Source organism: Oncorhynchus mykiss, chromosome 16 (assembly GCF_057628025.1).
Source record: "Oncorhynchus mykiss isolate SJ-2025 chromosome 16, ASM5762802v1, whole genome shotgun sequence".
In the NCBI taxonomy this organism is placed as follows: Eukaryota; Metazoa; Chordata; class Actinopteri; order Salmoniformes; family Salmonidae; genus Oncorhynchus; species Oncorhynchus mykiss.
In genome coordinates this window covers 52,416,006-52,704,363 of record NC_143037.1, presented here as the reverse complement: position 1 = coordinate 52,704,363, position 288,358 = coordinate 52,416,006, and the positions used below count along the sequence as shown (strand labels likewise).

Genomic DNA, 288,358 nt, shown 5'->3' with positions numbered 1-288,358 from the left:
ACACACTTCCAGCTCTCTCGCTCCTTACCCCGGGTTCTTTGGAAATGTCATAACTGTCAATGGTCAGACAGAGATGGGTGTGGATCACAATCTAAGAAGGGAGCCACAGCATCTTACTGCAGCTCTGCTCTAGATCTCTTGTAAATTGTCTTTGACCTTTTATCTGTGACCATGGGTGTGGGAGAGAGAGATAAAAGAGAGGAATACAGAGATCGAGAGAGAGGGGGTAAGACCTGGTACAGAGGCAGAACACAAGCCCAATGGCTGACCCCTATGGCAGGACAATCCACAGAGGCGCACGGTTGGCCCAGAAACTCAATACACTGGTGTAGTCTATATATAGGGTCCACTCTCTTCAATGGCTTGTCACCTGATCAAAGTCCCAGGAGGGACATGGGTGTCACACTTGTTCAATAGTGTTCTCATACAACACCCTTTCACAATCAAGCAACGTTCCCATTTCCTTTGTCTGTAAAACTACTATTTGCCTCCTATACAAGGAAAACAAACACACGGAGTAAAAACATTTTTTTTATTAAATAATTTGTAGTAGTAATATGATTGTAATTTGCTAACAATACAACTAACTATCACTTAATCAAACTGATCAAAACTGATGTAGTGCCTAGTTAACGTATATAGTTTGATAACTGCTAAACACTGTCAGTTTCTATAGTTTCACTTCACAAATGTATCAATTTGACATCCATTTATGTTTGAAGGTAAAACCAAATCTATGGATAAGGCTGTAAATACTACATCATCATTCTCCATCAGGCAGTGTGCTGGTGTAGTCTATATAGATGGTTCTATATCTCTTCAATGGCTTGTCACCTGACCAAAGTCCCAGGATGGACACTGGTGTCACAAGTGCTCAGTAGTGTTCTCATTCAACGCTATACAACACCCTTTCACAATCAAGCAACTTCCCATTCCCTTTCAGTCTGTAAAACTGCTATTTGCCTCCTATGCCAAGGAAAACAAACTGAAATGAGAACTGTAATTACAGTCTGGTTGTTATCATGAACTGAGTAGTAATGAGCAGGATATTACATCCTGATGATATCAATTAATCAGACTTGTTTCACTATATCAAAAATGTCAAGTGTCACATGACACGAGCCCTAGAGAGAGAGAGACGCACACAGGGAAATCAATCAGATTGTTACAGAAATTAAAACCTCCTATTAGACATATTGGGAAAATGAAACAAAAACAAATTATATACCAAATTGCTATTCGGCCCTAAAAAGAGATTATAAATTAGCAGAATCGCTCTACCCTGTCAGAAATACAAAACAGAAACAACATGACCAGATACAAGCTCAGTGACCACCAATACAGTACCACAGAATGAGTACTAATACCCATAAAACCTAGGGGTCAAAAAAGGAAATGATTCCAATTGTTTTTCCACCATTCATTTTTCCTATAGGAGATTTTAGAAACACTTCAAATAAGGGCTTTTTCGTGTAGGCTTACCCTGGCGTGATGTTTTGATAACGTTGTAGATCTCTAGGACAAGGTGACTTTGATCAATACATGTCTGTATTTATTCCTCCAAAATTTAAAGCTAATTAGCTGCTTATGTGGCTATCACAAAGAACTACAAATGCCATGATGATCTGGATGAGACTGCCAAATCGAGGAAAATGTAAGAATCTCTGGATTCTAATGTTAACTACATTTAGTAATTAATAAATTGGCAACATTTCTTTAAAAATCGACAATCGTCTGTCTTGTCCAAGTTTTAAATTGACAATACCTGTTAGCAAAGGTGTCAGCTAGAGGTGATATGCAGGAGCTTGCAGGGATTTGTAGTCTTGCGTGATGTCTACTTTTAATCTAATTAGCATTTTCAAATCTGAGAGTAAATAGAGCTGAATATATTGATAAGACACTTTGTCCAAGAGAGATTTACATGGTTATCAAAACGTCACGCCAAGGTAAACCTACACATAGCACAGACCTAATTGTAAGTGCTTATAAAATTCCCCATGGGAAAAATTATTGGTGGAAAAAAGATTAGAAAAATGTCCCTGTTTGACCGCTAGGTTTTATGACACTTCCACTGTGGGGTTTTATTGGCTATAGAGAAAAGAGACACAAAAAGACTTGGCTACCCAAAGAGGAGTGTGTGTATGTAGTCAATGCACGACAGGGGAAGTAAAGATGGAGATGCACTTCCTCCGCCATTAAAAAAAATATTATTCAGAAAGAGTCATTCTTTGAAGAAAATACTCAATTTATTTAAAATGTATATATATTAAACCCAGAGGAAAAAGGTTAAATACTCATTGACGAAGGAGTGTTGGCTCCTCTTGCAGCCAAATATGTATTTGCCACTCATTGCCTGACACTGGGCCAATTGCGATATTGCGCGTGACTAACACATTTCAGTTAATTACTATAGCTCTCGCCCTTGGGCCAATCAGTGTCATTTTGTAAATGCCGGATCTATGGCAAGACACATAATTCATCCAAATTGAGTCAAAATCGGAACAGTGCTGTCTGAGGTATCGCGTGTGACGAAAGTACAGACTGAGACAGATCCACAATCTCCTCCCTAATTAAGCATTAACACTCGCTATTATTATTTCCATGATTATTATCCCAAATGGTAATGATGGTAGTTGTATCACAAATATAGGGACGATGATAATAGTAGTAATAGTGTTAGTAGCTAGAAATGATAGCTAGTAGTGGTAATAGGGATAGTTGTGGTATTAGTGTAAATAAAAGTGGTTGAAGCGTACATTTTTTTGTAGTAATAGTAGTTTGATATTTTTCATGAGAGCGAGAGACCTTCAGTAATGACAAATACATTTGAAACTTCACGCACAGGAAAACTTTTGTATGACTTAAAAAAATAGTGGGGGGTGCCTGTCCATTGATAACTACACCAGAGCACACCAAACGAATAAAATAAAGACAGCACTTCAAAAACAATATTTCACACGATAGCCTTCTGGATTTGCGAGAACTTTTCATTTTGATTTCGGCATAAATTAAAATGTCGCACTGACTTGTCCACGGATTAATGTTTCAGATGTTTCAATGAAGAGTTTGGCGTTCGACGAGCCATGTGCGACATACACACATTTACACACAGTTACAAGCCTAGAGTTAGCGGCAGGTGAACGAGCAATATCCACCGTCGTATGGATAAAGCCTGAGCTGGAATGGGAAGCTAATTGGAGCTGGCTAGCTTTAGCAGTATACCTCTCAGGCGCCTTGCGAGGCTATTGGCCCCTTAACCTGAGCCCTAATCTAGGTTAAGCAGAATGCCAACTCAAAACAAAACACAGCGCTAAAGATAGAATCCTTAGGTTGCTGCATCCATTTTTTTAAATGATATGTATGCCCATTGATTCTTAAAAAATCTCAACTTAAATGCCTCAGCTTAGTTCAACTGTCATACCCCATCAGAACCTAAAACATGAGCTTGTTTTACTCCAATGTTTGTAAACAATGTGAATGGGAACAAACACTGTAAAGCCTCAACATGGCTATGGTTACGATCATTGGTCATTCCTTGCATCTTTAGCTATGTCTATGAATTTGAGGTGACAGCTTTCTTATTGTTTCAATTAAGGATTCTAGCTTCAAGGAATTAATATAATTGGTCTACCAGCATCCCAGGTAGTTCACTTCATTCAAGAAATAATTGGTACGTATAATACCTGTAGTTAAGCAAAAATGAATGCTCTACACTATTTAGATGTATTTATTCACTGATTTGCAGACCAGGACAAACAGTTTCAAGATATGACTATATAAAAATGTAATTACTGCTAGAAACTGTCCCTTCATAACCACTCAGGAGGCTCTTCATAACCACTCAATGAAATTCATGAAGTTGTCATTCCAGTCCAAGTCTTCTTTAAGGCGGACTCAGAGTTATTCTAAGCTTTGATATAGGACCATCAAATCGAAGTACTTTAACTTGTTTTAAATATCCTTGTGTTACATGTAACACTGAAGCGCTTTGCTAACCTCTTGATCAATGTACCATTTCAGTGTATGGATATTTTCAAGTTCACCCTTCCTTACATCATTTTCTACCAAAGAGGCCTGCCACTGGAAAAGTACAGATGTGACTAGAGTGTGTCTTGAACCATATTGAACATCTTGAATAATACCAACTTGTTTCAAGCAGACCACCATAGTCCCCGTGCCCAAGAACATCAAGGTAACCTGTCTAAATGACTATCGTCCCATAGCACTCACATCTATAGCCATGAAGTGCTTTGATAGGCTAGTCATGTCTCACATCAACACCATCATGCCAGAGACCCTAGAGCCTCTTCCTCTATTACCTTTCCTTTTGCCTAGTCAATTTACCCCTATCTACAGTATATGTGAATAGCTACCTCAATTACCTTGTACATCGACTCGGTATTGGTACTCCCTGTACATAGCCATGTTATTTTGACTCATTATTGTTATTCACTGAGTATTTATTCTCTGTGTCACTATTTCTATTTGATCTTTAAGGACCCATAAGTAAGCATTTCACTGTTAGTCTTCACCTTAACTACCACAGTCACCAACATTTCCCTGAGCAGTTTGGCGTTTCCTTTCCCAGTTTTTTTCTTTCTAACTTTCATTCAGATGTATTAATTCCTCTGAGACAGACCTTGATGACTACTTGGGTACTGAATCTCCACCCACACGTTAGAAGCATCTTTAACCATTTGACTTGAAGAGATTGCTAATCATGCATTCCGTATTTCATGAAAATTATTTGGATTTCCCAGCTCCTTTGACGACCCCATGACCGCCGAGAGCAATGCATCTTTCTGTCCTTTAGGGCAGGGTTTCCCAACCCCCCTGCCTGGGTGCACATTTTGGTTTTTGTCCTAGAACTACATAGCGGATTCAAATAACCAACTTATCATCAAGCTTTGATTATTTAAATCAGTTGTGTACTGCTTGGGCAAAAAAAAACAAATCATGCACCCGAGTTTGGGAAACCCTGCTTTAGAGGCAGATTATTTGAAGGTGGCTCTTTGATGCCAATTTGTTGTTTCTTTCCACAAGTGGTGGTAGTTGAGTTTAGGGACGACCTCTACACTTAATCCACTTAATCCCCCCACTTAATCCCCCCTCTTTTGCTTACTGTAGGTCAGGCTGTCATAGCTCACTGACTAACTCACTGAGGAGAAGCCTGTTTATTTGTATTACAAAAGGGCTGTGGAGAGCCTCTCAGAATCCCAGGAAGGATGAAGTATGAGGAGGCCTCTCTTCCTCTGTTGTCCTGGCACTTCCACCCCCCTCGCCCAACAACCACAGGTTAAAAATAAGCCATTGTTAGCCTACACCTACACAAAGGCCTAGGGTTTTAGAGGGAAGTAAACTGAACTTCCATCATTAGGTGTCAGTGATATCGTTTAACTCTTTTTAAACATATAACTGCCAGGAAACATGACTTTGATAAAACTAGAACAGTTATGTTATACAAGTCAACAACATACTGTGTGTAGACCAACTTCAACTAATATATGGACCACAGTGAAAAGTCTACTATGACATATGGAAGGTTCTTTACTTTTACTCTGATTCCATAAATCTCAGAGTCAACTTTTGTTTTCCAGGAATTTTCATAAAGCTGTCTATTGGTGAGTGATTATGGACTTTTCCCATAGCTGATCCAGAAATAGTTTTCCAAGCTTGGAGCCATGCCATACTGTTTTGCTAGAGAGGGAGACAGAGACAGAGACAGAGAGAGATCAGACTGTCCACAACAGTTCCCCAACACACTGTCCCATCACTGTGATACCCCAAACAAAACACTCTCCCACCGGCCATGGTGCCAGTAGGACTGGGTGGACATACTGCACCCACTCCAACACATACAAAAATATGATCCCTATTTTATGATCCAGATTTTGCCACCAACCATCCCCCCACTGTACTGATATCCATAACACTGACAGAGCAGGTATGACATGTTTCAGACCTCCTGTGGTTATATTACTGAAAGGGTTTATGCATTCCCCCCCAGCAGTTTATATACCATCCTGCTACTCAAAATAATCCATAGGTAACATTAACCCCTGGTCCCCTTAACTTCCACTACCCAGAAAAAGCAGTTAGTTCAGCACAGGGTCTTGGCATGATTGCAAAAGGGTTTTGGACTAAAGTAGCAGGCACAACACATACCACTCAACAGCTGCCTGGCAGGGGCAGTGTGTTCTAGGGCAAAGATATGTTGGAGGGCTGGGACTCCTGAACAGAACCATTAAAACCAGCAACACAATATGCACAAATAGAACAGACCTGGAAACACCTCAAGTTGCTTACTTACTGATAGCCTTTGATGTGAAGCCTTTAATGTTACATTTGAGTGAGATACAAAACAGTCATGTGCAGTATGTAATTGTGAAGGCACAACAGTCAAGGATATTCGTAATTTAATTTCACTTCCATCCTTTGTTCTTAGAAAGCCAACTTGTTGCAATAACCACGATCGTACGAACGCAGGCACATACGAGCGCACACACACATTTATATATTTTTTTACTTAAATGTATACCCTCCAAATTCTCCAAACAAGGCAACCAACTGGCCAGGGCGTGTTTGTCATGCAACCTGTTTGGGGCGGGGTTATTTGGAGACTGCGCGTGCATTAGTGCCCAAAATGTGCCCATATGACCAAATGCATTTTATTTGTCTAATTGATATTGTTTAGTTGATAGGCTATTCATTTTTATTTTCTTAAAATGACACGGAATTCTATTTCGCTGGGCATGCATAGGCTAATGACAGACAATCGCGTCTATGACAGTAACATTGATATCACATTCTGTAGCTTGCAAAAAAACAAACAAAAACAAAAAAGCTCTTATAGTGTGTAAAGCAAAAACATTTGCAGCTATAACGGGCATCCTCTTGGAAAATATGTCAAAAATACACATACCTTTAGAATTTGTTGGATGCTCTCTACTTTCCAAAATCTTCCCACCTTCACATGTGCCAGTGTAAACGTCTCAGGCACTGTGTCCAGTCCGCACCAAAGCGTTGAATTGATAGCGGCGATTGTTGAGGGCGGTCCGTCTCAGGGTTTTAGTTTTTTTTTAAATAATCAACATGAAATTTGGATTTCAGAGCCTAATTGGTTATTTCCATGATTGAATCAGTGTTTCATTTTTTTGAAGCAATGCTTACACTGGTACTACCACTGTAAATTAGTTCGTCTGCAACTGACTGTTATGAGTCTTTTAGACTAGCAAGCTGCTGCTTCATTCAAATTAAATATAAAACGCATGATTCATTGCTGAGGAGGGTGGGATTTTTTTGTAACAATTTCATGCGTTCCCAATTACATAAACATAGGCCTTGGTTGTCACTAGTTACCACAGCCACTGAGTACAAATTGTCTAGGCCTATATTGTAAAAATTCATGAAAACAAAAATTAGCTTTTTGGTGTTAATTTAAGGTTATGGTTAAGCATACGGTTAACAGAGTGGTTAGGGTTACGTTTAAAATCAGATTTTAAGAAGATAAATTGTAGAAATAGGCGGGGTTTAGCCATAATTATGACTTTGTGTCTGTGGTAACTAGTGATTGGCTACTAATAACTATCCAACATTAATTAATATTCTAGACCAGTCTGTCTAAAACCCATGGCCGTAACTACATTTAAGGACACCGTGGTGCGGACCTAGGTCATTTTTTACATTTAATTTCTATATATATTTCTATACAGTACCAGTCAAACATTTGGACACACCTACTTATTCAAAAAAAATATATATACGTTTTTACTATTTTTTACATTGTAGAATTAGGAAGAAGACATCAAAACTATGAAATAACACATATCGAATCACGTAGTAACCAAAAAAGTGCTAAACAAATATATTTATATTTAAGATTCTTCAAAGTAGCCACCATGTATCTTGATGACAGCTTTGTACACTCTTGGCATTCTCTCAACAAGCTTCATGAGGTAGTCAGTCACCTGGAATGCATTTCAATTAACAGGTGTTCCTGTGTTCCTGTGTTAAAAGTTAATTTGTGGAATTTCTTTCCTTCTTAATGCGTTTGAGCCAATCAGTAGTGTTCTGACAAGGTAGGGGTGGTATACAGAGGATAGCCCTATTTGGCAATTATGGCAAGAACAGCTCAAATAAGCAAAGTGAAAATACTTTATTAAGACATGATGATCAGTCAATCTGGAAAATGTCAAGAACTTTGAAAGTTTTTTCAAGTGCAGTCACAAAAAAACATTAAGCACTATGATGAAACTGGCTAACATGAGGACCACCACAGGAAAGGAAGACCCAGCATTACCTCTGCTGCAGAGGATAAGTTCATTAGAGTTACCAGCCTCAGAAATTGTAGCACAAATAAATGCTCCACAGAGTTCAAGTAACAGACACATCTCAATATCAACTGTTCAGAGGATACTGTGTGAATCAGGTTTTCATGGTCGAATTGCTGCAAAGAAACCACTACTAAAGGACACCAGTAAGAAGAAGAGACTTGCTTGGCCAAGCAACACGAGCAATGGACATTAGACCGATGGAAATTTGTACTTTGGTCTATGAGTCCAAATATGATATTTTTGGTTCCAACTGCCGTGTCTTTGTGAGATGCAGAGTAGATTATTTCTACATGTGTAGTTCCCACCATGAAGCATGGAGGAGGAGTTTTGATGGTGTGTCGATGTTTTGCTGGTGACATTGTCTGTGATTTATTTAGAATTCAAGGCACACTTAACCAGCATGACTACCATGGCATTCTGCAGCCATACGCCATCCCATCTGGTTTGCGCTTAGTGGGACTATCATTTGTATTCAACAGGACAATGACCCAACACACCTCCAGGCTTGTAAGGACTATTTTACCAAGAAGGAGAGTGATGAAGTGCTGCATCAGATGACCTGGCCTCCACAATCACCCGACCACAAACCAATTGAGATGGTTTGGGATGAGTTGTACCGCAGAGTGAAGGAAAAGCAGCCAACAAGTGCTCAGCATACTGTATGTGGGAACTACTTCAAGACTGTTGGAAAATCATTCCAGGTGAAGCTGGTTGAGAGAATGCCAATAGTGTGCAAAGCTGTCATCTGTAACAATCTTCGTCTTCATCGGATGAGTAGTAGGAATGATCGCACCAAAACGCAGTGTGGTAAGTGTCCATGATTATTTATTATAACAGAACACGAAAATACCAAATAACAAAGTGAACGTAAGAAATGAAAATCAAAACAGTCCTGAAAGGTGAAAACACAAAACAGGAAACAACTACCCACAAACACCAGGTGGGAAAAGGCTACCTAAGTATGGTTCTCAATCAGAGACAACGATAGACAGCTGCCTCTGATTGGGAACCATACCAGGCCAAACACAAAGAAAAGAAAACAGAAAAACAACATAGAATGCCCACCCCAACTCAAGCCCCGACCAAACCAAAATAGAGACATAAAAATGGAACTAAGGTCAGGGCGTGACAGTACCCCCTCCCCCCCAAAGGTGCGGACTCCGGCCGCAAAATCTAAACCCATAGGGGAGCGTCTGGGTGGGCATCTATCCGCGGTGGCGGCTCTGGCGCGGGACATGGACCCCACTCCACCTTAGTCTTGGCCCACTTAGGTGGCGCCTCTGGAGCGGTGACCCTTGCCGCCGACCCCGGACTGAGGACCCTTGCAGCGGGCCCCGAATAGGAGGGCGACTCTGGCGGCGCCGGACAGGCGGGAGACTCTGGCGGCGCCGGACAGGAGGGAGACTCTGGCGGCTCCGGACTGATGGACGGCTCTGGCGGCTCCGGACTGACGGGCGGCTCTGGCGGCTCCGGACTGACGGGCGGCTCTGGCGGCTCCGGACAGGAGGGAGACTCTGGAGGGGACTGGAGGGAGACTCTGGAAGGAGAAGACGCAGAGACAGCCTGGTGCGTGGGGCTGCCACAGGACCCACCAGGCTGGGGAGACCTACTGGAGGACTGGTGCGTAGAGGAGGCACCGGATAAACCAGGCTGTGAGGGAGCACTGGAGCTCTGGTGTGCAGCCTTGGCACCACTCCTCCAGGCTGAATTCCCACTTTAGCCTGGCCCCTCCAGAGTGCAGGCACAGGTCGAACCGGGCTGTGGGGGAGCACTGGAGATCTGGTGCTTACCACTCGCACCTCTCCATTAGGCTCAATGCCCACTTTTGCCCGGCACGTGCGGAGTGCAGGCATAGGACGAACAGCACCCTCCCAGCGCCCTGGAGACACGGTACGCAGAGCCGGCGCAGGATACCCTGTGCCGAAACGGTGCACTGGAGACCAAACACGCTGGGCTGGCACAATCCGCCCTGGCTGGATGCCTACTCTCGCATGGCACTTGCGGGGGGCTGGCCTATAGCGCTTGGGGCTATGAGCGCGCACTGGTGACACTGTGCGCTTCACCGCATAACACGGTGCCTGACCAATTACTACGCTGCTTCCGGTAAGCACGGGGAGTTGGCTCAGGTCTATCACCTGACTCCACCAATCTCCCCGTGTGCTCCCCCCCAAAAAAGTTGGGGGCTGCCTCTCGTGCCTGCTGCGCTGCCTTACCTCATATCGCCGCCTCTCCGCTTTCGCCGCCTCAACTTTCAGGCGGCGATATTCCCCAGCCTGACTCCAGGGTCCCTTACCGTCTAATATCTCCTCCCAAGTCCAGGAGTCCCAAACCCTCTGCTCCTCCTTACCACGCTGTTGGTGGTGGGTAGTTCTTTGTCTACAAAGCAGCACAGTGGGCTCTCTAGCTCCCACCCATCCTTTCTTTGGATTAGTGGATACATCTCATTATTGTAATCCTTTTTTAATATTCAATGAGGGTTGTTGACGTCTTCTGCTTGTATTCAATGGAGAGAGATGCTATTCTACTAGCCTCATGCCATGAATACGCACAGCCATCTCGAGACAATGCCGATATAAAGTGTTTTTTCTCAGTTGCTGGGATGTGTCACGTTCGTTGTACGGAGGAGACCAAGGCGCAGCGTAAGATGAATACATATTTTTAATGAAGACGAAGAACACTTAACAAACTATATAAAACAACAAACCGAACGTGAAGCTATAATAATACTAGTGCAGACACAGGCAAATAGACATAGACAATAACCCACGAAATACCCAAAGAAGATGGCTGCCTAAATATGGTTCCCAATCAGAGACAATGATACACACCTGCCTCTAATTGAGAACCAATCTAGGCAACCATAGACATATATAAATACCTAGATAGTAACCAACCCCAAAAACCTACAAAACCCCTAGACAGTACAAAAAACACATACATCACCCATGTCCCACCCTGACCTAACCAAAACAATAAAGAAAACAAAGAATACTCAGGTCAGGGCGTAACAACCAACTCAATGCATTACAAAACGTATATTCGATCAAATAAACCTCATGTAGCAAATAAGCCATTCATTTTTTTTGCCAAATTCAACACTCTCTTATTGACTTCCTTACAAAAACTCCTTGCTTGGTGGGTGAAATACTGAAAAAACGGCACCTGCTGGAGGGGGTCCGATTTTTCGACCGAATTACGCCTCTCGCTATCTCTTCTGGACTGGAATATGTTCCAGGGATTCATCTGATGGCATTGAGAAGTTGAACACATCAGTCACCGGCTTCATTAATAAGTGCATCGTCAACGTCGTCGCAACAGTGACCATACGTACATAGCCCAATCAGAAGCCATGGATTACAGGCAACATCTGCACTAAGCTAAAGGCTTGAGCTGCCGCTTTCAAGGAGCGAGACACTAACCCGGACGCTTATCCTGCTACACTCTCGGACAAACCATCAAACAGGCAAAGAGTCAATATTGGACCAAGATCGAATCCTACTACACCGGCTCTGATGCTCGTCGGATGTAGCAGGGCTTGCAAGCTATCAAATATTATAAAGGGAAACCCAGCCACGAGCTGCCCAGTAACACGAGTCTACCAGACGAGCTACCTGACAGCTGGTAACTGTTTCACAAAAATGTTAAACCTCTCCCTCACCCATTCTGTGTTTCAAGCAGACCAACATAGTCACAGGTAACCTGTCTAAATGACTATTGCCCCGTAGCACTCACATCTGTAGCCATGAAATACTTTGAAAGGCTGGTCATGGCTCATCATCCCAGACACCTTGGATCCACTCCAATTTGTATACTGCCCCAACAGATCCACAGATGGTGCGGTCAGAGACCTGGCACTGTGATGTCAGAACAACAACCTCTCCCTCATTGTAAGTAAGAGACAGTTTATGCTGGCTGGTGTGACGCAAATGAGGAGCCTCCAGAGGCCAAATTGTGCTCTGTACCGCTGTGCACGTCTCAAATATTCCAACAATGCTTAGGGCTCCGGATACCTTTGCATTGATATGATTGGTTGATGGTAGGTGAGGGTGGGAGGTCAGTCAAGTAAGACCTGTTGAGAAGTTTTATGAAATGTGCTGTTGTGGAAAAAGTCTTCCACAGGGACACTTGAAGTCAATCTTAAATGACTCATTGTTTATTGTCAGTGTGCTGAAGAGGTTCCAACCAACTCAATGCACCATGTCAATCAGGAGCTCGCCCTGGGCAGACCCAGCAGTTGTCTTATATATTGTTAGGGATTTCCGAAGAGGAGAGGCGAAAAGGATCGGAGGACCAATATGCGGCGTGGTAAGTGTACATGGTTCTTTTAATACGAAATAGTACACATGAACAACTGAATACAAAAAACGTGGAAAACCTAAACAGCCTTATTTGTGCAAACAAACACAGAGACAGGAACAATCACCCACGAAACACTCAAAGAATATGGCTGCCTAAATATGGTTCCCAATCAGAGACAACGATAAACACCTGCCTCTGATTGAGAACCACTCCAGGCAGCCATAGACTATTCTAGACAACCCCACTAACCACAATCCAATGACCTACAAAAAAACCCAAGACCAAACACACCACATAAATAACCCATGTCACCCTGGCCTGACCAAAATAATAAAGAAAACACAAAATACTAAGACCACCCCCCCCCCCCCCAAGGTGCGGACTCCCGGCCGCACACCTAAACCCATAGGGGAGGGTCCGGGTGGGCGTCTGTCCATGGTGGCGGCTCCGGCGCGGGACGTGGACCCCACTTCAACAAAGTCTTAGTCCGCTTTATACGCGTCCTTAGATATGCGACCCTCGCCGCCGACCTTGGCCTAGTAACCCTCACCAAGGGCCCCACTGGACTGAGGGGCAGCTCCGGACTGAGGGACAGCTCGGGACTGAGGTAGCTCGGGACTGAGGGGAAGCTCGGGACTGAGGGGAAGCTCGGGACTGAGAGGAAGCTCAGGCAGGTTGATGGCTCTGGCAGATCCTGGCTGGTTGGTGGTTCTGGCAGATCCTGGCTGAATGGCGGATCCTGGCTGAATGGCGGATCCTGGCTGACTGGTGGATCTGGAAGATCTTGGCTGACTGGCGGCTCTGGCTGCTCCATGCTGACTGGCGGCTCTGGCTGCTCCATGCTGACTGGCGGCTCTGGCTGCTCCATGCTGACTGGCGGCTCTGGCTGCTCCATGCTGACTGGCAACTCTGGCGGCTCCTTGCAGACTGGCAGCTCTGGCGGCTCCTTGCAGACTGGCAGCTCTGGCGGCTCCTTGCAGACTGGCAGCTCTGGCGGCTCCTTGCAGACTGGCAGCTCTGGCGGCTCCTTGCAGACTGGCAGCTCTGGCGGCTCCTTGCAGACTGGCAGCTCTGGCGGCTCCTTGCAGACTGGCAGCTCTGGCTGCTCCTTACAGACTGACATATTTGGTGGCTCCTTGCAGACTGACAGCTCTGGCGGCTCCTTGCAGACTAGCAGCTCTGGCAGCGCTGGACAGGCGGGAGACACCGGCAGCGCTGGAGAGGAGGAAGGCTCTGGCAGCGCTGAACAGGCGGGAGACTCCGGCAGCGCTGGAGAGGAGGAAGGCTCTGGCAGTGCTGGACAGGCGAAGCGCACTATAGGCCTGGTGCGTGGTGCTGGCACTGGTGGTACTGGGCCGAGGACACGCACAGGAAGCCTGGTGCGGGGACCTGCCACCGGAGGGCTGGTGCGTGGAGGTGGTACTGTATAGACCGGACCGTGCAGGCGCACTGGAGCTCTTGAGCACCGAGCCTGCCCAACCTTACCTGTTTGAATGCTCCCGGTCGCCCTGCCAGTGTGGCGAGGTGGAATAGACCGCACTGGGCTATGCAGGCGAACCGGGGACACCGTGCGCAAGGCTGGTGCCATGTAAGCCGGCCCAAGGAGACGCACTGGAGACCAGATGCGTAGAGCCGGCTTCATGACACTTGGCTCGATGCTTACTCTAGCCCGGCCGATACAAGGAGCTGGTATGTACCGCTCCGGGCTATGCACCCGCACTGGAGACACCGTGCGCTCCACAGCATAACACGGTGCCTGCCCGGTCTCTCTAGCCCCCCGGTAAGCACAGGAAGTTGTCATACCTGGCTTCGCCATACTCCCTGTGTGCCGCCCCCCAAGATTATGTTTGGGGCTGACTCTCGGGCTTCCATCCGCATCGCCGTGCTGCCTCCTCATACCAGCGCCTCTCCGCCTTTGCCGCCTCCAGCTCTTCTTTGGGGCGGCGATATTCTCTTCCGAAGAGGAGAGGCGAAAAGGATCAGAGGACCAATATGCGGTGTGGTAAGTGTCCATGGTTCTTTTAATACGAAATAGTACACATGAACAACTGAATACAAAAAACAATAAACGTGGAAAACCTAAACAGCCTTATCTGGTGCAAACAAACACAGAGACAGGAACAATCACCCATGAAACACTCAAAGAATATGGCTGCCTAAATATGGTTCCCAATCAGAGACAACGATAAACACCTGCCTCTGATTGAGAACCACTCCAGGCAGCCATAGACTATTCTAGACAACCCCACTAACCACAATCCCATGACCTACAAAAAAAACCAAGACAAAACACACCACATAAATAACCCATGTCACACCCTGGCCTGACCAAAATAATAAAGAAAACACAAAATACTAAGACCAGGGCGTGACATATATGGCTATACAGAGACAAGTTATATTTCCATGATTTTGCACAATTAATGCATTCATAACCGTGTTGTTTCATTCATGTGACCGACCAATACTGTTTCATAGTATGTGACCGACCAACACCTCACGAGGCTTCTCCTCTCTAAGCTGAGATCACGGGCAATAAAGATAAAAAGGCAGGTTAAAATAACAAGGTATTTTTTTGAGATTCTGAACTCAATTTCGAATTGTACACTAGGATTGTGACCAAATTTGCTTTTTACCACCTGAGGAACATTGCCAATGTGCAGCCGTTTCTCTCTCAGGCTGATACAGAAATACTACTGTAATGCTCTCCTGTCTGGTCTACTCAGGAAAGCCATTGGTCAACTCCAAAACATACAGAATGCTGCAGCACGGGTACTGACCAAGACCAGACGAAGAACACCCGTTACACTGTTTTTAAGGTCTCTGCCCTTGCTGCCTGTGAGTTTTAGAATTAATTTTAAGATTATTCATTTGGTTTTTAAATCCATGCACAACTGTGCACTCCAATACATGTCAGATATGCTTTTACGTTATGTACCCAGTAGGTCCCTCAGGGCCTCTGGAATAACCTGCCAGAGAACCTGAGGAGGGCTGAAACAGTGGACATATTTAACAGAGATCTTAAAACACATCTTTTTAGCTTTGCTTTTCCTTGGGGTGCTTTTTAGTCATTCCGTTTTTGCTGTTATCCTTTTTTTTAATCGTGATGTTTGTTGTGTGTTAAATATTTCAGTTATTTTCAAAGTTTTTTTGTTTTGTTTTCTGTGAAGCACATTGTGTTGCATTCCATGTCTGAAATGTGCTGTATGAATAATGCTTGATTTAATTTGATCTGTACAGATGCAAACAGGTCCACCTGCGCTCTCCCAAACCTTTCCCACAGCTGTAACACAACCTCAGGATGCAGACTCCAGTCCCTCTCCGGCATGCCATTTCTCGAAAGCGTCTCTCCTGCCAGGTTCAAGACCCTGGGAATGTGCTCTGCCCGCAGTGATGTTAAGCGGGTCTGAGCACACAGCAAGAGCTCCCGTGCCATTTCGTGGAGCTGCTGTGATGTTTGAAATGTTTGAACCAAGTTTACAGGTAACTTATTAGATACTTTGTAGTCATGTTGGGCGAGTTGGAACCAATGTATTTCGGAATTAAATGTGCCAAATAAATGGACATTTTGGGGATATAAAGAAGGAATTTATCAAACAAAACGACCATTCATCGTGTCACTGAGACATTTGGGATTGGAAAAAGAGGAAGATCTTCAAAGGTAAGGCATTTATTATATCGCTATTTCTGACTTTTGTGTTGCACCTGCCTGGTTGAAAAATGGTTTTCATGTTTTTGTATGCGGGGCGCTGTCCTCAGATAATCGCATAGTGTGCTTTTGCCGTAAAGCCTTTTTGAAATCTGACACAGCGGCTGGATTAACAAGAAGTTAAGGTTTATTTTGATTATTACACTTGTATTTATATGAATGTTATGATTGGCCAAAAGCTACTGTCCTTTTTTGGAACTATTTAATACTTGGAGTAGAACCCACTTAGCCGATCTAGCGGCACTACTTTCCTGATTGCATCCTTGCTCAGGAGCGAGGCTCTCCAACTGGAGCACCTCCTTCCTCATCCCATCTGCCACCAAGGTGACCCAGATGCCCTGTAAGATGACAGTTGGCCTGTCCTTCTGCTGTCAGAGTGTAAAACGGCGGTTCCCATTTCCCGGCCCCTGCTGTCTCGGTGGTGGAGGACTGGTGCCAAGGTAGATTGCTCTGCCACTTCACTGTCAAGCAGTTTACACTGTTGGCTTAATTATTTATCCACAAGGAAAAGTTACAGCCATTCATGTCACCTCCTTCATTCAGATAGTGTATGAGACAAAGCCTGATACTGTAGGTCCCATTCTATACTATTGAAAAGTATTGCGCAGTTCACGACGCTGTCTGTGTGGGAGGACCATTTCCGTTTGTCCGTGATGTGTACGCCGAGGAACTTAAAACTTTCCACCTTCTCTACTACGGTCCTGTCGATGTGGATAGGGGGATGCTCCCTCTGCTGTTTCCTTTCCACGATCATCTCCTTTGTTTTGTTGACGTTGAGTGAGGTTATTTTCCTGACACCACACTCCGAGGGCCCCTCACCACCTCCCTATTACACTGAGGTTTTCAGTATATAGCTGGGTTTACTATAGTTTTGTTACATTAGTTTACAGTAAAGATATCTATCCTAGTTTCCTTTAGAAACTAACATAACAGCTAGATTACACTGCTGGTCTTGCACAGTATGTAGCTGGGGTTGCCATATTATTTTGTTATACTGCAGGGTATACTACCCATCTCTTCTTCCCACAAAGATAAACTATCATTTCCAATATAGCTTTTTGCTTTGATAAATGTGGGGTGTCCCTGCCAACAGGCAGCGGACTGCGTCTAAGAAGGATGGCACTGTGCAGTCATCCTGAGGTGCTTGCTGCTGGCATTGATCGTTTCTGGCCTTCGCCCAAAGGCCAAACTAAAAGAGGCAAGTTGAGTCCCCACGGGCACTGAATACAGTGATGGAAGGCTATGAACTCCAACTCCGATGCTGGCTAATGCTATAGTTCTGGCTCATCAAATGTTGCAGGGTCTTCTATTGTTGACGCCCTGGTTGACTGAATGTTTCCGAATGAGATCAGATGAAGGAGTGTCAACCTACATCAAAACCCCTCATTCTGGCCAAAGGTTCTGTCTGACAGACACGTTAACCGGCCATTACAGTTGTTCACACACGCCCCTCTCGCTGTTGATGGTGAACTAGGGGCTTCTCCCAGTGTGTTGTGCCAGGCCACGGCAATTGACCATTTTCACAGATGCAGGCAATATGAAAGCTTTATCAGTTTTCGTTAACTATGGTGAGAGAGTTTTTGACCAGGGCCTATCCGACCAGACTCTCACATTGCATGGTGGACACTGTTACTGCAGCATTTCAGCTGTGGTGGCATATTCTACTGGAGGAGTAAATGCCTTACCTGGATGATTGGATAGTTTGAACCATCCAGGGAACAGGCCACAACAGACACGAGGACCCTGTTGAACCACATTTGAGTGGACCTCACCCTAAATGAGGAGAAGAGTCACCTGACCTCCTCATGGAAGGTGATCTATCTCAGGGGGGACTAGAGTCTACACCCTCAGGTGGTGCTACATCTTTGGGACAGGTTCGGGAGAGCACACCTGTTTGCATTTCAGGAGAACACTCATTGCCCCAGCTGGTTCTCAATGTCGGATCCTATATGTCTGGACGCCTTCGCTCGCGATTGGCCGGCAACACCACTTTAAGCTTTCCCAACATTTCTCCTGATCACAGCTACGCTAGACAGGGTCATCTTGATAGCTCCATGCTGGCCAAGATCACCAGGGTTTAGCCTCCTGTCGTCTCTCTTCTCGGGGACCCCGTGGCAGCTGCCCCTGAGGTCCGACCTTCTCTTTAGGCTGGGGGGACACTGTGGCATTTGGACTCGCACTGCCTCCATCTTCAGGCTTGGCCTCTGAGAGGTGTTAGTGGACCAGTCTAGGACTTCAGGACAACGTGGTGAACACGTTGCGGAGTGCCATGGTTTCTTCCACCAATGCGTCATATCAAATGTGGTGCGGCATATTCTGTACCTATTTTATGGTTTTCATAGTTACGGTTTTCATAGTCACTGCTTAATACGGGCCGAGTGGCATCCACATTGAGAGTGTATTTAGCTGCTATCTCGGCATTCCATGACTATGGCCAAGAGGGACCCATGGCTGGCTACCCATTGCTCTCCAAATTTATGAAGGGAGTTTGACATCTGTGTCCAACAATGGCTTGCTCGTTACCAAACTGGAACATTGACGTGGTGCTGTTAGCGTTTGCTAAGCCGCTCTCGAACCCCTAGAGTCGATGACTTTGAAGCACCTATCCATGAATGTAGCATTCCTGTTGGCTATTACCTCCACTAAGAGGGTGAGTGAACTTCATGCACTTTTAGTGAGCACTGAATGTTTTCTGAATGGGTCCAGACAAGAGGAGTGTCACCCTTCGTCTTAACTCCTCACTTTTGCAGAAGGCCCTGTTTAACATGTGAACCAGCCCTTACATTTGTCCGCATGTGCTCCTCCCCGCGGCTGTGGGTGAATTAGGTGTTATTTTCCCCAAGTGTGCTCTGCCCAGGGTCAGGGCCTTGGACACTTATATTACACAGACACAGGCAATACGACAGTCTGATTGGCTATTTGTTTGTTATGGTGAGAGAGTTCTGGGCCAAAGCCTATCGATACAGACTCTCACACTGGATTGTGGACACTACTACTACAGCATATCGGCTGGCCAGCCGGCCTCTGCCATCTGATGTAGTGATGCATTCTACTAGAGGGGTAGCTACATCGTGGGCACTGCTCCGAGGAGTTCCCCTCAATGACATTTGCGCCTCGGCAGCTATTTATGGGGGTCAGCCACAGCACTACCCGGTACACTGGACTTATCAGAAATTCTTACTTGGAATGTATCCTGCCGCGTGGAAGGATACCATATAGGAGTCATCCAATAGCTCACATGACCGTGGTTACATACGTAACCTTCGATTTGGTCTCTGCGTGTCTCCAGAGGCTCTGCCTTTGCGTCACACACTCTCCATTCTAAACATCCGACCACATTGCAGATCAACCGTAAATTGGCTTTAAGTCTACACATGTGGTCTATGAAGCATGTGACATCAAATTGGATTTTAATTTGATTCGTTATGTTCACCTGCGTCCTCCGGATTTACCTCCTGGATTTGCCTTTTTAGCAGCACATTCACCAGTCACTCAAATGAACTCTGCCCTCTCGGCGACCTGAGACAAAATATTATTTATAATGCTACTATTAATAATAATAGTAATAACAATAATAATAATAATATTATCATTATAATAGCCTAATCAACTTTAGAAAACACTATTAAATCCCATTGTTAATTAGCCCATTCGTATTGCATGATGTTCGGTGCGTTTTTCACATTGGACATGTGGAACTGTAGTACACAATTTCCTGTACATTGTGTTGCAGTAAAAAGACCACTTCTAGTTACCAAACCCATGGAGCTTACACCCAGAGAAGCTTCACTGCTCATTTTGCAAAAGAGTGACCCATCAACTTAGATCCAATAGTTGTTTCATATAGGACATACATATTGCACCATACAAAGTTATCTGTATGTTGTGTCGCAGTAAAAGGGGCATCCATTCTACTCAGGAGCACTTCTAGTTTCCTAATCCACAGAGTTTACACAAAACACATCCAGAAGCATAGAACAGGAATGAACCTACTGTACAAAATGATCTAGGATCACCCCAGGATTCAGTGAGTGTGGTTATATGAGACATACGTAAATCCCACCAAACAAGCTTAAACTGTAGGCTATACTCAGTCCTTTTTTCCATCTCCAGGCAGTGAAGAAAACATTCAAAGAAATTGACAATCAGATCATTACCAGTAAAACTCAGATAAAAGATAACTTTGCTCTTTTACTCCAGTCTACAAGTCAGACTTCTGGCCACACCGTCCAACATGGTGAGATGAGAAATGTTTTGACTGAGATCAATACAACTGTTTCATCTTTTTTTTAAATAGATTGATGTAATGATCTGCGAGATTAGATTGATAAGTTAATGTCGTGACTACATGATTTGGGCCTTAAAACTTTTGTCAATGTCAAATACATAGATAACTGTGAGAAATTTAAAAACCTGTTTTTTGCAGAATGGCATTCCAACTTCTGTTTATAAAGTTAGTCTATCAACAGAATCCTTTGCTGACATTTTCCAGCATTTATTCACAAGGGGGATGCATCGAGTACATGTAGAAAATGTTATTTAGTGCTAGGCAGACAAACAGGGTGGACTGCCAATCCAGATATTCTTATCCTTCAAGTGAACTGTGTTACCTCAGATTGTAAATCAGTTAGGCGAGATCTGATATCCCAAATTCGTAGTATTGACATTCCAGTTGGCAACAACAGGCAGGCATACAGATGGAGATCAGGTATATGCCACTCAGGCAAAAACGCAAAAAAAGGGGCACTACTGGTCACACAGTTGATTTTTGATGGTTTTGAATTGAAGGCAGATGACCTGCATATTTAAAAAATGCCCAAGAATAATGAAAACACAGATGGAGTGATTTATTGTTATGAAATTTGTAAAGAGGGGCCTCATGGACAAACTGAATGTCAGCGTTTACTAGGAGTGGTGGGTTGGATTCAGGCGCAGAGAGCTCGGTAAATCATAATATTCTCCGGCACAAAACGGTCACGGCAAAATACAGGGCGCATAAAACAGACCTGACCAAACACAGGACAAAACATTCCGGAGAAAGCAAACACATCCACAACCAACAGAGTAAAAATCCCGCACAAACCTAGGTGGACCTAACAGGCTTAAATAGACATAAATCAAGAAACGAAACAGGGAACAGGTGCAACCAATAAGACAAAACGCAGCGCGCCGCCACCGGCCTCGAGGCGCAGGGCGATACGGGTGGAGGCGTTGGAGGTCCCTCAGTAATGAAGGGTCCAAATACTTATTTTCCACCATAATTTGCAAATAAATTAATTAAAAATCCTACAATGTGATTTTCTGTATTTTTTTTCTCATTTTGTCTGTCATAGTTGAAGTGTACCTATGATGAAAATTACAGGCCTCTCTCATCTTTTTAAGTGGGAGAACTTGCACAATTGGTGGCTGACTAAATACTTTTTTGCCCCACTGTATGTCCCTTAAGGTCCTTGTGTAATGTGATATTGTACCCATTGAATATCATCCATATATACTTGTGTTCCCTCATGTACTTCCTGTATTGAATTGCTGTTAATAAAAAAGGAATGATTTTTAAATGGACCGTCCTTGGACGGAAATTCGTTGTTCATCCCGCGATGATTGAGTTTTCAGCCAATACATCAATACATTCTGTATTGATTTGTTGTTAATAAACCATTTTAAAAAAGGACTGAGGGGATAGGGTGTGTCTTTTAAGTGTTTGGACCGGAAGTCTAGGTCTTGCTTATTCTTACTGGTCTAATGGAAGTGGTCCCGAGGTACACTCCTCTGCCACTTATCGGTTTCTGTGTCACGGAGGAGAGGGTTTTTGATAAACTCCCATATATATTGGGTGAAATACTACAGTGTGCAATCACAGCAGCAACATTTGTGACCTTTTGCCGCAATAAAAGGGCAACCAGTGAATAACAAACACCATTGTAAATACAACCTATATTTATTTTGATTCATTTTCCCTTTTGTACTCTAACTATTTGCACATTATTGACATTTGAAATATCTATTATTTTGGAACTTTTGTGAGTGTAATGTTTACTGTACATTTCTTGTTTATTTCATTTTTGTTTATTATCTATTTCACTTGCTTTGGCAATGTAAACATCTGTTTCCCATGCCAAAAAAATCCCCTTAAATTGAAATTGAATTATGAGGACGAACTTTCATCCCAGCGAGAAACCCCAAAGGATTATCCTATGACCTTGTTTTGGCAGAAATACTTTTGAGGAGACGACAGAAAGTTGTATTTATTTTTTATGGTAACTCAGATACTGTTTTTGAAGTGGCATTACAGGTCTGCTCTGACTTTACACGGTTATTGTTCTATTTAGTTATTAATCATTATTTCCAAGTGAAAAAGGTCTTAGGAATGTGAATATGTAAAACACGTTTTACTCTTTTTTTTATGATCAGTTTTCATATGCACTTATTTTGTATTTCATGTTTATTTCCCAGAATAGTTCCTGATTACACTAAAGAGGGTTTTTAGTCTCTCTTACTACAGAGAACCCTTGGTTTGGTCTTGAACGTCATTTTCTGTTGAGTTGAATTTTGAAAGCCAGATAACAACTAGCTCAGAGTTTATGGTATAAGCTATTTTCACTTTAAGTTGATGGTGCAGATCTTGGTTCCTTATCACTTACATTCACTGTTCCTACGTTTTTGTCTCATCCTACAGCTTATACTTCTATATTATCTTTGTTGTTTTGTCTTTGTCCATAGTTTATCTTAATGCTAGGGGGTTACAAAACAATGTGATGCGCGAAACAATTTCAAAACGATTTTTGCTTTTTTCAAGAGTCTCACTCAATTTCTGCTTATGCCAACTTCTGGAGGTCACAGTGAGGCAACGATATGTGGCTTTCCCATGGATCTGAACGCTCCGCTGGTGTCACTACAATGAAAAATACCTTTGGTGGTAATATTCTACACTCGGAATGTGACCCCTTTGGTCACTTTATTTGTCCGAGATCAGTTACAATGACATTACACTCATTACTGTACACTTCTACAGGTACAACACCAAACATGAGAATGATCAGTTACAATGACATTACACTCATTACTGTAAACTTCTACGGGTACAACACCAAACATGAGAATGATGAGTTGCTTGAATCTGTAGAGAAACGTATGCTTAATTGGTTATGTAAATTTCCCAATTCGTTATTATTGATAGAGGGGACTTGAACATTAATATAGATAATTCAACTGATAGATGGCCCCCAGGTAGGCAAACCAGTCAGATTTTGGGTTAATACTTTTTATGGAACAGTTTGATCTTACTGATCTATGGAGACAGATCATTCACTTGGAGTAACAAAACAGGTTCCAGACAAACCAGAATAGATTTTTGGCTTATATCCAAATGTATTGATAGTGAGTGTGTTACTAAAAATATTTGCACTACTCCCCTCACAGACCATAGGGCCATTTACATTGATATGAAAATATTTACCCCTGATATTAACCTTGGTAGAGCATCCTACTGGAAGCTAAATAGCTTGTTATTAAATAATGATATAGTTAAGTTTGAGGTTAAATATTTGCTCTCACACTTTTGGGAAAGGCCTTGTGAAGAAAAATCTTTTTGCAAGAACTGGGAGCTATTTAAATTTTAGGTGTCCAAATATCTTAGAAAATATGGTAGTAATCTTGTTAAGACCAGAAGAGCTGAGGAGGAAAATGTGATCATTAAGATAACCTCCCTTTCTCAGAGGTCCCCAGCCGGCCTGTCGGGGGAGGAGAAGATGGAACTGATTGAGTTGCAAAATATACTGGATAACATATTTAGTTTAAATAAACTCGATTATATATAGATTAAATCAACTTGATTATATATAGATTAAAGAAACTGGATTTTATATATATATATATATATATATATAAAATAGATGGAGTATACATCACGAGGCGGTGGCTCCATCTGCTGGACGTGCCAGGTCTTGACAGGCTCTCTGGACAGGACTAATTGAGGCTGATTGGGAGCTGGTGAGTAATCAAGGGCGGATTGCTCACCAGCTGTGCGAGGCCCATAAAGGTGCCAGAAGGGCAGCACACAAGGAGGACTAGGGGAAGTGAGGTTACTTCCAGGTGGTTGGATACGGTTACCCGAACTAAGATGAGGGAGTTGAGTTTGTGTACCATACAGGAAGACCTGGCGCCCAGGAGAGGGTTTCATGGGGGAGACCTTTTCTTTTTTATTTATTATTTAATGAACACCCTTGAAACCGAGCTAATCATACTCTGTCCGTGTCTGATCTATGTAAAAGTCTTGACCAAACCCCCTGGTCTGCCACAATATATGTATAATTGAATTCGGAAGTGTACACACACTTAGGTTGGAGTCATTAAAACTCCAACCTAAAACCACTCCACAAATTTCTTGTTAACAAACTATAGTTTTGGCAAGTCGGTTAGGACATCTACTTTGCATGACACAAGTCATTTTTCCAACAATTGTTTACAGACAGATTATTTCAAATATAATTCACTGTCTCACAATTCCAGTGGGTCAGAAGTTTACATACACTAAGTTGACTGTGCCTTTAAACAGCTCGGAAAATTCCAGAAAATTATGTAATGGCTTTAGAAGCTTCTGATATGCTAATTGATATCATTTGAGTCAGTTGGAGGTGTACCTGTGGATGTATTTCAAGGCCTACCTTCAAACTCAGTGCCTCTTAGCATGACACCATGGGAAAATCAAAAGAAATCAGCCAAGACCTCAGAAAGGAAATTGTAGACCTCCACAAGTCTGGCTCATCATTGGGAGCAATTTCCAAAAGCCTGAACGTACCACGTTCATCTGTACAAACAATAGTATGCAAGTATAAACACCATGTGACCACACAGCCGTCACACCGCTCAGGAAGGAGACGCGTTCTGTCTCCTAGAGATGAACGCACTTTGGTGCAAAAAGTGCAAATCAATCCCAGAACAACAGCAAAGGACCTTGTGAAGATGCTGGAGGAAACAGGTACAACAGTATCTATATCCACAGTAAACCAAGTCCTATATCGACATAACCTGAAAGGCAGCTCAGCAAGGAAGAAGCCACTGATCCAAAACCACCATAAAAAAACAGACTACGGTTTGCAACTGCACATGGGGACAATGACGGTACTTTTTGGAGAGATGAAACAAAAATATAACTGTTTTTCCATAATGACCATCGTTATGTTTGGAGGAAAAAGGGGGAGGCTTGCAATCCGAAGAACACCATCCCAACCATGAAGCATGGAGGTGGCAACATCATGTTGTGGGGTGCTTTGCTTTGCTGCAGGAGGGACTGGTGCACTTCACAAAATAGATGGCATCATGAGGGAGGAAAATTATATACAATCGTGGCCAAAAGTTTTGAGAATGACACAAATATTAATTTTCACAAAGTCTGCTGCCTCAATTCGTATGATGGCAATTTGCATATACTCCAGAATGATATGAAGAGTGATCGACATAACCTGAAAGAGCGCTACCATTAATTGCAAAGTCCCTCTTTGTCATGCAAATTAACTGAATCACAAAAAAACATTTCCACTGCATTTCAGCCCTGACACAAAAGGACCAGCTGACATCATGTCAGTGATTCTCTTGTTAACACAGATGTGAGTGTTGATGAGGATAAGGCTGGAGATCACTCTGTCATGCTGATTGAGTTCGAATAACAGACTGGGAGCTTCAAAAGGAGGGTGGTGCTTGGAATCATTGTTCTTCCTCTGTCAATCATGGTTACCTGCAAGGAAACACTTGCTTTGCATAAAAAGGGCGTCACAGGCAAGGATATTGCTGCCAGTAAGATTGCACCTAAATCAACCATTTATCGGATCATCAAGAACTTCAAGGAGAGTGGTTAAATTGTTGTGAAGAAGGCTTCAGGGCGCCCAAGAAAGTCCAGCAAGTGTGAGAACCGTTTCCTAAAGTTGATTCAGCTGTGGGATCGGGGCACCAGCCGTACAGAGCTTGCTTAGGAATGGCAGCAGGCAGGTGTGAGTGCATTGGCACGCACAGTGAGGCAAAGACTTTTGGAGGATGGCCTGGTGTCAAGAAGGGCAGCAAAGAAGCCACTTCTCTCCAGGAAAAGCATCCGGGACAGACTAATATTCTGCAAAAGGCACAGGGACTGGACTGCTGAGGACTGGGGTCATTTTCTCTGATGAATCCCCTCTCCTATTGTTTGGGGCATCCGGAAAAAAGCTTGTCCGGAGAAGACAAGGTGAGCGCTACCATCAGTCCTGTGTCATGCCAACAGTAAAGCATCCTGAGACTATTCGTGTGTGAGGTTGCTTCTCAGCTAAGGGAGTGGGCTCACTCACAATTTTGCCTAAGAACACAGCCATGAATAAAGAATGATGCCAACACATCCTCCGAGAGCAACTTCTCCCAACCATCCAGGAACAGTTTGGTGATGAACAATGTCTCTTCCAGCAGGATGGAGCACCTAGCCATAAGGCAAAACTGATAACTTAGTGGCTCGGGGAACAAAACATTGATATTTTGGGTCCATGGCCAGGAAAGTCCTCAGACCTTAATCCCATTGAGAACATGTGGTCACCTCAAGAGGCGGGTGGACAAACAAAAACCCACAAATTCTGACAAACTCCAAGCATTGATTATGCAAGAATGGCTGCCATCAGTCAGGATTTAGCTCAGAAGTTAATTGACAGCATGTCAGGGCGGATTGCAGAGGTCTTGAAAAAGAAGGGTCAACTCTGCAAATATTGACTCTTTGCATCAACTTCATGTAATTGTCAATAAAAGCCGTTGACACTTATTGTCACGCCCTGACCTTAGTTATCTTTGTTTTCTTTATTATTTTGGTTAGGTCAGGGTGTGACGAGGGTGGTATGTGTGTTTTGTCTTGTCTAGTGTTTTTTGTATATCTATGGGGTTTTGGTTTGTCTAGGTAAATGTAGGTCGGTTCCCAATCAGAGGCAGCTGTTTATTGTTGTCTCCGATTGGGGATCCTATTTAGGTTGCCATTTTCCATTTTTGGTTTTGTGGGTTATTGTCTATGTGTTGTTGCCTGTCAGCACTTGTGTTATATAGCTTCACGTTCGTTTTGTTATTTGTTAGTTTGTTTAGTGTTCGTTTTAATAAAGAAGAATGTATTCATATCCCTCTGTGCCTTGGTCTCCTCGTTACGACGAACGTGACAGAATAACCCACCAAACAAGAACCAAGCAGCGTGAAAAGGAGGAACAGCGCTTAATGGGGAAATGGACCTGGGAGGAGATATTAGATGGAGCGGGACCCTGGACACAGCCAGGGGAGTATCGCCGTCCTAAGGAGGAGTTAGAGGCAGCGAAAGCGGAACGGCGAAACAACGAGGATAAAAACCGGAGAATAGAGGAACAGTGACAATACTAGCACGGAAGCCCGTGAGGCAGCCCCAATAAATAAAAAAATTGGGGGGGCACACGAGGAGATTGGCTGAGTCAGGTAGGAGACCTGAGCCAACTCCTCGTGCTTACCATGGGGAGCGTGTAACTGGTCAGGCACCGTGTTATGCAGAGATGCGCACGGTGTCTCCAGTGCGCTATTCTAGCCCGGTGCGCTCTATTCCAGCTCCTCGCATTTGCCGGGCTACAATGGGCATCCAACCAGGACGTATTGAGCCAGCTCTATGTTCTGGATCTCCAATGTGTCTTCACGGTCCAGTGTATCCTGTTCCTCCTCCCTGCACTCGCCCTGAGGTGCGTGTCCCCAACCTGGTACCACCAGTTCTGGCACCACGCACCAGGCCTCCAGGGTCCAGTACGCCCTGTTCCTGCTCCTCGCACTCGCCCTGAGGTGCGTGTCCCTAGCCCGGTACCACCAGTGCCGGCACCACACACCAGGCCTACAGTGCGCCTCGGCAGTCCAGAGCGTCCGGCGACAGTACCCAGTCGTCCAGAGCGTCCGGCGACAGTACCCAGTCCAGAGTGTCCGGCGACAGAACCCAGTCCAGAGTGTCCGGCGACAGAACCCAGTCCAGAGCGTCCGGCAACAGAACCCAGTCCAGAGCGTCCGGCAACAGAACCCAGTCCAGAGCGTCCGGCGACAGTACCCAGTCCAGAGCGTCCGGCGACAGTACCCAGTCCAGAGCGTCCGGCAACAGTACCCAGTCCAGAGCGTCCGGCGACAGTACCCACTCCAGAGCGTCCGGCGACAGTACCCACTCCAGAGTGTCCGGCGACAGTACCCAGTCCAGAGCGTCCGGCGACAGTACCCAGTCCAGAGCGTCCGGCGACAGTACCCAGTCCAGAGCGTCCGGCGACAGTACCCAGTCCAGAGCGTCCGGCGACAGTACCCAGTCCAGAGCGTCCGGCGACAGTACCCAGTCCAGAGCGTCCGGCGACAGTACCCAGTCCAGAGCGTCCGGCGACAGTACCCAGTCCAGAGCGTCCGGCGACAGTACCCAGTCCAGAGCGTCCGGCAACATTACCCAGTCCAGAGCGTCCGGCGACAGTTCACAGACCGGAACCTCTGACGACAGGCCACAGTCCGGTACCTCCTCCGACGGGCCACAGTCCGGAACCTCCTCCGACGACGGGCCACAGTGCGGGGCCTCCAACGACGGTCCCCAGCCCAGGGTCTCCAGCGACGGTCCCCAGTCCGGGTTCTCCAGCAACGGTGCCCAGTCCAGAACATCCGGCGATGATCGCAGTCCCCAGCCCGGGGCCCATCGGCGAAGATCCGCAGTCCAGAGCCTCCGACGATGATCCACGGGTCTGTGCTACAGGAGCGGACTCAGTGTGGGGAAGGGGGACGGCGTCCAGAACCAGAGCCGCCACCGAGGTTAGATGCCCACCCAGACCCTCCCATATAGGTTTAGGTTTGCGGCCGGGAGTCCGCACCTTTGGGGGGGTGGGGGTACTGTCCCGCCCTGACCTTAGTTATCTTTGTTTTCTTTATTATTTTGGTTAAGTCAGGGTGTGGCGAGGGTGGTACGTGTGTTTTTGTCTTGTCTAGGGTTTTTTGTATATCTATGGGGCTTTGGTTTGTCTAGGTAAATGTAGGTCTATGGTGGCCTGAATTGGTTCCCAATCAGAGGCAGCTGTTTATCGTTGTCTCCGATTGGGGATCCTATTTAGGTTGCCATTTTCCATTTTGGTTTTGTGGGTTATTGTCTATGTGTTGATGCCTGTCAGCACTTGTGTTATATAGCTGCACGTTCGTTTTGTTATTTGATAGTTTGTTTAGTGTTCTTCGTTTTAATAAAGAAGAATGTATTCATATCACGCTGCGCCTTGGTCTCCTCGTTACGAGGAACGTGACACTTATGAAATACTTGTAATTATACTTCAGTATTCCATAGTAACATCTGACAAAAATATCTAAAGACACTGAAGCAGCAAACTTTGTGAAAATTTATATTTGTCATTCTCAAAACTTTTGGCCACGACTGTAGATATATTGAAGCAACATCTCAAGACATCAGTCAGGAAGTTAAAGCTTGGTCGCAAATGGATCTTCCAAATGGACAATGACCCCAAGCATACTTCCAAAGTTGTGGCAAAATAGATTAAGTACAACAAAGTCAAGGTATGGGAGTGGCCATCACAAAGCCCTGACCTCAACCCTATAGACAATTTGTGGGCAGAACTGAAAAAGCGTGTGCGAGCAAGGAGGCCTACAAACCTGACTCAGTTACACCAGCTCTGTCAGGGGGAATGGGCTAAAATTCACGCAACTTATTGTGGGAAGCTTGTGGAAGGCTACCCAAAACGTTTGACCCAAGTTAAACCATTTAAAGGCAATGCTACCATGTACTAATTGAGTGTATGTAAACTTCTGACCCACTGGGAATGTGATGAAAGAAATAAAAGCTACTATTATTCTGACATTTCACATTCTTAAAATAAAGTGGTGATCCTAACTGACCTAAGACAGGGTATTTTTACTAGGATTAAATGTCAGGAATTGTGAAAAACTGAGTTTAAATGTATTTGGCTAAGGTGCATGTAAACTTCCGACTTCAACTGTGTACATATAGATAGATAGATTAAAAACAGAAGGAGCCTTTATTAGATCTATGAAAAAAATGACTTGAGGAGGGAGAACAGTATTCATGCTATTTCTTTAGACTTGAGACATGTCACTCTACAAATAACACTATCCACAAGTTAAACATTAGTGGTGTTATTAGAGATGACCAAAAATGTATCTCTAAATACTGTAGCAATTTTTACAGAATTGTATTGCTCTACATACTCTCAGGAATCTGCAGATATGTTTCTTGACTCACTGAATAATGTTCAGTCTATCAGTGATAGTGAATCTAAACAGTGTGATGAACCCATCCAAATTGAAGAGATTATAGAGTCTATCAAACTTCTAAAGAACAATAAAAGGATAGCCTCATATCATTTTTTAAAATTTTTCTAAAGCATTTGACACAGTAGATCATCAGTTCTTCTTCCACTCCCTTGAGACTTGGCTTTGGGGATTTTTTTCTGTAAGGATATTAAGACTCTCTATACAAATGGTAACAGCTCTATCAAACTGAAACAAGTCACCTCACATAGATTTGAGTTAGGACAACCTTGCCTAATTCCTCTCTATCTCTCCGTATCTGTTTTTTAAATCACCCAACTTCTTACAAATTATTTAAATAATAGTCCTGTACAGGGTATTTCCATAGCTGGTAAAAACAATATTATAAGCCAGCTTGTTGACAATACTACACTTTTTCTGAAAGACCAAATTCCCATATTGATCAATGTGATACAATCCTTTTCCAAAGCATCTGGTCTCTATATTAACATTAATAAATGTGAAATCATGTCTGTCAAAGATTGTGTGACACCTTCATATTATGGTATTTCAGTGAAATAAGAACTTACATATTTATGCATAACCATTACAAAGGATCAGAAGTTTAGAGGATTACTACATTTTAACCCTCTTATTAAAAAAACCCAGAATAAGCTAAATCAATGGGACTTATCTTTAAAAGGAAGAATCCTAATAACCATTGCTGAAGGTATCTCTAAGCTAACATATTGTGCTCTATCTTTATACCTTGACGGTAAAATAAGCAAGGAGATAGACCAGATGCTTTTCAACTTTCTGTGGAGAAATCGTACCCATTACATTAGGAAAACTGTTGCAATGAACACTTATGAGTATGGTGGTCTGAGTTTTCTGGACTTTACTACCGCCAATAATACTTTTAAGATCAATTGGATAAAACAATTCCTAAGAAGACCCACTTCTGTGTGGAATTTTATTCCTCAAAATGTATTCTCTACTATTGGTGGCCTTAACTTCATGTTGGTTTGCAATTATAATATTGACAAAGTTCCAGTGAAACTCAGCTGGTTTTCTTGGCATGGTCCTTAATTTATAAGCATACTTTTTCTCCACACAGATATTATATAGGGAATAATCGGGATGTTGTATAAAAATGCTTCTTTGTTTTTAGATTATGGGTTCCGAAATAATATCCTATTGGTGAGCCAACTTGTAAATGCAGAGTTTTTAAAAACTTAGTTATAAGGAATTCTTATCACTTTACAAGATCCCTCTAACATTTAAAGATTTTGCAATTGTTTTAGATGCCATTCCCTCAGTTGTTGCTTTATTATTCAGGAGTGTGTCAAGACCTGACCCTCCGAACCTACCTTCCATTAACCCTATTGACTGATTTTTCTCTTTTGGTCCATTCAACAACAGAGCGATACGAACCTTGTTTCAATAGGATGTTGTATCTAAACCTTATGTCATGCCTTATTGGAATGGATTTATTGATAATACTTATTTCTATGTAATTCATTTCATTCAAGTTTTGGCCAAATTTAATATTCACAAATGTAAATTTACAAACAAAACACCACATTTTCTTACAAAAAGAAATGTAACTATATTTTAAGACAATAAAATACTCTATTAACAAAAAAGCTGTTAGAATGACAAGTGTATGTCCCTTGAGGTCCTTGTGCACTGTGAAATTGTACCCCCTAGCCCAATTGCCCTTTGTATATCATGTTTATATACTTCTGTTCCCCCATGTACTTTCTGAATTGATTTGTTGTTAATTTAAAAAAATACTTTTTTTTTTGAGGAGATGGGAACTCCATTGGAATCGCATAAATGCCGCGTTCTATATACTATACTAGTTGGTCCTACAACATTTCAGACTTTCTGATTTGATTAACGTGGATAACTAATTACAAGCAGTTAGGAAGTCGGAGTCGGACATTTCCACATTTTCTAGTTCCGACTGACACTTGAATGCGACATAACTCCCATTGTGTTACCCATGCGTTGTCATTGGGACGCGAGGTGCATTTTGGGTGATTATCGGACAAGGAGATCAGTCCTTCAAGAAGGGAATGGGAGTCAATTGGGCGCTAGTTGAAAAACCCAACATCAGCATGAATAACGTGAACAACATGTACAACATTACAAATGTTTTCCCAAATGTGAGATAATGAACTTGTTCTCTGTAATATCGTATAGCTTTGAAGTCGTGACATTACGTAGTGTCGAGGAAAATAGGCAGGTTTCTCGACTCATACCTTGACTTTCAGAAGGGATTGCCTGACGATTATCGTAGCAACCGCGTGACGCTACATGACACCGTGAACGCGATTGGTCGACAGTCTTTCCGGGTGGCGCGTTGTACGTTTCTAATCATTTCTCGCTGGTTTTTATGTCCTCCTCGAATAGAGATGGTTTTGGTCACGTGAGACGATTACGAAGATGGTGGAAGTTTCTTTCTTGAAGTGAAGCCGCAAAAGAACCCAAAACAGACAGGGATATTGCGGAAAGTTGCCTGTAACGTCACGTCTTGAACTTCTTCTGCCCTTGGATTCGGGTAAGCGAAAGGACCGAGGTGGAAAGTCCTCAACCACAATATTTTGCAAACTCACTCTTCCACTGAGCTAGCCAGCCATGACACGAGCTAGCTAGCTTTTTTTGCGATCAGTTGCCAGATTACATTTAACACGTAAACAACAACACCGTTTCAAAGATAATGAATACAAACTCTGCATCCCGGAGTTGAATGCAGCATATGTAAATAACATTTAGTTAGCAATCAGATTTTGGAGTTTCAAGGTTGTCATTTCACTCATTTTGAGACCGAGCTAGCTACTCAGCTAGCTAAGCTAACGTTAGCCCCCTTCCTTGTCAATCAAACAGGTCGTCACTAAGCCTTTTGCCAATGTCATGCGCCTGACGATAACGTCAAATCCTAACGATGGCAAACTAAATGCAGCCATTATTATCTGTGTTTATACTATCCAGCCCTAATATTGTTATTGAGTAAGATGCAGTTGGGTATCTCTTGCTGTCATCTGGTCACATTTGTGTAAATAACGGCATACTCTGTCATTTCACCAGCCTTACCTTTCCACTTTGTTTTGTGAGCTGAGGGGTGGGGCTGGGTAAATGTAGTTAACCTCTCTCAAATACACTGTGTGTTATGATGGGTAAGACAGTAGTATTAAGTTCATAGAGTATAAGTTATTTTCTTCAAGATTCAGAGCTCTTCCTTTTGTAATGTTGCTCTGTAACCATTCCATGTTTTTAAACAACAGTTCAACATGCCTGTGTGTATATCAGTAGATTTTTGTCAGTTCTGTGGTAAGTGTAATAGCATATTTTATTCACTTTTGATTAGTTTATGGAATATCTGACACTCACAGAAACACAGTCATTGGCTGATGGTGAATCTTTCTTCCTTGTCTCATCTGATGAGCTCCTGACTTGTTGTGAGTCATTTAGCTGGCTTGCAAAGCAGTCCATCACTGTGAGTAACACACAGATCCTTTCTCTGTAGGCCACAGAATCAGTACTGATAAATTATTAACTCGGTACAGTCAAAGTGAAAGTTTATCCAGAGCTCTTTCTCTCATTTGCACAGGGGAGGTAGGCGGGGGAACATACATTATGCAGAAGCACAGTGAAGTTACCACAAAGCAGGAAAGAAGACTAGGCTATGCTTCCTGGTGCTATTTTCACCCGTTTAATATTCTCTTGTGGCATTTTCCAGAGAGCAAGCATGATTATACAGTGCATTCAGAAAGTATTCAGACCCCTTGACTTTTTTGATATTTGGTTTATTTGGTTTTTGATATGTTACAGCCTTATTCTTAAATGGATTCAATCGTTTTTTCCCTCATGAATATTAGAGGTCGACTGATTTAATCGGTCGATTAATTAGGGCCGATTTCAAGTTTTCATAATAATCAGCATTTTTGGACACTGATTATGGCCGATTACATTGCACTCCACGAGGAGACTGTGTGGCAGGCTGACTACCTGTTATACGAGTGCAGCAAGGAGCCAAGGTAAGGTGCTAGCTAGCATTAAACGTCTCTTATAAAAATAAAAAAAATATCAGTCTTAATAAATCCTGTTGCGACTTTAGGGGCAGTATTTTAATTTTTGGAAAAAAAACGTTCCCGTTTTAAACAGGATATTTTGTCAGGACAAGATGCTAGAATATGCATATAATTGACAGCTTTGGATAGAAGACACTAACGTTTCCAAAACTGTAAAGATATTGTCTGTGAGTATAACAGAACTGATGTTGCAGGCAAAAGCCTAAAATACAGAGGTAGCCATTACTCCAATTGGTCCTACTGAAAAACTGATTCACCCGACGGATATATTATCGAATAGATATTTGAAAAACACTTTGAGGATTGATTATAAACAACGTTTGGCATGTTTCTGGCGATACTATGGAGCTAATTTGGAATATTTTTCGCCGTTTTCGTGACTGCAATTTCCGGGCGATTTCTCAGCCAAACGTGAAGGACAAACGAAAGCTATTTCGCCTACAAAAATTATAGTTTGGGAAAAAATGAACTTCTACCTGGGAGTCTCGTGAGTGAAAACATCCTAAGTTCATCAAAGGTAAACGATTTAATTTGATAGCTTTTCTGATTTCCGTGACAAGGTTGCCTGCTGCTAGCAAGGCATAATGCTATGCTAGTCTATCGATAAACTTACACAAATGCTTGTCTAGCTTTGGCTGTAAAGCATATTTTGAACATCTGAGATGACAGGGTGATTAACAAAAGGCTAAGCTGTGTTCCAATATATTTCACTTGTGATTTTCATGAATAGGAAGATTTTCTAGGAAGATTTATGTCCGTTGCGTTATGCTAATTAGTGTCAGGCGATGATTACGCTCCCGGACCCGGGATAGGGAGTCACAAGAGGTTTTAACATAATCACTAGTTAACTACACATGATTGATGATATTACTATTTTATCTAGCTTGTCCTGCGTTGCGTATAATTGATTAATTTATAGTTTAATCACAGCCTACTTCGCCAAACTGGTGATTTAACAAGCCCATTCGTGAAAAAAGCACTGTCGTTGCACCAATGTGTACCTAACCATAAACACGAATGCCTTTCTTAAAATCAATACATAAGTATATATATTTTTAAACCTGCATATTTATTTAGTATTGCCTGCTAACATGAATTTCTTTTAACTAGGGAAATTGTGTTACTTCTCTTGCGTTCTGTGCAAGCAGAGTCAGAGTATATGCAGCAGTTTGGGCTGCCTGGCTCATTGCGAACTGTGTGAAGACCATTTCTTCCTAACTAAGACCGTAATTAATTTGCCAGAATTGTACATAATTATGACATAACATAGAAGGTTGTGCAATGTAACAGCAATATTTAGACTTAGGGATGCCACACGTTAGATTAAATACAGAATGGTTCTGTATTTCACTGAAAGAATAAATGTAATTTTTTCGAAATTATACTTCCCGGATTTGACCATATTAATGACCTAAGGCTCGTATTTCTGTGTGATATTATATTATAATTAAGTCTATGATTTGATAGAGCAGTCTGACTGAGCGGTGGTTGGCAGCAGCAGGCTCGTAAGCATTCATTCAAACAGCACTTTCCTGCGTTTGCCAGCAGCTCTTTGCTGTGTTTCAAGCATTGCGCTGTTTATGACTTCAAGCCTATCAACTCCCGAGATTAGCCTGGCGCAACTAAATTACCTAATAGAACATCCAATAGTCAAAGGTATATGAAATACAAATGGTATAGAGAGAAATAGTCCTATAATAACTACAACCTAAAACTTCTTACCTGGGAATATTGAAGACACATAAAAAGGAACCCCCAGCTTTTCCCAGCGTTCTGAGCAAGGAACTTAAACATGAGCTTTTTTACATGGCACATATTGCACTTTTACTTTCTTTTCCAACACTTTGTTTTTGCATTATTTAAACCAAATTGAACATGTTTCATTATTTATTTGAGACTAAATTAATTTTATTGATGTATTATATTAAGTTAAAATAAGTGTTCATTCAGTATTGTTGTAATTGTCATTATTACAAATATATATAAAAATCGGCCAATTAATCGGTATCTGCTTTTTTTGGTACTCCAATAATCGGTATCGGTGTTGAAAAATCATAATCGGTCAACCTCTAATACATATACACACAATACCCTATAATGACAAAGCAAAAACAGGTTTTTAGACATTTGATAATTTTGTACTCAGTACTTTGTTGAATCACCTTTGGCAGCGATTACAGCCGTGAGTCTATTTGGGTATGACGCTACAAGCTTGACACATCAGTATTTGGGGAGTTTCTCCCATTCTTCTCTGCAGATCCCCTCAAGCTCTGTCAGGTTGGATGGGGAGTATCGTTGTACAGCTGTTTTCAGGTCTCTCCAGAGATGTTCGATCGGTTTCAAGTCTGGGCTCTGGCTGGGCCACTCAAGAACATTCAGACTTGTCCTGAAGCCACTTCTGCGTTGTCTTGGCTGTGTACGTAGGGTCGTTGTTCTGTTGGAAGGTGAACCTTCGCCCCAGTCTGAGGTCCTGAGTGCTCTGGAGCAGATTTTCATCAAGGATCTCTCTGTACTTTGTTCTGTTCATCTTTCCCTCGATCCTGTCTAGTCTCCCAGTCCCTGGCGCTGAAAAACATCGCCACAACATGATGATGCTGCTACAACCATGCTTCACCGTAGGGATGGTACCAAGTATTCTCCAGACGTGATGCTTGGCATTCAGGTCCGGGTTCAATCTTGGTTTCATCAGGCCAGATAATCTTGTTTCTCATGGTCTGACAGTCCTTTAGGTGACGTTTGCCAACTCCAAGTGGGCTGTCATGTACCTTTTACTGAGAAGTGGCATCCCTCTGGCCACTCTACCATAAAGGCCTAATTTGGTGGCGTGCTGCAGAGATGGTTGTCCTTCTGGAAGGTTTTCCCAGAGGAATTCTGGAGCTCTGTCAGTGACCATCGGGTTCTTGGTCACCTCCCTGACCAAGGCTCTTCTCCCCCGATTGCTCAGTTTTGCTGTGGGGCCAGCTCTTGGAAGAGTCATGGTGGTTAAAACTTCCTTTTAAAATTGATGGGGAACATGTTCTTGGGGACCTTAAATGCTGCAAACATTTTTCGGTACCTTCCCCAGATCTGTGCCTCAACAATCCTCTCTCGGAGCTCTACCGACAATTCCTTCAACCTCATGGTTTGGTTTTTGCTCTGTCATGCACTGTCAACTGTTGGACCTTTTTATATAAACAGATGTGTGCCTTTCCAAATCATGTCAAATCACTTGAATTTACCACAGGTGTTCGCCAATCAAGTTGTAAAAACATCTCAAAGATAATCAGTGGAAGAGGGATGCACCTGAGCTCAATTTCTAGTCTCATAGCAAAGGGTGTGAATACGTATGTAAATAAGGTGTTTCTGTTTTTGTTATTTTAATACGTTTGCGAACATAAAAAAAAAAGTTTCACTTTTTATTATGGGGTATTGTGTGTAGATTGAGGGGGGGAATCATTTTAGAATAAGGCTGTAACTTAACAAAATGTGGAAAAGGGGATGTGGTCTGAATACTTTTCGAATGCACTGTAGATGTTAATAGGTGTAAGTAAACCCAGACTGCAGAGTTATTTGTTGTTAGGAATCATAGTATCGATCACACATCTAGGTACTGTTTTGTAAATTATTTATTCATCCGTTTTTATTTTTTCTTAACTCAGCTAGATACGTTGGACACCCAGACTCTGACCTTGTAGCGAGGACTAGTTGGATAATGCCTGGTACAAGCATAATCTTTTATGCTTTATAGCAATATCATATTATTACCATTCAAAAGAGGTCAATGTGTTTGTCGCTGGGTGGTTATCTAATGTAATGCTGACCATGATATTTTATGTTCTTGTTCCATTACGCCTGTAAAGATTAGATAGCCCTCTGTCTATAACATTGTAAAGCATTTGTCACAATGCATTGAACAAAAATATAATTTCTAGAAGTAATGATGGAAAGGCTATGACTTGCATTGTATGGAATGTGCTTTGAGCCTTTGAATTAATGGTTTACTGAATGTGTGTTTGTTTCTTGCAGGTAGCCAGCCCTATGTCATGGCCTCCAGCGTTGCTAAACCAGGCCCTGGGAATGGCTACCCCATGAAGGCACAACTGCAAATTATGGGTTTGTTCATGATCTCTGTAATTTTCATAATACGTAGTCTGTCGTGTCATATTTTGGATTTCTTCAGAATGGAAATGAAAAGGTGACATTTGGAGAATTAGGATGCACGTATAGTGTCTGATTTTATATTTCCCTTTTTTATTTTGGTATTGAAGTCTGTTGCATAGCCATGTTTTCTATTGAGGTATAAGGTTTTAGTCCTTAGTAAATAGTTTTTCAGGGTGTGAAAATAAACAGTCGTCTACACTCATAAAAACAGAATAGACCCGAAGTACTATCAAACTAACTCCTACCAGACCGTCTAACTTCTAGCTCTGCCCTAATTGACACTTTTTACATCTCCTCAGTGCTGTCAGCAAAACTGAAAGAAAACAGGAAGAATTGGTTTGGCCCCAGTCCATATGTTGAAGTGGCCGTTGATGGACAGTCCAAAAAGACAGAGAAATGCAACAACACCCACAGTCCCAAATGGAAGCAGCCGCTCACAGTGTAAGTTGTCGTTGTGTTTTTGATGACAGTCAGTGTTGAGAACAACTAATTAATTTGAGTACAAATTCTTTACACAAGTGGCAAGTGTACAGGGTTTACTGAGGATCCACTCATGATATACAGGTAACTGCCAATATAAAGGAAACACCAACAAAGTGTCTTAATAGGATGTTTGGCACCACAAGCCAGAACAGCTTCAATGCACCTCGACATAAATTCTACAAGTGTCTGGAACTCTACTGGAGGGCCACACCATTCTTCCACAAGAAATTCCATCATTTGGTGTTTTGTTGATGGTGGTGGAAAACGGTGTCTCAGGCACCGATCCAGAATCTCCCGTAAGTGTTCAATTGGGTTGAGATCTGGTGACTGGCATATGGTTTGCATCATTTTCATTCTCATCAAACCATTCAGTGATCACTCGTGCCCTGTGGATGTCACCTCCTGGGGACGTACCAATGGTTGCCAAAATAATGGCCTGTCCAGCATCTTTATATATGACCCTAAGCATGATGGGACGTTCATTGCTTAATTAACTCAGGAAGTAAGAAGCACCTGCTTTCAATATACTTTGTGTTCCTCATTTACTCAAGTGTTTCCATTATTTTGGCAGTTACCTGTAGTAGTTGCAAGTGCCAACACATCCACATAATCAATCCCTTCATTATATAGCTATGGACTCTTACTCTACTGGCCCTTCTTAATTTAGAGTGGGCCACTCTTCTGTTTCAGTATGTCTTGGTGTGGTGTATTCAGAGCAGTCATACTATGGTTAAGTAAGCTGATGGGCTTCCACTACTGTGATTTCCTGCAAGCATTCAGGATCTAACTAGCAGCTGTTAGAGTAGGCATGGACACTTGCTTCTAGTCTCCCCGCTAACACTGTTGAAACATTTCTTCAAATGGAATAATAATTATAATAGTAATATATTCAGCCTTTATAGCGCTATTCATTACATAAAGAATCTCAAAGTGCTTTAAGGCAACAAAAAATACAAGAAATGTAGAAAAATAACATAGACGATCATCTTAGACGCTTTCATATATTGCCTCTCACCTACAATATCTGCTATATTTAGTGATTTAACTGTCATTCATTGTCTGTCTTTCATCTTGTCAATAGAATTGTCACTCCTTTTAGCAAGCTAATCTTCCGAGTATGGAGTCACCAGACCTTGAAGTCGGACATATTGTTAGGCATGGCAGCTCTCGAGGTCAGCGAAACACTCAAAGCCAACGACATGAAAAGTGAGTGCCTTCCTTGTATCATGTTATGCATACCTTGCTTGGCTATGTGATGAAGGCCTATACTGTGTCTGTGGGCTAGTTATCTCTCACACACACGGCACAGGCACCACTTTCCCCTCATACAGAGTAAATTCAGTCCACTGCCAATTTTCAAATCAAAGGTTATTGGTCACATACACATGGTTAGCAGATGGTATTGCGAGTGTAGCAAAATGCTTGTTCTTCTAGTTCCGACAGTGCAGTAATATCTAACAAGTAATCTAACAATTCCCCCAACAACTACGTAATACACACAAATCTAAAGTGGTGAATGAGAATATGTACATATAGCTACAGTGGGGCAAAAAAGTATTTAGTCAGCCACCAATTGTGCATGTTCTCCCACTTAAAAAGATGAGGCCTGTAATTTTCATCATAGGTACACTTCAACTATGACAGACAAAATTAGAAAAAAAAATCCAGAAAATCACATTGTAGGATTTTTTATGATTTTTTTTGCAAATTATGGTGGAAAATAATTATCCTAATTATTATCTCAAAAGTTTATCTCAAGAAGGACTTGCCCCCCCCCCCCCCCCCCCTTAGCCGTGTTAACCCTCGCAGGGCTGCTGACTGAGACGGCATCCCTAGCCACGTCCTCAGAGTATGTGCAGACCGGCTAGCTGGTGTGTTTACGGACATATTCAATCTCTCCCTATCCCAGTCTGTTGTCCCCACTTGCTTCAAGATGTTCACCATTGTTCCTGTAACCAAGAGAGCAAAGGAAACTGAACTAAATGACTATCGCCCCATAGCACTCACTTCTGTCATCATGAAGTGCTTTCAAGAGACCATATCACCTACACCTTACCGGCCACCCTAGACCCACTTCAGTTTGCTTACAGCCCCAATATGTCCACAGACGACGCAATCGTCATCACACTGCCCTATCCATCTGGACAAGAGGAATATCTAAGGAATGCTGTTCATTGACTACAGCTCAGCATTCAACACCATAGTACCCTCCAAGCTCATCCTCAACCTGGAGGCCCTGGGTCTCAACCCCGCCCTGTGCAATTGGGTCCTGGACTTTGACGGGCCACTCCCAGGTGGTAAAGGTAGGAAACAACATCTCCACTTCGCTTACCCTCAACACTGGGGTCCCAAAAGGGACGACCCACGACTATGTGGCCATGCACGCCTCCAACTCTCTCATCAAGTTTGCAGACAACAGTAGTGGGCTTGATTACCAACAACGACGAGACAGCCTTCAGGGAGAAGGTGAGGGCACTCAGAGTGTGGTGTCAGGAAAATAACCTCACACTCAACGTCAACAAAACAAAGGAGATGATCGTGGACTTCAGGAAACAGCAGAGGGAGCACCCCCCCTATCCACATCGAAGGGATAGCATTGGAGAAGGTGGAAAGTTTTAAGTTCCTCGGTGTACACATCACAGACAAACTGAAATGGTCCACCCACATCCAGAAGGCCAGGTCAGTACAGGTGCATCAAAGCTGGGACCAAGAGACTGAAAAACAGCTTCTATCTCAAGACCATCAGGCCACTAAACAGCAATCACTAACTCAGACTGCTGCCTACATTGAGACCCAATCAATGGCCACTTTAATAAATGGATCACTAATCACTTTAAACAATGCCACTTTAAATAATTGCACTTAATAATGTTTACTAATCTTACATTACTCATATCACAAGTACAGTGGGGAGAACAATAATTTGATAACCTGCAAAATCGGCAGTGTTTCCTACTTACAAAGCATGTGTGGGGGGGGCAAGTCCTTCTTCGCGGGCCGCGACGATGGCACAGTATTATCCTTACTTTCTAAACACATTTTAAGCCAAACCAGATAGGAAATATGACATCACTCCTATTTTGATGATCGGTAAAAAATTGTAACTTTGGTTTGAAATAGGATAATTACTCTGTATCTTAAGGCTGTATATTTGCTAACAGAACTCCTCTGTTTTGATTGGTTGGTTGGTTTGCTTGCGTTTTATGGGGATTCTCTCTCCATTACTTTTTCCATCCACTAGTTTGTTGAAGGTATATTTGATAAGGTGATAACAGAGAGAAACATTGGTCATAGTCTTTGTGGTGTACTGTCCCTCATGTCCCAAACTCGTTCGAGTCCTGGTGTAAAGTGGCAGATAAGGATGATTCAAAGGGCTGATAACGGCTTTTGACAGGCGAGGAGCTGAGTGGAAGGAGGGCTTTTGTTACATAACCAATGCTTTTGTTCCATGTTTTCCCCCCCCCAGTCTCTGAGGTGGTGCAGACTCTGCAGCTGAGTGCAGACAGAGACCAGACCGATGTCGTGGGGGACCTGTCTGTCTGTCTGGATGGCATGCAAGTGGACCCAGAGATGTTTGCGTCTGCTGCTCAGGCTAACACCCAAAGTGAGTCTGCTCTGTGCGATGTTATCCACAGTGTTATCTGTATTGATTTGTAGGGAGAGTTATGGTTTTCCCATCCTGCCCAGAAAACAAGCTCCACCTTCCCCTCAGTACATCCAGTTCCCAACTCTGTGTTTCTGGATCTCAGGTACATCGAATGGGGAATCGCAACAAAACGGGGATGATGTGAAGTAAGCATATTATTTATTCATGGTTACTGTGTTAATGATACTCTTGCTTATATTTGTATATCGACACTGTCTTGTCAGTGCTCCAAAGTTAATAGTTGATATTGTGGCAGGCGGAGTAGAGACAGCTCTCCTTCTGTGGATGGTTTGGAGCACAGAGCTTCCCCAAATGGTTGTGCGGTCGCAGTGAATGGCACAGGGTCTTGCAAAGGGTCTCCCGCTCTGTCAGCAGGGGGTTCCAGGGGTAATCCTCTACGCCCCCCCAGGCCCTCCCGACCCCCTCCACCCACCCCGCGCAGACCAACCTCCTCTCCAGGTGAGGCGGTCAAACTCATAACCCATCTTCAGACCAACAGCAATGCTCCTGGGGATTTATTGGTATAATATTTAGCTTTATATGTCTACTATTAAAGTGTTTGTCAGATAATGGCAGAAAATGACACTAGGTGGTTTTGTTTTCTCAAACTTACTCCATTTTCTTTTCTCATTCACTGGTTCACAGCAGCATCCTCTAATGGATCCATTCCAACTGAAGAAAGCGATGGCCCCAGCTCAGATACCCCAGTCAGTGCACCTGCAGTACCAGACCCCAACGCCCCACCCCCTACACACGACCAGAGCCAAGCAATAGCAGCAAGCCAAGCAGACAGTGTAACCCCAGGCCCCCCCAGAGCCCCCGCTGTCGCCGCAGGCCCATTGCCTCCTGGGTAAGGGTCAAACCGTCCATTGTGATCTGGCAGGCAGAAACACACTGTTAATCGGTTTGTGGTGTCAATACAACTCCACCCTCAGGATCATCTTTCTGTTATGCTTTGTTAAACTCAAGAGATTAGAATGTGGCTTTGGCTGTTGTCATGACTGCAATGACCTGTTGTTATTGCTCCTGGGTTACGTGGTCTCATCACTTTTATAATTAAACTCTACCCTACCTGCCGTGACTTGAATTCTTAAATGTTGTTGTTGGCTGACTGATGTTGTAAATGTTTTAATTTTCTTTGAATCACATGTTCCTGTGAAGATGGGAGCAGAGGGTGGATCAGAACGGAAGGCTATATTTCGTAGATCATGTGGAAAAGAGGACGGCGTGGGAGCGGCCTGAGCCTCTACCTTCTGGGTAACTCCCCCTTTACATATCCTGTGTCTTTTTCCAATCCACGTATTTACACCAGTTCACAAGACAAGCAGAGAATAGTGTGTCTGTTACTAGAGGATACTAAATGCCAAAGCTCTTTATATAGTCTCCCCTGTTCCTCTTTGCCCTGTATGTAGGTGGGAGCGGCGAGTGGACCCCATGGGCAGGGTCTACTTTGTAGACCACATCACCAGAACTACCACATGGCAACGGCCCACTATGGAGACGGTGCGGAACTATGAACAGTGGCAGCACCAACGCAACCAGCTACAGGGTGCCATGCAGCAGTTCAACCAGCGCTTCATATTTGGAGTGAATGGGGTAAGTGGGAACTCTGACTGGTCAAACCAAGTGCTCAGCTCTTACAATAACAGTACTGAACCGATGTGAAACACTCAACAGGTGATGCGTTTAATGGGATACTTTGAGATTTTGGCAATGAGGCCCTTTAATTCCCCAGAGTCAGATGAACTCGTGGATACAATTTTTATGTCCAGTATGAAGGAAGTAAGAGAGTTTCGCAAGCCAATGCTAACTAGCATTAGTGCAATGACGAAGTCTATAGGTATCCATAGACTTCCAGTCATTGTGCTAACTACCTCAGTCAGCTGCTATTTGCACTGTGTGAAATGATAATGCCATCAAATGGATTGGGTAATTACAGGAAGTCTATTTGGAACAAAGGAACTAGAGGGACACTTTACCTCACCCCTAGCTTCATTTAGCTAGCTGGCAAGCCATACAGAGCTGTTGTAGGAAAATTATATTATAACACTGAAATGTAATTCATTGGGCCTTAGTGTAGTGCCCACACCATATTTTATAGTATTTGGGTGTCAGCCTTATCAGCTTCTCTCTAAGATGGTCCATGCAGTTAACCTAGCAGTTAGAGAGTTTGACAATATAATCAGCTTTGGTAAACATTTTTGCTTCTCTTAACTCTGTTTTACATATTGGGCTGTAAACAGTTTATCCTTTTTCAGTTGGGGATATTTAACCACTCTATCAGTTGATTTTTAACTTTGTTTGGTGAATATAATCTTTCTTCTCTTGTGCACTGAAGCTCCAGGATCAGGTTCCAGCCACTGAGAATAAGCAGTTTGATCCCCTGGGCCCGCTGCCACATGGATGGGGTAAGATCTCACTACCTCACATCTCACATGAAAAGGTCACAGATGAATCTGTTTACTAGACTTTTGAATGAATTGAGGATTGTACTTAAACTGTTCTGTTTCATCCCATTTACATTCTCAGAGAAAAGAACTGACAGCAACGGGAGAGTGTACTTTGTTCAACACACCACACGGACTACACAGTGGGAGGACCCTCGCACTCAGGGGTGAGAAGTTAATCTGTACTACTCTTATTACAGATGTATCCTAACAGCTACTTTTAACGTCAGTGGGTGCTAGCTTGTAACACCTAGAACAGTGTAAGATTAGCGCGGCCCCTGGATCTAGTACTCTACACATGCCCATACACTGGAATTGTGTAAATTCAGACATTGTGCAAATCTGTATCCTACTGTATGTCCCTGTTTTATGTTGACACTCTCTCTCCCTCAGGCTGCTGAATGAGAAGCCTCTTCCAGAGGGCTGGGAGATGAGGTTTACAGTCGACGGCATCCCATACTTTGTGGACCACAACAGGAGAGCCACTACGTACATCGACCCTCGTACTGGAAAATCTTCACTGTACGTACCAACTTTACGGTCACTTATCAAAGCATTGGACTACCTATCTGACTAAGCATCATTTTAGACTAAAATTAGGCTCTATGTAGCAAACACGGGTCTGTTTCCTAGGCACTAGTGTGACTCCAGTAATGGAACTGTTGCTAATAATTAGGATGACTAATATGGGCTGAACAGATGATGTACTGTCTTTCAGTATTCTAATGAGCCACACCTGAGTGATGATATTGGTGTACTGTCAACATGACTGCTCTCTGTTTAACAGTGACTATGCTCTGGCTGTGCTCTACTCCCCAACTAACAGGAATAACCTGTTTGGTGCCTTTCACAGGAATGCTGTTTCAGTCATCTCACCTATAACCTGCTTTGGCTTAAACATTTATTATTATCAGTTTAGTCCGTGCAGAGTAGTGAAAACACAACATTTTCTGACTGTCTGGGGTCTATGGTTTGACATTCTTGTGTAGTTCTAATACATGATAGTAAAAGCCAGGTAATCTGACAAAGTTGATTCAGTATTTGGTCCATGATGCGTGACTGAATGTGCCTTTTCCTTCCCTCTCTCTCTCCAACAGTGAAAATGGGCCCCAGATAACTTATGTTCGAGACTTTAAAGCCAAAGTCCAGTACTTCAGATTCTGGTGCCAGGTAGGTGTCATGCCTTCTGAGTTTGAGTGGTTAAACAGTGACATTGTTTTTATGGTCAACAGAACAACATGAATTCCAATGCACAGTGACATAATTAAATTAACGATGACCTGCTGTTTTTGTTGGCACGTGTGTGGGGGGGGGGGTCACATGATTCAAAATCACATGATTTAAAATCACATGATTTCCTCTTCTTGTCCAGCAATTGTCAATGCCTCAGCACATCAAGATCACTGTCACCCGCAAAACCCTGTTTGAGGACTCGTTCCAACAAGTGAGTAAACATCCTCCCAAATGAGCATGTTGACACTGACCTATGTTGTCCATATTAATTTGACTCTCCATTGTAGATAATGAGCTTCAATGCACAGGACCTCCGCAGGAGATTATGGATCATATTCCCTGGGGAAGAAGGTCTTGATTATGGAGGGGTGGCAAGGTAAAGTTATAATGTACTATTTTCAAGTGCTCCCATGCAGTTATTGCACCCCAATAAATAAGTCAATAAGTCATTCAGTGGCGTTCTGTGTCGTTTAAGATTAGGTCAGGACATTTTATTTTTTTACGAGCATGACCTTATTTCTATTACAGCATATTGGATGACTGCCTCATTCATTTTCCATTCACCCAGTTCAAAGTAACAGTAATAGGTTTAGGCTACTACATGATACTAGAGTTTTCCCTATACCCATCATGAGGTTGCTATAACCTAGCCTACGAATTCAAGTTTACAATGTAGGTGCACCGGTAGAGAGACAAACTGGAGTAATCATGGTGACTGTGATTGCCAAGCAAATAACTGATAGTCTCATGGTAATTGACCGTTACTTAACATAAACACATTTAGCATCTCCTGGCTTCCACACACAGCCTACAAGCCACTGATGCAGATATTAGGAGCATGTACATTATAAAAGTCAAATGAATCCATGATATATAGCCTACTACACAATTACAATAAATCCATTATTTATTTTGGAAGGGTCTACAGAAACATGATATGAAAAAAATGTAGTCTATTTCAGAGGAACAGAATAGCATACTCTTGAGTTGTCCTTATGTTAGGCTCTGATCTGGCTATGCCATATGGCTGTGGGTTTCACTACTTCATTTGGCAGGCAAGATTTTCTTAGAATTCTGTGGCATTATTTTATAGTATGAAGAATACAATTGAACAAAGAGGAATAAAATGGAAAGAAAATTTTTTCCAAATGATTTGAGGGAGTGAACACATGCAGCTATTCTGTGTTGACCGTTTAACAAAGAAACAGGTCCTCCTATATGCTTAATTTAGAGTTATTTAATAATGCCTTGAATTTCCCGGCGGCATCCGCTTTGTGTGGCCGTAGTGCCCCCTAAAAAAAAAATCCATGCCTTTTGCGGCCAGTGGCTGTTGTGCCCTTGGGCTGAATATTATAATTCCTTTCTCCGGCTGCGTGTGCCGAAGCACCTCTCACTCATATGGCTCTCTCAGATACTGTCGCTCAATTGTTATTAGCCAATGCCGTCACGTGGTTGGGTCTTTCTCACAGGCTACAAGTGAAGATGGACACATCGGGGACGCAACTGCGTACGTCCTTATCCAATTCCGAGGCGCATATTGAAGATATTGGAAGAACTGTCCACACTGTTCAACAAGATGAGTAGGCCTAACGAACAGCAGAAGCACTAGCCTATGTCAGTCTACTGTCCCCTATAGCACGGAAGATGACCTATTCTGTGCGAGACATAAATATTCCAAACATAGTTCCGAAATTAATACAACCACTAGCATCCCAAAAACGTTTTCAAGCAATGAGGCAGACAGAATCGATCAGAATGTTTAACTTGTCGATAAACTATTAGTTTATTTCTTCACATTAAAAGCACAGCAATGCGCACATTGCAGTAGGCTATAGGTGTCAATGTTCCAAAATATAATCAGTTAGCGGGAAAACACCATTCTCAAAAGTGACTGCAAATGCAATTATGCAGTTATTATTATTATTATTATTATTATTATAAAAGTGCATTTTTATGGGGGAAATGATCTTCTCCAAACTTGAAACTCACAAACTGCGTGTGTATGCCAGTTAGGCTCTACACCCATTGTAAAGCGGATTAATGTGCTTCATTTTAAGAAGTTATTTGGCCACTTTAGTTGTGATGCAAACCTTATCAAAACATATAAGTTATGGGCTCGGCTACAAGCCTAATTAACGTGACTAAAAAGTGACCGCTGGTGTGGCGGTAATATGGTCACCGTAACAGCCCTAGTCCATCCACTTTTTGTTCCGTTTGCTTCTTTTAAGAAATGTTTTGAAACAGAATTGGCGGAATGAATATACCCGATCACCAGCACCCACAGTTCCCTTTCATAGCAGCCATTAAAACATTTTCCCTTCACTTGTGGACTTCAGTGCACAACACTAGCTGTCTGTCACCAGGCAAAAAAAATAACTCTCCAAGCCAAACCTTAATACAATAACCGTTACACACAACCTACATCGACGTCACCATATTTGCTGTCAACATAGTTCTAGTAGTTAATGTGTTTGTACACATGGATCGGATTGGGTTTACTATCACGCAGTAGTGTACATACAGCAAGCAGTTTTGCAGTTACACCGGCGGGCTCCAGTGGCAATACATTTACAGTATAAAACCGAAAGCTTACCTTGAATTGAAGTGTTGGATAGCCTTAGCCAGCTAGCTAACATGAATACCATTCCTTTCTGTTTGAGTTAGGTTGTTGAGTAGGCAAAATTAGCTGCATTAGCTAGCGTAAGTGAAAGTGCAACTAAAATAACATATTACAAAATATCTCTGCTGTTTCTCCTCAAATTTTTAAGAAATTAATTTGTTCAAAACTGTTCCACTATTTATTTATTTTTGTCCACATGTTATGTGCTTCAGTGCCAGCTAGCTGTAGCTTATGCTTTCAGTACTAGATTCATTCTCTGATCCTTTGATTAGATGGACATGTCAGTTCATGCTGCAAGAGTTCTGATAGGTTGGGGGATGTCCTCCGGAAGTCGTCATAGTTACTGTGTAAGTCTATAGAATGGGGGTGACAACCATGAGCCTCTTAGGTTTTGTATTGAAGTCAATGTAGCCAGGGGTAGCACCGGCTAAACCATGGTGCTACCTTACTTCTGTTGAGGCTACTGTAGACCATTGCAAAACTGTGTTTTAATCAGTTATGTGGTGACGTGAATATATTTATTATAGTTTTTGTCTAGAAAATAACTTAATGCTGCAATATGTAACTTGTTGGGCAACCTGACAAAATTAACATAAGTGTTAGTTATAGATCTATAATTCTCATTGAAAACATGTCTAAGAAGCTGTAGATCTGTTCTGTGTGCTATTTCTATGCTTCCCATTTTGAAGGTTTGTTTTTTACATCTTTTACTTTTGTACACCAGCTTCAAACAGCTGAAAATACAATATTTTTGGTTATGGAAAAGTTATTTCACAGCTGTTTAATTATTCTCTACACCAGGGGTACTCAACTCTTACCCTACGAGGTCCAGAGCTGCTGGATTTCTGTTCTACGTGATCATTAATTGCACACACCTGGTACCCCAGGTCTAAATCAGTCCCTGATTAGAGGGGAACAATGAGAGTTGAGTTTGAAAGCTCTATACTTGTTTTGTCACACAAACTGAGACTAAGTCAACTTTTTAAGAATTTTAGCAACCAGAAAATGGCGGTGCGATTTCTGCTTCACTTTTTTTATGAAATGGTCCTCCTCAGAGGAGCCGCCACCGAAGTTATTGTAGTGGTGACGGAACCTTCTGTGCCCCCTGGTCTAAGGTTCAGCTACTTGAATTACCTTTTAAAACATACTAGATAAGTATTTGTCTACACGTTGATATTTGAGCCAGTTATGAATTGTGGTGTTAACTGGATCCTTGCAGAGAGGTTTTGTATTGTGATGAGTGTTATGAACTATTATATATTTCTCTCTTTGTAGGGAGTGGTTCTTCCTGCTGTCTCACGAGGTGCTGAATCCCATGTATTGCCTGTTTGAGTATGCTGGGAAGGACAACTACTGCCTACAGATCAACCCTGCCTCCTACATCAACCCTGATCACCTTAAGTACTTCAAATTCATCGGACGCTTCATCGCCATGGTGATTATTTTTAGTCATGTTTTTCAACTGCAGTGTGACATTTGCGAGTGTAAAGATCTGCTGATGCAGTTCTGCATTTTTAAATGTTAACCTCCTGATCTCTTTTCGCAGGCTCTTTTCCACGGGAAGTTCATTGACACAGGCTTTTCGCTACCGTTCTACAAGCGCATGCTGAACAAGCCATGGGCACTGAAAGATCTAGAGTCCATTGACCCAGAATTCTACAATTCTCTCATCTGGATTAAGTGAGTCTTCGGATGAAGCTGTACTAAAATTAACTTTGGTTGTAGTAAATATTGTTTCTTTTTAATGTTTTGGTGGCTGTGATGAACACACTTAACTTCATGGCCCCATTTTTCTTGATAACATGAGTTTTCCATTTTGGGCCACTGATACGTGTCTTTGTCATCTGTTGTGCACTTCAGGGAGAATGACATTGAGGAGTGTGGCCTGGAGATGTACTTCTCTGTGGACAAAGAGATTCTGGGTGAAATCACCACTCATGAGCTCAAGCCGGACGGAGGAGAGGTCCTGGTCACTGAGGAGAACAAGGAGGAGTATATCAGGTCTGTCTCAACATATGCCCCCCCCCCCCCTCCCCTCCCCTCCCCTCTTGGTCTGTGGTGCCTTGATCGTCTGTGTTTCTCCAAGGCTTGTAGCAGAGTGGAGGTTATCCAGAGGTGTGGAGGAGCAGACCCAGGCCTTCTTTGAGGGCTTCAACGAGGTCCTCCCACAGCAGTACCTGCAGTACTTTGATGCCAAAGAACTTGAGGTACGAGTCTTAGTTTGGCCTACTTATTTACACCAGGTTCCCCATATTCACTCTGGTAAAGATGACAGCTGTTGTTCCAACTCACATGTAACAGTGAGCCAATTGTTACTTGTCAACTTCCTGCAGGTCATGTTGTGTGGGATGCAGGAGATCGACCTGGCAGACTGGCAGAGGAACACCATCTACAGACACTATGCACGCAGCAGCAAGCAGGTCCTCTGGTTCTGGCAGGTCAGTGTTACACATCTCTCCTCACCAGTGCTACAGTCAGTTGCCACATTTCCTCAGTATCATTACATTCGTGCAGCAAAGAACATCTATGAACATACTGTACCCTCTTGGACTTGCCTTCCAGCTCATCAAAGAGATGGACAATGAGAAGCGGATGAGGCTCCTCCAGTTCGTTACAGGCACCTGCCGGCTTCCTGTCGGAGGCTTTGCAGACCTATTGGGTAAGGAATTTAACCTGTAAGGGTAAAAGTTAATGAAATATAACATTTTGCCATTTTTACCTCGAAGTAGATGGGTTAGTGACTTACATATTTGGTTTTGTAGGGAGCAATGGCCCGCAGAAGTTCTGCATCGAGAAGGTGGGAAAGGAGAACTGGCTACCCAGAAGTCACACCTGGTGAGTACTGTATGGAAGAGTCAAAACAGACAAAAGGCTTCACTCGACAGATAACTAATCTGCCTCTATTTTCACCTTCTCTAGCTTCAATCGATTGGATCTGCCTCCTTACAAAAGCTACGAGCAGCTGAAGGAGAAATTGATGTTTGCGATTGAAGAGACTGAGGGCTTTGGGCAGGAGTGATCCAGCAACGGATCAATAGACAGAGTGTGGTCTTCGTTTGTCAGGGAGCCTCTTGAAGACCAGTGTGTTTTTGTGTGTGCTTGCCAGTGTTTCCCCTATATGCATTTAGCAGTGGCGCACCAACGCTACCTCCTGCATTTAAACATTTTTTATGTGGCTGTATGCCCCAAGAAGACCCCATTCACCGCCACCCCTCCAAACTCTGCCACCTCTGCTGAAAAAAATCCTAGGGGAAACACTGCGTGCTGTTGAAGGAGAAAACTTGCTCTAAAATACTGGAAGAATATTTGAGGGTATCGATCCACAACAGTAAGCTGCTCCCTTCTCTCAGAATGTCCCCCACATCATGCATGAATGCTGGAAACCCACCATCAATAACATATATGGGACAGGGATATCAGAAGCATCGGTCCCATCCTTTGATTGACCCGCCACTATTTCTGACAATCCCAACACTGACTGAGGAAAATGAAGACCTCTGATCAGGCAATGGCCAGATCCAGAAGTTGCACTGCACATGCTACAAAATAGAACAGTCCTTCTGTTCAATGCTCCTTAGCATTTATCTGTGAATCAATAAAATATTGCAAGGGACAATATTGGCCCCTATATTTATGGTACAAGAATCTACTATGGCCCTAGTTTTATAGGGCATTGTGACATGATCAATTTTTTTTTAAGTATTCTGAAATGTTTGTCTAGAATATTGCCTTGAGATGTCTTCAGTGATATGAGATTTAACCACATTGGAGACTAGATATACATGTAGCTTTTAATAGTCTGGGAGATTTTTAGCATATGAATTTATCGATTTTTATAGGAAATGGGAGATGTTTTTCTGGCTGTGGCAAAGGCATGGGAATACATATTTTTTTCCCTGGAAGATTATGAATGGAAATCCCAGGGAAGTAAATGTGTAAATAATCATTTGTTGCATTGCAAATAAAAAGCCAGCCCCTTTTATTTTTGTCTCCAGATGTATCGTAACTGCTATCCCTGTATATGAAACCATGTTGTAAATTGTTAATAACAAATGAATTTCCTTTTATAAAAAGGGGTTTATGGTGAAATGTTTTGATTTATGTACGAAAGATTTCTGCTCCAATCATGTAGAGTGAAACTGCTTAAAGTCATGGCTATCCATTTTGAATAGATGCAGCTTAATTTATTCAATAAACATCAAGTGCATGCCTCAAGATTCATACATTACATAAAATGTTTCACAAAATAGAATCAGTACCTAAGGTAGTCAGGAATGTCCACAATAGAGTGACACTACATGTGGCGAAAAATACCTTTTAAACAAAGTGCTTTCATCAGGATGAAAACATTATCACATGTCTGGTCACGGATGAGGCATCTCACTGTTCTGAATAACAATCATTGACAGGAAAAAGTGCCACGCTTCAATGTTTTAATATAAAACGTATAGAAACACCTTTTAATTGGGAGAGATTCAAATCCCCTCCACATGCAGAGGTAGTCTCAGGACAAGATCAAGATTTGGCTTGAATGCAACTCAGGCCACAATCCATTGTCTCTAAACATGGGTGCTCTGCTGTAAACAGCCAGTGTCACTCAGCAGTCTCCAAAGTGCTCCTCCTGCTCTGCCTCTCCTCCCTCTGACTGATCCTCAACTGGAACACTTGATTCCACTGCCTGAGGGTCCTCAATCCTCTCTTCTTCCTCCCTTTCATCCACCTCTTCCCTGCTATGCTCCGACTCCTGGTTCCCCTCTGTCCTGTGTCCCTGCCTCTTCACTCTCTTCTCCGCCCCGTCCTTCACCGCAGCCACGGGGCACTTGTGGTCTCTGTAGTACTTCTGTCGCGTGAAGCCCTTGTTGCAGGTGGCACAGCGGAAACGATAGTTGTCTGTGTGCGAGCGCTGGTGCTCCAGCATGTGGGCTCTTCTGCTGAAAGCTTTCTGGCAGTACCCACATTTATAGGGCTTAATACCTTGGGATGACAGAAAAAGGTATGGCTCATTGTTTTGAACCCTAACTTTAAAATGTCTGTCAAGACCTGCAACAAGGTTTATTATGTTTACAGCTGTGACTATTAATAATTTACAACAGACAGGAAACACTCACCAGAATGAGACAATATGTGTGCCTTCAGCTTGTCTGGTCTGTTAAACTCTTTAGTGCAGCCAACATGTGTCCTGAAAGAACAAAACAATGCTTTGAATACGCCAATAAAGCAGAGCTTAGTTTCATTGACGTCAAAGGTATCCCCAGCTTTTTGTTGGAATCCTTTGTGGCTCAGCTTTCTAAATAGCCTCACTTATGACCTGTTGGAAACCTGTTGGAACAGAAGTCTCACTTACCTAAATGGACATTTGTATTTCTTAAAGGGCTCATGAATGAGCATGTGCCTCTTCACCTTGTCCTTCCTGTTGAACATGGCCTCACAAACAGAACATTTGTATGGCTTTTCTCCTGCAATGAAATGACAGTGTTGCCATAGGCACAGCAAAGAGAATTGAGTGAAAGTTATTTGCATCATGGGCTAATGTGTCTGCATGCCTTACCTGAGTGGATACGAGTGTGCAGTTTGAGGTAGTGCTCGGTTTTGAAGAACTTTTTACATATCTGACATTTGAACCTCCCTCCGATACCATGTGTGGGCAGGTGTCGTCGGAAATACCTCTCACAAGGAAAAACCTGACAAAATGAAATGCATTCTTTAGAGTAACTGCATGGAAATTAGATGCTAACCTAGCAGTGAATGACAACCATTTTTTCTAGACCATACCTTTTGGCAATGTGGGCAGGGGAAGTTATGGGAGGCAGTTAATAAATGCTGCTCCAAGGCCTCTTGTGTGGCGTACCGGCTTTGGCATTTCATGCACCTGAGTGTGATAGAAACACTTGTGAAACCATTAACCCTGGGGTCAAACTAAAGGTCATAACACAGAGAAGTTGTGATCACACTGAAAATAAAAATGTTTAACCAAAGCCACTGACTGAACTTTGTAAGCATTAGAATGGCCTAATTAAAAGAGTGGAGATGGTGAAGCTGACCTATAGAAAGTAGTCTCCTTGCGTGGGTTCTGCTGGGGACAGAAGCAATGGGAGTACTGGTGCACCCCCAGCTCAAACAGCGAGGGGAACACCTTGCCACACAGGTGGCAGCGGTAGGTGAGCTGTTCCTGGTGTGTCCGGATGTGCTCCAGGAACAGATCCAGCTTCTGGAATGTCTGGGAACAGGTCTTCACCACACACTTATATACCTGAAACACAGCAGGAAGGAACATTAGAAGCACTGTTCTCATCCTTCTAAGACATCTGACACAAATCAAAGTTTACTGGTAGCGTATACAGATATGCGGATGTTATCGCAGATTTCAAGCTCCAACAGTGCTAGCAATAAAAAAAATTACACATAATCCAGAAATATTTTTAAATAAGTTATATAGGATGAGCCATGACTACAATACGTAAACATTATTAAAAAAATGACCAGTGTTCATGACTATGTACATTGGGCAGCAGTTAAGGTGCAGCATTGAATACCAGGTACTGGGTGGAGGCCAGCTTGTGGTGACTCTTTAGCAGTCTGATGGCCTGGAGATAGGACCTCTTTCAGTCTCTTGGGCCCAGCTTTTTTTTTATTTTACCTTTATTTTACTAGGCAAGTCAGTTAAGAACAAATTCTTATTTTCAATGACGGCCTAGGAACAGTGGGTTAACTGCCTGTTCAGGGGCAGAACGACAGATTTGTACCTTGTCAGCTCGGGGGTTTGAACTTGCAACCTCCCGGTTACTAGTCCAACGCTCTAACCACTAGGCTATGCTGCCGCCTTGATGCACCTGTAATGTCTCCACCTTCTAGATGGTAGTGGGGTGAACAAGCTGTGGCTCGGGTGGCTGAGGTCCTTGATGATCTTCTTGGCCTTCCTGTGACACCGGTGCTGTAGAGGTCCTAGAGGGCAGGCAGTGTGCCCTCGGTGATGCGTTGCGCTAACCGCACCACTCTCTGGAGAGCACTGCGGTTGAGGACAATGCAATTGCCGTACCAGGCGGTGATACAGCCCGACAGGATAGCTTCAAAGACGCATCTGTAGAAGTTTGTGAGGGCCCGAATTTCTTCAGCCTTCTGAGGTTGAAGAGGCATTGTTGCACATTCTTCTACGCTGTCTGTGTGAAGGGATCATTTCAGGTTATCAGCACGCCAAGGAACCTGAAGCTTTTGACCCTCTCCACTGCGACCCGTGGATGTGGATCGGTATGTGCTCTCTCTGCTGTCTCCTGTAGTCCACGATCAGCTCCTTCATTTGGTTGACATTGAGGGAGAGGTTATTTTCCTTGCACCACTCCACCAGGGCTCTCAGCTCCTCCCTGTAGGCTGTCTCATCGTTGTTGGTAATCAGGCCTACCACTATTGTGTTCTCAGCAAACTTGATGATTGAGTTGGCGACGTGTGTGGCCACGTAGTCATGGGTGAACAGGGTAGAAGAAGGGGCTAAGCACACCCGGTGGGGCTCCCGTGTTGAGGTTTAGCGTGGCGGAGGAGTTGTTGCCCAACTTTACCACTTGGGATAAGCCCGTCAGGAAGTCCAGGATCCAGTTGCACAGGGAGTGGTTCAGACCCAGAGACCTGAGCTTAGTGATGAGCTTGGAGGGCCACTATGGCGTTGAAGGTTGAGCTGCAGTCGATTAACAGCATTCTTACATAAGTATTTATCTTGTCCGGGTGGGATAGGGCAGCGCAATGACGATTGTGTCGTCCGTGGATATGTTGCGGCGATATGCTCTACGGCACATATGTCAGAGTCAAGGCCCGCGGGCCACATCCGGCCCGCAAGAAGGTTTTTTACGGCCCCTGGGATGATCTTGATTTATTATTAGAACCGGCCCGCAGCAAGCCGGCAGCCCGCAGATCTTTTACACGCACCAATACTACATTTCCCACAATGCAAAGGTGACGCACCGAGCAGTAGGCTGCTTCATTTCAATATTTATTGGCACAGCAGTCGTCAGCATCACAGTAAAATTAACTTTCAGATACCCATCAAAAATGGCAAAACGGAAGGTGGATACTGAGAACCGGGGGTTTCAAACAAGGTGGGAGTCGGAGTATATGTTCACGAAGGTAGCTGGAAAACCTGTGTGTCTTCTGTGTGGAGAAAGTGTGGCGGTACTGAAAGAGTATAATCTGAGACGACATTATGAAACGAAACACGCGGACAAAAACAAGAATATGGACATGGAACAAAGGCTACAAAAGGCAGAGGAATTAAAACGAGGCCTCAAATCTCGACAGGCTCTGTTCAAAAAAGCCAAATCACAAGGCCAGGCTGCTGTCAAGGCCAGTTTTATTTTGGCAGAAGAGATCGCTAAATCAGCCCGGCCATTTACGGAGGGGGATTTCATCAAAAACTGCATGATTAAAGTTTGTGACGAAGTTTGCCCAGAAAAAAGGCAACTCTTTTTAAATGTGAGTCTGAGCAGAAACACCATTGCCGAGAGAGTAGACCAGTTGTCCATCAATCTAAAAGAGCAGCTTGTGAAAAAGGGAAAAGATTTTATTGCATATTCCTTGGCTGTGGATGAGAGCACCGACATTTCTGACATTGCCCAGTTGTCAATTTTCATCCGCGGAGTGGACTCCAACCTAAGCGTGACAGAGGAGTTTTTGGCTTTACGTCCTATGCATGGCACAACTACGGGGCATGATTTGTATGAAGAGGTGTCAAGATGTGTAAATGAGATGGAGCTGCCTTGGGAAAAACTCGTGGGTTTGACAACCGACGGAGCACCTGCGATGTGTGGACACAGGAGCGGACTGGTGGCGAAGATACGGGAAAAGATGCAAGAGGAAAACGCGACAGGTGAGCTGACAGCTTATCATTGTATCATACACCAGGAAGCGTTGTGCGGTAAAGCCTTGAAAATGGAGCATGTAATGAGCATCATCACGCGCACAGTTAACTTTATCAGAGCCAAAGGTTTGAATCACCGCCAGTTCAAGGCATTTCTGACGGAGTTAGAAACGGAGCATGGTGATTTGCCTTATCACACAGAGGTGCGATGGCTAAGCCAGGGAAAGGTGCTTCAAAGATGTTTCGAGCTTCGTGAGGAGATTTGTCTGTTCTTGGACAGCAAAGGGAAAGACACAACACAACTCCGAGACGAAATGTTTCTGTGTGAAATGGCTTTTCTGTGTGACATTACGAGTCATCTGAATGCAATAAACTTGCAGCTGCAGGGTCGGGATCGTGTCATCTCTGATATGTACAGTACAGTGAAGGCATTTAAAACCAAACTGACTCTGTGGGAGACGCAGATGCGGAAAGAAAATTTGAGCCACTTTCCCAGCTGCCAGACCATGAAAGAGAAGCTCTCTACCAGTGCGTTCCCGAGCACACAGTTGGCTGATAAAATAGGTATGCTTGCCGCTGACTTTCGACGCCGATTTGCTGACTTTGAAGCACAAAAAAGCAGGTTGGAACTGCTCGGTAACCCATTTGCTGTTGACGTGGAAAGCTCACCACCAAACCTCCAAATGGAGTTGATTGACCTCCAATGCAATGATGCACTGAGGGCAAAATATGCGGCAGTGGGTGCTGCGGAGTTCGCCCGTTTCCTCCCCGGCACAATGCCCCAGCTGCGCATCCAGGCTGCTCAAACGTTGTCTATGTTTGGCAGCACATACCTGTGTGAACAACTGTTTTCTTTGATGAACCTGAACAAAACATCACACAGAAGTCGACTTACTGCTGAACACCTCCACTCAATTCTGAGGATTTCTTCAGCTCAGAGCCTTACCCCGAACATTGATGAACTTGTGGAAAAGATGGGACACCACCAAGTATCACCCTCAACCTCAAACAAGTGAACATTACTGTGCAATCACATATTTAGAGTTTTTACTCAGTTCAAGTTTAAAAGTTAAAATTTAATATTTGTTTTCACTGCATGTTACTTCTCCTTAAACAAAGTGTTGTTTTTGATTAATAGATTTTTGCACTTTATTTTTTTGTATTTCAATCCAATTATATTTTAAAAATATTTCAGTTGAGTGGATGATAGAAAATTGCTATTATTGTTTTTTCTTTGAAGTAAATTTAGCCCACTTTTGCTAAAATAGAAAATATAGTCTACTGATGGTGCCTTGAATACCGGTTTCTTTCATTTAATGTTCATGTTATGGGGATATTTATATAAAGGAAATTTGTCTTTTGTGTCTGTTGAAAATTAAAGATTACTGACAGAGCCATAAGAAAATATTGCTTTATTTATCTGATCATATTGTAATATATTTGTTAGGTTTTCAGTAGGTTCAATTAGGTTCACTAGACTATATGCGTCATTTAAAAATTTTTCAATGAACATTCGAACAGTCCGGCCCTCGTCTTGTAGCTGATTTTTTTATTTGGCCCTCCGTCCATTTGACTTTGACACCCCTGCTCTACGGTGTCAGGTAAGGTGGTGATATGGTCCTCAGGTAGCATGTCAAATCACCTCACGATGACAGAAGTGAGTGCTACGGGGCGATAGTCATTTAGTTCAGTTACCTTCACTTTCTTGGGTACAGCAACAATGGTGGACATCTTGAAGCAAGTGGGGACAGTAGACTGGGATATGGAGAGATTCATATTTGAATAACTGTGCATTGGAGGACAATAAAAGTTTGCCAAATAATATTAGCACTGATTGCCCCTGTGCATAATAAGGCTTGTGCATGAATGCTTCATTATTGTTCCCGGTAGATCCTTCCCTCTGGCCATGTGGACTCACCTGCTCCCCCTTGTGCTGGGTCATGTGAGATTTGAGCTGGAAGTAGGTGCTGAACTTGCCGGCACAGAACTGGCACTGGTAGGAGCTGTCGATCAGGATAATCTGCTTGGTCTGGGCCTGCTGGCCTTTCTGCTTGCAGTCACCATCTCCCAAGCTGTCCACATCAGTCTGGGAGTCACAGTCTCTCTCCTCGGGCTCACCTGGGGCTTCTGGACACACATTCAGTACACAATCTACATTTATAATACATACTTAAGCCCTTATACATTACTACATATTTCATTGACTTTGGATTTTGGTAATCATTACTTATTGCCACTATGTCATCCTTAAAAAGGTCTTAGTGGCCTATAGAGAACTGATCATGATTAGACAGTGAGATGATTACCTGGCTGCTCCTCCTCTTCCTGTTGTTGTTCCTCCTGTTCTTCCTGTTGCTCTATGCCCTCCTCTGCACACAGTGGTACCACCTTGACTGTGATGGGTAGCCTGGACACTGAATTGGCCACTCCCGAAGGCCACACTTTGTGTGTCTGCATGTGCTTCTTCACATTAGACTTCTGGGCAAAGGCCCGGCCGCATACAATGCACTGGAAAGGCTTCTCCCCTGTATGACTGTGGAGACATCCAAGATTATAATATAATACATGTGATATTCTTATCCTGGGTAGATTCAATGCATATGGATAGTGCTTTTTTATTTGGGCTGATTGGTGAACTCGATTTGTGAAACTCACCTTCTGATATGTTGCTGGAGATCAAAGTTTTTGGAGAAGACTTTGTCACAGAAATTGCATTTAAGCTTCTGGGACTTTCCTTTCATTTGTTCAGCTGAAAAGCCGATGCATAGAACGGACAACATTATTCTATTTAGCCAATAATGAGAAACATGTAATATAAAAAATAAATACGAATTTCTTAGGATATAGACCTATATGTATATTGACATTTGTTTCTCAAAATCATACCTGCTGCTCCATCCTGGCCTTTCTTGACATTTCTTGGTTGTTTAGGAATGATCACCTTGTCAAACTCTTCAAGCTCAGTTAGGTTTGCATTGATGCTGCAGGTTTTGGTCTTGGTGCCTTGCTTCCCAGGACTGTATACTGGAGGAGTGTTGAATGACTGGCTCTCCACACACTGACTGGGGACCTGTGGGGAAGAAATAATACATTTTATTTTATTATTTCACCTTAAATTTAACCAGGTAGGCCTGTTGAGAACAAGTTCACATTTACAACTGCAACCTGGCCATGTATAACACATGAACTAATGGTCCAACATCTTTAGGATGTTGCCCACACACTGCAGAGTACAGACATGGAAATAAACAAGTCTGTCATCTTCCTCATTCTGTGCAAATTACAGATTGCCTTAGTAAAAGCTCACCTGTACAGATTGGAACGGCTGCAAGCCCAGGGTGTGAATCTCTGCACTACCACTCCCAGACATTTGAGGCATAGTGCTGTAGACCTGGACCACTGAGTTGCTGATACTGGACAGCACCTGGGAGGACAGAGGCTGAGACTGTCCAGGTGGGAGAGAGTGGGAGGACTGCTGATGGTGCTGGAGGTAGGATGCACCTGTGTGCATACTCAGGTTACTCTGAGAAGGGAAAGTAAACAAGATTTACAGTTGAAGTCGGAAGTTTACATACACTTACGTTGGAGTCATTAAAACTCATTTTTCAACCACTCCACAAATTTCTTGTTAACAAACTATAGTTTTGGCAAGTCGGTTAGGACATCTACTTTGTGCATGACACAAGCAATTTTTCCAACAATTGTTTACAGACAGATTATTTCACTTATAATTTACTGTATCACAATTCCAGTGGGTCAGAAGTTGACATACACTAAGTTGACTGTGCCTTTAAAAAGTTTGGAAAATTCCAGAAAAGGATGTCATGGCTTTAGAAGCTTCTGATAGGCTAATTGACATCATTTGAGTCAATTGGAGGTGTACCTGTAAATGTATTTCAAGGCCTACCTTCAAACTCAGTGCCTCTTTGCTTGACATCATGGGAAAATCAAAAGAAATCATCCAAGACCTCCGAAAAAAATATTAAAAGACCTCCACAAGTCTGGTTCATCCTTGGGAGCAATTTCCAAATGCCTGATGGTACCACATTCATCTGTACAAACAATAGTACGCAAGAATAAACACCAGGGGACCACGCAGCCATCATACCGCACAGGAAGGAGACGCGTTCTGCCTCCTTGAGATGAACGTACTTTGGTGCGAAAAGTGCAAATCAATCCCAGAACAACAGCAAAGGACCTTGTGAAGATGCTGGAAGAAACAGGTACAAAAGTATCTATATATCCACAGTAAAACGAGTCCTATATCGACATAACCTGAAAGGCCGCTCAGCAAGGAAGATGCCACTGCTCCAAAACCGCCATAAAAAAGCCAGACTACGGATTGCAACTGCACATGGGGACAAAGATCATACTTTTTGGAGAAATGTCCTCTGGTCTGATGAAACAAAAATAGAACTGTTTGGCCATAATGACCACCGTTATGTTTGGAGGAAAAAGGGGGAGTCTTGCAAGCCGAAGAACATCATCTCAACCGTGAAGCTCGGGGGTGGCAGCATCATGTTGTGGAGGTGCTTTGCTGCAGGAGGGACTGGTGCGCTTCACAAAATAGATGGCATCATGAGGTAGGAAAAGTATGTGGATATTGAAGCAACATCTCAAGACATCGGTCAGGAAGTTAAAGCTTGTTGTAAATGGGTCTTCCAAATGGACAAAGACCCCCAGCATACTTCCAAAGTTGTAGCAAAATGGCTTAAGGACAACAAAGTCAAGGTATTGGAGTGGCCATCACAAAGCCCTGACCTCAATCCCATAGAACATTTGTGGGCAGAACTGAAAAAGCGTGTGTGAGCAAGGAGGCCTACACACCTGACTCAGTTACACCAGCTCTGTCAGGAGGAATGGGCCAAAATTCACCCAACTTATTGTGGGAAGCTAGTGGAAGGCTACCCAAAACATTTGACCCAAGTTAAACAATTTCAAGGCAATGCTACCAAATACTAATTGAGTGTATGTAAACTTCTGACCCACTGGGAATGTGATGAAAGAAATAAAAGCTGAAATAAATCACTCTACTATTATTCTCACATTTCACATTCTTAAAGTAAAGTGGTGATTCTAACAAACCTAAGAAAGGGATTTTTTACTAAGATTAAATGTCAGGAATTGTGAAAAACTTGAGTTTAAATGTATTTGGCTAAGGTGTATGTAAACTTCCAACTTCAACTGTTTATAGTGAATACAGCCAGAAGAATAGCTTAATTCAATGAACACCACTTACCTGAATAGGGGGCTGCAAAGCTGCCATGGGTTGGTCAATGGACGTGAAGGCGGAGATGGCAGACATCAGAACATCATCACTCACTAAAACATTGCCTTGGACAAGTGTGTGAGTAAGAGGAGATGGAGGCACTGTAATGTATGTGGATACCTGATGTGGATGGCAAAACAAAGAAAAAAGGAAGACCGCATTAGCCAGCATTTACAATGCAAGCAAATTATTGTTCTAGAGAGGATGCTATGGTACGACGCACTGGCCCATACAGGAGATGAGTAACTAGTTTCTCACTCATGGCACTCCACTTTGGGAAGAGACTAATTAATAACAAACATCTCAGCTAACAATAAAAAAGAAGCCAGTACCCACCTGTCTGTTGGCGGGGGTCTGTGGCACAGAGCTAATGGAGGGCACAGGGGTGTAGGCATTACTAGATGCCAGTGATACTGTAGACAGGGAAGGGGCATTGGACTGGCAATGCTCTCTCTTGTGGGTCATGAAGGCATGCAATGAATTGAACTGTTTCTTGCACTTCCCACAAAGAAAGACGTCTTCGTCGTCTGTAGAGAACAATTGGGGATATATCAACACTTCAGTATTTCAATGGCAATAAATCGAGATGCAGAATGCATGGTTGATGTGTGTTAGAGTAGTTCCTCTCTATGACCAACACAATGCAGTCATGCACTGATCAAGAGGAGAAAGGGGAAGTGAAGAGAAGCGCACACCCATTGACTGAATGGTAGATGAGCCTGAGACGTTCTGGCTGTTTGGGTCAGGCACACCTCCCTGGCCATCCAACAGAGACTGGACAGCCAGGACTGTCTGGTTGTCCATCCCTGGAACAGAATAATATAACTGGGGTTCAGAACGGTGCAAATCATGGTGCATATACCACAGTTCGACATGAACAAATCAAAATGCGTGATAGGACTGGTGCGCCACTGCTCTTTCCGAAAACAAGGCTGCCGATTCCTGCCATTTTCTGGTGGTGGTAAATGATTGCTAGCTCAAGTGGCAGTTGTTTATTCTCAACGAATTACCAAACCAAGGGAAAAACAATGCATTACCACAAGCAAATCTAAAGAATCCATGGAAGATTATAAAAATTCGCTCAACGAAATAATAGCTAGCTAGCTGTCTGGCATCGATTATAATGGCTTTATCATACCACAATGACATAATTTCACCTCCAAGATAACTTAAAATAACCGCACTGTTGCTAGAAAGCGTTGTCTTAAAACCCACTAGCATGTTGCTAAAATAAAAGTGTGAATATGATCAAATGTATTGATACCTTCCAGGACTTCAAATATAGCCTGCGCCATCTTGTAGTTCTTCTGTGTGTAGGCGCTCAATTAATACGACTGCGTGTCCGATAAAGTTAGGTGGGCGGATTCCCAACAGCTGTTCCAGGACCAGTTCCAACAGAATTGGTCTTGTCTTTTTACTTTGGGATTGGGTAGGACAGGCTGATCCCAAGTCAGATGTTAATGGCTATGGTAACTCGGCGGTAACTCCTGCACCCCTCTTGATTTGCATCACAAAATAGTTACCAAATAATTAAGTGAATCAAATGAGTTAGGATATAGTCTAATATACACTTTCTTACATTTTATCTGACAAAAACATATTTTCCCATTCAAAACAACGAGCGTGGTATCACATAGAGTGGCACTTCATTGAACCAATGACAAGTCTGACTTTAGCGGGGCGCATTCACTCAGCCAATTGAAATCGTGATATTCATGCACATGCCAGTTTCGCGGCTAAAGGATTTGGCGGGTAAACCTCAACTCTTGTTCTGATCAGCTGGGATAATAGCACAACATATCATAGTTGATTTGGGGCTCAGATGAGACATTTTGTGCACGGATTATAGTCAAGGTGTTCATTGAAACGATCCATATGATTCGTTGATCGGATATGTAGATTTTTTGGGTGAATATTTGTCATTATTTCAGTTTTGCGGTATTACTTCCTGGGTGTGTTGACCATAACGAGTGGGTGAAGAACTGAGTTTGCTAGTACTGTATCTCGCTAGCATGCTAACTTGCCCAAATTTTGTCATTTTGAAATAACGCATTATATAAATCAGGTTATTTATTCTTCCAAGGTAACTAGACGTTCTGGGTAGTGCAATTTTGTTAGGAAGTGTAATAAGTATTTAGATTGTTGACTTGTTGTAGCTGATGTTTTGCTTGTGAGCTTCGTATGAAACTTGAGTTGTGTTCGAAGTTAACCCTGAAGCGAACACAACCCAATTTCTTGGCTAACAATACTAGCAAGCCAGCTAGTTAACTAACTCGCTCAACTTTTCTAGGTCGTTGGATACAGTATTCAATTAACTCTGTTCGCTAGCAACACAGTAAGCAAATTATTATCATTATGTTTACAATTTGCTCCAAACTAACGTTGATGTAAATCAACGTTAGCTACAGTAAATAACTAGTTAGCTAACGACAATGGACAAAGGGAAGGAGTTGCTATATGTGGCCTCGCCGCAGTCATTGGAAAGATGAAAATACCTAACGTTAGTTAGAAAAACTTCGCAGCAAGTTAGCACGCTAGCTGACCTTGGTGCTGGTTTATTACACTTTTTTCAACTATCAATATAGCATAAGTGTTGCTGTATTGTATGGTTTCAGACGAACTACTGTATATTAGACTGAAGCTGTCAGAAACCTCAACCACTGTCTCAACGTTATTTTATAGCTGGCTAATTTGTAGGAATCACGCCCTATATTTGACCTTTGACCATACATTTTCGAATGAGTCAGCTTTGTTGGAGCTTGATTGTCAGCAAGATACTGTTAATATTAGACATGTTTAACCTCAGTATTTGAAAGCCAACTCTTTCAATACATTTACACTATTATGCGCATACATTAGAGATGACATATGTCAAAAGGTGCTAATACTACCATACCAAGCCATTGGACTTGAATTCTGCCCCAACACGATCTAGGGGACTAGAGCACCCCAGTTGTGTGTGCGATGTCAGAAACGCTCCTATCAGGTCAGACGTCGGAGGATCTATTGGTAGACTTTGAGTCTCTTCTGAATGCTGGGAGTATTGGCCTCTCAGAGGACCACCAAATAGTCATAATCTCCACTCCCAGCAATGTGGGCTTCAACTCTGCAGTCCCCAGCAACACTGGAGAGATCCTTCTGTTCGCCACCCCCCAAGGCCCTGCAGATGTGGTCCAGGACCAGCGACGGCCAACTCTGGGACGACCACCGGTAGTTAACTGACCGTTTTGTAATGGGTGTTGGCCGGAGTGTGACTAGGATAAGGTTATCCCTGTACACTGACTACAGAAAGTGTGTCTGTGTGAGAAATACTTATCTGTGTGCATCTATACTAACATTTGACCTTGTCCCCCACCCCTTTTATAAATTGTGTTTCAGGTGAAGAGGAAGCTGGACTTGGACAGTGATCACCAATATGTGAGCACCTCTCGCCCCCCTTCTCTTGGGAGAGCCCCAACATCCACACCAGCACCTCCTAGAGGTACAAGACACCCTGTTTTACATTCACAACTTAAATATAACTATTAATGATAGTTCAGTTATAACTATTATAATTTTGGCCAAAGGAATGAAAATACTTGTATTTATTACCTGTTTCCCTTTCTCTCTCAGTTCCAAAGCTTTCCACAGAGAAGTCTCGCTATGACACGTCTCTGAACCTGACCACCAAGCGCTTCTTGGACCTGCTAGCCCAGTCTCCTGACGGGGTGGTGGACCTCAACTGGGCCTCGCAGGTCCTGGAAGTGCAGAAGAGGCGCATCTATGACATCACCAATGTCCTGGAGGGTATCCAGCTCATCTCCAAGAAATCAAAGAACAACATACAATGGCTGTAAGTCTGAACTCTTGTACTGTACATGCAGTATGACAATATGTGTTCTGGTCTTTCTGGCCGTGGCTTTTGCAGAGCAAGGGGAACAACTTCTTCAGCGTCTCAGCAAGTGACGTCACCAATTGAAACGCTATTAGCGCACACCACTGCTAACTAGCTAGCCATTTCACATCAATTACACTTACAATCCTTATTGTGCTGGCCTCTACAGATATGAGTCAATGCATACATCAGTGATTTTACAGGATATTTGTATTAGAAACACTTTTATTCCATTATCCTAACTCTGAGGTCATTCTGTTGGTCACAGGGGGAACCGTATTGATGAAGCGTCTGTTTCCCGTTACCAGGACCTACAGAAAGAGGTCTCTGACTTCACACAGGCGGAGGAGAAACTGGACGAGCTCATTACCAAGTGTAACCTTCAGCTGAGACTCCTCACTGAGGATACCCAGAACAAGAAATATCCTTTTGTCTTTTACATTTTTTTTTTTACTGTACGTGTTTGAATATGCATTATAGGGCCGTTTTCTTTAACATAATGGCACGCTGGGTTATGTGATGTGCCAGGATCTGCGGAAGTCTTTTGACTCTCCTGACCAGCTGGTGATGGTAATCAGAGCCCCTCCAGAGACCCAGATGCAAGTCTCAGAGCCCAGTGAGGTATGTGGAAGGGTAAAATAACAATGGACGCTTGCTCAAGACTCTTTTTCTGGACCAAATACTGTATTCCAGGTAATGTGGTTTAAACTTCAACCACAACTGTTGATTTGTCTTCTGTTATTCTTTTGTCATCTTCTGGCAGGGCTATCAGGTCTCCCTGAAGAGCACTCAGGGTCCCATCGACGTCTTCCTGTGTCCAGAGGACAGTTCTGGTGTCTGCAGCCCAGTGACAGGCATCAGCCCAACTAAAGCCACAGACCAGACAATGCCCCAGGATGCAGAACAACCACAGTGCAGCACCACACAGGAAATTACATCAACAGCTGCGTCCCAACAGAACTCCTCCCCTCTGCCATTATGTCGTGAAGCGGGTAAGCTGCTCTCACTAGTGTCACACTGTCACCCTGAGATTCAGGAATGTCTGAGATTTCTCCAAGAAATACATTAACATTCCCCAATGGCTATTTGCTGTGGTCACTAAAAGTGCATTCCCTTTACTTCTGTCTTTCAGAAGCATTCCTGGAAGGCGACCCGTTCCCCAACCTGGGAGTGCTGCCGGACTTTGACCTTTCACCCCTGCCATCCTCTGACTTCCTCGGTGCGGAGTGCTTTGGGAACCCACTGGATGGCTTCATCAACCTGTCACCTCCACAGAGCCAAGACTACCACTTTGGTCTAGAGGAGCACGAGGGCATCAGCGAACTGTTTGACTGTGACTTTGGGGACCTGACCCCACTGGAGTTCTGACAATGTGGTGGAAAGGAAAACCCAAAGAACTAGAATGAGGTTCTGTTTCTATGGGAACACCCCATACCATCTCAGAACAAAGAAGCATACCCAAGTGGTTAAAATACAGAATTGTACAGCACAGACTGTACTAGCACTTAAGTTGCTTAGCAAAATAATTTAGTTTTAGTTGGCTATTTAATTTATTTATATACAAATCATGTTTTTGTACAGCTTCTTTTTTTTCTTTTTTTAAGTGGTTTGCAGGTGTATTTGTGGGATATGGATGTGATTATCAGCTGGAATATTAGCATGTAATGCTAATAATGAATTTGTTATATTAGACATTTTAGCCATAGTCTCAGGTGTAAGGAACAGTGACTTTTACAGTAAGAGTTGGAGTTCAGATAAATTTTATAAAGTCGTGCAGTATGTTGGCAAATGGTAATGGGAGGATATACACTGAGTGCACAAAACATTTAAGAGCACATGCTCTTTCCATGACATAGGTGAATCCAGGTTAAAGCAAATTTAGGAAGGTGTTCCTAATGTTTGGTATGCTCTGTTTATATTCCCAAGATTGTTTTATTTCCCCTGGTGGTGTTATTTATTTCTCTGACCTGTGGGTGCCTATTACAAACCCTCCCATAAGCTAATTACAAGGCACACACACATTAATGGTCGGACTGTCTCAGCCTTCAATTTGATTCTCTTGAAATGGCAGCTGAACTAATAGTAATTTTTTAATGTGAGGTATTTTGTTTATTTTGTCATTATCATGAACCTCATCACAACTCTTTTCTGCAAGACTCATGTAGTGCCTTATAAAAACAAACAAAAAACAATCAGGATGTCTGGTGGGTGGATTGAATTCAGGTGTTATGCTGTGTGTAAAGTTGAGGTGTTTATGAAAGTGTTCGATTTGAATTTCTTAACCGCACGTTATGGATGACTATTTTTGGGGGGCAGTCAGGCTACTGTTCTTGAAAATTCAGCCACTGTGCTAACAACGCAAGGGAAACAAGGAAACTGAGCTGCAGTCACAATCACAATGTTCTGTGCTTTGTTTTATAACAATGTTACAAGATTAACATTTTTGCCACAAATTCTGTGGTAAAAGTAATTACTTGTAACAATCTAACAAATGGTTTCAAGCATGTGCTTTGCCTCAACTTAGTTTTTTAAAGAAAAACATTTTGATTTGACCCTACAAAATGTGTTAAAAGCAAGTTCTGCAGAGAATAGGTATGTCAACTAAAATATGACTGAAGTTCAGTGAGGCAAAGCAGAGGTACTGATGAGACTACGTTCCAAGCATTCCTATATGGCTTGTCATAAATGTACATCAGTAACACAAGGCCTTGAGCAATGAGTCAATCATCGGTTGACTGTTAATTTTCTAGTGGAACAATGTCTCTAAGAGTTGATAAAGATGTTTATCTGTATGAGGGGATGTGCAGTACCTGTTAATTTATGTTATGCTATGCTATGCTATGTTGGCCCCCTGCCATTGTCCCCTCCCAAGATTGTAGCAGGTCACGTCGCATTTGCCTACAGTGGCACATAGTTCTCTCTCATCACAGACCGGTTCTCACTCTAGGATGAGCAGTCTGTCCCTGGAAGTTTCAAACAACGAGGGGAATTAAGACATGCTCACCATGCGATACACACACCAGCAGCAAACAGGTCTGTTTGATCAGTTTCTCACAACAGGAAAATAATCCTGCAGCAACAGGAAATGTGGTTTATAATTCATCAACATTTTTATAGAGGATACATTTTTCTTTAGGGCAAATCACATCTGACATTTTTAAGTGGAAATTACAAAATGTTGAAGCATTTATAAACTAACTGTCCAGTGTTTCCAAATTTCTATGAAATATTACCTATTACTTACAATATAAGTGAAATAGTTTTCCTTTCAAGAAATGCTAAATTAGTGTCAAAAAGGATTGGATTGGTGTAGGCGTACCCCAACAGAATGGTGTGGATGCATACCGGTCATTAAAAATGCAAGTCGGCTGCTGATTGGCCAGCTCATAGTATTTTTTAAACGTTCTCTTCGAGATACAAGTTTGAAGTTGTTTTTTTTAAGTGTTTTTTTTCTCCCATTTATGCTTTGGCCACAAATACGAGTATAGGACGAGTCAACAGCATTATTTAGGTTTGAGTTAACAGACCATTAATTTTTAAAAGTGAGATTTTCACTGGACAGTTACTTTAAACCTTGAATACACTCTGCCTTTGATTTTCCTGCTGTGCATCTATACTACTTGTCTTTCTCATATGTTCAGAAACTTTAGTGTAAAGTAGATAAATAAATGCATATATTGATAGTGTGGTGTGCTTTATCAAATGTATCCTCATAAATCCATGCTTTGTGTTTAATTCTCTTTTGAGTCTGTTAAATTCTGTTCAATGAGGGAACCATGCTTTTGAATATTTAGTAATATATTTTCTGTATGTCATTGTTAAGCCATTGTTTTTATTTCACCTATTAGCATTTGGCAATATACAAATAACAAATCCATGAGATTACAATTCAATGTAATTGTTACAAGGATATTGGGCTGGCAATGGCATATTGTAGGAGCAACACTACTGTCCTTTGATTCCGATTGCACACAGCACAGACAGATACACTCAATTCCTTGTTAAATAGGGCTGTACTGCATTCCTGTCACACAATGTTGTCATAGCCATTCAGCAACAGTATGATTGAGCAACTGTTTAAAAAAATACATTTTTTTAAAAAAATTTTTAATTTAAATTTATTTGAGGTAACATCACTGTCTCTTCTTATTGAGAGATGCTAATAAATTAACTACACCAGAAACTATTCCGACAGGCCTGAAGGTTATTCATTAAACGCTCTTTATAATTATAGGCAGCTAAAGGTTTTCAGAGAAGTATTGTGACATTTGTCACAAGATGTCTTGAGTTGGAATAGCTATCAAAAGTGCAGTGTAGTGTGGCCTATAATCTTTCTCCCACAAACACGGACACACTCTGTTTCACTTGCAAATATACAGTGCATACCCCTCTCACATTGCCCTCCAACGGTGTGTTTTCTTGCAGAGTGTACATGTCTATGCTGTTTGATAAGAGAAACGGTTTGTCTGTGTGCTTCCATCTTCTTGGTGTCACTCTGTTTATTCCCATGGGCAGATCTGAGGCTGAAGCATGTCAATCTGGAAGTCCATGACAACCACACGGCCCACCAGACACAGGGCCTGAGCTCCAGGCACCTGGTGGTACGGCGCGGGAGGCCTTTCAAAGTCACCATGCTGTTACATGGAAGAGTGTTCAACCCACAGATGAAGACACTCATCTTTACTGCCCTGCTGGGTAGGCTACAGGCCAATATTTGATGTGAACTCTTTACGCTTTTCCTAGCAGTTATTTGTTATCGCCTCTCTGTTAAAAGCTGTTCAGGACAGATGATGAAAACATTTTTTCTGCCGGTTATTGCCTGTGGCTATTTCTCACCTTTTCTGAATGTTCTGCTGTATAGGTGGGCTGTCTGTTGAAATCCCTGTCATGTTGTCAAAGGATGAGTCTATTTCTCGGTGGAGTGCCCATATCCACCCATAGGAGAGGCATTCTCATACTGTCCACGTCTGTTCTCCTGCTAAGGCTCCTGTGGGACTACCTCCAAGTCCACATTGTGTGTCTTGATGGGCAACGCAGCTTCACCATAGGAAGCATTGTCCTGCTGTGTAGGGTCATGTGGTGGTGATGATGGTGATGGTGATGACCACTACTGTTATCATGATTTACTGGGATTTTGTATTTTTCAAATGATACAGTGTACATCCCTTTTGAAGACCAGAGAGATGAGTACGTTAAAAAGGACTTTGGATTTTTGTACATGGGCACTCCTCACAATGTCATATCAAGACCATGGTCATTTGGCCAGGTAAGTAGCTGCAAAGAAAACCAACCTTAATGTATTGTTAATCATTGTGTCTCCTTGAGGACCCTACAGTAGTAACCCGATCCCCACCATCTCCTCTTCCTCCTGTGTGTAGTATGAACAGGGGATACTGGAGATTTGCCTTAACATCCTCCAGGTCAGCCCACAACACAGCAAAGACAAGCAGGGAGATGACCTCCTCCGTGCAGACCCTGTCTACATCTGCAGAGTTGTGTGTGCCGTGGTGTGTAAACTGTTATGCACTTTGATAGTTACAAGACCTCAAATATCCGCAGATACTAGTCAGTTATGTTCAAAATACCTGAGTGTGTTCTCACCACACCACCCTCTGTCTATGACACACACACTCACAATGACTTTGTGTGATGCCCTCCTATTTTCTTTGTTTAGTGTCTGTGTTTATAACTGTTTATAACCAGATCAATTGTGAAGATGATCGAGGTGTCTTGAAGGGGAACTGGTCAGGAAACTTTAAATATGGTGCAATGGACGGGCAGCGCAGACATCTTAAAGCTCTGGGGCCGATCCAATTTCAGCCCTGTACGGTACGGCCAGTGCTGGGTCTTTGCCTCAGTCATGTGTACAGGTAACTGACATTTGACAATCCATTTTAAAATTATTCACCCTTAGAGGTCGTTCCAGTGGCAATATACAACAGTAAATATCATTGTCTTGAGTTGTCTTTCTGTGCTTCTTTCTTTTTTCAGTTATGAGAGTTTTGGGGATCCCATCAAGAGTTGTCACAATCTTTAACTCCGCCCATGACACCAATGGAAGCCTGGTCATCGAGGAATATTACACCAACACTGAGGGGGAAATCAGCATGTCCAAGGACAGCATATGGTTGGTGTTCAATATCTCTACATGTCATATGTTTGGATCTGCAACAAATAGCACTTTGTTTTCTCTCAGTCATCTGGATGGTTTCATAACAATTTATAGTATTTTGTGCAATTGTTTATGTCCTAAATAAATAAATTGATTTCTGTGTCTATTTCCAGGAACTTCCATGTGTGGGTTGAATGCTGGATGTCACGACCAGACCTGGGCCCAGGGTTTGATGGGTGGCAGGTATTGGATCCAACTCCCCAGGAGAAAAGTGGAGGTCAAATACCTCATTCTATTCAATAATCACTTTCTGTTAGATCATTAAGATGAAAGCTACTGAAGACTGTGCCGTTTTAATTCCATTTTGACCTTTGACTCTGAAATATCTGATCGTCAAATGTTTGCCTTTTCAACCGATGGCCTATTGATCAGATCTGCCAATTGTTCTGACATGCCTTTGAGTGAATAGAATGATAACATCTGCAACACTCTGGGGGAATATTCTGCTGTGGTCCGTGTCCAGTGAAAGGCATCAGAAAGAGACGTTATGACGCCTTGTACGACGCTCCATTCATATATGCGTCGGTCAATGCGGACGTTGTCACTGTGATAGTGAGGGATGGGCTAGTGTTGGGGAGGAGTGTGGACACGCAGAGGGTCGAATCTCACATCCTCACTAAGAACGTGGGCTCTGATGGACCCCAGAGCCTCACCTGTGCTTACAAGTGTAATGAAAGTAAGATTGCGCTAACATCATGAAATCACACGCAACTGTAGAACCATTATTCTGCTGTCAAGATGCAAAGGTCTGACAGGACTTGTCTTTTTTTCATGCAACATGTGAAAGAGGTTGGTTTTAGTTTTTCCATCATCTTTTTCTAATTTGTTTGTTATGTATGACATTTTTTGTTGTTGATGTTTGTTATCACACCTGGCCTTTTCTCTATCCGTAGCAACAGTTCAGAGTTTGGAGGTTTCCCTGAAGATTGACAAAGTGCCAACGATGGGGGAGAACATTTGCTTGTTCATCACAAAGTCCCCAAGGTTCTGAAAGAACATGTCAATGCTCAAACCAAAGAATACAACGGTAGCCCACAAGGCACGTTTTGGGAGGCAGATAAGCAGCTTCATTTTGCACCATGAGCAGGTAATGAGTCACAACGTTTCCCTTGTCCCTCCTCCAAGATAAATATTTAATTATCTGTTTCGATTTAGACACCCTCTATGCTCGACACTGCTTACATTGTTACTGTGCTTCTTCCAGTTCTGTCGGTTCATCACCAGATCCCATACTCTGAGTATGAGAACATGCTTGTTGGTGAGGGCTTGCTGAATGTGGCGGTGGTCATAAAGGATGAGCTGACCAAAGAGCGAGTCCTAGCATCAGAAGAGTTCAACATCATCGCCCCACAGATCTCTATAGAGGTACAGGTTGCTCTCTAACAACGTATCTAGTCTTTATTGTGATAACTCTGGCTCTGACGTACCTCCCAGAGGTCCTGAAGTGCTTTTATTCCACAGGTCGTTGGAGGGGATAACATTCAGCAAAAGAAGGAGCACAGTGCCCTGGTTTCTTTAACTAATGGTTTCGCTATGCCCTTGAGCAGTGCTGTGCTGACAGCGGAAGGCTCAGGTTTGTTGGAGGGCAAAGACCAGACAAAGTAAGTGATCTATAGGGTCTTAGCAACAGCGGAAGGATCAGGCTTGTTGGAGGGCAAAGACCAGACAAAGTAAGTGATCTATAGGGTCTTAGCAACAGCGGAAGGATCAGGCTTGTTGGAGGGCAAAGACCAGACAAAGTAAGTGATCTATAGGGTCTTAGCAACAGCGGAAGGATCAGGCTTGTTGGAGGGCAAAGACCAGACAAAGTAAGTGATCTATAGGGTCTTAGCAACAGCGGAAGGATCAGGCTTGTTGGAGGGCAAAGACCAGACAAAGTAAGTGATCGCCACCGGAAGACCAAAAGACTGATTGTATTCTAAACTATTCCGATTAAAAACAAATAAGCTCTGGCTGAGCTATATGGAACACATTTAACACTTGTTTGAATGACAAAGGAAAACCTGTTGTTCCTGTGGCTTGAGGAAAGAATGTGGTCTTGATATTCACCAGGTATGCTCTTCTTGATTGTCAGTTTCATGGAACGGAATGTAAGTGGTTGCATCATGAGATCTGACCTCTCACTAAAAAGGTCACACAGGTTGTAATGCCTGTCTCAGACTGTAAGACGACAACATGCAAAAGATATGTACTGGAATAGACAGGGTGGTTGTTTGGCAACAAAACCGACGTGTGCGCAACTATGGGAAAAAACAGACAGGGTTGGGGTAGATTGTTGAGAACATGTAAGCTATTTTTCGTCTCCAATGTTTATTGAAAACATAAATACATTCGCACAATGAATACTTCTCTCTCGAATACATCGTTGCAGTTGTTCGTTAGCAAGCTAGCGATTTTTTTTGCCATATTTGCATTGACATGAAATCAGTCAGAACACCTTAAAACAAGACATATTATCAAAAACAAGATGGAAACTAGCCATTTCCGATTCTCCGCATGGCAGTTTCTGGTCATTCTTACTAGAAAACTGGTTAACCAGAACACGCTGACCATATGGAAGCGGACACATCGTTTTCGTGAAGTTGTCAGTTTACCCATCTATATGGTCTTAGCAACAGTGGAAGGATAGGGGAGCTCAAAGATCTTATCGTGACATCCTGGTTTAATTTCATCCAGTCATTCCTTGTCATTCTTTACTCCAGCTATTCTCTAATACTATTTTGTTCCTCGTAGGGTGTGCCTCCCGCAGCCAGGACAGACCATTGAGAGAAAGGTTTCTTTCACCCCCACCACAACCGGCACCAAACTGGTGCAGGCAAGCCTGGCTTACAACAACAGTTCCACAGCCATCAGAAGCTTCCACAAAGTCTCTGTTTTTGCATAAAGCTCACTTTTTGTATTTCTCTGCCTGGTAAATTAATATTAAAATGCTCGTTCTATTTCTTAATTTCTTGTTTTGTATTGATAGGTATTACTGCACATTTGTAGCTTAAGCTAGAAACAGGAGCATTTTGCTGCACATGCTATAACATCTGCAAAGAAATGTTTACATGACCAATGTATACACCACCGTTCAAAGGTTTGGGGTCCCTTAGAAATATCCTTGTTTTTGAAGGAAAAACACATTTTTTTGTCCATTAAATAACATGAAATTGATCAGAAATACAGTGTAGACATTGTTAATGTTGTAAATTACTATTGTAGCTGGAAACTGCTTGTTTTCTATGGAATATCTACATATGCGTACAGAGGCCCTTTATCAGCAACCACCACTCCTGTGTTCCAATGGTACATTGTGTTAGCTAATCCAAATTTATCATTTTAAAAGACTAATTGATCATTAGAGAACCCTTTTGCAATTATGTTAGCACAGCTGAAAACTTGTTTTGATTAAAGAAGTAATAAAACTGGCCTTTAGACTAGTTGAGTATCTGGAGCGTCAGCATTTGTGGGTTCGATTACAGGCTCAAAATGGCCTTTCTTTCTTCTGAAACTCATCAGTCTATTCTTGTTCTGAGAAATGAAGGCTATTCCATGCGAGAAATTGCCAAGAAACTGAAGATCTCATACAATGCTGTGTACTATTCCCTTCACAGAACAATGCAAACTGGCTCTAACCAGAATAGAAAGAGGAGTGGGAGGCCCCAGTGCACAACTGAGCAAGAGGACAAGTACATTGGCGTGTCTTGTTTGAGAAACTGACGCCTTACAAGTGCTCAACTGGCAGTTTCATTAAATAGCACTCGCAAAACACCAGTCTCAACGTCAACAGTGAAGAAGCGACTTCGGGATGCTGGCCTTCTAGGCAGAGTTGCAAAGAAAAAGCCATATCTCAGACTGGCCAATAAAAAGAAAAGATTAAGATGGCCAGAAGAACACAGACACTGGACAGAGGAACTCTGCCTAGAAGACCAGCATCCCAAACACTCAGGAACATTCACTGTCTTCCTGGTAAGCAACTCCAGTGTATATTTGGCCTCATGTTTAGGTTATTGTCCTGCTGAAAGGTGAATTTATCTTCCAGAGTCTAGTGGATAGTAGACTGAACCAGGTTTTCCTCTAGGATTTTGCCTCTGCTTAGCTCCATTCCGTTTCTTTTTTATCATGAAAAACTCCCCAGTTCTTAACGATTACAGGCATATCCATAACATGAGGCAGCAACCACTATGCTTGAAAATATGGAGAGTGATACTCAGTAATGTGTTGTAATGGGTGTCGTCGTCTGAAGAGGAGGAATCGGACCAAAGCGCAGCGTGTTAAGTGTTCATGACTTTTTATTTGAAAACTGAACACTATAACAAAATAACAAAGAGAATAAACAAAACCGAAACAGTCCTGTCAGGTGCAGAAAACACTAAACAGAAAATAACTACCCACAAAGCACAGGTGGGGAAAAGCTAGTATGGTTCCCAATCAGAGACAATGATAGTGAGCTGTCCCTGATAGAGAACCATACCTGGCCAAAACAAAGAAATACAAAACATAGAATGCCCACCCAAATCACACCCTGACCAAACCAAAATAGAGACATAAAAAGCTCTCTAAGGTCAGGGCGTGACAGTTGTATTGGATTTGCCCCAAACATAACACTTTTTGTATTCAGGACAAGGTCAATTGCTTTGCCACATTTTGTGCAGTATTACTTTAGTGCCTTGTTGCAGACAGGATGCATGTTTTGGAATATTTTTTTTCTGCACAGGCTTTCTTATTTTCCCTCTGTCAGTTGGGTTAGTATTGTGTAGTAACTACAATGTTGTTGATTCATCCTCAGTTTTCTATCACGGCCATTTAATAACTGCGTAACTGTTTAAAGTCACTATTGGCTTCATGATGAAATCCCTGAGCGGTTTCCTTCCTCTCTTGCAACTGAGGTAGGAAGGACCCCGGTATCTTTGTAGTGTATGGGTGTGTTGATACACCATCCAAAGTATAAATAATAACTTGTCCATGCTCAAAGGGTGTCTGCTTTTTTGTTTTACTCATCTACCAATAGGTGCCCTTCTTCGCGAGGTATTGGAAAACCTCCCTGCTTTGTGGTTGAATCTGTGTTTGAATTCATTGCTCAGCTGAGGGACCTTACATATAATTGTATGTTTGGGGTACAGACATGAGGTAGTCATTCAAAAATCATGTTAGACACTTATTGTACGCAAAGTGAGTCCATGCAACTTATTATGTGACTTGTTAAGCAAATGTTTACTCCTGAACTTATTTAGGCTTGCCATAACAAAGGGGTTGAATACTTATTGACTCAAGACACTTTTAATGAAAAACATAATTTAACTTTGACATTATGGGGTATCGTGTGTAGGCCAATCTCAATTTAATCCATTTTAAATTCAGGCTGTAACACAACAAAACGAGGAAAAAAGTGAAGGGGTGTGAATACTTTTTGAATGCTCTGTAAATTCAGCTCTTCAGCAGGAGGAACTCACTGGCATGCTCTTGTAGGTGGTGAGTGTATTGGACATTTTGACAGTGCTCTTCAACAAGCCTATTAGGACAAGGGATACAGATCAGCTTATAGAGGACTTGGGTTGTGTGTAGGGGAGAGGGGTAAGTTGAGCCACTCTTGTTTCTATGAAACCATACACAAAATTAACAATATGATCAAATATTTAGGACGAGGTCATCAGTACCTGAAGTCTATGAAGGAAGAACCATGGAATAAGTGGTACGCAAGTTAGGTCCAAAAACTGCTTTTCACCAAGTCAAAATGATTTATTGTGTTAAGAGGTTTCATGATGCTTGTATCTAAACCAAAGTAGATTGTTTTAAGATTGTTCTGTACATCATTTGGGGTCTCAATAAGCTTCAATATGAGGTCCTAAACCTAGCATGAAAGCACTTCCTTTCAGGTGTGCGGGCTAATATAGTCTAAATGTTTGCCTTGGGGTAAGTTGATTCAATGGCCATGTGGTAATTTGAGCCAGTGGCAAGTTGAGCAAATGTAATTGTTTTCTTCCCAGGCATAATGCAAATAATTATGGCTGGTATATGAGGTAACAACAGGGCCTGGCCTTTGTTAAAAGTATATATATATATATTTTGTAAAAGTGTTTGTTATGAGTTAAGCCTGTGTTAAATGATGCTTAAAATGATTAAAAGACCAAACGTATGGTATTGAATTGTGTTTGGGAAAGAAAGGTAGACATGGTTTTAAAAAGGTAGTGGTAATATTTCATTCAGTACAGAAATGTGTAGGTGGCTTAACTTACCCTGTCCTGCGGCTCAACTTACCCCATACCAGCTGTAAATTGTGCCAAGATATCACTTTCTTTGGACAAGCTATATTTTCAAAACTGTAACAACAACATCCTGAAATATATGTAGATATCTTGGAAATAATCATATATATTTCCCTGTACAGAGTGATGCTGAATGTAAAAAAATGGCTCAATTTACCCCAATCTCACCTATTGTGTAGTAGGCCTACCTGTTATGATCTTGAGTCATCACTAGATGGAAGCATTGAAGTTCCTCAAAATTCATGTCGCCCCCTTGTAGCTGTATGTGTTTGCCTTGTATCCCTTCTGTGTGAATATGACAAGTTATGATGTTTGTAGTTCTTTGAATGCTGCCATTGCTTTGACAAGTGTTCTGCTGTATCATAGAACACAATAAGCATGATTTTTTGCTAAAGTTAATTTAATCTGCCTCAGTTATTTCTCTTGACATTTGACCAGTGCTGAGAGTGTCTTGATAAAAAGAAACACTACTGGACCTTTTTGGTCAACATCAATCTGTAACACCTAGATCACACATGAAGATCCTGAGATTTAGCTTATTAAATACAACCTCGCCCAAATGGTGAGTAAGGTGCTGGTGGATCAGAAGATGACTATTAAAACAATACTTACCGACATATAGTTTGACTGATTTATGGAACATCCTTGCAAACTCTCTTTTGGTGCCCGTGGAAGGCTTTTACATGCAGTCACATTGGCAGACACGAGCAATAATCAGACTGCACAGTTGCTGATTTTCAGACAAATTAAATGTCTGGGGAGCAGCACCGCTCCGGTGCTTTAAAAAGCTGAGGCGATCATAAATTATTAACGGCTTCTCTCTCCCTCCCTCTGCCGCTTTAAAGAGCGTCACACCAAATTTGATTTAAGAGGTACTGTATAGGCTAGAGGTAAAGTTGTTGAACTTCACAGAGGAGTGGGGGGAAACAATGTGAGCAAATAGATCGTTTTTTCATTCAAATGAACAATGACGCAGCTGCAAAGTCAAATGTCAGTCCAACAACTCCAATGGACAAGCAGAGAGGGTGCTAGGATTCATAGTTTGGGATAAAAAAGAGTGATATATCTCTTCACTTTTCATTATTCTGTAGCCTAGTGTATAATTGAAGTATGCCTTATCTTTCCAAAAACAGTTTTATTGAAGCCTTTGCAGAAGTTCACTGCCAAATGATGTGTTACCTATTGCAAATATGGACGTATAATGGGGAAGTCAGGGAGAAATTATTCAAGCTATTGCATGTGTGGTAATAATAGTCCTCTAACAGCCCTGAGTAAGAGATCTGGGAGTAATCAGATTTTGATGACTGATAATTAATCTACTAGTGACCCATCCATCTTCACCCATTAACGGGTTTGCTCCCGAGGTCACAGCTTCAATAGCTCATTACTAACATTGCCTAATGTGCCAAAGGCACCACGCAATTGGTGAAACAATCCATTTATTTAGCTGTGCGATTGTATCATTGCCTTTGCATTGGTTCTTCTCACACCACTGATCTCTGTGTGAGGTGAGTGAGGATATTTCCAATGCTACCGATACCTACTAAACCTGCATTCTTTCATAAGCCGAAAGAGGGTCGCCTCTGGTCATTGAAATTACCCCTAGACAAACCGTTTTGGCTCCTGGTCAGGCTAGGTAATGTGAGTGGATTTGTTCTAATAGGTGCAGATTGACTGAGAAGTAGCTGGGCCCAGCATAGATCTGTGTTCGGTTGTGCTTGCCTTGTTTTATTGAGCATGTTTACTGTGTCCATGGTACAGTCTGCTGGGCAGAGGTGAGCTATTGTTCCTGCAGTGAGTTCTTAGCTTACCTCTCTTGGACCTTGTTTCTGTATTTCTTCAGTATGCTATTGTAACAATGACAATCAGATGTTCATCAGTAATGCCTGACCTGTGTCTATAAATCCCTGTCTGTCATGTGAACTGATGGAGACGGGGGAGAGAGAATACAGACATGTTATACATAGCTCCTGTGTGCTACCTCTGTCTGCCCTTAACTATCCTATAGTTGTCGTTCCACTCTCCAACGCCTCTAAGCGGCAGGTTACACTATTTCTGTTTTAAAGGCTACTGTTGTTGACTAACCACATTCTCTTCTTGAATCTCTGGTATCTGGTGAAGTTGGATTGTAATGCTACTGCAGGGTTTTTGTGGACCCCATAACTACACCTGAAGAGCTGTGGTGGCTGGTCTGGGGGGACCTCTGTGGAAATGGGTATTTTATTACCACCATTCTGTACATCAGTGGCAGGATGGAGGGCCAGGCGACAAATGCAATCGTTCTCGCTGGTTTCCTGAAAATACCAAAGGAACAATTAATTGATGAATTTGCTATTCATGCCCAGGTCTCTGTGTTTCTTTGTAAGAGGAAAGGATTGGGATGGTCACCTGCATTGACATGAATTGCATCTGGAGTTTTAGTGCCTGTATCAGAAAAATATGATACCCCTGAAATTAAATGTCACCATGTTTACGGCGAAATCAATACTTGCCACAAACTGTTATTGACCTCTGTCTAGCCCACCTAGTCCTGCCCTGAATCACAACATGTTAAAGCTATTACTTCTCTGTAGAGCCACAGCAGGACATGTTAGAGGGTCATGTCATTCCACACTATCATGCTCCATGCCGTAGAATAGCAGCACGTGGGAAGACATGCAGTATGTCACGCGATCCAATCCAATATTGCAGCCAGCATACCTGCTACCGCCTTGTTAGAACTGTAAGGAGGAGTGGAGAAATAGAAAGCTTGAATCTTTCCCATCTGTGTCATGCAAGTTAGCCATTTGTGAGTCAGCATGCTTGTTAGGGTTTAATCAGTCAATTAGACCAGGGGATGATGAATATGGCAGGATTGGCAGAACTAGAGCTAACACAGAACTTGGCCGACCGACCATTGATCAACCCCTATTAATTACAGTAAGTGGGCTGTGAGTTGAGACCATTTTGTATGATGAAGACAAAACAATTTAATCCAAACTAATATGGGTAGCCAAGTGTTCATGTAATCATCCGTTCAAATACAAGCATGATCTTTTCAGGAGTTGAAATCAGTGTAAGAAATCAATTTCTTGAAAATTGACAATCGATCATCTTGGGTCATGTAGGCTATTGAGCATTGATCAAGCCTTTCTATATGAAGTTCCCTACATTTCATAAATATTCTAATAATACTTCACACTGTTTCCTACAGAAATAAGTACAGTGTAATACGTTTTACACGAGTAGAATATCAGGGAGCTTTAGGATAAGCAGCACCTGTACAAATGGAGCAGCATGCCATGCGGTGTAATTAATTCCCCAGCTCTTTTAATATATATAGATTATGGAATCACAAAGAGACTAGACAGGTGAGCCAAACAGTGCCTGATGAGTGTTTACAGTATATCAGTCCTGTACCCCTGGGGTTATGACATCCATTTGCACAGCGACAGCTCGTCTGGAAAGTTGAATTAGTATTTAAAGGTTCGATGCAGCCCTTTTTAAAAATCTCAATAACAAATAATTTTTGGATAACAATTTAGTATCGAATTGCTATTGTTTTATTAAAATGGTTAAAAAATATATTTAAAAAAAATAGCTTCTTAGCAAAGAGCAATTTCTCAAGCAAGAATTTTGCTAGGACTCTGGAGTGGTTTGAGTAGGGAGGGTAAAACTGAATTTGAGCTGTTATTGGCAGAGAAGTTTGGAATTCTCTTTCTTATTGGCCTATTAACTAATTTACCGCATGGTGATGTCACCATGGAAGGCCAAAACTCCCTCCCACAAAAATAGGCCAAAATTTCAGGTAGTCTTTTTAAACAGCTTTTACACTAAAAGGGCATGATCATTTTCACAATTTCACAGTTTTATTCCAACCTCATAGTGTGGAAATATATATAAAACACAGTAAAATCTCGTTTTTGACTGCACTGAGCCTTGGCAAGACTATCTGCCTCTTCTAGAGGGAAATCTATATCATTGTCAGAACATACTGTACATGTCACCAAATGTGTTGTAGTTTACTGTAGATGATGACAGAGTTAGCAAACAGATGTGATTTCTTCTGTTGAGGTGAGCTACACTGAAACGGCAGGAATGGATAGTCTTTATCATTATACAACGTCATAGGATATCACGAAAGAAACAATTTACTGGATGTGTGTTACTACTGTAGATCTGTATTTTCAATGGACAAAGATTACTTGGATAATTAGGGACTGAGCTATACTGCTATAAAAAAAAAATGGAAATGTGTAAAAACTGGAAATAAAATGTGAGTCTGATTTCCTCCAGTAAACTCCTTTTGGCACAGAGTTCCCTTTCCGCAGAGAATGAGTCATGAATCTTGAACAATAATAAGCAGGAGATGGGGAAATAAGTGTAAAAGCATTTTATCTCAGTGGCTTGGACGAACTCCAACCTCATCAGAGGAGCACATTTATTTTGGACTCCGAATTCATTCCCTTTAATTTCACGCTGAATGCCCTGATAGCAGCCAGAAGAGGAAATGTAACGTTGAATGTTCTGCCAGGAGTTACTAGCAGAGAGAATGAACGTGCCATACACAAAGAAGAGAGAATAAAAAGTTCATTTCAGAGGTTATGTAAATTAGAACAATTATATACTTTGTTTGGATTCATTTACTTCACTTTGGTGACTTATATGTTTTTGTTTGTCCTCTCTCTCTCTCTGAGAGTTGTTTTCCTCTGCTTTAGAAGGGGAATAACAGATATTTGCTCTGTCTACTGTGTCAGATATGATATTGGAAGTTTGATGTTCCACTTTTGTGTTCCATTAATATTCCTCTGTGTTGTCCAGCCTGTTGATGCCTCCATGCTGTTTGGTCTTAATAACCAATTCACAGAGAGAGTGGAGATTCTCTTCATTCCAGCTAGCCGCCTGGAGGATAGTTGAATTATTCTATATCAATTCCTCTTTGAGCTGGAAATCACTGTTGGCATTGCCCATTCTACTCCAGATTTTCCCTGGTTGTTTTTGCTGTCTGTTGTCGATTCCTACTAATCATCCAACAGACACCATGGGTTTTGCCCATGGGAGTATTCACATTAGATATTTTCATTGTATATGTTTTATTGAACCTTTATTTAACTATGCAAGTATATTACATTATCTTCTTTTGTTTGCATACTAATGTATAGTCTTATAGTGTAAATGCCCAATCCAAATCACGTCCTAGTTCATTGCAACAGCCCAAGTAACACCAACACACATATTTGTCTGTCTCTCACAATACGTCCCTTTTAAGACCCCTCGCAGTCAGTAGCTGCTGTTGATTAAACGTCTTTGGACCACAATGCTTCTGTTTACACTTACTTCACGGCTGTCTTTCATCACCCCAGCAATTTGGTGGATTGTCACAAGTAGACTTGTATACAATATTCAAACGTTATTTTGTTGTTGTGTGCAATAGTTGTAGATGTACAGTACATCCGTAAAGTTGCTTTTGCTTTGGATGTTGTTGTTTTTTTTAGAATGTCCTTCATTTTTGAGTTGACAGACTAAAACAAAAGTCAAAGTATGGAGCGCTTTCTGCCACCTTTGTATTTACTTTCTTATTTGTGTGCAGCAGAATAATACCTAAAGGAGAATGAATGAGACATTGATTTAGACCCTCTAGAGTAATAGTTTGTTTTTACTGGAGTGAGAGTGGGAGCAGCCCAGCCCATAACCCTGGCTAACAATCCATTCTTATCAATAGACATTATACTTTATATAAATCTCTCTTCTGAAATCAATGGACACAAAATATCATCATCATTTCCTGCCCATTCCCTATGCAGCACAAGCTCAAACTGCAGGGAGAATATCACAGTGAAAACAGGTTTATCTGTGTGGGCCTCTGGCTTTCAAACATCAGCTGAGAGCAGTGGTAACTGTTGCTGAAAGCCATGAAATGGGGGCAAATCGGCTCAAATCAGCATGATCATCCAAGTGTTTCAGGTTGTGTAATGTCACTATAGAGGTTTAACCGTTTCAATCAACATACTGTCCACTCTAACCACTGAAATGTTACAACCAAATGAAATGTACGATTTGGTTCATTCACCAAATAATAAAGAACCACGCAAAATACCGGAGTAAAATATTAAAGTGCAAAGCATGTCTGGCAACTTAGTGGGAGGCTTTTGGAATAATGTAGCTGTAGATGGATGGCTTGTTGGATTTTACCGAGCATGCTGCAGGTATTGCTCACATGCTGAGGTCATCAATCATCCCTGTCTCTGTTGTAGAACATAAGGTCATCGTTTGCCAACTCTGCTTGTACGCTGTTGACATGGATCCAAAGGTAAACTGCCTGTCACGAACATGTGAAGATGGATAGTGCTGGTGTGTGTGTTCGTCTGCGCATGTTTGTGTCAAATCAAAATATAGACTAAATTTAGCGTGAGTATGTCAGTCCTCCGTCTGCCTTTCATGTTAAGTTTTACCATAGTAATGAGGGAGCGGTTAGCTAACAGTGACCTTGTTGCCCTGTGTGGAGAGTGACACATCCAGGTACTGTACTGACAGAAAAACAGATGTATCCATGTTTTCCTATCCTAACTGTTCTCACAATAGGTTATCACAAAGGGGACTTCATGCTATCATTTTCTGGACAAGTTACATAGATGAGGTCAAAATATGGAGGGAAAAGATAAACATTTGACTCCATAGCCATGGTGAAATTTCAAAGGGATCATAATTACTTGAGTTCAATAACTCAAGCTGTTCCGAAGGTGATTGTACCTTCGTGAAATGTTTTATAGATATTGAAGTTTCCAGTTAATCTATTGACCATGGTGATTAATGTTCACACTCTCTGACGATAGATGGCCTTATAACTAAGATCTAATGACTACTTATTAGCTGCAATTAGCCATTAAATGATCATGCATTAATCACATCTATTTGCAATGTTTAAGTCCAGGACCACATGCATATGAAGTCATTAGCAGTGTAAAAGGCATTTTGAAGTGCCAACCCCTGCAGAATGTATGCTCAAGAAAATCATTATAGTCTCAAAGGTGATTGGAACAAAGCCCATGGCTTCAGTAGAACTGAGGCATGGACTCATTCTGCATGTTGAGCTCCATGTCAACAACCTGTCAGGTCTGCCACATCTCTCAAGACAAAGCCAATAAGCTGCTTGAGGTTAAAATAGGCTGATCTTATGTATGTTCCATAGCAACGGATTGGAAAAACCTAGCTTACAGATGCTGTAGGAGACGCATGTACAGCCAGAGACAGGCTGGCACTCACACATACATGCAAACACACACACACACACACACACACACATACATACACAAACACACACACAGATTGTAAATCAAGAATATGCAACAACGAGAGTGAAATAACTCTAGATCATATTGTGTAAACTGGAGAGATGTCCTCACTATCCACTGCAGAGGGAACTTAATGTTGGTTACATAGGGTATGTTGACAGATTATGATAGATTCAATTTAACAAACACAGTACAGGCCAACATCAAACAAACTAGTTACATGCACAAATTAATACATTTTCTGATGTCATTGAAATACATCATTGTTAAAAATAGCATATAATATACAGTAATCATCTATTGACATAAAAAAAATGTCTTTCTGATGGACCAAAAGACCACTGCAAACTTTTTCATAATGATATTCCGAGGAGATCTGCTGCTAGATTCACACATTTAATTTAAGTTACAAGTTCTGTATAATCCATTTCTCAGCTTTGACATACTGTCAGACCTCTATATACTGCAGTAGCTTCAACTGTTCAAATACTCGCTAGTCTTCTCTTATCTATCACCTCTGTGAGTACAGCAGAGAGAGAGAGAGGGGAGCAAAGACAAAGTGGTCATAACATGTGGAACCTGCTAGAAGGATTTACAGGAAGTGACTAGATTTTACCGGTAGTTCAGATTTAGTTGAATTTAAAATGTTGAATTCTACCTGTTTCCCCATAGTATCAAGAAATGTATCTTTCAGGGAAAAGTCATGACTTTTAATATTTATTATACTCTATCTGTGATCATACACAGCCGCATGGTTAACTCACTGATTTACAAAACCATCCTGTTCAAAATAGATTGCGATTCTGATGACTTTAAGAATAGGAAGCGGGGGATCTACCTTTTAACTGTACCAGGAGAGGTGGCATGATGAGAAGAATTATCACTTGGGATTAGGGTTCAGACAAGCTTTACCTTTACCGTGATGTATCTCTTGGCTGAGGGCTGAGGCCTGAGAACAGACATATAACATCCTTTATCTCCCTTCCCGTTTCTCATTGACCTAGGTTGAAGATAACAAAGGTTAAGCCAAGAGGATTCTAATTCTAATTCTCATAACTCCATGCCACAACAAGTCCCGATATGGCTCTGAGACCAGATATGGCTCTGGGACCAGATATGGATCTGGGACCAGCTATACTAGTTAGCAACTGCGTTGGTTCCACGAATCTGTTTATTTTCGAAGCTTCCACATGGAATCATAACTTGTCCTGCCATCTTCAACCTAACCATTGACCACAGACACCTGTCAGGAACCTTTCTGTGGATTCTCCTGAGAGTTCTAAAGGGAATCTTTTGATATCGTTGACATTTGCTTCACTTGTCCAGAGGCATCTTTTGTGTTTTATTTCTCAAATTGTTTGTGGTTTGTCCCGTGGTGATATTTTATCTCCCGTGCCCCTCCTCTCACAGCTGGTCCTTTCTGTCACCTTGCTGCTCTCGCAGGCTTGACTGATGGGCTATTGAGCCGGGACAGACGGACGCCCGGTGAAGGATTGCCCCTGCCATGCGCTGACACAAACCCATTCAGCCCAGGGAAATGATAGATGTTAAATCTAATTTTAAATACCCCCAACTAAATTTCTGTCGACAGATGATCCAGCCGGCGATGGGGACACAGCTGTGGGATTCAGATAAGGTTTACAGTCACCTGTGCCTCCACAAACCCTTACTTAAGAACTAAGGGGCCACGAATGATCAATGTTACACAAAGAGGAGGCATGGGAGAGACAGGGAAAAGTGGTCAGGTTGGTGAATTAGCCGATCAGGGTAAAGAGATAAGCGTGGCTGCTACCAATGTAGGATCTTCATTTGATCACCTTCTTGCAGGAGAACTTTCCTGAAATGCAGGAAATGTAAACCTGTAGTGTATTTAAGGTTTAAAAAGGCTTCTGAAGTTTGTAATTTCCACTTAGAAATGACAGACTTTATTTTCCTTACAAAAAACGTATCAATCCCTACAAAAAATGTCCATTAATTATAATCTATATGAATAATTCACATTTCCTGTTGCTGCAGGATTATATTCCTGCTGTAGCAAACTGGCTCAAATGTAGATCCTACATCTATATAGTATTGTGCTCCACATGACCTCCAAGGACATTGACTATTCAATTCAGAATATATGTGTTGTTTTTGATTCACACTTTTCCCTGAGAGTGTGCAGCTAAGCAAAGGGCCTGCATGCATAGCCAATGGGCTTAGGTCTAATAGTCTCTCAGGTAAGTGTAAAGAAGGGCAGTCTCAAGGCTCTGTAATGCATGGCTGATGATGATTCATGGCTCAGTGAGTATGCTGATTAATGCCAGGTAGCGTTACTGGATGATCTCTGTTTTATAAGGCTGTTGCATGGCAACCCTCCCTCACACAGCCAGAGGGAGAGCAAGAGAGTCAAGGCAAAGAGTCAAAGACATGCAGGGAATGAAGTAGCTCTCGGTTGGAAAAGGGATATTTCCATCATACTGGTTTGATAAGCAGAAGGTCGAAAATCATCACACAATTGTTCATAGAGGCATTTTTGTTGTGCAATAGCGATCAGCATTCACTAACAAACCCTGATTAAAATACCCCCAGGAGATATGTGATGCCCCTTTTCTTGTCTTGCTCGGCATCTGGAGATGTTCATAATCTATACCTTCTCTATATGGAGTATTGAACCGGCCTAGCACGAAGACTCCTAATATACCAGTTAACCAGTCCCTGCAGCCCTTAAATCGATAGTCTCTAAATTGTTGATCAGCGCCTTGGCCCAGGCTTGGTAAATTGATTTCAGGAGAATCCTTGTGGGCTGCTGTCTCAACAAAGGCAGATAAGCTCATGCATGTGAATGAGCAGGAGCAGTGTTTTCCACTGTGCATGAACAATGAGGCATCAACACTTTCACTTTTCATGCTTTTGCCGTGTGCTTCGCTACTGTCAGAATCACTTGACTCAGTATGTCACACTCAACACGCAGTGCGCTGCTGCTCTGAAAGAAACCCCTTTCTATTGTAATCTGCCTGAAATTGTTACACTGTTTTTCAGGTGTTAGTATCATTATGTTGTATGCATGTATTGAAAGAGAAAACACAAGGGTGTGTCTGTGTGTGTTCTTGCGTGCATCCTTGCATGCGTGTGTGTGAGAGAGAGAAAGATAGAAAGAGTTAGAGAGAGAGAGAGAGAGAGAGAGAGAGGTGTGGGTTGGCTCATTCTGCTTAGAATCTTACAGGAAATAAATCAATTCATCCTCAACCACATCTTTAATTTAAAAGCATCCAAAAAGTACAGTAATTAAGAGCAGAGAGAACTTCGAATCAATTCATTATGTTTTAAAGTTTGGGGGGAACAAAACAAAATGTATCTAATGAAGTTTAGAATGTTATTTCCACCCACTACTGCAATTTATCACATTTAGGGAACGTGTCAAGAGTAATTGGAACCAAAGTAATTGTTTGCCATAGCTCTAAGGAGAATGGACTTTGACTGCCTTGTTGGGAGGCTGGCCATCTCTATCCCTCTATCCCTTTCTGCATTGATTCTCAAGACGAGGTACTTTTGAGAATTGTTTTGTGTTCATCAACATTTCACATGGAATTAATAATGGCAGAGATTAGTATGCATTTGAAATGTAGCTACAGAGCTTAGAAGGCCCAGAAACATCCATTACGAAGCTCTTTCATTTAGCTTGACTCTCTCTGTTCTTCCAACTCGTGTTTCTCTGTCAGACAAGTGACATGACCTGAATACATAATGACAACACATATACATACTTGTATGTTGGCCTAGCTGCAGTGAGCTAGAAATATACAGTATTTCCCTGGGCAATAGGAGAAGTCTAGCGGTTGCTGCAGATGACCTTGAAATCAGCAGTCATATTAACTATGGAAACGCTGAATGGAAACAGAAAGAGAGGAAGAAAGAATAAGAGGGGATCCATGGAATTAAAGACCAGTTTGTGCTCACTGTGATGCCAATCCAGGCATCTTGTCCATGTCAAGCCCTTAAGCCAACTTTCTTTTCTGAAGGCCAACTGATTTTTAAGAGAGATAAATGAACAGAGGGCTTATCAGTGTAACACATGTCCAATAGTCGAGTGTGGGTAATTACACTGGGCCCTGTGTTCCCATCATTCCCCTCTCCTCCTGCAAAGCTGCCACTATGTACACACTCAGAGGGGTTAGGCTACCCAGCAGATAGCTCTGCAGAGGGGGGTATGTTTTATATGAGACTGCAGAGGCTGGTCCAATCCACTAAACCCATTTTCAGCTCATGCCCTGCCATTATGGTTGTTGTTTATAATTTTCTGTGAATAGCACTGACTACGAATCTTACAGTGAGGGCTGGTGTTCTTTGGAGGGTTTTGTCTGACACAAGGTTCCCCTATTATCATTCTGGCATTGTGAAGACAGGACACTAACAATTTCACATATTCAGGTGCGTCACTAATGCCAATTCCACCAGGGATAAATGTGTCATGTTGTGTTGCGAATCATCTTCTCAAAAAATGTCTGCTGAACTACTCCTGAATGCTTCCAGTCGTCCACGATTGCATGACTACCGTACCTTGGTATCTCTGTTCATACTGTATGCTCATCCAATAAGGCTTTCCTGCAGAGGGCAATATGATTTCTTCACTGCTGGTGTCTTGAGGTGGAATTTGTATTGTGCCGATGACAATACCAGCAAGGAGAAAGTGAAAGGACAAAGCAAATGGGTGCTTAAAGTGTAATTCAATTTAGTGACCATAGCAACCTCATCTTCCATGTACAAGTGACTTAATTTAATGGTCACCTGGTCACCCAACGTTCACCTACAAGAGCCGGCTCTTAGAGCTGACTCATTCGCGAACAACCCATCACTACTCTGGAAGCAACGTCAGCACAAGAAGTGTTCATAAATCGGTTTACATGGCCAATCAGCTGCATGCAAGCCTAAGATCACCATGCACAATGCCAAGCGTTGGCTGGAGTGGTGTAAAGCTCGCGGCCATTGGACTGTAGCAATGGAAACACGTTCTCTAGAGTGATGAATCATGCTTCGCCAACTGGCAGTCCGACGGACGAATCTGGGTTTGGCGGATGCCAGGAGAACGCTACCTGCCCCAATGCATAGTGCCAACTGTAAAGTTTGGTGGAGGAATAATAATGGTCTGAGGCTGTTTTTCATGGTTCAGGCAAGGCCCCTTAGTTCCACTGAAGGGAAATCTTAACGCTACAGCATACAAGACATTCTAGACAATTGTACTTCCAACTTTGTGGCAACAAAGTGACAATGCCTCTATGCACAAAGCGAGGTCCATACAGAAATGGTTTGTTGAGTTCGATGTGGAACAACTTGACTGGCCTGCGCAGAGCCCTGACCTCAACCCCATCGAACACCTTTGGGATGAATTGGAATGCTGACTGCGAGCCAGGCTTCATCGCCCAACATCAATGTTCGACCTCACTAATGCTCTTGTGGCTGAATGGAAGCAAGGTACCGCAACAATGTTCCAATATCTAGTGGAAAGCCTTCCCAGAAGATTGGAGGCTGTTATAGCAGCGAAAGGGGGGACAACTCCATACTAATGCCTGTGATTTTGGAGTGAGATGTTCGACGAGCAGGTGTCCACATACTTTTGGTAATGTAATGTACTTCCTTGGGAAGGGATTACGATCTACTGATGTACAGTTAATAGTTTTTTGTTTGTTGATACCACACTGAACAAAAATATAAACGTAACATGTATAGTGGTGGTCCCATGTTTCATGAGCTGAAATAAAAGATCCCAGAAATGTTCCATATGCACAAAAAGCTAATTTCTCTCAAATGTTGTGCACACATTTGTTTACATGCCTGTTAATAAGATAATCCATCGGACAGGTGTGGCATATCAAGAAGATGATTAAACAGCACTATCATTACAAAGGTGCACCTTGTGCTGGGGACAATAAAAGGCCTGTCTAAAATGTGCCGGTTTGTCACACAACACAAATGCCACAGATGACTCAAGTTTTGAGGGGGTGTGCAGCAGGAATGTCCACCAGAGCTGTTACCAGATCATTTCTGTACCATAAGCCACCTTCTAACATTGTTTTAAGATAATTTGGCAGTACATCCAACCAGCTTCCCAACCGCAGACCACGTGTATGGCGTTGTGTCGGCAAGCGGTTTGCTGATGTCAACGTTGTGAACAGAGTGCCTCATGCTGGTGGTGGGGTTAGGGTATGGGCTACGGCTAAGCTACGGACAATGAACACATTTTCATTTTAATCAATGGAAATTTGAATGCACAGAAATACCTTGACGAGATCTTGACGCCCATTGTAAGGCCCTTTTTTAAAGGTATCTGTGACCAGCATATCTGTATTCCCAGTCTTCTGAAATCCATTGATTAGGGCCTAATGAATTTATTTTGTTTAGCTGATTTCCTCATATGAACTGTAACTCATTTAGATCTTTGAAATGGTTGCATGTTGCTTTTATATTGTTGTTCAGTGTACATTTAAAACAGTATGCTGCCTGAATTAAGTACATTGTAGTGCTGCAAAACTACACAAACTGAAAATGATTTTGAATGACATTTTTAACCGAGGTTTATAGCAACATCATAAAAACAATAGACAGGCCTATAAAGTAAGACAAAGCTAAATGAGCACATTTAATCCCTGTTTAAATCCTACTGACATAGGTAGGCATATAACTCCTACCTACATGTACATATTACCTCAACTAACCCCCCTGTATATAGTCTCACTATTGTTATTTTACTGCTGCTCTTTAACCACTTGTTACTTTTATTTCTTATTCTTATCCATATTTTTTTTTTAACTGCATTGTTGGTTAGGGGCTGTTGTATTCGTGGCATGTGACTAATACAATTTGACTTGATTTGATATGATATAGCTCTCCAGACTTCAACCAATACTGAATGATTTATCTGATATCATTTTTAAAGCAGCGCACATTTCTCAAATCGAAAAGCACTGAAGTAGAAAATCATTTCTTCACTCCATATATGATGGTGTCAGTAAGACATTCCCTGAATCCTTCAATGATAAATGATTTATGTAATATGCAGCAGGCTATTAGGCTATGTATTGTATAACTGCACAATCATTACTTTAATTCAGTTGTTTTCGGGCTTTGGGCTCATATATAGGCCTATACGTCTGTATAAGCTGCAATATGCATTTGTGTGTTCTACATGCAACGTCTTAAATGCTTTGAATGAATCATCACCTTAGAACACAGGGCCCAGTGTAATTGCCCACACTCATTGTGTTTGGCTTTGACAAAACATCCGCAACGACCATGTTTTCCACTCAGTTTCAACCTTTCTTCAAATGGATCAATCACAATAAGGTAAAACAATGTTTTAAAAGCATGATACTGTTTTGATGATAAGTGTTTGCATTGCATTTGCATTAAATTGTGGGCAATTTTTCCTCACCGTGCACTTTCACCACCTTGTGAAGTTCATCATAACTTATTTTATCTGTAGCTTAATAAACTGCATGCTTTCCCGAGTTGTAGTGGGAGGACCGCACACCATATCATCCGTGAATCCAAGTTTACTTAGTGGTTATTTTATCAATATATACGCACAAAGGCATTTCCACCAATACCACCATGTCGAACAAACAAATGATGTCCGAATTTAAAATTGCACTGAAACATTCATTTCAGCTGTCATGATTTTGACTTTACTCACATAAAAACTGGATGGGAAATTGTTTCTGTCTGACTTTTGGTCTGTGCAGATGTTACTATAGCAACAACAACCCAGCCTTTTGCCTTGTTGCATTGGAGTGCTGCATGGAGCTAGAGCCCCACTGAAATGAAGAGACCAGTGACCACAGCAAGGTTCCTGTTATGTGTAAATACAGTACACAGTACATGGCCAACAACTGATCCTCATCTACCCTTGCTCTGGTTTCTGTTTTATGTCAAATCATTTTGGAGTTTCATGCATTAAACCTATAGTGAAATTGATGTTAGAACACTGTACTTTGTGTTGATAACTTTTTTAATTAAATGAAAACCTTGACCCAATATGATGCATTCAGAAATGGAGGAATAACATTGAAACAATGTTGGCTCAACTTTTTTGTGCCTGGTGGGATATTATGCATGATTTTCATTTTCATCGTTTTCACTCATTTATAAAAAATGTAACTTGGTAGTTTTTTTTTTAGCCTGTTGATATGAATAGTATTCCCTTTGAAGATTTGTCTGAGGCGCACAGTCACATAAGTATCCCAACTGGGGATTTGAATTTCAACCAAACCAAAGGATGGTATGTGACAGAGATGATACTGCATGTTTACAGCAGTCATTTTCATGACTGATTTGCATATTAATTATATTTTCATGCTACGTTTCACTTTATGCTTTGTCACCACCAACTGGGAAAAAAAGTGATATGCATAATAACAAGTCGTAGTGGCAAAGGTTGCGCCGTACAAATAATAATTGTCTGGATGTGAATAATATCCTGTAGCTTGTCGCTACAACTTGTTGTCCACAGGGTAAATGTTGCTTTGGCACATCTGGTTGAATAAATTAATAAAAGAAAGAAAGAAAGAAAGAAAGAAAGAAAGAAAGAAAGAAAGAAAGAAAGAAAGAAAGAAAGAAAGAAAGAAAGAAAGAAAGAAAGAGAGAGAGAGAGAGAGAGAGAGAGAGAGAGAGAGAGAGAGAGAGAGAGAGAAAGAAAGAGAGAGAGGTGAAAATAATGTCCCACTTACTGGCCTATATCCCTGCTGTCATTTTCCTTGTAATGTTTAAAAAGTATTATTTTGTTGTTGTCCTTTATGACAATGCTAGTCTGTCCCCAGCTCTGACCGTTCTGCCTGTGTTGTTTGTCTATCACAACCATTTTCTGACTGTTTTACAGTGGGACTTTTTCCAGGACTTTTTTTGAGAAATTGTTGGATTTCTTCCTATGTCCTCTGCAGTCCCTTGTCCCATTGTGGAACTTAAAAAAAAAGATTGAACCTTTATTTAACTAGGCAAGTCAGTGAAGAACAAATTCTTATTTACAATGACGGCCTACCCCGGCCAAACTCGGATGACGCTGGGCCAATAGTGCGCCGCTCCATGGGACTCCCAAACACGTCCGAATGTGATGCAGCCTGGATACTTGTACTTGATGTGTCGAGTTCCTTTGAAGAGGTCCGATTTTAGGATTCTTTACTTTTTGCTAGCTTCAACCACTGGGGTTCAACCACATCCTAGCCATGCCATGTGATTTACAGTTGGTAACTGTAATGTCTTGGGTTGTTCCATGATGCATGGGAGCATCTATGTCCCTCCTGTGCCCTTGGTGCACTGGCTTTCTCACTCCCATTAGGTGATTGTTGAGGAGTTCAAAGCTTTTCAGCCAACTGCCATGTCTCTGCTTTATCCTCGCACCATCTCTAACCCCCCCCCCCCCCCCCCCCCCCCCCCCATATTCATCAATCTCTGACTGTTGAGGGACACAGTCATTTCACAGGTCAATTAATTTTAATCATAGTATGTCAATTTAATCTTGGCTCAAACCGCTAGACGGACACTTTGTGAAAATCTCATTAACCTTCCAATTTCCAATCTCCTTACTTCATCAGTATTGCAAGGCAATTGCTCAGTCATTTCAGTTGGTAAACAAATTCTGGTATTTTAAAATGTCTAAGGCTGAAAATGCAAGCAGCATTTATAATACAGATACAATTTAATATTCCAATTCCCGACCCATAGAGGACATAACATAGTCATACCTGAATGAAGAGTCAGAGACGCTGTAGTCCGAACAGCAACAACCCTTGTAATAGAGGGATTACCAGGACACGTACTCAGAGCATGCGCTGACCAGCTGGCAAGTGTCTTCACTGACATGTTCAACCTCTCCCTGACCCAGTCTGTAATACCTGCAGTACATTTTCAAACAGACCACCAGTCCCTGTGCCCAAGAACGCCAACCTGTCTAAATGACTTGCCCCGAAGAACAGTTCATCAAATGGCCACCCTGATTATTGCATTTATTTATTATTTATTATTGCATCTATTTGCACTGACTCTACCTGCACACACACTCGCACGCACGCACGCGCACACACACACACACACACACACACACACACACACACACACACACTGTTTCACACTCCTTCACTCTCTTCACATACGTCGCTACCCTGTTAATTATCTATCCGTCACTTTTACCACTACATACATGTATATATTACCTCAATAACTTATCTCGTACACCCAGCACATTGACACGGTACCGGTACTCCTTGTATATAGTCTCGTTATTGTTATTTTATTGTGTTACTATTTCCTTTTACATTTGGTGCTAATTTGTATTACTTTTTAACTCTGCATTGCTGGGAAATGGCTTGTCAGTACGCATTAAACGGTAAAGTCTACACCTATTATATTCGGTACATGTAACAAATACAATTGGATTTGATTTGAATATAATTCATATATTTGCTATGTGCTTGTGTTTTATTGATGTGAACGCAGGCTTGTGGGAAGGAAGAAGAAATCAGCATATGGAGGACTAAGTACACAGAAGAGTAGATGGCCAAGATCACACCTGCGCTCCTTCTCTCCCTGTCTGTCTGTTTGAGATGGCTCATGTAGTCATAGAAGGGGATGTCATCTCACCGTGGACCCTCTCTGGAGTCCCTCCCTGTGTTCATAGCATTTGCACTTGTGGTATACATATTAGGACATACGTGCTACATCAGACTCATAGCATGTAGGTTTCATCTGATGTAGTGGTCCTTTGTAACTCAGTTGGTAGAGCATGGTGCTTTTAACGCCAGGGTAATGGGTTTGATTCCCGGGACCACCCATATGTAAAATGTATGCACGCATCACTGTAAGTCGCTTTGGATAAAAGTGTCCGCTAAATTGCACATATTATTATTATAGCATTGTCACGCCCTGGCCATAGAGAGGCTATTATTCTCTATTTTGGCCAAGGTGGGACTAGGGTGGGCATTATAGTTTCTTTATTTCTATGTTTTCTGTTTCTATGTTTTGGCCGGGTATGGTTCTCAATCAGGGACAGCTGTCTCTCATTGTCTCTGATTGGGAATCATATTTAGGCAGCCTGTTTTGACACCTTAGTTGTGGGTAGTTGTCTGTGTTAGTGGCCTGTATAGCCCTAGTCAGCTTCACGGTCATTTTTGGTGTTTCTTGTTTTGTTGGCGACATTCTTAATAAAGGATAATGTACACTCACCACACTGCACCTTAGTCCGGTCATTTCCCTGACGACGTTTGTGACAGAACTACTCACCACAAACGGACCAAGCAGCGTGGTAAGAAGGACTGGACATGGGAGGACATCCTGAATGGGAAAGGATCCTGGACGTGGGAGGAGATCCTGGCGGGGAAAGGATCGCCTGCCGTGGGAGCAGGTGGAAGCAGCGAGGAAGGCGGAGGCAGCGAGAAGAAGGGCCCAGGATTACACAGGGTTACGGCTGGCATGAAAGACCGGGAGGCCACTCCAAAAAAAAAAATTGGGGGGGAGGGAGGCACACGAGTAGATTGGCTGAGTCAGGTTGGAGACCTGAGCCAACTCCTCATGTTTACCGTAGGGAGCATGGTACTGGTCAGGCACTGTGTTATGCGGTGGAGCGCACAGTGTCTCCAGTGCGCGTTCACAGCCCGGTGCGCTACATTCCAGCTCCCCGCATCGGCCAGGCTAGAGTGGGCATCCAGCCTGGACGGATGATGCCGGCTCAGCGCATCTGGCCGCCAGTGCGTCTCTTCGGCCCAGGACATCCTGCGCCGGCTCTGCGCACTGTGTCTCCGGTGCGTCTGCACAGCCCAGTGCGTCCTGTGCCAGCGCCCCGCATTTGCCGGGCGAAGGTAACCATCCAGCCAGGATGGGTTGTGCAGGCTCTACGCTCGATACCTCCAGTGTGCCTCCACGGCCCAGTATATCCGCTATCGACTACAAGAACCAAGCCTCCAGTATGTCTCCCCAGCCTGGTGAGTCTTGTGCCTGCTCCAAGAACCAAGCCTCCAGTATGTCTCCCCAGCCTGGTGAGTCCTGTGCCTGCTCCAAGAACCAAGCCTCCAGTATGTCTCCCCAGCCTGGTAAGCTGGTAATGATTCATGGCACAAAGCCTCCAGTGATGATCCATGGCACAAAGCCTCGGTGATGATCCATGGCACGAAGCCTGCATTTAGGATCCATGGCACGAAGCCTGCATTTAGGATCCATGGCACTGAGCCTCCAGCGACGATCCCTAGTCCGGAGCGACGGTCTCCAGTCCGGAGCCTGCAGCGACGGTCTCCAGTCCGGAGCCTGCAGCTATGGCCTCCAGTCCAGACTGTCATGCCCTGGCCATAGAGAGGCTATTATTCTCTATTTTGGTTAGGCCAGGGTGTGACTAGGGTGGGCATTCTAGTTTCTTTATTTATATGTTTTCTGTTTCTATGTTTTGGCAGGGTATGGTTCTCAATCAGGGACAGCTGTCTCTCATTGTCTCTGATTGGGAATCATACTTAGGCAGCCTGTTTTCCCACCTTAGTTGTGGGTAGTTGTCTGTGTTAGTGGCCTGTATAGCCCTAGTCAGCGTCACGGTCGATTTTGGTGTTTCTTGTGTTGTTGGCGACGTTCTTAATAAAGGATAATGTACACTCACCACGCTGCAACTTGGTCCGGTCCTTTCCCTGACGACGTTTGTGACAAGCATGTACAGTACTAGTCAAAAGTTTTGACACACCTACTAAGGGTTTTTCTTTATTTTTACTATTTTCTACATTCTACAATAACCAAAGAAGTGTCCTTGAGATTCTTCAAAGTAGCCACCCTTTGCCTTGACGACAGCTATGCACATTCTTGGCATTCTCTCAACCAGCTTCAAGAGGTAGTCACCTGGAATGCATTTCAATTAACCTCTATGGGATATGTGGGACTCTTGCATCCCACCTGGCCAAAAGCCAGTGAAATTGCAGAGCGCCAAATTCAAATAAATTACTAGAAAATCAAACTTTCATGAAATCACACATGTAAGATACCAAATTAAAGCTACTCTTGTTGTTAATCCAGCCGACATATCAGATTTTAAAAAGGCTTTTAAATGAAAGCAAACGATGCTATTATCTGAGGATGGCATCTCCGTAAACAAAGAGAGAAAAGCATATTTCAACCCTGCAGGCACGACACAAAACGCAGAAATAAAAATATAATTCATGCCTTACCTTTGACGAGCTTCTTTTGTTGGCACTCCAATATGTCCCATAAACATCACAAATGGTCCTTTTGTTCGATGAATTCCGTCGATATATATCCAAAATGTCAATTTATTTGTCGCATGTTTGATCCAGAAAAAAACCAGTTCCAACTTGCGCAACGTGACTACAAAATATCTCAAAAGTTACATGTAAACTTTGCCAAACATTTCAAACTACTTTTGTAATACAACTTTAGGTATTTTTTAACGTAAATAATCGATAAAATTGAAAACGGGATGATCTGTGTTCAATACAGGAGGAAACTACAAGTGACCTCTTGTTCTGAACAGGGCTACTTCTTCATTTCTCAAAGGAAAAACCTCAACCAATTTCTAAAGACTGACATCCAGTGGAAGCGGTAGGAACTGCAAGAAGGTCTCTTAGAAATCTGCATTCCCAATGAAAACCCATTGAATAGAGAGTGACCTCAAAAAAAATCTGAATGGTATGTCCTCTTGGTTTCGCCTGCTAAATAAGTTCTGTTATACTCACAGACAATATTCAAACAGTTTTAGAAACTTCAGAGTGTTTCCTATCCAAATATACTAATAAAATGCATATCTTATCTTCTGGGGATGAGTAGCAGGCAGTTGAATTTGGGCATGCATTTCATCCGGACGTGAAAATACTGCATACTGCAAAATAAAAGCACCCCTGTCACCAAGAAGTTTTAACAGGTGTGCCTTGTTAAAAGTTAATGCGTTTGAGCCAATAAGTTGTGTTGTGTCATGGTAAGGGTTGGTATACAGAAGATAGCCCTATTTGGTAAATGACCAAGTCCATATTATGGCAAGAACAGCTCAAATAAGCAAAGAGATACAGCAGTCCATCATTACTTTAACATGAAGGTCAGTCAATGCGGTAAATATCATGAACTTTGAAAGTTTCTTCAAGTGCATCAAGCGCTATGATGGAACTGGCTCCCATGAGGACTGCCACAGGAAAGGAAGACCCTGAGTTAGAGTTACCAGCCTCAGAAATTGCAGCCCAAATAAATGCTTCACAGACTTCAAGTAACAGACACATCTCTACATCAACTGTTCAGAGGAGACTGCGTGAATCAGGCCTTCATGGTTGAATTTCTGCAAAGACACCACTACTAAAGGACACCAATAAGAAGAAAAGATGCAGAGTAGGTGAACGAATGATCTCTGCATGTGTTGTTCCCACTGTGAAGCATGGAGGAGGAGGTGTGATGGTGTGGTGGTGCTTTACTGGTGACACTGTCAGAAGGAAGATAGCTCCGATAGAGATGGAAGCTTCGCTTCTAGTCCTTAGGAAACTGCAGTATTTTGATTTTTTTATGTCTTACAGTGAGGGAAAAAAGTATTTGATCCCCTGCTGATTTTGTATGTTTGCCCACTGACAAAGAAATTATCAGTCTATAATTTTAATGGTAGGTTTATTTGAACAGTGAGAGACAGAATAACAACAAAAAAATACAGAAAAACACGTCAAAAATGTTATAAATTGATTTGCATTTTAATGAGGGAAATAAGTATTTGACCCCTCTGCAAAACATGACTTAGTACTTGGTGGCAAAACCTTTGTTGGCAACACAAAAGTCAGACATTTCTTGTAGTTGGCCACCAGGTTTGCACACATCTCAGGAGGGATTTTGTCCCACTCCTCTTTGCAGATCTTCTCCAAGTCATTAAGGTTTCGAGGCTGACGTTTAGCAACTCGAACCTTCAGCTCCCTCCACATATTTTCTATGGGATTAAGGTCTGGAGACTGGCTAGGCCACTCCAGGACCGTAATGTGCTTTAAGAGTGTGCTCCTAATCTCATCTCGTTACCTGTATAAAAGACACCTGGGAGCCAGAAATCTTTCTGATTGAGAGGGGGTCAGATACTTATTTCCCTCATTAAAATGCAAATCAATTTATAACATTTTTGACATGCGTTCAAATAAACCTACCATTAAAATTATAGACTGATAATTTCTTTGTCAGTGGGCAAACATACAAAATCAGCAGGGGATCAAATACTTTTTTCCCTCACTGTAGTTCTTACATTGTTAGCCCAGAAAAGCTTAAGTGTTATTACATACAGCCGGGAAGAACTATTGGATATCAGAGAGACGTCAATTTATCAGCACAACCAGCATACGAACTTTCCCAAAGTGGATCCTTTGTCTGCACCTCCCAGGCCATTTCAACTGATGCCAGAGGCCGACCCAAAACAACGCCGCCATAGGAGAGGGTGCCGGAGTGGTCTTCTAGTGAGGCTTCGGATGCGTGCACACTACCCACCGCTCCAGAGTATATTACTCGCTAATGTCTAGTCCATAGTTAACAAAGCCGACGAAATCAGGGCAAGAGTTGTTTTCCAAAGAGATATCCGGGATTGTAACATACTCTGTTTCACGGAAACATGTCTAGCTTGGGACATGCTCTCAGTGTCAGTACAGTCAACGGAATGTTCAATGCATTGCGCCAACAGGAATAAACATCTCTCCGGTAAGAAGAAGGGTGGGGGTGTATGTTTCACGATTAATGACTCATCGTGTAATTGTAACAACATACAGGAACTCAAGTCCTTTTGTTCTCCTGACCTAGAATTCCTCACAATCAAATGCTGACCATATTATCTCCCAAAAGAACTCTCCTTGGTTATCGTCACAGCCGTGTATATCCTCCCGCAATTGGATACCAAGACGGCCATCAAGGAACTTCACTGGACTTTATGCAAACTGGAAGCCATATATCCCGAGGCTGCATTTATTGTAGCTGGGGATTTAACAAAGCTAATTTGAGAACAAGGCTACCTAATTTCTATCAGCATATTGATTGCAGTACACAAGCGAGCAACATGCTCGACCATTGCTACGCTCACTTCCGCGATGCATACAAGGCCCTACCCCGCTCTCCTTTTGGCAAATCTGACCATGACTCCATCTTGATGCTCCCCTACTATAGGTAAAAACTAAAACAGGAAGCGCCGTGCTTAGGTCTATCCAACGCTGGTCTGACCAATCGGATTCCACGCTTCAAGATTACTTCGATCACATGGACTGGGATATGTTCCGGGGAGCCTCAGAGAACAACATTGACGTATACGCTGACTCTGTGAGCAAGTTTTTAAGGAAGTGTATAGGAGATGTTGTACCCACTGTGACTATTAAAACCTTCCCTAACCAGAAACCGTGGATTGATTACAGCATTCGCGCAAAACTGAAAGCACATACCACCACATTTAATCATGGCAAGGCAACTGGGAATATGGCCAAATACAAACAGTGTAGTTATTCCCTCCGTAAAGCAATCAAACAAGCAAAGTGTCAGTATAGAGACAAAGTGGAGTCACAATTCAACGGCTCAAACACAAGATGTATGTGGCAGAGTCTGCAGACAATCCCGGATTACAAAAAGAAAAACAGGCCCGTCGTGGACATCGACATCTTGCTTCCAGACAAATTAAACAACTTCTTTGCACGCTTTGAGGACAATACAGTGCCACCGACACGGCCCGCTGCCAAAGACTGTGGGTTCTCCTTCTCCATGGCCGACGTGAGTAAAACATTTAAACGTGTTAACCCTTGCAAGGCTGCCAGCCCAGACGGCATCCCTAGCCGCGTCTTCACAGCATGTGCAGACCAGCTGGCGGCTGTGTTTACAGACATATTCAATCAATCCTTATCCCAGTCTGCTGTCCCCATGTGCTTCAAGATTGCCACCATTGTTCCTGTTCCCAAGAAAGCCAAGGTAACTGAACTAAATGACTATCGCCCCGTAGCACTCACTTATGTCATCATGAAGTGCTTTGAGAGACTAGTCAAGGATCATATCACCTCCACCCTACCTGTCACCCTAGACCCACTTCAATTTGCTTACCGCCCCAATAGGTCCCCACACGATGCAATCGCCATCACACTGCACACTGCCCTATCCCATCTGGACAAGAGGAATACCTATGTAAGAATGCTGTTCATTGACTACAGCATTCAACACCATAGTACCCTCCAAACTCATCATTAAGCTTGAGTCCCTGGGTCTTGACCCCGCCCAGTGCAAGTGGGTCCTGGACTTCCTGATGGGCCGCCCCCAGGTGGTGAGGGTAGGAAACAACATCTCCACCCCGCTGCTCCTCAACACTAGGACCCCACAAGGGTGCGTTCTCAGCCCCCTCCTGTACTCCCTGTTCACCCACGACTGCGTGGCCATGCACGCCTCCAAATCATAAAGTTTGCAGACGACACAGCAGAGGTAGGCTTTATTACCAACCATGACGAGTCGGCCTACAGGGAGGAGGTGAGGGCCCTCGGAGTGTGGTGTCAGGAAAATAACCTCTCACTCAATGTCAGCAAAACAAAAGAGATGATGGTGGACTTCAGGAAACAGCAAAGGGAGCACGCCCCTATCCACATCGACGGGACAGCAGTGGAGAAGGTGGAAAGTTTTAAATTCCTCTGTGTACATATCACCGACAAACTGAAATGGTCAACTCACACAGACCGTGTGGTAACGAAGGCGCAACAGTGCCTCTTCAACCTAAGGAGTCTGAAAAAATGTGGCTTGTCACCGAAAACCCTTACTGACTTTATAGGTGCACAATCGAGAGCATCCTGTCGGGCTGTATCATCGCCTGGTACGGCAACTGCACCGCCCAAAACCGCAAGGCTCTCCAGAGGGTGGTGCTGTCTGCACAACACATCACCAGGGGCAAACTACCTGCCCTCTAGGACACCTACAACACCCAATGTCACAGGAAGGCAAAAAAGACCATCAAGGACTTTAACCACCCGAGCCACTGCCTGTTCACCCTGCTTCCGTCCAGAAGGCGAGGTCAGTACAGGTGCGTCAAAGCTGTGACAGAGAGATTGAAAAACAGTTTCTATGTCAAGGCCATCAGATAGTTAAACAGCCATCACTAGCACAGAGAGGCAGCTGCCTACCTACAGACTTGAAATCATTGGACACTTTAATAAATGGAACACTAGTCACTAAAATAATGCCAGTTTAAGAATGTTTACATCTCTTGCGTTACTTATCTCATGTATATACTGTATACTACACTATCTATTGCATCTTAGCCGCTCTGTCACTGAGGGTTTTCGGCACATCCATATATTTTATGTTTATATATTCTCATCCCATTCCTTTACTAGATTGTGTGTATTAGGTTTTGTTGTGGAATTTGTTAGATATTAGGTTTTATTGTGGAATTGTTAGATATTACCTGTAAGATACTGCTGCACTGTCAGATCTAGAAGAATAAGCATTTCACTACACTCGCAATAACATCTGCTAACCATGTGTATGTGACCAATAAAATTGGATTTGATTTGATTTATTTAGAATTCAAGGCACACTTAACCAGCATGGCTACCACAGCATTCTGCAGCAATACGCCATCCCATCTGGTTTGGGCTTAGTGGGACTATCATTTGTTTTTCAACAGCACAATGACCCAACACACATCCAGGCTGTGTAAGCGTTATTTGACCAATAAGGAGAGTGATGGAGTGCTGCTTCAGATGACCTGATCTCCACAATCACCCGACCTCAACCCAATTGAGATGGTTTGGGATGAGTTGGACCGCAGAGTGAAGGAAAAGCAGTCAACAAGTTTTATTTTTTATTTTTATTTCACCTTTATTTAACCAGGTAGGCTAGTTGAGAACAAGTTCCCATTTGCAACTGCGACCTGGCCAAGATAAAGCATAGCAGTATGAGCAGACAACACAGAGTTACACATGGAGTAAACAATTAACAAGTCAATAACACAGTAGAAAACAAAGGGGGAGTCTATATACAATGTGTGCAAAAGGCATGAGGTAGGCGAATAATTACAATTTTGCAGATTAACACTGGAGTGATAAATGATCAGATGGTCGTGTACAGGTAGAGATATTGGTGTGCAAAAGAGCAGAAAAATAAATAAATAAAAACAGTATGGGGATGAGGTAGGTGAAAATGGGTGGGCTATTTACCAATAGACTATGTACAGCTGCAGCGATCGGTTAGCTGCTCAGATAGCTGATGTTTGAAGTTGGTGAGGGAGATAAAAGTCTCCAACTTCAGCGATTTTTGCAATTTGTTCCAGTCACAGGCAGCAGAGTACTGGAACGAAAGGCGGCCAAATGAGGTGTTGGCTTTAGGGATGATCAGTGAGATACACCTGCTGGAGCGCGTGCTACGGATGGGTGTTGCCATCGTGACCAGTGAGCTGAGATAAGGCGGAGCTTTACCTAGCATGGACTTGTAGATGACCTGGAGCCAGTGGGTCTGGCGACGAATATGTAGCGAGGGCCAGCCGACTAGAGCATACAAGTCGCAGTGGTGGGTGGTATAAGGTGCTTTAGTGACAAAATGGATGGCACTGTGATAGACTGCATCCAGTTTGCTGAGTAGAGTGTTGGAAGCCATTTTGTAGATGACATCGCCGAAGTCGAGGATCGGTAGGATAGTCAGTTTTACTAGGGTAAGCTTGGCGGCGTGAGTGAAGGAGTCTTTGTTGCGGAATAGAAAGCCGACTCTTGATTTGATTTTCGATTGGAGATGTTTGATATGAGTCTGGAAGGAGAGTTTGCAGTCTAGCCAGACACCTAGGTACTTATAGATGTCCACATATTCTAGGTCGGAACCATCCAGGGTGGTGATGCTAGGCGGGGATGCGGGTGCAGGCAGCGATCGGTTGAAAAGCATGCATTTGGTTTTACTAGCGTTTAAGAGCAGTCGGAGGCCACGTGTTGTATGGCATTGAAGCTTGTTTGGAGGTTAGATAGCACAGTGTCCAATGACGGGCCGAAAGTATATAGAATGGTGTCGTCTGCGTAGAGGTGGATCAGGGAATCGCCCGCAGCAAGAGCAACATCATTGATGTATACAGAGAAAAGAGTCGGCCCGAGAATTGAACCCTGTGGCACCCCCATAGAGACTGCCAGAGGACCGGACAGCATGCCCTCCGATTTGACACACTGAACTCTGTCTGCAAAGTAATTGGTGAACCAGGCAAGGCAGTCATCCGAAAAACCGAGGCTACTGAGTCTGCCGATAAGAATATGGTGATTGACAGAGTCGAAAGCCTTGGCAAGGTCGATGAAGACGGCTGCACAGTACTGTCTTTTATCAATGGCGGTTATGATATCGTTTAGTACCTTGAGTGTGGCTGAGGTGCACCCGTGACCGGCTCGGAAACCAGATTGCACAGCGGAGAAGGTACAGTGGGATTCGAGATGGTCAGTGACCTGTTTGTTGACTTGGCTTTCGAAGATCTTAGATAGGCAGGGCAGGATGGATATAGGTCTGTAACAGTTTGGGTCCAGGGTGTCTCCCCCTTTGAAGAGGGGGATGACTGCGGCAGCTTTCCAATCCTTGGGGATCTCAGACGATATGAAAGAGAGGTTGAACAGGCTGGTAATAGGGGTAGCGACAATGGTGGCGGATAGTTTCAGAAATAGAGGGTCCAGATTGTCAAGCCCAGCTGATTTGTACGGGTCCAGGTTTTGCAGCTCTTTCAGAACATCTGCTATCTGGATTTGGGTAAAGGAGAACCTGGAGAGGCTTGGGCGAGGAGCAGCGGGGGGGGCGGGGCTGTTGGCCGAGGTTGAAGTAGCCAGGCGGAAGGCATGGCCAGCCGTTGAGAAATGCTCATTGAAGTTTTCGATAATCATGGATTTATCGGTGGTGACCGTGTTACCTAGCCTCAGTGCAGTGGGCAGCTGGGAGGAGGTGCTCTTGTTCTCCATTGACTTCACAGTGTCCCAGAACTTTTTGGAGTTGGAGCTACAGGATGCAAACTTCTGCCTGAAGAAGCTGGCCTTAGCTTTCCTGACTGACTGCGTGTATTGGTTCCGGACTTCCCTGAACAGTTGCATATCACGGGGACTATTCGATGCTATTGCAGTCCGCCACAGGATGTTTTTGTGCTGGTCGAGGGCAGTCAGGTCTGGGGTGAACCAAGGGCTGTATCTGTTCTTAGTTCTGCATTTTTTGAACGGAGCATGCTTATCTAAAATGGTGAGGAAGTTACTTTTAAAGAATGACCAGGCATCCTCAACTGACGGGATGAGGTCAATGTCCTTCCAGGATACCCGGGCCAGGTCGATTAGGAAGGCCTGCTCACAGAAGTGTTTTAGGGAGCGTTTGACAGTGATGAGGGGTGGTCGTTTGACTGCGGCTCCGTAGCGGATACAGGCAATGAGGCAGTGATCGCTGAGATCCTGGTTGAAGACAGCGGAGGTGTATTTGGAGGGCCAGTTGGTCAGGATGACGTCTATGAGGGTGCCCTTGTTTACAGAGTTAGGGTTGTACCTGGTGGGTTCCTTGATGATTTGTGTGAGATTGAGGGCATCTAGCTTAGATTGTAGGACTGCCGGGGTGTTAAGCATATCCCAGTTTAGGTCACCTAACAGAACAAACTCTGAAGCTAGATGGGGGGCGATCAATTCACAAATGGTGTCCAGGGCACAGCTGGGAGCTGAGGGAGGTCGGTAGCAGGCGGCAACAGTGAGAGACTTATTTCTGGAGAGAGTAATTTTCAAGATTAGTAGTTCGAACTGTTTGGGTATGGACCTGGAAAGTATGACATTACTTTGCAGGCTATCTCTGCAGTAGACTGCAACTCCTCCCCCTTTGGCAGTTCTATCTTGACGGAAGATGTTATAGTTGGGTATGGAAATCTCTGAATTTTTGGTGGCCTTCCTGAGCCAGGATTCAGACACAGCAAGGACATCAGGGTTAGCAGAGTGTGCTAGAGCAGTGAGTAAAACAAACTTAGGGAGGAGGCTTCTGATGTTGACATGCATGAAACCAAGGCTTTTTCGATCACAGAAGTCAACAAATGAGGGTGCCTGGGGACATGCAGGGCCTGGGTTTACCTCCACATCACCCGCGGAACAGAGAAGGAGTAGTATGAGAGTGCGGCTAAAGGCTATCAAAACTGGTCGCCTAGAGCGTTGGGGACAGAGAATAAGAGGAGCAGGTTTCTGGGCATGGTAGAATATATTCAGGGCATAATGCGCAGACAGGGGTATGGTGGGGTGCGGGTACAGCGGAGGTAAGCCCAGGCACTGGGTGATGATGAGAGAGGTTGTATCGCTGGACATGCTGGTTGTAATGGGTGAGGTCACCGCATGTGTGGGAGGTGGGACAAAGGAGTTATCAGGGGTATGAAGAGTGGAACTAGGGGCTCCATTGTGAACTAAAACAATGATAACTAACCTGAACAACAGTATACAAGGCATATTGACACTTGAGACATACAGCGAGGCATACAGTAATCACAGGTGTTGAGTTGGGAAAGCTAGCTAGACAGTAGGTGAGACAACAGCTAATCAGCTAGCACAACAACAGCAGGTAAAATGGCGTTGACTAGGCAACGGGGCCAACAGATAAAACAAACAAGCAGAATAGAGTACCGTGATTAATGGACAGTCCAGCGTGCATCAGCTATGTAGCCAAGAGATCAGTGTCCAGGAGGCAGCGGTGGATGGGGCAGGGAAGCTGGACTGGCGAGTGTTATCCAGGTTAAAAAAACTAACAATGACTAAATAGCTTGTAGCTAGTTAGCTGGTTAGCTTCTGGGGGTTCTTGAGTGTGTACTAAAAATTTAAAATAATAGCGATTCCGTATCACATTGGGTGAGGCAGGTTTCCGGAAGGTATAAACAAGTTAAAAATCAAAAAGAGATAGAAAGTAAATATGGATCCAGTGAGTGTTTGGGACGCGGCGATTCAGACGGTTAGCAGGCCTGTGCTAACAAGCTAACAGTTTGTAGGCCCGGGGTAAACAAGGTAGCAGTTAGCGGACCGGAGCTGGACAAGCTAGCAGTTAGCAGGCCTAATTAGCAAGCAGGGAGATAGCGAGGGCTAGAGAGTTAGCCTTTGGGGGACTTCGCGATGGGGTGAGTCTGTTTATTCCTCTTCATGCGGTGACATCGATAGACCGGTCGTGGGCCCGGGTATTGTAGCCCAGGAGTATGCTACGGTGGTAGCACAGGTGCGCTGGCCGTGCTAGCTTCAAGCTAAGTGGGTGGAAACGCTAGCCAGGAGCAATCATCCGGGGTTGCGGTTTAGCTAGATAGCTAGTTGTGAAGATCCAGCTGAGAAATGTTCTGTTTGCGGTGGGAATCCGGGGATGAATCCGGGGATGAAAAAAATAAATAGGTCCGTTGTGCTCTGGTTAGAGTCGCGTTGTTCGAACTGGCGAGAGCTTTCCGAGCTAAAGGTTAGCTGATGACCGGTTAGCTGAAGACCGCTAGCACAGCTGGTGGTTAGCTGGCTAGCTTCAGTTGAGGGGTTCCGGTTCCGAAGTAAATATAAATACTTTAAGAAAAATAGCTACGTTGGGTGAGGCGGGTTGCAGGAGAGTATTGGAAGCTTAGGTTTAGCAAAATGTTTTTAAAGAGATATGCTTAGAAAAATATGTAAAAAAAAACGAAAAAGAAACGATATATACAAGGGACACGACAGGACGACTTACTGCTACGCCATCTTGGAACACAATATGTCTGTGCTCAGCATATGTGGGAACTCCTTCAAGAAAAGCGTTCCAGGTGACGCTGGTTGAGAGAATGCCAAGAGTGTGCAAAGCTGTCATCAAAGCAAAGGGTGACTACTTTGAAGAATCTAAAAGATAAAATATATTTTGATTCCATATGTGTTATTTCATAGTTGTGATGTCTTCACTATTATTCTACAATGTAGTAAATAGTAAAAAATAAAGAAAAATCATTAAATGAGTAGTTGTGTCCAAACTTTTGACTGGTACTGTATGTCCTAATATGTCCACCTACACCTGCTCTCCATACGCCTGTGGAGAGCTAATGAGATGTGGGCTAATTTACATGAAGGTCATGCACTCTTCAAAGCCCCATGACGGCAGGCAGTAAACCACAGTGGTCTGGTCACCATGGCCCTCACTTCAGCATTCTGATAGGGTCTGCAATTCTTTGTCAACATTTGATTTCAAGCTGCCTGGATCGTGCTCTCAGAGGAGGGGAGGTCACCTCAAGGCTCACATCAACAAAGAGGGCACCTTGCTGACTTTGTTTAGATTCACCAAAGACTCATGTTGTTTAATATATAATGCCGGTGATGCTTTAAAAATGCCATCAAATCTGAACTTTTAAGTGAACACGTATTTTATACTTTTTGTGTTATCTGCCTCCATTAGTGTTACTTTTAATTAAAATGTAATTCTGACTTTTATCAAGGTCTCACACCTGACTTTCTCAGCTCTGCTCCCGTGTGATTCCCATGTATCCAAGCCTGCCATCCACCTCAAACCTGCTCCCTGGGCCCTGCAGCTGTTAGCACTGTGTTCACCCCTGACCTCTCACATCTGTTGAATTAGCTTCCTTACTATATAAGGGAGTGCTTTCAGTCTCAACACAATCATTTTACTGTTAGATTAATAGGGTGGCAGGTAGTTTAGTTAGAGCATTGGGTCAGGAACAGAAAGGTCGCTGGTTTGAATACCCGAGTCGTGAAGCTGACAAATCTGTCTATGTGCCCTTGAACAAGGCACTTAACCCTAATTTGCTCCAGAGGCGCTGTGCTACTCTGCCTGACCCTGTAAAACAACACATTCCACTGCACCTATCCAGTGTATGTAACAGTAAAAACATGTTTTATATACACTGAACAAAAATATAAACGTGAAGTGTTGGTTCCATGTTTCATGAGCTGAAATAAAATATCCCAGAAATGTTCCATACGCACAAAAAGCTTATTTCTCTCAAAATCTGTGCACAAATTTGTTTTCATCCCTGTTAGTGAGCATTTCTCCTTTGCCAAGATAATCCATCCACCTGACAGATATGGCATATCAAGAAGCTGATTAAACAACATTATCAGGTGCACCTTGTACTGAGAACAATAGAAGGCCACCCTAAAATGTGCAGTTTTGTCATACAACACAATGCCACAGATGTCTCAAGTTTTGAGGGAGAGTGCAATTGGCATGCTGACTGCAGGAATGTCCACCAGAGCTGATGCCAGAGAGTTTAATGTTAATTTCTTTACCAAAGTCGTTTTAGAGAATTTGGCAGTACGTTCAACCGGCCTGAGAACCGCAGACCACGTGTATGGCATTGTGTGTATGAGAGGTTTGCTGATATCAAGGTTGTAAACAGATTGGTGACAGTGGGATTATGGTATGGGCAGGCATAAGCTACAGACAACGAACACAATTGCATTTTATCTATGGCAATTTGAATGCACAGAACAGGAGGCTGGTGGCACATTAATTGGGGAAAATGGGCTCGTGGTAATGACTGGAGCGGAATCAGTGGAATGGTATCAAATACATCAAACACGTGGTTTGATGCCATTCTATTCACTTTGTTCCAGCCATTACTATGAACCGTCCCTCCTCTCAGCAGCCTCCGCTGATGCATAGAGATATTGTGGCAAGATTCTGAGGCCCATTGTCATGCCATTAGTTCGCCACCAAAATATGTAACCTTTTATTTATTTAACTAGGCATGTACACAATTCCTGAGACTGAAAATGTCCAAGTTCTTCTACGGCCTGCATTCTCACCAGACATGTCATTGATTGAGCATGTTTGGAATTCTCTGGATCTACGAGTACAACAGCATGTTCCAGTTCCCAACCAGAAACTTCGCCCAGCCGTTGAAGAGGAGTGGGACAACATTCCACAGGCCACAATCCACAGCCTGGTCAACTCTATGTGAAGGAGATGTGTCGCGCTGCACGAGGCAAATGGTGGTCACACCAGATACTGATCCACGCCCCTACCTTTTATTTAAGGTATATGTGACTAAAATATGCATATCTGTATTCCCAGTCATGTGAAATCCATAGATTAGGGCCTAATGAATTTATTTCAATTGACTGATTTCTTTATATGAACTGTAACACAATAAAATCATTGAAATTGTTGCATGTTGCATTTATTTTTTTGTTCAGTATATATATTTTTTGCATACACAACCAAATCAGCTATATTTGACTCCATTAAGGCTGTCATGAGAGACTTAATGTAAGACCAAATCAGCTATATTTGACTCCATTAAGGCTGTCATGAGAGACTTAATGTAAGACCAAATCAGCTATATTTGACTCCATTAAGGCTGTCATGAGAGACTTAATGTAAGACCAAATCAGCTATATTTGACTCCATTAAGGCTGTCATGAGAGACTTAATGTAAGACCAAATCAGCTATATTTGACTCCATTAAGGCTGTCATGAGAGACTTAATGTAAGATCAAATCAGCTATATTTGACTCCATTAAGGCTGTCATGAGAGACTTAATGTAAGATCAAATCAGCTATATTTGACTCCATTAAGGCTGTCATGAGAGACTTAATGTAAGACCAAATCAGCTATATTTGACTCCATTAAGGCTGTCATGAGAGACTTAATGTAAGATCAAATCAGCTATATTTGACTCCATTAAGGCTGTCATGAGAGACTTAATGTAAGACCAAATCAGCTATATTTGACTCCATTAAGGCTGTCATGAGAGACTTAATGTAAGATCAAATCAGCTATATTTGACTCCGTTAAGGCTGTCATGAGAGACTTAATGTAAGATCAAATCAGCTATATTTGACTCCATTAAGGCTGTCATGAGAGACTTAATGTAAGACCAAATCAGCTATATTTGACTCCATTAAGGCTGTCATGAGAGACTTAATGTAAGATCAAATCAGCTATATTTGACTCCATTAAGGCTGTCATGAGAGACTTAATGTAAGATCAAATCAGCTATATTTGACTCCATTAAGGCTGTCATGAGAGACTTAATGTAAGATCAAATCAGCTATATTTGACTCCGTTAAGGCTGTCATGAGAGACTTAATGTAAGACCAAATCAGCTATATTTGACTCCATTAAGGCTGTCATGAGAGACTTAATGTAAGATCAAATCAGCTATATTTGACTCCATTAAGGCTGTCATGAGAGACTTAATGTAAGATCAAATCAGCTATATTTGACTCCATTAAGGCTGTCATGAGAGACTTAATGTAAGACCAAATCAGCTATATTTGACTCCATTAAGGCTGTCATGAGAGACTTAATGTAAGATCAAATCAGCTATATTTGACTCCATTAAGGCTGTCATGAGAGACTTAATGTAAGACCAAATCAGCTATATTTGACTCCATTAAGGCTGTCATGAGAGACTTAATGTAAGATCAAATCAGCTATATTTGACTCCGTTAAGGCTGTCATGAGAGACTTAATGTAAGACCAAATCAGCTATATTTGACTTCATTAAGGCTGTCATGAGAGACTTAATGTAAGATCAAATCAGCTATATTTGACTCCATTAAGGCTGTCATGAGAGACTTAATGTAAGATCAAATCAGCTATATTTGACTCCATTAAGGCTGTCATGAGAGACTTAATGTAAGATCAAATCAGCTATATTTGACTCCATTAAGGCTGTCATGAGAGACTTAATGTAAGACCAAATCAGCTATATTTGACTCCATTAAGGCTGTCATGAGAGACTTAATGTAAGATCAAATCAGCTATATTTGACTCCATTAAGGCTGTCATGAGAGACTTAATGTAAGATCAAATCAGCTATATTTGACTCCATTAAGGCTGTCATGAGAGACTTAATGTAAGACCAAATCAGCTATATTTGACTCCATTAAGGCTGTCATGAGAGACTTAATGTAAGATCAAATCAGCTATATTTGACTCCGTTAAGGCTGTCATGAGAGACTTAATGTAAGATCAAATCAGCTATATTTGACCCCATTAAGGCTGTCATGAGAGACTTAATGTAAGATCAAATCAGCTATATTTGACTCCATTAAGGCTGTCATGAGAGACTTAATGTAAGATCAAATCAGCTATATTTGACTCCATTAAGGCTGTCATGAGAGACTTAATGTAAGATCAAATCAGCTATATTTGACTCCGTTAAGGCTGTCATGAGAGACTTAATGTAAGATCAAATCAGCTATATTTGACTCCATTAAGGCTGTCATGAGAGACTTAATGTAAGATCAAATCAGCTATATTTGACTCCATTAAGGCTGTCATGAGAGACTTAATGTAAGATCAAATCAGCTATATTTGACTCCATTAAGGCTGTCATGAGAGACTTAATGTAAGATCAAATCAGCTATATTTGACTCCATTAAGGCTGTCATGAGAGACTTAATGTAAGATCAAATCAGCTATATTTGACTCCATTAAGGCTGTCATGAGAGACTTAATGTAAGATCAAATCAGCTATATTTGACTCCATTAAGGCTGTCATGAGAGACTTAATGTAAGATCAAATCAGCTATATTTGACTCCATTAAGGCTGTCATGAGAGACTTAATGTAAGACCAAATCAGCTATATTTGACTCCATTAAGGCTGTCATGAGAGACTTAATGTAAGATCAAATCAGCTATATTTGACTCCATTAAGGCTGTCATGAGAGACTTAATGTAAGATCAAATCAGCTATATTTGACTCCATTAAGGCTGTCATGAGAGACTTAATGTAAGATCAAATCAGCTATATTTGACTCCATTAAGGCTGTCATGAGAGACTTAATTTAAGATCAAATCAGCTATATTTGACTCCATTAAGGCTGTCATGAGAGACTTAATGTAAGACCAAATCAGCTATATTTGACTCCATTAAGGCTGTCATGAGAGACTTAATGTAAGATCAAATCAGCTATATTTGACTCCATTAAGGCTGTCATGAGAGACTTAATGTAAGATCAAATCAGCTATATTTGACTCCATTAAGGCTGTCATGAGAGACTTAATGTAAGATCAAATCAGCTATATTTGACTCCATTAAGGCTGTCATGAGAGACTTAATGTAAGATCAAATCAGCTATATTTGACTCCGTTAAGGCTGTCATGAGAGACTTAATGTAAGATCAAATCAGCTATATTTGACTCCATTAAGGCTGTCATGAGAGACTTAATGTAAGACCAAATCAGTGGTGTAAAAAGTCCCAAATATCATACTTGATAAAAACTAAAGATGCCTTAATAGAAAATGACTCAAGTAAAGGGGAAAGTCACCCAGTAAAATACTACTTGAGTAAAAGTCTAAAAGTATTTGGTTTTAAATATACTTAAGTATCAAATGTAAATGTAAGTATCAAAATAAAAAGTAAAAGTATAAATAATTTCACATTCCTTATATTAAGCAATAGCCAGGGGCACACTCCCAACACTCAGACATAATTCACAAACAAAGCCATTTACGTTTAGTGAGTCCGCCAGATCAGAGGCAGTAGGGATGACCAGGTATGTTCTCTTGATAAGTGTGTGAATTGGCACATTTGTCTGTCCTGCAGGGCATTCAAAATTGAAATAGTACTTTTGGAAGTCAGAGAAAATGTATGGAGTAATTATTTGAAATATATAAGGTATTCAGGCTATCTATCATAGGTATTTTCAATAGATGGTATCCTCTATATTGTAATAGTGAATGAGAAGTCAAGGTTAAAAGGTAGACTGAGCATAATGACATGGCAGAAAGTAGGCTAAACTGTATAGTGGGTCAATTTCCACAACCACTAAGAGCGTAGAAGTGTGAGGCTCAACTTCTCTGCTGTTTTGGTGGCCTGGCTACCATGCTGTGAACAGCATGATGGGAACCCGTGCACATGCGCAGATACTGTATGTGAATATGTGAGAGAAAAGCCTTGCATCTCGCGTATCTCAATATCTGTGGTGCTGCTCTACCTTTATGCTTTTTCAAAGCATGTTACAGTATGTATCCCTCTATCAAAATGTATGGTGAGGTATGCAAGTTCTGGTTCTGAGAGGCACTAATGGATACAGACTTCCTCTCATGTCTGCCGCTCAGTCCCTGAATGCTTTGGGTTCATCATAGGAGTTTATTCAGAATTATTCATAGGGAATATTGAAGACTATGAAAATGTTATTTATAAGCATCACTTGTGCCTGAAATTACCACAAAACTGAAGTGTGTGTGTGAATGTATCTTTATGCAAGAGGTTCTGAAATGTTTTGTACACACAATTTTTGTATCCTGTATATGTCTTTAGGTGCCTGTATGTGAGTGTGTGTGTGTGTGTGTGTGTGTGTGTGTGTGTGTGTGTGTGTGTGTGTGTGTGTGTGTGTGTGTGTGTGTGTGTGTGCGCACATTGGCTGCCCCAAGCACTGCACCTGGTCCTTTAGTGATCAACCAAAGCACAGGCCTCCGTAGCATCGCAGTAAACATATTCGTTCCAATATAAAATTAATTAGCTTTCCCCTGTGTTACCGCAAGCCAGCCAACACTGCTGTGTTAGACACAGGAATCCTGCAGCTCCTAACCTGCTCTGGATCGCAAAGAAAATGTTGTGGGGTGACGATTAAAGCTTGTCTATCCTTATCTAGAAAGCACCACACAAACATGCATCTGTCACTTCCGATTCATCCATGTTCATCAAAACAAATGTGAATGGACAGGAAGTTTCACTTATTCAAATTTGCTGAGACTGATTTGCTCTCAATGTAGATTTATTTCAGACTTTTTGCAACCACTGAGATGATAAGGAGATTCCTACGTTCAACATAGGCTCCAGATTAAGATTGTTCTATTACGGCAAACCCCCTATCCTTATACACCTCATTTAAATATCCAACCTCTGTATGTTTACAGTATAGCTGGCAAACATATTTCAGCACAAGGCCACAAGGTCTAGTCTTGTCTGTATTTATTGATTCTGTATCATTGATACACTTTTTTTCCTATGGTTTAAGACCCCTTGATCCCTCGATTCACACACCCTGAATAATGTCACAAACTAACAGAAATATGTTTGCCAGCTATACTGTAAACATACAGAGGTTGGATATTTAAGTGAGGTGTGTAAGGATCTTAATTTGAGCCAGTTTGCTACAGCAGGAAAATAATCCTGCATCTACAGGAAATTAGAATTATTATGTGAATTATAACTAATGGACATTTACAGTGGCTTGCAAAAGTATTCACCCCCCTGTAACGGCATTCCTCCTCCTCTTCTGAGGAGGAGAAGTGAGAAGGATCGGAGGACCAATGAGCAGCGTGGTAAGTGTCCATAACGTTTATTTAAAGACATAAACTGAAAACTACAAAACAATAAACGTGAAACGAACGAAACCGAAACAGTACCGTGTGGCAACAAACACACACACGGAAAACAAACACCCACAACTCAAAAGTGAAACCCAGGCTACCTAAGTATGATTCTCAGACAACTAACAACACCTGCTTCTGATTGAGAACCATACCTGGCCGAAACAGAAACCAAACATAGAAAAACAAACATAGACTGCCCACCCCAACTCACGCCCTGACAATACAAAATAAAGACAAAACAAAGGAAATAAAAGTCCGAACGTGACACCCCCTTGGCATTTTTTCCTGGTTTGTTGCCTTACAACCTGGAATTAAAATAGATTTATTTGTATTTTTTATAATTAGATTTACACAACATGCCTACCACTAGAAGATGCAAAATATGTGTTATTGTGAACCAACAAGAAATAAGACAAAACAACTGATAACTTGAGCATGCATAACTAATCACCCCCCCCAAAGTCAGTACTATGTAGAGCCACCTTTTGCAGCAATTACAGCTGCAAGTCTCTTGGGGTATGTCTCTATAATATAAGCTTGGCACATCTAGCCACTGAGATTTTTGCCCATTCTTCAAGGCAAAACTGCTCCAGCTCCTTCAAGTTGGATGGGTTCTGCTTGTGTACAGCAATCTTTAAGTCATACCACAGATTCTCAATTGGATTGAGGTCGGGTTTTGACTAGGCCATTCCAAGACATTTAAATGTTTCCCCTTAAACCATTCAATGTTGCTTTAGCAGTATGCTTAGGGTCATTGTCCTGCTGGAAGGTGAACCTCCGTCCCAGTCTCAAATCTCTGGAAGACTGAAACATGTTTCCCTCAAGAATTTCCCTGCATTAAGCTCCATCCATCATTCCTTCAATTCTGACTAGTTTCCCAGTCCCTGATGATGAAAAATTATCCCCACAGCATGATTCTGCCACCACCATGCGTCACTGGGATGGTGTTCTGGGGGTGACGAGAAGTGTTGGGTTTTCACCAGACATAGCGTTTTCCTTGATGGCCAAAAAGCTCAAGTTTAGTCTCATCTGACCAGAGTACCTTCTTCCATATGTTTGGAGAATCTCCCACATGCCTTTTGGTGAACACCAAATATGTTTGCTTATTTTTTTCTGGACACTCTTCCGTAAAGCCCAGCTCTGTGGAATGTGTGGCTTAAAGTGGTCCTATGGACAGATACTCCAGTCTCCCATGTGGAGCTTTGCAGGTCCTTCAGGGTTATCTTTGGTCTCTTTGTTACCTCTCCGATTAATGCCCTCCTTGCCTGGTCTGTGAGTTTTGGTGGACAGCCCTTTCTTGGCAGGTTTGTTGTGGTGCCATATTCTTTCCATTTTTTAATACTGGATTTAATGGGGCTCTGTGGAATGTTCAAAGTGTCTGATATTTTTATATAAGCCAACCCTGATCTGTACTTCTCCACAAATTTGTCCCTGACCTGTTTGGAGAGCTCCTTGGTCTTCATAGTGCCGCTTGCTTGGTGGTGACCCTTGCTTAGTGGTGTTGCAGACTCTGGGGCCTTTCAGAACAGCTGTATATATACTGAGATCATGTGACAGATCATGTGACACAGATTGCACACAGGTGGACTTTATTTAACTAATTAGGTAACTTCTGAAGTTAATTCCTTGCACCAGATCTTATTTAGGGGCTTCATAGCAAAGGGGTGAATACATATGTACTCACCACTTTTCTGTTTTGAATTTTTTGGAATTTTTTGAAACAAGTTTTATTTTTTTTATTTTTTTCACTTCACCAATTTGGACTATTTTGTGTCTATCCATTACATGAAGTCCAAATAATAATCCATTTAAATGACAGGTTGTAATGCAACAAAATAGAAAAAACGCCAAGGCAGGTGAATACTTTGCAAGGCACTGTATGTATGGGCTGAAACATTTTTCGTGAGGGAAAATCAAGTCTGAAATTTTTATGTGGAAATTACTAATTTCAGAAGCCTTTTTAAACCTCAAATGCATTGCAGGAAAGTTATCAAATTAAGATCTTATACCTGTATAGGCCCATATTTATTATTTAAAAAAATATATGTTTTAACCTTTATTTAAGTAGGTACAACACTTATGCCCACCAATTGTTTTGTGGAGGGAAACATGTGTGTGGTGGAAATATCTCAGAAGAAATTATGCAATTAATTTGATTGCACCATTTGACTCATGGGCCAAACAATGCTTTGTATTTCACAAAGTCAGGCCACCATATCCCCCTGATGTTAAATAATGAAGTCACAGTGTGGAGCCCGGCACACTCAGCGTAGCTGCTCTGCTGCGATGCAATCACTGGCGACCTCTGCAGATTAGCGTAATCAGCTCTCACAGCTTGTGTGAAATTATATTGCTCCGAATGAAAGGAAACGGGTGGAATTCAATGGAAAGGATCCAGCGGCACAGCCCAAATACATTGGGGGGAAGAGATGTCATTAACACAGTGAGCAGACACTGTGTGAAAAGCCCAGCATCTTCAGGGATCATGGTACAAGTTAATTTAATTCTGTTGAACAGTGGAGATTCATGGTGGCTTTGGGGTTCAGCAGGAGGAAACAAGAGTTGATTGATTTAAAGATTTTTGAAAAAAACTTTTTGGCAAATGTTCCTTGAAAGTCATTGCTCACATGATGACTGCACTGCAGCTGAACAGACATGAAGAAACCTGTCATCTGTGACATCTTCTGTTTTATGTTTTACAGTACCTGCCTTTCACTGACTCCTCAGGCATGCATCCCTAATGGTACTGACAAGGTCTTTTTTTTTTTACCTCAAGTTTACATATTCCTATATAATACTTGCAGTGGTGGCTGGTGGCACTTTAAATGGGGAGGACAGGCAAATATGGTCTGGAACAGAATTAATGGAATGGTCTCAAACACATCAAACACCTGGCTTCCATGTGTTTGATACCATTTCATTCACTTTATTCCATTCATTTTTATGAAATTTCCTCCCTTCACCAGCCTCCTCTACTAGTACTTGTATTCACATCCAATGTACACTCTTTGTTGTATAGAGGAGCTGAATATGAACAAATGTTGAAGCAGACATCACGTTCTGATAAGAATTTCCTTCTGTCAGGGGATCCCTTTGCAGATGGTTGTTGATTAACATTGTTGTCAAAGCCACTGTTAGGAATATGCTCCTGCATGTTGATTTGAATGCCATAAGGACAAAGTAGAGGAAACTGTAACCAGTAACCACATCTTATGTTGATTAAAGGAAGACTCAGCGATATGACGTAGATGCAGAAAGTAAACCGCATAGTGGTTCAATTTCCATATCAACTAAGAGCATTGAAACACGAGGCTTAACTTCTCCTGTTTTGTCCTGTGGCTCCCACGCTGTAACAGTGTGAAGCGAACCCATGCACATGCACAGATGTGTGACTGTGCGAGAGTGAAGTCTTGCATCTCGCTCATCTCAATATCTGCGGTGCTGCTTGTGGCAATTTAATTTTCACTGAGTGTACCTTTAATATAATACAGCTCAGTTATAGGCTTTCCTATACGCTTTCCTTGACCATCTTTGTGTTAAGGAACAGGTTAACGTCTTTAAAACAATAGTTGATGTTGTATCTGTGTATTAAAGATTAAACAAGGTTTTGACTGCAGTTAATCAAGTTTTAAGTCTGGAGGAGGATAGAGAGTTTTTAATAGCACCACAGCTGGCCTTGTTTTATTGCTTTAGGAGGGAGGTAATAGAAAAACTACAACAACCAGAGGGCCATAAAAATCGTTGGTAATTAAGTCTCTGGGTAATTATTTTCAGCCAAACATTAATTTTACAGGTTTAATAGATGTTCCAATGGTTTCCAGGGCCAAGTGCCTTGGGCCTGGTTTGTAATGCAGTACCATTAATCATGGGTTCTTTCTCCGACTTTAAGTCTTCATAATAACAGTAACAATGTTCTCTTATGTCTTCGCAGGAAACTTTCAACCAAGCAAAACACCCAGACAGGACAAAGTAATATAGCCATGGAGAACATTAAAATAACAATTGTGGACTCCTTGAAATGGAAAAAGCCTACATTAAATTTAGCATTACCACACACTGCTCATCATTCACGGCCGCCAAGGTTATGAGAGATGTCACCTCCAGCAGCGTTTCTTGGAGCCTTTATGGTATATTTTCCATCTCAAACACAGCATGTGTAGTGTGAGGTAAGACAGATTTTAATTACCTACATAGCAGGGGGTTTTGGAGACACTGCTGACCGTTGACCATAGCCACTCACACTTTTCTCCTTCTTTGTTTATCAACACCTGTTTATTAACACCCTGCTTGGCTTTTATACAGTAGGGTCATCTTCACTGGATTGGTAAGAACAACCATATTTTCCATCAATTGTAACAGCGTCATGAAGTGTGAGTATTTTGCCTTGCCAAAGTGCTTGTGTTTTCTAACTTAGAATTTTACTGCCCGTCTCCTCTCTTTTCCCTTGTGTTGCTAGCATCGCAAGCTTGACTGGTTTACAATGGCCTCCTGTTTGGATATTGTTGCTATTGCACTACTGTCACAGATCGCTGGTCACAGTGAAGGGTGACAACATGGAGGCCCCTGCCAGACAACACTCATAAATCCCAAATGATGCAGATTGAAAAGGTGGTTTTCTGCTTGTCTCACATGCAGCCTTGCGCTGAATCTTTATTTCTCTTTTATTTTTATTTTACAGACACTCTGTTAGAGGACCTACAAGGCTGTATAGAGTGTATTTGTGTGTGACTGTGTGTGTGCGTGTGTTGCATCATGCCATAGTTGCTCTGTAATTATTTTTTAATCAATAATAGTATTATGATTATGCAATTACAATGCTGCAAATCCTGAAAATAAAATAAAGAAATCCTGTAAAAGTTACCACCTGCATAATTATCGTATAACAATAAATGTAAATTCAATGTCACTCTATAGTATCTTAACTTAACTTGTAAAGTAAACAGGAAAACGTGTTGGCTCTTAATTTATGGGGACCTACAGCTAAGGCCCTTGGAATGTCAAGTCCCCATCACAGTTCCTCAAAGCAAGCCTCCTCTTCAGAATATCACGACAACGAAGTGCTTTACGGTAACATTTGCTGTTTTAAGTTTGTAGCGGGACATTGCGAGGCTGACATAGCCACTATTCATTGTTGGTAATTGTAACGTTTGCCCGAAACTTAACACTTCGTCATGGACGTAGGCGAGCTACTGAATTATCAGGTAATTAGCTGGTTAGACATATCCTCATATCCTAGCTAGCTAACTTACCGGTAACGTTAGTTAGCAAAATAAGGGTGCTGTAAACAGCGTCTTTGACTCTAGCCCTATAGTAACGTTACTGGCTAAAATGATTGGTATTTAGCGAATAAACCAAGTTCGCTTAGCTAGTTAACGTTGTGACAAATTTAAGGAGTTGGCTATCTAATGTCAAGTTAGCCTAAAAAACGTTAGCACATACAGTTAACAAGTTACTGTAGCTAACTAACTACAGTAGCTAGCTAAGCTAGCTATCTTGTGATACAAACGCTTGCCTAACTTAGCTCAGCTGAAGATATTTGCTCTTTTTTCTATCTGTGGCTCAGCCTTGTTAGCTAAAGTAAAGTTGCTTTCGTGCAATGTAATTTCTTGAGCACACTACATGACCAAACGTATGTGGACACCTGCGAACATCCCATTTCAAAATAATGGGCATTAATATGGAGTTGGTCACCCCTTTCCTGCTATAACAGCCTCCACTCTTCTGGGAAGGCTTTCCACTAGATGTTGGAACATTGCTGCATGGACTTGCTTCCATTCAGCCACAAGAGCATTAGTGAGGTCGAACACTCATGTTGGGCGTTTAGGCCTGGCTTGCAGTCGGCTTTCCAATTCATCCCAAAGGTGTTGTATAGGGTTGAGGTCGGGGCTCTGCGCATGCCAGTCAAGTTCTTCCACACTGATCTCAACAAACCATTTCTGCATGTACCTCGATTTGTGCACGGGGGCATTGTCATGCTGAAACAGGAAAGGGAATTCCCCAAACTGTTGCCACAAAGTTGTAAGCACAGATTCGTCTAGAATGTCATTGCGTGCCTTCAAGTTAAGATTTCCCTTCACTGGAACTAAGGGGCCTAAATTATGAACAAGCAGCCCCAGATCAATATTCCTCCTCCACCAAACTTTACAGTTTGCACTATGCATTAGGGCAGGTACAGTGGCTTGCGAAAGTATTCACCCCACCTTGGCATTTTTAAAAATTTCTATTTGGACTATTTTGTATCTGTCCATTACATTAAATCCAAATAAAAATCTATTTAAATTACAGGTTGTAGTGCAACAAAATAGAAAAACCGCCAAGGGGGTGAATCCTTTTGCAAGGCACTGTAGCGTTTTTCTGGCATCCGCCAAACCCAGATTCCTCCGTCGGACTGCCAGATGGTGAAGCGCGATTCATCACTCCAGAAAACTTGTTTCCATTGGTGGTGAGCTTTAAACCACTCCTGCTGACGCTTGGCATTGCACGTGGTGATCTTAAGCTTGTGTGCAGCAAATCGGCCACGGAAACCCATTTCGTGACGCTCCCGACATACAGTTCTTGTGCTGACGTTGCTTCCAGGGGCAGTTTGGAACTCGGTAGTGAGTGTTGCAACCGAGGACAGAAGATTTTTACATGCTTTAGAATAGAGGTCGACCGATTATGATTTTTCAACGCCGATACCGGTTATTGGAGGACCATAAAAGCCGATACCGATTTAAATTTTTTTAAATTTTTTTTTATTATTTTATTTTTATTTGTAATAATGACAATTACAACAATACTGAATGAACACTTATTTAAACTTAATATAATACATCAATAAAATCAATTTAGCCTCAAGTAAATAATGAAACATGTTTAAATAATGCAAAAACAAAGTGTTGGAGAAGAAAGTAAAAGTGCAATATGTGCCATGTAAGAAAGCTAACGTTTCAGTTCCTTGCTCAGAACATGAGAACATATGAAAGCTGGTGGTTCCTTTTAACATGAGTCTTCAATATTCCCAGGTAAGAAGTTTTAGGTTGTAGTTATTATAGGACTATGTCCCTCTATACCATTTCTATTTCATTAACCTTTGAATATTGGATGTTCTTATAGGCACTTTAGTATTGCCAGTGTAACAGTATAGCTTCCGTCCCTCTCTTCACTCCTCCCTGGGCTCGAACCAGCAACAAAATTACAATTGGCGCGAGCTAACTAGCTAGCCATTTCACTTCGGTTACACGAGCCTCATCTCGGGAGTTGATAGGCTTGAAGTCATAAACAGCGCAATGCTTGACGCACAACGAAGAGTTGCTGGCAAAACGCATGAAAGTGCTGTTTGAATGTATGTTTACGCGCCTGCTTCTGCCTACCACCGGTCAGTCAGATACTTGTATGCTTAGTCAGATTATATGCAACGCAGGACACGCTAGATAATATCTAGTAATATCATCAACCATGTGTAGTTAACTAGTGATTATGATTGATTGTTTTTTTATAAGATAAATGTAATGCTAGCTAGCAATTTACCTTGGTTTACTGCATTCGCAGTTCTGTTTTGATGTACCTGCTCAACATGGTGTTGATGGTGTGATCTTCATTGTAGCCTGACAGGGGGGCAAAGCGTCTGCGGGATGATGATGATGATGATGGTGTAGACCCCAGAAGCAAGAAGGTTGGCAGAGACCTGGCCAGACGCCTGGAGAGAGATGACGGTGAGGACCCGAGTGGTGACAGGAAGAGGATACTGGAGAAACTCATGGATGATGATGAGGACGCAGACGACCAAGAGGTGGGCAAAGTTTTACTGACATAAAATCAATCAAATCAAATTGTCATATGCACCGAATACAACAGGTGAAATGCTTACTTACAAGCCCTTAACCAACAATGCAGTTTAAAAAATAAGAATAAGAAATAAGAGGAACAAGTAATTAAATAGCAGCAGTAAAATAACAATGGCAAGACAATATACAGGGGGTACCGGTAATGAGTCAATGTGCAGGGGCACCAGTAAGTGGAGGTAATTGAGGTAATATGTACATGTAGGTAGAGTTATTAAAGCGACTATGCATCGATAATAACAGAGTAACAATGGTGTAAAAGAGGGGGCAGCAATGCAAATAGTCTGGGTAGCCACTTGATTAGATGTTCAGGAGTCTTATGACTTGGGGGTAGAAGCCTCTTGGACCTAGACTTGGCGCTCCGGTACCGCTTGCCGTGCTGTAGCAGAAAGAACAGTCTATGATAGTCTACGACTAGGGTGGATGGATCATTTTTAGGGCCTTCCTCTGACACCGCTTGGTATAGAGGTCCTGGATGGCAGGAAGCTTGGCCACAGTGATGTACTGGGCTGTACGCACTACCCTCTGTAGTGCCTTGCGATTGTAGGCCGAGCGTTGCCATACCAAGCAGTGATGCAACCAGTCAGAATGCTCTCGATGTTGCAGCTATATAACCTTATGAGGATCTGAGGATTCATGCCAAATCTTTTCAGTCTCCTGAGGGGGAATACGTTTTGTTGTGTCCTCTTCACGACTGTCTTGGTGTGCTTGGACCATGTTAGTTTGTTGGTGATGTGGACACCAAGGAACTTGAAGCTCTCAACCTGCTCCACTGCAGACCTGTCGATGAGAATGGGGGTGTGCTCGGTCTTCCTTTTCCTGTAGTCCACAATCATCTCCTTAATCTTGATCACGTTGAGGGAGAGGTTGTTATCCTGGCACCACACGGCCAGACCTGTCGGTGATCAGGCCGAGCTCTGTTGTCATCGGCAAACTTAATGATGGTGTTGAAGTTGTGCCTGGCCGTGCCGAGTGAACAGGGAGTACAGGACGGGACTAAGCACACACCCCTGAAGGGCCCCCAGTGTTGAGGATCAGCGTGGCGGATGTGTTGTTACCTACCCTTACCACCTGGGGGGGGGGGTGGCGGCGCGTCAGGAAGTCCAGGATCCAGTTGCTGAGGGAGGTGTTTAGTCCCCGGGTCCTTAGCTTATTGATGAGATTTGGTGTTGAACGCTGAGTGTTGAACGCTGAGCTGTAGTCAATGAATGGCATTCTCACATAGGGCATTTGCAAATTGGCTACAGACGTGAGTGCTACTGGTCGGTAGTCGTTTAGGCAGGTTACCTTAGTATTCTTGGGCACAGGGACTATGGTAGTCTGCTTAAAACATGTTGGTACAGACTCGGACAGGGAGAAGTTGAAAATGTCAGTGAAGACACTTGCTAGTTGGTCAGCGCATGCTTGCAGTACATGTCCTGGAAATCCGTCTGGCCCTGTAGCCTTGTGAATGTTGAGCCTGTTTAAAGGTCTTACTCACATCGGCTTCGGAGAGCGTGATCACAGTCTTCTGGATCAGCTGATGCTCTCATGCATGTTTCAGTGTAATTTACCTTGAAGAGAGCGTAGAAGTAGTTTAGCCCGTCTGGTATGCACGTGTCACTGGGCTGCTCTCGCCTGTGCTTCCCTTTGTAGTCTGTAATGGCTTGCAAGCCCTGCCACATCTGACGAGCGTCAGAGTCTGTGTAGTACGATTTGATCTTGATCCTGTATTGACGCTTTGCCTGTTTGATGGTTCCTTGGAGGGCATAGTGGGATTTCTTATAAGCTTCCGGGTTAGAGTCCCGCACCATGAAAGCGGCAGCTCTAGCTTTTAGCTCAGTGTGGAAGTTGCCTGTAATCCATGGCTTCTGGTTGGGTATGTACGTAGAGTCACTGTGGAGATGACGTCATCGATGCACTTATTGATGAAGCCAATGATATGGTGATATGGTGTACTCCTCAATGCCATTAGAATAATCCTGGAACATATTCCAGTCTGTGCTAGCAAAACGGTCGTGTAGCTTACCATCTGCTTCATCTGAACACTTTTATTGATCAAGTCACTGGTGCTTCCTGCTTTCATTTTTGCTTGTAAGCAGGAATCGGGAGGATAGAATTATGGTCAGATTTGCCAAATGGAGGGCGAGGGAGAGCTTTGTACGCGTCTCTGTATGATGAGTAAAGGTGGTCTAGAGTTTTTTTTCCCCTCTGGTTTCACATTTAACATGCTGATAGAAATTTGATAAAACGGATTTAAGTTTCCCTGCATTAAGTCCCCGGCCACTAGGAGCGCCTCCTCTGGATGAGAGTTTTCATGTTTGCTTATGGCGGAATACAGCTCATTGAGTGTGGTCTTAGTGCCAGCAGCCGTCTGTGCTGGTAAATAGACAGTTACAAAAAAATACAGATGGTGTCTACAGCTTATCATGAGATACTCTACCTCAGGCGAGCAAAACCTCGAGACTTCCTTAGATATTGTGCACCAGCTGTTGTTTACACATTTACATGGTACGCCACCCCTTGTCTTACCAGACACCACTGTTCTATCCTGCCGATAGAGCGTATAAGCAGTATGTTGATGATGTCGTCGTTCAGCCACGACTCGACTCTGACGCGTAAGATATTGTTTTTTAATGTCCCATTGTTAGTTTAATCTTCCTCGTAGGTTGTCGATTTTATTTTCCAATGATTGCACATTAGCTAGGAGAACGGAAGGCAGTGGGGGTTTATTCGATCGCCTACAAATTCTCAGAAGTCAGGCCCCCACCCTCTTTTTCTCCGTCTTCTCTTCACGCAAATGACGGGGATTTGGGCTTGTTACCGGTAAAGCAGTATTTAAATAATACAATTAAATTTTAAATAAATAATACAGTAGAACAAAAGAAAACAAAACGTCTATATACAGTGAGTGCAAATGAGGTAAGATAAGAGAGTTAAGGCAATAAATAGGCCATGGTGGCGAAGTAATTACAATATAGCAATTAAACACTGGAATGGTAGATGTGCAGAAGATGAATGTGCAAGTTGAGATACTGAGGTATCTGGGGGTATAAGGAGCAAGATAAATACTGTATGGGGATGAGGTAGGTAGATAGATGGGTTGTTTACAGATGGGCTACGTACAGGTGCAGTGATCTGTGAGCTGGTGCTTAAAGCAAGTGAGGGAGATATGAGTCTCCAGCTTCAGAGATTTTTGCAGTTCGTTCCAGTCATTGGCAGCAGAGAACTGGAAGAAAAGATGACCAAAGGAGGAATTGGCTTTGGGGGTGACCAGTGAGATATACCTGCTGGAACGCGTGCTACAAGTGGGTGCTGCTATGGTGACCAGTGAGCTGAGATAAGGCGGGGCTTTACCTAGCAGAGACTTGTAGATAACCTGTAGCCAGTGGGTTTGGCGACGAGTATGAAGCAAGGGCCAACCAACGAGAGCGTACCGGTCGCAATGGTGGGTAGTGTATGGGGCTTTGGTGACAACATGGATGGCACTGTGATAGACTGCATCCAGTTTGTTGATTAGAGTGTTGGAGGCTATTATATAGATGACATCACCGAAGTCGAGGATCGGTAGGATGGTCCGTTTTACGAGGGTATGTTTGGCAGCATGAGTGAAGGATGCTTTGTTGCGATATAGGAAGACTATTCTAGATTTAATTTTGGATTGGAGATGCTTAATGTGAGTCGAAGGAGAGTTTACAGTCTAACCAGACACCTAGGTATTTGTAGTTGTCCACGTATTCTAAGTCCGAGCCGTCCAGAGTCGTGATGCTGGACAGGCGATTAGGTGCGGGCAGTGATCGGTTGAATAGCATGCATTTAGTTTTACTTGCGTTTAAGAGCAGGAGAGTTGGAGAGCTGTATGGCATTGAAGCTCGTCTGGAGGTTAGTTAACAGTGTCCAAAGAGGCACCAGAAGTATACAGAATGGTGTCGTCTGCGTAGAGGTGTACCAGAGAATCACCAGTGTACCAGAGACTCACCAGCATCAAGAGCAACATCATTGATGTATACAGAGAAGAGAGTTGGCCCGAGGATTGAACCCTGTGGCACCCCCATAGAGACTGCCAGAGGTCCGGACAACAGGCCCTCCGATTTGACACACTGAACTCTTTCAGAGAAGTAGTTGGTAAACCATGCGAGACAATCATTTGAGAAACCAAGGCTGTCGAGTCTGCCGATAAGAATGTGGTGATTGACAGAGTCGAAGGCCTTGGCCAGGTCGATGAATACTGCTGCACAGTAATGTCTCTTATCGTTGGTGGTTATGATGTCGTTTAGGACCTTGAAACCAGATTGCATAGCGGAGAAGGTACGGTTGGATTCAAAATGGTTTGTTATCTGTTTGTTAACTTGGCTTTCGAAGACCTTCGAAAGACAGAGTAGGATAGATATAGGTCTATAGCAGTTTGGGTCTAGAGTGTCTCCCCCTTTGAAGAAGGGGATGACCGCGGCAGCTTTCCAATCTTTGGGAATCTCAGACGATACGAAAGAGAGGTTGAACAGGCTAGTAATAGGGGCTGCAACAATTTCGGCAGATCATTTTAGAGAGGGTCCAGATTGTCTAGCCCGGCTGATTTGTTGGGGTCCAGATTTTGCAGCTCTTTCAGAACATCAGCTATCTGGATTTGGGTAAAGGAGAAATGGTGGGGGATTTGGCGGGTTGCTATGGAGAGTGCCGGGCAGTTGACCGGGGTAGGGGTAGCCAGGTGGAAAGCATGGCCAGCCGTGGTGACAGTGTTTCCTAGCCTCAGTGCAGTGGGCAGCTGGGAGGAGGTGCTCTTATTCTCCATGGACTTTACAGTGTCCCAGAACATTTTTGAGTTTGTACTACAGGATGCAAATTTCTGTTTAAAAAAGCTAGCCTTAGCTTTCCTAACTGCCTGTGTATATTTGTTCCTAACTTCCCTGAAAAGTTGCATATCACGGGGGCTATTCGATGCTAATGCAGAATGCCACAGGATGTCTTTGTGCTGGTCAAGGGCAGACAGGTCTGGAGTGAACCAGGGACTATATATATTCCTAGTGCTACATTTTTTTGAATGGGGCATGCTTATTTAAGATGGTGAGGAAGGCACTTTTAAAGAATAGCCAGGCATCATCGACTGACGGGATGAGGTCAATGTCATTCCAGGATACCCCGGCCAGGTCAATTAGAAAGGCCTGCTCGCAGAAGTGTTTTAGGGAGTGTTTGACAGTGATGAGGGGTGGTCGTTTGGTCGCAGACCCATTACGGATGCAGGCAATGAGTAATCGTTGTTCTGATGTCCAGAATGTATTTTCGGTCGTAAGAGACGGTAGCAGCAACATTATGTACAAAATAAGTAAAAACAATAAGTTACAAACAACGCAAACAAACGAACAGAAAATCAGTTGATTAGGAGCACTTAAAACATCAGCCGTCTTCTCTCATGCGCCGTTAAATGTGCTGATCTTGTTCCTAAAATACTTTTTTGTTGTCTTGGTTACACTTTTCACAAAAGGGCACTCTGTTTTCAGGGTGAACCAGTGGATGAGAGTTCGGTGAAGAAAATGATCCTGACCTTTGAAAAAAGATCTTACAAAAACCAAGAGCTGAGGATAAAGTTCCCAGACACCCCGGGGAGGTGAGTTAATGAGGGACATTTATACGTAAGGCTGTGACGGTCATGGAACTTTGGATGACTTTATATTTGAGGTTCTTCAAAGTAGTCACCCTTTGCCTTGATGATAGCTTTGCACACTCTTGGCATTCTCTCAACCAGCTTCATGAGGTAGTCACCTGGAATGCATTTCAATTAACAGGTGTGCCTTGTTAAAAGTAAATTAGATTTTCTTTCCTTAATGTGTTTGAGCCAATCAGTAGTGTTGTGACAAGGTAGGAAGAAGAAAGCCCTATTTGGTCAAATAACAAGTCCATATTATGGCAAGAACAGCTCAAATAAGCAAAGAGAAATGACTTAGTTAATCAAGAAAATTAAGAACTTTGAAAGTTTCTTCATGGGCAGTTGCAAAAACCATCAAGCGCTATGATGAAACTGGCTCTCATTAGGACCGCCACAGGAAAGGAACACCCAGAGTTACCTCTACTGCAGATGACAAGTTCTTCAGAGTTAACTGCACCTCAGATTGCAGCCCAAATAAATGTTTCACAGAGTTCAAGTAACAGACACATCTCAACATCAACTGTTCAGAGGAGACTGTGTGAATCAGGCCTTCATGGTCGAATTTCTGCAAAGAAACCACTACTAAATGACACCAATAAGAAGAGACTTGCTTGGGCTATGAAACACGAGCAATGGATATTAGACAGGTGGAAATCTGTCCTTTTGTCTGACTCCAAATTTTCTATTTTATTTTGGGGTTTCAACTGCCATTTCTTTGTAAAACGCAGAGTAGGTGAACGGATGATCTCTGCATGTGTGGTTCCCACCGTGAAGCATGGAGGATGTTGTGCAAATGGAATAGACAACAGGTGGAAATTATAGGCATTTAGCAAGACACCCCCAATAAAGGAGTGGTTCTGCAGGTGGGGACCACAGACCACTTCTCAGTTCCTATGCTTCCTTGCTGATGTTTTGGTCACCTTTGAATGCTGGCGGTGCTTTCACTCTAGTGGTAGCATGAGACGGAGTCTACAACCCACACAAGTGGCTCAGGTAGTGCAGCTCATCCAGGATGGCACATCAATGCGAGATGTGGCAAGAAGGTTTGCTGTGTCTGACAGCGTAGTGTCCAGAGCATGGAGGCGCTACCAGGAGACAGGCCAGTCATCAGGAGATGTGGAGGAGGCCGTAGGAGGGCAACAACCCAGCAGCAGGACCGCTACCTCCGCATTTGTGCAAGGAGGAGCAGGAGGAGCACTGCCAGAGCCCTGCAAAATGACCTCCAGCAGGCCACAAATGTGCATGTGTCTGCTCAAACGGTCAGAAACAGACTCCATGAGGGTGGTATGAGGGCCCGACGTCCACAGGTGGGGGTTGTGCTTACAGCCCAACACTGTGCAGGACGTTTGGCATTTGCCAGAGAACGCCAAGATTGGCAAATTCGCCACTGGCGCCCTGTGTTCTTCACAGATGAAAGCAGGTTCACACTGAGCACATGTGACAGACGGGACAGTCTGGAGACGCCGTGGAGAACATTCTGCTGCCTGCAACATCCTCCAGCATGACCGGTTTGGCGGTGGGTCAGTCATGGTGTGGGGTGGCATTTCTTTAGGGGGCCGCACAGCCCTCCATGTGCTCGCCAGAGGTAGCCTGACTGCCAGATCCCTTGTGAGACCATATGCTGGTGCGGTTGGCCCTGGGTTCCTTCTAATGCAAGACAATGCTATACCTCATGTGGCTGGAGTGTGTCAGCAGTTCCTACAAGAAGAAGGCATTGATGCTATGGACTGGCCCGCCCGTTCCCCAGACCTGAATCCAATTGAGCACATCTGGGACATCATGTCACATCATCCACCAACGCCACATTGCACCACAGACTGCCCAGGAGTTGGCAGATGCTTTAGTCCAGGTCTGGGAGGAGATCCCTCAGGAGACCATCCGCCACCTCATCAGGAGCATGCCCAGGCGTTGTAGGGAGGTCATACAGGCACGTGGAAGCCACGCACACTACTGAGCCTCATTTTGACTTGTTTTAAGGACGTTACATCAAAGTTGGATCAGCTTGTAGTGTGGTTTTCCACTTTAATGTTGAGTGTGACTCCAAATCCAGAACTCCATGGGTTGATAAATTTGATTTCCATTTATAATTTTTGTGATTTTGTTGTGATTTTGTTGTCAGCACATTCAACTATGTAAAGAAAAAAGTATTTAATAAGAATATTTCATTCATTCAGATCTAGGATGTGTTATTTTAGTGTTCCCTTTATTTTTTTGAGCAGTGTATATATTTTATTTTAAGAGGTGCATTTTCTCCTCCACTCCTGACTGCATGGGCTGCTGCTGTAGGCTAGATTGAAGATAACAAGTTAGGATTCCATGTGGAAACTTTTTGAATATTAACAGGTTTATGTGACGTGCCGTTGCGAAATACCAGCGCCGTTGCTAACTAGCAAAGCTGGTTTCATTGCGGTGAAGAGTTGTGGGATATTGGAATCCTCTTATCTTAACCTTTGGGTGCGTTTGTAAATTTGCTTTGGCTATCTACTCCGATATCAGAGCACTCTTGTTTGTGTGACAGAGTGCAGAATAACTGATATATTTACGAATGCACAACACCCATTGAATTTGACAGGTATCAATAAACGTCAGACAAAAAAACTTAAATATATTGTTGCTAGCAGCACAGTTACAATCCCCAACGCTCTAGGTAACAGTCCAACCAGCTCTACTAGGGCGAGTAAAATAGTCAGTGAGGTGTTCTCTCATTTGTGTCTGGCAGTAGCTAGCAAGCTAGCCATCTTTAGCCAGTTAAATTGGGTGCTTGACTGCCTTTAGGTCAGAATGCTTGCACACTTTTTCCCCTAGACCAGAGCGTCCAGTGTGCACTCTGAATAATCCAAGAGCTGAATTTGCGCACAGATAATCTGACAGCGCTCTGAATATACGAATCCCCAGAGTGCACTCTGAGCGCACTCGCACTTCAGAGTGAATTTACAAACGCACCCGTAGTCATCTTCAACCTAGACTTCAGGGAGGGGGGCGTTGCCTAGGCACCGAAGACTCTTGTTAAAACGGGTATGACTGTTATTTTATTTTCATGGCAGTCTTCATCCATAACCGTCGGTTTCACGTTTTATATGGTAATCGTGCCAGCCCTAAAATTGATCTGCTCCAGTCTTTAATTACATGACATTGCATTTAACAAGTCTGGATTTATTTTCCATTTCTGACATACTTTATTATGCCTCTGCTCAGATTCATGGAAACAGAGCTGGATCTGAATGACATCATCCAGGAGATGCATGTCATCGCCACCATGCCTGATCTCTACCACCTCTTGGTGGAGCTCAATGCTGTCCATTCCCTGCTGGGCTTACTCAGCCACGAGAACACAGATATCCTTTCCTTCAAAGATGGCTTACTGGGCATCATTCACTGTTAAATTCAGTTAATTTACCTGCACTTGTTAAACCATTGACTAATGCTATTCTATGCATTTTACCTTGAATAAGGCTACTAATGATTCAAAACTGAACCTAGAAAAAATCTAACATATTAATACCCACTGTAAAAATCCTTAGCCTCTCCTACATATCGCCATTGCAGTGGTTGATTTGTTACAAGAGCTGACGGACATTGACACACTTCAAGAAAGTGAGGAGGGCGCGGAAGTACTCATAGACTCTTTGGTGAGTCCATTTTGTTTGTATACAATCTAGTCATGGCTAGCTGCCATTTTGTGTTATTTCTCACCCCCGCTACAACCATATTGATGCGGATGATAAACTCAATAGATTAAAAGCAGATTCAATCCCAGCTAATGTCCATTGCCTTAGTGAAAATGGTCGGTCTTAACCTTTCTGATCTCCCCATCCCGGATCCGGGTTCGTGAATACAGACTCAAGCTCATTACCATAACGCAACGTTAACTATTCATGAAAATCGCAAATCAAATGAAATAAATATGCTAGCTCTCAAGCTTAGCCTTTTGTTAACAACACTGTCATCTCAGATTTTCAAAATATGCTTCTCAACCATTGCAAAACAATCATTTGTGTAACAGTATTGATGGCTAACGTAGCATTTAGCATTAGCATTCAGCTGGCAACATTTACACAAAAAACAGAAAAGCATTCAAAAAAATCATTTACCTTTGAAGAACTTCAGATGTTTTCATTGAGGAGACTCTCAGATAGCAAATGTTCAGTTTTTCCTGAAAGATTATTTGTTTAGGACAAATCGCTCCGTTTTCTGCGTCACGTTTAGCTATGAAAAAACCCCTGTATCCAGGATTGTGTAAATCTATCAGCAAGCTCATTAGCATAACACAACGTTAACTATTTATGAAAATCGCAAATGAAATGAAATAAATATGCCATCTCTCAAGCTTAGCCTTTTGTAAACAACACTGTCATCTCAGATTTTCAAAATATGCTTCTCAACCATAGGAAAACAATCATTTGTGTAAAAGTAGCTAGCTAGAGTTAGCATTTCGCGTTAGCATTTAGCGTTAGCATTAGCGTTAGCATCCAGCACGCAACATTAACAAAAACATAAAAGCCTTCAAATAAAATCATTTACCTTTGAAGAACTTCTGATGTTTTCAATGAGGATACTCTCAGTTAGATAGCAGATGCTCAGTTTTTCCAAAAAGATTCCTTGTGTATTAGAAATAGCTCCGTTTTATACATCACATTTGGCTACCAAAAAAAATCCATAAATTCAGTCCTCAAAACGCAAACTTTTTTCCAAATTAACTCCATAATATCGACTGAAAACATGGCAGACGTTGTTTAGAATCAATCCTCAAGGTGTTTTTCACATATCTCTTCATTGATACATCGTTCTTGGAAACATGGTTTCTCTCCTGAATCCCAGGAGAAAATGCCTGCACCTGAAGATTACGCACAAATTTAGACAAAGGACACCGGGCGGACCTCTGGAAAATGTAGTCTCTTATGGCCAATCTTCCAATGATATGCCTACAAATACGTCACAATGCTGCTAAGACCTTGGGCGAACGACAGAAAGTGTAGGCTCATTCGTTGCGCAATCACAGCCATATAAGGAGAGAATGGAAAACAGAGCTTCAGAAATTCTGCTAATTCCTGGGTGATGCATCATCTTGGTTTCGCCTGTAGAATGAGTTCTGGGGCACTTACAGACAAAATCTTTGCAGATTCTGAAACTTCAGAGTGTTTTCTTTCCAAAACTGTCAAGAATATGCATAGTCGAGCATCTTTTCGTGACAAAATATCGCGCTTAAAACGGGAACGTTTTTTATCCAAAAATGAAATAGCGCCCCTAGAGCTCTAACTGGTTAAGGCGTCCGCATGCTTCCCATCCAAAACAGCTTGTGCATATATTATGACAACACTTTGTGACGTTTGTGTTAGTTCTGGTCTTAGGCAAGTTTTTTGGGGGGCTGTTCGTTCCAAAGAAAAATCTTGAGGCGAGCCAAAGTTCAGAGCTGAAGTCTACACCCCTTCGTCGGTCATTGGTCAACAGTAGGGATCCTTCAATAAAGTGTTTGTCATTCAATGATAGATGACTCGTTTTCATGCATATTTTTTCACTCAAGAAATACTGCACCGAACATCTTAGATGTAAAATTGTGTGACTAAGATCTCTGCAAAAACTGCAAAATTAATGACAGATTTCTTGAGTTGTCTTAGATTAATTCAGACTATTCAGATGCACTGCTTCTTATCACAGCGCATCCAACTCGGAAGCCAGCCACACCAATGTGTCGGAGGAAACACTGTGCACCTGGCGACCTTGGTTAGCGCACACTGCGCCCGCCTCGCCACAGGAGTTGCTGGTGCGTGATGAGACAAGGATATCCCTACCGGCCAAACCCTCCTTAACCCGGATGACGCTAGGCCAATTGTGTGTCGCCCCACGGACCTCCCGGTCGCGGTCGGCTATGACAGAGCCTGGGTCTCTGGTGGCACAGCTAGCGCTGCGATGCAGTGCGCTAGACCACAGCGCCATAATTTTGACTATTTTGAGGAAGTGTAAACTGGCTACGGCATCTCAAGATGGACAAACATGACACTTGCCTGGTCTTTTCTGGTCTTTCTAGCTAAGGTCTTTTATGGGAGTATGCAAGCACACTCGTTCGTTTCCAAATGAAGCATGCGGAAGCCTTAGCCCTCCCTTTGCACTCACTTTATCAGCAGCAAAGTTATTGGCGGTTTTCTGGGAAAGGTTGAGTACCCCATCATAATGTCGGCTGACATTTAGAAAGACCAAGGAGGCAAAGGTCAAATCACTCTGGTCTTATGACTTATAAGTTAGCAACGGAAATTAGGCCTGAGCCTTTATTGTTGTCACTCAACCACACAGTATTCCATAATGCTGTGATAAACAGCCTGTCTTCTTCTCTAACTGTAGCTGGAGGGACAGGTTGTGGCCCTTCTGGTGCAGAACATGGAGAGGCTGGATGAGCAGGTGAAGGAGGAGGCAGATGGAGTCTACAACACATTAGGTAAGACCCACTGCAGAATGATTGGACAAAATATGGGGATTATTTAAATGTTTGTAAATGCTGGCGTGGAGCAGTTTTAGCCCATAGTCTGAAAATCTGTTTGTCATATCATGTCCTAACGGTTTGTGAATCAGTGGGATGCCCTCCACTCTATTCACATAGAAGAAACACGTTCCGATTATTTAATCATTACATTTGGGCTCAGTGCTCCTAGTGTTTTGATGGCGTCTTATCAAGGCAGTTCTCCAGGCTTGAATAAGCCTTTTGTCTGCTTCGTGGTTGGGGCTCAGAGGCTCATGTCCTCCAGGATGGTGTCTGCTGTCTGCTCAGCTGGAATTAGTGATAAAGGCTTCCCTCTTCTCCAGCAGGCCTATATTGCTCCCTCTCCTTGTCCTTCTGTCGTCTCTCTGCCCCCCCTCCTCCCATCTTTACTTCTCTCTCTCTCTGGGGTTTTGCCGACCTTCTCCTGGCTGATTGAGATATAAGGTGTCTCAGACGGCTTTATAATGCAAGTATTAGCAAAGGAATCTGAGACCTCTATACTTCTCAGCGAGGTGCTGTCATAATCTGAAAGCCTCATTCGCCTCTCTTCTCTCCCATCAGCCATCATTGAGAACATGGCAGAGTTCAGGCCTGGCCTGTGCACAGAAGCAGCTCAGCAAGGACTCATGCAGTGGTTGCTAAAGAGAATAAAGGTGAGGATATGACTGAAAATGACACAATCCATGGTTTATTGATGCTTTAAGTAGAGGTTTTTGCAGGCTGGTTGGGTATGTCTCATTGAAAATGTCTGTTCTAGACCTGTACCTACAGTACAGCATATAGGCTTTCAATTGCTTATGCTGTCACTGATTTTGGCATTCACCCCCCCCCCCCCCCCCCCCCCTTTTCTCTTTCAGGCAAAGATTCCATTCGACGCTAACAAGCTGTACTGCAGTGAAATCTTGGCTATCTTGCTTCAAAACAATGACAGTAAATTTACAGCCCTTTCTCCTCTACTTGCTGTACAAAGTGATGAAAACTGCTCCAGTCGAATGTGTTATTGTCGAATAAACATTGCCACAGAGGTGGTTAGTGGGATTACTCTGTCTGTGGACCAAAATTGTAGAGTAACATGACTGGTTAAAGTATACTTTTGTTAGTTTCTGAGTGGCTAGGTCCAGAAGGCCTCGTAGTGCTGCTGGATGACAGTCAGGCACTATGTCCAGAACAATAATGCACCGGGCCACATTGATATTCTGTCCTATCTAATTTTCTTCTCGGTCTCCCCCTCTAAGTGAGTTTAGCTGCCTGGGTTGGTTGTGCTGCCTCGATCGATTCACCGTCTCCCACCGTCCCGCTCTAACTATGTTTGTCAATGTTTATGTCCACAATATTTTAAGTTTCTCTCTCTCTCACGCTCTCTCTACACCTACCTACCTACCTCCAGGCACCAGGGAGCTCTTGGGGGAGCTGGATGGGATTGACGTTTTACTGCAGCAGCTCTCTGTAAGACTCCTAGGGATTTTACCAACCTGTCTGTTCACACTTTCTACTGCTCCTCCTCCTCTCTCTGATTCATCATTGTCTCTCTCACACACACCTTACGTCACACTGTTGAAGTTTCAGCAGCTCATAAGAACGGTGTGTTCTTTACAGTAGTGATCTAGCGATACCCACTTCATCCTCACTTGAACACAACCTCAGTTAGATTAGCCTTATGTGCAGGATTCTTTTGGCTGTGTATTATAATATTTGATATATTCAAGGTCTCCAGTATAATGCTGTCTAATGCAAATTAATAAGATTTTGAAATGTAACTTGATGCTAGACAGATCTTCTGCTTTGCTTTGTAAGTCTCTCCACCTTGTTGGCGATGCCGGTTGCAAGGATTTCAGTGTGTCCTTAGTTCCGAGGGCAATGATATTGTACTTTTGAAAACTAGATGACTACTTTCAAATTCAGAAAGGATGTTTGTGATTTTTTATTTTTTTTCAACTTTCTGTTTTCTCAATGACATTCAAATCAGAGTTCCTCCCTTCTAAACTCCTCTGTGGTTTTGTGCTCCATATAGTCAAAGACAAGTTAAATTTAAGAAGACCACGAGTGGGGCTTTTGTTGCTCAATCAAATTTGTGCTGATTCAAAAAATTATTCTATAAGCCTAATGGACATATGTTCAAACTCACACACTTTTGATTGACTTAAACAGCTGCAAATTATCACGATATCAGTGTCACCAACAAAAGCGTAAACAATAGGCCTATAGCAAATGCAGCATATGTCATTAATTTCTCACATGCAAAAGGGACTTTTCGGTAGTGCTCAAAGCACTACTTCCATGAGGGCAGCATTTATTTTTCAACTCGAAACAATGAGCCCAATCCAAAAAATCACAAAATCATAAACAGAGTAGGCTAATAAATCCTTATTATAAATCCTTATTTCCAAGTCCTGTTTTTGAAGATCATGGATATTATATTAATTGGAATGACTGTCAGATTTCCAGACTTTGGTTTGTAATGTAAAGAGAGCATAATTGTATTATTACTATTATTGTCTGTTGTAGAAACCAATGGATTAATACATAACCAACCCATGAAGTAAAATGCAACATCCATTTATGGCCAGCTGTGTAAACCCTTAACATCTATTTATCCCACAATATATGTTGTTCAATTGGTAATTTTAACTTTTGTCTTCTCCTAATGCCTCTTAAGGGGAAGTCATCTAAAATTATGTAATCAGATTACATTACTCTGAAGTGTTATGTTACTAATAAGTGTTGGACAGGGACAGGTAACTAATAACTAACGGATTACATTTAGAAAGTAACCTACCCAACCCTGGTGATGAACTGTGGGTGTCATTCTACTTCAGGTGTTCAAGCGGCACAACCCAGCCACGGCAGAGGAGCAGGAGATGATGGAGAACCTGTTTGATGCCCTGTGCTCCTGTCTGATGCTGGCTGCCAACCGGGACCGCTTCCTCAGGGGAGAGGGTCTGCAGCTTATGAACCTCATGCTTAGGTAAAGTCCTTCATGTTGAACACCTCCACACACACACAGCTCTGTTTTTAATATTTCAGTAATTGAATGTCCTAAGCTGTTGGTTGAAACAAACCATCTAAGTACCTCCTCAAAGGAGGTATTTGGCTTGGATCTAGACCTTTTTTAAACCCTCCTTTCAATTCACACTGGTCACTGGTGATCTGATATCTAAGTAGGGATTTACAGTGCATTCGGAAAGTATTCAGTTCTCTTCACTTTATCCACATTTTTGTTATGTTACAGCCTTATTTTAAAACTGATTTAAATTAAATGTTTTTCCTCATCAATCTACACACACTACCACATAATGACAAAGCGAAAACCAGGTTTTTAGAAATGATTGCTAATGTATTAAAACTAAATGACAATATCACATTTACACACGTATTCAGACCCTTTTACTTTGTTGAAAGTAAAGCCATGAGTCTTCTTGGGTATGACGCTACAAGCTTGGCACACCTTTATTTGGGGAGTTTCTCCCATCCTTCTCTGCAGATGTTCACAAGCTCTGTCAGGTTGGATGGGGAGTGTCGCTGCTCAGATATTTTCAGGTCTCTCCAGAGATGTTCGACTGGGTTCAAGTCTGGGCTCTGGCTGGCCCACTCAATGACATTTAGAGACTTGCCCCGAAGCCACTCCTGCATTGTCTTGGCTGTGTGCTTAGGGTCGTTGTCCTGTTAGACTAGAGCGCTCTGGAGCAGATTTTCATCAAGGATCACTCTGTACTTTGCTCTGTTCATCTTTTACTCGATCCTGACTATTCTTCCAGCCCCTGCCACTGAAAAACACCCCCACAGCATGATGTTGCCACCACCATGCTTCACCGTAGGGATGGTGCCAGGTTTCCTCCAGATGTGACACTTGCCATTCAGGCCAAAGAGTTCAATCTTGATCTGTGCCTCGACACAATCCTGTCTCGGAGCTCCACAGACAATTCCTTCAACCTCATGGCTTGGTTTTTGCTCTGACATGCACAGTCATCTGTGGGACCTTATATAGACAGGTGTGTGCCTTTCCAAATCATGTTAAATCAATTGAATCAATCAAGTTGTAAAAACATCTCAAGGATGATTAATGGAAACAGGATGTACCTGAGCTCAATTTCCAGTCTCGTAGCAAAGGGTCTGTATACTTATGTAAATAAGGTATTTATGTTTATTTTGAATACATTTGCAACAATTTCTAAACTTGTTTTTGCTTTGTCATAATTGGGTATTGTGTGTAGATTGATGAGGAAAAACATGTATTTAATCAATTTTAGAATAAGGCTGTAACGTAGCAAACTGTGGGATGAGTGAAGGGGTCTGAATACTTTCCGAATGCACTGTATGTACATTGACAGGGTTGAGTGTCTTTTTTCACAAAACACGTCTCTGACTCTGCTCAGCTGCCAGTCCAGTCAATCAGTCGACACGGCGCTGGAGCACCATGACATTGACCTTAAAGAGCAATAAATAGACGTTACACGCATTTATGAAACCCTCCATGCCCAAGCTCTAATCATCATGCCGACGCCTGGCAGACAGCTGGATTTACACACACATCGACATCTATACTGAACAAAAGTATAAGCGGAACATGGATTTATGGATTTCACGTGACTGGGAATACAGATGTGCATCTGTTAGTCACAGATAACTTAATAAACATGGGCCTCATGATTTTCGCTCCTTCAAAACTTGAGACACCTGTGGCATTGTGTGACAAAACTGTACATTTTACAGTGGCGTTTTATGTCCCCAGCACAAGGTGCACCTGTGTAATGATCATGCTGTTTAATAATCTTCTTGATATGCCACACCTGTCAGGTGGATGGAGTATCTTGGCAAAGGAGAAATGGTCACTAACAGGGAAGTTAAAAAAATTAAAAAATTTAAAAAAGCTTGTGCATATGGAACATTTCTGTGATCATTTATTTCAGTTCATTAAACATGGGACCAACACTTTACATGTTGCATTCATATTTTTGTTCAGTATAATTATAGCAATGCAAAACTCACTTTTATATCATCCACAGGAGAAAGCTTTCCGAATGGGTTATCTAGGGAGGAACGTGTAACTCTCTTTTCACTTCCCTTGAGATTCACAGAATCATAAGTTCTGCACCTCTGCTTTAATACTTTTCTCTATTTTTGTAGAGGTTAGGCTTTATCAAGGGGTTTGCAATATGAGCTTAGGAACACGGTTGAAGGCATCTTTATAATTGCCTCTGCATTCTTAAAACCCTTTTAACTTTGTAAAAAAAAATGACTACCTCCATAAGCTGCAGAAACGTTGTGTTATGAGGAGTTATCTTTAAAGGACTGCCAATAGATTTAGATAACGGAGAGGGACTCCATGTTGCTAGCTCACTAAGTATGTGTGCCTGGCAAAAGTCCATCATGAACATGCTGTGAGCTAGCTGTTGTGCCAGAGATAGTTGAGCCCTTCTGAAATGTTAATTTTTTTTTTGTACACTCCCCAGGGAAAAGAAAATGTCTCGGACCAGCGCTCTGAAGGTCTTAGACCACGGCATGATTGGCCCAGAGGGTTCTGATGACTGCCACAAGTTTGTGGACATCCTGGGCCTGAGGACCATCTTCCCCCTGTTCATGAAGACCCCTAAAAAGATGAGGAAAGCTGGGACAGTAGACAAAGAACATGAAGGTTTACTAATTTCTCTATAAACTCCAAATTTCCATTGGAAACAAGAAATTATTGTTTGTCTGAAGTTACATTACAGTAGATATTTCCTCAGCAAAATCTGCAAAAGCTTACAACTGTCCCACTGAGTACCCAAAACACAATTTGCCATGGCAGGAGATCGAATCAGGTTTGTTTCATGGTTTTTTTAGTCTGTCGATTTGTTATCAATATAGCTTTGACTCATTTGTTTGATTTTCTTCTCAGAAACCACACTTGCGTTGTGAAATAAGAAAATGCTTATCAGCCACCCTCCCCTCCCCCTTTTGATGAGGTGGTCAACCAACAGGAAAACATCTCTCTCTCTAATTATATTTCATACGTCCTGACAGCCCACCCAAGGTGAACAAATTGGCTTCCTTTGTCTGTCTCCTTCATCTGGGGGACAGAATGAATTAACCTGAGACCTGCAGAATAGCCTGAGATAACAGGGCCTGCTAAAGCTTATCCCCCTGGTGCTCCCACTGATGAACCTCCCACTAGTCACAGCCAAGCCAGCCAGCCATGAAGTATGGTTACACTGCTGTGTCCCACTTTTAATGCTTAGAGTAATTGTATGCTGAGGCAGGAGGACATCTAGGTTATAGAACAGTGGACTACTGCTAGTAACGTACCCTTGGACTATAATAATCCTTTTCGTATGCCTAGACATGTTCCTAATGCATAGCATAATTTATTGACTAAGATGTGTCCTTACAACATTTGTGTTTTTATATATTATTTTGAGTGACAACCAATTATATAGTAGTGTAAGCACTATTTAGCACTTTTGCAACATTTTGAGTCGTGGCTCTTTCATAAAATAGCAGTGACATTTTAGAATGCGTATTAAATTGCTATTGTTTTGAGGGCATATGATTTCCACATGACCATAGGATTTGTCATATAGCATGTGACAGTAATTAGACCTAGAGTGGATCCTCCTTTGCTGTAATTGAAAAACGGATGCGAAAATTGGTTCTGAAGAATAACACAATGCAGTCATAGATTAATTAATTATCAGCGGCTACACATGAGTGTAAGTAATTAAGAGGCAAAGCGCTCTCCAAACCCCTCTCTCTATCATATACAGAGAGATTGATCCCCATGAAATCGCCTCTGAAAATATACTGCGGCCCAATGGCTGCGAATTGTCAGACATTTTTATACAAAAGATAATCAAGAGAAGATGTTATAAGAAAATATTGCAGATAGCCGATAGCCTGCCTTTTTAGATCTGTATTCATCTCCATGTCCTAATGTTGTGCATAGATTGAATGAGATTCTAGATGTACAGACAGTGGCAGACTATATTTAGCAAGCTAATGATGCACACCGTGTGGTAGAACAGAAGTAAACAGCTCATTTACATCCAGCAGCACAATAGTTTTGACCACAGCCCTTTTATAGTCTGTTTTGTTTTCCTTTGATGTTGAGTTAATGCCTTGGAGTGTTTCTTTAATGTCTCTAGGATTCCCGTTTCCACGTCATACTGAAATGACAGAAGAGGAGCTGTAGTAGATGTGTTTCTAGGAGATCACTTTGTTTCAGGTGATCGGTCTAGTTAACAATTATTGTGATCAGTGCACAATATCACACTGGTTTTAATCTACCAGTAGTCTCAATCCTTTGAACTCAAGCTGGATGAATAGTTGCTGTATTACAGCCCTGTTCAGTCTCCTGTGTTGTCAATGAGGGATTATGATAATGGGGAACTCATGCATACCTGCATACAAATCTCTTTTGAATTGGTTTGAAACTTGGTCAATCCATTTCATTGTTGCTGATACCCAGCAGTGATAGGAGCCATAGTGTAGGCATCACATGGGTGTCGACAATCAAAATACCTTATGAAGTACAGCCCAGCCATGTCAGTGAATTCTTCCCCTGGACTATTCTAGTCAGGTATAGTGGGATCCTCAGACCGTATAGATGGGAGCCTGTACTTTGCAGAGGTGCCTGTGGTCTACTCTTAAGGGTTGATTGCTTTCCTCAGGGCACGGCTGGTTCTGGTTCAATCTCTCCCCAGCGGCGAGCTGTCAGGACCTGTCACCCTTAACCTCTACTGCTCCTCTGAGCTCAATTGCAGCGTGGCCCTCTTTGCTATTTGCATGTTAACTTAAAGCTGAGATCTGCATTAGGTGAAAAATCGCCGCTGGCTGCCCCAGGCACATTTGTTATTGTTTTTATGAAACGACAGAGAGGAGCTCCAGCATTAAGGTAACAAAAATGAAAATGTAGTACATACTCTACTGTTAAATCGCGAGTGCAATGAGGTCCGACGCCCTTGTTGTAATATCAAAAACAGGCGTGGCATTATCACCGCTACGGATTCTAACTTTAATGGCTGCTCTAGGTTGACGTGTAGCAGTTTTACTTTGTAGATTATATTTTCAATAGGTGTTAATCATGGTAATACAGCAGTAACATGGACCATTTCTTTGTCAAATTGCGTCACCTTGTTCTGGTTCTCTTGGACTGGAATAGAAAGTCTCTGGTACTTGGAGCTCCTCACCCATGAATCTGATCACCATTCTAGACTGAGACTGTTCACAGCCGACGCTATGCTAGCTCTCCCAGAGATTGGTATTATTTCCTCATTAATGTTTTTCACTTGTCCACCACTCTGCTGCAGGGGCTATGGAAAGCATTGTGTTGTTCTCTCCTGCTGCTGATTTATGGAAGATGGGGCACTATGGATTGGCATGGTGGTAGTGGGGTGGCGGTGTAGTCTTTTTTTTTAAGTTGATGATGAGTTGTGCGTTTCCTCTCATTATTCACCAAGGAGGAGAGGAAGCAGTTAGAGCTGGTCAAGCACACTGCTGCATTGAGCAACTCTGACACGGAACCCAAACCGCCATCGTGCATATATTTATTTTGCCCCCCCCCCCCCCCCCCCCCCACACCAAACGCGATCACAACACTCAGGTTAAAATATCAAAACAAACTCTGAACCAATTACATAGTTTGGGAACGGGTCAAAAAGCATTAAACATAGTTAGCTTACACTTGCCAGCTAATTTGTCCTATTTAGCTAGCTTGCTGTTGCTAGCTAATTTGTCCTGGGATATAAACATTGTTGTTATTTTACCTGAAGTGCACAAGGTCTTCTACTCAGACAAATAATCCACACATAAAACAGTCAACCGAGTCATTTCTAGTCGTCTCTCCTCCTTCCAGGCCTTTTCATCGTTTAACTTATATGGTGATTGGTATCTAAACTTTCATAGTATTACTTATATTTTAGCCTGTGGCAACGCAGACGCTTGTTGACACGTGCGAGCGAACAGTGTGGGTGCTATAATTGAATAACAGATTTCTAAATGTATTTTGCAACACTCGCACGCGAGCGACGTGTGCGAGCGGTGTGGTGAGCCTATGAGAAACCAGCAGCAGAAGCAACCATGCTGCTGATCAATTGGGAGACCTGAGACCAACATTGCAGTCTATAGTATGCTATGTCTTGTTGTGATTTGCCTTTTGATAAGGCTAATAGATGTTGTATTCAAACGGGAGGATCTGCATAATTTTTCTAGGTCATGTCTAATGAACAGTTGGCCTTAATGTGGCCTACCTGTATTGAGCGAATGGGGTTAAACCGTTATTATGTGTAATTCTGGAACACAGCGTGCCTGTATTTGATATACCATTGTGTTTTAGTTTAGTTGCATGAGTCCATTAACTAGTGCTAGGCGATTAACTGACATTTGGGGTGCGTGCTCAGTCCTTTCCTGTACTCCCTGTTCACCCACGACTGCATGGCCAGGCACGACTCCAACACCATCATTTAAGTTTGCAGATGACACAACAGTGGTAGACCTGATCAACGACGAGACAGCCTATAGGGAGGTGGTCAGAGACCTGGCCGGGTGGTGCCAGAATAACAACCTATCCCTCAACGTAACCAAGACTAAGGAGATGATTGTGGACTACAGCAAAAGGAGGACCGAGCACGCCCCCATTCTCATCAACAGGGCTGTAGTGGAGCAGGTTGAGAGCTTCAAGTTCCTTGGTGTCCACATCAACAACAAAGTAGAATGGTCCAAACACACCAAGACAGACGTGAAGAGGGCACGACAAAGCCTATTCCCCCTCAGGAAACTACAAAGATTTGGCATGGGTCCTGAGATCCTCAAAAGGTTCTACAGTTGCAACATCTAGAGCATGGTTGCATGCTGGTTGCATCACTGCTTGGTACGGCAATTGCTCGGCCTCTGACCGCAAGGCACTGCAGAGGGTAGTGCGTACGGCCCAGAACATTACTGGGTCTAAGCTGCCTGCCATCCAGTACCTCCACACCAGGCGGTGTCAGAGGAAGGCCCTAAAAATTGTCAAAGACCCCAGCCACCGCATTCATAGACTGTTCTCTCTACTACCGCATGGCAAGCGGTACCGGAGTGCCGTCTAGGACAAAAAGGCTTCTCAACAGTTTTTACCCCCAAGCCATAAGACTCCTGAACAGGTAATCAAATGGCTACCCGGACTATTTTGTATTGTATTCGGCGCACGTGACAAAGAAACTTTGATTTGATTTAGATTTTTTTGGGGGGGTTACATCTCTTACACTGTGATGCAGTGCCTTAGACAACTGCGCCACTCGGGAGGCCAATAATAAATACAAAAATCCCCATCAAAATCTGCCAGTTTTAACATGGGCAGATGCGGTGAATTGAGATTTCTGTCGTCCTTCCACATCTACGGTGGAAAGAGGCCAAGCTACAGCGGTGTTTGTTGACCATGAGACGTCCTGAAATCGTTTTTCTCATGAAAATGTCTGTTCCATCCGAACAGTTTGGAGTACAAACTAATATGACCACTCTGGAAAGATGAGACTCTCACGAATACGATGGTGTTCTCCGTTGACTCGTCTGATGAGCCAACTTCTGTAGCGTCCGAACCGTCATGGGACTCATCAGAAGGTAACTGATAGCGGTAAAAAAAAAATGTTTTATTGTGACCACCCCCCAATTTGTTCACTGAAATTACATTGGTCTGCCGGGTGTTTTATAGAATCGTGATACGGAGAGAGTTGAATAAATCATTAACAATACAGTTAATCAACCATACTGTATTAAAAAAATTAAGCACGTTCACCCATTCCTTTTATTTCGACACTAGTTATGTTATCTTACACTAGTTATGTTATCTTACACTAGTTATGTTATCTTACACTAGTTATCTTATCTTACACTAGTTATCTTAAACTAGTTATCTTACACTAGTTATGTTATCTTACACTAGTTATGTTATCTTACACTAGTTATGTTATCTTACGGACCATATTATAATTTTTTCAAATAATGAAGAGCCTCTATTCTTTGAAAGCATTTAGATGAACAACCCCTCAGTTGCACCAACCACGTGGAACCATCCAAGTGTGGGTACAGAAAGTGGCCTGACAGGTGGCAAGGTTTTGCTTTGTGCAATTTACTGTAACAGGAACCCGTCAAAACCAAACAAACCAATAGGATTACATGCCGTAAGTAGGCCTAAAACCTGCAGTAGGCTATTTATCAGCAGAAATTCATCATATAAGTTACATACATTTAATGGAGCTGTTATTACTGCTAGGTGTTCAAGCTGAAGCCTTCTATCACTTGGGGTGTAACGATCAGGCTGTGGAATGTCACACTGCGACCATGGCCCTGTGGCTAATGGCTTTTCTCATTGAGGGGCTCTGGAGTGTGCCGTAGTGAAGACACTCATTCGAGAGGAGCAGATCTGGCCTAGGGTAAAGGCCAGGGCTGCATCTGAAATGGAAACCTATACCTGATATAGTGCACTACTTATGACCAGGGCCCATGGCTTTTGTTAAAAGTATTGAACTATATAAGGAATAGGGTGGCATTTAAGACACAACCCAAGTGGTACTGTAACATACTCAGACTTTGAGTTGAACTGCCACCGACTGCAGACTAGTACTTCTTCCACAGCCTTCTGCAGCTCAGCCCAGGGAGTCTTTGCAGTGGTCCCAGTCCTTCACCAGAGGCACTTCTTATACTAGCTTTAATGATGTCCTAATTTACCCACCCAGCCATCACACTCCCACTGTGCCCATGTAACACTGGTCCTCTGGAGATGGGGAGAGCTGAGACAGCACTTCCTTTCTGTGGTGCTGTTTGATGTACATGCTGCCTCTGTTTGTTTACTTCCTGAATTTGATATCCCTCTTATTGTACAGTATTTAGTGGGGAAATAGGCCTATCACTGTGACTGCCAAAATATGAGTTTATAATAAGAGGGTGGGTGATATTTTTCCATTGAAATGTATATCTTTGGTCATGTATACTTGCCTTGCTCAGTTGTTTGGCTGTTCATTTTCATTTAAAAAAAAGCTGAAGGTTTCTGATCAGCATGGTGTAGCTCCTAAAGCTTGAGAAGTGACAGCAACTCCCATGCCATCAGTAGTCTAACGACACTCCCTCACTGGATGACAAGGGTATGTCTTAATCAGCATCGATCTTGTTTGTGTAGAGTGCCCAGTAGCGATCAATAACATCCCACGGTGGTGTCAAGGTGCTGACAACAATTACCACTCGGCTTATGTTGACAAACTAATGTCCCCGGAAGTTGTATTCCCCTCATTATGTGTAGACAGTCCACTTGTTGACATTAGCTTAAGATGGTAAAACCTATCATAATAAACACAAACAGTTAATTATAAAACTAGTGAATAGAGTTGTGGGCTTGCTTTGTATGGCATTTATCTCTTGCAAAATGTGTTGATAAGTGGCACATGGGAGAGCAGTATTGAGCACCTTCCTGAAGATGAGTCTTAAACCAAAATAGAATCAAGTCTTGTGCTTGTTGCTTAGCAACTTCCAAGATAAATTGAACTTAGAAATTGACCTCTTATTAATTGTCAAATTACAGTTTCATATCAGCATGTAACTGTTATTTTTCCGTCTTTTGTTTTAGTATTTTGTGTGTGGCCTATTCATAAGCATATTATTTAGTCAGATTTAGGTCTAAATGTCAGATGCAGGTGTAAGCTGGAACAAAAGTGGTGTGTCACTGGGGTAGAGTAAATGTTCTGTGAAGTGTGTTTTGGTTATTAGGTTAACAATAGCACTCGTAGGACCAATTGCCTTTTGTTACTAATTTTGTCAATTAACCAGAGATTTTGGAGCACAGGCTCATTAAATGGCCACACACCCTATACAGAAGGACTTTTTTATCACCACCAGAAAATTATATTCAATGACAAGCATAACGGTTGTGGAACATTACAGCAAGTCTTTAATGAAAATTAATTTTTAAATTTCATTACATTGTATTTTTTCCCTGCTAAGATTTTCCATGCTTCTCTCTGCATAGTAATAGCAAATTATCATCAGTCCTAATCATTGTGTTTCCATTCCTGCCACTGCCAGACTGTAACCTGATCTTGGAATATAATCCGTTTTACAATAGTCTGTTGCTCCTATGAATACTGAAAATGCATATTATTTTTACGTACAGTATAATATTAGCACTGTGGGTTCAATAACACTAGGCTACTTCTAACACCTCATGAAGATGAAGCTGAGCTACCTTGGTGAAGCCACAGTGGAACTGATATTGTTATTTTCCCTTTGCAGAACACGTGTGTTCCATCATTGCTTCCTGCCTGCGGAACTTGAAAGCCCAGCAGAGGACGAGGCTCCTCAGCAAGTTCACAGAGAATGACTGTGAGAAGGTGAGATCTTCACAGATCCACCACTGTGCAGATAAAAAATTCTGAAAGTTCATAAGGAATAATGTGCCCCATTGTTCGGGTTTTGCATGTTAAGTTCTCGAGACAACAGTCTACCTGAGTAGTTCTACAGACACGGTCGTAGACATACTACATGCCTGCCTCTGACTGTCTGAATTCTATTTTCTCACTACCTGGGGATTTTGTATGCATAGTTCCTTGTATTGGTGTCTGATGTCTTCTCCCTCTGTCCTACAGGTTGATAGACTGATGGAGCTGCATTTTAAGTACCTGGAAGCTGTTCAGCTGGCTGACAAGAGGATTGAAGGAGAGAAACATGTAAGGGTCCTACCCCTACCCCCCCTCCGCTACCAACAGCCTGAATTCTAACCTCGGTTGACAATAATTCTGAAACAAGGGCAGATAAGTGTCCAGATAAGAAGAGTCATTTTAGATAGACTTGTAATTGTCACAACTTCAGGACTAGGGGCTAGCTTGGAGAGAGGCTGGAATCCTTGATTTAAATCCAATGCCCAAATATAATGTTATTATCTACGTTAACTCCCCAGCTTCTGCTGCATGGACCCACTCAGAATATGTTGCTGTGTGAGGGTTATGTCTGCTTGCTTTTTTTGGCTGGAATCCCCCTCCATTGTTACAGGCAGAGATGCCCAATGAGATCCGATCAGCCACAGGTAAGCAAGGCAGTGTTTGAGTCTGATACCCTGTGATCCCAGAGAATGTGAGGCCCAGACTGTGCTGTGCTCCCTCAGCCAGATGGAAAGAGCCAGATAAGAGAATTATCTTCTCCAGCAGGAGAGAGAGAACAGGAGAAGGTAGAGTTTTAAGAGGGAAATGGCTTTAAGATTCATATCTGATGAGAAATTATTTTATTTGACCCCCATTGATTTGACATTGTAAATTAAAGGGTGACAGCTTGACACGGCTTGACATTCCCCATTACTTTTGAGTGCAAGTATGACCAAGTGACACCCAAAGAACACATTTTCTGTCTTCACTATCTTGATGCACATGGATAGCCCTAGTACATTGTTCAAAATGAGAATATATTTAGTTTCATTACAGATTGAAGAAACGTAGGTAACTAATACTTTGTTATTTCAGTCCTGTCTGGGATCTTCTCTCATGTCTATCTTTAAAGATGCCATTTCCTGCTGTGTCCTGTGCCCCTTCCACTTCCTTTGTACAACTGGCTGCCGTCAGCGGTTCTGTTTTTATTAGTCCACTCTCGTTCAGGTGTTATTTTTTAGGGTAAGCAAAATGTTTTCCTTTTCTACTCCGCAGGAGGATACTTCTCGTCATCAGAGGAGTCCTCCGGACCTGAATTTTATAAGCTGCTTATTTCCCCTCCCTCATCCCTCTTTCTTGGTGATAATAATGATGCTCTTGGAAATTGATTAAAGTAAAACCTGTCTGAGACCGACCACAATATGGCAAAATTCCTCAGTGCAGTACTGAGAACCTGGAAATATCAGTTGTTTGCATTTGATTAAACTCATCTCATCTTCTATTTAAAGGTTGTGTTAAGGCACTAGTCCCCACGTCTGCCCCCCCCCCCAACTCCTCACCCACTCTCTCTCATTTCTGCTTTCGAGGCAGGCCGAGGCAGAGAGATGACGGTGCTAAGTTGCTGTGAAATTGATTAGCGCCGACAAGTAATTACAGCTGTAGCCCCTGTCAGGTTAGTCAGGTCTCTGCTGACTGCAGGCAGGGAACGAGGAGTAGTCTAACTACCTGCAGCTCCTCTAGTAGCCACACTATCCTAATGGTCATGCTATAGACATACAGGGCTGCACATTCTACATGCAAACAGCATTCATACAGTAACTTGCGAAAGTGTTCACCCCCTTGGCATTTTTCCTATGTTGTTGCCTTACAGGCTGGTAGTATCGTTTGATTTACACAACATGCCTACCACTTTGAAGAAATAAGACAAAAAAACAGAACTTGAGTGTGCAAAACTATTCACCCACCCTCAGTCAGTACTTTGTAGAGCTACCTTTTGCAGCAATTACAGCTGCAAGTCTCTTGGAGTATGTCTCATAAGCTTGGCACATCTACCCACTGGGATTTTTGCCCCTTCTTCAAGGCAAACCTGCTCCAGCTCCTTCAAGTTGGATCGGTTCTGCTTGTGTACAGCAATCGTTAAGTCATACCACAGATTCTCAATTGGATTGAAGTCTGGGCGTTGACTAGGCCATTTCAAAAAATTTAAATATTTAAACCACTCGTTTTGCTTTAGCAGTATGCTTAGGGTCATTGTCCTGCTGGAAGGTGAACCTCCGTCCCAGTCTCTGGCAGACTGAAACCGATTTCCCTCAACAATTTCCCAGTATTTAGCGGCATCCTTCAATTCTGACCAGTTTCCCAGTCCCTGCCGATACAGCATGATGCTGCCACCACACTTCACTGTAGGGATGTTCTCGGGGTGATGAGAGGTGTTGGGTTTGCGTCAGACATAGCGTTTTCCTTGATGGCCAAAAAGCTCAATTTTAGTCTCATCTGACCAGAGTACCTTCTTCCATATCTTTGGTGAGTCACCCACATGACTTTTGGCGAACACCAAATGTGTTTGCTTATTATTTTCTTTAAGCAATGGCTTTTTTCTGGCCACTCTTCTGTATAGCCCAGCTCTGTGGAGTGTACCGCTTAAGTGGTCCTATGGACAGATACTCCAATCTCCGCTGTGGAGCTTCTTCAGGGTTATCTTTGGTCTCTTTGTTGCCTTTCTGATTATGCCCTCCTTGCCTGGTCTGCGATATTTTTTTATAACCCAACCCTGATCTGTACTAATCCACAACTTTGTCCCAGATTTGTTTGGAGAGCTCCTTGGTCTTCATGGTGCCCCTTGCTTAGTGGTATTGCGGGCACTGGGGCCTTTCAGAACAGATGTATATATACTGAGATCATGTGACTCTTAGATTGGACACAGGTGGACTTTATTTAACTAATTATGTGACGTCTGAAGGTAATTGATTGCACCAGATCTTATTTAGAGGCTTCATAGAAAAGGGGGTATGCACGCACCACACTTCCGTTTTTTTATTTTTTTCATTTCACTTCATCAAATTTTGTGTCTGTCCATTACATGAAATCCAAATACAATTTCATTTAAATTACAGGTCGTAATGCAACAAAATAGGAAAAACACAAGGGGAATTAATATTTTTCCAAGGCACTGTAACTGGATGCATCAATGCTGAAAAGGATTTCAAAGTGTCTAGAATGAGCCTTTCTCTTGCCTTTCCCAACCTTGTCTATAGCCTAGCATGCACTATATATATACAAAAGTATATGGACACCCCTTCAAATTAGTGGTTTCTGCTATTTCAGCCACAGCCGTTGCTGACAGGTTTATAATATTGAGTACACAGCCATGCAATCTCCTTAGACAAACATTGGCAGTAGAATAGCCCGAACTGAAGAGCTCAGTGACTTTCAACCTGGCACCGTCATAGTATTTCCAACAAGTCAGTTCGTCAAGTTTCTGCCCTGCTAGAGCTGCCCCGGTCAACTGTAAGTGCTGTTAATGTGAAGTGGAAACGTCTAGGCGCAACAACGGTTCAGCCGCAAAGTGGTAGGCCACACAAGCTCACAGAATGGGGCCGCCGAGTGCTGAAGCGTGTAGTTTGTAAAAATCGTCTGTCCTCGGTTGCAACACTCACTACTGAGTTCCAAACGGCCTCTGGAAGCAACGTCTGCACAAGAACTGTTCGCCGGGAGCTTCATGAAATGCGTTTCCATGGCCGAGCAGCTGCACTCAAGCCTAAGATTACCATGCGTTATTTCAAGCGTCGGCTGGAGTGGTGTAAAGCTCGCCGGACTCTGGAGCAGTGGAAAAGCGTTCTCTGGAGTGATGAATCGCGCTTCACCATCTGTCAGTCCGACGGACAAATCTGGGTTTGGCAGATGCCATGAGAACGCTACCTGCCCGACTGCATAGTGCCAACTGTAAAGTTTGCTAGAGGAGGAATAATAGTCTGGGGCTATTTTTCATGGTTCGGGCGAGGTTCCTGAGTTCCAGTGAAGGGAAATCTTATCGCTACAGCATACAGCAACATTAGGGTTGACTCCGGCAAAAAAAACAAAAATCTATGTTGGTCTACCAAAAGTTGTCTGTTCTTTGGACCAATCGATTGGTCCCAAAAAGTTTTTTTCCCATATATAGACAAAACCTGTTTTTGTTTTTTTTGAAAATCAACTATATGCATTGAGCTTGTCTGATGCTTTAAGCTTACGGTTTGATGAAATTAGACAAATGCCTCGAGGGCGCCAGAGTTACAGATAACAAGAAGAAAAAAACCTGAACCTGACCCAACTGTTCTCCTCCCACTCCTGCTGGCTTTCACAGGTTCTGCCATTACTCTCTTGAAGTAGCTGGTAATTGGCTAAAGGAGTCAGCGGAGACCTTTCTCATGTGGAATGCCAATTTATCTTACCATTTCTACCAATCTGCATGCCTTTTATGGTTTTCACATGCACGTTTTTGTGAAAGTTTCAATTATAATGTTTTCATGTCTGAATCATTGTCATGTGTTTAATCAAAATTCTACCCAAATCTAATTGAAAATAATACAAACATAAAAAGTAACTTATTTTGCCTTTGCCAACTATGTAAAAATAGCCTACACAGTGCCAACAAATAAAAACATTGCAGTCTGCAGTTAGAAAATATCCTGATTTAAAAAATTAAATATCCTGTAAATCACATTGGCTACACATGGCCTGTCTGCAATGAACTTGACACATTGTATCAACTATTAATAACTTATGTGGGTCCAGCCCAATGCTTGTGCTAGCGAACTTGCAACGTTGTATATTCTGGGCCCTCAGTTTCCCATGCCAGTGAGCTCGGGACAGACACAGCTGTAGGCTTTGCACAAGGGATAAGAAGCCGTGCTTGACTTGGGCAGGAGCTCACTGGAGCACTGGAGTCCTAGCGCCTCAAATGTTCTACTGCTTGAACTCATTGAGAAAACCAGAAATAGTATCAGATCCCCAAATGGGCACATTTATATGCCTACATTCCCTTACTCAACATTGACAGAAGTTCTCCATATAAAATACAATGACTAAGTTGACAACTCATAAATCAAATTAAATAAAACAAAACTTGTTTCTCACAAATGTAGCATAGGTTGTGCACTCTGCAAACAACGTGTCCAGTCTGACAATGATAACGGGAAGACTGGAATAATAATATTGAATGCATTAACAGAAATTACCGTAACCAAAGTAACAAACATTGTAGATTTAATTTCTTATTTATAACAGTATATGTACTACTGGTGATATAGGTAATTGGAAATTGATATACGCCAACAATCAAACGCAAACAATTCATACAATGAATGTGCACAAATTGAAGGGAGTGTGCGCGTTCAGCAGAGAGAAGTGCATTGTGCGTCTGGGCACATGGTCAATCCATGGCCATGCAGCATTTACGGTGATACGGCCTCAGCAGAAGTCAGGGCATTCATGCTTCACGGAGCAGTGCAGATCTGTTGTCAAGGAAGTGAGTTTGTTATTTCTACAGGATGTTCCGCCCCCGCCTACCGTCAACCAATCATGTCAATGTGGAGCTGTACAGAGCCCTTCGCATTGTTAAACATTTGGTTCCAGTCATTAGAACGAGCCTGTTCTCCTCAGTTAAAGTGCCACAACCTCCTGTGCTATCTATTTGTTACTGCTTGACTGAAATAATCTCGGTCGAACAACAGCCTAATGACCAAACAATCTACCAGTTGACTAATTGGGGTCAGCCCTAAATTCTAGATTATTCTGTTCTTCCAACTTTGTGGCAACAGTTTGGGGAAGGGCCCATGCCCCCGTGAACAAAGTTTGGTCCATACGGAAATGGTTTGCTGTGAGCGGTATGGAAGAACTTGCACAGAGCCCTGACCTCAACCCCATCAAACACCTTTGGGATGAATTGGAATGCCGACGGCGAGCCAGGCCTAATCGCCCAACATCAGTGACCGACTTCACTAATGCTCTTGTGGCTGAATGGACGCAAGTTCCTGCAGCAATGTTACAACATCTAGTGAAAAGCCTTCCCAGAAGATTGGAGGCTGTTATAGTACAAAGGGGGACCAACTCCATATTAATGCCCATGATTTTGGAATGACATGTTTGATGTCAGGTGTTCACATACTTTTGGTCATGTAGTTTACCTTTCATCCAATTTTAAGTGTTGGTGGATGGTTTCAATGCTTTTTGGATATTTTTGCTCCTCTCTCTCTCTCCCTGCTTCCTGTCTTCCTCCCCTTACCTGCTCCAGCCTCATTAAGAGAATGGAGCTATTGCTCAGACATCCATTGCCTCAGCCTCTGTGTGTAGGAGGGCTGTGTGCTGTGGGATTGATGGGAGCTGGGTAGGGATCGGTCCTATTGCGCAGCATCATCTCCCAGCCAACCACTGGAGTCTTATTGATCCTTGTGATGGCTTAAAGTGTGTACGTTTGTGTGTAGGTGGTTGCCTGTATTTCTGGGATTCTATTACCTAGGGTAGGATCAAAATAGAGAAATGCCATTTGATTTCTGAAAAGCCTAAATGTTAATCTGTGCAACTATCAAAAGTGAAAATCAGCATCTCTCCCTGTTCAAGTTTTATCACCTACTCTTACACCACACAAGTAAGCTGATTCGGTAAGCCCTCTGGTGTACGGAGGGCTACAGTAAGCTCAGGGAAAGTGCTGACAAAGAAGTAACTTTAATTCTTTGCATTCCACCAGAGGAAAAGCATGGAGCCAGCATTTGTTCCATTTTGCTGTTGTCATATTAACACCTGTACTGGACCAGGATGTGGAATGGAGAAGAGACTGAAAATCGGTCCTCATTACTTTCTCCTTGGTGGTTGGTTGTCAGGCCTCATTCCTTGATTAAGTCGTCCAGGCTTCCTTTGAAAAAGTTTTTCTCCACTCCAATTATTTTCAGATTAATGAGGACAGACTAGCTGGTAGGTTTGCCAGTCCCCTTGTCCCTAGGGTTCGCTATACATTAGCATATACAGACATTTTTTTATCCACTTGGTCTGATGCAGTAGCCTATATGAAATGACCGTCTCAGAACAGGCAGGAGTTTTGTTCTGAAAGCTGCACCAGCGATATCACCAGATGTCTTTTTAAACATTGTTTCAATCATGGGTAGGTCTATAGTTTCACATCTAAATAGGCTAGAGTTGCAAATGCTTACATGTCCCAAAATAGTTTAGTCTTTGATATTAGCATACTAAAGATAAATTAGCCTAGCTTGAATGTGTCTTGATATGATTTATTTAAAGAAATGGAGCCCTTCAATGTTGTAATGCTTTCAAATTAAAGTCAACTGACAGGCGTCAGTATTTGAATCTGAATGTCAAGCACTCGGTACTGCCCTCTGGATCCACATTTGAAGAGCAGTTTGTTTTCATCACAAACCTCTTTAAAGGATCCTGTTTGTTTGCTCATATATAGAGCACGGATTAATATTCCTGTTGGATGCCCTTGTGTATGACTACTAGAGCACACTGACTGCTGCTGTGTGCATGCCAGCAATATGCCTCCCTCTCTGATGCCAGAATATCCCTTGAAAATAGATTTAGTCCTGAGGGGGAGGCTGATGTCTATTGGTGCAATTATATCCAGTAAAGAATGCCAACTGTCATGTTCTCCACCTGGGCTGACAGCAGGGTGAGAGCTAACATGCACATCACGGTTCTGTTGCAGTTCTTCTCAGGTGTCAAGTCGTCATGGTTAGGAGTTATGCACCACATGCTAGAAGCCGCTTCTTCTCGGTCCGGTTGCATGGCTCATGATGATTAATGTGGCCGTTGTGTTTTGACAGCCATACGTTATTGGCATATGGACAGCTTTGTTAAGATGGATAACTATGCAGGTGTGCATGCGAGCAGAAGCAGCAGAGCAGACCCCCTGGCCACTTAACTCTTAAATCAATTGATATGTGTGTTGACTTGATCAATAAAGAGATTGGATTTGGAAAGGTTGACAAATAACACTTGAATATTATTTCTTTAATTATGTTTTTATCCGTGTGTGTGTGTGTGTGTGTAACAGGACATGGTTAAACGTGGTGAGATTCTGGATGATGTGATGGAGGATGAGTTCTACCTACGGAGGCTGGATGCTGGGCTGTTTGTCCTCCAGTTGCTCTGTTATATCATGGTGGAGATCAGCAACTCAGGGATATCCCAGGTAGGGCCATGGGCTGATTTACATTAAATATGAAAAATACCTACTGTATGCAGAGAGTACATATGAAGATTCAGCTACTTGTATTTGGTACCTTGTAGGTACACTACACAACCAAAAGTATGTAGACACCTGCTCGTCGAACATCTCATTCCAAAATCATGGGCAGTAATATGGAGTTGGTCCCCCCCTTTACTGCTATAACAGCCTCCACTCTTCTGGGAAGGCTTTCCACTAGATGTTGGAACATTGCTGCAGGAACTTGCTTCCATTCAGCCACGAGCATTAGTGAGGTCAGGCACTGATGTTAGGTGATTAGGCTGGCTCGCAGTCGGTGTTCCAATTCATCCCAAAGGTGTTCGATAGGGTTGAGTTCAGGGCTCTGTGCAGGCCAGTGAAGTTATTCCACACCGATCTCAGCAAAGCATTTCTGTATGGACCTCACTTTGTGCACGGGGGCATTGTAATGCTGAAACAGAATCCTCTAGAATGTTGTATGCTGTAGAGTTACGATTTCCCTTCACTTGAACTAAGGGGCCGAACCATGAACAGCCCCAGAACATTTTTCCTCCTCCACCAAACTTTACAGTTGGCGCTATGCATTCTGGTAGGTAACTTTCTCCTGGCATCTGTCCGTCGTACTGCCAGATGGTGAAGTGTGATTCATCACGCCAGAGAACTTGTTTCCAATGACGGCGAGCTTTACATCACTCCAGCCGATGCTTGACATTGCGTTTGCCTATTTATTTATTTTTTGGGGGGGGCTTGTGTGTGGCTGCTCTGCCATGGAAACCCATTTCATGAAGGTCCAGCCTAACGGTTCTTGTGTCCTGACGTTGCTTCCAGAGGCAGTTTGGAAAACTGTAGTAAGTGTTGCAACCAAGGACAGACGATTTTTACGAGCTACGCGATTCAGCGGCCCGTTCTGTGAGTTGTGGCCTACCGCTTCGTGGCTGAGCTGTTGTTGACCCTAGACATTTCCACTTCACAATAACAGCACTTACAGTTGACCAGGGCAGCTCTAGCAGAGCAGAAATTTTATGAACTGACTTTTTGCATAGGTGGTGTCATAGGATGTGCAAATGTTTGTTTATGGAGATTGCATGTCTGTGTGCTCGATTTTATACACCTGTCAGCAACGGGTGTGGTTGAAATAGCCAAATCCACTAATTTGAAGTTGTCAAGACACTATCTTTTTAGCTTAACTTCTGAGTGATATAGTAACTGTACAATGTCACAGAGGCAAAGTGTACAGTATGCTAGCATTATTAGTGATTCAGTCATGACCCTTTGTCCTTTCTCCTCTCAGCTGCAGCAGAGGGTGCATCAGATCCTGAACCTGAGGGGAGGCTCTGTCAAAGTGGTGCGGCACATCATGAGAGGTGAGGGTCCACGTCACACCCTGCTAGAGGCAGAGAGACTAGCACTGACATGGATCTACTCCGAAGCCATACAACATCTAGCCTATTTACCAGCCTCACTCCTTCCTTCTTTACCTAAAAGCCATAAATACATGTGTACTATCTGTTTTTAGTTTATATATTAATGTGATTGTATTTTGAGTTATTTATTAACCTCTGTCATTGTCAACTAAGACCAGGAAGCTGTGGACGGTATGGCTCTCAGCCCTGATGACATGTAATGATGTAAATAGAGACATCCATCATGTCACAGCTTGGACAGGGTAGCGAGTCTCATGTTGATGTGCAGCACTAGCCCCATGTCCCCTGTCTCCTTCGAAAGCCAACAGTTACTACTTACTTACATTCATGCTCAGCTGCCCTCGTCTGTGTGAGACTGACACTGTGTGGGTGCCCATTAGTGGGAAGGTCCTCCCTGATCTTCCCCATTAAAAGGCTGACTCCTGCATTGGACATGGCTTTGGCAGCATGAACAGTTTAAATACATTCAGAGAGAATGTCAATGGCTCTGAACTTGACCCTGATCTTTTAGAATGAAAGTGAAGGCTGTCTGGAGTGGACCACTGATGAATTTGAGATGACCAAATGTAGAGATTTTTTTTATTGCTGCCTATTATCACACCCGTTCTATGGATAATATGGAGCTTGAGAATAAATTGTAATACTAGATTATTACTTCTGTTGAATGATACACTAGGTATATTACATTCTGTCTGCTCCAGATGATATAGGTTGTCTGTCCAGGCCTCTACATTCCAGCAGCCTCAGCGGTCTGGCCAGGCCGGGTGAAATTACCTTAATGTCTGATGGGCTCCCACCAGATGGGGACTCTTGGCCCTCAGCTCAGAGTGGGAGGTTCTGTGGAACCAAGGTATCAATGAAACTGTGTTGGAATTAATAATGTAATGTAGCTTTCTAAACTAGCTCCGATCGACAGCTGCTCAGTAAAAGGGCCCAACCTGTGAAGTCACGTGTGGTGGACGATACCATCCAGAAGCATGATGATCCCGTGTGTGTGTGTGTGACTGCCATACCCTCCCAACCGGTGCTGTCGAAGGTTTTGAAGTCTTGCATAAGACTACAACCTATAGATTGAAGGTGTTATTCTTGGGAGAAATTAAGCATTGCAGTTCTTCGGAGTGTCTTGACAAGCACTGCCTCAGTCTGCACTCCCTGTTCTCTTCAGCTCATAGCCTCATCGGTGACACATCAGAGTTGACAGGTGAAGTGTCAGGAGTGGTCCATTTCAAAGGTTTCTCCATTCTGTAAGTTTGCAGGCTGGGATCCTTAATGATTAACCTACTTGTCGACAGTGAGACTGGCTCGAAAATTAAGTGCAACATTTGCGATCGAGCAGGAAGCCTTAGTCGGTGACCCGGCAAATGGTAGCAGCGTTTGTCACGCCATATTCCCCTCAGCCTGGTCGCCACAGTGACAGGAAGAGCGCCTTAGAATGCCAGCCCATGATTTTGGAGAGTGGGCCTGTCTTCTTGAGGCTAATTCTAGGGGATATTGAGATTGTGTGGGTCATTTGTGGAATCCTGCTGGCTCACACACATTCGGGGCTGAATGAGCAGGGTATGATGTAGAATCTAGGACTTCAAGAAAATATTTGGAGTCTTGTTTTTTGTTAGTGCTTAATACCACTGTGTATAGTTTTACTATCAGTCATCATGAATATGAGATTCAGAGCGCCGCTCTGTGTTAGAAAGTGTGTGCGAGTCTCTTGAATTTCTGCTCATGGTCATGGTTACTGAATCTCATGAGGAGATGAATCCTCTGTGTGAACTCCTTATGATTCACCCCAGCAGTCTATTGAAGCCATGTTTTTCCCCTTGCCTCAGGCCATTGTCAGAAACTCTTTTATTCTCTGGCATTTAAAAGAGAAACTTTGTTTTTGATCTCCTCTCTCAAGGGTCCACAGGCTTTACTGGTAATCCTGCAAGAGGGGCTACCTGCGCTGGGCTTCTGACAGCACACCCCTCCACATTAGACTCACAAATAGACTGCTGCTTTCAGAGGCTACGCCTGTGTGACTGCCTGGCGTTCCACAGCGAGTTTGCCTCAGTTAAAGAAGAGTCTAGTGTGAGTTGGCAGGGAATATAGGCTGAAGTATGTACCCTTGAGAGACAAGGTGTAAGTCAGGGGATATAGGAATAAACGTACTGCACTGCTAGAGCACAACACTGGATCTACATAGGGTTGGAGATTCAGTTTTAGAAAAATGTATATCCTAGATTTTTAGGTTGCAGACTGCAGCCTTTTCTATATCTCTCCTTTTTTGTATTCTGGCCTCGGCACTAAGCCACGGGTTATTTAACATGCGTATGGGGAAACTTGGTGTGTTCAGTGTTCATGCATGTATTCCTGTGTGGGCGTGAGAGAGAGGAAAAGAGCGGTTATGTCATTGTCATTCAGGAACATCCTCCTAAGTTTCAATTCCTTTGATTTGTGTGGATTACAGGAACCATGCCCATGGAGTGGTTTGATTCAAAAGAAGACTGCGCCAAACTAAACTTGGGGATTTGTCTTTTTTCAGAGTATGCTGAAAACATCGGGGACGGAAAGAGTGAGGAGTTCAAAGAGAGTGAGCAGAAGAGGATTATGGACCTGCTGGAGAACTTCTAACCCTAACCAATCCCTGGGAGGAGTACCTGACCAGAACAGAGGGTCTCCACACACTCACAGACAGAAGATACCAGTGTCCAGCAGGTGCAGAGAAGCTGTATTGACTGCGCTCTGTGTGCTGGACTATAGTGACTCAAAATATAATAACAAAGATGTGCAATCTTAGACTGCAACTCTTTCAGACTCACATGTTTGTTGTTTGATTTGTGTATTTTGTAATAAAATCCCATCCGGATAAGATTGTTTTCTGTGCAGGTGAATTATGTGTAATTATTTCCCACATTGTTGCTGTTGGCAGGGTTGTGTTAGCTGTAAGAGGGAAGGGATTGAGGGAAGACTGTGTAGGCCAAGGACATGATGTCTATGCTTCTTTTAGGTTGTGCGTCAACTACTCTCAGGCCTTTTGTCATCATCTGGCAAGACTAGAATGGTATTTATATCTCAAGCATACATATTTAATGGGAGGATGTCTGAATATACAGTATGCCTCCTCTACACAGAAGGACTGCCGCAGTTGGGTTGTGAAATCACAGCGTGACACCCTACAGGTAGTGGTAATGTGGTCTGATGCCTGGGATTCCCATGATGACATAAAGGTGCTGGTATCATACTGCACCATGTCTGTTCAGATGACTTCCTTGGCAATCCCAATGGGGCGGGTAGGCCTTATTCGCAGATTTTAGTAGAAACTGAAATGTGCTTGGAAAGCAGACTCTGTGATATGGGCTTTGGTTTATTCATGAGCAATGGAGTTAGTGAGAATCATTGTGTTGTCAACTTCTGGTAAACTGTTGCCACAGATTTTTTTAAATGACGCTGGAAGAAATGGCAGCAGTTTTACGTGTGCCCAACCAATTGTGCTATTATGTTTATTTTCGTGTTATTTGTAACTTATTTTGTACATAATGTTTCTGCAACTGTATCTTATGACTGAAAAGAGCTTCTGGATATCAGAACAGTGATCACTCACCTTGGATTAGACAAAGAGCTTCTGGATATCAGAACAGTGATCACTCACCTCGGATTAGACAAAGAGCTTCTGGATATCAGGACAGCGATCACTCACCTCGGTTTAGACAAAGAGCTTCTGGATATCAGGACAGTGATCACTCACCTCGGATTAGACAAAGAGCATCTGGATATGAGGACAGTGATCATTCACCTCGGATTAGACAAAGAGCTGGGGGGGGGGGGTCTGTGCATATTTGTAAACAGCTGGTGCACGAAATCTAAGGAAGTCTAGATTTTGCTCGCCTGAAGTAGAATATCTTGCCTAGAGTTTTCACCACATTACTTGCCTAGAGTTTTCAGCTATACTTTTTGTGGCTGTTTATTTACCACCACAGACGGATGCTGGCACTAAGACCGCACTCAGTCAGCTGTATAAGGAAATAAGCAAACAGGAAACCGCTCACCCAGAGGTGGCGCTCTTAGTGGCTGGAGACTTTAATGCAGGGAAACTTAAATCAGTTCTGCCTATTTTCTATCAACATCACCTGTACTCCACACACAGAGACGCGTACAAAGCTCTCCCTTGCCCTCCATTTGGTAAATCCGACCACAATTCTATCCTCCTGATTCCTGCTTACAAGCAATAATTAAAGCAGGAAGCACCAATGACTCAGTCTACAAAAAAGTGGTCAGATGAATCAGATGCTAAACTACAGGACTGTTTTGCTATCACAGACATATTCCGGGATTCTTCCGATGGCATTGAGGAGTACACCACATCAGTCACTGGCTTTATCAATAAGTGCATTGAGGATGTCGTCCCCACAGTGACTGTACGTACATAGCCCAACCAGAAGTCATGGATTACAGGCAACACTCGCACTGAGCTAAAGGGTAGAGCTGCCGCTTTTAAGGTGCGGGACTCTAACCCGGAAGCTTATAAGAAATCCCGCTATGCCCTCTGACGAACCATCAAACAGGCAAAGCGGCAATACAGGGCTAAGATTGAATCGTACTACACCGGCTCCAACGCTCGTCTTATGTGGCAGGGCTTACAAACTATTAGACTATAAAGGGAAGCACAGCCACGAGCCTACCAGACGAGCTAAATCACTTCTATGCTCGCTTCGAGGCAAGCAACACTGAGGCATGCATGAGAGCATCAGCTGTTCCGGACGACTGTGTGATCACACTCTCCGTAGCCGACGTGAGTAAGACCTTTAAACAGGTCAACATTCACAAGGCTGCGTGGCCAGACGGATTACCAGGATGTGTGCTCCGGGCATGTGCTGACCAACTGGCAGGTGTCTTCACTGACATTTTCAACATGTTCCTGATTGAGTCTGTAATACCAACATGTTTCAAGCAGACCACCATAGTCCCTGTGCCCAAGAACACGAAGGCAACCTGCCTAAATGACTACAGACCCGTAGCACTCCCGTCCGTATGCATGAAGTGTTTTGAAAGGCTGGTAAGGGCTCACATCAACACCATTATCCCAGAAACCCTAGACCCACTCCAATTTGCATACCACCCAAACAGATCCAAAGATTATGCAATCTCTATTGCACTCCACACTGCCCTTTCCCACTTGGACAAAAGGAACACCTATGTGAGAATGCTATTCATTGATCAAAGCTCAGCATTCAACGTACCCTCAAAGCTCATCACTAAGCTAAGGATCCTGGGACTAAACACCTCCCTCTGCAACTGGATCCTGGACTTCCTGACGCGCCGCCCCCTAGGTGGTGAGGTTAGGTAGCAACACATCTGCCACGCTGATCCTCAACACTGGAGCCCCCCAGGGGTGCGTGCTCAGTCCCCTCCTGTACTCCCTGTTCACCCACGACTGCATGGCCAGGCACGACTCCAACACCATTCAGTTTGCCGACGACACAACAGTGGTAGGCCTGATCACCGACAATGATGAGAGCCTACAGGAAGGAGCCCAGAGACCTGTTTGGGTGGTGCCAGGATAACAACCTATCCCTCAACGTAACCAAGACTAAGGAGATGATTGTGGACTACAGGAAAAGGAGGACCGAGCATGCCCCCTTTCTCATCGACGGGGTTGTAGTGGAGCAGGTTGAGGAGCTTCAAGCTGAACCATCGAGAGCATCCTGACTGGTTGCATCACTACCTGGTACAACATTTGCTCAGTCTCTGACCGCAAGGCACTGCAGAGGGTAGTGCGTACGGCCCAGTACATCACTAAGCTGCCTGCCATCCAGGACTTTTCACCAGGCGGTGCCAGAGGAAGGCCCTAAAAATTGTCAAAGACCCCTGCCACCGCATTCATAGACTGCTCTCTCTACTACCGCATGGCAAGTGGTACCGGAGTGCCAATTCTAGGACAAAAAGGCTTCTCAACAGTTTTTACCCCCAAGCCATAAGACTCCTGAACAGGTAATTAAATGGCTACCCGGACTATTGCATTGTGTGCCCCTCACCACTCTTTTACACTGCTGCTACTCTCTGTTTATCGTGTATGCATAGTCACTTTAACTATACATTAATGTACATACTACCTCAATTGCCCCGACCAACCAGTGTCCCTGCACATTGGCTAACTGGGCTATCTGCATTGTGAACTGTTGGCCACTAACCTCTGGTGAACTGTTTGCCAACTGTGGCAATAAATATTATTGTTGCCAAAGGATTGCCAGTTTCACCACTAGTGGCGAGCATTTGCAAACTTCTGTGAACATTGTGGTATACTATTTAGTTTGCATCAAATTTGCCACAAACTGGCAGAAAGTTTGTTGAAAAACAACATTTTTGTAAGGGATAACAGTTCTTTACAGGTTACACATCCCTCCCATTAGACCCCTCTCAGACCACTCCCATTCCTATCAAAATTTTTGTTTGAGAAATTGCATTTAGCTAAGAAGCTATTTTTACTTATTTTTTACCATTTTAATTTAAAACAATCACAGTAAGGTACTTAGTTGTTTACCAGAAATCATTTGATGTTGAGATCAATTCAGATGACTTGGAACTTTAAATAGTGCAGCTTTCTGTGCCATGCCTTTGTTTACTCTTGTTTATGTTTATGCCTCATGGCCCTGTTGCCACTTTGCTCACCGCAGATGTTGACATAATTCAATATTCAGTTGTTTTAGAAATGGAATGCTTCATTTTGCTCGCAGACGTTCAGTCTAAACGGTTTATCATAAGAGTCCTAAACTTGTATGGGTACGCACAGCAGTGTTCTAGAATATTGGACCGTTGGCTTTCATACTTTTCGAATTCTCAGCGCAGCTCAAGCAATTTCTCCAACTGTCAACACATTCAAATGATTAGAGGACTGGAGTACCGGAGACGCGTTGGTTGGAAATTGTGGGGAGATGATCGTTCGGGCTGTGTGTCCCCGTGGATGGTGATCTCCCTGGTAACTAGGATCGTAAAGTAGTTTCAATGAATCCTGAATTGTATTGTGTTTGTGTGTTTGTATGTGTGATGCATTAGAGGAGACCATATGCCTTCAAGCGTGTCATGAGGGAGTGCATTTTTATTGATGCTCTGCCACAGCATCAAACTTAACATGCAAATGAGTGCGAGCCCCCGGCCCAGGCTCGAGCAGAGGCTCAATGACATCATCACCATAGCAATGTTTATTGAGAACATGTGGGAGCAATCTTGCCATGCCAATCACTCCTGTCTCACGTTGCAGTGGCGTCGTCGCGGCAGGGATGAGGCAAAGGAGGCCGTTCTCCAACAGCGTAACAGCTGCTCTGCAAGCTGGCCTCTAATATCGCTTATAAGGAGAGAATTGTTATTTGCATATTGTATTGGCAGGAAGGTACCCCACGCATCTCTTATCAGTGATTATGACACCACCATGTTAACAGTGGTTGTACAGCAATTTCACAGCTGAGAGGAAGTAGAATAATTGTATTTTCCAAGTGATTGAATTGAACACCGTGTGCTGTGATTTTTCTCCCTGGTTCCTTGCAGTGTACATGGTGTAAGTGGGAAGACAAACTGCAATTTCAATGTTATTGAATAATTGGTTTCTGGTGGAAGATGTAATATCAGGCCCTTAGCTCCTTTACCATGAAGGTTGTAATGATATATCTCATGCAGAGGTCACTGTGAATGAACATTATTAACCACATGATCTTCCTAATTGTGCTCTTCAATTCTGAAAATGTTTGCTCCAGCCTGTTTTCCTTGAACAGCTCATAAAACAAAATAGATGTAACTTATCATCAAATGTATCCATCTCTAAACACAAGACATTTAAGTTAGTAAATATGAGAGTACATGTGTGGCTGCAACCGAGTGAATTATTAATTATGTGGTTATTAATTCTGTGAAGAAGATAATTGTGTTGATTTATGACAAATTCTATTCCCGATGGATTGTGCTACAGTGCCTTCAGAAAGTATTCACACCCCTTGACTTTTTCCACATTTTGTTGTGTTACAGCCTGAATATATTTTGGGGTCACTGGCCTACACACAATACCCCATAATGTCAGTGGAATTATGTTTTTTGACAATTTTACAAATTAATAAAAAAGTGAGAAGCTGACATGTCTTGAGTCAAGTATTCAATCATTTTGTTTATGCAAGCCTAAATAAGTTCAGAGTAAAAATGTGCTTTTAACAAGTCATAGAATAAGTTGCATGGACCTATTTGAAGTAATAGTGGTTAATGTTATTTTTGAATGACTACCTCATCTCTGTACCTCATACATACAATTATCTGTAAGTTACCTCAGTCAAGCAGTGAATTTCTAACACAGATTCAACCACAAAGACCAGGGAGGTTTTCCATTGCCTCGCAAAGAAGAGCACCTATTAGTTATTAATTACACTTTGGATGGTGTATCAATACATCCAGCCACTACAAAGATACAGGTGTCCTTCCTAACTCAGTTGCTGGAGAGGAAGGAAACCATTTAGGGATTTCACCATGAAGCCAATGATGACATAAAACAGTTAGTCTAATGACTGTGATAGGAGAACTTAAACAACACTAACCTAATTCACTGGGCAAAAAGAAGGAAACCTGAACAGAATTAAAATATTCCTAAACATGCATCCCATTTCCAACCAGGCACTATATTAATACTGCAAAATATGTGGCAATGCAATACGCTTTTTCTCCTGAATACAAAGTCTAATGTTTGGGGCAAATCCAATACAACACATTACTGAGTACCTCTCTCCTCTCTTTTTTTACTTGAAAATCTATGGCAAGACCTGAAAATGGTTGTCTAGCAATGACCAACAACCAATTTGACAAAGCTTGAAGAATTCTGAAAAGAATAATGGGCAAATTTTGAACAATCCAGGTGTGGAAAACATCTGTCATCGCTGGCAAAGGTGCTTCTACAAAGTATTGACTCAGGGGTGTGAATACTTTATGTACATGAGATATTTCTGTATTTAATTGTCAATCAATTTGCAAAATAATCCAAAAAGCATGTTTCCACTTTGTAATTATGGGTATTGTGTGTAGATGGCTGAGGGAAAACATTATTTTTAATCAATTTTGAATTTGGGCTGTAACACAACAAAATGTGGAATAAGTCAGGGGGTATTAATACTTTCTTAAGGCACTGTATATCCCACAGTCTGTCCACTGTATGTGCTGTGTGCAACTGTGCATCCAGGGCGAAGAGCGCATCCTGTCAGTTTGGCACTGTCCAAGGGGCTGATTGTGCAGTGCTGTGTCCTTGGTCCCTGAAATGGCTGTGATGTGTCTGTGTGCTTTTACGACCAGACTGGAGACAATACCCTATGTTAGGCTTTACGATCAGGAAAATATTTTCCCCCAAAGCTATGAATTGTCCTCAATATACCTCTTTCTCAAATTCTATCTTAACTGTCAAGTGGAGCTGAATACATTAACTGTGCATTAACTGTGCATTGGACACTTAGCCAATAAAGCAAACTCCAGTTATTGGAATCCTGATTAGCAACATGTGACTGATGTAGGCAAAGACATTCATAAATTCTCCACCTGTTGATGTCCTACCAGGGTTAATTGAACATGTTAATTTATGTGTTGCATCAGTTGTCTTAGTTTGTTTTTGTATGCTATAAATGCAGACAGATAGATATAGTTTGTCAAAGATGGATGGTCATACAGCTTTAAAAATGACCGTCTTGTAAAAGTTTAATGAACAAATAACCTGCTCAGATCATTCCGCCTAATTGATATTCCCCATTGCAAGGCACTCACTCCCCTTTCTGTGTGTGAGGAGAAATCTCCCTCCGCCGCATCCAGAGCCGAACGAGCTGAAGCGAGGTATCAATCAGCGATTTGCACTAGAGGGTGGCTGCACCATCAAATCGCTTCATATCTGCGATCTGCGCTTTTGTTTAAAATCCGGGTCTATCTATACAACACGTTGCCTGGATTTGATCTTGTAAACTTAGTACACCTAATGTGAGAGAGTGGCAAAGAATACGGAATCTCAAATAAAAGAGATGGGAGCCTTTGGGGTAATAGTAGGGACTTTACATTACATGGGACTCTACATCCAACTTAGTGCCTCCACAAGGCAAGGTGGACATGCAGAGGTAGAGAACCACATCTCCGGGAACGGTACGTTTCTGTCCTAATGTTTTATTCGGTTAAATTCTAATGATATTAGTGTGCAACATGCGGAAAGGAACAATTGACAGTAAACACCAGGAAGATACTGCGGTTATAGGGGGAGAGTAGCTTACGATCAGGGCGGAGGCAACTGATGCAAAGGTGTTTTTCTTTATAAAGGGAACACCTGAGGTAGAAGGATGAGGGATTTATTTTGCACATGAATATTGCCGGTAGTCAAGCGCCGGCAGCTAATTCATGTTCTATATGCACTGTTATTTAACTTTTTTTCATTTGTTTATGTACAAATCTGTAGATACCGTTTTTTTCTGTGAAATAAAAGTTAATACTTAGCACACTGACAATCCTATTTACGTCATATCAGGACAATAGTGGGGGCAGAAATATTATGATGAAAATACCTCGTGGGGGTGCAACTCTCCACATTGCTGAATGACATATTGTTATTGAAAATGTAATGTTCATCTCAATCAACTGTATTTATCCAAATATATGTGTGTGGAAGATATCTATTTCTTTCAACAAAACTATGTCTGCTGGGTTGCTTTGATTTTGGCCTCGTAATTGTATAGTTACAACAATGTAATGATCAGCTTCTGAAAATTAACCGTTGAAAGAACCACTGCAGGTGGTTGAATACATCAAGCCTATATTCTGACACAATACTCATCTTTTTCAGAATGTAGTGGATAACAAGTGCCATTTAAGCAGTGCGTAGTCCAATAGTAGGCTACAATGGTCAAAATTCTGTTACTAACTGGAGGATTCAAACATCTCTCTCTTATGATGCACCAACATTCTCTCTGGCTTCCTGCAGTCTATTTTACAGTTAGTTGCATCACTCAGATAAACATGTATTGTCTGGGTTCATCATCATCTGTTTGAGATTCCAGCTGCTTGGTTGTCAGCTCAGCAGATGTGTGGGCAGAAGTTTGGCATGTGTATAAAAATGGACTGTCGAGAAGAGAAGATTGCGTGTGAGGCTAAGTGCCTCCATGCCCTTGAGCAAGATACTGATGATACCCCGGAACAAAGTGTAACATCAGATTCTTACTTCTGCCAGCACTATTTCTAACGTCACTATTATGCCCACTGGTATTACTAGCAGATACTAGTATGATAACATGCATGGTATCATTTCTATAGTTGGGTTGTGTGAAGTATAGTGTGATGTTGGGTGGTGTGATTAGGGACGGAAGTGAGATCTCTCTGATGACTCATTAACTTTTAATTTAAGGAAAAGCAGAGGAGGAAAACTGCAGAGGAGGAACATTGCCTCACCAGGGCTCGTTAGTCCACCATGGAAAAGCTTAAGACGGGGAATATGTTGCGCTGATAAAACTTTATCCAAGTAACCCAGTTTGAAAATGGGAAGCACCTTGGTGTCCAAAATGAATGTGCAGAAAAAAAGCTTACATTTGTATCAGGGTGTGAACCCTAATTACCTGCTCCTCCAGGGTGTGTGGGTTAACCTCTTGCCAGTGGGCTGGAACCAGATAGACCAGGATGATATGCAGGTCACGCTATTACAGACAGCCAACTGTGTCCATCACCCGCTTGCCTTCACCTCTACAGATGCATGAATCTCCCACTGCTTCTGACCTAAATTAGTGGTAACAGGGATAGCATAGAGCAGGTAAACTGACCCTGAAAGGCTACAAGGTGGGCTAAATATGATATAATGTCCCTGCAGTCATTGTGTCGGTTGACATTATCCATTATTTGTAGTTCACTACAGATTTTCTGAATGCTGCAGTCTGCATCACCAACTGTTATGCAGAGGGATTTTTACAGTGCATTCTGAAAGTATTCAGAGCCCTTGACATTTTCCACATTTTGTTATGTTACAGCCTTATTCTAAAATGGCTTAAATAAAAAAAATCCTCATCGAAATACACACAATAGTGACAAAGCGAAAAATGATAATGACAAAGCGAAAAATGTTTTTTTAGACATTTTTGCAAATACAAAACAGATACCTTATTTACATAAGTATTCAGACCCTTTGCTATGAGACTCAAAATTGAGCTCAGGTACATCCTGTTTCCATTGATCATCCTTGAGATGTTTCTACAACTTGACTGGAGTCCTCCTGTGGTAAATTAAATTGATTGGACATGACTTGGAAAGGCACACACCTGTCTATATCAGGTCCCAAAGTTGACAGTGCATGTCAGGGCAAAAACCAAGCCAAGAGGATGAAGTAATTGTCCGTAGAGCTCTGAGACAGGATTGTGTCAAGGCACAGATCTGGGGAAGGGTACCATAACATTTCTCCAGCGTTGAAGGTCCCCAAGAACACAATGGCCTCCATTATTCTTAAATGGAAGAAGTTTGGAACCACCGCCCGGCCAAACTGAGCAATCGGGGGAGAAGAGCCATGGTCAGGGAGGAGACCAAGAAACCGGTGGGAGCTCCAGATTTCCTCTGTGGAGATGGGAGAAGCTTCCAGAAGGACAACAATCTCTGCAGCACTCAACAAATCAGGCCTTTATGTCAGTGGCCAGACAGAAGCCACTCCTCAGTAAAAGGCACATGACAGCTCGCATGGAGCTTGCCAAAAAGCACCTAAAGGATTCTCAGACCATGAGAAACAAGATTATCTGGTCTGATGAAATCAAGATTGAACTCTTTGGCATGAATGCCAAGCGTCATGTCTGGAGGAAACCTACAGTGAAGCATGGTGGTGGCAGGATCATGCTGTGGGGATGTTTTTCAGCGGCATGGACTGGGAGACTAGTCAGGATCAAGGGAAAGTACAGAGAAATCTTGATGAAAACTTGCTCCAGAGTGCTCAGGACCTCAGACTGAGGCGAAGGTTCACCTTCCTACAGAACAACAACCCTAAGCACACAGCCAAGACAACGCAGGAGTGGCTTCGGGACAATTCTGAATGTCCTTGAGTGGCCCAGCCGGAGCCGGACTTGAACCCGATTGAACATCTCTGAAGAGACCTTAAAATAGCTGTGCAGCGATGCTCCCCATCCAATCTGACAGAGCTTGAGATGATCTGCAGAGAAGAATGGGAGAAACTCCCCGAATACATGTGTGCAAAGCTTATAGCGTCATACCCAAGAAGATTTGTAAGGCTGTAATCGCTGCCAAAGCTGCTTCAACAAAGTACTGAGTAAAGGGTCTGAATACTTATGTAAATGTGATATATCATTTTTATTTTATTTTATACATTTGCAAACATTTCTTAAAAACCTCTTTTTGCTTTGTCATTATGGGTTATTGAGTTTTTCACCTTTATTTACCAGGGAGGCTAGTTGAGAACAAGTTCTCATTTACAACTGCGACCTGGCCAAGATAAAGCGTAGCAATTCGACACATACAACAACACAGAGTTACACATGGAATAAACAAAACATACAGTCAATAATACAGTAGAACAAAAGAAAACAAAAAGTCTATATACAGTGAGTGCAAATGAGGTATGATAAGGGAGTTAAGGCAATAAATAGGCCATGGTGACGAAGTAATTAAAATATAGCAATTAAAAACTGGAATGGTAGATCGGCAGAAGATGAATGTGCAGGTAGAGATACTGGGGTGCAAAGATTGATGAGGGAAAAAAAACAATTTATTCCAATTTAAAACAAGGCTGTAACGTAAAAAAGTTTGGAAAAAGTCAAGGGGTCTGAACATTTTCAGAATGCACTGTATCTAGCCAATCAAATGACATGAATTAATCAATTAAGTGCTAAAGAGGAGAGAAACAACCAGATCCTGCAACTCCCACACTGAGAGCCAACAGTGTACAGATTATGAATATACCGGTAATATTATTTAAACCGATAGGTTATTGAATAAAATATGACATGTCAAGGCAAATGTTTCAAATTTCCTTTTCAACAATAGTATGGGCCGCTATATAACAAACAACCACCTAACGTCCATGTCCTCTCTCTGCTCTCTGCTCTAGGCCTACAGTCACTCCTGCTTCAGCCTTAGCAGTTTCTGTTGACTATTCATTAAGCCAGGCTCACGCTGAGCAGGAGAGGCTGACAGGCTAGTCTCTGGTCTGCTCTCAGTGGTGGGCTCCTCTCCCTACCATGCTCAGCCAAGAGGAATCAACTTGGGACAGATGTCCCTCTGATGGGAAGGGTACGCATGATAAGCTGCTCTGAATGGCACACTTCCTCTCCACTCCCTATTTTATGAGTGGGTATAATATATGTTAGATGTTTAGATGAGCCTGTAACTGCACTACAAAAAAATATGCTTTGCAGTTGTATAGAAGCTTTTTGAGGGCCATATATGAAGCAAACCATTTAACTATTTTTGGTTCTATATACCAACATTTCTCCTAGCAGTGGGTAATGCAGGGAAGCCCTGTTGACCAAAAGGTTCCAGTAGCATAAAGTACCATTTATATTAGATTTTTTGTCATTTAGCAGACACTCTTATACAGAGCAACTTACAGGAGCGTTTAGGGTTAAGTGCCTTGCTCAAGAGCACATCAACAGATGTTTCACTTAGTAGGCTCAGGGATTCGAACCAGCAACGTTTCGTTTACTGGCCCACGCTCTTAACCACTAGGCTTCAGACCTGCATTGAATTGGACAGGGCACTTATTGCAGGCCTCCTGATACAACCTCCTTACCATTTCTCACTCTCTCTTTCTCTCCATTTCCTTTTCCTTTCTCTTCAAACGCAGCCCATTACAAACTGTAGGGTCATGCTGCAGTCATGCAATGTGTTTTCTCTCTGTTTATTCAGTTCTGATGGCTCTTGTGGAGTATAAGCGCCTCAAAGTGAACCCCTTTTTTCCTTGTCATTTCCCTTTCATGTCCTTATGTCTCTGGCCAAACATATCCCCAGAGCACTTTGGAGAAGAAAATATGTGCCTTTTGACTGGCAATACAGAGTCACAGTCTCTGTCCCTTTCATGCCAGTGTCTCTGGAAGTCACCAATTCTCCCTGGCTCTCCCCACAGAGAACAAACCATATTTCCTCTATATTTCCTCCAGCCTTGATCATAAGACGACTGGATGGAGGGATCCTTCTGGGCTCTGGTTGGAAGAGTGGGCAAGCTTATCTCACATTAGACACATGACTGCTGTGGTGGCTATCGCAGACCTCCTGGAGAGGACTTGGCAGGGCTCATATGTTGGCAGTCAGCGTGAATAGTGGAGTCATGCTGATTTGCTTTAGTGGAGTCGAACTGAGATTTGCTTCTCCAAATAGCTTGCATGCCCCCATGGGTGTCCCGAAACGAACCAATGAAGACAGCAGCTTGAGTAAATGTTTGAAGTATAATACCTCTTTGTTTTTAAGGACAGGCCACGTAAAAAAAAATGTTGTCCTTGAAAACAAAGAGTTATTCCACTTTTTCTCAGTATTAGGTGTGAAGTGATCAGTTAATAACAGACATATGTACTGAGTTAGAAACTTCGCCACGGGAACTACTTGATGACTAATATGGATTGACATCAGTGTCACATCACTGATGGGCACCAACAAATTATTACTCCCATTATCAGCATTACACAACATTCAAGGGCTTGGAGAAAACAACTTTGTTTACCAGTTATGATTATACTTTTTTGTTATTGTAATCAGGCAGATTAATTGGATTATTTTGTAAACATGAGATGGATTTTGGTCACACCAGTAAAAACACATGTATGTTACTGCTTTTCAATAGGCTTACAGTATGTTGCTACTGAATGCATGTGGGCTAGTTTGCAGTATTATTCAATCGGGTAGCCTACACAGTGTGTTGAAAAACAATGTTATCAGTGTGGAAATACAGCGTTAACTAGCCATCATGATCCCGTCCACCATATCAGAGGCCTGGCTCAATTAGATGGCTGGCCTGGGGCCATGTTGAGACAGGGACATCCATTATACCGTTTCTCTTTCTCGCCAGTGACCAGCCCTAATTATGCTGCTGTGGAGCGGCTGGTTCACACACAGTGGGTGAATGGAGACCCAGCAGCACTGTTCAATCATCTCATTCTGGGAATGGGCTGGCTCAGCCAGAGGGGGTGATGGTAATACACAGGAGACTCACTTTTTCTGTTTCTCTTTGTATTTTTAGTGTGTTCCACGGTATTTTCTTGGTTTTAATGATCTACAAGGCTGTGTTTTACACACTAAGCAAGTGTAGAAAGGTTGGAATAACTGAGAGAAAGTTAGTACGAAAGGCAATTTGACAACAGGGAATTGATATCTGCACGCATGTTATTCACAGGATTGTTTAAAACCCAACCATTAGCTCCTGTCTGGCTTTCATATTCAATGTTTCTGTCTTTTACCTGTCCCTCTAATTGCTGACAGTAATATTTTAAAGGCTACTTGGTATTTCAAAAGGCTAGTGGGCTGGGTAGCTTGCACCTATCAGTAATGTAGAATGGTAAATGACATTTTTCTGTGGTTTTGTATTGCTTGACTGCACACACCTCCTGCTCAGAGCTAATGCTCCCTTCAGCAATGGTTCTGTCTCTATCCAGTTACTTTGCTGTTAGATTGGTGCTTTGGCCAAGGACGGCGGGCCTATTACAATGATATGTTCACAAATATAGCAAATAGAGATGTTGCTAATTAGATCGTCATCTGGCTATCATATACACAATTATGCAATACCATGACATTCAGCCATCTGACTACACTGATGCATTAGTAGTGTTGGTTACAATGATGGATAGTTAATAACAAGTTTTTGTCCCCAGTTAGATGTGATTGAAGTCATCGCTTCAGTTGACGGCATGGAGGATAACATTAAGAAGGGCATTTAGTTAAAAGAGATGATACATTCTACTGCAGATAAATTATTATTAGGACATCGTATTCACAGAGTCACTTTTGATTAGCGGCCAAAGAAATGAGCTTATGTTTTTTATTTTTTATTTTAGGGTGTTACCATATCTGGATGTCTGGGGACTTTTCTGCAGACGGTTGATGTGTTTCGGCCTATCAAATGTGACACTTTTGATAGGCCGTTGTTTTTCTTTTTAATATGGCACGTCAAAGTCATTGCTGCTCTCTCTCTACAGTCATGCTGTCAAAGGCTCCACTGATGTGGCATAGAGAGAGACTGTTGAAAGCCGGTGTTCTCAGAAGTGTTTTATTTTAAATGGATTAAATGGGTGGTATGAGAAAGTGGGACAGGCATATTATATTTATCTGGTGTTCTGTTCTTATGTGAAGGATATTGACTGGTATTCAGCCATAGGTGGCAGGTGGCACCTTAATTGGGGAGGACGGGCTCATAATGGCTGGAACGGAATGAATAGAATGGTATTTAATACCACTTAATATTTTGATTTCACTCTATTCCAGTGATTATTTTGAGCCGTCCTCCACTCACCAGCCTCCTGTGTAGCAGTCATTAAATAGGCTAGCTGATCAAACATGGAGTTCATGGTAAGCTAGGATTGAGCAATAAGAACAACTGTGCAATGGATAAAGTGAGAATCCAGGTTTTCAGTGTACCTTTAATTTATATTGATAAATCATGTTAATTATCAGGTTGCAAACATGTAACAATTTGACAAAATCGCTCCCGATCTTGTGTGTTTACCTTTTGGAAACCGCAAATCACCTTTTGCTATTGTATTAGATAACACAGAATTTTCCAAGTCTTTCCTGTCTATATAGGACTTCCGACTTGCAGTCCACAGTGGGCCGGCCAGCTTGCTTCTGTCAGATTCCCTTTATTTCAGATGAGCGCTAAACATAAGCAGTGAGTTACATCATTCATCAAAGTCACCACAAGTGAAGGGAGATGAAAAAAAGACAGCATGGCTGTTTTGTTAAATCCCTGACTACATGTTCTCAAAAAAGGCCCTGTTTATTTCTTATTTTTGGTGTCAGGTTGCCCCATGAGCATCTCCTTAGGAACGCCTGAGGAGGAGAAGCTGATTTAAGTGGAGGTGAATTTCAGTAGCACTGTCGGGCAATTTCAGTAGCACTGTCGGGCAGACTTCCAGCTCTTCTCCTCTCCTGCTCTCCTATCCTGGCCCTGGCTGGCTCTCTGAGCTATCAGCTCTCCTCTCAGTCTCAGCTGCTGGAGAGAGAGACTCCTGGGTGCATTAGGAGGGCGAGAAGATTAGATACCAAACGCTGATATCTCTCGTAGCGCTGCATCACACCATTTGTATCTGGCCCCAGAGAACTGGCTTGGATGGCTAGCTGGCTGGGGAGATTTAAAGAGGACGAGCAATAATATGCTCTTTTTTGTTTTCTATGTTCCTTTCTTTCTTTTTTACATGAAGATACAAAGGGTTTCAGTGGATTACACACCTTTAACTGGCTGTGTCGGCTGTTGTGTGTGGATGTATTGTGATGAGTGCATTTTGAATCCAGATAGAGGTTCTGGATAGCTACTGTATGCCTTTCCTAGGAAGTACTGTTGTGATTATTGATGGTCCCATCTCTGAGGTGAGGTATTTGCCTCTGAATTCATTGATTGTTGTGGGGAGGCTATTTAATCGCTCTCCTTTGTGACGGATGAAACAGAGTGGAAACAGTGCCATGGAGGAGACACTAGTTGCATACGTCAATGGACTCAAAGGCCCCCTGTCTTACAGGATACTGCTTGCATATTGTTAAGCAGGCAGCTCAGCATGGGGCTCAGTGTTTGTCTGTCATGTGACCTTTCTTTTTTATACAACAGTAATATCACTCATTTGGTACAGTGTTTAACCTAGTTGAATATTTTTCTGTCCTTTTAGCTCAGCCAGAAATTCTATGAAACAGTGACAGAGTATTTAACACATTCTCCCACTGGAGAGTTTTTGCAGTGTTGGTTTTTAAAACATTTAGATATGATGATATTCTTACCAATATCTCCCAAATGCTGTACCAAGAAAAATGCTTTGTATGCACAACAATAACCAATAAACACCCTTCTGTAAATTGCTGAAATGAACAGTCTCATGGAATTATTATGTGATCATTCTGAATGACGCTATGTCTGTTATTTCCACTAGATCATGTTAAACATCCTAGGCCATAATCATTTAGAGCTTTTATGCTTGTTATGGTAACTACTGGTTGTGACCCAAAATCCTGCTTTATTAAGCTCTGTAAAATACATGACACATATTTCATTGTGGTGTTATATACTTTAGGCCTAAATCTCCAATGACTTCAGCTTTGTCCTGAGAACAGAGAGGCTTCACAAGGTACATGTATGATAATGTTTGACAGCTGTTTTTCAGATTGTCACTTTATTGACTTTTTGTAATCAGCTGCATAAATTCGATCTCTGTCTTGTGTCAAAATTGCTCATGGAAAAATTGTACGACTCAAACGAGGGTTAATCATATTTTAATTTCAATTAGCCAAGCTTCCACTGTTCTCCAAAATATTTACAATACCTTTTTCCAGGAAAATGACTAGGCCTAACCATGTAGACTATTCATTACAAACAGAAATATCTACAGAGAATTTCACTTCATAAGAACGAAAGCAAAAGACGAATCATTTCAAAATGGGCTGTATGCATTACATCACAGCATAAACAAACCAACAGCCAGATGACCTTTGGATAGTTAGTCACTGTCTGTTTACTGTGTCTTCAAGAAGCTTACAGGTGTCTTTGAAACATGACCGCTGCTTTTTACAGTATATTAAGCAGGCATCGTAAGAAGAGGCAATTATTTCAGTGGAGTGGATGGAGCTGGCTGGCCTGCCAGTGATAAGTGAGGAATCAAAGGGAGAGGCTATGCTCAGCGACAAGCCTCTCTCTGCCTGGGTCTGTGGGGGCAACTGCAGAGGTTAATGAATCTGCTAGGCCAGCTATCATCTAGGGAGGGAGAGCGCATCATTGCACATCACTCTCATAACTTGTTTTCATGCTATTTTTCGTCCAGGCGTTTAAAGCTGCAGTGACTACATATGTGTTTATAGATACTGAAATTTGAATAGATATTTCTTGTTAAAAGAATCCAGACTAGGCTATAAAAGAAATACACCCCTTTGTGTGTAGAGTGCATTCTCTGTTCTTTGTAAATGTATTTCCATTCCCAGGGCCCTCAAGATGTCCTCTTTTTAAATGTCACTATTCTCCACTATCTCGAGTTCCTCTTAGTTCCTCTTCTTCAAATGTCTCTCTCTCTCTCTCTCTCTCTCTCTCGTTCTCTCTCTCTCTCTCTCTCTCTCTCTCTCTCTCTCTCTCTCTCTCTCTCGTTCTCTCTCTCTCTCTCTCTCTCTCTCTCTCTCACTCGTTCTCCTCTCTCTCTCTCTCGTTCTCCTCTCTCTCTCGTTCTTCTCTCTCTCTCTCTCTCTCTCATTCTCCTCTTTCTCTCTCTCGTTCTCCTCTCTTTCTCTCTCTCTCTCTCATTCTCCTCTCTCTCTCTCTCTGTCTCTCTCTCTGTCTCTCTCTCTCTCTCTCTCTCTCTCTCTCTACTGACACCATCTTCACCCCTGGTGTGTTTTTCTCTCTCCATCGCTCTCTCCCTTTGTGAACGCTCTGGCATCCCACTCACCTTCCCTTCCCCCTGTTCACCCTCTCTTCCCGCATCTACATTCTATTTTCAAAAGTGCCATGTACAATCCTTGAGTATCTGCCTCCAGATCAGTAGAGATGTGTAGTTCATTAGAGCTCCCTCCTGTACTGCATAACACTGACATCTTAAGAGGAGGCTGATGATGACATGATTCATATCACTAGATTGCCTTACAGATACCAGACATGCTGTGCTGTAAGGAACAATATCCTCATACATCATCTCACAGCAGCAGGAGCTCTAAGCGACAGAGGCAGACCCCCAGCATGGATCATAATGGTTTTGAGAGCTGGGGTTTTGGGCTGTAAGGTGGAGGGTGGGGGGTGGGGCTTTACATGTAGCTAACACTGTTAGTGATGAAACATTTTGAAATCTTCAGCCCTGTGGATGATGGCTGGAACAAGAGCTGTACGAATGCTACCACATGGAATTTATTGACCACACATAACAGAGATCACTAATACGCTTCACCATTGTCCTGAGTCCATTGCCCAATGTTATTTACCATTACAATATGAACCGATGAGCTCTGTCTAAAGAACCTCTGATAAACTTAGCTGAAACTTCAGTCACTTTTTACATTCTTTTCTGTGGCAGGTAATATTCTTTGAGCTTTGATTTTGAGCCAAAACAGCAGAGATTGCACCAAATGAGCTCTAGTGAGATCAAGTTGGAGAGATGCCCAAGGCAAGGCTGTGGATGGTAGTGGTGGATTAAATGGAAGACAGTATTGAAGTTTTGGCATCAGTATTCTTGATGCAGGAGTTCATTATTCGAAGCCAGTGTGGCTCCATTGTGCTTAGCCCTTTGTTTCTGGAGTGATTGTACTGCGTTATGTATTTCTCTCTCTCACACACTCTCTCTCTCTCACTCACACACTATCTCTCTTTCTAACTCTCTCTCTCTTTCTATCTCAATCTTTTCTCTTGCTCTCTCTCTCTCTTTCTTGTGTTCCTGCTTTCATTCCCAGTGATTACTGCTGTTCTTCAGAGCTAGCTACATTGTAAGGGGGGGAACTACCAACCTTTGTCTACTGTTGTCTAACCAGTGGTGTAAAGTACTTAAGTAAAAATACTTTTTTAGTGGTATCTGTACTTTACTATTTATATTTTTGACTACATTTACTTCACTACATTCCTAAAGAAAATAAATGTACTTTTTACTCCATACATTTTCCTTGACACCCAAAAGTACTCGTTACATTTTGAATGCTTCACAGGACAGGAAAATGGTCCAATTCACTCACTTATCAAGATAACATCTATGGTCATCCCTACTGCTTCTGACATGGAGGGCTCACTAAACACGAATGCTTCATTTGTAAATTATGTCTGCGTGTTATAGTGTGCCATGTCTATCCATAAATAAACATTTTGAAAAAAAATGGTGCCTTCTGATTTGCTTATTATAAGGAATGTGAAATGATTTATACTTTTACTTTTGATACTTAAGTATATTTTTGCAATTACATTTACTTGAATTTTTCTGGGTGACTTTCACTTTTACTTGAGTAATTTTCTATTAAGGTATCTTTACTCTTACTCAAGTATGATATTTGGGTACCTTTCCCACCACAGTGTTTAACCACCAAAATTAGTGCAGAATGATTTCAAAACTTTCAAACTCAACATTACAGAACAGAAGCATTTATATTCAGAGTTGGACTCCTGTGGTTGCGGTGTTATGAGATATTTAAAAAGTGTGCGAGAGAGGCGAAGACTGTTGCAGTGTAATTTCATGGGGGTGAGAGTGGAACTCTAGATGAGTCACTGCGGTACAGCAACTTCAAGCCCAGAATATGGATCAGAGAAGGAGAATGCAAATGATGTTTATGTTGTGTAATGGCTTGATGTTGTCGGTGCTGTGCAGTGTGACTATCAGACTGCAACTTGGAATAAGGTTTCATTTGGAGGCTTGAGCAGAATTTCTCCTCCTGAGTATAAGCTGCTGCTGTAGATTCCAATAAGCAAGTTACCAGAGTGCTTGCCTCGCTCATATGATCTCAAGAGAATATATGATAGAAATAGTTTATTTCCCATCCCAGCCATACTCAGTCATTTTTATACTGTACAATCAAATATATCTCCATCTCTCTGTTTACAGTACAGTGTGGGCTGCAATCCTCCTTCCTTTTGGCCATTTTCTTCAAGATTCCACAAAGAAATCAATGAGATTCAAGAAAAGGTCTCATGCAGCGAGGATATGTGGTGAATCTCTATTTTTATCTGTCATTAGCTACAGTATATCTTACAAAATAATATGATTTTTTTAGGGAGTCTGGATTAAGACAATAGCATGAAGAAGCACCTCCAGCTAGCTTTTATCAGGGTTTCATTAACTAACTCCACATTTCAAAGGAAAATGATGACAAGAGCTCTCCCAGGCTTTCCAGAGCCTCAAAAGATTCCTTCTTTCTTATCCATTTCTCTGCATTGTGGGTGGGCCTTTGTTCATCTGTCATGTCTGTATTTCTGTTGCAGTTTTGTCAGCATTGATTGTAGTGATTGTCTAAGTCTATTTACACTATTGTGTTATTGTGAAGATAATGATTCCTCCAAACATTTCATATCTAACTTCCAAAGTCCTTTGAGGGCTCTAATTAAGATGTGCAGACAGGGTGCTAGTCATTACACAGGCCATCTTTGAATTAGCATTGTTTCTAAGTCAATGTTGTCATGTAGGCATTAATAAGAGAAATATTGTCAATCATTCCCACATATTTTCCCTCTAAACCCATTTGGCATGATTCATACAGATGGAGGATCTTCATTTTATCAACCTGTTGCAGGAGAACTTTCCTGCAATGCAGGAAATGTAAAACTTGTAGTGTATTTGAGGTTTTAAAAGGTTCTGGTAGTTTCCCTTACGGAAAACGTATGAATCCTACAAAAACGGGCATTCATTATAATTCACATAATAATTCACATTTCCTGTTTCTGCAGGGTTATTTTAAGATCATATGCCTGTACTAGATAACAAATAAACATGATCAACGTCAAAAAACAATACAGAGAGCCTATCCATTTAATGACAGCTTACATCACTGCTTTGAATACAAGAAAGCTGTAGGCTCCACTTCCTACCATAAAGGGGAATCAATACAAAGTGTGTCTTGTGTCTGGCAAATGAAATTCAAAGGGATTTGATCGATTTACAAGGAGATATGACTTGGGGCTTGTAGCTCTCTGGAGCGGGAGACATTGCTTTCTCAGTATGCACAGTTGGCCCAGAGATTTACAGAGGCTATTAAACTCAGGCCTGAGAGCGGTGGAATAAAAACAAAGATAGATCGAAATTTTAGGAAGAGATGGAATTAGTTTATTGTCTCTATGTTCTCTGGTATTCTAGTGGAGATTGAATAAGCCTACCACCTGGGAGCTAGTAATAAGCTGGCAGCAGCACTAGACTTTCAGCACCATGGCCACCTCTCTCTCTATAGCTCAGACAGTGCTGTTCACTCTCTCTCTCATTCTCCAGCCAGTTGATTTTCTCAAGGTTGATGTCATTTTTATGGGTAGTGTTTTCTGGTAAGCACCAATTCTGATCCGACAAATCCCAGTGGTTGTCTAATGTATATAAATGACATTTGCTTTAGGAATAAGTAGTCAGGAATTGCAGCAAAGATCAACTTTTTTTATTATCTAAAACACGTGTCAAACTCATTCCACGGAAGGCCGAGTGACTGCCGGTTTTCGCTCCTCCCTTGTTCTTGATTGATTTATTCAAGTCACTAATTAGTAAAGAACTCCCCTCACCTGGTTGTCTAGGTCTTCATTGAAAGGAAAACCAAAAACCAGCAGACACTAGGCGCTCCATGGAAAGAGTTTGACACCCCTGATCTAAAATGTTTGGTTTTGGTACAATGGTTTGCCATGCTGACTTCATTGTGAATCTTCATTGTGAAGACTTCATCGGTGTGAGCACCACCAATACACCCGTGGGTACGTGAACCTCCGTCGCCATGAACGGGATTAGAAGCAAATTAAAAATGTGTTTAAGGGAGCGTTTAAGAGGATTTGGGCCCAGTTAATAAACGGATGTGCTGGGATCAGAAGAGCTGATGTCTTCATTCTACTGAGGCTAGTTTACCCATGTGAGGGATTTCAGCCTGTGTTATACATGGAGAGGATCCAGCTCAGCCCAGGCAGCTTCCTTGCTCTCCTCCCACCCAGGCAGGTGTCTGGGATGAAGCCCAACTCTAGCTCCGCTTCCATGTGAAATATAGTGGGTAAAATTAAGATATTCTAACCTCAGAATGTGCTAAGCTCTTTTGACGTAGGTTACTGATATCCACGTTTGGACAAGAGTAAACATTCAATGCCAGTTTACATTATGACAGGCTAAACATTATACATTTTTATTAAACTGCATATTCACACTATGTGTTTGTGAACACATGCACATCTAGTGTGAGTGTTGGTTTAGTAAACACTAGTTTTGCATAACCTACTGAGTGTGGATTTATGCTAGAGAGAGATCCACCCAATCCTCTTTAGTTTGCCAGCTCTTCAGCAAGGTGTCACTCCCCAGTTGTGACATTGCTCATCAGAACTACTTTAGAAAATCTGTCAAAGCTGTCTGTTGTATCTCAAACCTTCAGTGCATATTTTAACTGAAAAACAAAAACAGGGGAGCTGTTTTAGCAGTAATGCCTTCTTTAGTAAACTAACAGAGTGGTGGTACATTAATAAAACAAAATGTTACAAACTTTGTATAAGTAGGCTAACTAAAGAGCAAGCCAGGTGAGCACAATGATTGATATTTTTGGTATTTTCTTAGGATCCCCATTAGCTACTGCTAAAGCAGAAACTACTCTTCCTGGGGTCCACACAAAACATGAAACATGACATTAATAGACAAGAACAGCTCAAGGACAGAACTGCAGACATTTAATAACGGCACACATAGCCTACATATCAATACATACACACAACATATCTAGGTTAAATAGGGGAGAAGCATTGTATTGTGAGTTGTTGCTTTATCTGATTTTGAAACCAGGTTTGCTGTTCATTTGAGTAAAATGAAATGGAAGGGAGTTCCATGCAATAATGGCTCTATTATAATACTGTATGCATTCTTGAATTTGTTCTGGATTTGGGGACTGTGAAAAGACCCCTGGTGGCTTGTCTGGTGGGGTAAGTGTGTGTGTCAGAGCTGTGTGTAAGTTCACTATGCAAACTATTTTGAAATTTCAACACATTGTTTCTTATAAAAAGAAGTGATCCAGTAAGTCTCTCCTCAACTCTTAGCCAAGAGAGACTGGCATGCATTGTATTTATATCAGTCCTCTGATTACAATGAAGAGCAAGGCGTGCCGCTCTGTTCTGGGCCAGCTGCAGCTTAACAAGATCTTTCTTTGCAGCACTTGACCACATAACGGGACAATAATCAGGATAAGAGAAAACTAGAGTCTGCAGGACTTGCTGTTTAGAGTGTGGACAGACCTCTCCCCATCTTTACAACCATTGGATCTAAATGTTTTGACCTTGACAGTTTACACTCTAAGGTCACACCAAATAATTTAGTCTCCTTAACCTGTTTAACAGCCACATCATTTATTACCAGATTCAGTTTGTTGTTTGCCCACTTTGCCAATGATGTAATCGTTAAAATAATTGGCAACATCACATGGTTTTGTGATGAATAAGCCAGCTGATTCGATTAAATAATTTGTCTTTCTGCCCATAATCTCATTTAAAGTACTCGAAAGCTTTTTTCCATCATTCTTTATCTAATTGATATTGGCTTCATAATACAGATTCTTCTTATTTTTGTTGAGTTTAGTCACATAATTTCTTAATTTGCAGAAACTCAGCCATTTAGATGTGCAGCCAGAGTTATTAGCCACTCCTTTTGCCCCATCTCTTTCAACCATACAATGTTTTCTATGCCTCATCAATCCATGGAGCCTTAAGAGTTCCAACAGTCAGTTTCTTACCAGGTGCATGTTTATCAATAATTGGAAAAAGCTAATTCATAAAGCAATCAAGTGCAGTGTCTGGATGCTCCTTATTACATCAGACCAACAAATTATACTCATCAAAATGGAAATGTTTCAACTGGTAAATGACAATTTATGATTGTATTCCTCATAGTTGCTTAAAAAAACAAGTATTTCTCGATTGTGTTGTGTTATGTTAAAAAAATAAGATTTATGCATACTATTATTAGGGTTAACTCAATATTCTATTAGAGACTATTTACAATCACAGTGTATTATCATCACTGTAAATCAACTTCAGTAAGAGCAAACACCACCCATATTGTGTTCAGAGAGGACAGAGTCATCGTTTTTAAAGCCAACTGTTAACTTAGCTTTTTTCTCCATACAGCTGTGTTCACAGAGGTCCCCCATGACATCACAGCACAGAGTGGCCAGGACGTGGAGATGGCGTGCTCCTTCCGGGGGGCAGGCCCCTCCTACTCCCTGGAGATCCAGTGGTGGTACATCAGGAACCACAGAGACTGGACAGAGAAACAGCCCTGGACCTCCAATCAGGTATCTAGACTGCTCACTCTGTCACTGCTGAGAGAATGTTGTTGGTGAGGTGTTCTGTGATCAGTGATCAAAGGTTTGAGGCAGAAGATGGAACAAAGTCTTCTTATTCTCCCCATTGCAAACATAAATGCAAATAGCAAGCATAGCATTAGAATACAGAGCACAAACTCCTGACTAAATCCCAATCCTTAGAGTTTGCCATCGAGGCACAGCTATACAAGTCAGAATCAGTACCAACTAATAAAGTACATAGGAATAAACTGAGTGAGGTGAGCAGCAAGGTAATAAACCACACATTAATCACTGCAGTAGGCAGAAATAGCAGCAGGTTCCCAGGTGCCCCGGAGGCACAGGAACAGAAGAGGAGGCTGAGGAACCATCTCATGGGAAAATGCACCTGAGCTGGGTAAAGCAGAGCAGGTTTTCCATGAGGACACACAGAATGTTTTCCAGTCCTCCTGCTGTGTTTTCCAACACTTTTTAATTGGAAAAGGGAGAAATGTAAAGAAACTTCCTCTCACCTCACTCTGATTCATTATTCATGAAGTGTCCCTGAGGACTAGCTGTGTTACACCTTGCTTCCTTCCCTTGCTGGAGCGTAGGGCAGGTGGTGCTACTGACCTAGAATACTGTACAGGCTGTGCTGTAGTGAACCCTCATGTTCTTGATGAATCATGCCTACATGATAATATAGGCACAGGTTGAAATATATAGCATAATTGTTTTGTTTTTCAAATTCATATTACAATTTTGGGGAATACTAAGATTGTGGAGATTGGTGCCTTGGGGGAAACAGAGGTGGGTGGTTCCATGAAAAGAGTGCCTTTTGCGTCCCTTTGATATTTGAAGTAGAAATTGTGGACCAATATGAATTTTAAAAGACTGTTATATTTAATATGTTGCCGTTTAATATAGACTACATGGAGAATTCAATAAATCAAATGTTTTTATATGAATAAAATCTTGCTGAAGTGCTAAATTCAGCATTTTGACATGTCCCTCCGTGACTTCTAGGTAGATTTTACCCCACTAAACCCCAACATTTCAAAAAATGTCATCCCCATTGTAAAGTCATAGTTCTTTTGTTGCTTTAACTAAGTCATTTCTGGAGATGATTATTTAGTGTTTAGTGATTGATTTATGTCTGTCCCTCATTTTAAGTTCAACCCTGTTACATGAACTGAACTCTCGTCTTAATATGGTGAAACTATTCCTTTTAAAATTGTATTTTTTGACCAAGTTACACTTGTCAAAATGCCCCGACCCAGGTTTCACCTCTCAAATCTATTCCTCTTAAATAGAGTGGTGAATCTCCACATCCCGTACGGAATTTTGAGTACAGCTGTAGGTTTTGGATGCAATTTACCTGTAAAGTAGGCATTATTAGGCCCATTATCTATGTTCTGCTCTTTGGTAAAATTACATGTAAGTGGACTCATCATCGATGTAAGGGAGTGGGGAATAAAAAAAAAAATAATACAAGTATTTCTAAAGTTTCTTATTCTTTGAAATCTCTTTCCTACAGGTTGTACCCCAGGACGAGAGGTCAAAGGATGCTACCAAAATAAGTGTGAGTCTTTACTTGCTGCAGTATATGTTATATTTCCTGCCTGTGTGGCTTCTCTTTTGCACTTTTGTATTTGTCTTGTTGGCAATCTAGTGTCCAATAGAGGCCTCATTACCAAAGAAACAACGCAATAATTATTGACATTTATTTGGGGCTGTGGAAGCTGAATGTCAGCTTTTTTTAAAGAATTCAGAATTTATGAGAGTTCCACAGTATACCTTGAATCTTGTAATACATCAAATTTAGTGATACTTAACTTGACATTTTTGCCATCCATTGTGACATTGTGGGAGGATAACCAACCTTCCAATTAATGGCAAAGCATTTCTTAGCCGCTATAAATGCTAGGTTACACAGTTTCTTCTGACAACAGTCTTCAGTATCAACATTTCCAAGCAAACAAAAACGGAGAGAATCTGTTGACATGCTGAGATAAAAGAACATACTCTTTGACAGAATTCAGCCACCCTTCACAAGACCACAACATATGCAAATATGTCCCCTTTTGTGTTTTACACCTCCAGCAGAATTACATTTCTGAGTACATGATATTCAGTTTCACTGGCATATATAGTACGTTCTATATATGGTCTTAAACTGCAGTAATGCAGGCTGCCTGGCAGCCTGACCCTGCTGAGACCCCTGTCACCATCTGACCCTGCTGAGACCCCTGTCATCATCTGATCCTGCTCAGATGAGGCATGACAAAGAATTACCTTGGTGTACATTTATACATTAGTATCCAAGAATAGAATCAATGGTTCAATAATTGAAATGACCATCACTCCCAGATCCCAGACAGTAGCCTACCCATCAACTCAAGATTTCACTGGTTGTTATAATATACTGCAAAATTCACCTGATCTCTGTAGACTGGTCTTCCCTGGCTGTCTGACCCTGCTGGGACACCTGTCACCATCTGATCCTGCAATTCCAAGATGGCGTAGCAGTGCGGAAGTGTTTGTTGTTGTCCCGTGTAAATTGTATGGTTTTTTTTGTCTTTTTTTGTATATATCTCTTTTCCATTTTTAATTTAGATATACCTTCCGGCAACCCGCCTCGCCCAATGTGATACAGATCTGCTATTTTTAGACCTTATAGCTAGAACCTCCATCAGAAGCTAGCCATCAGAAGCTAACCAATTAATTAGCTACTAGCTATTTAGTCATTGTTAGCCACTGCTAGCGGCCTTTACCTTTAGCTCAGACACCAGCAGCTTTTAGCCTGGATAATACCTGCCAGTCTAAACAGCACGATATCAACCCTGAGCAAATTGGACTTATTTTCTCCACTACATTGCCGGATTCCTGCTGTAAGCTCTGGACCATTACTCCGGATCATCGCAGCTAGCTAGCTGCTACCAAGTGGCCCAGCCCCAAAGCTAGCCTTGAGCCAAGTCCATCTCCCAGCCTGCTCAGTGGACCCTATGATCACTCGGCTACACAGCTGATGCCTCCCGGACTCTTCACTAACACGACTAGAAGCCACTACATCACCGGATTCCTGCCGTAAACTCTGGACCTTTGCACCGGGCGCACCGGAGTGGCTATGGTGACTAACGCCCTTGTCCCAAAGCTAGCACCAGTTAGCCTCGAGCCAGGCGCATCTCCCGGCTAGCAAACAAAATTACTCCAGCTATAATACCTCTTTTGCCAATTTGGCCTGGACCCTTAGTCGACACGGAGCCCCGCCGATCCATCATGACTGGTCTGCCAACTTATTTCTGTCCGATGTGCTCTCAACCGGCCTTTGCCAGACGTCGTGATGCCCTTGTCCCGAAGGTAGCACCAGTTAGCCTCGAGCCAGGTACATCCCCTGGCTAGCATAGTAACGACTACCTAACGGCTTCCCTGTTTCATCTATTGCTGTTCACTGGACCCTATGATCACTTGGCTACATAGCGGATGCCTGCTGGACTGTTCATTAATCACGGTACTCCATTTTGTTTATTTTGTTTATCTGTCGGCCCCAGCCTCGAACTCAGACCCTGTGTGTAGTTAACTGACCCTCTGCCAATTCATCGTGATTGCTTTATGCCTTGCTTTATGTCTCTCTCTAATGTCAATATGCCTTGTATACTGCTGTTTAGGGTAGTCATCATATCAGATCCCCTAGTCCCACTCAACATGCCTCAGACAGCTCTTTTGTCCCACCTCCCACACATGCGGGAGCCTCACCTAGCATAACTAGTGCCTCCAGAGATGAAACCTCTCTTATCGTCACTCAATGCCTACGTTTACATCCACTGTACCCGCACCCTACCATACCCATGTCTGTACATTATGCCCTGAATCTATCCTACCACGCCCAGAAATGAACTCCTTTTAATCTCTGTTTCCAACGCACTAGACGTCCAGTTCTGATAGCCTTTAGCCGTACCCTCATCCTACTCCTTCTCTGTTCCTCGGGTAATGTAGAGGTTAACACAGGCCCTGTGTGTCCCCGGGCACTCATTTGTTGACTTCTGTAACCGTAAAAGCCTTGGTTTCATGCATGTTAACATCAGAAGCCTCCTCCCTAAGTTTGTTTTACTCACTGCTTTAGCACACTCCGCCAACCCTTTTGTCCTTGCTGTGTCTGAATCCTGGCTTAGGAAGGCCACCAAAAATTCAGAAATTTCCATCCCCAACTACAACATTTTCCGTCAAGATAGAACTGCCAAAGGGGGAGGAGTTGCAATCTACTGCAGAGATAGCCTGCAAAGTTCTGTCTTACTTTCCAGGTCTATTCCCAAACAGTTCAAGCTTCAATTTTTTTATTAATCTCTCCATTAATAAGTCTCTCAATATTAACGCCTGTTATAGCCCCCAGCTGTGCCCTGGACACCATATGTGAATTGATTGCCCCCCATCTATCTTCAGATTTCGATCTGTTGGGTGACCTAAACTGGGACATGCTTAACACCCCGGCCATCCTACAATCTAAGCTACATGCCCTCAATCTCACACAAATTAAAAAGGAACCCACCAGGTACAACCCTAAATCCGTAAACATGGGCACCCTCATAGATATTATCCTGACCAAATACACCTCTGCTGTTTTCAATCAGGATCTCAGCGATCACTGCCTCATTTCCTGCATCCGTTATGGGTCCACGTACAAACGACCACCCCTCCTCACTGTCAAACGCTCCCTAAACACTTCTGTGAGCAGGCCTTTCTAATCGACCTGGCCCGGGTATCCTGGAAGGAAATTGACCTCATCCCGTCAGTAGAGGATGCCTGTTGTTCTTTAAAAGTCCTCACCATCTTAAATAAGCATTACCCTTTCAATGTAGCACTAATGTAGCACTAAGAACAGATATAGCCCTTGGTTCACTCCAGGCCTGACTGCCCTCGACCAGCACAAACACATCCTGTGGTGTACTGGTTTAGCATTGAATAGCCCCCGCGATATGAAACTCTTCAGGGAAGTCAGGAACCAATACACACAGTCAGTTAGGAAAGCAAAGGCTAGCTTTTTCAAACAGAAATTTGCATCCTGTAGCTCTAACTCCAAAATGTTTTGGGACACTGTAAAGTCCATGGCGAATAAGAGCACCTCCTCCCAGCTGCCCACTGCACTGAGGCTAGGAAACACTGTCACTACTGATAAATCCACGATAATCGAGAATTTCAATATGCATTTCTCTATGGCTGGCCATGCTTTCCTCCTGGCTACCCCAACCCCGACCAACAGCTCCGCACCCCCCGCAGCTACTTGCCCAAGCCTCCCCAGCTTCTCCTTCACCCAAATCCAGATAGCTGATGTTCTGAAAGAGCTGCAAAACCTGGAACCGTACAAATCAGCTGGGCTAGACAATCTGGACCTTCTCTTTCTAAAATCTTCGGCCGCCATTGTTGCAACCCCTATTACTAGTCTGTTCAACCTCTCTTTCGTATCGTCTGAGATTCTTAAAGATTGGAAAGCTGCTGCGGTCATCCCCCTCTTCAAAAGGGATGACACTCTAGACCCAAACTGTTACAGACCTATATACATCCAGCCCTGCATTTTCTAAAGTCTTCAAAAGCCAAGTTAACAAACAAATCACTGTCCATTTCGAATCCCACTGTACCTTCTCCGCTGTGCAATCCGGTTTCCGAGCTGGTCACAAATGCACCTCAGCCACACTCAAGGTACTAAATTATATCATAACCTCCATCGATAAAAGACAGTACTGTGCAGCCGTCTTCATCGACCTGGCCAAGTCTTTCGACTCTGTCAATCACACTATTCTTATCAGAAGACTCAACAGCCTTGATTTCTCAAATGATTGCCTCACCTGGTTCACAACAACTTCTCTGATAGAGTTCAGTGTTTTAACCACAGGGTTCAATTCTCGGGCCTACTCTTTTCTCTGTATATATCAACGATATTGCTCTTGCTGCGGGTGATTCCTTGATCCACCTCTACACAGACAACCCCATTCTGTATACATCTGGCCCTTCTTTGGACACTCCTTCCATGGCCTCCAACTGCTCTTAAATGCAAGTAAAACTAAATGCATGCTCTTCAACCGATCGCTGCCCGCACTCGCCCGCCCAACAAGCATTACTACTCTGGACGGTTCTGACTTAAAATATGTGGACAACTACACATACTTAGGTGTCTGGCTAGACTGTAAACTCTCCTTCCAGACTCATATTAAGCATCTCCAATTAAAAATTAAATCTATAATCGGCTTCCTATTTCGCAACAAAGCCACCTTCACTCACACTGCCAACATACCCTCGTAAAACTGACTATCCTACCAATCCTCAGCTTCGGCAATGTAATTTACAAAATAGCCTCCAACACTCTACTCAGCAAACTGGATGCAGTCTATCACAGTGCCATCCGTTTTGTCAGCAAAGCCCCATATACCACCCACCACTGCGACCTGTATGCTCTCGTCGGCTGGCCCTCGCTACATATTCTTCACCAAACCCACTGGCTCCAGTGGCTCCAGGTCATCTATAAGTCTCTGCTAGATAAAGCTCCGCCTGATCTCAGCTCACTGGTCACATAATAACACCCACCCGTAGCACGCGCTCCAGCAGGTATATCTCACGCGTCATCCTCAAAGCCAACACCTCTTTGGCCGTCTTTCCTTCCAGTTCTTTCTGCTGCCAATGACTGGAACGAATTGCAAAAATCGCTGAAGTTGGAGACTTATATCTCCCTCACTAAATTTAAGCATCAGCTATCTCAGCAGCTTGCTGATCGCTGCAACTGTACACAGCCCATCTGTTAATAGCCCATCCAACTACCTACCTCATCCCCATATTGTTTTTATTTACTTTTTTTTGCTCTTTTGCACACCAGTATTTCTACTTGCATATCATCATCTGCACATCTATCACTCCAGTGTTAATTTGCTAAATTGTAATTTTGCCACAACTTTGGAAGAATGCTTTGGGTCATTGTCCATTTGAAAGACCCATTTGCGACCAAGCTTTAACTTCCTGACTGACGTTTTGAAATGTTGCTGCAATATATCCACATAATATTCCCTCCTCATGATGCCATTTTGTGAAGTGCACCAGTCCCTCCTGCAGCAAAGCACCCCCACAACATGATGCTGCCACCCCCATGCTTCATGGTTTGGATGGTGTTCTTTGGCTTGCAAGCCTTCCCCTTTTTCCTCCAAACATAACGATGACCAAACAGTTCTATTTTTGTCAAAAATGTACAATCTTTGTCCCCATGTGCAGTTGCAAACCGTAGTCTAGCTTTTTTTATGCCGGTTTTGGAGCAGTGGCTTCTTCTTTGCTGAGCAGCCTTTCAGGTTATGTCGATATAGGACTCGTTTTACTGTGGATATAGATACTTTTGTACCTGTTTCTTCCAGCATCTTCCCAAGGTCCTTTGCTGTTGTTCTGGGATTGATTTGCACTTTTTGCACCAAAGTACGTTCATCTCTAGGACACAGAGCGCATCTCCTTCCTGAGCGCTATGACGGCTGCGTGGTCCCATAGTATTTCTACATGCGTACTATTGTTTGTACAGATGAACGTGGTACCTTCAGGTGTTTGGAAATTGCTCCCAAAAATGAACCAGACTTGTGGAGGTCTACAATTTTCTTTCTGAGGTCTTGGCTGATTTCTTTTGATTTTCCCATGATGTCAAGCAAAGAGGCACTGCGTTTGAAGGTAGGCCTTGAAATACATCCACAGGTACACCTCCAATTGATTCAAATTATGTAATTTAGCCTATCAGAAGCTTCTAAAGCCATGACATCCTTTTCTGGAATTTTCCAAGCTGTTTAAAGGCACAGTCAACTTAGTGTATGTCAACTTCTGACCCACTGGAATTGTGATACAGTGAATTAGAAGTGAAATTACTTGTGTCATGCACAAAGTAGATGTCGTAACCGACTTGCCAGAGCTATAGTTTGTTAACAAGAAATTTGTGGAGTGGTTGAAAAAACGAGTTTTAATGACTCCAACCTATGTGTATGTAAACTTCTGACTTCAGCTGTGTGAGTACCAAGTATGTCTACTTCACCATCAGCCTTTTTTGTTGGTAAAGGTACTGTAGTGTAAACATGGTATCTTTTGAAATTCCAATATGTAATATGGTACACTCATCGTGATTGGGTTTTAGTCCAGAGAGGCTAGAAAGTGATCTGGATCTCAACGTGACTATGTAGGGATGGAGATTGAAGAAACCTTCTGAAGCTCAGTACTTTCTGAGAAGTAAACCATTATTTACTATTCTACATCTGGGTTTGCTGTACATAACTTTAACCCATTGTATAAGAGATTCACCAAAATTAAAATAGTCCATCATTTCTATATAATTTCTAGTCATACTTTATCATCATCATTTTCTAAATCTGCTATGAAGACCAGGCCTGGTATCTATGATGTTTTATAATGTTCTATTGTTTCAAGTAATTTTCATATATTTATCTCCAATATATCGTCCATGTAGGAAATATCTGGTAAAACCTTTTTAATTCTATGTGCTATGCATTTCGCCGGGATTTTGGCATCACAACATTGAAGTGTAAGAGGCCTCCAGTTTTTTAAATGGATTGGATCTTTATACTTACCACCTGGTTCCTGTTTCAGTAGTATTGAAATCAGACCTTCTTGCCTGATAAAATGGTAGACCTGATAGTCTGCCATTTTTATAGAAGTTAGTTAAAACATGCTAATAATGGATCTTTGAGTACATCAAAAAAGGTCTGATATACCTCTACTGGTATACCATCAAGCCCTGGTGTTTTTCCAGACTGAAAGGATTTAATTGCCTCAAGAAGTTCCTCCTCTGTAAATTGGCCTTCACACAGGACTTTCTGTATATTTCTTAATTTTAGATGATTATTATTCCGAAAGAAATCCTTACAGTTAACATCATTCAGTGGAGATGGAAGAGACTGAAAAGAAAACATGTGCTTAAAAAATGTTGCTTCCTCTTTCAAAATGTAATTTCGTAAATCATGGATGATTATAGAGTGAGCAAACCCAATGCCATGATTAGATTGTGAAAAAACACACCAATCTCTTGCGTAAGTCCTTTAAACAATTAAAGCTCATTTACCAAGATTTCTGAAAATGTATTTATAGCGTTTTGGAAATAAACTCTTCACTTACAGTACTTCTGCTACAATTATGTGTTTCAGTTCTATAGAAAGACTGAGGCTGCAGTAAGAGGGTGTGATGTCTTCTTGTCTTCTGCGCCCAACCTCACGACTGCAGTGCGCTCTGATGTCTTAATTTAACCCTTGTGTAGTCTTAGCATTCTGTATACTCCCCTTGTCGTAAGGGTAAAAAATGACCCGCCTTCACTAAACCCCTCAAATAAAGCAGCTTAATTTAATTTTAAACCCCAAATCTATTTTGCATGAAGAAACAACCTGTCATTCATCACACACTTTGTGAATATCTGGGTTTTCCTTCTTCACAATGCAGAAAGACTGCATTTAATCAGTGGACACCACTCATTTTTATTACAACACACATGTCATAATTGTTTTCTTTACTAAAGTAGAGGTTTATTAATATTATTATTATTATTGCTAAAGGTACTACAGCAAGAGATAGCACTTGTATAGCCTAAGAAAGTAGCAGACATTTTCAGAAAGTAGTTTTGAATACATTTTATTAAAGGGAAACAATAACAGTCTTGTTCTTTTTTTGGCAGCATAGTGATATATTCTTATATACTGTACAATGAGGAATTCAACTACAAAATACTAGTCTTCTCACATTTTTTTTAACCATTTCCCCCACCCACAAGGTGTGTAAACAACAACAATAAATAAGAATAAAATAAGATAATAGATACAAAACAAAAACATGAAGAACATAAATCAATCAACTCTAATTAGCACATGTAGCACAGTATGCAAGTGTGTGTGTATGGACTTTGCAGATGTATTTCTCACATGTACAGCACATAGTATTTCTTTTACAGTCCTTCTTTGGGGGGCAGAATTGGCATTGCCTCCTCTTGCCTCCCCCAGCTGCAGTCTCAGGTGGATCAGGACAAGATTCAGCCCCCTGAACAGCTTTCACAAGCAATTTAGAGGCTGCTGTGCCGGGGTGGCACTCACTTCTTTGAATGTATGGGGTTACAAGTGCCTTTCCCAGCTGCTCCAGGAACACCCTCCTCTTGTTCCGCTTATCAGGCATCCAGGTAGGGTTGATCTTGTTCCATATTACGAAGACATTGAATGAGGACACATCAATGATGTTATGGAAGATGACCAGGGGCCAGCGGGCAGTCATCCTCCTGCAGCTGTAAGTTTGTCCACACCATGGTGATCTTCCTCTTCAGAAGCTGCTGGCTGAGTTCAATCAGTAGCACACGTAATCTCAATTTATCATTTTTTTGTGTCTGTCTGTCTGTCTGTCTCTGTCTGTCTGTCTTTCTGTCTGTCTGTCTGTCTTTCTTTCTTTCTTTTTGTCTCTTTCTTTCTTTTGTGTAAATTATTGTGTAAATTATTGTATAACTGCCGGGTCAAAAATGACCCTAAGACAATATTTGTACCCTGATGGTGTACAGCTTTCATGGAAATATAAACAAAGGCGATGTTTCACTTTTTCTAATGTTGGGGTCACCCCAGGAAAAGTAATCAAATTTCAAGTTTAAAAAGTATCATTTAGGGGGTTTTCTCTGCTGTTAAACACACACGGGTCATTTTTGACCCTGAAGACAACACAAGGGTTAAAAAAGGAGAGACTGTGTGCTCCTTGCTGGAGAATGATCGGGGAGTCAGTAGAACTTTTGATAGCTCATCTGCCCAGGTAGTGCCTTGTTGCCGCCAGCCTGGCTGAGGGTAATGATTTGTTAACGGCTAGTTCTGTGCTCGCACAGCGGCTCTTCAGCTTGCTGCGCGTGTCCCTCTACTTTCTCGTCTTCAGGAGAAGATGAAGCCTATCTCTGATCTGAGGTTTCCTCCCTGGTTAATGTCCCTGTTGGCTGGCTAGCTGCTGCTGACTAACCATAATGAAACCAACAGCTGTGGTGTAAAGGAGGACGCCACTGGGCCGTCGCTCAGCCGGTATAACGGTACGGAAGCGCTCAGCCGGTAAAATGGTACGGAGGGTTCCAGCCCAGAGTCATTGGTTCCAGCAGACATGGATATGGATATTAGCCTTTCATGTTTCCCCACAAATACAGCTGATGGCATCAACCAGATAATTTTCATATTCTATTGATGTAAAATCAAAGATGCTGAGATTATACTAAACCATGCAGACCTACTAACTATACTCCACCAACATTATTTTGCACAGTTTTATTGGTTTTATTCTCAAGGCTGAATGTGATTGTGTGATTTTCTCTCTGAGCTTAGAGGACTCTGGGCTGATAACAGAGATGCACAACCACAGACTAATCATCAGCCTTGGCTACACTACCTGTGTGGGAGGAAGCTGATATATAGAAAACTGTATTTATACCCTGGTGTGTCACAACCATTGACTTTCCCACAGTATGTGATCACTTCGTGTTATCTAAGATCTGACACTATAAAATATATTTTCAACAGGTTTTATAAGCCACTGAACTATTAGACCCGTAACAAGTAAAGGCATGTTCTGTATGTATGCAGGGCCACAGCAACTCCTCATTTGTTTTAGCGAACAGATCTCTCTGCAACATGGGAACGAAGTTCTGACTGTGTGTGTACATGTCATTTGTGTGTGTGCCTCCTCACATCCCCACTCAATCTGTTTGGTTGCCAGGCGGCTTTGTTTAGTGCAGTGGCCGGGTGGCTGTGCTCCCCCTGGGCTCGGTGGGGCTGCCAGCAGTACAGGGCTTGGGGAGGAGGAGGTGCATCTGCTCTGTAAGTGTGTACTGTGGTGCATCTGTGGCAACGCAGCTAGCATCTCATTACAGAGCCGGCTGCCAGCCTCATTCGGATCAGACAGCTTGGCTGTCACACACACACACACACACACAGGATGCAGGGACAGAGGGGGAAGTGGTGGGGATGCACAAGGACGTTTGTTTTCTAGGAAAATTATTAACAACAGATATAGACACTTAGAATCTTCAGAGTGGAAGGAGAAATGTATCTGGCTGGCAAATTAGGGTTGAAGTGAACATGTTTCCTCTGAAAGGATAGCCTGTCAGGAATCCAAATGTATCATTTCTCTCTTGGGAATAATAGACCAATATATTTTCTCTGTCTATTGCAGGTGGTAAAGGTTGCTGGGAGCAACATCTCCCACAAGTTGCGTCTGTCCAGCGTGAAGCCGTCTGACGAGGGCACGTACGAGTGCCGCGTGATCGACTTCAGCGACACCGATAGCAATGCCCGCCACCACAAGGTGAGGGCCTACCTACAGGTGGAGCCAGAGAGCAACCATAACCCGGCGCTGCGCCACCATGGGGCCAACTTTCAAACCAAGGACACCAAGGTTCTGGCAGGCAGCGGCCACCAGCCGGAGCATGGCAAGCACTCGCCAGCAGCCCACCACAGCCACCACAAACCAACAGGCACTGGCAGGGAGCTGAGGAAGAGGTCTGCTGAGGATGACAGCGCTACTGACTGCACTGACAGCTGTCCTCTAGGCCTCACAGCTCACCCATAACCTCCCTAATCTGCTCTGGCCTCAGCTCCAAGCTCCAACCTTGTCCTACACCCCAGACGGGCAAGTCCAGTCCTGGAGGACCACAGTGTGTAGAGACTTTTGATTCAACCACCCCAGCTGTAACATACATGATTAAACTAAAGTCTCTGTACACACCGCTTCCCCTGTTGCGTACCCCTGCCCTCTGCCCAACATGCACACACCAAATGGACTCTGGTGCCACCCCAGTCCTATACCTTGGCCTCTCTCATCTCCCCTTACACTGCCCTAACGCAACAATGTCCCACCAAAAACACCTCAGCTCCACTCCCAGTCCCAGCCCCCTCTTTCTATATCACAACCCTCTAGATCAGGGGTGTCAAAGTCATTTTTCCCCGGGGGCCACATTCCATTTTCAACGAGGTCCAGAGGGCAGCACTGAAAATTGGTTACATTTCCTCACCGTCAAAATTAGCTAAAAACTGTCCTATATCCATAGTTTTGGGAATTTATGACGCTCCCTGACTCTCTAGCTTTTATTTCTGTGAATATCAGCGAGCTGGACCTAGTCAAGAAACTGTATGAATGTTGATACATTATAATTTTTACACAGTTTTGATTTGGTTTTAGTCATTTTAAAGTATATTGACTTTGCCCCCCCCAAATATCTTTAAATCCACCTCGCAGGCCGGATTGGACCACCTCGCGGGCCGGATCCGGGCCGTATGTTTGACACCCCTACTCTAGATGGTCTACACTCTATAGATTACTGTATAAAATGACGAAGTGAGTGCATGTTCAACATGTTTTCTTAGAATGTTTTTCAACCATCCATGAGGAAATACAGTTTTAAGTTGGACAGTTCACTTATTGCTTTGTTCATTCATTTTGGTTTGTTAATATCTTAAGTTACTCTCCGTTTCTATGTTGCATTTGATTTAGCCAAAGTAAGATAGAGAATACTTGTTTATTTTTCTCAGCAGTTCATTTGCTGCCTCTCTATGGGCAACTTCATGGAGAAATAGAATTTGCTCACTTTAATTTGGCCAAAGCTGCTTTGTTTGATGAAAGGTTTCCTCTCAACCAGATCTAAACCAATGTTTATCAAATAAAACCTGTTTGTGGTGTTTTCTGCTTTCCCTACAGACTGAATGTGGCATTGTGAAAGACATGGATTAAAGGAACTGTTTCTAGCTCTTAACTTTGCTTTAATGTTTTGTAAGAAATCATTATAAAAATGTATATTTTAGAATTTCTTCTAGGTTGTTGGTCTCGCACTAAATGTATGCCTTTATCAAATTAAATAAATTGTACATGAACCTATTTACCTATTTATTGTGACTTGAATGCGAACTGCCTTCAGAGTAACTTCATTATTTAGTACCTCTAGTATGTACGGGCTTGAGACGTTGATGATGGAAAATATGTTTGTATTACATTCATCATGAAAAGTCAGCATCTGACCTTGCAATTATTTATATGCTAACACACACTGATTTGTATGTTGCCATTGTAGAGACATTATTATTCAAAGCCAGAATACTCCATCACAGTCAACTCATAAGGCAGTCATACATTTCCTCTTGCCAGTCTCCTTCCTCACACCCATGCATCCTGAGTTATCAACAAATTGAGTCTTACAGTATGTAATCTCTGAACTGCTTTACTCTTAGGTGTGCCAAACAGTGCCTGCCTAATCAGTCAAGCTAGGCTGTCAGATGATTTGATGATTAACAGAATATGAACCATTGCTGCATGAAATTACCAAGCGTGGTTGGAGGGAAATCTCTTTATCCCGTCCCTAGCTGTGTCTGTAAGGGCTGCCAGGCAGGGCCTCCATGGCTGATGAGTAATGGCGCTATTGTCAGCGTTGGCAGCTGGATAAATAGCAAAGTATGGTGGAGATGAAGCACTCCCTCGCCAACGCAAAGCACATGTGGCAACCCTGTTCCTGTCTCCCCAGCATGCACATTCATTATGTCACAGAGAGGCTTCCAGACCCCTCAGTCTTAACAAGACCTGACAAACAAGCCAGGGCTCTAACCTACACTTCAACCCTCAGTGGACTTCAAGTTGTATTCAAAATCACGCTAGGACTTTCAATCAGGCGTTTGTGCAGCAAGTAGCGGATCTGTTTTGTGTGAATCAACGGGAGGTTTGTGTGGAATGACCATGACCCCTGGTTATCAAAGGAAAAATGGAACCAAGATGGGAAGCTGAAGCCGTTCTGTTAGGTGACCTAAACTGGAATATGCTTAACACCCCGGCCATCCTACAATTTAAGCTAGATGCCCTCAATCTCACACAAATTATCAAGGAACCCACCAGGTACAACCCTAAATCCGTAAACATGGGCACCCTCATAGATATTATCCTGACCAACTTGAATCAGGATCTCAGCGATCACTGCCTCATTGCCTGCATCCGTTATGGGTCCGCGGTCAAACGACCACTCCTCATCACTGTGAAAGGGGGTGACACTCTAGACCCAAACTGTTACAGACATATATCAATCTTGCCTTGCCTTTCTAAAGTCTTTGAAAGCCAAGTTACATTTCGAATCCCACCGTACCTTCTCCGCTGTGCAATCCGGTCTCCGAGCTGGTCACAGGTGCACCTCAGCCACGCTCAAGGTACAAAACGATATAACCGCCATCGATAAAAGGGCCTGTTGTCCGGACCTCTGGCAGTCTTTATGGGGTACCACAGGGTTCAATTCTCAGGCCGACTCTTTTCTCTGTATATATCAACGATGTCGCTCTTGCTGCGGATGATTCCTTGATCAACCTCTACGCAGACGACACCATTCTGTATACATCTGGCCCTTCTTTGGACACTGTCTTAACAAATCACCAAACGAGCTTCAATGCCATTCAACACTCATTCTGTGGCCTCCAACTGCTCTTAAACGCTAGTAAAACTAAATGCATACTCTTCAAACGATCGCTGCCCGCACCCGCCCGACTAGCATCACTACTCTGGACGGTTCTGACTTAGAATATGTGGACAACTACAAATACCTAGGTGTCTGGCTAGAATGTAAATTCTCCTTCCATACCCCATATTAAGCATTTCCAATCAAAAATTAAATCTAGAATCGGCTTCCTATTTCACAACAGCCTCCTTCACTCATGCTGCCAAACATACCCTCAAAAAACTGACCATCCTACCAATCCTCGACTTCGGCGATGTCCTTTAGAAAATAGCCTCCAACACTCTACTCAGCAAATTGGATGAAGTCCATCACAGTGCCATCTGTTTTGTCACCAAAGCCCCATATACCACCCACCACTGCGACCTGTTATGCTCTCGTCGGGTGGCCCTCGCTACATATTCGTCGCCCACTGGCTCCAGGTCGTCTATTCATCTTTGCTAGGTTAAGCTCCACCTTATCTCAGCTCACTGGTTACCATAGCAACACCCACCCGTAGCACACGCTCCAGCAGGTATATCTCACTGGTCATCTGCAAAGCCAACACCTCTTTGGCCACCTTTCCTTTTAGTTCTCTGCTGCTCCAATTTTTTTTGAAATTGGACTTATATCTCCCTCACTAACTTTAAGCATCAACTATCTGAGCAGCTAACCAATCGCTGCAGCTGTACATAGCCCATCTATAAATAGCCCATCCAATCTACCTACCTCATCCCCATATTGTTTTTATTTACTTTTTTTTTGCACACCAGTATTTCTACTTGCATATCATCATCTGCACATCTATCACTCCAGTGTTAATTTGCTAAATTGTAATTACTTCACTACCATGGCCTATTTATTGTCTTACCTCCTTACTCTATTTGCACACACTGTATATAGATTTTTCTATTGTGTTATTGACTGTACTTTTGTTTATTTTAATTTGATTTATTTTACCTTTATTTAACCAGGTAGGCAAGTTGAGAACAAGTTCTCATTTACGATTGCAACCTGGCCAAGATAAAGCAAAGCAGTTCGACACATACAACAACACAGAGTTACACATGGAGTAAAACAAATATACAGTCAATAATACGATAGAAAAATAAGTCTATATACAATGTGAGCAAGTGAGGTGAGATAAGGGAGGTAAAGGCAAAAAAAGGCCACGGTGGCGAAGTAAAGACAAGTAGCAAGTAAAGCAAGTAAGTATAGCAAGTAAAACACTGGAATGGAAGATTTGCAGTGGAAGAATGTGCAAAGTAGAAATAGAAATAATGGGGTGCAAAGGAGCAAAATAAATAAATACAGTAGGGGGAGAGGTAGTTGTTTGGGCTGTGAGCTGCTCTAACAGCTGGTGCTTAAAGCTAGTGAGGGAGTTTGAGTTTTTTGTAGTTTGTTCCAGCCATTGGCAGCAGAGAACCGGAAGGAGAGGCAGCCAAAGGAAGAATTGGTTTTGGGGGTGACCAGAGAGATATACCTGCTGGAGCGCGTGCTACAGGTGGGTGCTGCTATGGTGACCAGCGAGCTAAGATAAGGGGGGACTTTACCTATCAGGGTCTTGTAGATGACCTGGAGCCAGTTGGTTTGGCGACGAGTATGAAGCGAGAGGGGCCAATGAAAGCGTACAGGTCGCAGTGGTGGGTAGTATATGGGGCTTTGGTGACAAAACGGATAGCACTGTGATAGACTGCATCCAATTTATTGAGTAGGGTATTGGAGGCTATTTTGTAGATGACATCGCCAAAGTTGAGGATCGGTAGGATGGTCAGTTTTACGAGGGTATGTTTGGCAGCATGAGTGAAGGATGCTTTGTTGCGAAATAGGAAGCTGATTATAGATTTAACTTTGAATTGCAGATGTTTGATGTGAGTCTGGAAGGAGAGTTTACAGTCTAACCAGACACCTGGTTCAGTGACTCACCAGCAGCAAGAGTGACATCATTGATGTATACAGAGGAGAGTCAGCCCAAGAATTGAACCCTGTGGCACCCCCATAGAGACTGCCAGAGGCCCGGGCAAACAGGCCCTCCGATTTGACACACTGAACTCTATGAGAGAAGTAGTTGGTGAACCAGGCGAGGCAATCATTTGAGAAATCAACTCTGTGTTGTTGTTTGTGTCGCACTGCTTTGCTTTATCTTGGCCAGGTCACAGTTGTAAATGAGAACTTGTTCTCAACTGGCCTACCTGGTTAAATAAAGGTGAAAAAAATAAAATAATAACATACATTTAAAAAAAGGCGGAATTGCAGGCAAATGAAAGCTCTGCCATTCTACTTACGGTAGAAAATATCAATTATGGCATAGATTGCTACAGCTACTTGTATGAAAGGCTAAGCAGTTACAACGAAGAGGTCAGGAAAAATACATTTCTGTTATAATTAAAAAAACAATAATTGTTTATTAAAAAGAGGACTATTAATTACTACCTTTTTTTTCTCTTTACATTCAAAATACTGGTCGTTTGTCCATCCCTTGAGAGCACATAGGAATATGTACACCCTTACCCAACACAACAGAATCAGCACTTAACACTTGTGTTTCAAAGTCACTGTTAAACTATAGGATGAAGTCTGCAAGGCAGAGTCCCTGAAAAGAGGTTGGGGGACAAGCTATGCTCTCCTGAGGCTGTCGTCAGTGTAGTGTTCCTTTCTCGGCTTGGGGACAGACGGGTGGATGACTGGGGTACTGTTCATCAGTGCAGCTCACTGGATCTGAATCCCTGCTGGCTGTGTGTCCTCAGGCAAAGTCCTCCAGGAGTTTCAAGACATTATCTGTGTATTCATTCCTCGGGAGGCCCATCCCACTCAGCTCCACAGGCTGCAGGTCAGGGTGGGGTGGGTTGTAGGAGCAGGGACAGTACAGCTCGTTCAGAGTCAACCAGAAGGCATCAGGATCCACTTCTATTAGGCGGAGGAAGACACTACACAGAATAGAGATAGCGCATAGATCAATTCAACTGAATAAAATGACAATAGAAGGCTTACTCTAAAACGTAAGGTCATAAATGATATGGGATAAATCACAATATACAGACATGATAAGGAGATGGTACCAGATAAAAACAGGATTTTAATTGTACTGCTAGATTTATTATTGCAATACAAATATACCTCAGACAGGCCTCTTGCAGTTTGGGTGGCTGTCTACAGCTGAGGTAGGGCAGGCAGGATTCCGTTACAGCATCCATATCTGAGTCCCCTGCAAATACAACTCAGATATACCACATATATACCAGAATGAAAACCAAGGAAAAGAAAAAAAATGGGAAAAGAAAAAAGAAAATGGAGATACTGTTGAGGAAAAAATAAAATACTGAAATGACTTGGGAATTTCACAGCAGCCTGCCGCCATCTCCGGATTTCACACATCCACTCCCCACTCTCAGTACCTTTCATAACCATGGCAACTCCATCACTTTGTAGTAGTCCCCTCCCCATTCCCCCGATCCCAGACACGTATTCCCTAAGCTCCTAACTGGGCTGCCATTCAAACCTCATTTCAAAATAAGCTTTCTCGCTTCTTGCTAAAGCTTTTCTTATTTGGCAATTCAACCCAGACGGGTGAAAAACCAGCCTGCTCGTTGTGTCAGAAAACATTGGTGCATATTTGAAAAGATAAATGGGATTATTTCAGAATTCATTTGATCCAGTATACCTATCCTCCTCTTTTCTGTGGAATCAAGAGGTGAACACTGAAAATAAATACTGAGAGAGAGGCCAGCCCAGGTGTTTCTCTATTGGGGTAAATAAACTTAAAGCGTATCACATTGGGAGAATTTCTCTATGGCCAAGAATTGCCTTTCTGGAGATGCCCCAGTGGTGAGGTGGAGCTGATGTTTACCAGTGTGTTCTACTATTTCTGCTGCAGCAGCCTCTGTCTCTCTGTGTCTCAACTTAAACCGACTCAGCTGTATTCATCTGGGGTTGATGTGAAGGGAGGTAGCGTCTTCACAGACCAAGGACAGAAAGACCATGAATCGGCTCAGCTAGGTGAGGTGTATCCAAACGGTGGGTGTCATGCTGGCCCTGCCTTGTGTGTCTCGATATCCCTTGACTAAGGCAGCAGCAATGTCTGTCTCCCTTGGGAGCTTGGTTGGGGAAATGTACATGAACATACACCATTCAATGCAGTCTATAGGATACACCCATGTAATTCCAAAACAGCGCAATAGTGGCACCTAGTGGCCAAAAACGTTACCGTTTTAACATTCCCTAAAAAATTATGAAAATAAAGCTGAGTGCCTACCTAGGTCCAGATGAAGGCAGAGAGCCCCCAGGCCCTGCAGCACAGCCAGCTGTAACTTGTAGGCCAGGGTGTGGCTGTAGACTGGGCCAGCCCTGGCACTCACTGGCGCCTGTTTGGACAGCCAGGCAGTCAGCTTGGGGATCACCTCTTTAGACACCCTCTTCCTCATGAAATCTCTGCAGGTTTCCCCCAACGTGCACAGAACCTAGAGAAATACATCATTATAAATACCAACGGTTCTAGGTGGATCATATGTATACAGTCAGGTCTGTAAATATTTGGACATTGACCAAGTTATTATTATCTACCACAGCATATTGGAGTTGAAATTAAATAATGAATACGAGCTGAAAGGGCAGACTTTCAGCTTTAATTTGAGTATTCCAAATCGGATGAACGGTGTAGGAATTACAGCACTTTCTATATGTGGTCGCCCTCTTTTTAAGTGACCCAAAGTAACTGGACAATTGGCTTCTCAGCTGTTCCATGAGCAGGTCTTGTGTTATTCCCTCATTAGTTCATTTACACTCGCGGCTCCTGAGTGGCGCAGCGGTCTAAGGCGCTGCATCTCAGTGCTAAAGGTGTCACTACAGACACCCTGGTTCGACTCCAGGCTTATTCACAACCGTCCGTGATTGGGAGTCCGGGTTTGGCCGGTGTAGGCCGTCACTGTAAATAAGAATTTGTTCTGAACTGACTTGTCTGGTTTAAATGAAAAAAGGAAGCAGATACAAGGTCTAGAATTGATTTCAAGAGTGGCATTTGGAATCTGTTGCTGTTAACCCTCAATATGAAGTCCAAAGAGCTGTCACTGCCAGTGAAGCAAGCCATCATTAGGCTGACAAAACAAATCCATCAGAGAGATAGCAAAAACATTAGGTGTGGCCAAATCAACTATTTGGGACATTCTTAAAAAGAAAGAACGCACTGGTGAGCTCAGGAACACCAAAAGTCCCAGAAGACCATGGAAAACAACTGTGGTGACAGAATAATTATTTCCCTGGTGAAGAAAAACCCCTTCACAACAGTTGGCCAGATCAAGGACACCCTCCAGGAGGCAGGCCTATCTGTGTCAAAGTCAACAACCAAGAGAACACTTCACTCGAGTAAATACAGAGGGTTTACCACAAGATGTAAACCATTGGTAAGCCTCAAAAACAGGAAGACCAGATTAGTTTGTCAACAAACATCTAAAAAAGCCTGTACAGTTCAGGAACAACGTCCTATGGACAGATGAGACAAAGATCGACTTGTACCAGAATGATGGAAAGAGAAGAGAATGGAAAAAGGGAAGGAACTGCTCATGATCCGAAGCATACCACCTTATCTGGGGTGGCAGGGTAGCCTAGTGGTTAGAGCGTTGGACTAGTAACCGGAAGGTTGCAAGTTCAAACCCCTGAGCTGACAAGGTACAAATCTGTCGTTCTGCCCCTGAACAGGCAGTTCATTGAAAATAAGAATTTGTTCTTAACTGACTTGCCTAGTTAAAGGTTTAAAAAAAAAAAAAAAAAAATTCTGTGAAGCATGGTGATAAAGGCAGCAGGATCAATTCTGAAGTCTATAAAAAAAACTCTGCTCAGATTCAGCCAAATGCTTCAAAACTCATTGGACGGTGCTTCGCAGTGCAGATGGACAATGACCCGAAAGCAACGCAATACTTTTTTAAGACGAAGAAGTGGAATGTTCTGCAATGGCCAAGTCAATCACCTGAAGCCAATTGAGCATGCATTTCACTTGCAGGAAGGCAAAACTGAAGGCAAAATGCCCCAAGAACAAGCAGGAACTGAAGACAGTAAAGGCCTGACAGAGCATCACCAGGGAAGAAACCCAGCATCTGGTGATGTTTATGGGTTCAAGACTTCAGGCAGTCATTGAGTGCAAAGGATTTGCAACCAAATATTAAAACTCACAATTTAATTTATGATTATGTTAGTTTGTCAAATTACTTTTGAGCCCCTAAAATTGGGGGGCTATGTATAAAAATGGCTGTAATTCCATAACGGTTCATACAATAATTTTGACAAAACCTTAAATTAAAGATGAAAGTCTACACTTAAAGCACATCTTGATTATTTCCTTTCAAATCCATTGTGGTGGCGTACAGAGCCAAAATTATGCAAATTGTGTCACTTTCCAAATACTTATGGACCTGACTGACAAATGAATTCCCATGTGTACTTTTTCCTAATTATGTAATCAACTATGTATTATGTAAACAGGAAATTATTATTATTTAACTGAGTGAAGGTGGGAGCAGTAGTAAAATAGACACCCTGAAGGCTCGGAGGACAGCTAATGGGTCATCAGCAGTAAGTCTGATCAGCAGGGCAGGCCAGCAGCGGTGGGCCATGGGCAGTAGCTCATTCTCCTTCTGACTTAGCACACACACACACAGTTCCAACACATCCAGGACCTGCAACAAACCAAATCAAAAACCTGGGTCAGGACTCACAGAATTGGAGATAGTGAGCACACCTGACAGCAACATGTGGCAGAGGCTTATATTTTATTGAACTCTCTGGTCTTTAGATTTCAAGCTAAGTATCTTTGAATTCAAAAGAATCTAGAGTACTACCTTGAGTCTGAGTCTCAGGCTGGGGTCTGAGAGCAGGTGAATGCAGCGCTCCATGACGTCTTTAGCTATGGTGATGTGGGCTGGAAGCTCAACTTTCACATCAGGACCATCCATATCCTCTTCACAGTCCATGCTTGGCGGGAGCTCTGAATTCAAATAAAAATAATAATACACGTTTGAATTCAGTGCTAGAAACCCAGGAACTCATAACACTGATGGGTTCTGATGTCTGTTGCACCGTTTTCAACTGACATTTTTGAAACATGGCTACCTGTCACAGCAGCACACCACACAAAATCGTCCCGATGCCTAAAAAGCAGCGCAATGACTCAGACTCAGCTATGAAGGAAAACGGCACGAGTCAAACTTATTCAGGTCTGACACGGCACAGTAGTCTTGAGAACCTTCACCAAGCACGGCGCTAATGTTGTGCATCATTAATGTGAGAACTTTGTTTTCAGGGGAATAGTGTGGCAGTCAGAGAGAGCCCAAACTAACCTGGGTGCTCTGTGCCCTCCTCCTCTGCCCCGATGCCCACTGCCAGCTCCTTCTGTTTGTGGTAGTCCAGGAGAAACTGGCGCACATTCAGCTGGTCCTGCTCACGCCACACCTTCTTGGTTCCCAAAGCGTCACTTGTTCCCGCAACACTAGAGGGGAACCACCTCGCTGTAGTGGAAAAGCAACATGATTAAGATTGTGTTACTTAGGTTGTGTTAGCTAAAGGTTGTCATTTTGTGTCCTGCGTTTCAATTTCCTCTGAGTTCTCCAATTCAAAAGCATGCCATGACATGGTGATAACAATGTTATAAACTAGGGAAAACATTTAAGTGGATGTGGAAACTTTACCTAGAGCCTTCATAAGTGAGTGCAGCACAGTGCAGAACAGAGGGGACGTCTCGTCGTAGCTCATGTCCAGAGCCAGCAGCACGTCCTGGACTATGTCCCCCACCAGAGGCAGCAGGCTGGGGTCGGAGTGACTGAACATGACGGTGAGGACCCTGGGGGCGTGGGGGTGGACACCCAGCCTCTGGAGGTTCAAAGATACATCGTTCAGCAGGTAATCTGAGTTCTCATTGATCAGCTCCTTCAGGGAGGCATATCCACAGGCCCGGCTGATGTCCCACATGGCATCCAGCGCTGCCTGGCTGATCAACAGGGTTTCATCCCCGGCCTTCTCCAGAACCGGGTACAGTGATGTCATCAGAATGAGACGGAAGTCCATCCCCAAGGCCTGGGCAAAGCAGCCTATCCCCTCCAATTGAATGCAGATCTGCCAGATGTTGCTGTTCAGCTCGTGGATGGTGGAGCTCTTGTGGACTGCTTGGACCAACTGGAGGGGATTCCCTTTCCCTTCAACCGCATTAGATATGGAGAAGAGACTAAACAGAGTTTGCTGCTCCTGGTTCCCTCTGTCTGACTCCTCACCAATAAGGGTTGGCAGGTGCCAGTGGCTCAGGCAGATGTACTCCTCTATAATGGATTCTACTACTGCTTTCAGGTCCTCCTGACTGGGCACTCCCTGCCTCTCCTGGCCTCCAGCCACACCGATGCCTGCTGCTCCTGTGATCACCTCATTCAGCACCATTGCAGCTTGCTTCCTGTAGACCGATGACTCCTTGTACAGATCCATTAAGTGATCTACTAGGAGATAGACGTTCCCATAGTAACCTAACACCCTGCAGATCTCCTTGAGCAGGGAGAAGATTCTTTCGTCTGTGAAGTAGAGGAAGTGCTTCCTCTGAGCATGTGCCCCAGGCCCCGTCTCCACAGTTACGGCAGAGCTCCTCTCCTCCACGATGCGTACGTCCATCACGTCTAACTCCAACACCTGCATCAGGGCCTTGGACACCCGCTGGAGGTGGGCCGCCGAGTTGAGTACCACTATCACCTTGGGGCCCAGGATTTTGAGGTAGCCCAGGAACACGTTGAGGACAAACACCTTACGCTGGTCATCAGACGTTCTCATGAGGCGCGGCAGCGAGGTGGCCAGGGAGTGGAGGTTCTCTGACAGAACGTCAGTAAAGGCCTGGTTGTTACTATCTGAGCTCTGATGCCTCTCTGCAACCTCCCTCAGGGCAGCCTCACACCTCTCCCTCACAGTGGGCTCCTCATCGTTCACAGCCCCCACCAGAGCCTCCAGGAGGGGGCCCACACACTCACCCAGGGAGGAGTTACAGTTGGCCAGGAGGTGGTCTGAGAAGTTCACCATCTCAAGCCTCACTCTCCAGTGCTGATGAGCTGAGGTGCAGGAGATGATCTTTTTTAACAGTAAGGCCAGCCTCCCAGAGGTGTTTCGCACCCAGTCTTGAGTTCTCTGCACTACCAGCTCCCATGCTCTCCCTAGTTCCCACAGCTGTCTCTCCCCAGTCCCTGTGTTCTGAAGCTGGTCATCAGCCATCACCAATCCCACTGTCTTAAACCACACCTTAATGGCCCTAACTGTGACAGCATGTCCATGTCTCATATCGCCAGTGATCACACGGCTCACAGCGATGGTGATCCCAGGTAAGAAAGAAGCCATGGTGCTGCCTAGGATACGCCTCTCCTTCTGACCCACCAACACATGGTCCATAGAACAGTCACACTGGAGGGTCAGGGCCTGCAGGCATTTCAGAGCAGCAGCCTGCACGGTGCGGGACTTCTCCTGCTCTCCCAGTGCCAGCAGCAGGGAGATAGCAGCCCCAAGGCCAGGCAGCATGATGGGCTCAAACAGCTTGAAGACCACGTCACCATAGGCTGCATGGAGCAGAGCATCCAGGCACCTCAGTACTGCAGCTCTCAGCTCCTCGGAGGTAGGTGCTGGCTTCCCTGGGTCCGTGGGGGAGCAAAGGCAGAGGCAGAGCTCGGAGAGAAGGTCCCTCAGCGTCTCCCAGCTCCGTACACAGGTGTTCTCCAGGACATATCCCATGGCCTCAGCCACAGCCTGGATCAAGCCATCCCGCTTGGGGCCAGGGATTTTGAGGATGAAGCGGAGAGGAAAAAGGACATAGTCCTGCAGCTGCTGCAGAGTTCCATGATTTACATGCCTCAGCTGTGTGCTCAGGGTTTCCACATTGCCCACCGTGGGCTCACGAGTCAGGAGCACACAGGCTGGACGGAGGTAAGCAAAAGCAAGCTTTGGGTCATCAATCTGATGGTCCATTCTTTGAAGACAGAGGTCACTCACTGAAAGAGAGAATGATGAAATTGGTCATTTGATCATAAACTGTTTTGGGATGCAGTAGTGGGATGCAGTTTAGCAGTAGGCATGCTCAATGCATTAAAATTATTTTGACTATCAGAATAATAGCTTATCTTTCAGTTACCTAAATGTTCATCTTATAGGCCTAACTTTGGTCCTTTGCTCGTCAACCCAAAACAGAACTTTGCCTGGCCATCCTTGCTAAAGGTAACGTTAACGTTAGATAGACAGAAAGCTAGCTATCTAATGGAATGCTTAAATGCCAAAGCAAGAGTAACCTAACAAAGTAAGCTTCAAATTAGCTTACCTTTGTTAGTAAATATTTTGTAACGGACATCTGAGACGAACTCCTTTCGAGATACAGCACTGAAACTGAATGAAGACTGTCCTAGCTGACTGTCACACTAGCGTCACTTTTCCCTGTAGCTACGTCATTATCCTGCGTCGCATAGCTGTGTTTACCATGCTTGTTTGCTAGCTTGCTTGTTTTGGTGCAGTTAATACTTGTAAATTAATTATATTTAAACATATGTTGGGGTCAAAGTTGATTTCGCTGCACTTCAATTTTTTGACCTGCAAAACTGGCTAAAGGAAACGGTACGATTGTATCTTTGTCGTTTTCCCACCCTAAGCAAAGCATGATGATACTTGACCGACAGCGGTTGATTTAGCGAGCTAATTTGCATGTACATGTATGTCGTTTAATATAGAGCTATACGTGACAATAATTTGCTAATATTTCAAGTAATGATCTAATTTCACCAGTTACTCTGCAACGTTTTTCGAACAGATTTTGTACCTGTCGGGTGAAAGGTCAAGCGGCCATCTTTGAAGAGATCCAGAGACTTTTAGAAAGACAGCTGGCTAACGGAGTGACGGTATAGCGACATATATGTGTATTGAAACGCACATTTACTAGACTGTGAATGGATGTATTGGTAATGAACTTGCAACTAGTATCCCAGAATAGCTAGAGAGAAAACAAAGCCAGTGAATATGTTAGCTAACTCGCTAGGCTAACGCTATCTAGCTAGGACTTTCTAGATGGCTATTTGTAAATAGATACTATAACGTTATCGTTAGATAGCGAGGTAAACACGTTTACTAGATTGCGAACTCATCAATGTAAAGGCGATTGCATAATTGAACACGTTTTTGTAGGTAGTTAAATTAAGAAAGACTCGAGAAGCATGGACAAACAGACGTTTGGGTAGTTAACGTTAGGGGGTTTCATGCATAACATTAGCAGGTTGCATGGCTAACTGTCTGGAACTTTTGTTTTTGATGACATTGCTAGTTTCCTTAGTTAACGTCCAAGAAACAGTTGTGAGGTGAGGCATATCAAAGAAAGACCTATCTGGGCACATCATGTCATCATTTTCTGAGTCTGCGTTGGAGAAGAAGCTTTCGGAGCTCAGCAACTCTCAGCAGAGCGTTCAGACGCTGTCTCTGTGGATCATTCATCATCGCAAACACTCGTCGCTCATCGTCAAAGTATGGCACAGAGAACTGAAGAAAGGTGAGAGAACTTATGAACGTTGCCACCTCGACAATATTGTCTACCACAGCTAGTTGTAAACTGAAACGTTAATGTCACTTGAAGTATGCCAAACACTGTTATTTACCTTGTCTACTTTCTGTATTTGTCTTGTCTACTTTCTGTATTTGTCTTGTCTACTTCCTGTATTTGTCTTTTCTACTTTCTGTATTTGTCTTTCAGCAAAAAGCAGCAGGAAGTTGACGTTCCTTTATCTTGCCAATGATGTGATTCAAAACAGCAAGAAGAAAGGTCCAGAGTTCGCCAAAGACTTTGAGACAGTCCTTGTTGATGCTTGCTCTCATGTTGCAAGGTATGTGGTCTGGGATGATACAGTTTCAGAGCTAAACTTTTCTCTCGCACTGAAATGTTCCTTTAAGAGACTTGTGCTGCAGGCCTATGTTTTAGTATACCGTGTTTGCATTGGAGGGTTGGCCTAGCTACATCAGTAAGACATTAACCTGCTTCTAAACATTGGTATGTGGAGTACACTGCTACTGCAGTATAACAAGACAAGAACCAAGAGTATAAAATAAGTTATTGAGTTGCTTGGCTAGGAAGAGTTGAATTTCATGATAAATCTCTCTTTTTCTCTCTCTCCCTCAGAGAGGCTGATGATGGCTGTAGAAGGCCCATGGACAGGCTGCTCACTATCTGGCAGGAGCGCAGCCTCTACAAGGTAGAGTTCATCCAGCAGCTGAAGCTCGCCATCGAAGACTCTAACAGCCCCCAACACCAACCCACAGGTACGGTCAGTTAGGTTATCACTGATGTAGCAGTACAGCTTTACTAGATGACTGACTGGTGACAGCATGTTTCGTGTGTGTGTGTGTGTTTGGATGTCAGAATTCCCATGCAACATCATCTTCCAATTGGTTGTTTTTGTATAAATCTGTGGTATTTTTTTATACAGAAGAGAAGAAGGCCCCTAAACGGACCTATCAGAAAATCCAGGAGCTGGAAGAAGAGGAAGAAGATGACGACTACAGGGGCCACATGTCCCCACAGGATTCAGACATCTCAGGGCCACAGCTGGTAGACAGAACTAACACAACTCCATATGTCTTTAGCCCATCCACCAGTACTTTGCTTATTACACTGCAATGTGACAGCTTTTCACACTAGTTGTAATTATCTCCCAACTCTCCACTAGGTGTCAGTGATCCATAGATGTCCAATGGACTCATGATTTGGAAAATTGTCGTTTTTGTACTTTGTTTGTTAATTGTGTTTTAGAAACATTCTCCAGATTGAAAATTGGAGATTGATACCTAGAGCTTTGGTATTCACACACCCTTCACTTCTTCCCCCATCCTCCCCTCAGACGGAGGAGCTGGTCAAAGCCCTGCAGGACCTAGAGAATGCGGCCTCGGGTGATGCTGCTGTGCGCCAGAAGATTGCCTCTCTGCCACAGGAGGTGCAGGATGTGTCCCTGCTAGAGAAGATTACTGGTAAGTCCCGAGGGAGTCTTCGTGGTATCTGGAGCACAGGTGAACTTTTGTCCCCGCCCATCTCCAAACTCAATGTGTATTGTAGGTGAAGGGATTATTTTTTCAAACTTAAATTTGGTGAATTAAATCGTTTTCGAAATTGTGCTTAAGGAAACATTCCACCCTGTTTGACTTGACTCACCCTGACCCTATAGATAAGGAGGCAGCTGATAAACTGTCCAAGACGGTGGATGAGGCCTGTCTACTGCTGGCTGAGTATAACGGACGTCTGGCTGCTGAGCTGGAGGACAGGAGGCAGCTGGCGCGCATGCTGACAGAGTACATCGGTAGCCAGAAGGAAGCCCTCACCGAGAGGGAGAAGAAACTGGAGGCATGTCTAAACCATCTAAATCACTGTTTTACTTGTCTCTTGTTACAAACAAGTAATTAGAATGTGGAAATATTTATGTTCCCATTATAAAATTACAGCAGCTATGGCTTGTTTAGAAGAAGTAATCAGTGAACCCATCTGAACTGTGTACCGTTTGACATCAGTAGCGTTCTTTGTATTGCAGGAGTACAAACAGAAGCTGGCACGGGTCACACAGGTGCGCAAGGACCTCAAGTCCCACATCCAGAGCCTGCCTGACCTCTCTCTGCTGCCCAATGTGACGGGAGGTCTGGCTCCTCTACCCTCTGCTGGAGACCTGTTCTCCACCGACTGAGCTCCCTGCCACACCCTGCCTCTTGCCAGGGCACACACTGTTGAACCTGCTCTCTTGCTACTGAACCCTAGGGAGAGGCTCAGAGGGACAGTGGGAGCTTGGGGACATCCCTGGTGGGGGAGACAATGGCTGTTGACGATTCTGTTCCACCAGCTTGGACAAATTTCTCCTGTTTGTTTTTATTGTGAATGCCAGCTAACTGATTCTGCGTTGGAAAGAAGAGAAGTGTTGGTCATCAGCCAATCCCCATTTTTCTGCATTGTTTATGTGCTCGTATGGTGGGATGGTGGCTCACACACCCACTAGATCTTTATGAAGAGATGCATCTCATTTATTTTAATGGCTTTAAAGTTGGTTGATTTTTGTAATGTTGGGGAGGGGGGGATGTTTTTCTATGTAGGTTATATTTTGTTTGTGATATTATTTTCATCTTCCATTATTCCAGCTCAACACTTTTCAGGTCTGTCGTCATGCATACCAATCATCAGTCGATACCGTTACAACCATGTGGTAGTTTTTCTCAATCCAATGTGAAATATTTTAGCCCTCAGACATGTGGTTGATAGAAGTTATGAGAGCGAACTTGGGGCAGTTGGAGACACTGACTTACAGTCACTTAGAAACACGTGTCCATAAAATGGTCTTTGATGATTGCATCACTTGGTACAAATGTCAAACTAACTAGCAGACTGATGCTTTTCAGGGCTGTGCCTTGCCACCAATTATTCAGCATTATTCAGACTTGACAGAGTAGCAGAATCTGAACTGGCTCACGGTTCCTTCTGTCACCGCTGCAGTCCTTCCTTCCTCAGGAGTCAATCGTTAACTCAGTTTTACGATGGTTGACAATCTGATTTCTGCGATCTCTTAAGTTTGGATTATGGATCCTGGGAGATAAGTGCTTGTCAATGTTACAGAATGCAGTAGGAGTAATAGGAGGGCATCTGCCCCAAGAAATGATGTTTTGCAGATAATGTACTAAAGCTGTAGTTTTTCAGTAAAAAAAAACAAATCCATGGATACAAATAAAATTGAACAATTGGAAAAAAAGCTGTCCAGACTGGTTTATACTCTGACTAAAGCTGTCCAGACTGGTTTATACTCGGACTAAAGCTGTCCAGACTGGTTTATACTCTGACTGTGACATTGATACACTGAGTCTGTTTATATTTTTAGGTGGACATTCAGGTGCACATCGACTTCTACCGTTGTCTTCCTACAGGTGGCTTTACTTCTACACAACACTTGTCTCTGATTCAGTGCAAACATATTTGCTGCGCTATCTGATGTAGAACAATGGACTTTCACAGCATTTACAAATGTAAAAAGGCCATTCACTTTTCTGTGAAACAAATCGAATATTTGTATTTCTTGAATAATTAGAAATGCTCATCTAAGTGCTACAGCATGCAAACGTACAGATGTCATCAAATACTGCAAGGCAGTGCAATTGAAATGTGGCAAATCTCTTCTTTAAAAAAAAATAATAATAATGGCATTAGTGTCGTTGGCTGTTAAATGATTCATTCCTTTATCTCAATGTTCAAGTATCCCTTGATGTTGCTCAGCTTGTCACTGTCAAAATCTACCGTTAGGGTCCTGGACCCGGTGCTAGTAGGTGTGAATTCCACTGTGTACTTGACCTCTTGTTTTGGACCCACAGTTCCAACACTGCAGGGAGAATAGAGAGAACAGGAAGGGCATGAGAGGGAAGGATACAGTGACGTAGGCAGAGAGCATAGTTTACTGGTGGGCTATATGAGAGGAGCTCTAGTATTTTCCAATGTGAGAAGGATATGTGGCCTTGAAGTGAGTTTACAATCATGCCTACTACAACTGTACTTCCATATTTGGAGATTCTTTGCTGACTAGTGGCTAAAAAAGCTATCAAGCTAATATTGAACAGATCCAGTGTGTCAGCACTGTTTGTATACTTCTGTATGAGGATTTTTCCATCTGTGAGGCCGGCTCCAATCACACTGAAGAAGCAGTTCTGCAGGGGTTCTGGTAGAGGGTTCTGTAGTGAGATTTGTGCAGACAGCTTCTGGTTCACTCTGGGTTCTCCCAGGAGCTGCAGGAGAACATGTTAGACATGCTGATTATACCCTCTCCGAATACCTACACTACCGTTCAAAAGTTTGGGGTCACTTAGAAATGTCTGTGTTTTTGAAAGAAAAGCTCATTTTTTGTCTATTAAAATAACATAAAATTGATCAGAAATACAGTGTAGACATTGTTAATGTTGTAAATGACTATTGTAGCTGGACTATTGTAACGGCTGATTTTTAATAGAATATCTAGATGCTGGCCTTCTAGGCAGAATTCCTCTGTCCAGTGTCCGTGTTTTTTTGCCCATCTTAATCTTTTCTTTTTATTGGCCAGTCTGAGATATGGCTTTTTCTTTGCAACTCAGCCTAGAAGGCCAGCATCCCGGAGTCGCCTCTTCACTGTTGACGTTGAGATTGGTGTTTTGAGGGTACTATTTAATGAAACTGCCAGGTGAGGACTTGTGAGGCGTCTGCTTCTCAAACTAGACACTCTAATGTAATTGTCCTCTTGCTCAGTTCTGCACCGGGGCCTCCCACTCCAGTGTGTGCTGTTCTGTGAAGGGAGTAGTACACAGTGTTGTACGAGATCTTCAGTTTCTTGGCAATTTCTCACATGGAATAGCCTTCATTTCTCAGAACAAGAATAGACTGCTGAGTTTCCGAAGAAAGTTCTTTGATCCTGAGCATTTTGAGCCTGTAATCGAACCCACAAATGCTGATGCTTCAGATGCTCAACTACTCTAATGGCCAGTTTTATTGCTTCTTTAATCAGAACAACAGTTTTCAGCTGTGCTAACATAATTGCGAAAGGGTTTTCTAATGATCAATTAGCCTTTTAAAATGATTAACATAGATTAGCTAACACAACGTGCCATTGGAACACAGGAGTGATGGTTGCTGATAATGGGCCTCTACGCCTATGTAGATATTCCATAAAAAATCTGCCGTTTCCAGCTACAATTGTCATTTACAACATTAACAATGTCTACACTGTATTTCTGATCAATTTGATGTTATTTTAATGGACCATTTTTTTTGCTTCTCTTTCAAAAAGAAGGACATTTCAAAGTGACCCCAAACTTTTGAACGGTAGTGTAAATATTACACTAAAAGTTATCAACTTTATCTGAGGAAAGGAAACATTTTGAATGATTTGATTTAACATCCCAATTTCTACAAAGAATTGGTAAAGAAAATAACCAATACCTTAATGGCTATATCTGGGTTCTCCAGCACAATGGTCCTCTTTGCCTTGTGGAATTCCCTGGGACTTGATTCGATGACAATGAGAACCAATTGAATCAGCCTATCTGACGTTATGGTGTTACCATAGTCAACATACTCCAGTCTTAGGGGAAGGCGCTTCTCTACAGATCAGAAGACAGCAGGGTCAGGAAAACATATACATTCCATGTTTCTGGCTAATACTGTAGATGGCACGAAGTAAAACAAATGAAACCTGACCTTTTCCAGTGGGAACCTCCATGGTTAAGTCTTCAATAAATCCACAATTGGCACCTGGTTTGCCATCATAGGACACAATTCGGGCATAAAACATAACACGACACGTCTTGTCAGCCTCTGTGTTGTTTGTGACTGCAAACACATCAAAATCTGCCCCAATGTCCATGTCAGGGGACACCTTGATCTTCACCTTCAGGCCTGGTTCCTCTCCTTTCTGCTGGAGCTCATGGTGATGCTTGGCTCTCTCAAAGACCTCTCTCTCCTGCAAAGAACCTGAAAGCCACCAGAAGTTATAATGCAGCTCTAGCACAGATTTACAAAGACTAGTCTGATTTTATGTGTCCTGCAGACATGTGACCTACCTTCAGGGTGCTTGTATAGGTGTGTGATGTCGTGCCTCTCGTCACTGCCCACAGCCTTGGTGCTAATAAAGTGCCCCACATCTATGGACGATCCCCCCATCTTTACCATCCTACCATTGGTCAGCTTCACATACTCGACCACGTCAGCGTTGACCTCAGCAAACACAAACGGGGCGTCGTACTTCAGGTTTAGTTCCCCCTCTTTAATGGCTTTCAGAGGGACAGGGCCACAGCAGAACACTCCTGTCAGATAGAATAACCAAGGACATGGAGTGGGTTGTTGTACTGCAATTGTTGTGAGAGTGTACATACCAGACAAAGTAACACATCATAAAACGTTTCCCTTTCAACAATTGTCTCTGGATATCTCTGAAGATAGGCCTACATCAGACTACCATGCATCTTAACTGGTTGCACCTTGCATTAAATGAGTTGAGGTAGATAGTGACCTAGATACTCCCAGCTGAGTGGATTAATACCTAGTAACAGGCATATCACACAGATAGTATTGCATTCTAAGACACCTAAGAGGCCTGTGTCTAGAGTGTGAGTTAATTCATTACTTGCTTTGGCCATGATAATAGTGCCAGCTTAATCTATGAAGCATTTTCATGCTCACGGTGGAGTCTGACTTGAAATATAACTTATGTGCGTTAAAATTTGCTGGGTCACCTTCACTCTTTTCTTGTGGTGTGGGGTCACTTGCTTGCCAGCCATCATAGCCTGCATCAAGATCAGGACGAGCCATCCAATTATCCACCCACACGTGGAAGTTCCTGAAACAAAGTGTATAATACGGGTACATTGTAACATTGTTTCACGATCATATAGAGCATTTTTGTTTCAGCAGCGCTTAGAGTATTATTCTCACCATACGGAATCATCAGATATATCGTTCCCATCCTCATCATACAGGAACTCAATCAGTAGGTTGCTGTTCGTGTCATGAGCGGATCCAAAGTTAGTAACCACTCGACACGGGATACCCAGAGCACGAGAAACTTGTGGACAGAAGAAGTCACACATCAGCACCTTCCTATCACTTGGCACATAAAGAAAGGCACTGAAGGTATTACAAGTAGCTGCAGATTACAGTCCTGACAGTTTCCATTGAAGCTATGCACTATAAATAATCTTGTTAAAGGGCTTGCCTCATGACCAGACAAAATATGTATTCTAGTACTTGCAGCTTCAAGACAAATATATACATTCACTATTTTATGTACAGTACCAGTCAAACGTTTGGACACACCTACTCATTCAAGGGTTTTTATTTCTTTTTGCTATTTTCTACATTGTAGAATAATAGTGAAGGTATCAAAACTATGAAATAACACATGGAATAATGTAGTAACCAAAAAAGTGTTAAACAAATCAAAATATATTTTAGATTCTTCAAAGTAGCTACCCTTTACCTTGATGACAGCTTTGCACACTCTGAACAAAGTTATTTGGCTTTTACCTGTGCATGCTACTGCAGCAAACACCCAACACTGGCCATAGCGAACCCTCTGGCAGCAGTTATCAGCCCACTGATGTAGTATGGCAACACTCTCTGTCCAGTGAGAGGGTCTCACGCCATCATCATAGTCACCTGACCAGTTCCCCACTAGCACACCTTTGTCATCATTACTGTTGATCTGACACACAAGGATAAAATCATTACTTTCTTATATTGATGTATTGCAGTCAATAGTGCCTGATGTTTAGTCTGAGCACAGCCACATCCTGGTACTTCAGTGCTCACACTTACCATGGCACTGATCACCCTAGTCACATAAACTGGGTTTCTCCTTCCAGAACAGTCTGCATCGGCATCTGACGAGTATTTAGGATTCTCATCCAGGAGTTTCAGACAGATGTCCAGCATCCCAGGCTCAAACTACAGAGGGAGAACCGGAAGACAGGGATAAATATACGTTCATCCTGGCTTGTCATACTGTACATAGTTCAACTAATTCAAATTCCAATTATGCATGCTACATGTACATTATATAATGTATTATTCTGTGGAAGCACCACAACATACCTGGCCAAATGTCCATGGGGAGGCTTTGATTCGTTTTGTTGTGCCTTTGTAGATGAGACCAGCCTGGGATAACACATACTCCTGCCTATCTCTCTCTTCCTCCATGTATACTGCATCCTCTGTAGCCAAGACAAATAGACAAGCAGATTACAGACGAGATCTATTACAGAGCTCCCTGGTCTAATGACAGTGCAACGAAACACTCTGACTTACTGGCACACCAGGGATTGAACAGCAGTACAAACTCCCCCAGTTTGACCTTCTGGCCCTGGTCCAAGGTCAAGGAGTACAGTCCAATGGGGACATCAGGAGGGGAGGACACAGACAGAGAGACTACATTCCCAGGGGGACTATTAGTGGACACACTCCAGGCTGTCTTTAATGCAGAGTCAGTCAGACTGAAGGTAGACTTGGTGCCTGATTGCTCTTTAGGTAACGGCCCTGTTGAAAGACATCAATTAGAATTATGCCTTTAGGACAAGTCACCTGTAGACACTGAGGAAAAGAGAAACCGAAGAGATGATTCCCCTCGATGCCGTAGACATTCAGTAGGGTCTGAAATTATTGACACTTGCGTCATTCCACCTCAAAAAGCACAAGAAAAATAATTTTGACAGATAGTTGGAGAATCCTTGCTTGAAAATTCAGTATTTTGTCAGCAAAACTGTATGTATGTGAATTTACATTAATGTATATGAATTTACATTTACAGTGGGGTCCGAAATTATTGACACCCTTGATAAAGATGAGCAAAAATGATATAATAAATCATACAAATACTGAGCTGTATTGTATGCTAAAATAAATTGGGAAATTTCATGATTTTATACTAAGACTGCTGAGAGAATTGCTGAAAGAGATTTTGTTTAACCTTATATAGATTTTTCTCAAAAAGGTCGGTGTAAAAATGATTGACACCCTAGTTTTCAATCCCTTTCAATACCTCACCTTGCGGGGATAACGGCACTGAGCCTGTTTCTAAATTGTTTTAGGAGTTGGAGAACACATTGGGAAGGTTTGAGGACTTCAACTGAATCCTTTAGGACTTTATTACAGAATCTTTCCAGATCCTTGATATCCTTCGTCTGTACTTATGGACGGCCCTCTTCAATTCAAACCAAAGGTGTTCAATAGGTTTCAATAGGTTTCAATAGGTTTCAATAGGTTTCAAGTCCGGAGACTGAGATGGCCATTGCTAATTTTAATATGAATCCTATAAATTAAAATGGCCAACTTGAAATATTTGAAAGATTTATTACATAATTTTTGCTCATCTTTATCAAGGGTGTCAATAATTTCAGACCCCACTGTAAATGTAAATTCATATACATGAATATACATTCATATGCATACAGCTTTGCTGACAAAATACTGAATGTTCCAATCCTAATGAGTTCTTTGTATCGTGTTCACAGTACTGTACCTATCTCTACTATGAGCCTGAAGGTGCTGACGCCTGCTTCGAACTGACTCCCAGATCTGAGGTGCAAAGTGATGGTGAAGGGCAGGCCCCTTCTAACTATCAGCCGGTCAAGCCCATTCTGGTCAGTGTGGTGAGTAGTATTGTTGATCCTACTCTCCAAATCACATCGCTCTATATCCAAGGCTGTGAAATAAGCCAATTAAAAACACATTTCAATCTCATCAAGACCATTTTCCTAAGTAATAATGTATAGTATAACAGGTAAAAATGTGGATTACTAACAAGCAGTGACTTGTATTCCTTTCAAACTCTTATATTACTTATTCATCTATGTTAATCAGCAACAGGTTACCAAATGTCAAGCTTATTTTCTGCTGATGGTATTTCTTAGCCAAAATATGTAATTTCAATTGTTTAATAACCTGTCCACCAACCTTTCACCTTTCAAACTTGGAGAGCTTCCATGAGCAAAACACAGACAAAGACTATGAAGAACCACAGTACATTTTGATTTATCTATACAAGATAGATACACACTAAAGAAACGTTGTTATTTTACCTTGATCCATTACTTTAGATAATGCCGGGTGTTCCTGGTTGGGCCGTTAGAACGCATGCCTTATGATGTCCTGGCTGTAATGTCAGCCCAGGGATATTTGTAGCATGTGTAATATGACCAGAGTTGTCTGTCAGGCCACATCCCCCTTGAAGCTGTTTTAGTCACGTCGTTCCTTCCCCAAAATTATTAAATGTGGCTTGCATTACATAAAGATGGAATTGTGAAAGGTAGGTTTGTAAATTCAGCATATGGTATAGCTTGCTATATGTAACAATGACTCACACAGACCTGACACTTGCATGGAGGTCTCTAAATACTTTACAACAGTGTTCTACTAATCTTCAGATAAAATAACAACAAACACATTTTTACATAAACCTTTTATGTCATTATTGTTATTTGTAACATATATTAATATCATAGACAGAGGTTATAATTAAATGACAACCCACATTTAAAAAAATAATATCTCAATGCCTCATTTTTATACTCATGTTCTGTGCACTGACATTGCAGTGAACCCATGTTTGACTTTTCAGGACAGTGGAGGGGAGCTGGTAGAGGAGCGTTCAGTTCAGCAGGGTAGCCTACACCACTGGTTCCCAACTCTGGTCCTGGAATAGCAACAACAGCACACATTTGTGTTGTAGCCCGGACAAACATACAGTAACTGATTCAACTCATTGAGGGCCTGATGATAGGTTGACAAGCTAAATCAGGTGTGCTTGTCCGGGACTACAATAAATATGTCTGCTGTTGGAGGTACTGGAGGGCCGGAGTTGGGAACCACTTGCCTACACAACAGTGTTGTTAATTATCTGATACAGACAGTTTAACCGATAGCTATGTGCTGACCAAAAGGACTATGCTCGGTCACGAGGTTTAGTCATGACCTATGACCTTTTGAGGTGGCAAGTTTCATTTTCCAGTGAAGGATGTTGTTCCCATTTCTTCTAATTGCACAACATAAGGGTGGGCTGCAGTTCAAACTAGCTGCTGGAGAAATACAGGCAAAAGTCCTCAATTGTCTACAAAAAATGGCATTGATCCTACAATAAATAGCTTTGCAGTGAGAATCATTGCATTGAGCAGGGCATAAAAAACATAACAAAAAAAAAGATTCAAAAAAAGAAAAAGGGAAATGTGGACAATGAACAAAACTAACATGGGTAACAGTGGATTCACAGAATGTCACACCATATTGACATTTAAAAAGGAAGCAAAGTTGCTCATTCATTTTTATAAGAAAAGAAAAGAAAGAAGTCAATAATGTACATATTTTATAATGACAGTATTGTAAGATAAAATGTTGACTGAACCGGATAATAGTCAGTCAGAAATTGGTGGCTTCTGATGATGCCAGACAGGCCCTTATAGTTAGTGGTGTTCGCACTTTCCAGAGATTATATTCACAGAGCTTTCTGTCCAAATGGAAAAAATAGATTAAGGCCGGGGTTCAATCTGATCGCAATTCCTCCGCAATGCACGTTTTAAAAAGCAATATTCCCGTGTTCACAGAGACCACATTCACGGTAAACGCTGCATATGTTGGCTCAATCTGAAATTACCTTAAATGGTGCATGGTCCAAATCTGCGACTGGATTGAATCCCAGCCTATGTATATTGCTGCTTCTCTTCCCACCTGTCAGTGGGCTTATTTTGACCCTGGATAATTGATCTATTTACCTGTCTGGGCAGCAAATCATGTCTAAGCATGCCACAGACAAGTTGCCCTGAACCTGCAGAGAATACTGATGGGGACAAGACTGTTGTTTCTTTCGCCAGTTGTTTGACAATGTCTACATTGTTATCATAAACCATGTCAGAAATGTGTAAAAATGTGGTAATCAAGAGGGTAAACATCACATGGGAAGGATGTGTCAGTTCCAAAGACATTTGCAACATTGAAATTCATAGCTGAGATTTCAAACATATTACAAGAAAAAGGAAGTTCTATGAGTCAATGGGGCGGCAGGGCAGCCTAGTGGTTAGAGTGTTGGGCTAGTAACCGAAAGGTTGCAAGTTCAAATCCCCGAGCCGACAAATCTGTCGTTCTGCCCCTGAACAGGCAGTTAACCCACTGTTCCTGGGCCGTCATTGAAAATAAGAATTTGTTCTTAACTGACTTGCCTAGTTAAATAAAGGTAAAATAAAAATGATGTCCGACGCATAGTCATTCAGTTAAAGCAGTAGCTGATAAAGAAGTGGTTGTTCAAGTAGTATTATCAGATGAATGGATACCCTTTAAGCTAACCACAGTTCACCAGGTGTTCATTTTTCATGGTATTTCAGCTAGAACATTCCAGATACAGTAGCTCTTTAAAAACAAAAGTGGCTTTCCAGTGCTTGTCAACTAGAGGTCTTAGTTACTGTATCTGTTATCACAAGCGTTTTTAATTCAAACCTTCTTCATGCCAGGATGGTCAGCTTGACTGCACTCCATCATCACTCCTCAGAGATCCACAGGACGGTCACAGCAGGCTGCACCATCAATCTGACTGGATGAAACCATCAGGAAGAAAATGAATCCCATAATAAGTTAAATGACTACATTGCACATCTATGCCCCGTACATGGCAATGAAAAGTACTGTATTTGGTTTCAACTCACCCGTTGAATCCACAGGTTAAACTTCTGTTGATTTTCCTATAACAACCACTTCTTTGCCCTGTGAAGAAAGTACTGGCCGTCGGTTTTCTTTGATATTCAAAGAGATTAATTATACAAAATGTAACTAAATTCATACATTTGAAAATGTGCAGTGTAATTTTTATGAAGGTTTACAATTAGATCCAATTACTGGCTTGATCACATCATTTCACCACACCTTTTGCAGGCTCTGAGGAGCAGCCAGCACGGGTGGTTTGGGAGAGATGGAGGGCTTCTTCCTGATGGTAGCAGGTGAGCTGTTCTTTCTGAGGCTGGGTGCTGCTGTTCTCTGGCTGACATGGGACTGGGAACTCTGGGACGTGACAGATGACGAGTCCTCCATCTCTCCACCAATAGCAAAGAGGCAGCTGCGTTCCGAGCTTATGAACACACTGGTACTCTCACCTGACGAATCTGTGCAGCCCACTAGAATATCAACAGAAAGGTATGTAGATATGGCATCACTCAGGTTTAGACACATGCTTGCACATCGAGTGACTTGCAAAAGTATTCTTCCCCTTGGTGTTTTTCCTATTTTGTTGTATTACAACCTGTAATTTAAATATATTTTTATTTGGATTTCATGTAATGGACATACACAAAATAGTTAAAATTGATGAAGTGAAATAATTTAAAAAAAAATGTTTTAAAAAATACAAATAAAAACGGAAACAGAAAACTGGTGAGTGAATATGTATTCACCCCCTTTGCTATGAAGCCCCTAAATAAGATCTGGTGCAACCAATTACCTTCAGAAGTCACATCATTTGTTAAATAAAGTCCACCTGTGTCCAATCTAAGTGTCACATGATCTCAGTATATACACACTTGTTCTGAAAAGCCCAGTGTCTGCAACGCCACTAAGTAAGGGGCACCACCAAGCAAGTGGCACCATGAAGATCAAGGAGCTTTCCAAACAGGCCAGGGACAAAGTTGTGGAGAAGTACAGATCAGGGTTGGCTTATAACAAAATATCTGATACTTTGAACATCCCACGGAGCACCATTAAATCCATGATAAAAAAAATGGCTTTTCGGAAGAGTGGACAGAAGATAAAGTCATTGCTTAAAGAAAAAAATAAGCATACATGTTTGGTGTTTGCCAAAAGGCATGTAGGAGACTCCCCAAACATATGGAAGAAGGTACTCTGGTCAGATGAGACTAAAATTGAGCTTTTTGGCCATCAAGGAAAATGCTATGTCTGGCGCAAACCCAACACTTCTCATCATCCCGAGAACACCATGTTTTTCATCAGCAGGGACTTGGAAAATTGAAGGAATGATGGATTGCGCTAAATACAGGGAAATTCTTGAGGGAAACCTGTTTCAGTCTTCCAGAGATTTGAGACTGGGACAGAGGTTCACCTTCCAGCAGCACAATGGCCCTAAGCATACTGCTAAAGAAGCACTCGAGTGGTTTAAGGGGAAACATTTAAATGTATTGGAATGGCCTAGTCAAAGCCCAGACCTCAATCCAATTGAGAATCTGTGGTATGACTTAAGGATTGCTGTACACAAGCAGAACCCATCCAACTTGAAGGAGCTGGAGTAGTGATGCCTTGAAGAATGGGCAAAAATCCCAGTGGCTAGATGTGCCAAGCTTATAGAGACATAACCCAAGAGACTTGCAACTATAATTTACTTTGGGGGGGGGGGTGAATAGTTATGCACTCTCAAGTTTTCAATTGTTTTGTCTTATTTCTTAAAATATTTTGCATCTTCAAAGTGGTAGGCATGTTGTGTAAATCAAATGATACAAACCTTAATTCCAGGTTATAAGGCAACAAAATAGGGAAAATTCCAAGGTGGGTGAATACTTTCGCAAGCCACTGTATCAAGAGTAAAGTACTGTATGTCTGTTAGTTTTAGTCTGTAGTCATCATGTACCATCCAAGAACAAGAAAACTCACTGAGATGAAGGTTTTGTTTCTGGTGATTATGATGATTACTTAGGTCCTCTTCAGTCACAGTCGCCGGGAAAGAATGAACAATATGACTGGCCTCCCCACCTTGTGTCTGGTTGCCAGGGTAACCAACCGGAGGTAAAGAACCTCGCCCAGAGGAGGAAGATGAGTGGCTGCAGGAGGTAGAGGCACTACTGCCTGAACCAATGGAGTTGGGCCGGAGATATTCAATATCTGTTTGTAGACAAGACGGCACCGGGGCTGACAAAGGAAAGAGACAATTCAGTCAGTGAGACCATTATGCATTTCTGTTGTTAGTTCATGGGTATGGGACTTGGCTGTGGACTTTATACAGTACCTCTTCCTAGCAGGACACAGTTGACAGCCCTGTCACAGATTGCTGCCTCACTAGGCTGGATGTCCATGAAAGGTTTCCTCCCCATCCCATTGAACACCCTCTCCTGCATCCGCAGGTCTACAACACACCAAACACACTCTAAAACATTTGACCAAAACATCAATAAGATGTATTTGTTCACAACTGCACCCCCCAAAGAAAATATATCAATAATTACAGACACAGAGGTCGGCTTGAGGAACAAACAAATAAAGTCTATGACTTAAAAATCACATTTGAAGTAGACAGTTGATAAAAACCCATGTATAGCGATTGACAGGGCATATACAGAATGGAGGATTAACCTCTGCTGTAGGCAGCTTGTTCCCAGAGAATCTGCTCCAGGTCTCTGGTCCAAGACCTCTTCACCTCTGCCCTGTCAGCCTTCAGAGTGTACGTGTCCTGGGACTTCCTCCTACGGATCCAGATCTCAAAACACAGACCACTCTCTCCAGAGTTATGTGTCATCCCGATATCAGACGTCTAGACAGAAACAGAAGTGAAAGAAAGACTAAAGAAAGAAAGACTAAATAAACATGGCTTTCTGTTAGCAATTTCAACATAAGGGCTGGATGATTTGGTATTTGTTTCGCAAACATAAAGGCCGGTAAGATTATTTTTGTTGAACAATGAAAACAACACAAAATATTTATTCTGAAAATGGGGTCCTTTACAGTTGTTCATGTAAAAAATGTCTTTATATTGTATACACACTTTGAAAGAATGTTTGTAGATGTACACATCATTGCCCACATCTGTCTTCTTGGTCTTGCTGAAGAGAATGAGATCCTGGAAGAGGAAGATATGGCGGAAGCACTTCTTCTTTCTGAAGAACACGATGAACTCATCCTGGCGAATCAGCTGGCCCTGCTCCTTCAGATTCACCTGGAGGGGGAGGAGTGGAGAGAAAGACATCCATGTTTTTCCTGAAAATCCTTGATACTGTTTACACAGTAATAGGCAATAATTTTCTCTTTATAGCCCACATTTCCCTCACATTTAGACAGCTGTTCATAAGTTACACATTATTTTGGAGGTTGTGATGATTTGGTTGGTAAACTTACGTCACAGTCCTGGATGGCGTCCATGGTGAGGAGGTCGTTGCCATGACGCATCTGGAAGCGGATCACATCGGCTGCAGCCTGGAGCTCTTCCCTGTCCCTGTCTCTCTGAGGCCCACATACCCCCAGCATGTCCTGCAGCAGCAGGCTGTACTTACTGATCCTCTGGATGGGCCTCAGCAGGTAGGAGGACAGGTCCATTTGGTCCCCCAGCTCCTGCTGCTTCCTCTGGAGTGGGAGGAGATGGCATAGAGAATTGGTCACCGGAGGGATGGAGAGAGCATTGATGGGAATTGACCATTGATCTTTGACATTGAGCATTGATGGGAGTGCCTCACCTTGAAGATGTCATGGCGATGGTGAAGGATTAAGGCATCTGACTGAGGCTTGTTCTTACTGTAGAGAGCATAAAGGCCTAAACTTTCTCTCTGCATATAGGGGGGGAGAGTTGACAGTCACAACAGGAATATTCAAGGTATCAACTTCAGTAGCAAATTCAACAAATCAACAGAGTTATAGAACTCAAGCTTAACATGTAGAAAATGTGAATTAAGAGACACGAGCAGGTGAACTGTAACTCACGTGTCTCAGAAAGCAACGAGCCACTCCTAAGGGTTCTGTCTGACAGGCCTCCAGCTCCCTGAGGAAGAAATGGCCGTGGAAGTCATACAGCTTCTCCAGGTTTCCAAATATCACTCCACGTTTGCCCCGCAGGTCCTGGGGCACGTCAGTCCTCTCCAGTAGGGGGAGGTAATGCATCAGGATGTAGCCCAGGGAACGCACATACTCCCTTTCTGTTAACAGCAGCTCCTCCATGATCCTCTGCAGCTTCCTACAGAGATATAAAGTTACACCAACAACACAGTCAAACACAAGCTCTCATGTTCAGTCCTCTGAAAAAATAATACATGTCTGTAATGTACCTGTGCCACGTCAGTGCAAGCTTAGAGACAGAAAAAGCAAAAAAGGATAAAAATATATTGAGTCGTTCTAAGGTGAAGGTCTTGCTCAATTAGTAACTCACATAACACTGCCAGCGTTCTCCTCTGGACTTGCCAGAGATGTTGTTCCCTCACACCTTCTCACTGATGAGCTAGTATTCCTTGAAGAGGCCTTCTCTGCTCCCTCTTGGCCACTACAGGACTCTGCTGAGCAGAAGCTACCATGCCGTGAGATCTGAAACTTCTGAGCAGCCTGCAGGATCCGGCAGGAGGGTTGCCCGTGGGAGCAGGACGGTGTTTGGACCCGAGCCTCAGACTGACTGGACATGGCGGTTGCACACGAGTCCTCACTCATGGACCGGCCCAGGCCCCCGCGTTTCCACGGGAACCACTCACAGCCCACCGTCTGTGAGTCTGCAAGGGTGGCGGCCTCTCTTCTCCTCCCTCGACAGGCCTCTCTCCTGCTGGGCTCCCTCTCCACTCTCCTAATGGATTTGATACGTGGAGAAGCCAGCACGGTGGTGGCCTTTGACCCTTTACAAGGTCTGTTATTCTGAGGCTTGAAGTTGATATTACAGCAAGTCACAGAGTTGTTCCTGCTCTCCAAGATCCCATGATACCTTTCCACCATAGAGCCTGTTGGGGGATTGTACCAGTGTGGTGGACCAGGTCTGGGCAGTAACAGAGCTCTATCATGATGAGTCACTGTCTGAGCTGTGGCCTGATCCTCACCATGTCTATGTTGTTCATACCAGGAGCCTGTGTTCCACAAGGCCCTCTCCACATCCTGTAGTCTCTCCTCCAGTTGCTGCCTGACCTCCTGACACTTGAGCCAGGCTACATTCCACACCCGCATGCCCCTGGAGCCCCTCAGAGCACACGCCTGGGCCTTCACCTCCTGGAAGCGATCTGGGGAGAACTGGACAAAGCTCTCCTGGTACATCTGGAGTGTAGAGATATCATCCGTCTCTGGGTGTCTGCCAACCTGTTCCTGGCCCAGGTATTCTCTGCAGTCTTTGGCCAGTTCAGTAGCCTGGAAGAAAGAGGCAGAATACCTATTCAAAAACCTGAAAGAGGCATTGAGAGGCGATAGTCATTTAAGCTTCATTACTTTTTCCTATATTCCTACAACATGTCAACATCAATATGATATGCTATAAATGAGATGTAAACAGCAATTGTGGAAAAATCCAACCCACCAACCTGCTCACAGAAGCTGCAAACAGAGACCATAGTCTCCAGCTCACTGGAGCACCTCTCTGCCCGTGAGAGGGAGTCAGCCAGGCCAGACTTGAAAGTGCACACCATGGTCCTGAACACCTCAGTCTCAGGGTATGGAGATGGGCCCTGGATCTTCTCTGCCTCTGTCACCAAGACCATAGCCTGGTGCTTCTGCTCCTAAAAGATAGTAACAGACAAATTAAACCATTCCCCCTTGTCCAAGAAGATTCCAATGAAACAAGTGTGAAACAGTGTCAACACCTTGCCGTGGTGTGGTGGAGAGAGAATGAATGGAGAAAGCCGGACTTACATTGGCTTCAGAGAGGAATGCTCTGAAACTCTGGAGAGTATGTGCAACCTTTTCTCTGGAGTCCTCCACCGATTCTGCTTCCAGCAACCGCCGTTCCCCTTCGGCATCAAACCATTCCCTGATCTACATGAGGAGGAGGATTATAAAAATGTTATACCCCAAAACATGGCGTAGTCATATAGTCAGTTAGTTCTCATCATGCAATATCGTTCTTACAAGAACAGCACCTGGATGAACCTTACATAACAGGTATACAGTATGTACTGTATATGAGGAGACTCTGAATGTACCTTAGAGAAGTGGCCCTCCATTTCTCTGAGTTGGAGTAGGTATTCAAGGTGCTCCAGGGACATGTTGGATCTTTGCACCAGCATGTGGGCTTGCTCCTCTACATGGTTGTACATATAGGTCACAGAGTCTACAGCATCACTGTACAGAGAGGTCAGAGGTTAAGGGAATAATACATTGATAATCTTGTGAAGGAGCCTCTCAATTGGCCCAGCCATACTAAACAGTGATAGGTAGTGGTCTCCCGAGTGGTGCAGCGGTCTAAGACACTGCATCTCAGTGCAAGAGGTGTCATTACAGTCCCTGGTTCGAATCCAGGCTGTATCACATCCGGTAGTGATTGGGAGTCCCATAGGGCGGCACACAATTGGCCCAGCGTCGTCCGGGTTTGGCCGGGGTAGGCCGTCATTGTAAATAAGAAGTAGTTCTTAACTGACTTGCCTAATTAAATAAAGGTTCAATTAAAATAAAATGTATACCTGTAATCCTCACAGTGAGAGTATCTGAGGTCACTCTCCCTCCTCAGCCTGGCCAGCATGGCTCCGCCCTCCCTTTGCAGAGCGACCAACCGGCTGTCCTCCAGAACATCCTTCATCAGCGTTCTCTGTTCTAGAATACACCTCTGTACATCCTGACACACATGGAGAGAAGGGTTTCAGGATAAACCAACATGTTTTCAGTAATACAGTGTCGTCAAGGTTAAATTCATTACCTGCACTTTGTCAATCTTACGACCTCCCTCTAGTTTTCTGATGGCCTTCAGTAGCAAACCTGAAGCCTCCTGGAGATCTGACATGAAGGGATGAAGTTTCTGAAAGACAAATGTACTGTTCATCAGACATCAAAGCAAAACAACAAACAAGAGTTCTCTAGTGTCTGTCTATTGCTCTAACTGTCCCACCTGATGGAGCTGCAGCAGGTCCTGGTGGCTGTAGGACAGGGTGTCCTCTAGGGGTCTAACTGATGGAGCTGCAGCCAGTCCTGGTGGCTGTAGGACAGGGTGTCCTCTAGGGGCCTACCTGATGGAGCTGCAGTCAGTCCTGGTGGCTGTAGGACAGGGTGTCCTCTAGGGGTCTAACTGATGGAGCTGCAGCCAGTCCTGGTGGCTGTAGGACAGGGTGTCTTCTAGGGGCCTACCTGATGGAGCTGCAGTCAGTCCTGGTGGCTGTAGGACAGGGTGTCCTCTAGGGGTCTAACTGATGGAGCTGCAGTCAGTCCTGGTGGCTGTAGGACAGGGTGTCCTCTAGGGGCCTACCTGATGGAGCTGCAGTCAGTCCTGGTGGCTGTAGGGCAGGGTGCCCTCTAGGGTCTACCTGATAGAGCTGCAGTCAGTCCTGGTGGCTGTAGGACAGGGTGTCCTCTAGGGGTCTACCTGATGGAGCTGCAGTCAGTCCTGGTGGCTGTAGGACAGGGTGTCCTCTAAGGGCCTACCTGATGGAGCTGCAGTCAGTCCTGGTGGCTGTAGGACAGGGTGTCCTCTAGGGGCCTACATGGTGGAGCTGCAGTCAGTCCTGGTGGCTGTAGGACAGGGTGTCCTCTAGGGGTCTACCTGATGGAGCTGCAGTCAGTCCTGGTGGCTGTAGGACAGGGTGTCCTCTAGGGGTCTACCTGATGGAGCTGCAGTCAGTCCTGGTGGCTGTAGGTCAGGGTGTCCTCTAGGGGTCTACCTGATGGAGCTGCAGTCAGTCCTGGTGGCTGTAGGTCAGGGTGTCCTCTAGGCGTCTAACTGATGGAGCTGCAGTCAGTCCTGGTGGCTGTAGGACAGGGTGTCCTCTAGGGGTCTACCTGATGGAGCTGCAGCCAGTCCTGGTGGCTGTAGGGCAGGGTGTCCTCTAGGGGCCTACCTGATGGAGCTGCAGCCAGTCCTGGTGGCTGTAGGGCAGGGTGTCCTCTAGGGGCCTACCTGATGGAGCTGCAGCCAGTCCTGGTGGCTGTAGGGCAGGGTGCCCTCTAGGCCGTAGGTCAACTGGCTCCCCTCCACCAGCTTGTGCAACGCCTTCAGTGATGTCACTACATCAATCTGTCAGTGACAGTCAGTGACATCAGACAGCAATTCTCCCAGAATACATTACAGTAACTGTTCATGAAATGATAAGCCTGATGGAAATCATTAGAGGAAACACTTGATTCAGATCTGACCTGTTGTCCAGGACATTTCTCTGGGCGATGGCTGCTCTCTTTCTCCACCAGGATAAGGACACTGTGTACTGCATGGGGAATTTGCTCCTGTAACATTCTCAAAATATGAGACCTCACAACAATAAATAGTTATCAGTAAATGCATTATCCTATACCTGTAGCAGTGGAGGCTGCTAAAGGGAGGATGGCTCATAATAATGGGTGGAACAGAGGGATGGAATGGGATCAAACCATGTGTTTGATGTATTTGATACCATTCCACCCATTCCGCTCCAGCCATTACCATGAGCCTGTCCTCCCCAATTAAGGTGCCACCAACCTCCTGTGACCTGCAGGTAAAGCTGAGCACAAGTCAGGGGAGTGAAGAAAATAATAAACAGAGGGAAAAGTTTAGTTGAGTTCAGTATAATATTTAGCAAGTTGCTATCCTCTTGATGTGATTTTGTGTAGTGCAGATCCCAATATGACCAGGAAGATGTCAACTCTTTCTTACCTGAAGCATCAGCAAGGCCTTATTGAACTGTGATGGGGGTGGATTCTGCCGAGCATCAATAACTAGTGTCAGTCCAAGTTCTCTTAGTTCTCTCCTAGAAAATATGAAGATGAAAACAATGAATTAATTTTTATTTTATATTTTATTTAACCTTTTTTTAACCAGGTAAAACCCATTGAGGTTAAAAACCTCTGTAGCCTGAACCACAATGCACAATGCATATATACCTGATTACAGAGTGCAGGTAGAGCAGCAGTTTGCAGAGTTCCAGACTAGACACTGAAGGAGATCTCCATCCTTCCTGGTCTCCATACACCTCAACCACCAACCGACCTGTCCTGTCTCTGCCACCTAAATATGGGAGAGGGGAACATGAGGATCTTTCACTGAACAGAGATGTCATCCACCTCTGTCTCTAAGGCAAACCATGTAAGGGGGTTTCCATACCAGTAAGACATGCTATTCCCATCTGGAGGGGATGAGTGCTAGGTTCCTCTGTGTCTGGTGCCTGGACCTTAGACCTGGAAACAGCATAGTGACCCGGAGGCTGCTGGGTTGTCTCAGGGAGAGGGGCCGGTGGAGGGGTCTGTTGTCCGTTTCTAACAGGCATGGAGGGTTGGCGAGCCTGGGAGACATCTTTAGAGAGGAAGGATGATACAGAGGGATGTAATAAATCAAATTAAAGTTTATTTGTCACGTGCCGAATACAACAGGTGTAGACTTTACAGTGAAATGCCTACTTACAAGCCCTTAACCAACAATGCAGTTTTAAGAAAAATAAGTGTTATAAAGAAAACATTTTCATCCAGTACGAGGTGAGTAATCGCTGTCCTGATTTCCAGAAGCAATTTTCTGCCGTAAGATACGGTAGCAGAAACATTATGTACAAAATAAGTTTCGAATAACGCGAAAAAACCACATAATAGCACTTAAGAACCTGTAAAACGGCAGCCTTCTCCTCCGGTGCCATTCATTTTTTAATCAATTGTGTTTAAAACAAATCACCTTTATATATTACAGAATAAGAAACATATTTCATGCTGTAGATCTCTTACCTTTGGGCAGTCTCCGCCTGTTCATCTTTGGGGAAACCAGTCCAAAAGCTGTGGCGTTTTTACATTGCACTACATGTAAACTGGGAATCTTCTCTGCAGACGAGACAATATCCCTCCTAATTTTTCTTCCTTGTATCACTACTTCACACTTCTCTGATGTGTCCACAACAGTGGTCGACAGAGAAGAGGGACATCTCCCATCGTTCTCTATAGTGTCACTCAGGCCTTGTAAAATTCCACTGGATATAGTGTTACTTTCTCCAGACTTCCTACAGGTAACAGTGCTAACAGGGGGAATCTGGTCATGATGTCCTGGGTCTGGATGGCAGCACTGCTGGGAGACACCAGGACATAGTTCTTTGCCCTCTAGTCCCAGCCTCCCCTCACATGGACTAGCCTCCTCCAGAACCGCCAGTGTATTCAGTGTATTGTCTCTCTCAAAGGTAACAGGGTTCTGCAGCGCTGAATGGTAAGACTCCCTGTACCGGCACCTGAGCTCCTGTGCTTTGGACACCTGGCCCATTCTCCTCCTCATGCAAGGGGTGCAGGGGGGCTCCTCGGAGGACCGGATGGTCCGGCCGCAGTGTAACTGTTCCCTGAGGTGCTGGTTGGGGGCCAGGGCTTGGGCCAAGGACAGGGGCAGGGCTGGAGCCAGAGGGACACCAGGCCTGTTAAGTGGAACAGGCCTAGACATGAGCTCTCTGGGATATTTGTAACTGTGAGCCCCACTGAGGAGCAATGCTTCTTTCTTGTTAGTGAACTCCACCAAGTCCACGTATTCCCCCTCAACCTCAGAGGTGTTGTTGCTGCGGCTGTCCCATGTGTTGGGAGACACCCAGCCTATGGGCTTAGCCATAGGCCCATCCTGATCCACCTTAACCAGCCGGGAGCAATTACTGTCCACCAGACGCAGCGACACCGCAATGCCATGTTTAGCAGGAGAGATCCTAGTCTCCACAGAGTACACAGGTGCAGGGTGAGGCAGGACCAATGAGGGCCCGGGCCCTGCCACTACCTCCTGTTGAACAGCAGCCGGAGAAAGAGATGATGAGGCCATAGTTCTGGGTTTATCCACAAACTCAGGGAGAGTCACCTGCGCCCATGGCACCTTCACCATGCCCTGGTCTGTGGAGAGGACACAGTGGCTAAGTGGAGTACCGTGGCGGCCTTGGTTGAGCTCCCCTAGCCAGTCCTCAGAGAAGATGCAGGGGTAGGAGGTCTCAGGGATGGGTGTCTCCTCCACCTCCACCACCTGGCCCTGTCCGTCCTCCAGCAGGCTCCGGACCACGATGCGGGCGGCCTGCTCAGAGAAGGGAGCAACCTGCAAGTAGAAGTCCCCGGGGCACAGAAATAGGGGGTTGATCGGGGCCAGCTGGATCACCACTTTCTCATGCAGACACAGAGGCCAGCCCTCACAGCAGAACACCACATCAGAGTACTGGGCCTGACGGGAGAAAATGACAGACATTTCTTTACCATTTAATTTGTCTTTACAATTAGCAGTACAAGACAGAGAGAAGTTGAAGGCAGTTGCAATCTTTGTAATTGACCTAACTTTGTTTTGCATAGGTGGTCGTTATTGGAGCCTGTAGGTGTGTATGGTAAACTGTTGCAGTATGTATTTTTTTGTATAGCTGTGCATCTGTGTTGATGAGTATAGCTCTGAGGTTGTTGACTCACACAGGCAGCCTGCTGAACACTCTCAAGGATGTGTTTGGCCGGGATGAGGAAGTCCAGTAGACACTGGAGGGCATCTCCACGGAAACGTTCCTCTATTACCTGGAAGAGCTGGCTCAGGACAGTGGGGGCTGTGGCCTCAAATGGGGGAAAGAGGGCTGAGAGAGTGTTCTGGATGGACCCGTCCAGAGACTCAGGGTTCTATTAACATAAGAAACAGCACAAACAAAAATGTAAATATTCAACAACAACAAAGACAATGACCAAGAAAAGCTCAAGATAAAGATTAGATACAGGCAGGAGTTTTTTTTCTTTCCCACATACAGTACCTTCAGAAAGTATTCATAGCCCTTGACTTATGCACATTGTGTTGTGTTACAGCCTGAATTCAAAATTGATAAAAAATCTCTAACCCATCTACACACAATACACCATAATGACAAAGTGGAAACCTGTTTTCATACAATTTTGCAATGTCTCATTTAGTATTCACACCCTTGGGTCAATACTTTGTAGACGCACCTTTGGCAGCGAGTAAAGCTGCGAGTCTCCTTCCACACCTGGATTGTGAAACATTTGCCCATTATTCTTTTCAAAAATCTTCAAGCTCTGTCAAATGGATTGTAGACCATTTTTAGGTCTTGTCATAGATTTTCCAGTAGATTTCAGTTAAAACTGTAACTCGGCCACTCAGGAACATTCACTGTCTTCTTGGTAAGCAACTCCAGTGTCAATTTGGCATTGTGTTTTAGGTTATTGTCATGCCGAAATGAGAATTCATCTGCCAGTGTCTTGTGGAAAGCAGACTGAACCAGGTTTTCCTCTAGGATTCTGCCTGTACTTAGCTCCATTCGGTTTATTTTTTATCCTGAAAAACTCACCATTTCTTAATGATTACAAGCATACCCATAACATGATGCAGTCACCACTATGCTTGAAAATATGAGGAATGGTACACAGTAATGTGTTGTATTGGATTTGCCCCAAACATAGCACTTTATATTATGGACAAAAATTGAATTTTTTTGCCACATTTTTTTCAGTATTCCTTTAGTGCCTTGTTGCAAACAGGATGCATGTTTTGGAATATTAAATTCTGTATAGGCTTTCTTCTTTTCACTATGTCAATTAGGTTAATATTATGGAGTAACTACAATGTTGTTGATCTATGCTCTCATATTCTCATATCACAGCCATTAAACTCTGTTTTAACTGTTTTGAAGTAACTATTGGCCTCGTGGTGAAATCCCTGAGTGGTTTCCTTCATCTCTGGCAACTGAGTTAGGAAGGACGCCTGTATATTTGATGTAACTGGGTGTATTGATACACCATCCAAAGTGTAGTTAATAACTTCACCATGCTCAAAGGGATTTGTCAGCTTTTTTTTTTACCCATAGGTGCCCTTCTTTTCTAGGCGTTGGAAAACCTCCCTGGTCTTTGTGGTTGAATCTGTGTTTGGAATTCTCTAGTCAACTGAGGGGCCTTTAGATAATTGTATGTGTGGGGTACAGAAATCAGGTAGTCATTCAAAAATCCTGTTCAACACTATTATTGCACGCAGAGCGAGTCCATTATGTGACTTGTTAAGCACATTTTTACTTGTGAACTTATTTAGGCTTGCCATAACAAATAGTTTGAATACGTATAGACTCAACACATTTCAGCTTTTCATTTTTTATAAATTTGTAAAAATGTGTAAAAACATAATTCCACTTTGACATTATGGGGTGTTGTGTGTAGGTCAGTGACACATTTTAAATTCAGGCTGTAACACAACAAAATGTGGGAAAAGTCAAGGGGTGTGAATACTTTCTGATGACTACGGTGTCATATATCGCTGATTTGAACATCTAAAAGCAGCACTGCATCCCTTAAGGTCATAAAATACACAGTCACCATTGTCTGCTATCCTCTGATCCTGGCATCCTTCAGTATTTTTCCAATAAGATGTCACACCCCACCTTTTTTTTGTTCTTTTTCTTTTCTTTTTTTTGTTCTTTTGTTCTTCATACAGCACAATCCAATAAACGTTCACCAGAGACAGATGTTGACAACAAGAGGGCAAAGTTGCTGTGGATGTCAGGGTGGCTACAGTATCACGGGGGACATTGAGCAGCATAAGAATCATACAGGCAGATACCAATTATCCATAAACAGACTGGGGGTCTCTGCTAGAGAAGAGGCCTGGTTTATGGTTTCACATTCTCTCTGATCTCATCCGAGTGGCCCCTTCACCCATTTTAGGCCCTGCTTAATTTAGCTTTGTGAAGGCCATGTGTTGGCTGTGGGAGGTAAATGTACATGTGCGTGTTTCTCATTTCAATAGACAGCCTCTGTAGGAGAAAACATTGTTATGTGGTTTCTGGTGCAATGACGTTACAATGCCTTGCCAAGTTACATGGTCTGGTTTCAATATAATTGCAGGGATATAATGACTGGCAAATGTTACTAGACACCACCGTCTTGATTGTTCAATTATATTTCAACAAAGAGTAGGCATTTCAATAAATATGCTAAACGTAATGATGAAGCGATTTGATCAACAATAGGCTACATCTGTTTCCTCAATGGGAAAATATGTTGCCTGCTTGCATCTCTGCTCAGTTTGTTTTGAATAGAGAAATACCACTGTGATCATTCCACAGACCACGCCACATAACTCAATGTATCCCAGCTGTGGTGTGGAGGTGGAGAGAGGGTCTGGGCGTATCAGGGTGGGACCAGAACGATCCCCTCAGACCTCATCTGGCTAACTAGACTGCTTCCCGTCCAGCTCTCAGTTAGAACACCTGCTAGTCTATGGTGGTCAGGAGAAAAACCTACCCTTTCACTAACCTCTGCACCCAGTAACCCAATCTGCTATCTGACTGCTCGATTTGTACACTTTTATGTAACAGTCTGACTAGGGTTGCAAAGGCAGGACATATTACTGGAAACTTTCGAAGTTTACCTGTAAACTACCAGAATGTTGGTATCTTTCTAGGATTTTATGTAATCAATCACAAAACATCTAGTGGCCCTTTTTTACAGGTGTCTGTAATTATCTTTGGCCCTCTGTGTGGCCTTATCACATGTAAAATATATGAAATAACTAATTATGATGATTTTTAAAAAATGTATTGACAAAGCTGTAAAATATTATCCTAAATATCAACTTAGTGAATACCGTTGGTGTTTAACATGAGGTTTTTAGCATTAAATACTCTTTATATATATATTTTTTACACACCTTTATTTATTTTAATATGCCAGTATGTATTTGATGTCAATGTTTTGGCATCAAACTGGTGGCAGTTTTGAAAAAAGTCAATAGTTGGAAGAGAACCATATGGTCTTTCTACTAGAAACTCATGGACAAAATGGACACAGGTATAAAAAATGTATACTACTGTAGACAGTGCCTTGCGAAAGTATTCGGCCCCCTTGAACTTTGCGACCTTTTGCCACATTTCAGGCTTCAAACATAAAGATATAAAACTGTATTTTTTTGTGAAGAATCAACAACAAGTGGGACACAATCATGAAGTGGAACGACATTTATTGGATATTTAAAACTTTTTTAACAAATCAAAAACTGAAAAATTGGGCGTGCAAAATTATTCAGCCCCTTTACTCTCAGTACAGCAAACTCTCTCCAGAAGTTCAGCGAGGATCTCTGAATGATCCAATGTTGACCTAAATGACTAATGATGATAAATACAATCCACCTGTGTGTAATCAAGTCTCCGTATAAATGCACCTGCACTGTGATAGAGTGGTCTCGGAGGTCCGTTAAAAGCGCAGAGAGCATCATGAAGAACAAGAAACACACCAGGCAGGTCCGAGATACTGTTGTGAAGAAGTTTAAAGCCGGATTGGGATACAAAAAGATTTCCCAAGCTTTAAACATCCCAAGGAGCACTGTGCAAGCGATAATATTGAAATGGAAGGAGTATCAGACCACTGCAAATCTACCAAGACCTGGCCGTCCCTCTAAACTTTCAGCTCATACAAGGAGAAGACTGATCAGAGATGCAGCCAAGAGGCCCATGATCACTCTGGATGAACTGCAGAGATCTACAGCTGAGGTGGGAGACTCTGTCCATAGGACAACAATCAGTCGTATATTGCACAAATCTGGCCTTTATGGAAGAGTGGCAAGAAGAAAGCCATTTCTTAAAGATATCCATAAAAAGTGTTGTTTAAAGTTTGCCACAAGCCACCTGGGAGACACACCAAACATGTGGAAGAAGGTGCTCTGGTCAGATGAAACCAAAATTGAACTTTTTGGCAACTATGCAAAACGTTATGTTTGGCGTAAAAGCAACACAGCTCATCACCCTGAACACACCATCCCCACTGTCAAACATGGTGGTGGCAGCATCATGGTTTGGGCCTGCTTTTCTTCAGCAGGGACAGGGAAGATGGTTAAAATTGATGGGAAGATGGATGGAGCCAAATACAGGACCATTCTGGAAGAAAACCTGATGGAGTCTGCAAAAGACCTGAGACTGGGACGGAGATTTGTGTTCCAACAAGACAATGATCCAAAACATAAAGCAAAATCTACAATGGAATGGTTCAAAAATAAACATATCCAGGTGTTAGAATGGCCAAGTCAAAGTCCAGACCTGTACCCAATCGAGAATTTGTGGAAAGAACTGAAAACTGCTGTTCACAAATGCTCTCCATCCAACCTCACTGAGCTCGAGCTGTTTTGCAAGGAGGAATGGGAAAAAATTTCAGTCTCTTGATGTGCAAAACTGATAGAGACATACCCCAAGCGACTTACAGCTGTAATCGCAGCAAAAGGTGGCGCTACAAAGTATTAACTTAAGGGGGCTGAATAATTTTGCACGCCCAATTTTTCAGTTTTTGATTTGTTAAAAAAGTTTGAAATATCCAATAAATGTCGTTCCACTTCATGATTGTGTCCCACTTGTTGTTGATTCTTCACAAAAAAATACAGTTTTATATCTTTATGTTTGAAGCCTGAAATGTGGCAAAAGGTCGCAAAGTTCAAGGGGGCCGAATACTTTTGCAAGGCACTGTATATATTAGTACTTAAAAAAAAGTTATTCAAGTATAAATGACCAAAGTTGCGATAGATTGCAATAGATTTTCTGTTAAGTACCGAAATTACTGAAGATTTTCCAGTAACTTTGGTAAAGTACCATTAGCTTTGCAACCCTAAGTCTGACACAAGATACTAGACCTCCTCTAAAAGCCTCTCCCAAGTCTCTGGAAAGGCTTTAGGATTCTAAGGACCAGTTCCGCATATAACATGGACACTCCCTCTTGATCTCTCCAAAGACAACGATCATTACACTTCTCGCATGACTGGGCCACAGCTCAGAGCCTCAGACACACACCAACAGTGGTGGGCTCATGATTATTTACAATAGATGATGTACTTTAGCTGGGAAACACTTTGGGATTTTCATCTTATGAAGGTTGGATCATTGTCTTGGAAAAGCTCTGTTGCCCCTGAAGAAGATAGAAACACCTGCTACATGGTCAAGGGAGTTTCTATGAAAGATGTGTTTTGTTCCAAGCATACCTTTAAAGTTATGGCAAAATGGCTTAAGGACAACAAAGTCAAGATATTGGAGTGGCCATCACAAAGCCCTGACCTCATTCCCATAGAAAATGTTTGGACAGAACTGAAAATGAGTGTGCGAGCAAGGAGGCCTACAAACCAGTCAGGAAGAATGGGACAGAATTCCCCCAACTTATTGTGGGAAGCTTTTGGAAGGCTACCCGAAACGTTTGACCCAAGTTAAACAATTTAAAGGCAATGCTACCAAATACTAGTTAAGTGTATGTAAACATCTGACCCACTGGGAATGTGATGAAATAAATAAAAGCTGAAATAAATAATTCCTTCTACTATTATTCTGACATTTCAGCTTTTTTAAAATAAAGAGGTGATGCAATTAGTGGTTTTAGGCTGGGTTTCTGTACAGCACTTTGTGACATCAGCTGATGTATGAAGGGCTTTATAAATACATTTGATTGATTGATTGATCCTACCTGACCTAAGACATGGAATTTTTACTAGGATTAAATGTCAGGAAATGTGAAAAACTGAGTTTAAATGTAATTGGCTCAGGTGCATGTAAACTTCCGACTTCAACTGTATGAGATGCAGGGCCTGATGTTGGGTCAATAGAAAACCAGGTCTGGGGCTGACCTGACCTAAAAACATTTTTCCAGCACCTTTACGGCCTCTGAATAAAGCCCTTGTGTTATGTCATACTATGGTTGAATGAGTTGATCTCCACACTTAAAACAGCACTGCAGGGCAGGTTACTTATCAAGGCATGATAACAAGCCCTAAGGAAAGCATGACAGGTAATTTATTGGTCGTTTGAAATGAAAAAAAAAGAGAAGAGCAGCCGAGGGTCTGCAATGTGGGAAAGTAGCATTAGCAGGGCTAGCACGGCCATGATTCATGGTTACTGTTATGTCTGAGCAACAAGAGAGCACCCTGAGGGTGTAAACAGCAAGCCTGCCTAACGGTCTACTGCTGAGTGCTGACATTCTGCTGAGGTAGGTCTAACACTGGGCACTAAATAAATACACATCCCATCTCTAAAATAAATGGCTCGTTTCAGATGTAGTTTATTGCATTGGGATATCCCAGTGGAGGTAGAGTACATTCTTATATTTCAGAGTTGAACATTTCTCTTCACTAAACAGCCAACCTAAACAACTCTTCTAAGCCAGTGGCCAAGACGCCTTTTAAGTATCCTAAAGTATTTCAGTATGAATTATCTTGTATACAAAATGTCTCTGTAATAGGTCCATGGATAACGTTATTTGGCAGAGCATCTGAGCAATTTAACTACAGATAGGCAAAAGCTCAATTTCCTATGTTTACGTCAGTTTTTATTTTTTAACGTTCAACAAATTGCGTGGAGATGTTTAGACTCTCCTAGACCAGACTATCTTTGTGATGTCTGAGGGACAGCTTTCTGTTGGCCATCAGGAGATAACACTGTCCTGTAAGCCACCCCCAGGATGACTGTCCAAACAACACACATCATTCTCAATGGTCCCCCAGGACAGGCAGGCACAGTTTACCAAACTAGCCTATTACAGTAAGAATCTAAGAGATCACAAATACCTAAAAGGAATGGCAAACTGGACATCCATTTGCAGCTGGACCAATAGAGGGTTGTTGTAGCATCCAATCCTGTGAATTTTTGGTATCCTACATCTGGCACATTTTTCACATGTTTCTATTGAACATTTTATTAGGTGTGTTAGTTCTGTGTGACAGCGTTGGTTAGCTTTAATGATATCTTCATCTGGCATCCACTGAACAACAAACACATACTGACTTTTTAGGAATGCCCCAAAATGGAGATTAGGACAAAAGTGTGTATTGTTTAGTTGGGATGAGCTGCCTGTCAGTAACCAACCAAGATGTTATGAGTCTGTTCAGTTCAGAAGCTAAGTCCCTACCATGCATCCAAAGGATGAGATTAACATCAAGCCACAGTACACTCTTAGAAAAAAGGGTGCTATCTGGAACCTAAAACGGTTCTTTGGCTGTCCCCAAAGGACAACCAGTTGAATAACCCTTTTGGGTTCCATGTAAATCCCTTTCCACAGAAGGTTCTACATGGAACCCAAAAGAGTTGTACCTGGAACCAAAAAGGGTTCTACCTGGAACCAAAAACTCACTGAGCACACAATGGTTGAATCAATGTTGTTTCCACGTCATTTCCATAAAATGACATTTAACCAATGTGAAATAGACGTTGAATTGACATCTGTGCCCAGTGGGAGGGGTTATTCAGGACAGCTGAATAACCCTTTTGGAACCCTTTCTTCTAAGAGTGTAGTGCTATTTAGAAGGCAACTCCGTCAATAAAATATATGAATAGATTAAGACAAGCACAGTGTTGGTCATTATACAGTCCCTGTGATAGTGAGCATTTAGTCTTACAGAGACGGAAAACAATGCAAACTAACACAGCCAACTGTGAAGACAAACCCAGCCAGTTTCCTCCTTTGTGTCCTCAATCAGCTGTGGTTTTTGGGCTTTGCGCCCAGATTTAGACTGCTTACTGTAAATGTACTGGTGCGGTGTTGCAGAAATGAGATTCATATCTGTGATCTAAATAAATCAATGTCACTGTAACATTGTTTAATTGAATTGTTTAATTTACAGGCCAGTTAATAGAAGGGTCTCACTGCCGGATCTCTACAGATACTCTATCAGGATCTGTCTTGGTTTATAATCCCCTTTGGGTTTCATAAATGGTTGCCCTGAGTGTAGCAGACTGACTGCTGCACATTGACATGCTAATTCAGGTAAATGTCCATAAATGTCTTTTTTGACATTGGCTCTTTAAAAACTGTGCTTGTGTCCATAATCATGGAACTAAACTGATAAGCAAGCTATGTACAGTGAGTATACAAAACATTAAGAACACCTGCTCTTTCCATGACATTGACGTTCCAGGTGAATCCAGGTGAAAGCTATAAATCCTTATTGATGTCACTTGTTAAATCCACTTCGATCAGTGTAGATGAAGGGGAGGAGACGGGTTAAAGATGGACTTTAAGCCTTGAGACCATTGAGACATGGATTGTGTATGTGTACCACTCAGAGGGTGAATGGGCAAGACAAAAGATTTAAGTTCCTGTGAACAGGGTATGCTATTAGGTGCCAGGCACACCGGTTTGTATCAAGAACTGCAACACTGCTGCTTTTTTCCCGCTCAACAGTTTCCCGTGTGTATCAAGAATGGTCCACCACCCAAAGGACATCCTGCCAACTTGACACAACTATGGGAAGCATTGGCGTCAACATGGGCCAGCATCTCTGTGGAATGCTTTTGACACATTGTAGAGTTCATGCCCTGACTGAGGCTGTTCTGACGATAAAATGAGGTTGGGATGCAACTCAATATTAAGAAGGTAATTAATTTCTAATGTTTGGTATACCCAGTGTAATTAAACAGAGGGCAGAATTGAAAGATAACCTCTCCTTGATAACACCTGAACAAAGTCATGATACATGTTCCCTGAAGTAAATGGACCGGGCACCCACAAAATGCTGAAGGCAAATATCCTGCATTACACGGCAGAATTTACAGACAGGCATTCAATTACATACCAGTAGATCTATTCTGAGCGAATGTCTCAACATCTTGATTCACCACCTCAGATCAGAACGTGCTAACGCCCTCCATGATAACATACCAAATTACAGTGAGAGAAAATAAACACAGGCCTAATCTGTGTGGATCTACTGTCAACCATCACTGAGCCACTGAGAAGCAGACGTTATATTTAGTTGTTTCACAAGCTCTGCAAATGGGGTATGTACTGCATGCAAATACTAATTATGATGCCTTGTCTAGCAGAATGGCTTGAAGTTGGTGGCAGACCAGTAGTCTGGCATTAGTAGTGAGCTTAAAAACATTTAATTACAAGTAGGGGGTCAGTTTCATCATCTTTACTCATCCTCCTACCTGTAATTATGTCACAGCTGAACATAGTTTTATTCAAACCGGCAGTTTTCCCTCCCTCACATGATCACAGATATAACCTAGTCCATAGAGAGCCTGAATTTTATGGTGTTCCATGAGTGGCCTCAATGTTTAAGAACTTACTGAGGTAACCAGGCAAGACAGTACATACTTTTTAACGCTAAAGAAAGAACTCTTGTTTTCAGGTTGTGGTTCAAAGGAAACATGATGGTCACTTCAGTTCCTAAATCTACCTCTCCAATGTACTCTCGTCCTGAGCTATAAAGATAATAAACATATAGCCATCCCCTCTCCAGAGCCCGAGTAGCACTTGAAACAGCAAAACATTAATTCAGTCATTTTTTCCCGAAGGGATCCTTTGTGTAATTCTATGTCCTGGACTCTAAGAGGAGACGCAGGGCAACAGATTCTGTGAGTGTTTTGGGAAATCACTGGGAAATTGCGAATGAACAGTAACCTGAAACCCTCACCTTGAGTCAAAGCATTTTGCTGTGTCGCTAGCTATGTGTGCAAACAGGAAGCCCTACATGTGTGTTTGTAATGACAGAGATTATGGGGCCAATGTAGACATTTGAAGGATGTACATTTAAAAATATATATTTTTTAAATGATTTCCAATATGATGAAAATCCTATCAAAAAAGAAAATACAAAAAATGACACACATATGAAATTGAATGAAATACAGTCAAATTAAGCCATGTTGAGCAGCAGTTACAGTACCATGTCTCCTACAGTGTGTTGGTCATCCAGTTAAGCAGGGATGTACAGAGTCCAGTCAAGAGGATAATCCTTAGACAGATGGGTCTCACAAGGTGACAAACTGACCACAGTATTCTCCAATGTATCCACATTGTCTCTCATTGCTTACTGAGGAGGACAATACTTATAGAAGCAGGAAAATGTGAATAAAATATATCTATCTTTTTTTTTTAATCTTGGAGCTCCCGAGTGTTCTTCTGCTGCTGCTAATAACTCTCCCTGTCTGCTTTCTCTCTTCTGGTGTTATGTTTGTCTGCCCACAGTTTGAGAGGGGGCAGCATGACACAAGCAACTCATGCAAGCATGTAAGAGCGAGGGAGAGACAGAAAGAGAGAGAGGGAGTTAGAGGGGAGGTGAGAAGCTTTCCCTCTCAGAAGGAAATCCCTTCAAGATTATTTCTTACTTTTCTCTGGGGTTACGCTCAACCTCCGTCTCACCTCTCCCTCCCTCTTTCTTTATCGCTCCCCATCCCCTTCTCTCTTCCTCTTCCTCTCTCACACATGCACCTTTCCCACTTTCCCATTCCTTTGGCTTCCATTCCACATTCCTGTCCTCTTCTGTCCGGCAAATGAACTAAATATGCCTGTTATTATGGCACTGTGAGCAGAGAGAAGATGGTGGATATAGATACAGAGAATTCCATTCAGGAGGACTAGCTGTGCTTTCTTCAATATCGGTAATTCCATTCTGACCAGATAACTTGACCTCACATTTGTATTTGTATTTTATTAGGGATCCAACCATTATCTTCTGCCAAGGCAGCAAATACTCTTCCTGGGGACCAAACACATTAAGACACGTATATTACACACTGTCACACCACCACAACACAAAATGTATGATACCACTATACAACAATAGTACATTGTATGTGTGTGTAGAGTGCGTGTGCTAGCGCCCATGTGTGTATGTGTGTGTCTATGCCTGTGTGTGTGTCTCTTCACAGTCCCCGTTGTTCCATAAGGTGTTTTTTTATCTGTTTAAAGAAATAATCTGACTCCACTGCTGCATCAGTTACCTGATGTGGAATATAGTTCCATGTAGTCATGGCTCTATGTAGTACTGTGCACCTCCCATGGTCTGTTCTGGACATGGGGATTGTAAAAAGACCTCTGGTGGCATGTCTTGTGGGAGTGTCTGAGCTGTGTGCTAGTAGTTTAAACAGACACCTCGGTGCATTCAGCTTGTCAACACCTCTAACAAAAACAAGTAGTGACGAAGTCAATCTCTCCTCTTTTTCTCCCCAGTTTTGTGGTTTCCAATTGGTAATTACAGTCTTGTCTCATCGCTGCAAGTCCCGTACAGACCCGGGAGAGGCGAAGGTCGAGAGCCGTGCGTCCTCCGAAACACAACCCAACCAAGCCGCACTGCTTCTTGACACAATGCCCACTTAACCCGGAAGCCAGTGTGTCGGAGAAAACATCATACAGCTGGCGACTGTGTACTGTGTCCAGTCCGCCACAGGAGTCGCTATTGCGCGATGGGACAAGGACATCCCTGCCGGCCATACCCTCCCTTAACCAGGACGACACTGGGCCAATAGTACACCGCCCCATGGATCTCCCGGTCGCGGCCAGCTGTGACAGAGCCTGGACTCGAACCCAGAATCTCTAGTGGCACAGACCACTGTGCCACTCGGGAGGCCCTCTCCTCCACTTTGAGCCATGAGAGATTGACATGCATATCATTAATGTTAGCTCTCCATGTACATTTAAGGGCCAGCCGCGCTGCCCTGTTCTGAGCCTATTGCTTTTTCCTAAGTCCCTCTTTATGGCACCTGACCACATGACTGAACAGTAGTCCAGGTGCGACAAAACTAGGGGCTGTAGGACCTGCCTTGTTGACAGTGTTTTTAAAAAAGTAGAGTAGCGCTTTATTAAGGACAGACTTCTCCCCATTTTAGCTACTGTTGTATCAACATGTTTTGACCATGACAGTTACAATCCAGGGTTGCTCCATGCAGTTTAGTCTCTTCAACTTGCTAAATTTCCACATTATTCATTACAAGATTTAGTGGAGGTTTAGAGTTTATTGAATGATTTATCCCAAATGCAATGCCTTTAGTTTTTGAAATATTTAAGATGAACTTATTCCTTGCCACCCATTCTGAAACTAACTGCAGCTCTTTGTTGAGTGTTGCAGTAATTTCAGTCGTTGTCGTAGCTGACATGTCCTTTCCTTGAGTCATCAAATTAAGGGGCCTAAATAGCTGCCCTGGGGAATTCCTGATTCTACCTGGATGTTGGAGAGGCTTCCAAGAACACCCTATCTGTTCTGTTAGACTGGCAACTCTTTCTTGACAACATAGCAGGGGGTGTAAAGCCAAAACACATATGTGTTTCCTGCAGCAGACTATGATCAATAATGTCAAAAACTGTCCCCACAATCTTTTCATCATCAATATCTCTCAGCCAATCATCAGTCATTTGTGTAAGTGCTGTGCTTGTTGATTGTCCTTCCCTTATAGTGCACTGAAAGTCTGTTGTCAATTTGTTTACTGTAAAATAGCATTGTATCTCGTCAAACACAATTTTTTCCAAAAGTTTACTACGGGTTGGTAACAGGCTGATTGGTCTGCTATTTCAGCCAGTAAAGGGGGCTTTACTATTATTTATTTTTTTTAATTTTCTTTATTGTACCTTTATTTAACAAGTCAGTTATGAACAAATGTTTTATTTACAATGACGGCCTACCCCGGCCAAACCCTAACGACACAGGGCCAATTGTGTGCCGCTCTATGGAACTCCCAATCACAGGCCGGTTGTGATGCAGCCTGGAATCGAACCAGCGTCTGTAGTGACACCTCTACCACTGAGATGCAGTGCCTTAGACCACTGCACCACTCTGGAGCAAAAACTGTCCTTAAGTAGCGGAATTACTTTTGCTTCCCTTCCGGCCTGAGGGCACACACTTTCTAGTTGGCTAAATTGAAGACATGGCAAGTAGGAGTGGCAATATCAACCACTATTATCCTCATTACTTTTGCTTCCCTCCAGACCTGGCACATTAACTAATGGACAATATCTGAACAGGATTTCCTATCACAGCTGTGAGAGATAGACACCAATAGAAACTATTCTATTTTCATCACTAAAATACAATGAAAGACCATGTCTGATAGCCTAAGGAATTTGCTGTTATTGATCCACTGCTAACGGACTGGGGATCCATACAGGTGATGAACACTTGCAGGTCTAGACAAAGACCAAAATGATACATGGCATCTACAGTATGTGGACTTGGACAGTCGCTGTTGCCCTCCCAGCTACCCTACTATCTCGGTATAAAGATCTGTGTGCAAACACACTCTCCCATGGACCAGCTCTTAGATATCTCTATTTGCAGAGCACACAGAGACAGATATCTCAAATGTATGCCCATACATCCTGTACTTAATATCAGTGTGTTGAGAGATAAATAGTAGTTCTTTGAAGAAACATATTAACTAGATAACCATCTAAAACTACAGCCTGACAGACGCTCCCTCCCTCAGCCCCTTCTTAGTGTGCACTGACTGGACCATTTTTCCCGGCCTTAAATTGGAATGTTTGTTGTGTGGATAGATCTTGTTTAGACTACCAGGCGCATTATCGGGCCAATCCGTTACACAGTCAGTCACAATATGTACCAAGACCCCAGACAGGAAGCCACACTAGGGAGGAGAAGAGATAAGATAGGAGAGAAAAGTAGAGAAGAGAAGAGAGAAGAGGGGAGAGAAAATGAGAGAAGAGAAGAGAGAAGATAGGAGAGAAAAGAAGACATATCAGGGCATTTCCTTGCCCTAACTGTGGTCTGACAGGTGGAGCTGTTCAAAGAGACAGCGGTGTGTGATGAAAAGCCTTAAAACGCACAGCCACTGAGAGTAACTGTTCTTAAAAAAGTATATCTGTTCCGTTTGGCTGAGTAAGCAAACCTGGGAGGGGAGAGTGAAGGCTCATACTAACCCTGACCATTGGAGAGAGGACCCCAACCAGCACATTCCTCTACACAGATTACATTCAAAGGACAAGACGTATGTGTGTGTATGTGGTTACAGTATATGTAAGAGATGGATATATCTACACTGCCCTACCATGCAAAAAGGAAGTAACTGCTCATTTGTTAAAAAATGAGTTAATATCATTTTTGCAACATTAAATACATCCTTAATCATGTGGACAAGTATCCTGCCTCCATTGTACTGTTTTTGAGAAAATGGGGGTCATGTTAGCAGTAACTGCATAAAGTTACTGTGAAACCAAGGTAAATAAAAGCCATTTTTCTCAGTTCCACGCTATGAGCAGTTACTGCCTTTTTGCTTGGTAGGGCAATACATGCTTCCCAGTTTGCAGGTTCATTCCACAGGTCTTGTCTTACGATAGCATTTCAACTCAATAAAGGATTCAGCTTCTCCCTTGTGGACAACATGTAAGTGTTTACCAGGGCCTGGTAAACCATTCTTCCACAAAAATGAAATGAGACGTTATTAAATGTACTTGCAAGCACAAAGCATATAGTAATTCTCCATTATCCCATCAAACAACCCACAGACTGGCCAAGGGGCAATGAAGTCAATTGACCCTCAGAGAGAGCATCCTAATTTATAGTGAGGATGAGCATGTGATGATTATACTCCCATATGGTTGCATTTCACCTAGCAACCTTGTGACGGTCACCAGCCAATGTGTCCTATCTACACAAGGCTTTCCTGTTGTCTGTAATATGCGTGTAATAAGTACATGTTAGTCACTTTCCCTTGGCCTTCTTTGCTTAGTTGCTCATACTGGAGGGCAGTGCATTGCTCTGACTGTAACACATAACCCTGGGGAAGTGAGGATGAAAAGTACACTGCTGCATGGTCCTCTGTCCTTGTTAGACTCTCTCCCTACATCATCTTCTGCTAGGCCCCTGGCCAACACGAAAAATGTCATGCCACATCTCTGGCATATGGACTTACCAGAGTTAGCATGTTATGGCCAGGGGAGTTGTCCCTGGCTTTATGCATTAGTTGGCCAAGGCTTGGTCGACCTTGTATCATTGACCTGATAGCCCACGGGTGACCACAGTTCCCATGTGACGCAAAAGTAGAGTCAACAGTCACAGACAGTCCACAAAAAGAACACTGTCAGTAGTCTGCAGGTCTCTGCAACAGTAGCTTCAGTGGCTGTGGAATGGACTGTTTTCAGTTGCAGTGTTGTTAATGCTGGTCCTATGGAAACAAACTGACCTCGCACCTCCTCACTATTTTTGACTTGAAAATCCATTGAATGAATGTAAGAACCAAACACTTATCTAAAGCAACTAACACCTCACCTCATTATCATTCTATAAAGCAGTTAACATAGGAGACAAAATTCCTTGAATAAGCAATCAGTGTCTAAATAATTACAACGGAGGCCTAATAAGGAAACTCAAAGCACTTAAACATGAACACTTGTTTCACTATGACAGATATGATGAGTGAGAAAAATAGACTCAATGGGAGAGGTCTATTTTAGCAGTCATCTAACAGGCTGTGTGAGCCTCTGACCCGACATCCTAGGCTGAACCCTGACCCTGTCATCGTAAATCACCCTCCTGTTTGTATTTGTTTCAAACAGTCTGGCTTTAAAAGCAGCTGCATCCCTTTTTTTAAGATCTCACATAGCTGTGCGTGAACTTCCTTTTTTTCTGAGGCATCAAGAGTAAACCGCCCGGGGAAAAAAACTCAAGAGACCACAAAATAACTCTAGATGACAATAAATTACAAAACTGATGAGTAGGAATGTAACGATAGTGAGTTACAAGAAAGTTTAGATGTGGTCAGTACTGAGGTAAAGGGAGGCATTAGGCAATTTTCACTCACAACATCCAGCTGAAATGCCTAATATAACGTCCCTTTATCTAAGCAGGGGTTACTGGTGGATGAAGACTCCATGTTGCATTAGAGGACAATTCACCTCAGGGTAACCTTGAGTCGTCAGTGTCTGTCCTTCAGGCTAATTCACACGGAGCCTTGTCTTTGACTCATACATGTCCTCCAGAGTATCTCTAAAGATGCCCTCTCTACTAATCACCCATAGACAAGCCAATCTCATTTTAACTGGAGAATCTGTTGGTGATAAGCCATCACTTTGACCCCAACCCACCTCATACCCTGAAACTAAATCTAATATGACCCTTTTCATGGATAATATAGACTGCCAAGCCTACTGGTGGTCTCTTCCCCGCGCACATTCAGTCTGGCTCTCCCAGCATGTTCTCCCTGGAGCCTGCCAGGGACAAGTCTACTCCCTGACTCACACAGGCCCCTCCACTCCTCCTTTCCACCGCAGCTCCCCCATAGCTGTTCTCCTCCTTTTCTAATAGAACGATTGGACTGACAGTGTGCAGCTGCTTAAACAACACAACGGCTGAATGTCTTGCTGCTGCTGGGATGCACTCCTTGGGTCCTTATTTATAACCTGCTGCACAGGGGCAGTCCTAGTGGAGAGATACAGACAGCAACAGCTGGCAAGGAACAGAGAAAGTGGTATAGTGGGATATTGGGAAACACTGGAGGGAAGGAAGATATAGAAAGAAAATGGAAAGGAAGAATTGAATCATCATATTTCAACTCACTAATTGTCTCATACCTGAAAAGTTCTGGTGTTAGTTGTAATGGATTATAGGGAAATTGTAGCTCCCTCTACTGGGCTTCTGATGAATATAAGACCTAGTATTACTCAATATTCTGGTGGGGGATAGCAAGAGATTCATTTATACATTATTTATGTAAATAATGATTAAAAAGGATCTAGTGACCAACAAATGATGTGAATAGTATAGTGTTAAATACCAATGCCAGAGGGTCCCCACTGGGCACACACTGGTTGAATCAAGGTTGTCATTTCAATGGAATTACGTTAAACCAACGTGGAATAGACGTTGACGTTGAGCACCAACATGTTAAGTTCATAGGAGCATGTCAAATTGGGTGTCAAATGAAAGCTAAGAGTCTATATTTTTTTTTAGATATTAAGGCATATATAGATTTCTAAACCATTTTCTGTAAAGAAAATGTGGAATAGCAAAGGCTTTGATTTCCGGTCAAACAGATGGAAAGGATTCAACAACATCTATCAGAAAAGTCTTAAAAGGTAGAAATACATCAAAACACAACAATGCTGAAGTAAAGACCCCTGCCAACTAATATCAATGCATATTTAGTTGTTGGGAAATGATTTGCCTTCTGTAAGTTTAAGCAACATTACCTTGGGCCTTGAAATTCTGTTATCAAAACCCTACATATCTTTAAGATAATTAAGGGAGGATAATGAAAGTTCACAGAAGTAACAAGTATAGGTAGACCTATCAATTAGTTATAGTGTTTTTACTGATATAAAGTTTGTTTATGAATTATTAAGTGATTAAAACGAACAGAATTTCTGAAAAATCGGTAACGGAATTTCTGCAATTGAATTGACTACAGTGGGAAATCATAGTAGTCACAAACCACAGCTGGGTCCACACATTTGGACAGCACAGTACAGTACAGTAAAGAAAAGTACAGTAGACAGTAGAGCACACTGTAATGTATTGTACTGCACTCTACAGTACTGAACTACACTATACTGTTACATGCTGTGCTGTGCTGTGCTGTGCTCTAGTTTTCTGTACTTTGATGTTCAAACATGTGAAACATAGATGTCTATGATTGGTTCAGATAATTAAATAGTGTTTGTTCATTTATACAGTAATCATTATTAAACATGTCCTAACCTGAAATTTTAACTCACAACCTCTTTATTAATGGCATTCAGATCTTCCTGCTAACTGTCTGTTTCAGTTATCAGTTAATTACTATTCTCTCATCATAAATTTGATTGACTTATTTCAGTAATTTGGGGGGCTTCTGTATAGTTGTCTTATGCTGGTGGGGCATATTACTGTTTTAATGTTATTCCTTAATCACTATGATCAATAAAATAGTTTTTCTTGAGTGCACTTCTAACAGAGCTGAGTTTTCCTTAGTGTAAAGTGTAGCAATAGTGGCATAGCAGGAAGATTGGAATTCTGTGAACCAAGAGGTTGTGAGGTCAAATCTCAGGTGAGGACATGTTGAATACTAATTACTGTATGCATGCACAATGTAATCATGTTTGTGAGATATGTTAATTTAAAAGATTGTATGTTAAAAGCACTGTGTAACTTGTTCTAATGCCTTTTTTTCTGTGTAAAATAATAATTTGTAATTGAATGAACATATGAAACAAATTGAGCAAACGTGTCATTTTTTATTGACTGCATTTTGTCCTAGATTTTCTCATGTTGGAGCTAAATTTGGGCCAACTAAAAATATTAAATTAAGGTAACACTTTGACCAAACAGTTGAGTAAACAAACAAAAAAAGCAGTGGAACCAGTTACTTAATAATAGTTAGTTGCAACATCTAGACTTTTTTACAGTGCATAAGGAAAAGTGTGTGGGCAATGGTCAACATGTATTTACCAATTCATGACAGTCATATTTCTCCCAGTTAAAATCACACCTGACCAAGACACATGGGATGGACTAACATAATATTCTATGTACTATAGCCTATTCTATAGGCCAATGTAAAGGTGATGATCATTAATATGCTTTAGTCTTGAGACATGGATGTGATGCTGAATGTGTCTAGAAAACGAAATGATGGCCATTCCTGTACCCTTTTACAAAGGAGACATGGGATTTGTAGAGTAGACAATTTGTACACGAGTCAATGTTAAACCTGAGAAAATTAAATAAGGCTCCTTGTGTTCAATGTAACTCCTTTACGTGACAAGCAAACATGCCTTTATTCGCCGCTGTGCGAATCTCAAACAGTAAACATTGAAGTCAGCAGACTCTGTCCCGAGTAGGCTATATCCTACAGCTCCTGCTTGCAACTGATCTTCATTCTCACAAAAACTTTGCCAAACAAAATTCAACCACATACAAAACCTTTTCTGGACCAGTAGCCTGCAATAGGTTTGAGTAATTTAGTCCTATAATAGCACATTAGCACAGTATTTATAAACCCTACACTGATATATGATTTTATTGACCTGACTAACGTTTTGAATGAATGCATGATCAATTCTGAAGAAAATTGTGTGAGCAAAATGTCAAGAGTGAAACACTTACCAGCCCTTAACGTGTCTATGTCGCTCTTCATTTCATATTCATCAAGTTCCATGAGCGGTCGACAGACGAATAATCAATCCCAGAGGCTTGATTTGGAAGATAACCTTGCTGCAACCTAATCGACAGGTAGACAAATCTCTGTTGCTGCTCAGTAGGCTACAGACCCGAAGTAGCCCTGTGTGCCTCCATCTGCGCCGCGGGAATGCTTGCAGTCACAGCAGCAAGTGTGAAAGGTCATCGAGGCTCTTCAATTATGACTGACTGACAGGCCCTGTTGTTCAGGTCACGATTGGTGCCCACCCGTCTGGTGCCATGGTGTCTCCAACGTCTTTTTCGAGGTGCATGGAACGGTTTTGTGAGATCATCATCGTACTAGAGCTGATCTGTTGAAACGTACAGCTGTTGAATGTGACTTGTGTCCTTCTGCTGAATTTACAGCTTTTCAAATATAACTGAAAATGCTTATAGTCATGGCAACGTGCATAGCATGAGTGAGTCTAAGTTATTAATGGAACAGGATATGAGTGTGGGAATTGAGTGGTTCAGAATGTTGCAGTTTTTTCTTCAAAAAGAGTATGTTTCTGAACACAGGTCACTCCATTCCAAACAAGGGCATTCTGTTCTGTCTCTCCCCTAAATAAACAATGCACTGCCAAACATGGATCGGTTAGTATTCCAAATTAACTATACATTATCTCTCTTCTCTTGAAGCTCTCCCTTCCTTTGCCTGGCTTTATTGGTTCAGTTTGTATTGGTCTACAATGTTCTAAAATATGATTAAGGACAATGACAGATTATCTCAGATCCGTGAAGGATCCCAAAAATGACTTTTTTTTTCTGTAGATCAGCATGTCCAAAGCTTAAGCAAACATGATTTGTTGATTTCATCATTTCTATTGCCTTTGTGTATTATTTTAAGTTACATGCAGCATAGTTTCCCCTCATGTACAGTATGATGATGCTTCACATTCCAACACTGTTTATATCAGTCAAGCCTTTCTCGTGGGAACAAAAACATTTGATTAGAGATAACATTTTCCCATAACATAGGTTAGTCATCAACATACAGTAACTGAGGGAGAACTATTACGCTGGCCCGGGTTGAATCGGCCAATGGCCCGTCACGTCATAGGGAGATAGCGGGGAGGGAAGAGCACCCTTCTCAAATCAAACAGTCATCTGCGCCGCTCGGTCATGTTGTCAACAGGGCAACATGGTTGATCGTCCAGAAACATAAAACATATCTTTTCCATAAAATAAAGGTTTGAATTTACTAACTACTTTTCATTGGGAAGGCAGATAAAGTGTTTTTTATCAAAAGCAATCACTTTTGCATGCAAACCGTTTTTACCTGCAGAACACACCTGCTCATTCAAGGGTTTTTCTTTATTTGTACTATTTTCTACATTGTAGAATAATAGTGAAGACGTCAAAACTATGAAATAACACAAAAAAAGTGTTAAACAAATCAAAATGTAGATTTTAGATTTTTCAAAGTAGCCACCCTTTGACTTGATACAGCTTTGTACACTTTTGGCATTCTCTCAACCAGCTTCACCTGGAATGCTTTTCCGACAGTCTTGAAAGAGTTCCTACATATGCTGAGCACTTTTTGGCAGATTTTCCTTCTCTCTGCAGTCCAACTCATCCCAAATCATCTCAATTGGGTTGAGGTTGGGTGATTGTGGAACTATCATTTGTTTTTCAACAGGACAATGACCCAACACACCTCCAGGCTGTGTAAGGGCTATTTGACCAAGAAGTGGAGTGATGGAGAGCTGCATCAGATGACCTGGCCTCCACAATACCCCGACCTCAACTAAACTAAGATGGTTTGGGATGAGTCGGACTGCAGAGTGAAGGAAAAGCAGCCAACAAGTGCTCAGCATATTTGGGAACTCCTTCAAGACTGTTGGAAAAGCATTCCAGGTGAAGCTTGTTGAGAGAATGCCAAGAGTGTGCAAAGCTGTCATCAAGGCAAAGCACACAAAATGGAAAGTGCATTGTTGTGTGGCAACAATAAAAAAACTTTTCTGTAATCTTTGATTCTGTTCTTGCCGGACATCCCTGTGGTCCTTCACACATCCCTGAATCAGTACATAGTGTTTAGTAGAGGTGATCCAGACCTTTTCCATTTTTTCAGTAACCTTTAAATTATTGGATTTGCCAGTTAAATTATTTCTCTAAATTAAAATATCTACCTTGCCCTAAAGTACAGGTATAATGATCTGGTCTTATAGATTAAAAATGATACCTGCTGCAAACCCCAATATAATACAATATAATACTGCAATTTATTTATCCCAATGTCCCTCAAATTGTCCCAAATATAACTGTTTCTCAAACTGTGTGTTGCAGTCCTATATAAAAACAGCAGATGGCAATGTAAGGTTGTATGTCTGGTCTCAATTGAATTAAATACACAAACTATGCTGCAATTGTTGGTTACTTTGGTTACCCAATAAAATGTGGAATGAGGTTTTTTTAAGAGATGACAATGCAGTTTGGCTATCTTCCTTCCTGCACCTGCATGAAGGGGAGAAGACAGGTTAAATGAAGATTGTTAAGTCTTGAGACAATTGAGACATGGATTGTGTGTGTGTGCAATTAAGTGGGGCAAGACAAAAGACTGAAGCGCCTTTGAACGGGTAATGGAAGTAGGTGCCAGGCGCACTGATATGAGTGTCAAGAACTGCAAAACAGTTTCCCGTGTCTATCAAGAATGGTCCACCACCCAAAGGACATCCAACTTGACACAACTGTGGGAAGCATTGGCGTCAACATGGGCCAGAATCCCTGTGGAACGCTTTCGACCTCTTGTAGAGTCCATGACCCCAACGAATTGAGGCTGTTCTGACGGCAAAAGAGGGAGCAATAATTAGTAGTATAAACATCCCTCGGCCTAACAGGTGTGTAGGCCAAACTGAGGGACATTATCGCAGGTCTTGAATGCTTTTATGACAGTTGTATTACATAGTCACTGATCCTGCAAAACTTTTGTAAACCTGTTATGGATGCTACAGTTTTTCCTCACCTTGAATTTCTGTGACTACAGTCTAAAAAATGGACAATTATTGAATCCTTTGTGACATTTATCCTGTGACTCAACTCATGACTGTGTTGTCAAACTTTCACCTCTGGCCTGAGACAGACAGCATTCTTCTTCATCCTCCAATTCTAAAGAATGACCAAGAGATAAAGAAGAAAGATAGTAGAGAGCTGACAGAACTATGATTTGCTGTGTAGAGGCAACAGCCAATATTGAGGCCAGCATGTAGCCATGTGGTAAATTTCTCCATACCGTGTCTGTAGATTGATTGAAAACGATAAAAACATAAAATGAGAGCATAATATGTCCATTTGTGAAATTTTTCATCCAAAATGTATTTTAAGCGGAAGAGCAGTATGGTGATGTTTCTGGCAATAGCAAACTCACTAGATGTCATTTTACTGAGTTAGAATTCACAACTATCCAATTAATAAATTGATAGACTGGATGCAGTCTATCACAGTGCCATCCGTTTTGTCACCAAAGCCCCATACACTACCCACTATTGCGACCTGTACGCTCTCGTTGGTTGGCCCTCGCTTCATACTCGTCGCCAAACCCACTGGCTACAGGTTATCTACAAGTCTCTGATAGGTAAAGCCCCGCCTTATCTCAGCTCACTGGTCACCATTGCAGCACCCACTCGTAGCACGCGCTCCAGCAGTTATATCTCACTGGTCATCCCCAAAGCCAATTCCTCCTTTGGTCGTCTTTCCTTCCAGTTCTCTGCCGCCAGTGACTGGAACAAACTGCAAAAATCTCTGAAGCTGGAGACTCATATCTCCCTCACTAGCGTTAAGCACCAGTTGTCAGAGCAGCTCACAGTTCACTGCACCTGTACGTAGCCCGTCTGTAAACAGCCCATCTATCTACCTACCTCATCCCCATACAGTATTTATCTTGCTCCTTTGCCCCCCAGTATCTCTACTTGCACATTCATCTTCTGCACATCTACCGTTCCAGTGTTTAATTGCTATATTGTAATTACTTCGCCATCATGGCCTATTTATTGCCTTAACTCCCTTATCATACCTCATTTGCACTCACTGTATATAGACTTTTTGTTTTCTTTTGTTCTACTGTATTATTGACTGTATGTTTTGTTTATTCCATGTGTAACTCTGTGTTGTTGTATGTGTCGAATTGCTATGCTTTATCTTGGCCAGGGCGCAGTTGCAAATGAGAACTTGTTCTCAACTAGCCTACCTGGATAAATAAAGGTGAAATATTTTTTTTTTTAAATTGACCAATCATCCAACAGAGTATTGCAATCATTTCTGTGTGACATGTTCCAGAATATTTTGCTGAAAAGGAATGTTTTCTTCATGCAGCAGAGCTTGAAAATGAGAAAAATCTGTCTCCCTATGACAACTGACATTTACAGTATATCGTCAACGTTTGGCCTCGAAATATGGATACAAAAGTTTTCACAGAAAACACACACTACACTAATCACAACATAACTCAATCAAACACAATTCATTAAAAATAGCTTTTTCAGGACATCATTGAAAGAGAACTTGATATTACAGTTTTTCTCAATTGCTAAAACACTAAAACCCATTGGCTGAACAAATTTCTCAGTTGCCTGGACTCATTTAGCTAATTATGCAGTCTGTTGTCAATACCTTAAACCATTTCACATGGTAAAACACAATTTGCAGATCTCACTTAGACTTTTCAGAAAAACTCTAAACACATTCTCATTCTCAAAACACATTCTGCACTCTAATGCACATGTCATCCATACTGGTAAACACAAGTGGCAACAATCAAATACAAATAGAGAACATATGTCATTGATTGAACCCAACCACTCAACATTGATTTAACCTGTTTAAAATGATGCGACACAACCAATATAAGCCAGTTCAGAGAGCAAACAGGTTGTTGAAGGTGGGAAGGAGAAAGTCTGAGAATGGATACTGTAGTACAGTGCATTGTAGGCTGTATACTGTACAATGGACACATTGTATGGCCCTGAACATTGTGCTTTCCATTTATTACAGTTTTTCTCAGTCGCTTTGGTGCATTTTTCACATCATCCCTAACATGTGCAAAATAATAAGTGCATTTCTCAGAACAATTTGTACAAACTGCAATATACAATAGATATGTTTCTAAAGCTAGGCAGTCAGTAGAAATAGTACATCTCTCAAAAGTAAATATTCATGCCAATGATCATGTCAGTGTCATCAGAATGATAAGTCATTGTTCACGAAGAAGGTCGTCAAAATGTTTAGGCATGTTGTCAATGTAACTGTGTACTTTGACAGTATTACCTGATGCAAACTTAGGCTACAGTTTGGATGACAGTTACTGTATTGAAAATGCACAAGGCTGCAATTCTATGGCATATATCAATTTCAACAGTACTATTTACATATTACTGTATGTGTGTTATTGATTGAAAGAGACTGGACAACCCAAGGGGCACAAAGGAAAAAAAACTAAATTAGAAAGAAACACAGGAAACCTCCCCTAAGGCACAACTTTGCCCGCAGCACTGTTGTGCTGTCTCTACACATCCAGACGTTCCTGTCTGTCGGCCCACATATTCTCATCCACATCACACCGGATATTTTCCCTTCCAATGCAACGTGGAAAGAATCTTTTGGAATGCCTTATCCATCCTCTGCAGGCGTCTACTGTGATGTGATCGCATGCTGCATCCATTGCAGCCAGCAGGGTCATCTGTATGTGAGGCTGACGATCGTACACCTTCCACCTCCATGCTGAAAATAACTCCTCAATTGGTTTAAGGAATGGTGAATAAGGTGGGAGGAATTCTATGAGCATCTTCGAGTGGGTCACAAACCATTGCCTTATGATGTTTGATCTCACATTATCACAAATGACCACATACTTTGGCAAATCCTCTCTAAACAGACCCCTCTCATCATCAGGGATGAGAGCCCTGTAGAGAGTCTCTAAAAAGTTGAGTAGATGCTGGGTGTTGTATGGCCCTATAAGGGGGATATGGGTTAGGACACCATGCTCCAAAATAGCAGCACACATGGTGATATTTCCTCCCCGTTGGCCTGGCAAATCCACAGTAGCTCTGTGACCGATGATATTCCGACCCCGCCTTCTGCATTTGGTCAGGTTGAAGCCAGCCTCATCCACATATACAAAGTTGTGAGAGGGTTCACTTGATTCCAACTCCATTATATGCTATATCCCAGAACACACAGTTGAATTTGTTTTGGTAAGGAAGAGTGACATAAAATGTACATATATTGCATGTTCCTTCCACAGCAATGGAAATGTGTGCAGTTTATGCTTACTGTACTATGTATCACTATAAAATGTTGCTGTAAAGTAGTTACATAGATATATGTTTTACCTGTACATACTGGTACCGTAGCTCCTTAACTCTGTCCTCATTCCTTTGGAATGGTACACGGTACAGCTGTTTCATACTCATCTGGTTTCTATGCAGCACCCTGTCGATGGTTGAGATGCTAACCGTATGGATGTTTTCAAAGACATCGTTGTCTTCTATAATGGTCCTTTGTATTTCCCTGAGTCTCATGGCATTGTTTGCTCGGACCATGGTGCAAATAGCCTCCTCCTGTTGAGGTGTGAAAAGGCGTCCTCTGCCACCGGTTTGAGGTAATCTTGCAGTCCTATGTGGGGAAAAATGCAGTGATGCATCGCACACTTTCACATAGACAAAAACTATGCGAACACACATTTTACTGTAAAACATACAGGTGGGTGCATGTAAGGTGCAGTATGTATCTGTATAGAGTATATTTCTGTATGCTGTGAAATACAAGTGGACTACTGTAATATGAAGCATTGTAGGAAGTATACAGTATACTGCTTATATACAGTAACAGTGCACTGTACATTGGTGGACATACCTGTTCTCTCTTCGAAACGTTTGAACTATTGAGGACACGGTTGATCTCCCAATATTCGGCTGCACCCTTCGACCCGCCTCAGCCATTGTAAGGCCATGATTGACAAAATGGTCTACAATAGCGGACCTTATGTCATCAGATATGCGCCTATGTCCTCTTCTGCCTCTTCCTCTGTTTTGCCTTCCACCACGCATCCTTGCTCCTCTTCTTCCTCCTCTTGGCTGTTGACCCTGTTCGTTTCCTGGTCCATCCATTATTGGAAAATTGCAACTCTGTGTTGTGGTCTGTCTATATATGCTTGCCAATTGATTCTTCATGAGATGCACCTTTGAGCAATTTAGACAACTGGTTGATTATTGGTTGAACTAACACTTTACATTCCTTCATGAGTGAGGGTCAATTTCACCTGCACGATTCATCAATTCACGTTTTTGCACAAAAGGTCTAATAGAAACTAATGCCTAGATGTTTTGAGGGGTAAGACTATTCAACAGAGAACCATCTACTATATTTTGATCAACATGACATGAGCAATTGATAATGTGGAAAAAAGCTGACACTTGTACATTATCAATTGCAATTTGTTCAAAGGAATAAGAAATTGCTTGAATGATGTGCACAAGTGACTAGACGATTTGGAAGTTGTTCAAGTAGTATCAATAATTGTACTTTTGCTCTAAGAAATGCACCAAAGCGACTGAGAAACTGTAGCAGTACTGACTGCTCAATAGATTTTGACTGGTTGCAAGTTCATATCAACAAAGAACAAGAATTACAGTATCACAGAGACAAAGGACAAGTTTGTGAGATGCAGGGTACAGTACTGTAAAAATAGGGGTACAAGGAGGAGGAAGAACAAAAAATAAAATTGCAAAGAGCAAAGCAGAGTAGAATTTTCTGATCAATTTTGAGCTATAGAACATGTTTTCGTTCATCAAAGACAATTACGGAAAAATATGAATATTGTTCTAGATAAAAAATGTACTTCTCCCTGAGAATTGTATGTTTTGAACAATGTGTTTTCTATTTTTCGGTGTATTGTTTACTGACCGCTTGAGAGTGTATATCATTTTGATCACTTTGTTTATGATTTGAGAGCAGTGTTTGATTTTGAACACAGGTAAAACTGTTTTGAGGCGAATGTTTCATTTTGCAAGAGGAGTCAGAGGTTATGTAAATAGTGCTTGAAGATGAGGTTTTGTGTTTAATGTAATTTTTCCAACAATTGTCTACAGACATATTATTTCACTTATAATTCACTGTAGCACAATTCCAGTGGGTCAGAAGTTTACATACACTAAGTTGACTGTGTCTTTAAACAGCTTGGAAAATTCCAGAAAATTATGTCATGGCTTTAGAAGCTTCTGATAGGCTAATTGACATCATTTGAGTCAATTGGAGGTGTACCTGTGGATGTATTTCAAGGCCTACTTTCAAATTCAGTGCCTCTTTGCTTGACATCATGGGAAAATCAAAAGAAATCAAAAAATCAATCAAAAAATTGTAGACCTCCAAAATGCTGGTTCATCCTTGGGAGCAATTTCCAAACGCCTGTAGGAACCACATTCATCTGTAAAAACAATAGTACGCAAGTAAAAACACCATGGGACCACGCAGCCATCATACCGCTCAGGAAGGAGACGCATTCTGTCTCCTAGAGATGAACGTACTTTGGTGAGAAAAGTGCAAATCAATCCCAGAACAACAGCATAGGACATAGTGAAGATGCTGGAGGAAACAAGTACAAAAGTATCTATATCCATAGTAAAACGAGTCCTATATCAACATAACCTGAAAGGCCGCTCAGCAAGGAAGAAGCCACCAAAACTGCCATAAAAAAGCCAGACTATGGTTTGCAACAGCACATGGGGACAAAGATCGTACTTTTTGGAGAAATGTCCTCTGGTCTGATGATTCAAAAATAGAACTGTTTGGCCATAATGACCATCGTTATGTTTGGAGGAAAAAAGAGGAGGCTTGCAAGCTGAAGAACACCATCCCAACCGTGAAGCACGGGGGTGACAGCATCATGTTGTGGGGGTGCTTGCTGCAGGAAGGACTGGTGCACTTCCCAAAAATAGATGGCATCATGAGGTAGGAAAATTCTGTGGATATTTTGAAGCAACATCTCAAGACATCAGTCAGGAAGTGAAAGCTCGATCGCAAATGGGTCTTCCAAATGGACAATGACCCCAAGCATACTTCCAAATTTGTGGCAAAATGGCTTAAGGACAACAAAGTCAAGGTATTGGAGTGGCCATCACAAAGCCCTGACCTCAATCCCATAGAAGATTTGTGGGCAGAACTGAAAAAGCGTGTGCGAGCAAGGATACCTACGAACCTGACTCAGTTACACCAGCTCTGTCAGGAGGAATGGGCCAAAATTCACCCAACTTATTATGGGAAGCTTGTGGAAGGCTACCCGAAACGTTTGACACAAGTTAAACAATTTAAAGGCAATGCTACCAAATACTAATTGAGTGTATGTAAACTTCTGACCCACTGGGAGTCTGATGAAAGAAAGAAAAGCTGAAATAAATCATTCTCTCTTCTCTCTCTCTTCTCTCTCTCTACTCTCTATTCGGACATTTCACATTCTCAAAGTAAAGTGGTGATTCTAACTGACCTAAGACAGGGAATTTTTACTTGAATTATATGTCAGGAATTGTGAAAAAAGGAGTTTGAATATCTTTGACTGAGGTGTATGTAAACTTACAACTTCAACTGTATGTGTAATATTAACCTATGACATGTTACTGCATGTTACGTTAGCAATATAATGCCATTACATGTATTACGTGAGGAATTACAATTATATAGTATTAAACAATGTTATGTAATGCATGTACTGTAGCTAGTGAGTATGGTGCATGAGCCAAATATTTCCAGATGTTTTCACAATTAAACTCAGCCAATGGATTATGTAGGGAGCAGGCTCAGTGAAATGACAGTTGATTAACAGCCAATGAATGTAATTGTCAGAGAAACGGATGAGAATATCTGTGTATGCACACCCACACATGCACACACACAAATGCGAGCACACACACACATCCAATGCATTCTGCAGGACAGCCTTATTATGATAACTACTAAAACCAGAACGGGCGACTGCACGTAATGCTGCATTTCAATAATGAGGTTCTCTGCAGTAATGTGTCCTTCTCTGAAATGGGCACCATTAAATTCCATTTCTCACCCATTGTCTATATCTTCCTGCTCCCAGTGGGCACAAATAGGTGCAAAGAACCACAAGAGGAAGAAATAAGGCAAGGGATCGGAAATTCAGTGCTTCTTCCCCGCTGTCTCGACAGGAGCTAGCATCACTCGAAGATCAGGCCCACCCACCACGGCTGTGATGTCTCTCCCAGGGGAGCCGGTTGGTCGGGCTGCGATTGCTCAGCAATCCTCTCCTCCCCTTTCCTAACCTCTCCTTTCCCGTGTTAGGTACTGTAGCTGCAGGTTAACTGTTTGTGGTTATCTACAGTATACACAGTATGAAGGGCTCAAAGAAGAGAGAGGAGAATGGGAGATTGAGTCACATCACTACCAAATAACAAAGCACAGAATATTGTTAACTGGGACAAGACTAGAGAATCATCTTGCAGTCCTGCTGAGCTACTGTACACATTTTGCTATAGATTTTCCTCTCTCAATACATGGGAATCAATGTTCAAATGATTTTACTCTGCCTCCCGAGTGGCGCATATGTCTAAGGCACTGCATCGCAGTGCTGAAGGCATCATTACAGACCCGGGTTTGATCCCAGGCTGTGTCGCAGCTGGCTACGCCCGGGAAATCCATGAGGAGGCACACATTTGGCCCAGCGTCGTCCGGGGTAGGAAAGGGTTTGACCAGCCGGGATGTCCTTGTCCCATCGCGCTCTAGAAACGCCTGTCCGGAGTCCGTACGGGAGTTGCAGCGATGGGACAAGACTGTACTACCAATTGGATATCACAAAATTGGGGTGAAAAAAGGGCAAAAACTACCAACAATTTTACTCTCAATATATGGGATCGAACGTTGAAATGCATTGAAACGTCAGTCACATACATTTAAATAGTGTAGAACAGATTAAGGGTTTGAGTAATGAGGTATATTTCTATCTATATCCTGCCTTTTATATGGTGAGGATAGAGAGCCTCTTCAGAGGCTGCCTTTGATGGCAATAGTCTTTAGGGAAGATTTAGCCCATTGATTTAGCCCATTATGCCAATAGGCAAAATGAAACAATTGGTTGGGGTTTAATTGACAAAAGCTTGCCTGACAAAGACTATGATTGACATTGTGAAGAAAATTCAACTTCACCATTGTTAGGAACATCAATAAGTGTGTGTGTTCTTTCCAGTGTTTCGGTACCCTGTGTCCTTTTCACCAAGCAAGGCTAGAAACAATGGGAGGTTTGGACAACAAACTAGACACAGGAAAATACATGTATATCTAATCCAAACTAAAACGTTTCCACAATGAGGTCAATACTTGACCTCCTGATGCAAAATGAACCAACTCCAGTCCCCTCACTTAGACGGAATAATCATAAAAGGCTACCGTCTCGGTCACTCATTATCTGATTGATGACTTTACTTTTTACAATGGATTACTTTGTTTTTTGTTTAGGCTGTTGATGTTGAGCTGTTTGGTCAGATGATTGATGCGGTAATTAATGTAATGAATTGTATGTACAGTTTTGTATATCAGGTAGGATTAAGGGTGATGTGAATGAGGAGAGAACATAAATAACAACAAAACAAAACCCAACTCTGACCTCCCCCACCACATGCTCATTAGCCTACTCTGATACACATCATATTGCAGAGCAACCATTATATTAGCTAACGGACAGAGTAGCCTTTTCTGCATTTTTCTGTATCTGGTACAAGATAAACTCTAAAATAAACATGCTAAAGCCATAGCTAATCTTACACATGCCTAATCTGTAGAAAAGGTGCTAGTCAGAAATACAACAGTCCATGAAGGACTAGCTAGGTGTCTCAGAAAGACTCATGTCTGGATCATGATCTAAAAGCTGTTTCATGGATCTAAAACCCCTCAATTCAATTATGATTTTATATGATCTTGTTATAGCGTTTCTTTCCCTTTATTTTTTTCAACATGAATTAGATATTGGAGCTGGCTTCACTGTGTTACTGGCTCAGTGGTGCCAGGATTACAGAACTGATGTTGTTTTTGAGACAGAACCATTGGCTGCTGCGTCAACCCCAAACTGAAACAGACCAGCTCTAGGTACTTATTGTAACTACTGAGAGCACACAGGTCAGCCCCAACATAAAGGAGACCACAAGGACAGATGGAAAAGAGGTGGAAAAAGGAATTTCTGAGAAAAAAATGAAAATGCACTATAGTAATTTTTTTTTTTTTAAACACTGATCCTTGCAGACATAGCAATACTATATTTCTAGGGCTAAGTGTGGTAAGTTGAGCCACTTTTTACATTCAGCATCACTCTGTCAAGGGAAATAGCCTTATTTCTGAGATATCTACATATATCTCAGGATGTTGTGTATCCCTGGAAATAATCCGAATCCATGTAAACATTACAGCTTTGAAAATATTGCTTGTCCAAAGAAAGTGGTATCTTGGCACAATTTACACCTGGTATGGGGTAAGTTGAGCCGCAGGACAGGGTAAGTTAAGCCACCTACACAATTCTGTACTGAATGAAACATTAGCACTACTGTAACGGCTGTCGTCAGTGGAAAAAGGATCAGACCAAAGCGCAGCGTGGTTAGTGTTCATCTTTTAAATAAGAAAGTAAACACTTCAAAAATTCAAAACAACAAAGTGACAACCGAAACAGTTCTATCTGGTGCAGACACACAAAGTCTGAAAATAACCACCCACAAAACACAAAGGAAACCAGGCTACCTAAATATGGTTCTCAATCAGGGACAACAATAGACAGCTGCCTCTGATTGAGAACCATATCAGGCCAAACACAGAAATAGAAAATATAGAAAAACTAACATAGACTGCCCACCCCAACTCATGCCCTGACCATACTAAATAAAGACAAAACAAAGGAATAAAGATCAGAAAGTGACAGTACCCCCTCCCCCTCAAAGGTGAGGACTCTGGCCGCAAAACCTGAACCTATAAAGGAGGGTCTGGGTGGGCGTCTGTCCGCGGTGGCGGCTCTGGCGCGGGACGTGGACCCCACTTCACCACAGTTTTTGTCCGCCTCCTCAACCGCCCCCGTGGCCTCTTACGAGCGGCGACCCTCGCCGCCGACCTCCGACTGGGGACCCTAGCCATGGGTCCCGAATGGACGGGAGATTCCGGCAGCGCCGGACAGGCGGGAGACTCCGTCAGCGCCGGACAGGTGGGAGACTCCGGCAGCACCGGAGTGAAGAACGACTCCAGCAGCGCCGGACAGGCGGGAAACTCCGGCAGCTCCGGAGTGAAGGGCGATTCCGGCATCGCCGGCGTGACAGGCGGCTCTGGCGGCTCCTGGCTGCCTGACGGCTCTGGCGGGTCCTGGCTGACTGACGGCTCTGGCGGGTCCTGGCTGACTGACGGCTCTGGCGGCTCCTGGCTGACTGGCGGCTCCTGGCTGACTGGCGGCTCTGGCGGCTCAGGACAGACTGGCGGCTCTGGCGGCTCAGGACAGACTGGCGGCTCTGGCGGCTCAGGACAGACTGGCGGCTCTGGCGGCTCAGGACAGACTGGCGGCTCTGGCGGCTCAGGACAGACTGGCGACTCTGGCGGCTCCGGAGTGAAGGGCGATTCCGGCATCGCCGGCGTGACAGGCGGCTCTGGCGGCTCCTGGCTGCCTGACGGCTCTGGCGGGTCCTGGCTGACTGACGGCTCTGGCGGGTCCTGGCTGACTGACGGCTCTGGCGGCTCCTGGCTGACTGGCGGCTCTGGCGGCTCAGGACAGACTGGCGGCTCTGGCGGCTCTGGCGGCTCAGGACAGACTGGCGGCTCTGGCGGCTCAGGACAGACTGGCGGCTCTGGCGGCTCAGGACAGACTGGCGGCTCTGGCGGCTCAGGACAGACTGGCGGCTCTGGCGGCTCAGGACAGACTGGCGGCTCTGGCGGCTCAGGACAGACTGGCGACTCTGGCGGCTCAGGACAGACTGGCGACTCTGGCGGCTCAGGACAGACTGGCGACTCTGGCAGCTCAGGACAGACTGGCGACTCTGGCGGCTTAGGACATACTGGCGACTTTGGCGGCTCAGGACTGATGGGAGACTCTGGCGGCTTCTGGGTTCTGTAAGGCATTTCTCCTCCTCTTCTAAGGAGGAGAAGCGAGAAGGATCGGAGGACCAATGCGCAGCGTGGTAAGTGTCTATAACGTTTGTTTTAAGAAATAAACTGAACACTATGAAAATACAAAACAATAACCGTGAACATGAACGAAACCGAAACAGTACCGTGTGGCAACAAACACACACACGGAAAACAAACACCCACAACTCAAAAGTGAAACCCAGGCTACCTAAGTATGATTCTCAATCGACACCTGCCTCTGATTGAGAACCATACTAGGCTGAACTCAAAACCCCAACATAGAAAAACACAACATAGAAAAACTGCCCACCCCAACTTACGCCCTGACCATACTAAATAAAGACAAAAGGCCAGAATGTGACAACTACCTTTTAAAACCATGTCTATCTTTCTTTCCCAAACACAATTCGACACAATCACAATCACTTTTTGTATTGTAATAATATACTGTATATATTTTTTAACACAGGTTTAACACCTAACACACTTGTTAAACACATTTAACATAGGCCAGGCCCTGTTGTTACCTAATATCCCAGTGATAATGCCTTGCCTTATGCCTGGGAAGAAAACACTTTGCTCAACTTGCTATTGGCTCAACTTACCCCATGTTTAACCCACAAAGCTGCAAGGATGAACTTTCATGGTAGGTTTAGGACCTCCTGTTGAAGCTGATAGAGAACCCAACTGATTTACAGAACAATGTTAAAACAATCTACTTTGGTTTAGATACAAGCATCATCAAACCTCTAACACAAATTCATTTGACATGGTAAAATTTTTACCTAACTTGCTTACCACTTTTCCCATGTGGTTTCTTTCTTCACAGACCTTTTCCTAAATATCTGGTCAAATGGTTCATTTTGTTTCTTTCTTATGACCTTTTCCTAAATATCTGGTCAAATGGTTCATTTTGTTTTCCTAGAAACAAGGGTGGCTCAATTTACCCCTTTGGCTCAACTTTACCCACTCTTCCCTATCGTAGTTCCTTGGAAGGATTGTTCATTTTTTGTGGATACTCATTATCTCTTTATGACCGTCAAAGACGGAATAACTTGTACTTTTGTGAGCTGGAAAGTGTGTCTGTCTATCTCAGTTACCATGCCTTACTACCCATGACTGTCCCTGGTGGTCATCATGAAACATGAGGCCTGTTTAATTAGGTTAAAATAGTCCCACTCTGATATGAAGAGTAATCAGTGAAAGCCAGATTATAGAGTCGGTCAGGACCTGTATGTTGTGTGCTCCGGGCTCCCCAGCCTGGCCAAATGCTCCATGGCTTCTTTCCCTCTATTATTTGTGTCTCCTCCTGTCGACCAATCTTTTACATAATCATCTGTTCACTTTAATCTCTTTCCCTTTCTCCCTAGGATTCTGGCTCCCCTATCCACTGCACTCTTTCCCCTGCAGCCTTCTCTAGTTTCCTTTCTTCTCCTTCACTGCTTTTCTCTGACACGCCAACTGACTCTCTCACTCCTCTCCAGTCCTCTTGTCCTTGTCTTTCCTTCACCGTTGAGAGGTCATTACATTGGAATCCATGGCAAAATGTAACTTGCCTACCTAACATCCTCGTTAGCTGCTCCTGGCATACCACTGCTTCCCATTTCTACCTATTAGTCAAGCATTTTACTTTGTCTAATGTTCCGGTGGGTTGTATAATCTAGCTGTGACCCTGTTACCCCTCTTAGTATGCTCCTGTCTTAAAGTTGAAGTTAGGGGATCATATATTGTGGCAAGTGTAACATAAACTACCGTGCTATCAACCATAAAACCGCAGCTTTCATAGTTTGGGGTTAATGAGCTACTCCAGGTCTCAGGTAAAGGGATGTCACTGTGGAAGGGTACAGAATGTTGCTACGACATGCTTAGCTCCAGTACAGGTACAGTCAACTGAGGAAATGTCAAATTTGCCCACTGGCAGAGGAGTGGGAGGCTTGATATTTGGCAGAGCCTTGAGTAGGTGGTAAAAGATCTCTGAGACTGGCCTAAATGGAGCAGCAGTGAAGCTCACAACCACGGTGTGACTGATGTAGGACTCTGCAGGGGTGAGAATGGAAGAAATAAGTTGTGGTTCACGTGGGCTGTGATGTCACAATGACCATGCTATGGATCTGGTACCCTGACCCTGCATGACCCACAGTGACAGGTGACACGTGGCCCGCCTATCTGTCCACTCAGGAGCAGGAGAGAATACAGAGAGGCTGTGACTTCCTGCTTTTATTTTAAGAAAAGCTTGTACAAATAGGCTGCTCCCACAGAGACAAATAATTGGCGTGACATCTTGGGGGCACTTGCATGAGGAGCATTCTGCATTTTAATGCCAACCCTCCACAGGAAAAACTGAGTTATACACGCCAACAGGCACACTCTCAGGACTGTGTTTAGAGAAACACTAACTTGAGTCAGGACTGAACTCAAAATAATGGGTAGTAGGCTGGAAACAATGTTTCAGATTTACAGGAATATATTTGGACTAATAATTGAAAAATAAAATATTTGGCTGTTCATTTTTCACACAAAGCCGACAAACCGGTCTAACATTTAAGTGTACACCGTACTAGCTTCAGTATCGTATGTCAACCCTGAAAACAAATTGCAAATCTGTAGACAAACATGATTCGACAAATCTCTATATTGCCTGGAAAATTCTGACTGCATGTGGATTTTCCAGGTGACAGTACAACCTGCAGCCATGAGAATGGAGCCATGTATATTTCATCACAATAAAAACATTCTCAACTATCAAAACTGGCATGGCAAGCTCCTCGCGTCTGTTGTAAATCCGAGTGCTTCACATCTAGCTGAATCAAGGCTCTGATGTACATTTTTAAACATGACAACCATGGAACTATAATTGAGTGTTGGGTTAGCTATTAAAGAAAAACTGAGCAACAGTGTTATCATATTTCCAGGATAGAGTGATAAATATCTATATGTCTTACTGTGGACTGATGAACATCAAGGCTTTTAGAGATACTTTTGTAACCCTTTCCAGCTTTATACAAGTCAACAATTCTTAATCTTAGGTCGTCTGAGATCTCTTTTGTTCGAGGCATGGTTCACAACAGGCAATGCTTCTTGTGAATAGCAAACTCAAATTTTGTGAGTGTTTATTATATTGCAGGGCAGCTCTAACCAACATCTCCAATCTCGTCTCATTGATTGGACTCTAGGTTAGCTGACTCCTGACTCCAATTAGCTTTTGGAGAAGTCATTAGCTTAGGGGTTCACATACTTTTTCCAACCTACACTGTGAATGTTTAAATTAAGTATTCAATATAGACAAGAAAAATACAATAATTTGTGTTATTAGTTGAAGCACACTGTGTTTGTCTATCGTTGTGATTTAGAGGAAGATCCGATCACATTTTCTTAACCAATTTAGGTAGAAATCAAGGTAATTCCAAAGGGTTCACATACTTTTTCTTGCAACTGTATGCCTAGTGTGGGTGCCCATATGGAAAAGTAATAAATGGCAATAGATATATTACTTAAAGATATATTACTTATATGGGCCTATATTGTATGGTGGAAACATATGTGCCCATATATGCTTATACAGTGCCTTCGGTAAGTATTCAGAACCCTTGACTTTTTCCACATTTTGTTACGGCTTATTCTAAAATGGACAGACTCCGGACCTTAACCCAATCGAACATCTCATGGAGAGACCTGAAATATTTTGTTTTACACTCACCGGACAGTTTATTAGGTACACCTTTCTAGTACGGGGTCGGACCCCCCTTTGCCTCCAGAACAGCATTAATTATTCTGGGCATTATTCAAGGTGTCAGAAACGTTCCACAGGGACGTCCATGCTGACATGATGGCATCATGCATTTGCTGCATATTGGATGGTGGTACATTCATTCTGTGAACAGCCCATTCCATCTCATCCCAAAGATGCTCTAAATCCCAGGATGGCAGCCATTTCTAAGATACACCTGGCACTGACGATCATACCACGCTCAAGTTGCTTAGGTCACTCGTTTTGCCCAAATTAAAGTTCAATCAAACAGTAACTGAATGATTTTATGCCTGTCTGCCTGCTTTCTATAGCAAGTCACAGCCAGGTGACTCGCTGTCTGTAGGAGCGATCCATTTTGGTGAACGGGGTGGTGTACCTAATAAACCTCCGCGTGAGTGTATGTTACAGGAGCGTTATTTCAGTGATACTTATAGCCATGGTAATAAAACATCAGAATTAAAATGACATAACACAAAAAACACAATTTTCTTTTTTTTTATTCTCAATTTGGCCATTTTACTCTTTTATGCCATTCCTACTTGTCCCTTTGTTGCAACCGGGAAGTGCTATTGATGGCATCTGTGGGGTGAAAGCAACAAATAGAAGACAAGGGGCACATAGAACAGTTTGGGGTTGGGGTAAATTCATGCAATTCAAGAATTTATTTAATAAAGTAAATAAACTTTTCACATAATTTAAAAAAAATCAGATTCAGTTTAATAAGAACTTTGTCTCATTGCCCACCTCACTCCCATAGTTTTGTCTAATTGCCCCTATCACACCCGTGTGTCAATCTAAGTAACATAATAAAAGAAATCCACGCCAAAATCTGTCAGTTTAAGCTAGAGATATCTTGTTTTTGCATGGGTTGCATCGCAATTCGACTCATCCGTCGTTGTCGGCCTAGGCTGTAGGCTGTGTAAGGGCTATTTTACCAAGACGGAGAGTGATGGAGTGCTGCATCAGATGACCTGGCCTCCACAATCCACCGACCCTAACCAAATTGAAGTGGTTTGGGATGAGTTGGACCGCAGAGTGAGGGAAAAGCAGCCAACAAGTACTCAGCATATGTGGGAAATCCTTCAAGATTGTTGGAAAAGCCTTCCAGATGAAGCTGGTTGAGAATGCCAAGAGTGTGCAAAGCTGTCATCGAAGTAAAGGTTGGCTATTTAAAGAATGTAAAATATGTTAAAATGTTTGGGATTTGTTTAACAATTATTTGCTTACTACAGTAAATGATGCCATGTGTTATTTCATAGTTTTACATCTAGAAATAAGTAGAAATAGAGAAAAACCATTGAATGAGAAGGTGTTCTAAAACTTTTGACTGATAGTGTACGTATATATATTTAGTACTGTGCAAAAGTTTTAGGTAGGTGTGAAAACAATGCTGTAAAGTAAGAATGCCTTCAAAAAATAGACATGTTAATAGATTATATTTATCAATTAACTAATTGCAAAGTGAGTGAACAGAAGAAACATCTAAATCAAATCCATATTTGGTGTGACCACACTTTGCCTTCAAAACAGCATCAATTCTTGTAGGTACACTTGCACAAAGTCAGGGATTTTGCAGGCTGTCACGTTCTGACCATAGTTCTTGTGTGTTTTCCTTGTTTTAGTGATGGTCAGGACGTGAGCTGGGTGGGCGTTCTATGTTGTGTGTCTAGTTTGTCTGTTTCTGTGTTTGGCCTGATATGGTTCTCAATCAGAGGCAGGTGTTAGTCATTGTCTCTGATTGGGAACCATATTTAGGTAGCCTGTTTTGTGTTGGGTTTTTGTGGGTGATTATTTCCGTGTCTGTGTTTGTTTCACCACACAGGACTGTTTTCGGTTTTCACATTTATTGTTTTGTATATTTGTAGTGTTTTCTCGGTATTCGTCTTTATTAAAGATGTTTAACCCTAACCACGCTGCGTTTTGGTCCGCCTCTCCTTCCCAGGAAAAAAGCCGTTACACAGGCATAGTCAGGTGTATGATTAAACAATTATTCCAAACAGGTGCTAATGATCATCAATTCAATGTGTAGGTTGAAACACAATCATTAACTGAAACAGAAACAGCTGTGTAGGAGGAATAAAACTGGTTAAGGAACAGCCAAACTCCGCTAACAAGGTTATTTTGCTGGAGACAGTTTACTGTCAAAAGTCATACACCATGGCAAGACTGAGCCCAGCAACAAGACACAAGGTAGTTATACTGCATCAGCAAGGTCTCTCCCTGGCAGACATTCATCAAGGCAAACAGGGGTTTCCATATGTGCTGTCAAAGCTCTTTTGAAGATGCACAAAGAAACGGGCAGCATTGAGGACCGTAGACGCAGTGGTCGGCCAAGAAAACTAACTGCAGCAGATGAAAGACACATCGTGCTTACTTCCCTTCACAATCAGAAGATGTCCAGCAGTGCCATCAGCTCAGAATTGGCAGAAAGGAGTGGGACCCTGGTATATCCATCTACTGTCTGGAGAAGTCTGGTCAGATGTGGCCTTCATGGAAGACTTGTGGCCAAAAAGCCATACCTCCGACTTGGAAACAAGGCCAAGCGACTCAACTATGCACTAAAACAAAGGAGCTGGGTGCAGAAAAATGGCAGTAGGTGCTCTGGACTGATGAGTCATAATATTTTTAATATTTGGCTGTAGCAGAAGACAGTTTGTTTGCCGAAGGGCTGGAGGGCGGTACACGAATGAGTGTCTGCAAGCAACAGTGAAGCATTGTGGAGGTTCCTTGCAAGTTTGGGGCTGCATTTCTGCAAATTGAGTTGGGGATTTGGTCAGAAGGAATGGTCTCCTCAATGCTGAGAAGTACAGGCAGATGCTTATCCATCATGCAATACCATCAGAGAGGCATCTGATTGATCCCAAATGTATTCTGCAGCATGACAATGACCCCAAGAATATAGCGAAAGTCCTTAAGAACTACCTTCAGTGTAAAGAAGAACAAAGAGTCCTGGAAGTGATGGTATGGCCCCCACAGAGCCCTGATCTCAACATCATTGAGTCTAATCGGGGATTACATGAAGAGAGAGAAGCACATGATGCTGCCTAAATCTGCAGAAGAACTGTGGTTAGTTCTCCAAGATGTTTGCGCCAACCTACCATCTGAGTTCCTTCAAAAAGTGTACCTAGAAGAATTGATGCTGTTTTGAAGACAAATCTTGGTCACACCAAATATGGATTTGATGTAGATTTTTCTTCTGTTCACTCACTTTGCATGTTGTTAAATGATAAATATAAACTATTAACATGTCAATTTTTTAAAGCATTATTACTTTACAGCATTTTTTCCACACCTGCCTAAAGCTTTTGCACAGTACTGTATTTCCTGAGATTTCTTTAAAAAAAAGGGGTAAAATATGTGTCCATTTAAAAAATACATTTTCTGAGCTTTCTTATATTTCCTAGATATATGATAGACACTTCAAAACCTTATTCCTTATGCTGTATTTTGGACTGTCTTTTTTTGCCATTCATGAATGTGTTATTCAATGTGATTCTATGGACTATAGTAGTAAAGGCCAAATTCAATATTTTATCAATTATAAAACATACAATTAAAATTAGGCCTAAAAGGGTCCTAAAATTCAAAATCAAGTAGCTAAATGATGCATGGTATGACCATCTTAAAACAATTCCATGTGTTAGCTTAGTAGAATTGTGTTGCCATTGTAAAGAAGTGCAGTTTTTTTTCCAGTTCAAAATAGTTTAACTAAATTCTTTACTCGTCAGATTGTGCTGCTTTCCCCTCAGATTGTGCTGCTTTCCCCCTCTTTGGGTTGTGCCCAATGCTGGAATTGCAATGAATTACGATACTTCCTTACCCATCCATGAACATAATTATGCTGAACTGCAAAGATTTATGTACAATTACTGAGCAAATGTGTTAGTAAGGCCTGGCAAGAAAAACACAATGACTCATTTACTTTGCAAATACCTGAGTCTACCAAAGTATGACTATATTTTGACATACACAGGCTGTTGGCACTAAACTAATTAGCCAAGGTCTGCTTGTCTCTTGATAGGCATGTCAGGACCACACTGGCTGCATACAGCAGTACAACTCCTACTGGAAGGAGAGCTTCCTGGAATCAGTGCAAAAAACGATTTCTCTATTTCCTTTCACAATATCTCACTCAAATGCGTTGAGTTTTGTGCTCAACGTAAGGTCTTTATAAAGCAGCCTAGCAGTCTTGCTTCCGTGTGTGAACCATTGTGATAACTGTAGGTGATTTACCACTAAGGTTAGTTCATCTTTAGTCGGTATTTGGAGGTAGGTAGCCGACAGTAGCACACTGCTAATGATGTCATACACTGCGGCATATAACAATTTAATTCCACATGAATTGTGGATGTGTGTCATGCCAGTGTTCAGTGAACCAGTGCCACAGCAGTCAGAGGAGAAACAGTATCAGCTAACAGATAAACAGCACAGCCTTGGATAAAAAATCAATACGCTCCTTTGCAAAGCCAACTACCTATTTGTATATCCACTAGAATAGATTGTGAAAGGGAATTGGTCTATCTCACAAGTCCAAGGTATCAAAATCAGGGTTTCTGCACATGCCCCAGTGCACACAAATTGGGAAAATAAAGAAGTGGAGAGAAATGGGGAAGACAAGTCTGATTACCCGATATCTTGTCAATTGTCAACCATTTTTTTGTTTCCCATCCAATCAGCACAGAGCTTGCTGATCACTGTGCAATGATGTTTGTACTAGATGCTGAAACCTTACAGAGAACCGTCTCTCCCTCCCTTCCGACCCTACTCTGTAATCCTTGCAGCACTTTGAAATGTTAACTGCATTACTGTACAGCAGAGAAGGGCAGCTGGGGGCCCGGCCCACCTTCTGTAGGCTGTGGATAAATATCCCCCCCCCCCCCCCCAATAAAAAACAACAACATTTGTTGAGTTTTTAGGAACTCAGTCAGGGTCTCAACTTACTGTTGAGAGAAAGAATAGTACATTACACAAGGTGCAATTTGAAATGTGGTTGTGTATCAGCAGTTTTTCTCTTGTTATGTCAGTCACTGACAGTCACTCAATTATCCCATGTCAGCTAAAACATTTTTGATTGGTAAATTAGTATAGACAACTATCTAAACTTAATCATGGTTGAATTACCGACTGGGGGCCCCCCATTGATTTTGTGAGTCACTCTCACTCAGATATCATATTAAAAACTGCAAACATTTCTCTCCACTTTATGGCAAAAAATGTATGACATTATTTTGCTTATGGTCCCCAAAAGGCTAGAGCCTTCAGATTTTCTGTGGCCCCCACCCCATCAAAGTTGCCCATCCCTGCTGTGCTGTATGATGTACAGGCTGTACATCTACATTTTCTGGACTCAAGCAGAGACTATGTAGCAATAACCAGATCTGTGACCAGAGACATGATGTGGCTGACACAATCATGCATCCTGCTACAGCTGTGCTTGTGTCTGTCTACCTCTCCACCTCTCTGCAACAATTCTTCTTCAGCTAAGCTGAAAGAGATAATTAATTTAGTGTCTTTGTAAGGGACGTGACAAAACATTGTCTAATCACCCTTTAGTTTATAACTCACCGATTGGCTGCTACTTGGTCAATTTACATATTTACCCTCAGACTAGATGCCAAGATGTTAGTCATGGTCTTATCAAATCAAGCATCCTTAATGGTCCATCGATAGGGCATTTATCAGGAGAGGATAGATCGTCGTTGTTTGTCAGTTCAATTTCAAACTGGGAATTAATCACACTGCAGGCGAATGGTGCAAGCTAACACTGTCCAACCGTGTGTGTCAGGATTTGGATTGTGTCAGGATTCATAAATAAAGTTAAAATCGTAGAAAATTCAATCACATAAAGAACCATGAGATAGTATTTCACCGACACAGTATTTTTTACATTGCATTCCCCAGGGTTACAAAAAAGCAAGATGCCTGACAAAAAACACAAACTACCTGCTTATACAAGTAAATAAGTATTTGTAAACAGGCCATTGGAAGGTAAAGTTTATAGACTTAGAATAGAGGGCAAATAAAAAGTTATTATAGTAAAAATAATGGCCCATTGTGTAAGGGAGTGCGTAACTGGCGGCAGGGAAGTCAGGTGCAGGAGAGCAAACTGGGTAATCAACAGAGCAGTTTCATTCATAAAACCACCGGAAACCAGAACAACAAACAAATGGGTACAAAACCCGCACCAGAGAAAACGTGCACATGCACTTACAATAAAAAATCCCACACGAAGACATGGGGGGGGGGGGACAGAGGGTTAAATATACAACAAGTAATTGAGGGAATTGAAACCAGGTGTGAGGAAAAACAAGACAAAACACATGGAAAATGAAAAGTGGATCGATGATGGCTTGCAGACCGGTGACGCCGAGCGCCTCCCGAACAAGGAGAGGACCCGACTTCGGCGGAAGTCGTGACACATAGAGACGGTCATTGAGTTGGAAACGACAACAAATGTTTGTATGACTAGGGTTAGCGTTGAGGCTAGTGTTAGGGTTGAACGTGGATGTGGACATGAAGCCAGGGTTAGAGTTATGGTTGAGGGTTAGGGTGAAATCGGGATGTGAAAATGAAGCTAGGATTAGGGTTAAGGCAAGCCTGCTGTTGCTCTTTGAAATTAGCCATTTAAATGATCACCACATAATCAAATCAATATTTAATCATTTGAAGCCCTTCATCTCGCAAAGTCTATATTTGCTGCTGCTTCAAGGAGAAATTACATTATTGCTGAGCTATACACTATATATACAAAAGTATGTGGACACCCCTTGCAATCAGTGACTTTCAACGTGGCACCATCATAGGATGCCACCTTTCCAACAAGTGAGTTTGTAAAATTTCTGCCCTGCTAGAGCTGCCCCAGTCAACTGTAAGTGCTGTTATTGTGAAGTGGAAATGTCTAGGACCAAGAACAGCTCAGCAGCAAAGTGGTAGGCCACACAAGCTCATAGAACGGGACCTGCGAGTGCTGAAGCGCATAAAAATAGTCTGTCCTCGGTTACAACACTCACTACCGAGTTCCAAACGGCGCTGGAAGCAACGTCAGCACAAGAACTGTTCATCGGGAGCTTCATGAAATGGGTTTCCATGACCAAGCAGCCGCACACACGCATATGATCACAAAGGAGCAAGATAAATAAATAAATAAATACAGTATAGGGATGAGGTAGATTGGATGGGCTGTTTACAGATGAGCTATGTATTTTATGGTAATGCAACATGATGAAAGTGGTTAGACCAGGGCAAACACCGTTTATGATTTTTTTTATGGATATGTGACTTGAGGATGGTATTAAAGAACTAGTAGTAATAAATATAAAATATGGTTTATCTTTCAGGACCTGGAATGCCCCTGCCCATCCAAAATGTATCATCACTGAATATTTATAATGTTTTTAGTAAGTAAAACCAAACACACACACATGCACACACTTCTAAGTGTGCTTTTGCTCAAATAAACCCTAACAAGGCAGATCATTTTAATCTAAGGGTCATACCTTCTATTCACATTATAAATTGAGAATGTTCAGATAATGACATCCACCTCACTATATTTTATGTTGTTGTACATGCTAAGTAAACATTTATGCAGTATTTTGTTTCACGATTGATTGCCATGACTGTCGTGTCAAATGCAGATTTTTGTTGTAAAGGACAGCTTGCTATTAATTGAGCTGATAGTGATTCTTTAAATGCTCTGTTTCAGGGCCCTGTGTTGCCCACTGCCCCCACCCCCACCTCTAATCCCATGTCTGCACGGACCAAACGACCAGCGCAGCAGCAGCATCACCAACTGCCACAGAACTGCATCTCCAATGCAAACGTCAATGAGCCTCTGTGCTGCATTTACCACCGTGAGCCGGCGAGCTCCAATTTAGCGTCGTTTATCCTTCGACACTCAGTGGGGCAATACGGCGGGCACCAGAAAACATTGTTGATTCGATTCGAATGAGAAGGACCGCCAATCTAACCTGCGTGATATTTTAGACCAGTACCGTTTTCCTTCTCATCACTCATATTGCAGATAAAACGGAATTACAGAATATCAAATCTTGTGCGTCCGACACCCATCTAACAGTCAACGATGAAATAAGGTAGGCTATTGAGTGTTTGGCCGACTCTGTGAGGAATGTTGTGAGATATCCGAATTGTGTTACAATTTTGCAGTCGAGATACAGGGATAGGCTGACAGACTGCGGGTGATCTCATGTTAAATTAAGTTGGCTACATTTCACATAACTTTACGTACGGTGATCGAATAATGTATGTAACAATAATATATGTACAATAAAGTAGCCTATGGATATTTGCACGTCTCTACAGTATGTGCAGTTAATTAGTATTGTAGCTAATACCATCCAATTTAACAGTGACGTTTTGATTATTGATATTGGACAAAGTATAATTAAGCAATAAGGCCCGAGGGGTTGTGGTATACGGCCAATAAATCACAGCTCTGGGCTGTTTTTAGTCACAACACAATGCAGAATGACTGGATACAGCGCTTAGCCGTGGTATATTGGCCATATACCACAACCCCCGAGGTGCTTTGTTGCTATTATAAACTGGTTACCAACATAATTAGAACAGTAAAAGTATTGTTTAGCCATTCCCCTGGTATACGCCTTTGAGCCAATCAACATTCAGGGCTCAAACCACCTGTTTTATAATGCGCATTAATAGAGGTGATTGAGACTTGGATGGTGATGGTATTCACCTTTGATTTAAATGTATGGTGCTTGTACTGTATAGTGTATATACCACACCATCTTGTCAAACTCAAGAGCATCATTTACTCAGGGAAATCAATAGAATGTCCAAATTTGTGTGGATATAGGGAATGTATCCCTATGTACCCAGAAGTTTTCCCTGATGTCAGTTTGTCTCTAAGCCTATAGCCTGTTCATTATGCTATAATTTCCCCTAATTACTGTCAGGTAATCCAAATCCTCAAAAGCAATGTAAATAGGTTCAGTAATACTCCAATTGATCGAGTAGTTGAAAAATTGGTTCTGTTTTTATAAGAGACAAATCCTTGCACTCCAGCTCAATTACCTGAGGTTTACTGTTATTGACATTTTGCAAATGGAATAACACAAAAGCTTTCGGGCAAATCCCAATTGTGGGTGAAGCATGGCATAACATTCGAGAAACGGTAGCAGTAGCCTGTATGAGATCTAACACGACAACACACAGACCTATTGAAACAGTATAGAAGGACTGCAGGACAGCCTTCCCCTTGGTAGATGTCTTAATGTAATCTGGCTCACTCACCTCAGTCAGAGGAGGCCAGGGGAAGTCAGGGTAGATCGATGGGATGAGTTTGCGTTGGTCGAGGCCTGAGCCGTTGTTGTTGCCCGACAGGACTTCCCGAATTAAAAGCCCATTTTGTCATTGAAAGAATGAATAATAAGTCATCCGCAAATCGAGTCGGCAACAAATCCTCACAGAGCATATTGAGGGATGTCACAGTGTGGCAGCTTGGTGGTGCTCTACTCTGATGCCCACCACAGCTGCTGCTGCAGGCAGGCCTTCAGTGAGCTCTGGGCAGCTGTGCAGAGGTGTAGGCAGAAATTCCCGTGTGGCTGGGAATGAGTTAAAGTTACTGGGCCAACCATTTCCAGAAAAAGACAGCAAACATACCCAGACATATTAAAGTGAAAATTTGTGCGATCACATTGCATCATTTAACACATAACACAAGATAACTGTGACTAAGAAACTCCACAATTTTTCCTTGGCAAACAAGCCGTTACTAGGCCGGTTGTTAAGTAGCAACTACACAAGTTACAACCGCTTACAACAACACCGCTGACAAAACAGGAAGACTGTAAACAAACATAATGAAATACACATCATAGGTGGGGAAGCAGCTCAGCCCCAGCTAGAGGAACATTGTTTAGGAGGATCTGGGGAAAAAATGTGCCTTTTATAAACACATTTTATGCAATTCTACGACACTTTACATTTCTGGAGATATTATCAGAATCTTTAATAATAGGCTATATGCATACTTCAAAAATGAAACTGTAGACCTACTCTGCCGACACTGACAACCTGAGATCAATAAAAACAACCTTGTCTTGAATGCAACCATGCAATCTAGGCCTACGAAAAGGGGAAATAAATATTGTACAATATTATTTGTATTTTTTTATTTTATTTTAGTATTTTTCTCCCCAATTTCAATCTTGTCTCATCGCTGCAACTCCTCAACTGGCTCGGGAGGCAAAGGTCGGGTCATGCATCCTCCAAAACCTGATCCACCTAACCACGCTTCGTAATGTGTCGGAGGAAATACTGTTCAACTGATGACCAAGGTCAGCCTGCAGGCATCCAGCCCACCACAAGGAGTCGCTAGAGCGTGATGAGCCAAGTAAATTCCCCCCGGCTAAACCCTCCCCTAACCCAGAACGACACGGGGCCAATTGTGCGCCACTCTATGGGACTCCCGATCAAGACCGGTTGTGATACAGCCCGGGATCAAACCCGGTTCTATAGTGACGCCGCTAGCACTGCAGTGCCTTAGACCACTGTGTCACTCGGGAGGCCCAAAATATTTAATTTAAAAAATGTTGTTACATATATTAAGCCAGCCTGATTGCGTGGGCCAGTGTTCAATTTGGCAAGGCCCTGCCGTGGCGTCACCTCTGCAGCTGTGAACTGTGATAGCCCTGCGACTGCTAAGCGGATGTCCGCTCTATGACATTTCAGAAGGAATCGCTGCTTATGCATGTTTTAACCCTGTGAAATATTGCTGCCATCCTCGCAGATTTATGTTTGAATAAATTGTTGTGTTGAATTTGCTGTGAATAGGTCATAGCATGTCTGTATGTTAGACCTTTTTCTGTAAAAATGCTATCTAAATTACTTAAACATAAATCAAAAATGTGCTGAACATTTCCATTCAAATGTTATACCTGCGGGTTCAGGCAAATGTAACATACAAGCTCCCCCCACTATGCACATACAGTACAATACTGTACGTTGAGGAGCCACTCTGGAGGTTTGATGGCTGCTACTCCATCAGGCTGAAGTGACTAATTAAAACACCCCTCTCTGCTGAAGGTTCTCTCTCTGCTTAGTCACTGGGTTGCCAATGTTCTACAGCATCTACTGACAGCAGGGCATCAACAGCAATGATGCTACTGCTAGTGAGCCTTAACTAAGGAAAATGGAGCTAGCTTAAGTCCAGAATGGTGGTTGTTTTGCAAGCAGTTGTCTTAGTCAAGCTGAGTACAGCGAAACACAGTCATTCCATATCATGACTTCAGGGACCAATGTTTTATTAGTAATTGCTCGAAGTGACAATATTTTCTTCTGCGATATGAGATCCATGGGCTTTGTTTTGACTCTCCCCCTTTCCATGGTTATAGAGTGTTCATTGTAAGATGCATTTAATCAGGTTTCATGAGCCTCAGTGGCGTGTAACCTCTGATTGGCCCTTATGTAGAAATGGCAAGACATCTCAGTAAGGACACTATACAATAATGAATAATAATTGATGGCATTTCTATAGTTATTTTCATAGAATCTCAAAGCGCTTCATGAGCAAAACAACTAAAGCAATAGGCCTATATCATGACAGGTCAACCAACAGAGGCTTAGTCTTTGGAAGCTGCATCCTCTGAAGATAGAGAGGGTCAGTTCATGGCTTGAGCAAAGGGAGCTGGACAGGGGATGGTAGATGATGGTGATGTAGTCTGCTGATGATCTTGAAGAGTCTTATAGCCACTGGACTTCTCCTCTTCCACTCTGTGTAGCAGCCACTTGGGTGGTTCCTCAGCAG

At 42.6% G+C, this 288,358-nt stretch overlaps 11 protein-coding genes and 1 long non-coding RNA gene across 35 annotated transcripts in view; 7 read left to right on the top strand and 5 right to left on the bottom strand.

Moving 5' to 3' along the window:
• Nucleotides 1–34,926, bottom strand: part of LOC110492206 (calcitonin gene-related peptide type 1 receptor) — a 46,465-nt gene extending 11,539 nt beyond the window's left edge. For 3 of the 7 annotated variants that reach the window (XR_016487352.1, XR_016487351.1, XM_090203241.1), the window contains exon 1: nt 33,973–34,926. Coding sequence is in view for 1 of the 7 variants with exons in the window: in XM_090203241.1 (XP_090059367.1) it covers nt 33,973–34,049 (77 nt within the window). In the remaining 6 variants the exon portion in view is untranslated. Of the gene's footprint in view, nt 1–6,922; nt 7,217–33,972 lie in introns of those variants that run through there. The other 4 variants (XR_016487354.1, XR_016487353.1, XM_021566305.3 and 1 more) reach the window with 2 other exon arrangements.
• On the top strand, nt 32,597–53,318 carry itchb (itchy E3 ubiquitin protein ligase b). 9 transcript variants are annotated; one of them, XM_090203233.1, is made up of 25 exons: nt 32,597–32,747; nt 32,995–33,142; nt 38,679–38,765; nt 39,113–39,254; nt 40,378–40,502; nt 42,763–42,900; nt 43,046–43,088; nt 43,199–43,401; nt 43,588–43,792; nt 44,104–44,199; nt 44,355–44,538; nt 45,281–45,350; nt 45,472–45,556; nt 45,783–45,911; nt 46,487–46,559; nt 46,762–46,833; nt 46,910–46,998; nt 50,518–50,677; nt 50,789–50,922; nt 51,103–51,243; nt 51,329–51,449; nt 51,576–51,680; nt 51,805–51,901; nt 52,005–52,077; nt 52,162–53,318. In XM_090203233.1, the coding sequence occupies exons 3-25, from the start codon at nt 38,696–38,698 to the stop codon at nt 52,259–52,261; spliced, it is 2,655 nt and encodes an 884-aa protein (XP_090059359.1). In that variant the 5' UTR covers nt 32,597–32,747; nt 32,995–33,142; nt 38,679–38,695; the 3' UTR covers nt 52,262–53,318. The 9 variants fall into 9 exon arrangements, with proteins under 9 accessions (XP_090059359.1, XP_090059361.1, XP_090059360.1 ...); XM_090203235.1 differs by having other exon boundaries at nt 32,599–32,747; nt 43,591–43,792; XM_090203234.1 differs by having other exon boundaries at nt 32,632–32,747; nt 38,683–38,765.
• Nucleotides 53,319–53,404: 86 nt separating this feature from the next.
• Nucleotides 53,405–64,700, bottom strand: znf341 (zinc finger protein 341). Of its 2 annotated transcripts, XM_036947164.2 has the most exons (16): nt 64,618–64,700; nt 64,049–64,159; nt 63,690–63,880; nt 63,324–63,473; nt 61,392–61,607; nt 60,971–61,154; nt 60,740–60,833; nt 60,391–60,617; nt 60,003–60,211; nt 59,780–59,839; nt 55,284–55,492; nt 55,015–55,111; nt 54,791–54,923; nt 54,587–54,698; nt 54,351–54,421; nt 53,405–54,216 (listed from the first exon to the last, which is right to left on the bottom strand). In XM_036947164.2, exons 1-16 carry the CDS (start codon nt 64,646–64,648, stop codon nt 53,840–53,842), a joined length of 2,472 nt encoding a protein of 823 aa, XP_036803059.1. In that variant the 5' UTR covers nt 64,649–64,700; the 3' UTR covers nt 53,405–53,839. The 2 variants fall into 2 exon arrangements, with proteins under 2 accessions (XP_036803059.1, XP_021421979.1); XM_021566304.3 differs by lacking the exon at nt 59,780–59,839.
• A 370-nt stretch (nt 64,701–65,070) lies between these two features.
• e2f1 (E2F transcription factor 1) lies at nt 65,071–70,910 on the top strand. 2 transcript variants are annotated; one of them, XM_021566302.3, is made up of 7 exons: nt 65,071–66,563; nt 66,732–66,834; nt 66,966–67,185; nt 67,496–67,648; nt 67,734–67,848; nt 67,991–68,219; nt 68,360–70,910. In XM_021566302.3, exons 1-7 carry the CDS (start codon nt 66,318–66,320, stop codon nt 68,593–68,595), a joined length of 1,302 nt encoding a protein of 433 aa, XP_021421977.1. In that variant the 5' UTR covers nt 65,071–66,317; the 3' UTR covers nt 68,596–70,910. The 2 variants fall into 2 exon arrangements, with proteins under 2 accessions (XP_021421977.1, XP_090059369.1); XM_090203243.1 differs by having other exon boundaries at nt 65,095–66,563; nt 67,536–67,648.
• Nucleotides 70,233–76,283, top strand: LOC110491088 (protein-glutamine gamma-glutamyltransferase 2-like). The gene is made up of 10 exons (XM_090201610.1): nt 70,233–70,260; nt 71,743–71,922; nt 72,402–72,493; nt 72,606–72,738; nt 73,219–73,354; nt 73,513–73,616; nt 73,863–74,075; nt 74,604–74,764; nt 74,861–75,000; nt 76,133–76,283. The coding sequence occupies exons 1-10, from the start codon at nt 70,233–70,235 to the stop codon at nt 76,281–76,283; spliced, it is 1,338 nt and encodes a 445-aa protein (XP_090057736.1).
• A 44,208-nt stretch (nt 76,284–120,491) lies between these two features.
• On the top strand, nt 120,492–122,184 carry LOC149976920 (uncharacterized). Its single transcript, XR_016487350.1, has 3 exons — nt 120,492–120,621; nt 120,836–120,876; nt 122,065–122,184. It is a non-coding gene; the product is annotated as an uncharacterized LOC149976920 (long non-coding RNA).
• A 987-nt stretch (nt 122,185–123,171) lies between these two features.
• On the top strand, nt 123,172–163,880 carry LOC110492202 (beta-catenin-like protein 1). 2 transcript variants are annotated; one of them, XM_090203231.1, is made up of 16 exons: nt 123,172–123,334; nt 125,719–125,904; nt 131,431–131,537; nt 134,772–134,916; nt 135,113–135,205; nt 137,913–138,006; nt 138,610–138,701; nt 138,906–138,978; nt 139,436–139,494; nt 140,865–141,013; nt 143,499–143,680; nt 151,276–151,373; nt 151,629–151,709; nt 159,445–159,582; nt 160,889–160,961; nt 163,540–163,880. In XM_090203231.1, the coding sequence occupies exons 1-16, from the start codon at nt 123,305–123,307 to the stop codon at nt 163,626–163,628; spliced, it is 1,689 nt and encodes a 562-aa protein (XP_090059357.1). In that variant the 5' UTR covers nt 123,172–123,304; the 3' UTR covers nt 163,629–163,880. The 2 variants fall into 2 exon arrangements, with proteins under 2 accessions (XP_090059357.1, XP_090059358.1); XM_090203232.1 differs by lacking the exon at nt 159,445–159,582.
• Nucleotides 163,881–170,782: 6,902 nt separating this feature from the next.
• LOC110492201 (V-set and transmembrane domain-containing protein 2-like protein) lies at nt 170,783–201,992 on the top strand. The gene is made up of 4 exons (XM_021566297.3): nt 170,783–171,140; nt 187,948–188,114; nt 189,640–189,684; nt 200,295–201,992. The coding sequence occupies exons 1-4, from the start codon at nt 171,023–171,025 to the stop codon at nt 200,688–200,690; spliced, it is 726 nt and encodes a 241-aa protein (XP_021421972.1). The 5' UTR covers nt 170,783–171,022; the 3' UTR covers nt 200,691–201,992.
• Nucleotides 201,993–205,959: 3,967 nt separating this feature from the next.
• Nucleotides 205,960–214,172, bottom strand: tti1 (TELO2 interacting protein 1). 2 transcript variants are annotated; one of them, XM_021566293.3, is made up of 8 exons: nt 213,896–214,172; nt 211,254–213,568; nt 210,906–211,073; nt 210,408–210,553; nt 210,105–210,245; nt 207,833–208,037; nt 206,698–206,785; nt 205,960–206,507 (listed from the first exon to the last, which is right to left on the bottom strand). In XM_021566293.3, exons 2-8 carry the CDS (start codon nt 213,547–213,549, stop codon nt 206,324–206,326), a joined length of 3,228 nt encoding a protein of 1,075 aa, XP_021421968.2. In that variant the 5' UTR covers nt 213,550–213,568; nt 213,896–214,172; the 3' UTR covers nt 205,960–206,323. The 2 variants fall into 2 exon arrangements, with proteins under 2 accessions (XP_021421968.2, XP_036803052.1); XM_036947157.2 differs by having other exon boundaries at nt 211,254–213,572; nt 213,896–214,016.
• LOC110492200 (regulation of nuclear pre-mRNA domain-containing protein 1B) lies at nt 213,995–218,330 on the top strand. Of its 5 annotated transcripts, none has more exons than XM_021566295.3 (9): nt 214,007–214,185; nt 214,379–214,466; nt 214,886–215,107; nt 215,309–215,438; nt 215,732–215,871; nt 216,039–216,160; nt 216,450–216,576; nt 216,771–216,946; nt 217,131–218,330. In XM_021566295.3, exons 3-9 carry the CDS (start codon nt 214,957–214,959, stop codon nt 217,278–217,280), a joined length of 996 nt encoding a protein of 331 aa, XP_021421970.2. In that variant the 5' UTR covers nt 214,007–214,185; nt 214,379–214,466; nt 214,886–214,956; the 3' UTR covers nt 217,281–218,330. The 5 variants fall into 5 exon arrangements, with proteins under 5 accessions (XP_036803054.1, XP_021421970.2, XP_021421971.2 ...); XM_090203230.1 differs by having other exon boundaries at nt 214,047–214,185; nt 214,379–214,544; nt 214,907–215,107; XM_036947159.2 differs by lacking the exon at nt 214,379–214,466 and having other exon boundaries at nt 213,995–214,193; nt 214,913–215,107.
• A 288-nt stretch (nt 218,331–218,618) lies between these two features.
• On the bottom strand, nt 218,619–225,355 carry tgm2a (transglutaminase 2, C polypeptide A). Its single transcript, XM_021566294.3, has 13 exons — nt 225,166–225,355; nt 224,607–224,789; nt 223,397–223,624; nt 223,184–223,302; nt 222,908–223,036; nt 222,617–222,794; nt 222,026–222,155; nt 221,827–221,930; nt 221,155–221,397; nt 220,793–221,065; nt 220,535–220,695; nt 219,215–219,351; nt 218,619–218,951 (listed from the first exon to the last, which is right to left on the bottom strand). The coding sequence occupies exons 1-13, from the start codon at nt 225,173–225,175 to the stop codon at nt 218,804–218,806; spliced, it is 2,043 nt and encodes a 680-aa protein (XP_021421969.2). The 5' UTR covers nt 225,176–225,355; the 3' UTR covers nt 218,619–218,803.
• A 175-nt stretch (nt 225,356–225,530) lies between these two features.
• si:dkey-65j6.2 (pleckstrin homology domain-containing family G member 4B) lies at nt 225,531–259,075 on the bottom strand. 2 transcript variants are annotated; one of them, XM_036947156.2, is made up of 24 exons: nt 258,654–259,075; nt 239,303–239,500; nt 237,623–239,066; nt 237,015–237,203; nt 236,795–236,918; nt 236,568–236,661; nt 236,075–236,161; nt 235,839–235,955; nt 234,648–234,746; nt 234,415–234,566; nt 233,938–234,076; nt 233,648–233,770; nt 233,320–233,514; nt 232,200–233,149; nt 231,758–232,007; nt 231,514–231,603; nt 231,179–231,403; nt 230,829–230,999; nt 230,420–230,597; nt 230,076–230,192; nt 229,724–229,978; nt 227,993–228,240; nt 227,776–227,833; nt 225,531–227,663 (listed from the first exon to the last, which is right to left on the bottom strand). In XM_036947156.2, the coding sequence occupies exons 3-23, from the start codon at nt 238,737–238,739 to the stop codon at nt 227,792–227,794; spliced, it is 4,962 nt and encodes a 1,653-aa protein (XP_036803051.1). In that variant the 5' UTR covers nt 238,740–239,066; nt 239,303–239,500; nt 258,654–259,075; the 3' UTR covers nt 225,531–227,663; nt 227,776–227,791. The 2 variants fall into 2 exon arrangements, with proteins under 2 accessions (XP_036803051.1, XP_036803048.1); XM_036947153.2 differs by lacking the exon at nt 258,654–259,075 and adding an exon at nt 249,510–249,861.
• Nucleotides 259,076–288,358: the final 29,283 nt, after the last annotated feature.

Excerpts from the sequence above, each read along its gene's own strand:
- LOC110492202 (XM_090203231.1), top strand. The coding sequence starts at position 123,305 with ATGGACGTAGGCGAGCTACTGAATTATCAG. Across the intron at positions 138,702-138,905 it reads GGTTGCTAAAGAGAATAAAG|GCAAAGATTCCATTCGACGC; the intron begins GTGAGGATATGA and ends TTTCTCTTTCAG. Across the intron at positions 160,962-163,539 it reads GGTGCGGCACATCATGAGAG|AGTATGCTGAAAACATCGGG; the intron begins GTGAGGGTCCAC and ends GTCTTTTTTCAG.
- tti1 (XM_021566293.3), bottom strand. The coding sequence starts at position 213,549 with ATGGACCATCAGATTGATGACCCAAAGCTTGCTTTTGCTTACCTCCGT. Across the intron at positions 211,074-211,253 it reads CTCACTTATGAAGGCTCTAG|CGAGGTGGTTCCCCTCTAGT; the intron begins GTAAAGTTTCCA and ends TTTCCACTACAG. Across the intron at positions 210,246-210,407 it reads GCCTGAGACTCAGACTCAAG|GTCCTGGATGTGTTGGAACT; the intron begins GTAGTACTCTAG and ends GGTTTGTTGCAG.
- LOC110492200 (XM_036947159.2), top strand. The coding sequence starts at position 214,957 with ATGTCATCATTTTCTGAGTCTGCGTTGGAGAAGAAGCTTTCGGAGCTC. Across the intron at positions 215,439-215,731 it reads GCTTGCTCTCATGTTGCAAG|AGAGGCTGATGATGGCTGTA; the intron begins GTATGTGGTCTG and ends TCTCTCCCTCAG. Across the intron at positions 215,872-216,038 it reads CCCCCAACACCAACCCACAG|AAGAGAAGAAGGCCCCTAAA; the intron begins GTACGGTCAGTT and ends TTTTTTATACAG.
- e2f1 (XM_021566302.3), top strand. The coding sequence starts at position 66,318 with ATGTCAGAAACGCTCCTATCAGGTCAGACGTCGGAGGATCTATTGGTA. Across the intron at positions 66,835-66,965 it reads CACACCAGCACCTCCTAGAG|TTCCAAAGCTTTCCACAGAG; the intron begins GTACAAGACACC and ends TTTCTCTCTCAG. Across the intron at positions 67,649-67,733 it reads GAGGATACCCAGAACAAGAA|GCTGGGTTATGTGATGTGCC; the intron begins ATATCCTTTTGT and ends ACATAATGGCAC.
- si:dkey-65j6.2 (XM_036947153.2), bottom strand. Across the intron at positions 236,662-236,794 it reads TACCTGCACTCTGTAATCAG|GAGAGAACTAAGAGAACTTG; the intron begins GTATATATGCAT and ends CATATTTTCTAG. Across the intron at positions 229,979-230,075 it reads CTGTGTCCTGCTAGGAAGAG|CCCCGGTGCCGTCTTGTCTA; the intron begins GTACTGTATAAA and ends TTCCTTTGTCAG.
- LOC110492201 (XM_021566297.3), top strand. The coding sequence starts at position 171,023 with ATGGGAGCCTTTGGGGTAATAGTAGGGACTTTACATTACATGGGACTC. Across the intron at positions 171,141-187,947 it reads GAACCACATCTCCGGGAACG|CTGTGTTCACAGAGGTCCCC; the intron begins GTACGTTTCTGT and ends TTCTCCATACAG. Across the intron at positions 188,115-189,639 it reads AGCCCTGGACCTCCAATCAG|GTTGTACCCCAGGACGAGAG; the intron begins GTATCTAGACTG and ends TCTTTCCTACAG.
- LOC110491088 (XM_090201610.1), top strand. The coding sequence starts at position 70,233 with ATGCGATACACACACCAGCAGCAAACAG. Across the intron at positions 73,355-73,512 it reads ATGTCCAAGGACAGCATATG|GAACTTCCATGTGTGGGTTG; the intron begins GTTGGTGTTCAA and ends GTCTATTTCCAG. Across the intron at positions 74,765-74,860 it reads CCCCACAGATCTCTATAGAG|GTCGTTGGAGGGGATAACAT; the intron begins GTACAGGTTGCT and ends TTTATTCCACAG.
- itchb (XM_090203233.1), top strand. The coding sequence starts at position 38,696 with ATGGCCTCCAGCGTTGCTAAACCAGGCCCTGGGAATGGCTACCCCATG. Across the intron at positions 46,560-46,761 it reads ACTTCAGATTCTGGTGCCAG|CAATTGTCAATGCCTCAGCA; the intron begins GTAGGTGTCATG and ends CTTCTTGTCCAG. Across the intron at positions 46,999-50,517 it reads GATTATGGAGGGGTGGCAAG|GGAGTGGTTCTTCCTGCTGT; the intron begins GTAAAGTTATAA and ends CTCTCTTTGTAG.
- znf341 (XM_036947164.2), bottom strand. The coding sequence starts at position 64,648 with ATGGCGCAGGCTATATTTGAAGTCCTGGAAG. Across the intron at positions 64,160-64,617 it reads TATATTTGAAGTCCTGGAAG|GGATGGACAACCAGACAGTC; the intron begins GTATCAATACAT and ends ATTCTGTTCCAG. Across the intron at positions 63,881-64,048 it reads ATCTACCATTCAGTCAATGG|ACGACGAAGACGTCTTTCTT; the intron begins GTGTGCGCTTCT and ends TGTTCTCTACAG.
- tgm2a (XM_021566294.3), bottom strand. Across the intron at positions 223,037-223,183 it reads CCCCATGGACATTTGGCCAG|TTTGAGCCTGGGATGCTGGA; the intron begins GTATGTTGTGGT and ends CTCCCTCTGTAG. Across the intron at positions 221,066-221,154 it reads CCTATACAAGCACCCTGAAG|GTTCTTTGCAGGAGAGAGAG; the intron begins GTAGGTCACATG and ends GGTGGCTTTCAG.